Below are 288,358 nucleotides of genomic sequence, written 5' to 3'. Positions count from 1 at the left end.
CTGCTTCCTGCCCCGCAGAGATTCCCTGAAACCACTTCTTCCCCATCAGGAGTTCCCTGCTGCTTCCCTTTGCCTGGGACTCCAGCAGTTTACCTCTGGGGATCTCTCCCTGTTGGCACTAACTCAGGGCTCCCCAAGGGTGCATACGCTGCTCCCTGTGGGTCTAGTCTCCTGCTGCAGGCCCTTACTTAAGGGTCCTACTATGTTCCCTGTGTGTGCCTCAAATTGGCTTCCTCAGGCTCCTCCCAGCGGGAAACACCCCTTTTTCTTTTCCCCAGGCTCCTCCCTCCTCTCCCGAGTTTCCAGCTCTACTGACACTCTCCAATTTCACCACAACTGGGACCAGTCTTTCTAATTAAGCCCCATTACTAATCAGCTAATTGGGGTCACTAATTAGCTCCTCTACTGCCAGCTCACTAGTGAGACTGACGGATAGCTACTCCAACATGGGCAAGGCAGGGCCCAGCTTGCCTCAAGGGTTGGCCAGTCATGAGGCTCCTGTAGCACCTCTGGCCCAAGGTAGCATATATTCAGAGACCAGAGAGAGCCACATCCACAGACTAGTAGATTATACCATCTGCGTGTGCCAGGGTGTCTATATGACATATAGAGTGACACATTCGGCACTCAGATAGGAAATAGCCTAAGCCAACTTGACTTTAGAAACTCAGCTTGGTCACATAATGCAAATGAATAGCTGAGAAAGCACTTGCCATCTGGAAAAGGAGCAGTCCTGTATTGTCCATTACTACGGAGTACAGACAATGAAATCTTGTTCATTTCCTCTCTTCTCCACCTGATTCCCCTCTAAGCTGCCTCTACTGTTCTCAGTCCTGTATTCAGTTTACTCATTCTGGCTCTGTCCCATCAGAATTAGATACACATCAATGTTAGAAGAAAAGGAGTACTTGTGGCACCTTAGAGACTAACAAATTTATTAGAGCACAAGCTTTCATGAGCTACAGCTCACTTCATCGGATGCATTGTTAGATCGGATCAATGTTAGAGTTGGTCATATGGCAGGACTCCTCTCTGGGCCAAAAGTAGCATTCGCCCACTGTAGGTCTTGTCCACACAAAAATTACATCAGTTTAGCTACACTGATTTAGAAACTGGACTTGATTAAATTGATGCAGCCCTTTCATGTAAACACTCACTAACTTAAGATCCTTATATCAGTTCCTTACCAGCTGAAGCCAAAATCTATTTAAAGCACTCTTAAACCAGTTTAAGCATGTCCACATAAGGGGATTTCACAGATTTAATCATATTGCTCTCTAAATCAATTCAGTTAAATCAGTGAAAAGTGTGCATCGACAAGACATGAAATAAGATGGTATTTCCTGTCCTAAGAACAGCGCCTAAATCAGGGCAGCGTACGCCAAATACTTTGCCACTTAAGTCATTGGGATGGGGTCTTGTTTGAGGCATGTGGAAGGTAGGGATTGATTAATGCTTTGGGATACCTTGAATATGAAAGACTATTTATCTGAATGATGTTTTATGCCCTACTTTGTGCAGGAAGTCAGAGTAGTTGACTATAGTGGTCCCTTCTGGCTTTAAACGTCTATGAATATAAAATTAATGTTGACTCTATCCAATGGGCCAGACCTTTAGATGGTTTAAATCAGCAGAACTTCTTTCACATCAGTGGGGGTGTGCCAATGCACACTAGCTGAAGATCTGGCTATATATGTAATTATACAATGGACTCATCTATACATGTTGCAAATTTTCTCTGAAATGTGAACAAAAAAATTCAGAATGTACTATTTTTGATTACACCTGGTTGCTGATGTTTTCATGGCCTCCCACAGTGAAACCCTGGATGCAGTCCTTTCCTGATCATTCTGTTGCAGAGCTGAGATTTGCCCACAGACAGAATATACCACAGGCCCTGCCTCCAAGCCTGGTAGATCCCCAGGGAGGTGCAGGAAACTAGAACCAACTACGCAGAGGCACTGTGCCTCTGCTCCTTGCTAGCAAGTCATATTACCAGTGAGTGTGGGAGAGAGCTCCATCCACTACAGAGATAGAGTCATAGGGTTTAAAGCCAGAAGGGACCAGCAGATAACCCAGTCTAGCCTCCTGTACGGCGAAGGCCACCTGTATGAGTGCACTAAACCCAACAACTGAAATGAGCCCATAGTATTCCAGCCCACAGGAGATTAGGCTGCAGGCTGGGAATAGGAGGGACCAAGTGCACCAGAGCCCCAGGCCCCTACTAGGGAAGGAAATGATTGAGAAATAAATAGCCAGATAATCCTGGCAAGTGACCCACAGCCACATGCTGAAGAGGAAGGTGAAAAAACCTCCAAGGTCACTGACCTGGGGGAAAATTCCTTCCCAGCCTGACACATGGTGATCAGTTTGACCCTGAGCAAGGACCAGCCAGCCATGCATCTGAGTGAGAGAGAGAGAGAGAGAATGGTCAGTGCCACCTCTGAGCCCTGGCACACCCTGCCCAGTGTCCCATCTCCAGCCATGGCCATCCCTGCTGCTTCAGATAAAGGAGATAAACCAAAACAAAATGGAATACACTGGGGGAATGAGGGGGGGGGGAAGGAATCTTTCTGACCCTTGCAGGTGGCTGTCTGAAGCTCAAACATTAGCTTTTAGGAACATAAGACATAAACCAGAAGGAAGCCCCAGGGCTGCTGAGCCCTGCCCCTAACCATCACAGGCAACCCCATCATACAATGACGTGCTAAATGTGTCCAGATCTCTCTTCAAACTAAGTAAGTTGTTTGCCCCCACAACTCCTACTGGGAGGTTGTGCCAGAACCTCATCCCTCTGATGGTTAGAAACCATCTTCTAATTTCTAGCCTGAATTTGTTCCTAATAAGTTTACACTTGTGCCATCTGTTTTTGTATCAACCTTGTCTTTTAGCTTAAAAAGCTTTTCACCCTGTCTGGTATTCACCCCCCTAATGTAGTTATAGAGAGCAATCATCCCTCACTTAGCCTTTTTTTGCTAGGCTAAACAAGCCAAGCTGTTCCCGTTTCCTCTCATAAAACAGACTCTCCATTCCCCTGATCATCCCTGTAGCTCTTTGCTGCATCCCTTCCAGTTTAATTTCTTCTTTCCTGAACATGGATTACCATAACTGTACACAGTTTTCCAGATGAGCCCTTACCAGTGCTTTGTACAATGGCATTAATGCTTCTCTCTCTCTACTGGAAGTGCCTCACCTGACACACCCTAGGATCGCATTTACCTTTTTCATAGCACACATTGTCGGTCATAGCCATTCTGTGATCAACCCCCACAGGCAGGCTTCTCTCCACCTCTGTCTCTTCTAACTGATGAGCTCCCAGCTTATAGCAGAATTCATTATTATTAGACCCTATGTGCATGACCTTGCATTCTGTCCTGTTGAATTTCATCTAAGTTTGATACAGTACAGCCCCAGGCTAGATGATCTGTTTCACCTAACTTCTGCAAGGCCAGAAGGGGAACAACATGAATCTCTTCCTGCTCTCCTGACCTCTGTCTCCTATCCTCACACTGATCCAGTCCCACCATGTTCCCTCCACAAGGTTTGAGGAGGGGAAGATCCATGAGCAGACGGTCCACTCTACATGCCAGTCTGGGGAAGATGTTCCCACCCATAGATTTGAGTTGCCCAGCACACCCTTGTACATAGTGCCTGGAAATATTTCCTCAGGGTCTCATATTAAGAGCTGTTTGTTTTTCTTTAAACAGACATGCTATTTCTGCACAGCAGCCTTTAGTAGGAAGGAAAGCTACTCTGCTCAGATGGGACTTGGGTCAGTCATACCAGTTGCTGAGAAATAGGGCATAATTTAATAGGATATTAAATATTAAAGCCATTACTTTTAAGTTTTTGGACTTTAAACATCTCTCCTCACTTCTCAGAGAGCTGGAAGTGGCGGTGGAGGAGGGAGAAGGCAGAGGGAAAATCACTCTCTGTGGAGCTCAAGCCTTTTGTAAGAGATGTTAGAAACATAACTACTATGTAAAAATGACAGAACAAAACCCAGCTTGTGTTTTCTGCTTCAGTTACACACGATAGAACCTTAGAAGGCCATGTTCCTCTGAATCATAACTATACAAATGCCTGATTCAGGGACCTGTGATTTCCTTCCCTTGCCAAGGGGAGGGGAACCCCTCATTACTTGTTAACTCTGAAACTATTTCTAGGATTAGTGATGCTGCTCATGTCACATGGAGGGGGAAGAGATTCACAGCAGTAAAGTCATTTTTATTAGTAGGTGAATGGAAAGAATCTTCCACTTGAAATAAGCACAGCTGAGTGGGCACAGAGGAAGCAGAGGGCTTTTGACCCTGAAATGATCACACACAGACTGGGGGTGAGGGATTGCCCCACAAAGGCAGTTGAAAAACCATGATGATTTTTTTAAAATGGTAATATTTTGAGCCACTCTTATTAATGTTGGGGAATCTGTGTCATGATTTTTGACCATCTTGGCAGTACTGCTGCAAACCCAATATGAGCTTTATAAGGATGGTCAGCTACCACTCTTCAGCTGTGAAGCATATTCAGCTAATCCTACAACATAGTTCCACTATCCTTCAGGTGGTCTTCCCTGGCTGAAGAAATGTCAGGCCAACAGGAAGGAATTTTCAAGGGATCACAGACCTGAAATTGAAGTTTCCTGGTCAAAATCCCCCATGTGCGTGTGTTACTGACAGGTTGAGAAAGGACACTTTCGTGTTCAGATTGTCATGCTGTCCTCATGAAACACGTGACATGCTTTAACAAAGCCTTGCCTTTACTTAGGAAGAGGAAGGTTTTGCCATCCTTACTACTGTAGTGAGTAGCATCTTACTCCTCAGATCGTAACAAATGGAAGAAGTCGAGGAGTGAAGGACTACTTACGGTAAGGGTGGCACCTTTAGCGCTATTTGGCTGCAGAGAAGAAAAGGGTCATTCAACCAAAGATTTCATGGCACTGCTTTACCTCAGGATAATTGTGATGGGGACATGGGAACCATTCCTTATGGTTGTCAGAGGTTGCCTGACTAAAACAGCAATGGGAACCCTTCCATCCATTGTACTAGTGTCTTGAGGTAGCCTGGGAAAAGTTTCCTACTCCCAGAACCAGGAAACAATGCAATTGTTTTTAAATAGATTGTCCAGGACATACGTCTCACCTTGGACTGGGCAATCTCTGGGAGGTGCTACTTTTACAGCCCTCAGCTGTACCAGCTCCTGCAGGTTGTGCATCCTTGGTGAGGGGTCAATGGGAAAGGTTCAGAGTCCTGGGAAATGAACAACTCACCTCAACAAGTTCCTCAACCCCCACACAGCTCATTTACATCTCACACATAGATGTGCTGTCATTTTAGGGGCCTTAGGCAGCCATCCTGCTTTGCATCCATCATCACAGGGCTCAAGCAATTTGGAAGGTCTATATATCGGCTGGAGAGAACTCAATCAGCAAGCATTTGCATTCATTTTAGGTCAGTTTTATCTCTGGCAGTTAAAAGTTTGATGGACTAAAGGGAATGAGGTAGACACAACGGACTGAACTTCAGTGAAGTCCTTTTAAGAAATAAGGAACCTCTACATAAAAATATCTAGTGCAACTTATTTGTCAGATTTGGGACTAGTGGATTTTTGCATTTGCACCTGAACAGCAATTATACACTAGGCCTTTAACTCTTGTTCATTTAACAGGCAAAATACCAGATTTTTAGAAGCTGGTTTTAAATTGCCATCCCAGTTAGATGCAGGGGCCTGACTTCAACACCACAATGTATTTTTTGTTTTCAGACACTGCTAGTGGGCAGGCCAAAAACCTTCCCTGCAAATAGGAAAAGAAAATGTTCAATGTTTTTGTAACAAAAATTATATGAAAACTATATACTGGTCTAAACAAAAGAATGTTTAAACTGCCAATTTTTAAATTGAGTTCAATAGTTTTTTTTAATATGACCCAGATAAATTCTTTGCAGTTGCAAGGTAGGATATCCTAAGGGGAATATATCACTATTTATATTAATGCTGTACAAGAAGGAGACTATTTCTTTAAATCTTGTGAATAGCTATTAGCTAAAGAGAAGAGAATTTCATTATAATATAACCTATACATGAGAAATATGAAATTACACCATAAAAGCAAAACTGCAACCTCAAAAAAAAAAAAAACAGATTTGAGTCCATATACAACTATGGGTTAATTCTGTAAAATAGTTGAATGGGCAGCTAATAGTTTTGCACAAATAAATACAGAAAGGAATTTAAAAGAGGCAAGACTTGAGGGTCAAGAAAAGATTACTTGGCAGCAACTAAATCTCCATCAATGGATGTACAAAATCTTGGTGCATGAGTTCACATGCCAAGTATAATGGCCTAGAAAATTAATGAATTGTTGGAAAAATTGAGATAGCTGCCTCAGTGGTCTACTTCACAGCTGACCTCCATGGGCTTTGACTCAGAACCTATTTTCTAGGACCCAATACAGCCCTGTTAGAAATCAGTTAGAAGTGGGAACAGTATCCAGGTGTTAAAGACGGTAAAAATACCTGGATTCTCAGTTGACAGATGTATCAAATATTGTGAGAGAAATTACATGGATACCAGAGCTATGAGCTTTAAACTGATGCAGTTTAATGTTATGTATTGAATCAATTATACCCTAGTACATCTGCACAGATTAGGTTAAACAGATATTTTATGTTGGAATTACTCAAAGAAAATAGCAGATAACAGACACATGATTGAAGGAATTGTGGGATAATAAAATTAGCAAAATAACTAAAGATAATATTCCTAAACGTTCAACTCTATGTCCTGGTACAATATGCAATATTATTAAATATCAAATGTGCACAGGCAAATGGGTTCAAATATTGGCAAGTGTGTGTGTGTGCGCGTGCATGCATATAGGTGTGTACACACACACAGTCCAATATGCTCAAAGAATATATGTGTGTGTGTTAGAACAGAAAGATAACAGGACCAATAGAAATGGTCCAGCATTTTAGATCTCCAGGAGATTGCTTTTTTTTAAAATCTCATTCATAGGAATAAAGTGGAAGATCTCATTAAAAAAAGTGATTCTTATGTGAAAAGCATCAAACAAAGGATAAATAGAGCAATCAAATATCCTTCAAACTACTTGAGACTGTATGCAAGAGCTGGATATTATCTGCAGCAAGTGATTTATTTAACAAGTTAGCCATTTTTCTTATTCACAGCTTTTCAATTCATAATCCCAGACCTAAGCAGAGAGCCACATCCAGATTCAAATTCACTGCTCAGGTCTCTCTACCCACAACACAGCAAATGTATCTGAATGTTACTGTAAGAAGACACACGAACTTGATCAGTTATTGCTCCAAGCATTAGTCGTTTCACTGAGGTCTCACAGTGGGAATCGCTTGCTCTCTCTCATCACAAAACTACCATGTACTTTTCAGTGGCCTTTGGTGTGATCCTACTATTAGCCCAGGCAGGTTGTACCTTCATTCCTACACATGTTCAGTATTGCTAATCCTCATAAATGTCATGGGCCCTACCCAACTCCCACTGAAGTAAATAGGAATATTTCCACAGGGAGTGGGCTCATAACCTGACCAAGCAAGTGCAGACATTGAATAACTTATACTGTATTCAGCAAGTGAAATATGAGTTACTATACATCCACTAAAGAAGTCTGTACTGAACTGTATTTTGTGTTAGCTCGAACTTTGGTAGACAAAGAGCCAAACCTATGAGACAGTAATTGATTACTTGGTAATGCCAATGTTACATTTGCAGGTTGAGCCCATAGCCGTGACATCTGTAGATATGCTGTGAGGAGCGGTTATGTTGTTTTCTGATCATTTCAAAAAGTCTACATAAGACACTGGCTGAGGTTAGGACATAGCAAAAGGGGTAATACTCCATTGCAAACACACCCTCTAACTATAGCAGGAGTGTTTTGTATCCCTCTTAGCAGAAATGTGTTAAAACAAAAGGCTGTGTAGGAAAAAAAAATTTAAAAAAAAACAGACGTCTCAGTTTCTGGGCCAGTTAGACTGAGTGTCCATCAAGCACATGGTTGATGATGGAGCTGCATACAGAGGTTTGCAAACATAGAATAGAAATCACTTATATTTTGCTTACACAGATTCCCTGCACTAAGGGAATGAGTGGAGAACTCAGCTTAGTACAAAGAGAGCAATCTTTTCTTTACATACCATAACCACATTTTAAATCAAGTCTCCAGTTCTCAGCATTACCAACTTTCTTATAGAATCATATGAAAGTAAAATGAAGTAAAAAAAAATCCATTTATTCATCCAGGAGCATGCAAAAAAGTAGAAAATCCCATAAGATAAATTATTAATGCCTCAAGTGCTGTCCCAGTTTTATTATGCTTCCTGAATAAGTAATTCTAGTTATTTATGTTAGTCTATTGATGAAAACAATGGGTTGAATGTTTTGTTTTTGTCATAAGGAAAACAAAGGTAATCCTCCAGAAAAAGAAATGACAGGTGAACAATATCTAAATCATTCACACATTTAAAATAAAATGTAGAAATATTCACTGCTACCAATGTGACATTTAACTAATGGGCTAGTGTCAGTCTAAATGATATGACACGCAACACCACTAAATAGTCACATGGTGACTGAGTGGAGCTCTATATTTATAGAAGTTTGGTTCTCCACTTCCTTGTACATGGTGTAGTTTGCTTACACTAGTGCATAGCCAGAGGTGAAAATAAGCTGGTATGGTCCAGTATGGCGCACCAGCAAGAGCCGGTGCACTGTACTGGACCAGCTTCCCCAGGCAGCTATTTAAAGGGCCTGGGGCTCCTGGCAGTGGCTGGAGCCCCAGGCCCTTTAAATTGCCACCAGAGCCCTGCTGCTGGAACCCCTGGGGCTCCTTTGGGGATTTAAAGGGCCCAGGGCTCTGCAGCAGCAGACAGGAGCCCCTGGCCCTTTAAATCACTGTGAGAGCCCTCAGCTGCCACTGCTACCCCAGGGCTTTGGCAGTGGGGCTCAGGCAGTGGGGTAGCGGCAGCCAGAGCCCCGGGCCTTTTAAACTGCCATGCAAACCCTGCTGCCGGAGCCCCAGGGTAGCAGCAGCAGCAGCCAGGAGCCCCCAGGGCTCGGGCAACTATTTAAAGGGCCCAGGGCAGTAGTGGCAGCCAGAGCCCTGGGCCCTTTAAATCGCCGATGGAGCCCTGGGGTTCCCAGCCACCTCTACAGATGGTAGCTCCGGTGGTGATTTAAAGGGCCAGGGCTCCCAGGAGCCTCTACCACAGCCAGAGCCCCTGGCCCTTTAAATCAAGATTTAGAGGGCCCAGGGCTCTAAAGGCCCAGCCCCTTCGGGTCAAGGCCCTGCCCCTGCTCAGAACTCCGGTGTACCAGTAAGTCCTTTAAGTTACTTTCACCCCTGTGCATAGTGGATATAAAATGCAACCATTATGAGTTGGAAATTACATCAAAGGGGCAAGGCAAAGCCTAATTAGGCCCTGTTTTAATTCATTTTTTTTTCATCCCAAATTCCAAAAATGCCCATCCAGAGTGTGGGAATATTTTTTAATGAACTGAGACATCAGGAACTGATGTCAGGACCATTATTTAGCAAACCAAATGTACGCAGTGCTCCAGAGCCATCACTGTGGGTTTGTCATGCTACAAGACACCAACAGTCTTGCAGCTCAGGTTTCTTAACTATTGGATCATTTCCTATAGATTTTGCACCCTTCACCAGTTCAAAAATTTTTTTTTTCCTCTTCAAAAAAAAAAAAAGCACGCCACTTCAAAGTCTGTTACAACTAAAATAAAATAATGCATAATAATGTAATGCATCCGATGAAGTGAGCTGTAGCTCACGAAAGCTTATGCTCTAATAAATTTGTTAGTCTCTAAGGTGCCACAAGTACTCCTTTTCTTTTTGCGAATACAGACTAACACGGCTGCTACTCTGAAACCTAAAATAAAATTGATGCCTTTAACTTTTCATCCTAAATAAACTGAATGTGATTTCTGTCTGTTGTTGCTCCTGTTCCGCACACAATCTCTGTAAAAATGTTCTATTCCTTGTGGTACAGTGGCCAGTAAACAGGCCACAATTTTCAACCAGAGCTTTCTAAATGTTTGGAAAATTTTGGCCACAGCATTCTAGATGAGGCATAAGCTTTTCCAAAGTTCCTGAATGACTTGGGAGCCTAAGTCACTTTTTAAAATGGGACTGAGGTGCTTTAGAAATGTTACCCAAGGTCTAAAGAGTGCCTTATACAGGAGCAGTATTTCCTCATGTGCTCGACCCACCTCAAATTTGTATTTGTGGTTGTTGCTAATTAGCGTAAGCCATAGTCTCTTCCATGACTGCTGGGTCCAAGCCAGGATTTTATGTAGTCCCAGTGTTGTGACACTAGCACAGGCCATGTGGTTAGTCTTGGAACTGGTCAGCACTACAAGGTCTGTGGGTGTCCAATAGTTTCCCTGAAGAGTCCGCAGATGAAAGACCTGCTCTGTAAAAAAAAGTGAGGTGGGTGTCTCAGCTTTGATATCAATTAGGGCTGTCAATTAATCGCAATTAACTCACAAAAATTAATCACGGTTAAACAAATTAATTGTGATTAATCACACCGTTAAGCAATAGAATACCAATGGAAATTTATTCAGTATTTTTGGATGTTTTTTGACATTTTCAGATATATTGTATTCTGTGTTGTAATTGAAATCAAAGTGTACGGTGCTCACTTTATATTATTTTTTATTACAAATGATAAACAAAAAATTGTATTTTTCAATTCACCTCATACAAGTACTGTAGTGCAATCTCTTTATCGTGAAAGTTACACATGTAGGGTTTTTTGTTAAATAACTACACTCAAAAACAAACCATTGTAAAACTTCAGAGCCTACAAGTCCACTCAGTCTTAGTTCTTGTTCAGCCAATCGCTAAGAGAAACAAGTTTGTTTACATTTACGGGAGATAATGCTGCCCACTTCTTAATTACAATGTCACCTGAAAGTGAGAACAGGCATTCACATGGCAGTAGCTGGCGTCGCAAGATATTTATGTGCCAGGTGCACTAAAGATTCATATGCCTCTTCATGCTTCGGCCATTGTTCCAGAGGACATAGTTCCATGCTGATGACGCTAGTTAAAAAAAATTGTGTTTATTTAAATTTGTGACTGAACTCCTTGGGGGGAGAACTTTATGTCTCCTGCTGTTTTACTGCATTCTGCATATATTTCATGTGATAGCAGTCTTGGATGATGACCCAGCACATGTTCATTTTAAGAACACTTTCACTGCAAATTTGACAAAAATGCACCCTCTGGAAAAACTTGGAGGAGTTGAGGAAAGAGGGATAGCTGGAAGAAAGGTAGGGAGTTGTTCTGGGGTGTTTGAATTGTCAAGTGCATCTGCAGATTTTGGCCCATTGCCAATCCCTGAAAGGTCTGGCTTGTGCAGCCAACATGAATCATACACCTTCAATTCAGGATTCATTCACTTCTACCCAGATTCCTAGTCCTCTGGTCTCTTAGGCAAGACTCCCTTTCTTTACAGATTTGCCTTTTCTGGTCAATTTTTTTTTTTTTGCGCATTCTTCATTGAAAGCTGGAGGTCAACAGTCAAAAAACAGAGGGTATGAAACACAAAGTGCATCTGTATTTAGCCACAGAGCTTGAGGTTTAGCTGCAATGTTTTCAGAGTAGTCTGCCATTCACATTAATCACCACAGTCCACCTTATGGCATATGCATTAGTCTATTTCAGAACCTCTTTTCTAAAATACCTGGCTGCATATTAGAATTCTAAATGGTCTCACAGCAGTGAATCAGCCTGTTGGGGCAACATACATTAGTCTGAACTGGACAAAATATATTTTTGCATACAAAAATATAAGAATGTATCATTACCCAAATGGAGCTTCTAATGCAGTCAAAATGGGAATCAGAAGCAGGTGCTACAGAATAAGACTTCTGAATGAAGACAAAGGCCCCCAAATGCAGAACACAAGTAGACTGCACTGCAGGGCTATATTAGAAAATATTAAAGCTTACTAAAGAAGAAAAACTTATACATTTAGGGCTAGGTCATATTTTTAGCACAGAGCCCATAGAAGTGCACTGACTCAGTGGAGCATGAGGAAGCCTAGTTCACTACACCCCTTCAAAGGATTTACCATAGTCATCTATCCTATGACCCAAGACTCTCTTAATGCCAATTGGCAAGAAGGTGCAGAGTAGTTACAGAGATCTCTTGGGACTGGCATGAGCATAAGAATGACCATACTAGGTTAGCCCAATGGTCCATCTAGCCCAGTATCCTGTCTGCTGACAATGGCTGGTGCCATGTGCTTCAGAGGGAATGAACAGAACAGGGCAATTATTGAGCGATCTGTCCCCTGTTGGCCTGACCCAGCTTCTAGCAGTCAGAGGCTAGGGATTCCCAGTTGCATCCCTGAGCATCTTGGCTAATAGCCATTGATGGACTGATCCTCCATGAACTCATCTAATTCTTTTCTGAACCCACTTTAGCTTTGGCCTTCATATACAGTCTAGTTCACGTTGTACATTCTAGTTTCACCAAAGAGTGTCATGTGAGTTCTCAAATGAAAGCCCACGTCATACTGGTCATCAAGTATTGTACAGATACTGTGTAAGGAGTTGGGTATATACACTGAAAATATATTCTTAAAGTCTTTGTCTGGGAGATTGCTCACCAGCAAAGGTGAAACACAGGTTTCCTGTCAGACAAGAGAGGTCTATCCATCGATCTGTTTATATGTAAACAGAGTATTGTCTCAAGCTGAATATCAATGAAGGGTTATGGGGACTTCAGAAAGAAACTAGCCGGAAGAGAAAAACAGCAGGAGAAAAAGAACCTTATCTTGAGGTACATTTCAAAGGTTTCTTTGACTATATTTGGGGGCAGAGAAGACACCCGGGCACCCTTAAACTGAGGAAGTAAAAGGTCAGTGGTTTTGCTTCATGAAAAAAGGGGTCTTAACCAGGCTTGGTTGAAAATGCTGAAGAGAACTTTAGGTGAGAAAATTCTTTAGATAGAAGGTTAACCTGTTAGTTAAGTTTATTCTCTAGAGAGAATGTTATGATTTTATTTTATGTAAGCCATCTGATTCCAATATTCTTACTCACTATTACTTGAATCTGTTTTTTCATAATAAATGTACTCTTGTTTTCACTATAAATATATCTCAGTGCAGTGGCACTAAGCCAAGTGTTGGGCCTGAGTTGAATCCAACAAGCTGGTGTGTTCTGTTCCTTTGGGAACAGCAGACCTGGTAATTCTGTGAGTGCTCAGTGGATAAGGGGCTGGACACTGTAGTGAATGCTCCAAGGACTATGGGGTTGGTGAGTACCTGTCACTACCAATATAGAGACGGCAAGGCCTGGAAAACAGCACTTGTGCTGCCAGAGGCTGGTGGTTTCAGGGAGTTGATCCAGGGCAGGCACAGATAAGACTTCCTCATACTGAGGGCAAGTGGTGGTGAGGTGCCACAAAACCATCCTTACCCTGAGGAACATCACCCCCCCCCCCCACAAAACACAGGGTGGGCCAGCTCTGGTAATCATTAGATGGTGTGATGACTGCATCTACACCCACCTCAGAGCCATAACAAGGCATTTTAGCACATGGGGTGAGCAAGCATATGTGCACCCCCTAGAGGCTATGCATGCCCGCTGCAAGTTTCTCCCTTCCATTTAGCACAGAAGTTTTCAAAGCGTAGGGAGCCGGCAGATTAGAAGCTGGTGGGAACTGCCCAACTTGCTCGAGCCCCTGGCTCTCTGGGCTGTGGGACCCAGGGCTCATGCTGGCTGACTGCCTGACAGCCATGCCTGCCCTGATCCCAGAGCTGGGCAAGGCAGGCAGAATGGCTCTGAACTGTGCCCCTGACGCACTCTTGCCTCTCCCCTGAAGGAGCCTGGTGCCAGCCGGTGATGGCCCCTGGAGCTGATCCCTGTCTAGCTGCTATTTTTCTGTTCTCAGAGTTTTGCACCCTGGGTGGCTGCCCTGCTCACCCCACGCTGATTACGGCCCTACCCCACCTTCTTTCAACCCAGTTGTTCTGGTGGAAGAATTATCTAAGGCACAGTCCCTGCACTCCCCCAAGTGTCCAGGCTGAAATTGTGTCTGGCCCTAAAGTGGGCTACATAGGGGGAGGCTTAGTCCCTCCCAAATCCCTGTATGGTGACAAATATATAGAAGAATGAGGGGGGATTTGATAGCTACTTTCAACTACCTGAAAGGGGTTCCAAAGAGGATGGATCTAGACTGTTCTCAGTGGTACCAGATGACAGAACAAGGAGTAATGGTCTCAAGTTGCAGTGCGGGAGGTGTAGTTTGGATATTAGGAAAAAAAATTTCACTAGGAGTGTGGTGAAGAACTGGAATGGGTTACCTAGGGATATAGTGGAATCTCCTTCCTTAGAGGTTTATAAGGTCAGGCTTGACAAAGCCCTGGCTGGGATGATTTAGTTGGGGATTGGTCCTGCTTTGAGCAGAGGGTTGGACTAGATGACATCCTGAGGTCCCTTCCATCCCTGATTTTCTTGCCATTATCATAGACTCTCTAGTGTTGGGCTGTACAATGTACCTCTTTTTAATAAGAATTTCAAATCATACTCCAATATATTCTAATGAAGCCAACTTTGAGACTCCACAGTTAAAAGTCAAGGGTGAGGTTTTTCAAATGCACTCAGTATTAGCTTAACTCTGCTCCCACTGAAGTTAGCTCTCTCATTAACATCAATGGGAACAGAGTTAGGTCAACAGCCCTACTAAAAATTCCATCCCAGATGTTTAACCAGTCCTACAGACAGACCTGGTTGTGTTGTTTATTCTACAGAACTGAGCCTCCCCCTTTCCTGCTCATGAATGAGCTGCAGTTTTTGCACATGTGTTTTTCATGCAAACTTGTTCAACAGATAATTTCTGCAAACAAATCTTTACCCAGGAATTGTTAATAAAATGATCACAATGAATATTAATTTTGTTTGGCATGACTGGCCAGGTAAGATTCATGGGAGTAGTTCTGTCCCTCTGGTTGGGCCAATGACCGACTCTTCATAAATGAGAAGAGTCCCTTTTTCTATCTCCAAATTATCCATGATAATTTGTAACTGTTCAGAAACCTACTGCATGACTAACAAAAAGATTTTCAAAGTGATTTGGAGCAAACTTCCTGTGATTTATTGCTCAGGACATCCAGAACAGTGAGCCACTGTGTCATCCCTTTGTCTCAGCAACAGTGAGCATTGCTGGAGATTGGGCCACGTGTCAGCTCCCTAGCACACCAGTCTACCCTCCTCAATGGCAATCTCCTCGAGACTCTGCCAGTCTTAACCTTGCTTTGCAAATAACAATCAGTGAATTCCAAGTTCCCCAGAGATGTCTCTCTGTAGCGTCCAGTCCCTCTCACTGGACTCTCACAGAAATTAAATTTGCTTCCTCCAAAAGAGACAGTACACATCAACTTGTCAGCTAAAAATCGCACACTTTACTTCAGTATAACAGCATCAGGATGGTTATTAGTAAAACCAAGAATAAGTTTATTAAACAAAGATGATATATCAAGTGATATATATGGATATAGATATATAGTGATACTAAGAAAAAGGAGAGGCAGGTACAAACAAAAACAAACTAAGTTTTCAAGTGTCTAAAGCTTAACAGATTACCATCTTGCTTTCAGGCAAATTCTCACCTATAGTCAGTTTCCACCCACATAGAATCATAGAATCATAGAATATCAGGGTTGGAAGGGACCCCAGAAGGTCATCTAGTCCAACCCCCTGCTCAAAGCAGGACCAAGTCCCAGTTAAATCATCCTAGCCAGGGCTTTGTCAAGCCTGACCTTAAAAACCTCTAAGGAAGGAGATTCTACCACCTCCCTAGGTAACGCATTCCAGTGTTTCACCACCCTCTTAGTGAAAAAGTTTTTCCTAATATCCAATCTAAACCTCCCCCATTGCAACTTGAGACCATTACTCCTCGTTCTGTCATCTGCTACCATTGAGAACAGTCTAGAGCCATCCTCTTTGAAACCCCCTTTCAGGTAGTTGAAAGCAGCTATCAAATCCCCACTCATTCTTCTCTTCTGCAGACTAAACAATCCCAGCTCCCTCAGCCTCTCCTCATAAGTCATGTGCTCTAGACCCCTAATCATTTTTGTTGCCCTTCGCTGTACTCTTTCCAATTTATCCACATCCTTCTTGTAGTGTGGGGCCCAAAACTGGACACAGTACTCCAGATGAGGCCTCACCAGTGTCGAATAGAGGGGAACGATCACGTCCCTCGATCTGCTCGCTATGCCCCTACTTATACATCCCAAAATGCCATTGGCCTTCTTGGCAACAAGGGCACACTGCTGACTCATATCCAGCTTCTCGTCCACTGTCACCCCTAGGTCCTTTTCCGCAGAACTGCTGCCGAGCCATTCGGTCCCTAGTCTGTAGCGGTGCATTGGATTCTTCCATCCTAAGTGCAGGACCCTGCACTTATCCTTATTGAACCTCATTAGATTTCTTTTGGCCCAATCTTCCAATTTGTCTAGGTCCTTCTGTATCCTATCCCTCCCCTCCAGCGTATCTACCACTCCTCCCAGTTTAGTATCATCCGCAAATTTGCTGAGAGTGCAATCCACACCATCCTCCAGATCATTTATGAAGATATTGAACAAAACGGGCCCCAGGACCGACCCCTGGGGCACTCCACTTGACACCGGCTGCCAACTAGACATGGAGCCATTGATCCCTACCTGTTGAGCCCGACAATCTAGCCAGCTTTCTACCCACCTTATAGTGCATTCATCCAGCCCATACTTCCTTAACTTGCTGACAAGAATGCTGTGGGAGACCGTGTCAAAAGCTTTGCTAAAGTCAAGAAACAATACATCCACTGCTTTCCCTTCATCCACAGAACCAGTAATCTCATCATAAAAGGCGATTAGATTAGTCAGGCATGACCTTCCCTTGGTGAATCCATGCTGACTGTTCCTGATCACTTTCCTCTCCTCTAAGTGCTTCAGGATTGATTCTTTAAGGACCTGCTCCATGATTTTTCCAGGGACTGAGGTGAGGCTGACCGGCCTGTAGTTCCCAGGATCCTCCTTCTTCCCTTTTTTAAAGATGGGCACTACATTAGCCTTTTTCCAGTCATCCGGGACTTCCCCCGTTCGCCACGAGTTTTCAAAGATAATGGCCAAGAGCTCTGCAATCACAGCCGCCAATTCCCTCAGCACTCTCGGATGCAATTCGTCCGGCCCCATGGACTTGTGCACGTCCAGCTTTTCTAAATAGTCCCTAACCACCTCTATCTCTACAGAGGGCTGGCCATCTCTTCCCCATTTTGTGATGCCCAGCACAGCAGTCTGGGAGCTGACCTTGTTAGTGAAAACAGAGGCAAAAAAAGCATTGAGTACATTAGCTTTTTCCACATCCTCTGTCACTAGCTTGCCTCCCTCATTCAGTAAGGGGCCCACACTTTCCTTGGCTTTCTTCTTGTTGCCAACATACCTGAAGAAACCCTTCTTGTTACTCTTGACATCTCTTGCTAGCTGCAGCTCCAGGTGCGATTTGGCCCTCCTGATATCTTTCCTACATGCCCGAGCAATATTTTTATACTCTTCCCTGGTCATATGTCCAACCTTCCACTTCTTGTAAGCTTCTTTTTTATGTTTAAGATCCGCTAAGATTTCACCATTAAGCCAAGCTGGTCGCCTGCCATATTTACTATTCTTTCGACTCATCGGGATGGTTTGTCCCTGTAACCTCAACAGGGATTCCTTGAAATACAGCCAGCTCTCCTGGACTCCCTTCCCTTTCATGTTAGTCCCCCAGGGGATCCTGGCCATCTGTTCCCTGAGGGAGTCAAAGTCTGCTTTCCTGAAGTCCAGGGTCCGTATCCTGCTGCTTACCTTTCTTCCCTGCGTCAGGATCCTGAACTCAACCAACTCATGGTCACTGCCTCCCAGATTCCCATCCACTTTTGCTTCCCCCACTAATTCTACCCGGTTTGTGAGCAGCAGGTCAAGAAAAGCGCTCCCCCTAGTTGGCTCCCCTAGCACTTGCACCAGGAAATTGTCCCCTACGCTTTCCAAAAACTTCCTGGATTGTCTATGCACCGCTGTATTGCTCTCCCAGCAGATATCAGGAAAATTAAAGTCACCCATGAGAATCAGGGCATGCGATCTAGTAGCTTCCGTGAGTTGCCGGAAGAAAGCCTCATCCACCTCATCCCCCTGGTCCGGTGGTCTATAGCAGACTCCCACCATGACATCACTCTTGTTGCACACACTTCTAAACTTAATCCAGAGACACTCAGGTTTTTCCACAGTTTCGTACCGGAGCTCTGAGCAGTCATACTGCTCCCTTACATACAGTGCTACTCCCCCACCTTTTCTGCCCTGCCTGTCCTTCCTGAACAGTTTATAACCATCCATGACTGTACTCCAGTCATGTGAGTTATCCCACCAAGTCTCTGTTATTCCAATCACGTCATAATTCCTTGACATCACCAGGACCTCCAGTTCTCCCTGCTTGTTTCCAACATGGTTGCAGGATCCACCTTTCACAGATCCCAAGAGCTCTGGTCTCTTTGTCCCTAAAGTGATGGATCACTAAAATGTCTTTGTCCCCTGTAACAATGTGCACTCACCTCTCATGAGCGCCTCCTGTCGGCTGGGTGCAAATCTGCACTCTCTCTCATTCTGCTCCCAGTGCCCCCTGTCAGCTGTTAACTTCATCAGGTGGGACTTCAGTGGCCCAGCCCTCTGGCCAAGTCACACACACTCAATATGCACAAACAAAGAAACAAACCCCTTCCAGGGTAACAAAAGTCCAACAGGGGCTGTCACTATGCCATGGTTGGTATCTGCAGCCCTGTTTCTGGACTCAATTCTCAGCCTCTTCTGGGATAACTTTAAGTCCATGTCTGCCCTGGTATAGAACAGTGTCCCCAGGGCTTTCCCCCTGGAGATGCTTCAAGTCCTGCCCTTCACCTGGGCCTTTAAACAAGTCTTATCTCCTCCTCAGGGCTTAGGCCACCCTGTCAGTGGCAGGATAGAGTCTCTCCCAGGCCTCCTCACCTGGAGAGTCTCACAGCCTTCCAGTTCTTCCTCACCCTTCTGGTCCCAGCCTGCAACTGAACTGTTAAAGCCCTGCAGTTCCTTTTAACTGATCCTGCTGAGCTCTGATTGGTTCCTTCCCTGAAGACTTTCTAGGCAGGCCAGGAGGACCCACCTTTACTGATCCTTTTGTGGGATGGGGTGTGGTTGGACTGCAAGGCCTCCAGCAGGGGGCCTCAAAGGGCCTGGTACAACCTGTCACACTCCCCTTATATTACCCAAAGTTCATTGTCTCTGCCACAAGAGCCAGGAAGGCATTCTGGCATACAAATTCTGTCCCCCAGAGCGCTTACTAAGTTGTCTCCTCTGCCACTTGTTAGTTTGATGGCTTTGTTTACCTTCGATATAAATGTACTTTCATTGTCCTCTACCTGTAATCAAGACAGATAAATCCACATTCCTTTGTCTAAGCTTTGTCATGGTGTACACATGCCTCCCAAACACATTTTAAGAGAACATATTTCCAGTACACACACATAACTCTTTGTACATAACCCATACATACATCACACAATGATTTTCGAGACCAGCGTGTCACCACTTTACATATGATACCTTACATGACATCTTTTAGATACTTATGACAAAAGTGTGTTGGGGACACTGAGTGTAGTAGGCCTGGTATGAGTTACAGTATGGTGGGCCGTCTGGCAGCTGGCATTGAGGGGCTCTTAAGGTCACATTTACGTCCACAGCAAATATTCACACTATTTATTCATGACATTTTTGTCTTCCCACAATCATCATTGTGCATAAAAACTCACTCACCCAAATGTTTCCATTTGGAAGGTTTGATTCACAAGCATATTGATTATTTTTTTTGCTATATTTGCTCTACTCTAATCTGGAATCCAGGTGAAAGCAATCATTTGCATGCAGTAGGTTAGAATTAAATAGAATATTAATGATTATCATCAATAGGAGATTACATTCTATATAAACCTAAGAAAATGATTATTTTTAATTCTTGAAATTTTGACAAATTACTATTGTGCAATACCCCTGCCTTCAATGGGGTTCTACAAATGTAACCTGCGACAGAAACTAGCTCAGATATTTCTATAGTCTTTAATTTCCATATCAAGAATCTTTTTTCTGGGTGTCATTCTTCTTAGATTTGGTTTAAAGATTCTTGATACTTGGTTTTCTGGACAGACAGAAATAAAATTACATTTCATCTTTGTCTTCATAAGATAAGGTTTTTGCTGATTTAATTCTGACAGCTTAACTGTTTTTGATGCACCTATTTCAATATATATGAAAACACTTTGTTTTCTCACTCTAGGTTCTCTACATCACTTGAAAAATTTTTTCCTTTGCGGATTCAAATTTTCCCACATGCAATTCTTAACATATTTTTAAGTTTCAAGGGACTGCATCAGAAGTGGTAAAAAAAAATCTGCAACATTTGATATGGAATAGCATGATCTATACTTTAGTGGAATATTTAATATTACAATTTTTAAAAATAGTGCACATTATTAAATGCCACGCATGCTCTATACCCATTATTCATTACTGTTTATTTTTCATATTATAAATGTTCAAAATACTGTCCTCTCCCAATCTCTGTAGAAGCTATGTGCCAGATTATCAACTGATGTAAATAAGCACGTCTCTAACGATGCCAGTGAGTCTACATGGATTCATACCTGCTGAGGAGCTGGCTATTTAAAATGCAAATAGTTGGTGGTTCCAATTCAGTTAATTCATAAATCCTCAAATGTTATTTAACTAAATTTGGTAGGCTTGCCATGACAGGCTTAAGAGGTGTAAGCAGGTAAGAGTTCCCACCGTTTAGACTATGGACTCTTCAAGGCAGGATGTATATCATACTATGAGTCTGTACAGCACCTAGCTTACTGGGGCCCCAATCTCAGACACCATAATGCAAATTGTGATGTTGCACTCCATATGTTTTATAAAAATATGTTTATATGTGTGGATATGATATAACTGGAATATGCTTTATGCAAAAGGTCTCTTGTAAGGTATCATAACAAAGTTTATAATCTACTGAGTGTGGTCATCCTATTTGGATGAATGTATCATTCTTGTATCTGAAATTAGGAATATGAAATATAACTCAGGTCCAATTGTAACTATGCAAAGCGTGGGCCATTAATGGTGGTTTGGAATCTTGATGGCTCCCATTAACTAGAATAATTGGTTGTAAATTGCTCTGTTTACTTGTAAGCCTTCTTGTATACCTGTGTGCCAGTGAGTGGGTAATGAAATCTCACAGGACATGTGAACATGTCACATGATACTGGAATCCATCTTTAACCTGGTGCTTTTCCATTTAGAAGGAGGGGTGGGAACCCAGAGAGAGACAAAGGATTCCTGCCTTGTGCCAAAGACACATAAGGGGAAAGAACAGAATAAAGAGGGCTGCTAGTCATGAGAAATCCCCTAATTACCACCTGAGCTGTAACTAACAAGAACTGTACCAGGGGAAAGGATAGGGCCCAAACTAGGAAGAAGTCTAGTATGTGAAAGAAGCTTATTGGAACATCTCTGAGAGTGAGATTTACCTGTATTCAGTTCTTAATGTATTAGGCTTAGACTTGCGTGTTTTGTTTTATTTTGCTTGGTAACTTACTTTGTTCTGTCTGTTTTACTTGAAACCACTTAAATCCTACTTTTTATACTTAATAAACTCACTTTTGTTTATTAATTAACCCAGAGTAAGTGATTAATACCTGGGGGAGCAAACAGCTGTGCATATCTCTCTATCAGTGTTATAGAGGGTGGACAATTTATGAGCTTACCCTGTATAAGCTTTGTGACAAAGTTTCTACTCTACCTTGGTGGGTTTTGTGCTTATTGGCAGATTTGCTTGCCTTGGAGCTTCACGGCAGCCCTCAGCTTGGCTGTTTTTCTGAATTCAAAGTCCAGGTCAACTCCTCCTGTATCTGACCAGGAATTGGGAGGATTTGGGGCAAACCTGGGCCTGCCCTCTACTCCAGGTTCCAGCCCAGGGCCCTGTAGAATGCAGCTGTCTAGAGTGCATCCTGGAACAGCTGTGCGACAGCTACAACTCCCTGGGCTACTTCCCCATGGCCTCCTCCCAACACCTTCCTTATCCTCAACATAGGACCTTCCTCCCGGTGTCTGATAATGCTTGTACACTTCAGTCCACGTTCTCACTCTCAGCTCCTAGTACCTCTTGCACCCAGCTCCTCACATGCACCCCCACAAACTGAAGTAAGCTCCTTTTTAAAACCCAGGTGCCCTGATTAGCCTGCCTTAATTGATTCTAGCAGCTTCTTGATTGGCTGCAGGTGTTCTAATCAGCCTGTCTTAATTGTCTTCAGAAAGTTCCTGATTGTTCTGGAACCTTTCCTGTTCCCTTATGCCGGAAAAGGGATCTGCTTAACGTGGGACCAACATCTCTCTTTGATTATACTCCTGCGTCCCTCTGGGCTGGAGGAAGAAGGAGGGAGAGGGCTGCTGCTGCTGCTAGGCCCTGGACTCTCCCTGCGGTGACTGCTGCTCCTCTGGCTGGGCCAGGCACCACCCCTCCCCCCATTCTCTGCTACCTGGTTGCTAGACCCCACCCCCATCCCCGGGTGCTGCTACTGCTCCACATGCAGCCCCTTGGGGGGGGGGTTTGGCCCACTCCCCAGAAGAGTTCCTGGAGCTGCTGCTGCTGCTGTGGAGTCTGCTGCCTGGAGCTGCTGAAGCCCCGAGGAGGAGAAGACGGGGACCATCTGCCAGTGTGGGAGCACCTAGAGACTTTGCAGACCACCGTGGAGGGGGCCTTAAGACTGAGTAATTTTCAAACTGTGCTCTTGTGGTGGGGGTCTTGAGTGTGTTTCTAGGGACACAGGGGGTGTGGTGTGGAGCTGCCCACCTGATCCATCTGTATGTCCCCCCAACCCCCACCAGTATCACCACCGCTGCCCCCTCCACCCCACCTCCCCCACTGGCTGTATACCATCTGCCTCAGCTCCTGCCTCTGGGACTCTGCTGCTTGCTTGGCTGGCCGCGCCCTTTCACCACCTTTCGGGCCTGAAGCAGCAGCCAGCCCAAACTGACTCTTTGACAGCGCACGTGGGTGCCCGTGCCCGCCCCATCCCCCTGGACTGGACCCCTTTAGTGAGCCCCAGCTTTGTCCCCCGTTACCTGCCCCATTTTGCCCCTTGCAGCCTTTTTGCCCTCCCCTTTACCCCAGCACCTTGCTGGCTTCAGTTTTGTTTTGCCTCCCCCGCCCTTTTCCCTCTGCAGCTTTTGTTTGTTTGCCCTGCCCTGGCCTCTGAAGCTAGCTCCTCAGTTCCCTGTCCTGCCTCCAGCCTGGTTCTCCCCACTCCCCATGTGGTACCCCTTCCCTGATTGGCCCCTTACCTAGTGCACCCATGCCACCATCCTTGTGCTTGTGCTCTTCCCCTGTTTGAGTTTGCCCCCATTTTACTGCACCCCCCTAACTTTCTTAGATTCATAGATACTAAGATCAGAAGGGACCATTCTGATCATCTAGTCCGACCTCCTGCACAACGCAGACCACAGAATCTCACCTACCCACTCCTACGAAAAACCTCACCTACGTCTGAGCTATTGAAGTCCTCAAATCGTGGTTTAAAGACTTCAAGGAGCAGAGAAGCCTCCCTCAAGTGACTCGTGCCCCATGCTACAGAGGAAGGTGAAAAATCTCCAGGGCCTCTCCAATCTGCCCTGGAGGAAAATTCCTTCCTGACCCCAAATATGGCGATCAGCTAAACCCTGAGCATATGGGCAAGATTCACCAGCCAGATACTACAGAAAATTCTTTCCTGGGTAATTCAGATCCCATCCATCTAATATCCCATCTCAGGGGATTAGGCCTATTTACCCTGAATAGTTAAAGATCAATTAATTACCAAAATCACATTATCCCACCATACCATCTCCTCCATAAACTTATCGAGTAGAATCTTAAAACCAGATAGATCTTTTGCCCCCACTGCTTCCGTTGGAAGGCTATTCCAAAACTTCACTCCTCTGATGGTTAGAAACCTTTGTCTTATTTCAAGTCTAAACTTCCTGGTGGCCAGTTTATACCCATTTGTTCTTGTGTCCACATTGGTGCTGAGCTGAAATAATTCCTTTCCCTCTCCTGCATTTATCCCTCTGATATATTTATAGAGAGCAATCATATCTCCCCTCAACCTTCTTTTAGTTAGGCTAAACAAGCCAAGCTCCTTAAGTCTCCTTTCATAAGACAAGTTTTCCATTCCTCGGATCATCCTAGTAGCCCTTCTCTGTACCTGCTCCAGTTTGAATTCATCCCTTTTTAAACATGAGGGACCAGAATTGCACACAGTATTCTAGGTGAGGTCTCACCAGTGCCTTGTATAACGATACTAAAACCTCCTTATCCCTACTGGAAATGCCTCTCCTGATGCATCCCAAAACCGCATTAGCTTTTTTCACAGCCATATCACATTGGCAGCTCATAGTCATCCTATGATCAACCAATACTCCAAGGTCCTTCTCCTCTTCCGTTACTTCTAATTGATGCGTCCCCAACTTATAACTAAAATTCTTGTTATTAATCCCTAAATGCATAACCTTACACTTCTCACTATTCAATTGCATCCTATTACTATTAGTCCAGTTTACAAGGTCATCCAAATCCTCCTGTATAATATCCCAATCCTTCTCTGAATTGGCAATACCTCCCAGCTTTGTATCATCTGCAAACTTTATTAGCATACTCCCACTTTTTGTGCCAAGGTCAGTAATAAAAAGATTAAATAAGATTGGTCCCAAAACTGATCCCTGAGGAACTCCACTGGTAACCTCCCTCCAGCCTGATAGTTCAACTTTCAGTAGGACCCGTTGCAGTCTCCCCTTTAACCAATTCCTTATCCACCTTTTGATGTTCATGTTGATCCCCATCTTCTCCAATATAACTAATAATTCCCCATGTGGCACGGTATCAAATGCCTTACTGAAATCTAGGTAAATTAGATCCGCTGCATTTCCTTTATCTAAAAAATCTGTTACCTTTTCAAAAAAGGAGATTAGGTTGGTTTGGCACGATCTATCTTTTGTAAAACCATGTTGTATTTTGTCCCATTTACCATTGACTTCAATGTCCTTGACTAATTTCTCCTTCAAAATTTTTTCCAGGACTTTCCATACTACAGATGTCAAACTAACTGGCCTGTAGTTACCTGGATCACTTTTTTTTCCTTTCTTAAAAATATGAACTATATTAGCAATTCTCCAATCATTCGGTACTACTACGGAGTTTACAGATTCATTAAAAATTCTTGCTAATGGGCTTGCAATTTCATGTGCCAATTCCTTTAATATTCTTGGATGAAGATGATCTGGGCCCCCCTGATTTAGTCCCATTAAGCTGTTTGAGTTTCGCTTCTACCTCAGATATGGTAATATCTACCTCCATATCCTCATTCCCATTTGTCATGCTACCATTATCCCTAAGATCCTCTTTAGCATTATTAAAGACGGAGGCAAAGTATTTGTTTAGATATTGGGCCATGCCTAGATTGTCTTTAACCTCCACCCAATCTTCAGTGTTTAGCGGCCCCACTTCTTCTTTCTTAGTTTTCTTCTTATTTATATGGCTATAGAACCTTTTACTATTGGTTTTAATTCCCTTTGCAAGGTCCACCTCTACTTGACTTTTAGCCTGTCTCACTTTATCCCTACATGTTCTGACCTCAATAAGGTAGCTTTCCTTGCTGATCCCTCCCATCTTCCACTCCCTGTATGCTTTCTGCTTCTTCTTAATCACCTCTCTGAGATGCTTGCTCATCCAGCTTGGTCTACAACTCCTGCCTATGAATTTTTTCCCCCTTTCTTGGGATACAGGCTTCCGATAGCTTCTGCAGCTTTACTTTTTTAAAGTAATCCCAGGCCGCCTCTAATTTTAGATCCATAAGTTCTTCAGTCCAATCCACTTCCCTAACTAATTTATTTAATTTTTGAAAGTCAGCCCTTTTGAAATCAAAAACCCTAGTTGCTGATTTATTTTTGTTAATCCTTCTGTTCAGTTTGAACTAAATTAGCTCGTGATCACTTGAGCCAGTATTATCCCCTACAACCATTTCTTCTATGAGGTCCTTGCTACTCACCAAAATTCAATCTAAAATGGCATCCCCTCTAGTCAATTCAGCAGCTACTTGATGAAGGAATCCATCAGCTATCGCATCTAGGAAAATCTGAGCCCTATTATTATTACTAGCACTGGTCCTCCAGTCTATATCTGGGAAGTTAAAGTCTCCCATGATCACGCAGTTTCCATTAGTATTTACTTGATTAAAAACATTAAAAAGGGCTCTATCCATATCCAGATTAGATCCCGGAGATCTATAGCACACTCCAAGCACTATCGTAGGAGAAGCTTTACTAGTTATCTTCCCCAATGTAATTTTTGCCCAGACGGACTCTGTCTTATCCATTGCATCGCTTCTTATTTCTTTACATTCTACCTCATCATTGATATACAATGCTACTCCACTACCTTTACCTTTATTTCTGTCTTTCCTAAACAGCACATACCCTTCAATACTTGTAGTCCAATCATGACTACTATTCCACCATGTTTCTGTTATCCCTATAATATCTGGTTTCACTTCCTGCACCAGTAGCTCTAGTTCCTCCATTTTGTTACCTAGGCTCCTCGCATTGGTGTACAAACATCTTAATTTTTGCTGTTTGGCCTCGCTTACATTTTGTACCCTATTAGGCACAGTCATTCTACAGCCAGTATAACCTATTAGACTAGTATCCACACTGCCCTCGCTCCTTATATAGATTCTCCTACCCACGGCTGTATTCTTTCTTTCTTCATTTTCTTCCCTCTCAATGCTAAAATCTGGCGTGGAGGTTACCTGGACATCTCCCAACCATCTCCCCCAAATTCCTAGTTTAAAGCTCTCTTTATCAGTTGTGCCAACCTTGATCCTAGAAGTCTTTCCTTCCCTACTCAGATGAAGTCCATCCCGAGAGAACTGTCCTCTGTCCGTGAATGCCTCCCAGTGGCCATACATCCCAAAGCCCTCCTTATAGCACCACTGCCTAAGCCATCTGTTGACAGTCATAATCTTGTCACACCTTTGTTGCCCTTCTCTATGAACAGGCAGGATCCCACTAAAGATCACCTGAGCCTCAATTTCCTTAAGCGTCTTCCCCAGCCTAGCATAGTCTCCCTTAATACTTTCTAGCGAGAATCTAGCCATATCATTTGTTCCCACATGAAGGATAACTAGGGGATTCTTTCCCGCTCCCTTTAGGATCCTTTTCAACCTCAGGTCTACATCCCGTATCTTAGAACCTGGAAGACAGCACACCCTTCTATTCTCTGGATCAGCTCTAGTTACATGCCTGTCTAGTCTTCTCAATAAAGAGTCCCCTGTCACATAGACCTGCCTTTTCCTGGTGACAGTGCTATTCTCCAGTCTCTCCCCGTTCCCTCTAGCTGCAAGTTCTTTCCATTCCTATTTTCCCTTATAATCCTCTTCAACCCATCCTGTATCCTCCTGGGGCTCATATTTGGTGTAGTCTCCCTTGACTCTTCCGCTTTTCCCATAGGACTAGCCTCTCTTCTCTTTTTCCTTGCCCTTCCACCTTCAGCGACTACCTGCTGAGCCCCTTCTTCATTTTCACCTTTGTCCAGGTGGAGATCCATCGGTCACGCCATTCCTGGTTGGACCGCATCTACTTATCACGTTTCCACCTTTTACGAGCCCACTCCTCCAGCATTCGGCTGGCCCCATTCTCTGATCACCACCTAGCCACTGTGACGGTCTCTCTCTGCACAGAGAGGCCGGGGCTGGCCTATTGGCACTTTAACAACAGCTTGTTGGAGGATGTGGGCTTCGTGGCATCCTTCCGGGAGTTCTGGCTGGCACGCCGCTGCCCTCGCCAGGCCTTTCCTTCGGCGCGGCGGTGGTGGGACCTGGGGAAGGTGCACGCCCAGCTCTTCTGCTGCGACTACACCCGGGGCGCCAGCCAACGGAGGGATGCGGCGATAGGGCAGTTGGAACGGCAGGTCTTAGAGCTGGAGAGGTGTCTGGCTGCCAGCCCCGAGGATCCATCCCTCTGCGGAGCATGCTGGGAGAAGCAGGAGGAGCTCTGGGCCCTCGAGGACCGTTGGGCCCAGGGTGCCTTTGTTCGATCCCTCATCCGTCTCCTTCGGGAGATGGATCACGGCTCCTGCTTCTTCTACGCCCTGGAGAAAAGGAGGGGGGCCAAGAAACATGTCACCTGCCTACTGGCAGAAGATGGCACCCCCCTCACGGATCCGGTGGAGATGTGCGGGAGGGCAAGAGCCTTCTATGCAAATCTTTTCTCCCCGGATCTGACCGATCCTAACGCTTGCAGAGTGCTCTGGGAGGAGCTCCCTACGGTCAGCGCGAGCGACCGAGACTGGCTACAGCTGCCTCTCACTCTGGCCGAGTTCTCGGAAGCCCTGTGCCGCATGCCCACCAATAAATCTCCGGGCATGGACGGGCTGACCATGGAGTTCTACCACGTGTTCTCTGACATCCTCAGCCCAGACCTAGTCACTGTCTGGGCTGAGTCTTTGCAGAGCGGGATCCTCTCTCTTTCTTTCAGGCGAGTCGTGGTCACCTTATTGCCGAAAAGGGGAACCTCCGCGATTTACAAAATTTGCGTCCCGTCTCGCTCCTCAGCACGGACTACAAAGTCGTGTCAAAAGCAATCTCGCTGCGGCTAGGGTCCGTGCTGGCGGACGTGGTCCGACCAGACCAGACCTACACCGTCCCAGGCCGCAGCATCTTCAACAACCTATATCTGGTCCGGGACGTTTTGGAACTCGGGTGTAGGGATGGTCTGTCCTTCGCCCTCCTGTCCTTGGATCAGGAGAAGGCATTCAACAGGGTGGATCACGGGTATCTCCTGAGCACTCTGCAAGTGTTGGGCTTCGGACCCCAGTTTTTGGGTTTTCTCCGAGCACTGTACGCCTCCACAGAGTGTCTGGTCAGGCTCAACTGGACCCTGACTGAACCGATCAGCTTCGGGCGAGGAGTACGGCAGGGGGGCCCCCTCTCGGGCCAACTGTACGCTCTGGCGATCAAGCCCTTCCTCTGTCTCCTCCGAAGACGGTTGACAGGGTTGGTGCTGCGGGAGCCGGAGCTGCGGCTGGTCCTGTCGGCGTACGCTGATGACGTGCTCCTCGTGGTCCAGGACCCGGGCGACTTGGTGCGGGTGGAGGCTTGCCAGGCCATCTATTTGGCAGCCTCCTCTGCATGGGTCAACTGGGTCAAGAGCTCTGGTTTAGTGGTAGGGGACTGGTGGCAGGCGAGCTCCCTCCCACCTGCGCTTCAAGCCATCGGTGGAGCACGAGTCCGCTGCTCTATCTCAGCATTTACCTTTCTGCCACGCATCCCTCTCCGCCAGAGAATTGGCAGAATTTAGAGAGCGGGGTGATAGAGCGGCTCCGGAAATGGACAGAACTACTCCGGTGCCTCTCCCTTCGAGGCAGAGCACTGGTGCTTCATCAACTAGTCCTGTCCATGCTCTGGTACCTGCTCAACACCCTGGTCCCGGCCCTGGGTTTCCTGGCCAACCTCTGGACATCGATTCTGGAGTTCTTTTGTCAAGACTGCACTGGGTCCCTGTAGGGGTTCTCCATCTACCCCTGGAGGAGGGAGGGCAGGGCCTGAAATGTCCGCTCACTCAGGTCCATGTCTTCTACCTCCAGGCCCTACAGAGGCTCCTTTATGGTGCAGGTAGTCCGGCATGGAGCATACTGGCGCACGCCTTCCTGCGCCGCTTCCGAGGGCTCCAATACGACCGACAGCTCCTTTATCTCCATCCGAGAGGTCTTCCGCGAGACCTCTCCGGGCTGCTGGTCTTCTACCAGGACCTCCTCCGGACCTAGAAACTGTTTTCAACAACCAGGTCCGTGGCGGCCACTGAGGGGGCAGATCTCCTCGCGGAGCCCCTGCTACACAACCCACAGCTCCGTGTGCAGGTGGCGGAGTCCCGCTCGGTGCACCAGAGGTTGGTCCTGGCAGAAGTGACAAGCATCGGAGACCTCCTGGACTACGACCGGGGAGACTGGCTGGATCCCCTGACGCTCGCTCAGCGCATGGGGCTCTCCAGACCTCGTACTCCCCGGTGCATACTTCAGGAGGTGAAGGCCACTTTGCCGCCCGCTGCTCGGGTTTATCTCGACTGGGTCCTGCACGAGGGCATGCCCCGCCCACCCTCTACCCCAGGCCCACCGGACCTTTTAATTGGACCCCTGCCCCGTGGACCCAACCGACCCCCTCAGCCCTTCACCGTGAGCCGGCTGCACGAGATGCAGCTGGTCAGCTTCCAAACTGCACCAAGGAAACATCTATACACGCTTGTGCTCCACACCCTTCATGCCCTCACCCTCATGTCCCGCCCCGATTCAAAATGGAGGGACCTCCTGCCATCTTTGGAGGGTGAGGAGCCCCGGTGGGCCAGCCTATATTCCATATATTCTATATTCCTTAATCCTGAGGCCCGCTGGGGATATCGGTTGGCAGCTCCTTCACGGAGCTGTGAGCACGGGCATGTTCTTGGCGTGGTTCACCTCTATCCCAGACATCTGCCCCTTTTTGTGGCCTGAGGGAAACCCTGGCACACACATACCTGGAGTGTGCCAGGCTGCAGCCCCTATTCTGGCTCCTCACCAATATTTTATTACGTTTTTGGTTGCACTTTTCCCCTCACCTTCTCATTTATGCACTCCCTATCCGTGGCCCCATAAAGTCATGGAATCTCCTGGTCAGCCTCCTCCTGGCACTAGCTAAAATGGCCATCTATAAAACCAGAGTGAGGAGGTTGGCCTGTGACTGTGGGGAGACTCCTGTGACTGTGGGGCCTATTTCCGATCCTCGGTCCGTTCACGTATCCGGGCAGAGTTCCTCTGGGCGGCGTCCCCTGATTCCCTTGATGCCTTTGAGGAGCAGTGGGTGCTGTCCGGGGTTCTCTGCTCGGTGTCCCCGTCTGGTTCCCTTCATTTGACCTTTTTGACCACATTCCTGTCCCTGTTATTTCATTAGTTGTCCCCCAGATTTATTTGGTATCTAGGTCCTGTGGATCCCCCTTTTAGGCTGGGGGGATCTTTTAGCAGTGGACAGGCTTCGCCCGCCCACTGCCCGGATCCCAATAGGATTACTCGCCTATAGCCATCTGGCCTGACCCTGTCGCAGCTTTATACAGAATAAAACTGATTTATGTGGGGTTTGGATCCCATTGGAAACTGGGTGTCTGGGTGCTAGAGATAGGTGACCCACTGAGCAGTTTTTGGTTAGTCTGCAGCTTTGTGGGAGTGGACCAGATCTGGGTCTGTGTTGCAGCAGGCTGGCGTGTCTGGCTGAACAAGGGAGGGTTCTGGAGTCCCAAGCTGGCAGAGAAAACTGGCTCAGAGGTAGTCTCAGCACATCAGGTGACAGTCCCAAGGGGGTCTCTGTGACCGAACCCGTCACACAAATAATTAGTAATACTACTACTCTGGAAAAAAGGATACATGCACTAGATATAGTCCAAACTGAGCTGGCTGAAATGGATGTGATTTTGTAATTTTAAATAACCAATTGGACACTCAGAGTGTGTGTAGGTGCTTAGTATCCTAATGGACACATTCCTAGATAATCAGAACTAGGCTGGTAGGTAGGAATCAGAAATCTGACAGTAAATGTTATTGAGCAAACAGTCGGATGGAGAAATCCAGTCAGCTCAGCCTTGCATGACAAAGACCTGAAGAGCGCCTGAACTGAACACATTTTATAGGATCTGCTGATGAGACTGAATTGAAGGGTAACTTCACTCTCTCATTATACTCTTCAGAAGATTCTGGCAAGTTAAACAGCAGTTAAGCAACACTTTTTAATAATTCTTGTAAATAGTTTGTGCGAGTTTCTCAGCTAAGGCCTAAGTGTACACAGTGTAGGTCAGGGCTGCAGGTCATGCAAAGATGGCATTAAGGTCACTGCTGTGTGCAAGGCCGGTCCCCAGGGATAAGTTAGAGCAGCCTTCTAGCTGTTCTAATTTCTACCAGTTTCTTATTACCAAAGGGATCAAAACGGAGGCCAGAAGTCTGTGCATCAGAAAGCCTCCTTTCCTTCAGCCCTGGGCCCCGAGCTGTCACCAGGGATGATGGCACACAGAAGCCTCTGTGTCAGCACTGCATGTCTGGAGGGTCGCCTTTACACTGGGGCTGGATGTGCTGGATCTAAGGCCCGATCCTGCCAGCCATGCAGTGCAAAGCGGTTGCAACACCCCAGTGGAGCTGGCTCTTTATATTTTAATCCATTTCCCCACTTGAGCCCCCTTATATAGTGACTCATCACTGATGATTTGCCTATTCACAGATGCCCAACTCACCCTTGAACAGCTAGATAGAAAGCTGTTCCTGGGAGATGTATTACAGAGCTGAAAATTGTAGCTGTCAATTAACTCTCCCTATGCACTATTTGTAGGTTTTAAAAAAAAAAATCCACTGAAAGTAATTGACTGCTAAATTTCTGCTGGCCAGCTCTGCCTTGCCATTTGCCAGTTGCTACTATGCTGTGCTCCCATAAACACTCTCACATCAATTGGCAAGCCTGCAGGGGCTCACTTCCTAACACCAGACTACAGGAGCACAAGAATTCCCCTTCCAGCTCTGCTCTGATTTTGTGAAAGCCATCACAGTAGTGCTGCCAAGCAACAGACAGGAGCCAGTACTCACCGCAGGGGCTGGCCAGGCACAAAAACAAACACATGCAAATACGGACATGCATGAAATAAACACAGGCAAAATGCCAGTAAACTGCTATGGCTGATCTGTAACCTGGCCTCTCTGCTAAAATTCCCTGAGTGATCTCCTCATCCCAAGATGATGGGGGAATGATAGCAAAGCTAGAGCAACCAACTCAGGCTATTGAGAATATGAGTCCACCATAGCAAGATCTCCCATCCAAGTATCAAGAATAGAGCTGCATGGAGAATGGAAATGCCATTTCACAGAGGATTTTGAGATTTGAAATTTTGTTTTCATTCTGATTTGGAGCAAAGCACAAAAACTTTTAAGTTTTCTATGAAAGAAAAACAATTAAAAATTGCTTTGGCTTGATCAAAATGTTTTGTTTCAATTTCAACTTTTTAAAAATTGCATATTGTAACATGTTCATTTTAAATTTTAAAACAAAAAGCCATGTCAAAAGGAAAAGTCAAAACATTCATTCCACAAAATGTCAAAATAGTACTTTTCAACATTGTCAGAACTTCCCCCACACCAAATGTTGGTGAAATTGACACAATTTCATAAAGTGTTTTGATTACAACTGGACTGCTTTTTTTTTATAGAAAACTATCCTATTTAAGTTTTTCCAGACAGCTCTAAAGAGGAGCAACATTTTGTCTAGACCATTGGATCTGGCAAATAGGGTGATGCCCTGAAACGAGGGATCAAGTAGAACATTACCACAGACTATGCAGTGTAATTGTTTCTCCAGATCTACGAAAAAACTCCTAGCCTTGGTCTACACTAGGCGTTGAGGTCAAATTTAGCAGCGTTAAATCGATGTAACCCTGCACCCGTCCACATGACGAAGCCCTTTTTTTCGACTTAAAGGGCTCTTAAAATCGATTTCCTTACTCCACCTCCGACAAGGGGATTAGAACTGAAATCTGTTTTGCTGGGTCAAGTTTGGGGTACTGTGGACGCAATTAGATGGTATTGGCCTCTGGGAGCTATCCCAGAGTGCTCCATTGTGACCACTCTGGACAGCACTCTCAACTCAGATGCACTGACCAGGTAGACAAGAAAAGGCCCGCGAACTTTTGAATTTCAATTTCCTGTTTGGCCAGTGTGGCAAGCTGCAGGTGACCATGCAGAGCTCATCAGCAGAGGTGACCATGATGGAGTCCCAGAATCGCAAAAGAGCTCCAGCATGGACCGAACGGGAGGTACGGGATCTGATTGCTGTACGGGGAAAGGAAACCGTGCTATCAGAACTACGTTCCAGTTTTCGAAATGCCAAAACATTTGTGAAAATCTCTCAGGGCATGAAGGACAGAGGCCATAACAGGGACCCGAAGCAGTGCCGCGTGAAACTTAAGGAGCTGAGGCAAGCCTACCAGAAAACCAGAGAGGCGAACGGCCATTCCAGGTCAGAGCCCCAAACATGCTACTTCTATGATGAACTGCATGCCATTTTACGGGGTTCAGCCACCACTACCCCAGCCGTGTTGTTTGACTCCTTCAACGGAGATGGAGGCAACACAGAAGCAGGTTTTGGGGACGAGGAAGACAATGACGAGGAGGCTGTAGATAGCTCACAGCAAACAAGCGGAGAAACTGGTTTTCCCGACAGCCAGGAACTGTTTCTCACCCTGGACCTGGAGTCAGTACTCCCCGAACCCACCCAAGGCTGCCTCCTGGACCCACCAGGCGGAGGTGTGTGTACACCTGGTGAGTGTACCTTTTAAAATACTATAAAAGGTTTAAAAGCCAGCATGTTTAATGATTAATTTGCCCTGGCATTCGTGGCTCTCCTGGATATACTCCCAAAGCCTTTGCAAAAGGTTTCTGGGGAGGGCAGCCTTATTCCATCCATCATGGTAGGACACTACCACTCCAGGCCAGTAGCACGTACTCAGGAATCATTGTAGAACAAAGCATTGCAGTGTATGTTTGTTGGCGTTCAAACAACATCTGTTCTTTATCTCTCTGTGTTATCCTCAGGAGAGTGATATCATTCATGGTCACTTGGTTGAAATAGGGTGCTTTTCTTAAGGGGACATTCAGAGGTGCCAATTTCTGCTGGGCTGTTTGCCTATGGCTGAACAGAAATGTTCCCCTTTCTGGGGAGGGGGGAGGCAAAATGCGACCTTGTAACAAAAGCACATGTGCTAGGTATGTAATGTTAACAGCAAGATTTACTGTGAAAGAGAGTGAACCCATTGTTCTATTAAAAATGTGTCTTTTTAAATACCACTGTCCCTTTCTTTTTTCTCCACCAGCTGCATGTGTTTCAAGGATCACAGGATCTTCTCCTTCCCAGAGACTAGCGAAGATTAGAAGGCGAAAAAAACGCACTCATGCTGAAATGCTCTCTGAGCTCATGCTGTCCTCACACACTGACAGAGCACAGACGAATGCATGGAGGCAGACAATGTCAGAGTGCAGGAAAGCACAAAATGACTGGGAGGAGAGGTGGTGGGCTGAAGAGAGGGCTGAAGCTGAAAGGTGGCAGCGGCATGATGAGAGGAGGCAGGATGCAATGCTGAGGCTGCTGGAGGATCAAACTAATATGCTCCAGCGTATGTTTGAGCTGCAGGAAAGGCAGCAGGAGCACAGACCGCCGCTACAGCCCCTGTGTAACCAACCGCCCACCTCCCCAAGTTCCATAGCCTCCTCACCCAGACGCCCAAGAACGCGGTGGGGGGGCCTCCGGCCACCTAGCCACTCCATCCCAGAGGATTGCCCAAGTAACAGAAGGCTGGCATTCAATAAGTTTTAAACTTTTAAAGTGTTGTGTGGCCTTGTCCTTCCCTCTCCCACCACCCCTCCTGGGCTACCTTGATAATTTATCCCCCTATTTGTGTGATGAATTAATAAAGAATGCATGAATGTGAAGCAACAATGACTTTAATGCCTCTGCAAGCGGTGATCGAAGGGAGGTGGGGAGGGTGGTTAGCTTACAGGGAAGTAGAGTGAACCAAGGGACGGGGGATTTCATCAAGGAGAAACAAACAGAACTTTCACACTGTAGCTGGGCCAGTCATGAAACTGGTTTTCAAAGCTTTTCTGATGCGCACCACGCCCTCCTGTGCTCTTCTAACCGCCCTGGTGTCTGGCTGTGTGTAACCTGCAGCAAGGCGATTTGCCTCAACCTCCCACCCCGCCATAAACATCTCCCCCTTACTCTCACAGATATTGTGGAGTGCACAGCAAGCAGTAATAACAGTGGGAATATTGGTTTCACTGAGGTCTAACCGAGTCAGTAAACTGCGCCAGTGCACTTTTAAACGTCCAAATGCACATTCTACCACCATTCTGCACTTGCTCAGCCTGCAGTTGAACAGCTCCTGACTACTCTCCAGGCTGCCTATGTATGGCTTCATGAGCCATGGCATTAAGAGGTAGGCTGGGTCCCCAAGGATAACTATAGGCATTTCAACATCCCCAACAGTTATTTTCTGGTCTGGGAAGAAAGTCCCTTCCTGCAGCTTTTGAAACAGACCAGAGTTCCTGAAGATGCGAGCAGCATGTACTTTTCCCAGCCATCCCACGTTGATGTTGGTGAAATGTCCCTTGTGATCCACCAGTGCTTGCAACACTATTGAAAAGTACCCCTTGCGGTTTATGTACGCGCTGGCTTGGTGCTCTGGTGCCAAGATAGGGATATGGGTTCCGTCTATGGCCCCACCACAGTTAGGGAATCCCATTGCAGCAAAGCCATCCACTATGACCTGCACATTTCCCTTGATATCAGCAGATCTTTGATTGCGTTGGCTACTTGCATCACAGCAGCCTCCACAGTAGATTTGCCCACTCCAAATTGATTCCCGACTGACGGGTAGCTGTCTGGCATTGCAAGCTTCCACAGGGCTATTGCCACTCGATTCTCAACTGTGAGGGCTGCTCTCATCTTGGTATTCTTGCGCCTCAGGGTAGGGGAAAGCAAGTCACAAAGTTCCATGAAAGTGCCCTTACGCATGTGAAAGTTTTGCAGCCACTGGGAATCGTCCCAGACCTGCAACACTATGCGGTCCCACCAGTCTGTGCTTGTTTCCCGAGCCCAGAATCGGCATTCCACTGCATGAACCTGCCCCGTTAGCACCATGATGCCCACATTGGCAGGGCCCGTGCTTTGAGAGAAGTCTGTGTCCATGTACTCATCACTCTCGTCACCGCGCTGATGTCGCCTACTCGCCCGGTTTCACTTTGCCAGGTTCTGGTGCTGCATATACTGCTGGATAATGCGTATGGTATTTAATGTGCTCCTAATTGACAAAGTAATCTGAGCGGGCTCCATGCTTGCCGTGGTATGGCGTCTGCACAAAAAAAAGGTGCGGAACGATTGTCTGCTGTTGCCCTGACGGAGGGAGGGGCGACTGACGACATGGCTTACAGGGAATTAAAATCAACAAAGGGGGTGGCTTTACAAGAAACTGAATGGCCGCTTCAAGGATAGAACTCAAAACCTCAAGGATAGAACTCAAAACTGGGTTTAGCAGGCCGTCGATTTCACAGAGTGAGGGAGGAGAAAATGAATACAAAACAAATCTGGTCTATTTCTTGTTTTGAGCCACTTCATCTATCTTTATACATCATGCTGGCAGCAGACTGTGCAGTATGACCGCTAGCCATCGTCACCTCCTGGGTGCTCGGCAGAAGACGGTGCAGTATGACTACTGGCCATCGTCTTCTGCTGGCTGCAAATTAAGAGACAGTGCACTGCCGGTAGGACTCAATCGCCATGAGACGAAACAAGGGAAATGACCTGGCTGAGTCACTCCCATGTTTGCCCAGGCACCCGGTTAAAAGAGCACCCAGGACTATGTCAATGATGGCTACCAGTCATACTGCACTGTCTGCTGCCAAAAGGCAATAAACTGCTGCTGTGTAGCAATGCAGTACCATGTCCTCCAGTACCCAGGAGACATACGGTGACGGTTAGCTGAGCGGGCTCCATGCTTGCCGTGGTATGGCATCTGCACAGGTAACTCAAGAAAAAAGGTGCAAAACGATTGTCTGCCCTTGCTTTTATGGAGGGAGGGAGGGAACGGGGGCCTGACGATATGTACCCAGAACCACCCGCGACATGTTTTAGCCCCATCAGGCACTGGGATTTCTACCCAGAATTCAAATAGGCAGTGGAGACTGTAGGAACTGTGGGATAGCTACCCACAGTGCAAAGCTCTGGAAGTCGACTGTTGCCTCGGTACTGTGAACACAGTCCGCCGACTACATGCACTTAGAGCATTTGTGTGGAGATACACACACTCGACTGTATAAAAACGCTTTCTACAAAACCGACTTCTATAAATTCAACCTAATTTCGTAGTGTAGACATACCCTTAGGAACACATGTTAGAGGCTATGACCACCACTGTAAAATTTGAGACTTTCTGCTGACTGATCGGTCAATTTCTCCCTCCTGAGCAGAAGCTCTATGGAGACAACTAGAGAGCAAGATGTCAGGTGGATGAGACAGGGATCTGCTCAGCCAGGGTTCCAAACATGGGTAAGTTGGAAACTAATGATGAAAGTCAACAGCGTCTCCAGAAGGCACTGGGTACATTCTCACAGTGCTGTGCAAGGTTCCCCAGGATTGGGAGGTGTAGGAGGCGCAGCAGCTCCTGGTAACACTTGTGTGGTGTTGCAGCACCATTTGGGTGTAGACACAAGATCTGGTCCAAGTATGGCCGGGACTCGCACTGGTGCTGGCAATGCCTAAATCTTCTAGGGCAGACAAAATGCTCATGTGCAGAGATGCTGCACTCATTCTAAATGAACTATAGATATTAGCATTTTTCAGTGTATAAAATAGCCTGTATTTTGTAAATTAAATGCCATGAAAGTTGCATACAAATATTTAAACAAAAGAAAGACTTAAGACTTTGTGCACGGCACCTTGTAAAACAGAAACCTTTGCCTGCATAAGATCAAAGGCCCCTGTAGCTCAAAAAAACAAAGTAATCAGAATTTAGGCACATTTGAAAATGTTATACCTATTCTCAAAAGCAAGTCCGGCACTTAGGACATAGTGACTTTCAGTGAGACTGTAACTCCTAGGTCACTTTGAGGATCGAACTTAGAAGCTTTGGAAAGTTTTACCCCAGGAGCATAAGAGGCTTTTTCCATAAAGCAGTCAGTGAAGAGGTTACAGGACATGGTACTGGAATGGCCAGCTGCAATGGCATATCCATTGCAACAGCATGTAGGTTTCAGAGTAGCAGCCGTGTTAGTCTGTATTCACAAAAAGAACAGGAGTACTTGTGGCGCCTTAGAGAGTAACCAATTTATTTGAACATAAGCTTTCGTGAGCTACAGCTCTAAAAAAGTCAAATATACTGGCCACCGGATGAATAGTTTTCTGTTCCCTGAGTGACCAGAGCAGGGGCTGCCCTAGAGCAATCAGGAACCTGCTAGAACCAATTAAGACAGTCAAGCTAATTAAGACACCTGGAGCCAATTAAGAACTTACTAGAATCAATTATGGCAGGCAGGCTAATCAGGACACTGGTTTAGAAAGGACCTCCCATCAGTTAGTGAGGGGCATGCAAGGAGTGAGAAGGCATGCTGCTGGAGGACTAAGGAGTACAAATGTTATCACGTTTCAAAAGGAAGGTCCTGTGGTGAGGATAAAGAAGAAGGTGCTGGGGGGAGATCATGGGGAAGTAGCCTAGGGAGTTGGAGTTGTAGCTGTAGCTACGCAGCTGTTACAGGCTGAACTCGGTGTAGAGGGTGGGCCCGGGTTCTCCCCAACCCACCAACTCCTGATTGGACACAGGAGGAGTTGACCAGGTCTGTGAGACACACCAGAGGGGAAGGTCTAATTTGGAAAGGGATCTGGCCTGTCCCTGACCCACTAGGTGGGACACAGAGACTGCAGAGATTGTTCTCCCTTTCCCCCATGCTGGCCAGTGATGAGGTTAGCTGAGTGAACAGCAGGTTTGTGCCATTAACAAAAGGGGCCACACTGAGGGCTGCCGTGAACCTCTGAGGCGAGAAAATCTTCCAGAAAGTGCAGGACCCACCAAGGCAGAGGAGGAACTTTGTCACACACACAATGGTACAGAGGGATCCCAAGGGAGGATAAAAGATTAGCAACATCTTGCTCCATCAAGCTCAACTGCAATGATGCTGGTAACACTCATGCAGCATTGTAGCGCCTTTTGGGTGTGGACACGAGACCCGGACCAAGTATGGCAGGGACCTACTCTGGTGCTGGTCATGCCTAAATCTTCTAGGGCAGACAAAACCCTCATGAGAAATACTCTAAGGAGGAACAAGCAAAGATGCATAGAGTCTCCTACAGGTGCCAAGCAAAGTCAGCATCTATTCCCCAACGTGTCTGCAATGGCACAGTCACTCCATCCGCTAGGCTTTAATCTAGAGGAAACGGAAAAGGGGAACATGCTCCTGCTCTCCAGGCAAACCTTGGAGGCAAGAATGGCACATCTGAAAATTAAATCCGTAACTGACCAATTTTAAACTCTTTGCAAAACCAGTAAAGATCAGCCAGATTATCACATAGACAAATGCAGTCTCTTGTGCACAAGGGGTATTTTTGTAGCTTCCTCTAGCGAATTCCTAATCAAACCAAATGTTTAACTCGAGTTAGATTTGCTTTAGCTAATTGTCTTCATGTGCACATCAGCTCTGCATTTTAATCAAACTGGCCATTCATCAATCATCCAGCTGTCACTAAGGCTCCATTTTAATTCACAGTTTCTTTAATGTACTTTATAGAAGAAGGTGGTGAGTCAGAGTAAAGTTTCAGCTATTTTAAATTCTCCCTAATATATAACAGAAGTTGGTCCAAAAAAAGATATTACCTCACTCACCTTCCCACCCTAAAAGACGAGACTTTTAAGAGGATCGATTAACTGTCCCATTGGGAAGTTATTGTACCTCATCCCCTATGTAATGGCAACAACAGCCTAGTACATTGAGAGAGAGGCAAATCCTGTGCCTGCTCCAAGTCTCAGTACAGAGGAATGGCAGGGCAGGCAGAGGGTGAAAGTTTCCTCCCGTATTGTAGTGCCAGAGCTGAGGCTGTAGCAACCTCCACACTGGTCCTCTCTTGCTACTTCCCCCCCCCCCCGGCCTGGCCGCAACTACATGATCTTTAGGCTAGGTGACAAACAGGATGTCATGAAGCATGGGGGAGACAAGGCCCTGCACCCCCCACTTCCTGCAATTCATCATGACTCTCAGTCATCCAGTAAAACAGAATGTTTATTAGACGACAGGAACACAGTCCAAAACAGAGCTTGCAGGTACAGACAACAGGACCCCCTCAGTCAGGTCCATATTGGTGGGCAGGGAGCTTGGACCCCAGCCCCAGGTCTCCCTCCATTTCCCCAGCCAGCTCCAAACTGAAACCCCCTCCTGCACTCTCCTCCAGCCACACCCCCTGGCTCTTCCTCCAGCCCTTGTCCAGTTTCCAAGGAGAAGGTTTCCTCTGGCCCCAACCCTCTCCTGGGCTCAGGTTCCATGCTCAGGTATCATCCCTCAAGTGAAGTCACACCTTGATATTCCATCACCAATGCAGACAGTACCAGTAAAACTCCCATGCAACATCCCCAGGTCAATCCTCCCCAATCCCTACTCCGTCACATCTCTCCCCCATTCAAGACTGAACTGAGCGAGGTCACTCTAACCAGTGACCTGGGGAAGTTCAGGCCCTCCTTTCCGGGACAACATATTAGCTATCATGTTGGCACTCCCCTTCACATGGACTACGTCCATATCATAATCCTGCAGGAGCAGGCTCCACCTCAGGAGCTTGGCATTGGCTCCTTTCATCTGGTGTAGCCAGGTCAGTGTACACAGTGAAGTGTCGCCCAAAGAGATATGTCTGGAGTTTCTTAAGGGCCCAAACCATAGCCAAGCATTCCTTCTCTATGGCCGCGTAATTCTGCTCCCGGGGTAACAACTTCTTGCTCAAGTACACGATGGGGTGTCTCTCCCTCTTTTCATCAACCTGCATTAATATCGCATCCTGCCCCATGTCTGAGGCATCAGTGAACACCATACAGGGCTTGTCAAAGTCTGGGTTTACCAGAACTGGGCAACTGACCAGAGCCTCCTTCAGCACACAGAGAGCCCTCTGGCACTGCTCGGTCCAGACCACCTTATCTGGCTTCCCCTTCTTGCACAGCTCAGTGATGGGGGCAACTATGGAGCTAAAGTGTGGCACAAATCTTCAATAGTACCCCACCATCCCAATAAAGGCCTGCTTTTGGACTTGCTTTTTGGTCTGGGGAGTGGGCTAGTCTCTGATCACCTCAACTTTGGCTGGTTCTGGCTTTCGGCAGCAGCTCCCCACCTGGTGGCCTAGGTAAGATACTTTAGCCATCCCCACCTTGCACTTCTCAGCTTTTATGGTCAGCCCAGCCTCCTGGAGTTGGTCCAGCACTTATCTAACCTGGGACACATGATCCTCCCAGGTCTGGCTAAAGACACAGATGTCATCAATGTACATCACGGCAAAATTCTCCATCCCCCTCAGTAGCTGATCCACCAGGCACTGGAAGGTGGCCGTGCCCCCTTGAGACTGAAAGGCAGGGTCAGGACTCATAGAACCCCATAGGGGTGATAAAGGCAGATTTCAGCCTGGCATCTGCATCCAGTGGCACTTGCTAGTAGCCCTTTGTAAGATCCATGGTGGTAAGGCAGCGAGCTCCTCCCAGATTGTCTAGGAGCTTGTCATGCTTGGGCATGGGGTAGGCATCAGATACAGTGATGGCACTGAGCTTCCAACAAAACCGGATCAACCCGTCCTTTTTGGGGACCAGCACCACAGGTGAGGCCCAAGGGCTGGAAGATGGCCAGCATGTCACTGACCTCTCTTTCTAAGTCTTGAGCCATTTTCCCTGTGACTCGGAATGGGGAGCATCTTATTGCCGGGTGCGACCCTGTCTCCACCCGGTGGACAGTCAGATTAGTGCGTCCAGGCTGGTTGGAAAACAGCTGTCGGTACACATGCAGCACCCTTCTGATCTCAGCTTCCTGGGCAGGGGTTAGGCAATCAGAGAGGGGAATTGTTTCCAGGGAGAAGCCACCTCCTGTCTCAGGAAATAGATCTACTAATGGGTCATCTCCCTGCTCCTCCCAATGTCCACACACAGCTAATACCACATTCCCTCTATCATGATATGGCTTCATCATATTAATATGGTACACCCGGTGATGGTGCGCCCGGTTAGACAGTTCCACCACATAATTTACCTCATTTAGTTGTTTGACAACCTTGAAAGGGCCTTCCCAGGTGGTCTGTAGTTTGTTTTTTCTCACAGGGTTGAGAACCATAACCTGGTCTCCGGCAGCGTAGGCATGGGCCCGCACCATGCGGTCATAGCAGACCTTCTGTTTCCTCTGGGCTCTGGCCAGAGTCTCCTTGTCCAGGCCCATGAGCTCAGCAAGTCTTTCTTGGAAGGTCAGGACATACTCCACCACTGATTCTCCATCAGGAGTGGTCTTTCCCTCCCATTCGTCTCTCATCAGGTCCAGAGGACCTCTTACTCTTTTTCCATACAACAGTTCAAAAGGCAAAAACCCGGTAGACTCCTGGGGCATCTCTCTGTACGCGAACAGCAGGTGAGGTAAGTACTTGTCCCAATCCTGCGGATGCTGGTTCATAAAGATTTTCAGCATCATCTTTAGTGTCCCATTGAACCTCCCCACCAGCCCATTGGACTGGGAGTGATATGCTGAAGCCCAGTTTTGCCAGACCCCACATTTCTCCCACAAGCACCAGAGCAGGGCTGACATGAAATTGGATCCTTGGTCTGTCAAGACTTCCTTGGGGAACCCCACTCGGCTGAAAATGATCAGCAGCACATCTGCCACAGTGTCTGCTTCAATGGAAGACAAGGCCACTTCCTCGGGGTAGCGAAATCTACCACCACCAGAATATATTTCTTCCCCGATCGGGTCATCTTGCTAAGAGGCCCCACTATGTCTACAGCCACCTTCTGGAAAGGCTCCTCTATGATGGGCAAAGGTCTCAAAGCCGCTTTCCCCTTGTCCTGGGCCTTCCCCACCCTCTGACAGGGGTCACAGGATCGGCAATACTGCTGGACCTTGGTAAAGACCCCAGGCAAGTAAAAGTTCTGTAGCAGCCTCTGCCTGGTACGCCGGATTCCCTGGTATCCTGAGAGAGAGATGTCATGGGCCAGTCACAGGAGCTTGCGGCGATACTTCTGGGGGACCACCAGCTGCCTCCAGATCCCCCACGACTCCACTTCCTCTGGGGGAGCCATTCTCAGTACAGGAACCCCATCTCCCACAGGAACCTCTCCTGGCAGCAGGTCCCTTAGCTTCTGCAAGGAGGGATCTTTCTGCAACTCCGCCTGGAACTCAGCAGCTGGGGAAGGGATGGGGACCTGCTCCCTCTCACCAGCTGGGTCTGAAGCCACTGCCCCTCTGAGCCTTATCCCTGGGCACTCCCTCCTCACTGGGGAGGGTCTGGCACCTCTGGTGAGGTACCCTACCCAATATCAGAGCACAGTGCCCCTCGCCAGCTCTGGCTACAGATCATGACTAGGGTGTTCTGCGGGTTGCTTGGCCAGTCCTCTAGGTCACCCCCCATCAACACCTCAGTGGTCAAATGATGGTGCACCAGCACATCTTTGGGGCCCTCCTTGGCCCCCATTTCAGATGTACCCTTGCCATGGGCATTTTAAATGGGGTCCTGCCCACACCCATCAGTGTCAGATAGGTGTTGGATACTACCCGATCTGGGGCCACCACCTCTGCCAGCATCACCTCAGCACCCGTGTCCCAGTATCCATTGACCTTCCTCCCATCCACCTCTAGGGGAACAAGGCACTTGCTCCGTGGAGACAGTCCCGCGCCCACCCTGTAAACTGAGAACCTTGAGTCTGGAGCATCCAGCCCCCCTGAGGAGCTAGTCTGGGAAACTCCTCCCTCTTGAGCAGTGGGTAAGCTGCTAGCCCCCCCTGCCTGGGACGCCTGCCCCTCCTCCAGCTGAGTCCCTACCAGTTAGCCCTGTGCAGGTTCAGTCTGCTTAGTCTGTCCTTGAGGTTGGGGCACTGGGTCCATATGTGGCCTCTCTGGCCACAGTAATAGCAGTTCATGTTCCGTTGGTCCCCTCAATCCGGGCAGTTGGTCATGAGGCTGGTTGTTCCCCTTGGGAGGGTATGCTCCACATTCCTCCTTTGGGGAATCCCAGGGTGACTCTTTCTCTGCATCAAGGTGGGTCTATTCCTTTGAGCCTCCTCCTGTCCACCTCCTGACTAGCGGTCCACGAACTCATCGGCTAGCTGCCCTGCGCACCGCAGGTCCTCTGGCTTTTTGTCCCCCCAACCACATCCTCAGGTCGGATGGGCAATGTTCATACAGTTGCTCCAGTACAATCAGTTTAACCATGTCCTCCTTAGTCTGGGCCCCATCTGCCCACTTGTAGACATATCCCTGCATTCGGAGGATCAGTTCCAGATATGTGACCTCAGGGGTTTTACGCAGACTCTAGAACTTTTTCCAGGACACCTTGGGCATCATCCCAAACTCATTTAGCAGGGCATTTTTGAACAGTTCATAGTCCCCTGTCTCTGCCCCTTCCATTCGGCTGTACATCCTCATGGCTTTCGGGTCCAGTAAGGGGGTGAGATACCGGAGCCTGTTAGCAGGGTCAACCCTATGCAGCTCACAGGCCTTTTCAAAGGCAATCAGGAATTCATCTATGTCCTCCCCTTCCTTACACTGGGACAGGATGCACTTACCAAAGCTCCATGCAGTCCTGGTTCCCCCATCACTCACCGCAGAAGGGGGCTCTCTGCTCCTCAACCTTGCCATCTCCAGGCTCATGCTGACACTGCTTTTCATAGAATCATAGAATATCAGGGTTGGAAGGGACCCCAGAAGGTCATCTAGTCCAACCCCCTGCTCAAAGCAGGACTAAGTCCCAGTTAAATCATCCCAGCCAGGGCTTTGTCAAGCCTGACCTTAAAAACCTCTAAGGAAGGAGATTCTACCACCTCCCTAGGTAACGCATTCCAGTGTTTCACCACCCTCTTAGTGAAAAAGTTTTTCCTAATATCCAATCTAAACCTCCCCCATTGCAACTTGAGACCATTACTCCTCGTTCTGTCATCTGCTACCATTGAGAACAGTCTAGAGCCATCCTCTTTGAAACCCCCTTTCAGGTAGTTGAAAGCAGCTATCAAATCCCCCCTCATTCTTCTCTTCTGCAGACTAAACAATCCCAGCTCCCTCAGCCTCTCCTCATAAGTCATGTGCTCTAGACCCCTAATCATTTTTGTTGCCCTTCGTTGTACTCTTTCCAATTTATCCACATCCTTCCTGTAGTGTGGGGCCCAAAACTGGACACAGTACTCCAGATGAGGCCTCACCAGTGTCGAATAGAGGGGAACGATCACGTCCCTCGATCTGCTCGCTATGCCCCTACTTATACAACCCAAAATGCCATTGGCCTTCTTGGCAACAAGGGCACACTGCTGACTCATATCCAGCTTCTCGTCCACTGTCACCCCTAGGTCCTTTTCCGCAGAACTGCTGCCGAGCCATTCGGTCCCTAGTCTGTAGCGGTGCATTGGATTCTTCCATCCTAAGTGCAGGACCCTGCATTTATCCTTATTGAACCTCATTAGATTTCTTTTGGCCCAATCCTCCAATTTGTCTAGGTCCTTCTGTATCCTATCCCTCCCCTCCAGCGTATCTACCACTCCTCCCAGTTTAGTATCATCCGCAAATTTGCTGAGAGTGCAATCCACACCATCCTCCAGATCATTTATGAAGATATTGAACAAAACGGGCCCCAGGACCGACCCCTGGGGCACTCCACTTGACACCGGCTGCCAACTAGACATGGAGCCATTGATCACTACCCGTTGAGCCCGACAATCTAGCCAGCTTTCTACCCACCTTATAGTGCATTCATCCAGCCCATACTTCCTTAACTTGCTGACAAGAATGCTGTGGGAGACCGTGTCAAAAGCTTTGCTAAAGTCAAGAAACAATACATCCACTGCTTTCCCTTCATCCACAGAACCAGTAATCTCATCATAAAAGGCGATTAGATTAGTCAGGCATGACCTTCCCTTGGTGAATCCATGCTGACTGTTCCTGATCACTTTCCTCTCCTCTAAGTGCTTCAGGATTGATTCTTTGAGGACCTGCTCCATGATTTTTCCAGGGACTGAGGTGAGGCTGACCGGCCTGTAGTTCCCAGGATCCTCCTTCTTCCCTTTTTTAAAGATGGGCACTACATTAGCCTTTTTCCAGTCATCCAGGACTTCCCCCGTTCGCCACGAGTTTTCAAAGATAATGGCCAAGGGCTCTGCAATCACAGCCGCCAATTCCTTCAGCACTCTCGGATGCAATTCGTCCGGCCCCATGGACTTGTGCACGTCCAGCTTTTCTAAATAGTCCCTAACCACCTCTATCTCTACAGAGGGCTGGCCATCTCTTCCCCATTTTGTGTTGCCCAGCACAGCAGTCTGGGAGCTGACCTTGTTAGTGAAAACAGAGGCAAAAAAAGCATTGAGTACATTAGCTTTTTCCACATCCTCTGTCACTAGCTTGCCTCCCTCATTCAGTAAGGGGCCCACACTTTCCTTGGCTTTCTTCTTGTTGCCAACATACCTGTAGAAACCCTTCTTGTTACTCTTGACATCTCTTGCTAGCTGCAGCTCCAGGTGCGATTTGGCCCTCCTGATATCTTTCCTACATGCCCGAGCAATATTTTTATACTCTTCCCTGGTCATATGTCCAACCTTCCACTTCTTGTAAGCTTCTTTTTATGTTTAAGATCCGCTAGGATTTCACCATTAAGCCAAGCTGGTCGCCTGCCATATTTACTATTCTTTCGACTCATCGGGATGGTTTGTCCCTGTAACCTCAACAGGGATTCCTTGAAATACAGCCAGCTCTCCTGGACTCCCTTCCCTTTCATGTTAGTCCCCCAGGGGATCCTGGCCATCTGTTCCCTGAGGGAGTCAAAGTCTGCTTTCCTGAAGTCCAGGGTCCGTATCCTGCTGCTTACCTTTCTTCCCTGCGTCAGGATCCTGAACTCAACCAACTCATGGTCACTGCCTCCCAGATTCCCATCCACTTTTGCTTCCCCCACTAATTCTACCCGGTTTGTGAGCAGCAGGTCAAGAAAAGCGCTCCCCCTAGTTGGCTCCCCTAGCACTTGCACCAGGAAATTGTCCCCTACGCTTTCCAAAAACTTCCTGGATTGTCTATGCACCGCTGTATTGCTCTCCCAGCAGATATCAGGAAAATTAAAGTCACCCATGAGAATCAGGGCATGCGATCTAGTAGCTTCCGTGAGTTGCCGGAAGAAAGCCTCATCCACCTCATCCCCCTGGTCCGGTGGTCTATAGCAGACTCCCACCATGACATCACTCTTGTTGCACACACTTCTAAACTTAATCCAGAGACACTCAGGTTTTTCCACAGTTTCGTACCGGAGCTCTGAGCAGTCATACTGCTCCCTTACATACAGTGCTACTCCCCCACCTTTTCTGCCCTGCCTGTCCTTCCTGAACAGTTTATAACCATCCATGACTGTACTCCAGTCATGTGAGTTATCCCACCAAGTCTCTGTTATTCCAATCACGTCATAATTCCTTGACATCACCAGGACCTCCAGTTCTCCCTGCTTGTTTCCAAGGCTTTGTGCATTTGTATATAAGCACTTGAGATAACCTGTTGATCGCCCCTCATTCCCAGTATGAGGCAGGAGCCCTCCCCTCACAGACCTTCCTGCCTGTGCTTCCTCCCGGTATCCCGCTTTCCCACTTACCTCAGGGCTTTGGTCTCCTTCCCCCGGTGAACCTAGTTTAAAGCCCTCCTCACTAGGTTAGCCAGCCTGCTGGCAAAGATGTTCTTCCCTCTCTTCGTAAGATGGAGCCCGTCTCTGCCCAGCACTCCTCCTTCATGGAACACCATCCCATGGTCAAAGAATCCAAAGCCTTCTCTCCGACACCACCTGCGTAGCCATTCGTTGACCTCCACGATTCGACGGTCCCTACCCAGGCCTTTTCCTTCCACGGGGAGGATGGACGAGAACACCACTTGCGCCTCCAACTCCTTTATCCTTCTTCCCAGAGCCACGTAGTCCGCAGTGATCCGCTCAAGGTCATTCTTGGCAGTATCATTGGTGCCCACGTGGAGAAGCAGGAAGGGGTAGCGATCCGAGGGCTTGATGAGTCTCGGCAGTCTCTCCGTCACATCACGAATCTTAGCCCCTGGCAAGCAGCAGACTTCTCGGTTTTCCCGGTCAGGGCGGCAGATAGATGACTCAGTCCCCCGGAGGAGAGAGTCCCCGACCACCACCACCCGCCTTCTCCTCTTGGGAGTGGTGGTCGTGGAACCCCCAACCTCAGGACATCGCATCTCATGCCTCCCAACCAGCGGGGTCTCCTTCTGCTTTCTCCCCCCAGACCTATCATCTGGTCCACTCTCCGCATTGGTACCTGTGGAGAGAACATGAAAGCGGTTAGTTACCTGTGTCTGTGTTACTGGAACCCGGACATTCCGCTTACCTCTTCTGGAGGTCACATGTTGCCAAGCTTCTTCACCGGCCTCTTGGCTCCTCTGTGCAACCTGCTCTACATCTTTAGAGCTTTGTGCCCCTAGAAGGCTATCCTGAGTTTGGTCCAGAAAATCCTCAGTCTCTCGTATACAACGCAGGGTCGTTACCTGTTGCTCCAGACCTTCAATCTTCTCTTCCAATATGGAGACCAGCTTGCACTTTGTACAGACAAAGTCGCTTCTGTCCTGTGGAAGAAAGACAAACATGGCACATCCAGTGCAGGTCACAACAGCTGAATCCCCGCCTTCCATATCACCTACCTACTACGGAGCTTCCTCAGAGACGTTGGCAAGATGTAAGCCTCACTGGGCTCACTCCAGGCGAACTCCCAGGCAAACTCCTGCTGTGAGCTGCTCTGCTGTCCCCGCTGCTCAGCTGGTTCGCGAGGCTCTGGCTATTTTTAAACAGCCAGGCTTCCCTGACGCAAACACACAGACACCCTAATGCCCGCCCCCTGCAGGCTAGCAGCCAATCAGACACTCACTCAGGCTCCCTCCCAGCAAACACACGCTCGGATACTTCCTCAGCAAGCAAACACACACACTCGGATACTTACTTTTCCCATTCTTCCTGCTCCTCCTTCAGTTCCTGCTGCCTCAGCTCCAGCTCTTTCAGTTTTATCTCCCTCTCCCATTCCAGCCGCCTCAGCTCCAGGGATGGGGAGCTCTGCCGGGAGGATCCTCTGCTGGCCACAGGGGTTAGGGTGCCCTCAGTGTTTGCTGGGCTCCTCCCAGCCCCTCACTAGGCATAAGTAGGAGGGGCCTCAGGATGCCCTTGGCAGCAATCTGACCCCTCCCAGCTGGGACAGGCCCCGGTGCTCACCCTGCATCCACTGGGCTGCTTCCCTCAGAGACAGGGATCGGTTCATCTGAGCGATCTTCCTCCTCCAGCTGAGCAATCATCTGTTCTTTGGTGAGCTTCTCAATGCGCAGCCCCCTCTGCTTGCACAGCTCGACCAGGTCCCTCTTAAGGCGATGGCTATACATGTTCCCGCTGGCCCCAAGTTACTGTAGCTACTGTGGACTCGCAGGCCTGTGTGCTCTCAGCTCCCCATGGTTTCTAGGAGGATCCCCTAGTATGCCAGCCCTTCTCCAAGTCACCACCTCTTTCCCAGGGTCAAGCCACAGACGACTCCGCCCCTGGAGTCACTCACCAGGGGACCCCATTCCTGCAACAGTCCTTCTCTCTCCCAGGTCAAGCCACAGATTCCTCTGCCCCTGGAACTGCTCGCCGCAGTTCCCAGAGGGACCCCATTCCTGCTGGTCACCCACTCCCAGGAGTTAAGTGTAGCTCCCCTGCCCCCGCAAAACCGCTCCTCTCTGAGCCTTCAGCACGCCTGGTCCTCATCAATCCCCCTTCATTTTACTGCTCCCCAGTCACTTACTGCAAGAAGCACCATCCATGGGGTGCAGTAGATCCCACCTCTACCACCAGTTGTCACGAAGCATGGGGGAGACAAGGCCCTGCACCCCCCACTTCCTGCGATTCATCATGACTCTCAGCCATCCAGTAAAACAGAAGGTTTATTAGACAACAGGAACACAGTCCAAAACAGAGCTTGCAGGTACAGACAACAGGATCCCCTCAGTCAGGTCCATATTGGGGAACAGGGAGCTTGGACCCCGGCCCTGGGTCTCCCTCCATTTCCCCAGCCAGCTCTAAACTGAAACCCCCTCCAGCAGTCTCCTCCAGCCACACACCCTGGCTCCTCCTCCAGCCTTTGTCCAGTTTCCTGGTGTCAAGGTTCCTTCCCCACTCTGAACTCTAGGGTACAGATGTGGGGACCTGCATGAAAGACCCCCTAAGCTTATTCTTACCAGTTTAGGTAAACACTGCCACCACCAAAGTGTTACACAAAGAATACGGAAAGTGCCCATTTGGAAACGTCTCCCCTCCAGAATATCCCCCCAAGCACTACACCTGCTTTCCTGGGGAAGGCTTGATAAAAACTCTCACCAATTTGCATAGGTGAACACAGACCCAAACCCTTAGATCTTAAGAACAATGAAAAAGCAATCAGATTCTTAAAAGAGAATTTGAATTAAAGAAAAAGTAAAAGAATCATCTCTGTAAAATCAGGATGGTAAATACCTTACAGGGTAATCAGATTCAAAACATAGAGAATCCCTCGAGGCAAAACCTTAAGTTACAAAAGGACACAAAAACAGGAATATACATTCCATTCAGCACAACTTATTTTATCAGCCATTTAAACAAAACAAGAAAAGGAGTATTTGTGGCACCTTAGAGACTAACAAATTTATTAGAGCATAAGCTTTCGTGAGCTACAGCTCACTTCATCGGATGCACGAAAGCTTATGCTCTAATAAATTTGTTAGTCTCTAAGGTGCCACAAATACTCCTTTTCTTTTTGCAAATACAGACTAACACGGCTGCTACTCTGAAACCTTAAACAAAACAGAATCTAACACATATCTAACTAGATTGCTTATTAACCCATTACAGGAGTTCTGACCTGCATTTCTGCTCTGGTCCCAGCAAAAGCATCACACAGACAGAGAGAACCCTTTGTCCCCCCGCCCCCCAGCGTTGAAAGTATCTTGTCTTCTCATTGGTCATTTTGGTCAGGTGCCAGCGAGGTTATCTTAGCTTCTTAACCCTTTACAGGTGAAAGGGTTTTTCCTCTGGCCAGGAGGGATTTAAAGGTGTTTACCCTTCCCTTTATATTTATGACACCTGGGCAGAAGGTGTCATCTGGCCCCAACCCCCTCCTGGGCTCAGGTTCCATGCTCAGGTATCATCCCTCAAGTGAAGTCACACTCTGATATTCCATCACCAATGCAGACAGTACCAGTAAAACTCCCACGCAATATCCCCAGGTCAATCCTCCCACTCCCTACTCCGTCACACAGGATATGTGCATTCCCTTCATAAGGTCTTGCCATCTATCCTCTGTGCTGCAGAACTACAACTATAAGATTACATTTCTATGGGATTCTCAGGAATCCAAAGTTTCTTCTCGGTCCTGTGGACAATCTGAAAAATCCTGGCAGTTTTAGTGTTCCACAGTAATCCCCTTCTTCCCTCTTTAAGCATCCTCTTCCCCAGCCCCCTTCCCCACACATATATATACCAGTACAGAAACGGTGGTGCTTCCCAGCCTAATTGCCTTAATTGGCAAGGGAGCACACCAAGACAATGAGATACCAGAGGGATTCTGTTGAGAATTGTGATTTCTTTCGCATAATCTGTGCTCCAGAGTGCTCATTAGGCTGTGAATTACTATCATGCAATGCGTTCCATTTATAGTGCACAACATCTCAGCACGTAAACTGACACTGATTTTCTATGTCATTTCGGACAAGGCAAGGTTACGTGCCTTATCTGGGAGGTGCCATCATCAGTTAGGGAGTGAATTAGCAATTAGGAAACCAGTGTATTTATTCTCCTACTGACATTTACTTGATGTATGACTTTGGGTAAATAACCTTTCTACAGGTCAGATACCCCATGGATGAAACGAGCAATATAATAATTATTTACTAACCTGGGTGCTCAGGAGCTTCACTCAAGGGCGGTGAGGTCTAGTGGCCCTTGTTAAGGATAGCAACATTCAGGAAGCATCAAACCAAACAGTTCAGGATTATGGAATTTACAAGACCCCTTAGCAATGTTACATCAGACAGAGGAACTTGCAAACACTGACAAGAGCCTGAAATATTCTGTTGCACCCTTTAAAAAAACTGGGAAATTAAATGCAAAAATCTATATAAATGCAATGTTAAAGTTGCACACCAGCACTCAAAAATCAGAAAATACAAAAATTATAGTTGGAGAGGCAACTTTAACTGTGACCCCTTTGTGCATATACATTATGAAACTATACTGTTTCTCAAATAATGCAGTCTATTTTCCTGCAACCTTGAATACATATACAAAGCATCTTGAATTAGTGCTTTTGAGGGAGGGTGGGTATTTAAATTTAAAATAATAAAGATTCCAATCAAAGGCTTTAGATGCCCTAAGAGCCTTAATTATACAATAAATACCATCACATTAACTCTGATTAACATTAAAATCATCGTGCCACAAACTCAGCCAGCCAGCCACTCACCCCCTTCATCAATGAGGAAACATACCCTCAGCCCTCTCAAATAGATGCCTTTTTGCATGCCTGAAAAGTCAACAAATTCAGGCTATTTTGGACCACAAAGAGATGAAATTCCAGAGCTCATACACACAATGCCCAGCCAGTCACCTCCTCTTTCATTCACCAACAAAAAACTTCATTTGGTGTTAGTTAAGGTTGCTCTCATCAATAAACTAAACCATAAAAAAATGAGGAAATACAAAGTTAAGGATTAAAAGGCAGCAGTGACAAATGCTCTCAGGTTAGGAAATGCCATAATGAACGTTGCCTCGGCAGCCTGAATTCAGCCCCCTTGTGTGTGTGCATTATGACACAGCCTTTAATCACCTGAAGAAGCGATTGTGCAAAGTTTGGTGGGAGTGTCATGCCCATCATCCCATAGGAATTTGGTGGCAGAGGCAAGGATAGAATCCATGTTTTCAAAGTGGCATGCAACTTCCCTAACCACAAGGCCATCCTTTTTCTTCCTGCAGTCCCCTGCCTCATTCACTACAAATCTTCCAATTTCTGCGCACATGAGGCAGGGATCCTACAGACAACAGCCTTCTTTACTGTACTTCCCTGATTCATCCCCAGTGCACTGAATGAACCTGGGGTCCTGTGTTACACATACTATGGGTTCATGTAATTAAAGACTGTATCATAATGCACATGTGAAAAGGGGACAAATTAAGGTGCTATAGACAACTTTCAGTATGGAATTTCTGAACTTGAGAGTGCTTGATTTTGCAACCTTAAATCTTCATTAATCCTTAACTTTGTATTTCCTAATTCTTTATGGTTTAGTTTATTGTGAAGCAACCTTAACTAACATTAAATGAAGTTTCTGATTCTGTTAGTTTTTTAAAAGGAAGAAAATGGTTTACATATGTTCTATTTAAATAACAAAGCACTTACACATTTGTTATCTTCAATGTATACATTTCATTGCCATAAGCTATCTTTGCGAAGCTCCATATTTCATCACTCAATGATTCGTTGACCAATATATTGAAAGTCATGAAATTAAATTGTATTCAAAACAAACCAAGTTTTAATGCAACTTCAATTTTACTGCAACACCTAAATGACAGTTTTTAAAATTCTGTAACAGGAAACTGGGCTGGGACTCAAAGCTAGAATCTTCCACTTTTTAAAGGAATCTACATGAAAAGGAGCTGGAGTTTTGCATCTTCTTTTCATATCCCCCTTTTGAGAAACAAACAATTACCAAAGAAACCATGGAACAGTACAAGCCCAAAGGAGCACAGCTGGAGTTGATCCAAACCCAGCCTGCTCTGTCCCAGGTCTTCCTGGGGCCCTGCTTTGTACTAAAGTGATGGTCGTCTGAGGAAGACCAATTATCCAAGGCAGCCATTGCTATGACAACCAGGGCCTTAGTGACTCTCCCCAAGTATGCAGATGAGAGTGCTGAGAGGCTGATTATCTCTGGTGTCACAATGTTACTGTGCAGATAGCTGCAAGGGACACTGTGTGAACAAGATAAAAATCAGGTTTTTCCAGTGTTCTGGTTTTCCCAAATTTTCCAAAACAGACCTTAACATACAAACCCAAAGTACACATTGGAGATCATGCCACACATTAATCAATGGTATTAATCAATGGCTGAAATTTGGTTCAAATTCCCTATGACGTGGTTACTTAAAAGGGTTCCAAAAAAGGTGAGACATTGACGTACAGACCCGATAACACAGAACATGTTGATGCAACCTTAACTATGGTCTTGCTGCTGAGAGACCATAATAATGAGGGAGTTCCAGCTTAATCACCCCTTCTAGCCCCAGCTGTGTTAGCATGGCCTGGAGAGAGAAAGGAGATCTCTTAGGTAGGCTGGTGCCAGGCCATTTAGGAAGACACCACACGAAGGCCATCTTACTAACCCTATCGGCCCCATATATCTCTTGCAAAAGAGGTGTGACAGGATGGTGCCCTACAGCATCCTATACTCAAGAACTCTGCAGGAGGAAGAGCAGTTGCCCACAACTGCCTGCTGAGATCCAAACAAAGCCACCAAAGAGTAGCCCTGCCAGACTGTGAATAATTCTGTGCATCTAGCAAAGAATGGGTGAAAACAACTGACTGGACAGTAGACAGTAAACCGTGAAGTGACATATCTCAAATGCTGTGTAGTAAAACAGGGTAACAGTGAACAACATATGCACAGGCTAACCATTAAATAGCATGAAGTCTTTCAAGGACTACATCACTAACAGTTGTGCTTCATCAAACCATATGAGTTCTAATCCTTATTTAGGCCTTCATAGATTCACAGAGTTTAAAGCCAAAAGAGGGCCCACTAGATCACCTACTCTGACCTCCTGTGTATTGCAGCCTCTTAAATTTTGTCCAGTTAGTCCTGTATTGAGTCCAATAGCTTGTGTTTGGCTAAAGTATATTTTCCAGAAAGGCACTCAGTCTTAATGTGAAGAGATGGAAAATCCACCACTTCCCCTGGTAGTTCATTTCCAGTGGTTAATCACCCCCCTGTTACAAAAAAGTGCCTTATTTTTTATTTTAATTTGTCAGTCTTGAACTTCCAGACAAGTTATGTCTTTCTCCACTACATCAAAGAGCCCTTTAGTACCCAGTCACGCTTAGTTTCTATTAGGATTTCCATTCTCCTTATTTCACAGAAGGTAGGCACATCCTCACCCCTCAGGCCAGTTTAATCCAGTTTTCATGTAAATGAGGCATGTCAGAAACTTCTCTTTAATTGCCCACTTTCCTATGTAGCCTAAGCTATTCAACATCCCTAGTTTCATACAAAAATCCTATTAATTTCAAAGGGAATGTTGCCTTATAAAGGACAAGTGGATGAGTCACACTGTAGACATATCACCATTTATTTCTTACAATGTCACTGTACAACTGGGAAATCCCCATGGGGACCTGATCCACCTCTCACTGGCCCCAGTGTAAATTAAGAGTAACTCCATTGGAGTAAATCCAGTTACACAGTAAATGAGTGGAGAATCAGGCCCAGGCACTTTTAGGTTAGATTATCGGGAAAAAAATCACTTTTGACTTTCATGCACTGGATGAAGGTGGAAATATATTTAACTTTCAAATTATTACTGTGCAGGTTTCTATTCTAGATTCAACAAGTTCTCCTGGGATATTAAAGAAACAGGTTCAAAGAAAGTATCACCAGTACTCAGTGAATTAATTGCTGATTTTTATTAAAAATTTTGAAGAGGTCACAAGGGTAAGAAATTTGGGGGCAGAACAAAGATAGAGTCAAAAAAAGAATATTAGAAAAATTCATACTCAATGGATCTTGGAAAGATGAGAAACATTTTATGAACCAGTATAATAATGAATAATATGTTTATTGTTCAGAGATATGTATCCAAAGTGGGGGAGCGGGTCGGTTTTAGATGTACAGTTAACAATTTTTTTTTAAAACTAAGTCTAATTTGCTGAAGTCCCAAAGCTGTCATCCCTACTCCTAATGAATGATACCTTACCCTGTTAGCGGGCTCGCTGATTTCAGTAGGACTACTCCCAAAGTAAAACTACTATTTGACATGAATAATGGGGGCAGAATCAGATCCTAAAGATATACTGTACCATTACGACAATAGGCTTAGTGGAAGCATACAACAATGACACAAATATATGAAAAGATGCGGCATATGAGTAGCTAAGGTTGGAGAAAACCCTGTTGCATTGCATTATTTATGAAGTAATGTGTGATTGCACAATTAGAAGCCAATCCTACCTCTCCATACACTGCAGTTTTGCTGCGTAGGAAGAGGACAGGGTGGGAGAGTTCTGTCCAGGAAATGTGCATCCTCTGCATGCAGCAGAGTTCAACTTCAGCTCTTCCCTTCATGCTCTGTAATCTCAGCTAAAACCCAGCTGACCATTCCATAACCCACCTTGGCTGCTGATTACAGTGTTAATTAAGAACCTGATCCAATGCCTATTGTGGTTGAGAAGAGTCTTTTCCATCAGGTTTAATAAGTGCTAAAATCAGGCCCGGAATGCTCCGAATGTTGCAAGTTTTGTCATATTATTTTCCTTTTTTCTTGTTACACTATAAATCCTTTATTTTTTGTGCTGCCCTCACTGACTCCTGAAAATAATTGGTGCCTTTCTTTCATTTTTATAACAGCCATTTATATATCTGTAAACAGGGCCATCTCCCCTTCTTTTCCTTTTCAGCAGACTGAACACATCCAGCTCCTCTAACCTTTCCCCTTCTCCTCTAACCTTATGTCATTTTACAGCTCCCTTCTGAACTGTCTCCAATTCTCTCTCTTTCCTAACAAGTGGTGCCCAAAACAGAACTCCAGCTGAGGTTTGACCTGTGTGTTCATTTCATCCTCCTGTTGATACCTCCTAAAGCCCCATCTGTCTGTTTTGCAGCATTGTCAGTTCATGTTCCATTTATTTCCCACTCTGACCCCCACATCCTGCATTGTCATATGACGCTCAAGACAGCTTTCTCCTATGCTGTGGGCCTGAACCCGAGGGTACGCTGACTTGTGGTTCCTCGCTGTGCTCAGGATCAGGCTGTGTATCAGTGCACGTAACTACTTCCTATGGAGCCTGTTTACAGAACAAAGAATAATCAAATGTAGTGAGATGGGTAGGAAAGGAAATTTCCTGCCTCCTAATTCCTTTTCTAGAGGGCTCCAGCCTCAAAGCAGCCACCGCCAGCTGTAGCTGCTTGCCAGGAGGTAAGTCAAGGCCTTCTACTCACAACCACTGACCCAGAGAGACCTGGCACCAGGCCCACCAATGCCCCTTCCTCTTCTCCACATGGAGAACCACAACAGGAACAAGAGGGAGCTTGCAGGGACAAATGACATAAATCCTCCAACCCTCACTACTCCTTGTCCAAAGCTATCAGCACCAAATACAGCCCAGGGCTCAGGGGACAGAGTACCCCCACCACTGGATCCAGAGGGACCCACCCGCAGGTTACAGGGCCCTGTAGCCTTCCCCGCTACTCTCTACATGGGAAAAAGCAGCAGCTGCAAGGAGCAGCTTTCCCAGCCTCCTGACACCATTCGCTCATCACCGAAACCAGGACTCTGGGAACGAAATCCTGGCTCCATTGAAGGCAGTGGCAAAACTTCCATTCACTTCACCCTGAATATTTTCTAAATGGCTGTGTTACCACTGATTTCTGGCCCCTTTCCTTCTATCCCAGCAACCCCTCAGCTGCCAGTCCCACTTTCCCTGCATGGTGGCTTCACACTCCCCTTTCCGCCTCCCTCCTTTGTAAGTTCTCTCTTTTTAGCCACTGCTCTTCCTCAGCCCCCATTTCAACCCCAATCCTTGGAGAAATGAAAGCTGCATTTGCATCCTTTAACTCTGACGAAAACACAAACACGTTTATTTGAATGGATCTAACCAACCACGTATTCAGCACCTTGAGCACTTTGCTTGGATCTCATATTTCTTTCCTCTGATCCATCGCTGTTTTTTTGCCTTTTTAGATTGCAAGCTTCTCAGGGCAGAATTCTGCATGTTTATATGGTGAGTAGCATCCTGTGGCACTACTGAAATAAAATAATAAATAATTATAAAACAAGTGGGCTATTTAGTGCGTTGTGATAAAGACTCAGGGTCTGATCCAAAGCCCATTGGACTGAATGAAAACATGCCTTTTGAATCAGGTCACTGTTTGATCCGCCTCTCAAAGAGGCAGTGTTTCACATGTCAGCTCAGCCCCCTCTTATTTATCTTAAGGTTTTATAATACTGCCACCCATTACCATAGTATCTAGGTGCCTGCCAGGTAAAATCAATAGAAACAGCCCAGTCCCTAGTAGACTTCAAGGAGTCTCTAGTTCAGGGGTGGGCAAACTTTTTGGCCTGCGGACCAAAGCTGGGAATAGAAATTGTATGGCAGGCCATGAATGCTCACAAAATTGGGGTTGGGGTGCAGGAGGGGGTGAGGGCTCTGGTTGGGGATGGGGGATCCAGGGTGGGGCAAGAAATGAGGAGTTCAGGGTGCAGGAGGGGGCTCTGGGGTGAGGTGGGGGAGTAGGGTGCGGGGATGTGTGCAGGCTCTGGGTGGGGCTGGGGATGAGGAGTTTGGAGTGTAGGAGGGTGCTCTGGGCTGGGACTGAGGAGTTTGGAGAGAAGGAGGGGGATCAGGGCTAGGGCAGGGGGTTGGGGCATGGGGAGAGGCTTAGGGGTGCAGGATGTGGGCAGCACTTACCCCTCAAGGGGCTCCCAGAAGCAGCAGCCGTGTCCCCACTCTGGCTCCTACGTGGAGGGATGGCCAGACAGCTCTGCACACTGCCCCATCTGCAGGTGCCGTCCCTGCAGCTCCCATTGGTCAAAGTTCTCGGCCAATGGGAGCTGCGGGGGCAGCATGCAGAGCGGAGCCCCATGGCTGCCCCTACACATAGGAGCCGGAATGGGGCCATGCCTGTGCTTCCGGAAGCAGCATGGAGCAATCCCCGACCCTGCTCCCTGGCTGGAGTGGGGCAAGCCCCAGACCCTGTTCCCCAGCAGGAGCTCGAGGGCCAACTTAAAAGGGCTGGCGGGCCGCATTCGGCCCATGGGCCATAGTTTGTCCACCCCTGCTCTAGTTTCTCTCCCCCTTTTCAGAGTAACAACTGCTTGAGGTAAGATAGTTTTGTTTGTTTCCAATTTTTTAGGGCAGGGCAGTTGAGTAGGTGGGGTGTGCCATTCTTGCTAGGGAAGAAAACTCTTCCATTGTATAGAGAGAAAATGTGCGGATTTGACCTTTATGCAACTAGTTGATGCCGTCTCAGAGAAAACAAGGACATGGCTGTAGTGCCTGACTGCTTACAGATGGGTACACTATATGACAAACCAGGGGGAGAAAACACTATCTTCTGAAAAAAAACCTACACTTCCATTGTTAGGAGTCATTGGAGAGGAAACAATAGCACATATAACATCCGCTATTTAATAAGCCCTCATGTAGATTGCACAGCTGTGAGAGGAATGGGGAAAGTAACCACATGTGACAGATACTACTTCTACGTGGGTGATTCACTGCTGCAACGTGATCTGGTGCTACAGTGATGGATGTATTAAAAGAACCAGTGCAGGCGAGAAACAAACCCATCTGGGGAGGGTGGAAAGTCTCCAGAGCAGTGCTTATATCAAGGCTAAAGTAATGATCATCCGTTATCTTCAACAGGCAGTTTTAGAAAGAGAACAGAGGGCATATGTACACGTCTGTATTTTTGCTCAAGAGCTGGTAAGTCTGCCTCTAGGAACACCAACTGCTGCACAGATGATCTGAAGGGTGTGTGGATGCCACACCACCAGCAGTGCTAAAATGTATGAGCACATTAGCTGCATGAGAAGATGATCTACAGCAGTAGGTGAAATGTGCCAAAGCTGACCACGGTTATCTCTTTTGGCTGAATATGCACTCAGGCCTGAGACAGTGATTTGGAGGATTGCTACCAAGTACTTCTCACGTGAGTGTTCAGAGGAGATGTCTGACTCTCAGAATGTTTTCTCCTCTTTCTCTGCTCAGGTCACAGAGGTAGGCTCAGTTCTGCCAGCTGTCACAAGCAACAGTTATTTCAAGTTGGGCCTCTCCGCACGATCATAGGTTTGCCAGGTGTCCGGTTTTCGACCAGAATGCTGGGTCAAAAAGGGACCCTGGCGTTTCCGGTCAGCATGACTGACTGGCCCATTTAAAAGCCCAGTCAGCAGTGCAGCAGGGCTAAGGCAGGCATCCCTGCCTGCCCTGGCTCTGCACACCATCCCAGAAGAGGCCAACATGTCCCTGTGGCCCCTAGGGAAGCTCTGCGCACTGCCCCCGCCCCCAGCGCCAGCTCCACAGCTCCCATTAGCCAGGAACTGCACCCCAACCCATACCCCCACCCCCACTCCCAGGTCAGAACACCCTCTCACACCCTAACTCCCTCCCAGACCTCACACCTGCTCTCATACCCAAACTCCCTCCCGGAGCCCACATCCTGCACCCGCTCCTGCACTCCAATCCCTGCCCCAGCCCTGAGCCTGCTCCCACACTCCAAACCCCTTGGCTCCATCCCAGAGCCCCCTCCTTAACTCCAAACCCCTTGGCTCCATCCCAGAGCCCCCTCCTTAACTCCAAGCTCCTTAGCCCCAACCCCTCCCCAGAGCCTGCACCCCCAGCCAGAACCCTCACACCCTCCTGCACCCCACCCCCCTGCACCAGCCCAGTGAAAGTGAGTGAGGGTGGGGGAGAGTGAGCAACAGAGGGAGGGGGGCTGGAGTGAGTGGGGTTGGGGCATCAGAGAAGGGGCAAGGCCTTGGGGAAGGGGCAGGGCAGAGAGTGGGGCAAGCATGTTCAGTTTTGTGCAATTAGAAGTTGCAACCCTACACAATCACCATCATAAATAATACCTATATTACCTGTTCCAGGTAACCCCTGGGGGGGCACTTCTGCTTCTACTCCATCCATGGATGGTGTTACATAGACCCCTCCCCCCAAAAAAATGGTTCCAATAATCCAGTTACCTCATGTCTGCACAGATCTAAGTAAACGGGTGAGCCATCCTGCCAGGTACAGGGGTGATCACACCAGTGATGTCATAGGGCCCAGGGTCACTGAGCCATCCTGCCGGGTACAGGGGTGATCACACCAGTGACCTTACAGGGCCCAGGGTCACTGAATCATCCTGCTGGGTACAGGGGTGATCACACCAGTGACCTCACAGGGCCCAGGGTCACTGAATCATCCCACTGGATACAGGGGTGATCACACCAGTGACCTCACAGGGCCCAGGGTCACTGAATCATCCTGCCGGGTACAGGTGTGATCACACCAGTGATCTTACAGGGCCCAGGGTCACTGAATCATCCCGCTGGATACAGGGGTGATCACACCAGTGACCTCACAGGGCCCAAGGTCACTGAATCATCCCGCTGGATACAGGGGTGATCACACCAGTGACCTCACAGGGCCCAAGGTCACTGAATCATCCCGCTGGATACAGGGGTGATCACACCAGTGACCTCACAGGGCCCAGGGTCACTGAATCATCCTGCTGGGTACAGGGGTGATCACACCAGCAAACCCACAAAGGCCACCATTCCTTGGGAACATGTTTCTGTGGCTGGGCAGTTTCCCATACCAGGCTGGATGCTCAGCTCTTGCCATAGCATGCACATAAGGATTATGACTGAAGTTTAGCAGATCTTTGGACCCAAACAAAACCTATTTTTGTCTGTACTCTCTGGTTCCCCACAACCTGGTCAGTGCAGCGACCACAGAGATTTTCATTCTAGAAGCTCTTTTTCTTTTTGCCCACATAAACTTGACTATCTGTTAAAAAATCAGATCCTCCCGTGCACCAGAGCTCGCCTTGACACAGCGGGGGGTCCATCTGCATTGCAAGTGAAAGTGCAACGGTAGCACAGGTAGGCATAGGTAGTGTACACCTGGTGGCACAGGCTTTACCCCAAACTATAGACCCAGGCTCCCCAGCAGGCTTGTACTTCACATCTTCACTTGCAGCACAGACTTACTCTGAAAGGGAGGCAAAGGTGGCTTTAAGCCACATTCCCTGTCCTCAACCCCCCAGAACTGACTGGGACTGACTCTGCCCCCAGCAAAACTTGGACCCACAGATGTAATGGCCCCTAAGGAGCCATTACATGGGCAAAGATGGCTAGAGTGAAGTTATATTCCCTTCCCCCAGCCCATCCCACGACACACCACTTATGTGGACATTTCCTCCCCCCTATTATGGCTTTAAGGCTGCTGTGGGCCACTAACACAGAGCAGCCTGATTTGGGCCCACGACCTGGCCCAATTACTCCGGCCATAGTTAGTATATAACGTTCTTCTCACTCTGAACTGCATACCGCACATGAGTGCATTCATACATCACACTTGGATGCTCTACGACATACAAAGTAAATTAAAACAATAAATAAGAGATGATAAAGGGCTAATTTCACCACTTTTATTAAAGTGCCTAACGTTACTCTTGAGTCCCCTTTATGAAGCCTTTCTTACCCTTCAGCTGTACAGTCTTCCCAGCAAAGTCACAAGAGAGGTGACTTTTGCAGATTGCACTACTAATGAGAAAATTGTTTGTTTTTATTGTAAGATGATTTATATAAATATTCCCCGCATGATAAGACTCTTGAAAAAACAAGTCTCGTTTTCAAAAGTGTCCTGGGACACGGCAGGAAACAACAAACAAATTCATTCATAAAAACTTGACATTTAGAAAACATTTGAAGAACAGGGCTTCACGCTTAACAATCCCAGTTCAAAAAACCCTAGCACTGGTTGGCATTAATTTTATTTCAGAGGGAATTTATTACTGATACTATTCTATTGCTGAGCCTGTGATGGGCTAGGCATTTTCCATGCATTCAAGGCTATGAGCCACTCACAATTTAAAGACAGCTAAAAAGAGGGCAACCACAAATAGAAAATTTTCATACTGCTCAGCTAGCTTCATTACAGGCAACACAACTGAGAAACAAGGCCCTGCAGGGGGATGGGGGGCAAGATTGGACCATGTTTTGGATACTCTACAGAAGAAGGTACAGAGGGGACTTTCCAAAAGCTGACAAACAGACAGACAAGACCCAGGAATGTTAGCAGAGCGGAGGGGACAGAATAATGTGAATCTTGGCACAGAGGATAACCAGGAAGGGGCAGAGATATGTAAAGCTTTAATTTGATGTGGTGGCAGATAGGGAGTGAGGGTTTCAAAGACAGGAGTGATGTGATCAAATCAAGAGGTATGGAAGATGACTTTATGGGCTGAATAGAACCCATTACAGCATATACTGAAGGCAGACAATATTATCTGATTTAAAAGTTACCAGCTATATAGACAAAATGGGAACAATACTAGACACAAGTTTTTTCCTGGATTTGGATGAGTATGTACACAGCAGGTTGGCTAAATCTGCTGATGACACAAGGTGCTTTACTTTCTGGCAGCTGTTGAGGATTTTGAGACACTCCCAATAGATCTAAGCACACTGGGGTATTTAGCGAAGTGAGTGCAGATTAAATTTAATTAGCAAAAATGCAAGGCAATGGCCAAAAATAGTCCAAACTTTTATATAAGCAGATGGGCTGTGAATGAACTTTGAGGATTCACGGAGGGAAAGACATTTGGGTCAATGTGGATAACTCAATGGAGCCGTCTGCCCAGTAGCAGATAAAACAGATATTTGTGTGTTAGAAGAACATGGAAATGAAACAAAACAAAACAAAACAAAACAAAACCAATTGTTGTTCCGGGTAAAGCTTGTAACATAAAATAACAGCATTGTCACCTCCTGTTCCTAACTGTGAGACAGTGATTTGAGAGACGAGGTGGCCAGGTTCAACAGGACCAAGAAGAACCATCAAGCTCTAGGCTAAGCTGAGAAGAGAAACTGGATTCTTTCAAGGAGATCTGTGATGCCTAGCCCTAAAGATTTCCATGTGACCAGTTAATATTCTATTGGTCACCCATTCCAGCCAAGCTACATTAGAATCTTTTCCTTGCTGCTAAATCCAGTTTGTCTTTCAATCAATCACCTTGCTGTACATAAATCTGTAACGTGTGGCCCTCAGAGTACTTTTCAATAACAAAAAAATTAAAACAAATACTAAAAGAAAAAGAGGGAAATTTAAAAAAAAAATTTAGCTGGGATTTTAAATAACCTGAGTGTAGTGGCACTTACTGTGCTCTGTGTTTAGAGACCTGCCAAAGCAGCAGCCTGTAGGTTGGCCCTGCATGTTGTGTAATTAGCAAACCAGGTTATTTGGACCCCACGGTGCTCATATGACTCCTTCACATCAAGTTTGTTGTGCTGAAGACAGAGCACATGAATTCTACATTCTCAGTAGGAGGAAACCCTACAGAAGGTGAGTTAATTAGGCAAATAACTGAGCACCACGTGATTTCATTCAAATGTATAGCATTATTTAAATACACTGGGGGACACCTGGAAATGGAAAGAGTCCGTATATCACTACCCTTCAAACATCAGCTTGTTAATCACAAAGCCTATTTAATTCAGCTTCAAAATATGGCAATGGAAGTGTTGCAAAATTTAATATGGTTAATTTGAGTTAATTATGCCTAATTATACATGTGCTATATTGCAGAGTTATCTAGAAACAAGTGTGTTTAATAGCTACAAACAGTAAGTATAATATTGAGCTCTATGATGAAACTTTAGATGCAAAATATATTCAAATACACACAAAAGCAAAAACCAGATAGTGCCAACTGCTGAAAAGCAGCACTGTCTTGTGAGACCTCTATGTCAGCTCTTGCTATGGGCCACAGGAGACCCTGGGTTTCTTCTTCGTGTGTGTGTGTGTAGTTGGTGAGCATATCAGATACACTTCTCTTTCCACTTCCATTTCAACCATCTGTCACAGAGGTGGCTGCCCCTTTAAGGTCAGACCCTGGTCCAATACATCCCTGATACAAGTTCTGGTCTTTCAAGAATAGGCATTCTGGGAATTGTAGTCTCCTCCAAAAGGATCATGTGACTGCAGGCTACAGCAAGTCCATCTGGGCAAGGTGGGGCAGACTGTGACCAAGAGTCAGACCAGAAAAGAAGAGGGCCCTGATAAAGGGCACTCCACTGAGGGAGAGCTGAAGAAGCAACAGCAACTTGCTATTGAAAGCTCTTGAGTGCCCTGTGTCTGTGGAGAGTGTCAGGGAAGGAGCCATGGAGAGGCTTGGTAGGGGAGTGCTGGGAAGAGGCCAAAAGCTGGGAATGGGCAACGGGATGGATCACTTGATGCTTTCCTGTTCTGTTCATTTCCTCTGAAGCACCTGGCATTGGCCACTGTCGGAAGACAGGATACTGGGCTAAATGGACCATTGGTCTGACCCAGTATGGCCGTTCTTATGCCAAGGAGAAGGCATAAACACAGGCCAGCACCATAAGCGGTGGCCCTGGGAAGCACCTTCACTGACAGTGAAGGACTGTGCAGTTAGTTATTGTTTGTGGCTTGTTTTCCCTGGAAGAAGAGGAGTCTGGTTTAGCCAGAGAGTCCAGTGGCTTAATTCACAGAAGCACCAAGAGTGAGGGGAAATTGATGTACTGACGCTGAGGGATGGCTACATCTGATGCTGAATGGGCGAGCTGACTCTATCATGGTCCTAAGGAATCCATGGAAAGGAGGGCATAAGATAGAAGAGACACATACAACAGTTTATAATCCCAATAAAGGGAAAAAGGTATCCTCTACTACATTGGAATACCTACACATTATCTCATAAAAGGTTGTACATGACTGCTTAGGAGAAGTGAACATGTCTGTATCAAGGAGACATTATCTGTAAAATAGGAAGGTCAGGACAATATCTTTCCAAGACCACGTATGCTGGTCATAAACTCTTCTTCCAGGCAAGTGGAGAACAGGAGAGCATACAGTTCTTTGGGCCCCATTCCCATGTGTGAAGACCACTTCTCAACGCAGGAGAAAGTGAGAAGTTCCCCCATATTGGTTCAGTTAGTACATGGCTGCCATGTTGAATCAGAGTAGGAAAGGAACTGAAGAACAGATATAAAGGCCTCAAGTTCCAGGACACTGAGATGCAGCTTGGACACGTTTGGTTCCACAGCCTGTAAGCTCTGAAGTGAATCAGATGAGCCTCTCTTCCAATTCAGAGTTTAATGTATCTGTCCCTATATATGAGACCGGGTAGTTGAGTAAAGAGTGGCCCTCTTAGCACCTTATGTTGTAGGGATCAACAAATCAGCAAGACATTCTTTCTAAAAGGTTACAGGGGATATCCACAGATGATGCCATCATTTTGGTCTCTTGGACACTGCTCAAAGCAGCATAAATTGTACCCCTGAACAAGTCAGATATTTCAAAAGGGAATTTCTGGCTCTTTTTTATGGATTTCCTTGAATGACACAAAAGTTCTGAGCCTAGAATGCCTCTTGAAGGTAATGACTGAATAAACAGAATTAGCTAGAGTATGGAAAGGATCTGAGAATATTATTATTGCATGCCTGGGTAAGTCTTGTCCCTCTTAAATGGCAGTCTTCGTAGCCTAAAAGAGAAAATCAGGGAGAATAGCTATAATTTGGAGGATCTTAGTGTACAAATGGAAGTTGCACCACATCATCAATGCCTCCTAGTTGGCAATTTTCACAGACAAGGTAGTCAAGGAGTAAGCTCTCTTTCTCATGTAATATACCATAACTTCTATGGCTCTTTAAGTTGGAGAATCATCTTGGAAGACCCTCCCACCATACACCTTTCAGAGGCAGCAGAAAATAGCAAGGAAGGATCCTGGACAATAGATATGGATGTGATACACAAGGATGGTTTTCTAAGCTGCAGATGAACCAAGGGCAGTGTGTTACCAGATCTCTTCAGCTGGATCCATTCTCCCCTCCTTTATTGGTAGGGCCATCTCTCCTTAATCCTTTGTCTCCACAACATCAAATATCTTGTGTATCTTTTCATGAACTACAGCAACTGGAATGTGAAAGGCCAGAGCTTAGTGCCCATCAGTCTCTTGAATGACCTGACTGTCCTCAAGAGCAGAATGCAACTACGGAGTAATTCTGTACAGTGGCTGCAAAAGAAGACTCCTCATTCACCTTGTTCTTCTCTTTTTCTGGTGTCAATTTGCAGATGAATAGATTCTAAGGAACCTCCAGAAGATGAGGGCCTCTCAAATATCTGTTTATGATGCATGGAGACAGAAGAAGGTGGAGACTAAGCTCTCCTAACTCCCTTCCTTTTGGAGGGATGTCCTTGAGAGGCTTCCTAAGAAGGTGTCATATAGGAGCATTTTAGTCTTGTGATTAGACCACTAGGATCCTGGCCTAGGATATCTATTTCCCATGCGGCAGAGGAAGTCAAAGGATGAAGAACGCAACTGTCATGGTAACACTGTCTCTGCTGGACACTCGCCAGGCTGCTGTGTGTGTGTTCCATCCGCTGGGACTGTGTGGTCTAAGCTTTCTTGTGGCTAAGTAGAATACAACATTGTCTGTTCCCTTGGCCACTCTGGCACCTTTCCTAGGCACAGGCACTCTGTTATCTCTTCATAGAAATGGGACGTGCATCCCAGCTGCCTTAGTGCTGGCTCCCCTAGATTCCCCAATAGCTTAGAGAAAAGGAATACTTGTGGCACCTTAAAGACTAACAAATTTATTTGAGCATAAGCTTTCGTGAGCTACAGCTCACTTCATCGGATGCAGCTGTAGCTCACGAAAGCTTATGCTCAAATAAATTTGTTAGTCTCTAAGGTGCCACAAGTCCTCCTTTTCTTTTTGCGAATACAGACTAACACAGCTGCTACTCTGAAACCAATAGCTTAGGACACCCTTTCCCAGAGCTCCAGCCTCTAGGTACTTTTTACAGTTCACCACTTCAGGAATGTGGCAGTGAAATGCAAGCAGACACATATTCTTTACAAGGATTTCTGAACACAGTTCCTCTTTCCTTAGATAGCATGAGGTCTAGGCAAAATAAGAAACACCTGCACACATTCCCCTGACTCATTTTCCTCGCCACTCTTGTGCATTCTTTGGGTTTAGGGCAGACTCCTCTAAGGAGTCCTGGATTCCCCTCCTGCACATGGGTTCTCCTCTGAATCAAGGCATCTCTCCCCTCCTGTAGATGAGTCAGATTCCTTCTCGCTCAGCTGGTCCCTCAGTTAAACAAGACCCACTGCTATGGAAGCATGCTCCTCTCTTCCTTTCTCCTGCCCAAAGCTTTCTATGTCTCTCTGAGAGTCCTTCCCAAACCACCTGTCTCTGTGGTTTTGGAAGGCTAGCATCAACACTTTGGTTTCTTGGTTCTGCTGCTGGGGATTATCCACTCTCCAAACCACAACCTCCTGCAGGGAAGTTGGAGAGAACTGATTTCCCCTAGGATGAAATTACCCTTTTGTTCTCCCCAGGTAAGATCTGTGCAAGCTATTGATAGTCCTTAACAATCAGCCTGTTCATGGGCAGAAATGTCAGTACTATCCCATCTCCTTAATACAAAAAGCATGGGGCAACACATATTAAAAGAGCTTCATAAGGTATAATACAGACAGTTCATAAAATCAAACTGTAATTCATAAGTTGTATATAGACAGATTCCCCAAACTGTCACAGCAGCTCTGGCTAAGGAAGCAGAGATCTGTCCGGGTACCTTAATAATGAAACCAAAAGGGCTGCCTCTGATCTGAATGCCCCCTACCCCAAACAGACAGTCGGGGACTCCATGTACCAGTCCCTCAGAACCAAAGAGGCTGTATGCACTGGGCCCACCCTAGCCCAAAGGCTTTTATGGATGGGCACATAAAGAACCGATTTCCCTCCTACAGAATGAGAAATGGGCCACATGCATTTCAAATAGGATTGATGTTTGTTGCCCTCCCTCAAAGCGTTGCAGCAACTTGGAATCATCGCACAGGACTCCTACTAATTCACCATGTGCAGAGCACAGGCACAAAGCCCATATATTACTTAAGTGCCACTCAAGGCCTCCTTTGAAGGCCTAAGTGGAATTTAAGTGGTACGTAAGCCTTGAGCCTCTGCACAGGGGTGATGTTCAAGGTTAATGTGTTAAATCAAATATTGGAGCAAACAGACACATTGTGAAAAACTGAAGCCCTGAAAGAAAGGATTTTGAGAGTTTTATAGGCTTGGTAAGAGGATTCATTAGACATTTACTCATTAACTTAATACTTGGCCAGAACGTGTAGAATCAACCATTGTCCAGTTCCACCATTAGGATAGCATCAGGCACATTTATGAAATCTGATCATTATTGAATGGCTTTCTGGGTGACAAGTACAAGAAAGATGTCATGTCTTTTAAATAATTTATCAAATAATGTCAAGTAACTAATGTTAAACACAAAAGCAAATATCTGATCTACTCTCCATAAGAATCTGTATCATATTTTATAGTCTTGTAATGTAAGATAAATTCTTAAATAATTATTGATACAGCTATAAGCTGAACTGAACAGAGAAACCATCCTTTTTTATTCTAATCCTAAATCATTCTTTAAAATTCTGTTCACAGGTCTCTCCACAACTCCTCATTCCTTGCAGAAATCATGTTAGCAATGGAAAGAGCGAGGGAACAGGGAATTTCTCAGAAGCTGGTGAAAATGCCACTACTATCAACAAAAGAGTGAAGTCTGCTGCTGCTACAAACTGCATTAAACTCTTGCTGCATGCTGTACCCTCACCATGGAAGGAGAGTAGCTGAAGAGTGCCTGAGACAGCCAATGGCAGCATAGCTTTGAGGCTGATAAGTATAGATAAATAATAACCATAGGTGTAAATTCAACACAAGCTATGTTTGGCAGAAATGCAGGGCTAGAAACTCAGCCTCAGGCAGCTATGCACAAAGGACCCCAATTCAGCAAAACTTTTAAGTGGGTGCTTCAGTCTGTCCCTATTCTTCAAAGAGACAAGGTAGGGGAGGCAATATCTTTTATAGGACCAACTTCTGTTGATGAGAGACACAAGCTTTCACAGAGCTCTTCTTTAGGTCGAGGAAAGGTACTCACCAATTTTTCCCTGTGGGTGCTCCAGCCACGGAGCACCCAGAGAGTCGATCCAGAATGTCAAGATGGAACAGATAAAGAGTTAACACATGTTGCAAGAGACCATTCAAGGTGAAGTGGGCAGTTAACACTTCTGCAGTCATAGGACAAAGGAGGGGTAGCGGATTACAGATTATTTTAATTTATTACAAGTGTCTTTATTAAATCCATGATTTTTGATGTCTAGCAGAGTTATGAATTTAAGTTCCCAGGCCTTCAAAATGCTTAAACATGTGCTTATCTTCAAGCATGTAATTAAGTCCCACTGCCAATAGGATTTAGCCATGTGCTTAAGAGTTTTCATGAATACATCTGAACCTGGACCAAAATAACCACAAAAGGTAGAAGGTAGAATACAGGATAAAATCTGTTGCCCTAATAATGTATAGAATCCCCAAAGAATGTGTGGTATTAAGTCATTCTCCAAAGGACAGGAATTTGTCCCTGTGAGTATTACCTGATGGACAGCACTTAAACAACCATCAGGGCATAGTCCCTAGATTAATGAAGATCAGCTAAGGCTCATAATGACATCACACCCATAAATAAGACTGGTTCATTCTCATAACTCAGGGCTGCGATAGCACACCTATGATTAGGAATCATTTTTGCCTGGGGTTCCTTGCAGGTAATCATTTTTTTAAAGGGTGGAAGAGCAGGCAGGCTTCTTTCTACCTATGAGGCTGTTATACATGGAGAGAGGACCAGAATGAGAAGTAGTGGGTTCCATTTTCACAGTTTAAAGAACAAAATGAGCTGTATCACTGGGGAATACAAATGGGACCTCACAAAATGTTTAAAAGTTTGTGTTTCTAAGGTGTGCTCAGTCATAGGACATATAAATTGTTTTTAAATAGAAAGTTTTACAGTTAACAATGTCCCTTTTGGAACCAGAAAATAAGAACCAGGAGACAGAGAAAGCTAAGGCAGGTTATATATCCATCATGACTGGAGGTATTCAAAGCTAACACCCATTTATCAGAGATGGCTTAGAAATAATGATACACATCTTGCTATAATGCAATGTGCCTGGAGAGGCAGACGATAAAATAATGTAATGTAGATGGCATAGTCTGGGGATCTCAAGATGTGTTACAAACATCAATGAGTTTAGCCTCACCACATTGATGTGAAAGAACATTGTCACTTCCTTTCTGTAGCTGAGTCACAGAGAAACTTAGGGTTTGCCTAGATCAGGGGTTCTCAAACTGGGGTCGGGACCCTTCAGGGGGTCATGAGGTTATTACATTGGGGATCGCAGGCTGTCAGTCTCCATCCCAAACCCCACTTTGCATCCAGCATTTACAATGGTGTTAAATATATAAAAAGTGTTTTTAATTTATAAGGGGAGGATCACACTCAGAGGCTTGCGATGTGAAAGGGGCCACCAGTTCAAAAGTTTGAGAACCACTGGCCTAGATGGAGAGTTAGTGTACAGCAAGCCAGGGTGTACACTAGTGTGTTGTGCACTAACTGGCTGTATGGACCCTACTGCTGTGCACTAAACGTTTCCTAATGCTCTTTGATCTACACCGGGGATGAGCAAACTATGGCCCATGGGCCGGATCCAGCCCACCAGCCATTTTAAGCTGGCCTTCAAGCTCCCGCTGCGGAGCGAAGTCTGAGGCTTGCCTCACTCCAGCGCTCCAGCTGGGGAGCAGGGTCAGGGGCCACTCCATGTGGCTCCAGGAAGCCACAGCATGGCCCCCCTTCAGTGCTCCAGCCGGGGAGCAGGGTCGGGAGGCGCTCCATGCTACTCCAGGAAGCAGCGGCATGGCCCCCATCTGGCTCCTTCATGCTCCAATGGCCCCACTCCAATGGGAGCTGCAGGGGCAACGCCTGCGGATGAGGCAGCATGCAGAGGCACCTGGCTGCGTCTCCGCATAGGAGCCGGAGAAGGGACATGCCGCTGCTTCCGGCAGCAGCTTGAGGTAAGCACTGCCTGAAGCCTGCACCCCGAGCCTCTTCCCAACCCCCCCCCGCTTCAGCCCTGATCCCCCTCCCACCCACCAAATCCCTCGATCCCAGCCCACAGCACCCTCCTGCACCCCAAACCCGTCATCCCCAGCCCCACCCCAGAGCCCGCACCCCCAGCCAGAGCCCGCACCCCCAGCCAGAGCCCTCACCGCCCCCCCCACACACTCTTCCACACCCTGAACTCCTCAGTTCTGGCTCCACCCTGGAGTCCTCACCCCCAACCACAGCCCCACCTCCTCCCACACCCCAACCCCAATTTTGTGAGCATTCATGGCCCACCATACAATTTCTGTTCCCAGATATGGCCCTTGGGACAAAACGTTTGCCCACCCGTGATCTACACCCTAGCACCCAGTACAAACACCCAGCTGAGCACACTAGGGAAAAGGTTCCACCACCAAGTCACTCTAGCCTGAGCAACCTCCATAGGCCTACCAGCCTCTCTTTGCAGGAGGGCGAGACCCATCCCAGATCCTTTCCAGGCCTGCCTCTCTCTTCCCTGCTGTGAACTGACACACATGGAGCTGCCACTCAACTGGGCTAGTTTCTGCAAGAGTGGCTGCACAAGGCATCCTTCCTTCACAAAACTGAACTCTGATTCTGCTGCCAGGGGCTGGCCATGAAGGGAAAGGTAGAGGCAGGATTTGACCCTAAATAACATGCCCTATGGGTACATAGAAAACCTGTTGCATAGCTGGGAACAGCACCCATATTTCCTATCTCCAGGTCCTATGTTCTAACCACAGGACCATCCTTTCAACCAATGAACCTGATCTAAGCCCAATAAAGTCAATGAGAGTTTTTCCATTTACTTTCATGTACCTTCTAGGTACCAGGCCTAGATGATTCAACTGTAGTCCTTCAGACTAAAGCAGTTTGTAACTATTTCACCTTTTCCTAGGTTAGTAGCATCCTACGGTTTGTTTGCTTTCCTAGTGATGCCCGTGAGTAAGAGAGGGCAGTTGGTCAATGTAAGGTACCAATTTGGGGGATATTTGTGCAGAGCTTTGAAAAAGTAAAGTACTTAGGTCTTATTACTATTATTATTATTATTATTATTATTAATTGAATAGTATTATTACTGCATTCCCAGAGATTTAACCCAAAAAGAGTTGAACAGGAAATGGGGGTATATATTAATGACCTCCCTGAAAAGTTTACAGTCTAAACCAACAAGACAGAAAGGGTGACCACAGAAACATGGCATTGCCAGATCAGTGGATCCTTATCTTGTCTCTGATAGTAGCTAGAACCAGATGCTTCAGAAGGTACAAGAAACTCCATTGTGTCTCCAGTGGAAGTTTCTTCCCTAAGCATAATTTTTTAAAATTTATCTAATGTAACTGTGAATGTTCTAACTATTAATATGAACAGCTGACCCTTTACTGAATCTTGTTAAGCTCTTAACAATAAGATACAAATTCTATATTTCTGTCCTATTTAAATAGGAATATTTGTGTCATGTGTCACTGAGTAAAGGCTTGTCCATTCTAAGTGTAATTAGTTCGTTAGGTGATAAATTCCTACTAGATGCAGTTCCTTTCCCACACATGGAGAGACCATTTCCCATTTCCCTGCATCTGCTGGATGGATGGGGAGTTCAGACTGTGTGTTACAAGATGGTGCTCAGGCTTCACCAGACACAAGGGTCCAGCTCTTCAAAAGTATTTAGGTCCCTCACTCCTGTTGATTTCAATGGGTGCTAGGCACTCAAATCCCTTTGACATTCTGGGTAGGGACCTCAGCAGTTGAATGCTACAGTTATGTAATATTGTGCAGGTAGAGTGCATTGCCATTTTAGGAGATGTGAAGATATAGGGTGCACTTTTCCAAGGTATTTACATGCCTAAGGATGCAGCAAGCACCTAGAGGGATTTCATTGGGCTTTAGACACACATGTCGCTTTTGCAAACTGCAGTAGGTACCTTGCTGCTTTTAAGTGCCTAAACCCCTTTGGAAATCTGGCCCTAAGTAATTTAGGAGTACAAGTCCCACTTAAAATTAATTAGGCGCTTAAAGGCTTTTGGACCACCCCCTACACCCCAAGTATTGTTAAAATATTCTACAGGCAGGGGGGCAATCTCAAAATGCCATGAGAACAAACCCAAACCCAAAGGAGGATCTTGCACAATCGCTATTCCTGGAAAGCCCCCAAAATGAAACACAAAAATCAAGACAGCAGACCAGTCTAGTTGAGGGCACCCATCAGGCAGGCAAAGCAGTGTGTTTTAGCAGCTTGCACTGTGCTGGGGAACACACACGCATTCCGAGGCTCTTTTAAAAAAAATCCCACCAATCTTTTGGGGCTCACATAACGGGCCTGACGCTGCCTGCAGAACGGTTTGACTTTTGCCTGTGTCGGGACTGCAAAATGTTGCTGTAGCGCCTCACCTCCATCCCTTCCTCCCCCTCGCTGGTGTGTGTCGCTGGAAAGGAGAGGAGTGTTGCCACCCGCTGCCTCTGATCACACCGGGCTGGCCAGGCTGTCTACGCCTGGGAAATCTGCAGGGAGCGAGGTGGTTCACAACAACGGGTCTGGCAAAATGCAGCCTCCAGATCAGCTGGGGGGTAGCTGACATCGCTCCTCCCCTAACACCCCCAGGGCTGCTGGGAAGCCAGAGGGCGAGACCGTGCATGTTTCCGGCTGAAAATGGGCACGCAGATGGTTTGCACATAGCCCCTCTTCCAATGGCCGCAGCAGGTGCATCATCCTCTGCCCACTTCGCCGCCGGGAGTACGGAGGGGACAGCGCGCTGCAGGGCGAACGGCTGGGGCTGGAGCTGCCCGGGACGTTAATCCGCAGCGCGATGCGGAGCGCAGGGGGCCGGGGGCTGTCGGCGGACAGAACTTTGCCTTCCCAGGCGTGCGGGTGTGAACCCCAGAGCCGCCTCCCACACACGGCGGAAACACCCTTCCAATGCAATCGTTACAAGCACCGATCCGGTCCCGGTCCCTTCCCACACCCACTCAGCCCCTCTCCCACGCCTCCTCCCTAGTCCTAAAGACGCAGCCCGGTGCGTGTAGCAAGCAGGCAGCTCGGGAGCAGCTGGAGCAACAGGCATGCAAGCAGCACACATTGCTATTCTCCGCATCTCCTCATCCCTCCACCCATCGCAGCTCGGCGCGTCTCCAAGCCAGCGCTCCGGGGCTGTGCCGCGAGCCGTAGGACCGGCGGGGTCCAGCTCCTGGGAGCCGATCGTGTGATTATTTCGGGGGAGGGACTAGGAGTGTAGCCGGCCCCCTACAATGGCTGTGCCTTTTGAAAAGCCCCGCCTAACGTAATCGACGCGGGTGCTAAAACAGGTCTGCACGTAGCTCGTTGGCAGCAAAGCAAAGGCGCGAACAGCCAAAGGCCCCAGCAATGTAGCCGAGGCACCACCTCACTCGCAGCGGACGCTGAGCGCAGGCAATCGCCTGCCTCTAACTTCCAGCGGGGTCCCACACGCTGCTCGCCCTCGCTTTAGCTGAGTTCCCCTGATGAGGGCGGGGGCGGGTCTGCAGCAATTACCGGCGGGAGCTGGGTGCAGAGGGAAAGCGTCTCTCTCACCAGCAGAAGTTGGTCCAGTAAAAGGTGGGTCCAAGCAAAACCTCGCCCACCTTGACTCTCTGAGACGCTGGGACCCACAGAGCTACACCGCACCGCTCCATGTCACTTGCAGGCGGATGAATGTGGCTCCCCGTTCTCCTGTGAGATCCCTTTCCCAGGGGGATGTATTTGATTTCCTGCCTTCAGCCCTGAACGCTGTCCGAGTCGGGAGATAAATGTCTCTGTGCGGGCGCATCCTAAGTCACGCTACCACTGTGCTAAACTTTTCAATCACACAAACCCACCCGAAGTCTCTCTCCTCCCCACTCCGTCCCTTTCACTATTATTCGAAGATGCTTCAATGATCCAACCTCCCTTGTGAACCCCCTTCCACTCCCTTGTGAATTCCCTACTAAAAATGCCAGCAGCGGGTATGAAAATAACTTGCACAGTGCAGTGAGATCACCCGAAACCGTACCGGGGGACTCATCCCTCCTTCCCCGCCACGAGCCGGTAAAAGAGGAAGGAATTTAAGGACCCTGCCAACATTAGCGGCGGGGGGGGGGGAATGATAAATCACGCTTGCCAGCTCCTGGTTTGTCCCTCGTCTCTCCGCTTTGCTGCAAGGAACCGTAGTGCCGCCCTCTGGAGCAGGGCAGCCTTGGCACGACCATGGGGGAGCAGCGGGGGCCGCCAGGGCAGAGCAGTGCCACTGCGGGGGTGATGCCCTGTTCCCGCCTCTCTGCAGGTGACCTCAGCGGGGCAGAGGGCGGAGGGGGGCTGAAGACTAACGCCCCCCGCCCCAATCTCATCCCTCCTGCCAAGGCCCCTGGCCAGTCTTTGCCGTGTGCCCGCCGGGGGCCGGGGCTCGGCTCGGCAGGCTGAGGTCACCCTCCCGCCCGCTCCGGGCGGCGCTCCTCGCCCCTGCTCCGGCAGCCGGGCGGTTGCCATCAATTATTAATCGCCTCCCAGCAGCCGCGGCGGGGAGCGGGAGCGGGAGCGGGAGCGGGAGCAGCCGCGATAAGGGCGGGCGGCGGGGCGGGGAGTGTGCGCGCGAGCTGCGCCTGGCTCACTGAGGCCGGCGGCTGCCTGCGGAGCGGCGGCGGCGGCGCCTTTGGAGAGCTGCGGGTCCCCCTCGCCACCATGTCCCCGCGCTGCGCGGCGGCCGCCTCGCCGGAGGACACGGGAGGATGAGGCGGAGGCGGAGGCGGCGGAGGAAGGAGGAGGCGGCGGCGAGGCAGGCGGCGGGAGGCCGGCGGAGGCGGAGGGGCAGCGGAGGATGAAGTGGGGTGTCCGGGGAGCCTGCGCCGCGCTCTCCAGCTGCCTCCTGCTCGCCTGCGCGCTCAGCGCCGCCGCCGTGGGCCTCAAGTGCTTCTCGCTGGGCTCGGAGCTCAAGGGGGAGCCCTTCCGCCTGGGCACCGCCGCCGGCGCCTTCTACTCGGGGCTGCTGCTGGCCGCCGGCCTCTCGCTGCTGGGCTCGGCGCTGCTCTGCTGCCGCCCGCCGGAGGGGGAGGCGGCCGGGGGCCAGCAGCAGCCCGCGGCGGCGGCGGGCGGGGGCGGCGGGGCGGCGCCGCCGGGGGGCCGGCAGAACTTCCTGCTGCTGGGCGCGCTGGTCTTCATGCTGGGCGTGCTGAGCGCCTTCGCCGGGGCCGTCATCGACGGCGACACGGTGTCGCTGGTGGAGAGGAAATACTCGCACTACTGCGGCCCGGGCCCGGGCGGCGGCGGCGGCCCGCGGGCGGCGGGCGCGGCGCTGCGCTGCCAGAAGCTGCGGGACTACCAGCGCGGCTTGGTGCTCTCCACCGTCTTCAACGCGCTCGAGTGCCTGCTGGGCCTGCTCAGCCTGCTGCTCGTCCGCAACTACAAGGCGGCCCAGCAGCGCGGGCTCCGCCGGCAGCGCCGCCGCCAGCAGCAGCGGCCGGCGCCGAGCGGGCGGAGACGGAGGCGGCGGCGGGGCGGAGGCGGGGGAGCGGGCGGGCGGCGGGCGCCGCGGCCGAGCCAGGGCTCCATCTTCTCCAGCGAGGAGCCCGAGCTGTCCCCGGCCGACTGCCCCTTCCAGGCCGTCTCCTACATCAACGTGGGCGTCTTCCACGTGTTCGACGAGGCCGGCGTGGAGGTGCACTGCGGCGGGCACCCCTCCCTGGAGCTGCCCGGCTACTCGCCCATGGACCCCGAGCTCAACCCCTCCTATCCCTACTGCTACCCGCTGCCCCACGAGCAGCCCCCGGCCTACGAGGAGATCTACCCCGGGGAGGCCTGCGCCAACAGCAGCTAGCGAGGGGCTGGCCCCGGGGAACCGCACCTGCGCTGACAATCAGCCGCTGGCACCCGGCGGCCCCTGCCCCAGCTTTTGGGGAACATACGCCGGGCAGCATCAGCCCCCTCTCCTCACCGGCCCGCGCAAGAAGCGCGCGTCCCTCGTCTCTCTGCGCTAACGCCTGCTGCGGCTAAGCGCCTTGCAAAAGCTCAGCCTCAGTCTCCCGCAGCCTCGAGCGCCATCGCTGCATTTAGTGATACCCTGGCCGGAGCCCCACCGTTCGCTGCTCCTGCTGGTGAAGAAGGCTGGGGCGTGACTGAGCAGTCCCACTAGCACATTTTTCACTATCATGGTTCTGCCTGCTGGAGTTTTTCCATCTGTCTTGTCTGCTAAATATCAAGATCAAGTTTTAAAAGGCTGGACAAGAATCATTTAAGAGTTGGTTCTTCCCGTCCTGATGTCTCTTTGGCCAATTTTTTTTAAAAGTGAATCATCATCATCATAGTCTTTTCTTCAGCTTTAAAACGGTACAAAAGTATACCATTTATAATAACCAGCCAGTGTAAGGGGAAAAGTGTAAGGAAGCTTCTTTACCTCTCAAACAGAGAAATTTTTAACAACGAAAAGACGTTCCTGTAATGTTTACCACAGCTGTTAGGGGAAATTCTTATGTTTACACTTTCTTGAAGATTTAAATTCTATTTAAAATGTAGTGAGAATTAAAACCTGTGTTGGGTCTGGTAGGATGCACATTAAAAAAAACCTGCACTTTCAAAAGGAAAAAGATACAGCAACATTTTTGTACACTAATGTGCCTGCTTTTGTTTAACTTCTTACTGTAAAAGCTTTCGAAAGTCTACAGCGAAAAGGTTTGGTAGATTCATTGCAATCTAAAATTAATCACTTTACTAAAATAATTGAGATGTTAGTGGGATATAGGAATTAAAAGGAAGTCCAAATGTAACGTACATTCCTTTTTGTAAACAAGTTCTGTGTTTTTAATGCCAGGCAGGACTTAGTTTTGTTTTACACAAGTTTAGTTTTGTACAACTACATAGTTTCTCTTGTAAAGAATTTCATCTTATTGTTATAAATTCATCAATCTGGTAAGCTTGAATATTAAAGTTTATTTTAAAATATATACTTTAAACAGCCTTAATTGATGTAATTGTCACAGTTCTAAAGGAGAAGTTGTACAAACACACCTTCCAAACACATTTTCAGAATCATACTTAAAATTGCCACTAAACCTGGAGAATAAAAGTTGAAAGCATAATTTAATGCACAGAGAGCAAAGAAAAAAAAGTAGATTAATTTACAACAGTTGGCAAATACAGACATATTTTAAAAGGATTCCAGCCAAAAAATAAGAAATTATTAATCCTCATTTAGCAGCCTGCTGTGAGATGTCAGTTTATCAGATAGCAGGAGAAAGTAATAATTAAGGGAAACAAGTATGGTGTATTTTTGTGCTGCACAGAAAAGGTGAAGGCTTAAGTAATGTTGCCCAAAGAACAAAAAAGGCACACTTCAGATGGTGGCGTTCCACCTCTTTTTTTCAATTAGCATGTATTAAAATGGAATCCTATACAAATAAGAACCCTTCTGTTAATCCTCATTTTGGAACCTACTGTGTAATGTCAGTGTATTAGATAGTAGGAGGAAGAGGTAGTTACGGGAAAACAGAATTATGGCATATTTTTGTGGGGGACAGAGTTATTTTTAAACGTTAAGAAGCCAAGAGAAAAGTAATTTACAGCCTTAGAATCAGTAAATTCACATTTTAGCCTAAAAAATGTTGCTGCCTCTCTGCACTATTTTGTTTTCTAAAGCGTTTTGATTTGCACACTTTGTATAGCCTAAAATGCAGAATGCCTTAGAAGTCTTTTGAAAATAAACTATATCTATGAAACACATAACAAATCTTTACTCTAGATATGGGATCAAATGCAACTATTCCAAGTTTGCCAAGTAATTCTAAATTGTGGAAGTCTAGTGATACAGTGCTTTTCATTTGGCTGAAATTTTATCCTGTGGAGAAGGCCAGCCCAAAGCCCTGTTTAAGTCCTACTTAAGTCTTCAAAATAGACTTTATGCTGGCCCTCTGCACAAGGGGAAAATTTCACCCCCTTTAAACCCAATCCTGTAGTCCTTACATACAGTGCTGATTTAGCCAGAAATTTCATATTTTATATAATAGAGAGAGCCAAGGTTGTGGGGTTTGGGTTTTTGGTTTTGATGGTTTATTTTTTATTTTATTTTTTTTTTTTACAAAATGGGTAACTGAAGGAAGGATGCTAAATCCTTATTTAGGCTCCTGAATAAGTGGCTTGATTAGCAAAAAAGCTGGGCACCCAGCCACTCACTGAATTTAAAGGGGAATTGCTGGGTGCTGAGTCCTTTTAAAAGTTAGGCCATTACTTGAAATGGCTAAATAAAGATTTAGAAGGCTAACAGCAGGTGTCTATTTTTAAAATCTTGGCTATACAATGGAATTTTTTAAAAACTTTAATTGATTTTTAACAGGAAATACCAATATTTTAGGGTTCATAAAATTAGATAAGTCTGAAACTCCAGTTGTTCCAAAGACCAGTGCTCAGGGAAATAAATGGAAAGTCAAGAAAGCTACCTATTACATTCAAGTTTAAATATGTAATAACTTTAAACTCAAAATCTTAAATTGTTAAATTCACTTTTGTTGTGTTATTTAAATATTATCTTTTCAGAATGCCATTATGTTTAAACATTGTTTGTGGATCAGCTAATTCCTAAATTCATATCTTTCTTCACTTGGGCTTTTTTCCCCTATTAATAGTTTAATTTAGTGATGGAAAACATGCCAGAAAATCAATCTAAATCCAACTACTGCTGAAGTTAATGGGACTTTTGCCATTGACTTCAATGGGAGTAGGAGTCAACACAAATGATTCTAGCTACTCCACATAATACATGTGTAAAACAATATATTAGTCTTCTGGCACAACAGGTAAGATGCAGCATGAAATACTAGCGCTCAGATATGTATTATTTGTATCAACAGAAATGTAAAGAAGGTAACATGGTGTCACACCCTTTTTATACATATAAAATTAGACAGGCAAGTTGACCAAACAAGCCCTGTTTTCTTAAAGATGGTATCCAAATGTTTCAGGTATCAGGTGACTAACTTTTATGGTAAAACGCAAATGTATTTATTTCTCAGTGAGAAGAAACTTATAAATACAAAGTACAAGAAGAAGCTTCACAAGCGTGATCCAAGTGTCATGGAGCCATTTTTAGTAATTTTGAAAATCATTACTATATAGATTGAGCAATAATGTTTGAGTGTATATATAGTATTATGCCCAAATTGAAAATAGGCTGGTGTAGTATTAGAATTTTAGGTTAATTACATTAGAGGGCTCATGCTACTCAATCTTTTTAAAATTATATCCCATATGTCATGTGATTGACAGAGTAAATGCAAAAGCAAATTTGATATAGGTCACTGGGGGGTGGGGTGGGGGGTTAACTACCTTACAGGATTTTATTCCATAAACATAATAAAACAAGGGGAAAAACACATATATTGTTAACACGTGTATCCATACATACACACTCATTTAGGTCCCAGTCTTGCTGTAATTGAAGACCATGTCAACACTCCCATTGTGCCTGATCAGCCACTGCTTTACACTTTGTTTAGTCACATTTGTGCAAAGGTAATATAAAGTGGGTGTGAATGGTACTGAACTTCACCTCCATTTTCCAATGCCTTTTCACAGGTGTAAGTGACCAAAAAAGGAACAAGACAGTGGAGAATCAGGCCCATTGTCTTCGGCCGGCGCAGAATTGGGCCTCTGTATGAAAAGAAAATGCCACCAGCCTATTAGTAATTCAGATGAATGATTTTCACACACTCCAACATCTTGCTTAACTAAGTTACTATATTTTGCATTGTAATTGACAGACAGAATAAATGTAAATTAAAAAAGAGCATTTGATGCTAAAAGAAATTTTTATTAAACTAGTACAGTTCATACTCTAAGTTTGATTTCACTATAGGACTTCTTTGGTTCACCAAAAGGCACTATGGTGACTGGTATAACTTAGATATATTTCAAATGTAATGTTTAATCATCAGAAAAGGTTTCTAAAAAAAAAGTTAATGTGATGAGGGCAATCTGTTTCTGGGTTTGGACTTAGTACATATGAAAACCTTTTCTCCATTTTGCCATTTAATCTGAGATTGATCCTCAACAAAAATGTCAATAATTGATATTGTAATTTTAGGATCAATAAAATATGTTTTAAAGCACAGCATATCCTATAAGAAAAGCCTAATGCTCTTCATTTCATCTTTCCTTCTTGTCTTATAGTTATACCTAACATTGCTACTCAAAATAACATTTAGTTGCAATTTCCAGGACAAAGTATGCATCAGGTGGAAAACTGGCATTACATTTATTAGAATCATAGAATATCAGTGTTGGAAGGGACCTCAGGAGGTCATCTAGTCCAACCCCTTGCTCAAAGCAGAACCAATCCACAATTTTTTGCTCCAGATCCCTAAATGGCCCCCTCAAGGGCTGAACTCACAACCCTGGGTTTAGCAGGCCAGTGCTCAAGCCACTGAGCTATCCTTCCCCCACCCCCCATTAGTCCTGCTTTGAATTAAAATCTACTTAAGTAAGTTAAGCAATATTTTTAGTTATAGAGCATTCAGAGGTTTTTTGATGCCTTTTTAGTTATTTAAATACTCAAACGAGTTCTATTTTTTAAAAATTTTATATAATGAAATTCTTCAAGCACAACTGAGGTCTCTCTCCTTAATACAGGCTATTAACTCCTTTTAAATTTAGTATGGAAGAATAAGATTAAATTCTTACTGTAGACTCACCATTTTAAAACTTTATTTTTTTCTAAATGGCCATTTAACCTCAAAAAGCTGCTATTGTACATGACTACACACATACTCTACAAAATCACTGTGGTACTGTGAAACTCAGCAGATATAAAATGGGGTCCAGAAAGACCAGTGCAATGTTATATGAAATTCCCCATCTAATCAATATGTTGCAACAATTCAGTTTAAATTGCACTGAGTTCAGAAAGCGCCCCCGAACCAACACACTGTCACTGAGAGGAATTAGAGCACATCATTCATTTGCATTGCTTTGGTATGTTCTTGCTGTTACAGTATCAAGGTGTCAGAGTAACAGCCGTGTTAGTCTGTATTCGCAAAAAGAAAAGGAGTCCTTGTGGCTACATGAGCTGTAGCTCATGAAAGCTTATGCTCAAATAAATTTGTTAGTCTCTAAGGTGCCACAAGTACTCCTTTTCTTAGTATCAAGGTGGAGACCATTGTGCTGCATATGCCATCTATGGGTGAAATTCACCGCAGTGCAGAGGGATAAACACAAAACCTATGCACAACTTATGCTCTCAATATAGGTTTTAAGTGGTGCCTGTGCTGGTCCTCTGCACAGGGATACATTTCACTCTATATTCAGACAGAGCAAATCATGTAATAGTGAACTATAAGGCTATATACAGAGTTCTAATGGCATGATAACCCTGAGACTGAAGCATGAAGGTTTTGGATGCGGTAATTGCCCTGTCATGGGTGTATATCTCATTTACAACAGATCAAATCCTGAAGTCCCCTTTTCATTCCCTTCAGGACAAATCCTTATGGACTTCAATGGGTTTATACTGGAGTAATGATTAAAGACAAAGATTTGGCCCAATAGTCCTATGCTGAGTTTCAGATATTTGAAAGATTTCATTAGATTTATAGAAGAAAAATATGTTTCTATTAAAATATCATATAAAGTATCACTGGCGGCATGCTGCCTATTTGTAAAGTTATATGTATTATGGGAAATGGAGAGAACTGAAGAATCAAAATTGTGTAGATGGCCCAGAAGACTGGATTGCCTCAAGGGAGGATTGATCATAGAAGTAGCTGGTGTGTCGCTTCCAGATTTGATTCTATGGTGATCCAGTTTGGTAACGTCTAGTAGTTGTTGCTTTTTATGTCTGGCAGTCTTTGTGAATAAGTCAGTAGTCTCAGTCCTGTTCCTAGGGGACAGATGTCTACTGAACACCATAAAAGTCACTACCACAGTTGTCAATTTTGCTATTCTTATCAGCGGTCAAGGTTTGAAAGGCATGAAGGCTGAAATAGTCTTATACGTGGTCCCTCTAGAACAGAGTTAAGGCATATAGGTGGGGTGAAGAGGGGAACTTGTACGGATGTTTTTGGATAAAGAGGACTTCATGTTCTAGATCCATCATTGTTTTTAAGTGAGAATCTGCATTAGATACAGGGAAATATATCCAAGAGAGTATTTTCAGCACACGCTTTTGAAATCTTTTCAAAAACCATAAGACTTTATTTTAGAGAAGGTGCTAGAAATCTTTGCATTTTCCCCTTAGCCACCTTTAAATCCTAATTCAGTTCACTAAACCTAATTAAATCCTCAGGAGTTTAAATTATTAAATTTAGGGGAAAGTATTTAAATTTAGGGAAAATATTAGCTTAATCCTGCAAGATACCGAGTGCACTTAATTCTACTGTGGTCAGAGGGAGGAACTCAGCACCTTGCAGGATCAGGCTTGATGTGGCCCAAATTGTGGCAGTCAGTCACTGCCTGGGAAGGGAGTGGTGCAGAGCTGCACCAAGTGGTGCAAGAGACAGTCCTTTCCAAAGCAGCACAGGGGCTCCCTGCAGGCTGCAGACATGTCTGAGGTGCATTTAATCATCATATATGCATGATTAAAATTTATAACCTTACAAATATGTCCATAGGGGAATGTAAGATTTGAGTAGATGCATGTAATTTCAGCTAATTTATACATATATTTTGAACCAAACTACTCCTAAGAGAAAATACTGCAAAAAAGGGGATTGTGCTCCAACACATACAAAAAAAATCCATATGGAATTTCATGCTGCTGCTCCTCCAAATATCTGACCGTTCCTGGATTACCATGAAATTGCTGGAACAGACAGAAGATGGTCTAGCTAGAGTCCTGGAGAAGGGATGAAACTGAAGTGCAAATAGGTTGAAAGCTGTTAAATGTTTCCAGGATGTTTTGATTACCCATGAGTGCTCTCAAGAGCTGCACATGTGCTATGAACAGCTAATTCCGTAATTTTCAGAAACAGATCAAGCAGTTGGAAGATCTACTTTTATGATGCTGAGGAGGGGAAATATTAGCAAATGAAGATATACAGGTGCTAAATGGGACAACTTTTTTAAAAAACAAAACTAGAAGATAGAGAGAACCAGAGGTGATTCTCCAATCTGTGTTTTGTGGGCATCCGAAATTAAGAGGAGGATGTTGAGTTGATGGTTTTTCTATGATGGCTCTTGCAACCAACACTCAGTAGAAAAGATCCAGGCCAAGAAATAGAAAGCATACTTGTTGTTCTTAGGCCCAAGCCGAAGACCAGATAAAAGTTCTTGAACTTCACCAGCAGAAGTGATTTTGCAAGAAATCCCAGTTGCAACTTTGGTGGATATTGATCAACAGATTTGCACCCATCCTGATACTAACATTGAAACTAACTCCGAGACATGACTTCTGATCGTTGCCGAGAAATCACGTTCTGCTTCTGACATGGTATGTTGCCATCTGAAGGGAACAGAAAGGGGTTTCTGCCAACACTGTGAAACTGGATTATTTGATTTAAAAGAGTTTGACTGGAATGGCATCTTCCCCTTCTACATCACCAAGAAATCCTGGATCATTACCCTGAGCTGCCAAGAGATACAATTTGTACTAAGTTTTATCCTGAACATTGTTTTAATGTACAATGATTTCATGTTCCTATACATACTGTATAACATATTGCTGTGGCTTGCCCATGAGTGGCATGCACACTCATGACATTTATATGCTAGCATCTGGTATATAAGTACATTGAGCAGGCCAAGCTTATGGACCACCTGCTACTATGCCCAGGATGGTTTGGTTTTGCGTATCTGTTAAGTGGTGATGAAGCCAGGAGATAGCACTGCAATTTGGGTCAAATCCTGGCCCTGCTTTATGTAACACTAAGAAGAGTGTTATCCCCTTATTGCCAAGGTTCTACACTTGAACCATCAATATTGAGGACAGGTAGAAGAAGGGAAACTGGTCCTTGTACGAGGACCATGGAGATTTCTACAAAACTACCATATGGGAGTGAGGAAAGGACCTCCCTAAGCCCAATTAACAATGGATAGGATGAGTGGGTAGAATACTGTCCTCATCTCCCTGTGAACACTATGGAAGTGATTTCATCACCTCTATATGGGAGCTAGGTATTCTAGCCACTGTGTTCGTCTCTAAACTGACTGCTCTCTGAGAGCTATTAGTCAGGAGACCAGTCTTGATTCACAATGTCTATTCAATCTCTCTCAGCCAAGCGACTGCCAGAGGAATTCCCTACACACATGGAGTCAAGTCGACCCTGTGCTTGTGCATTGCCTCTCCTGTGCTCAGGTGAGAGAATGCTATGGTATATTAAATTATTGGATCAGTCAGGGGTACAATAAATAGAAAAGAGGAAGAATACATGAGAAAGCCTTGCTAGTATCCTGCAGTTATACAGGTTTTTTGTTTCTTTAAAAAAAAAATCTATCTACAAACATCTATTGTCTCATGTATCCCTCTGAAGTCTGTGGGAGTTTTACCTGTGTTAGGTCTGCAAGATCAGATGTTCTAAGTCTGAGTAATGCTGTTGAAAAGTCCCACACACTGGTTTACCTCAAAAGCAGTCCTGACCTTGTTCCAGCAAATGCATCTATGCACAAACAGGGCTGAGACTACAGGAGTCCATTACTCTTTTGACAAAAGCAACAAAATAGATAAAAATGCTATTTAAAGTATCAACTGCTACTTCATTACAGGGAATATGGACCTGGCCAGGGTTAGAATGGCTTTGGCAAGGCATCTATGCACCAAAGGAAAATGGATATTTTCTTCCACAACATTTTCCTGACAACTATTGGAAACATATGAGGAAAGCAGGGGATTTCAACGCACCATTGCATGTACTACTAGAACTGGTTTTCTGTTGTACAATGTATTCAGAACTTCACCTTATGTCTGATTGACTTTAACTTGCAATTTTTTCCTGGCAGATATCATATTCATGCACACACATTTTTTTAAACATATTTAGGGCTAACCTATAGAACTCTCACTCCTATGGAGTAGTACATTGTTCCAGGTGATGTCCCTATGAAATCAACCCAACTGTTCACGGAGTAAGGGCTTACCAAACATGAGCAAGAGTATCCCAATCTAGCACATAGTAAAAGAGAGGATGTAAACTCTCTTGTTGTCTCTGACCATACTGTTCCCTAAACCAGGCTATTTGTTAGAAGTGTCCATGGAATGTTGCCTCAAGATCTCTTTAGGCTTTATTGTGGGCACAACTGTGCGCCCAGTGCAGGGGAATAAGGGGGTACAAGGAATCCTCTTCTGCAATGAATGGGCTACCCACATTGTCGCCACCTGTGCAATCTGGAGCAAGGACTGGGCAGAGGTTTGGCTCCACTCACAGCAATGCATTTGTATCAGTGTGGGAAAGGGGGAATAAATTATACAAGGCAAAGGGCTCATGCAGCTTACTTCTTCACAGGACAATCAGGGACTGAATCATGACTCACAAGTCAATCCCTATTCCCCTCTGGGGGCAGCATAGCTCTGTGCCATCCCTTAACATGGCCTGGATTGCAAGGTGCCTATGTAGCCCTCAATAATGTCATAAAGTCCAAGGCCAGAATTAACTGCAGTCTTCAAAATGACACTCCGCAGATAAGGCCTGGGTAAATGATGCTTCTCTGGTGGAAATTTCTCAGCTGACTCTTGGTAGATAAAAGAAACCTCTGACACCACAACGAATGGTGTGCCACTTCTTCCAAAGAAGCTCATCTTAAAAGAAAAATAGGCATACCAAGCCAACTAGCAGAGATAGTTAAAATCAGAAGGGAAGTAAATCCAACCAAGAGCCACAAAACAGAGATCTTTGACCATTTCCTCTTTTTTCATCCTTGACAATCATTTCAACTTGTTCGTGGTTTCAGTGCTAGCTCTCAAAGAGTATAAAAGCTGGTAGAAGTAACATGGGCAAAGCATCAGGTAAAGGAGAACCAGTTTTTACATTTCTGCTCTGAACAAGAATGGACCATATTCTAGTCTGCAAGCTTAGAAAGCAAAAGCAGAAATGATTAATTACTCTAATTAGGGCTCTAAATAGGGAAAAGCCAGCTCCCTTGAGCAAAGGCACAATTAATTTCCTCATTTATGCGCAATTGTGTTGCTCAGAGGAAGAAGCCATCAAAGTGCATCTCCAAAACAAACATTTTCCGACTTTAATTTAAAAACCCATTCAGGCCCTCAAAACTGAAATAACTAATGCTGAGATGCAAGAGGCTACTAGCTCCTGGTCAACAGGAAAACAGCTGAACAGAAGCAAGCTTTTTCCCTAAGGAACTCTTATAAAAACCAATGCAGGAACAACAATAATCTTTATGTCAAAAGTGTACAACTGAGTCCTGAGAGATGATGAGCTGGCTGACACCAGCTGCAGAGCTGGGGGACTGATTCTGACCTCTGTGATGGGATTCAGAAATAACTCCATTGAAATCAATGGAGCTCCACCAGAAACAGTCTCATTGTACCAAAAAGAGAGCAGGCCATGCAAGGAATGCGTACGTTATTGACCACTAGCACTGCCCAATGCTAAACAGAAAATCCCAGCACAGTTTCTTGGTGACAGGATGGAAGATGTTATGCAAAAAAATCTTTTAGATGGATTCTCAGTTTGCTCCACTCAATCTAGTCACAGACCAATGTAGCAATATTCTTTCCTTGTACAGAATTCATTCCTATTCCAGTAGCCTAATAATGAGTCACTATGCTAAAATTTTGCTCACATTTTATAATGGATGCAAACTACACAATAGTCATAAACTGGGGAAATACTGACTCATCTCTAAATGACGGAGCACAAGAAACAGGGATGCTTTGATCAGGACAAAATTAACTTGCTCCTTAAACAGTTAATATTAAAATTAATGAGCTACATGCTTCCCATTTCTTAATGAAAAAGAAAAAATGAAGCTTACTTACCAGGGACTGCAGCTGTTCAAGATGAGCGTCTGTACATTCACCCCACTGGGAGATGTGTCTGTGACAAGAATTTTCTTCTCACTTGGCTAGAACGCACTAAGGAACTGTAAAATCCCTGAGTATGGAAGATCATTCCCTTCCTTTATTATTCCCAGGAGAATCACTAATCTCAGCTGAAGGAAAGGGCAACCATGCATATTCCAACATTTTACAATCTTATGGTGCACTCTGGAGTTTAAGATCAAAGCGATTTACACATTCGAAAGAGGCAAGTCACTTGGGATCCACCAAAGGTGTTACTTGGTCTTACCAGAACAAGTGAGCAGGATGCCTGGACATTCCCAGAAGATGATGCCTTGAATGGGCTGAAGACATCAAGAACCAGATGAGGGAAGGAAGCTTCCCAGCTTTCCCTGGAGATGGTATCCCACTTCTGGAGAGTTACCAGACTGCCAGGCCATCACCTGTCAGGATGGCATAGGAAGTAAGGGAGAGCCAGGACCTGTGGGGAGATAGTGGTTCTAAGGCAAGGGTTTCAGGGTTTGGTGGGGCCAGGTCTTAAATTTTGGGAAAATTCTAATCAATTTCTGACTTGCCAAGGTTTATTCAGCTGAATCCAAGGGCCTAAACCTTTTTTCAAGCATCACTGATCTCACATAAAAATAATATTGTAAATTACAATAACCCCTAGGAATTTAGGCCTCACATTCCCTTCTCTGCTTTTCCCTTGCTCCTCCGGGAGACCGGGGGTCGTAATTTGCTGTTAGTTTATGCTAATATGTTTGGGACGGATTTTAGGCTGTGCTCACTCCCCACCTATATACTCTACTGGGGAGTAGTAGATGCACTGCACTCAATTACTGCTACACAGGGATACAGCCAAAGTCTCAATCCAGACCAATGAGACTTCTCGTGTAGTAAGAATGGCAGAACCCAGCTCTCAGATATTAGGTACCACTATTGTTCTTTAAATGGAACATGAAATATAAAGTCCATTCTGTTCTCATGCATTTTCAGAGAAAGAGTATTAGGTGAACAGCTGAATTAATTTCAGATCAAGAGGAAATCAGTGATTTGCGAATGTCACATTAAAATCAAGTGATGGGGAGATGTACATACATAAAAATATAAACATTATAAACCTCACATCAAAATCGCAAGGCAGCATTACACATGGAGCCAGTTGTCACAGAGGTTAGTGGTGTGCCAATCCCTGAGGACCCTTAAATATAAAAAGACAAATGCATTTAGTACCTGCAATTAGCTTGTCACAGAAGGGCCACATTTTGTCATTATTGCTGTCTGCAAATGAAAGCTTTTCCATCAAGAAAGTGTTGGCCATTTAAGAAAGCCAATCCTCATGGGGCAGACAGGTCATCCTTTTCCATTTTCTCAGAATGACCCTCTTACCAGAGAGCAGTAAGAGATCCATTTAGAAGCAAATGGAGTGAGATTTAGCCTGTGATCTTCAAAACAGAATACAACATTCAACTGGTGGAATAATTAAAGGAACATCAAAGAGGGGGAAAGAGCCCTGCAGGGTTTGATTCTTGGGAGTTGCATGAATTCACTCATAAGCTCCCTTTGCAGTTGTCTTCAGTAGACGAACTCCTGTAAATTCACCTAGAGACCGAGATGAACATCCAGATGGAACATTCACACCCCTCAGTCTACTGCTACTCCCCATTTCTTTTTGGGAACCAGGGACCTTAGAACTCCCACCCCATTACTGCAGATGGAGAAAATACCTTCTGTCTGATGACAGTCACTGCTAGACCGAGACACAGGCAGATAGCATCAACATAGGCCATCGCAACTACACTCTCGGAATTAAGGGGCTTCATTTCGCTGGTGCAGGGTTGCTAGAGAGCTGCTGAGGTTTCTCTGGATACCATGAAAGGGATAATGAGGCCCTACCTACCTCTCCCTGTGTGGAACAGTGGCTGCAGCCAGAGAGGGAATATGTCCTCTCTTATGCTCTTCTATGGAGAGCATGCTCACGCTGCTCTTGCCTCATGGAGGCCCTGATGGATTAGAAGGTGATGGCCCTCACTTAAAGCCCACCCCAAAGCAACAGAATGAGGGAGCCTCTGGACTTCCTTTAACACAGGTTAGTTAGGGGATCTCTAGGAGTTACAGGGGCTTCTGGGGGGAAGGGGGACTTGAGAGGTACACTGCAGTAATAGGGTTGCCAATTTTCTAATTGCTGAAAACTGGACACCCCTGGTCCCACCCACACCTCTTCTCCAGGCCCTGCCCCTCATTCACTCCCCTCCCCATCTCCCTCCATCATTTGCTCCCCCTCCCCAATGTCACTCACTCCCCCGTCCCAGGACTCACCTGCCGCCTGCAGAGCCAGGTGGGGAGGAGCTGATGTGGAGCCTGCCTGCCTGCCCGCCCAATCGGGGCATAGCAGGGTGGAGGAAGGAGTTGGATCCTGGAGCGAGGAGCTGAGGCAGGGGCACAGTAGGGGGGGTCAGTCCCCGGAGCAAGGGGCAGGGACAGGAATACAGTGGGGCAGAGGTGAGGTGGACAGGATCCCCCCCTCCCAGGCAGAGGTAGCACTGGCACCTACCTCTCTGACGGAGATGCTGGAGCTGGGTCTGGTAGCCAGACAGTCACTTCTCTCCCTCAGCAGCTGAGCAGAAAGCAGATCCTCCAGGCTCCTGCTCCTTCAGGCTCTTCGTGCCCTCTTGGCAGGGAATCTGATTGTGGTTATTCTGTTAACCAGACTTTTAGTGTCCAGTCAGCACTACTGACCGGACACTGCCAGGTCCCCTTTATGACCGAACTTTCCAGTCAAAAACTGAACACCTGACAACCCTATCAGTGGTAACTGCATTATACCAGGCACAACCAACCTTGTGTATCAGAGCTGATATATGTGCAATCACATTAGAACCTCAACTTCATCCTGTTACAGATGAGTTGCAAGGCTCTAATCAAACCTTATATATTGTCCTCATGCTAAAGATTGAGTCAATACTTCAGCAAGCTTTCTCAATCTTATGCGAGACAGGCTTACAACATTTCCCTGAATCAGATATCAGAAGCATATCCTGTGCTCTTAGGTCTTGTCCACACCTGACTGAGAAATCTTCCACCAATATACCAGCATCAGTTGCAGCTTCTCTGATGGTAGCCATGGTATGGGTGTTAGCAACCAAGGCTTTTCACCATGATTTCTAGATCTATTTTGAGTAGGATTAGCTAAAAACAGTGCCAAACCCCTACAAAAGCACTTCCACCATGTCTACCACGAGCAGAGCTACAGTAAGGGAAGTGCAATGTTGAGAGATTTCCCAGAGCAGTTGTGCACAGCTTTGAAGTCCTGTCCATTACAGATTTTCAGGTACCCAACAAAACCGGGAGGATGTTATTCTGGAAGAATCTCTAAGGGTACAGAGCAGGTCCATCACCAGCCAAAATAGAAGAGAATTGAGAAAACTGTGCGGAAACGCTGAAAGAAACTGGGTCTGAGTCTCCTCCCGCCGAACAATTTGGAAAAGATGGTGCATTCCCTGGATTGTTTTTTTTTTCCAAGGAGCCCAGGGGAGTTAGGCACCCAAATCCCATTTAAATTCAGTTCTCAGTTCCCTTAGGCTCCTTGGAAATCCCAGCCTAAGACTTTTTTTTAAAATTGCAAGCCAAAAGTTAACTTCCTGGTGTTTATCTGTCTAACTGAATAACTTGCCTCTTAGCAAAAATTTTCTCCTGTAAAATGCCACAAAACAAAGCCACGACCTTCGAGACACACAAAGCTTCCCGTCAGTTCCACACAGGAACAGCCCCAGAAGATATTCAGAAAGCCAGCATCACTGTAATTAGCTCCACAAAACAGCTCAGAAACAGCTAGTATGCACCCATATGTGATACCAGCGCTTCTCCGAAGCTACTATCCTGTTCTCCAGAATCTCAAGTTTTCATTTAAAAAAAAAAAAATGAAAACCACAAAAATGTGACTCGAGTAACCAAAGCAGAGAGAAGTCTGCAGCAAGCCTGGAACAATCGCTCAGAGAGGTCTACACTTCCCCCATGCATCTCACTGAGGGATTAACTCAGATGCTCAGTGAGGATATTTAAAGTATCCCTGTTAACTATTTCAACCCTCCTGTAAGAAAGCAAGGGAGAGGCATAGGGCTGCACAATTTCCTGAGTGATGTCTCATTTCTGTGCTCCAGAGGAGCTGTTTGGGAGTTATCATCACTTTTCTCCTCCCCCACCACAGATCAAGAACCAAGGTGCCCTAGAGACTATGCGCATATTCAAGCCCCAACAAGAGAGAGCCCCACTCAAGGAGCCCAGGAAAGGCAAGAGGCAACATCATGAACATATTTACAATCTTCTGTGACAAGAGGAGTTTATTTGGTGGGCCGAGCTGGGAGGAATACTACCATCTTTCTACCTCCCCTCCTGCAACCTGACCCCTGCATAGAGCCCAAGCACATTTTCACTTCCTGCACCAGGATTATGGAGTCCCCATTCCCACATCCTAGCCACACCCAGGTCACTCAGATCCTCCTAGGGTGATCAAATAGCAGGTGTGAAAAATTAGGACAGGGAGTGAGGGGTAATAGGCTCCTATATAAGAAAAAGCCCCAAATATTGGGACTGTCTCTATAAAATTGGGACATCTGGTCACCCTAGATCCTCCTCCTTACACAATCCTGGCACCAGAGGTTCCCTGCTAGCTATAATCTAAGGCTGGGTATGCTTTTAGGTAGCATTTTCATTTCCACCTTTAGAAAAAAAATCTCTTGGGAAAAAAACGCAGCCAAGCAACCCTGGGCTCAGCTTCCCCTTGCAAAGGCACTGGTTTCCATGGCTGCCCACCCCCTTCATTCCTACACTGATTTGTTTGTTCGCTCTTCAGGGCAGGACTTTGCACTGATACCAGTTTGATACCAGCACCTATGCACCCTGCTGGTATTATACTTATAAGAAGCACAAGGGATCTTTATAGGGGAGAAGGGAGCACGCCGCATTTATTGAGAATACAACAGTTAGCATATGCTTTTCAATCACACACACACACCAGGCACACAGTCCTGCCAGTCGATATTTATAGTACCAGTCCAGAGTCTGGATCAATCTAGTGGCCAGCCAGATTGGTCGCAGAGGGGAGCACGGCTCTGTCAGTCGTGATCCAATGCTCCTGGAGAGTGGCAAGACAAACCCAAAGTCCCATGGCCAAGCACCTGTTCTTATAGTCTTTTTTTCTCTGTTGAAGTCTATGGATTTTGCTGTGTCAGTTTGTGACCAGTTACTTCTTAATTGGGTATCTTTTGATGTAAACATTCCAATACACCTCCAAGAGGGTCATCCTGTCCTGGTTCTGATTTAATCATTGTCCTGTCTTTAGGGGTGCCAGCCTTCACCTCAGGGTTGTCAATCTGCCCTTCCTTCATTATGGATGCCCGTTGATGGTTCTTTGGTGTTGTTAAGTCTCTTCACTCCTTCTTCCTTGACCATCTGGCAATAACAATGGCCTTCACACTTTATCTTTTCCTGATGCATGCATTCCTCATTCACACAAACAGTCTTTTACAGAGACCTTTGAGACTACAAATAATGTCAGTTTATATTGAGCAAAAGACATTGTAAATTAAGCCTTCCTCTAATCTCCTTAACATAGACACAATACAAGATCCTGTCTCTTAGGCCTGGTCTACATTACGAGTTTATGTCGGATTTAGCAGTGTTAAATCAAATTAACCCTGCATCGATCCACACAAGGAAGCCATTTTTTTCAACATGAAGGGCTCTTAAAACCAATTTCTGTACTTCTCCAAATGAGGGGATTAGCGCTGAAATCGACATCGCCGTTTTGAATTAGGGTTAGTGTGGATGTTTGCCTGTGGCTGAAAAGAAATCCTCTCCTCAGTTAGCCACAGGGTGGGTGGCGGGGGCCATTGGCGCTCAGCTGTTCGCGTTTGGCTAGCAGGGATCTTCTCTGATACCAGCCACATGGTGGGGGGAGGGGTAAAGCGATCATCCCAGAGAATTGGATGGGGGAAGGGGGGTTAGTTTGGTCTCTGCTGCTGCATGTTAACAGGAAAACCGCAGCACTAAATGGCCAACTCAACGGGCTTTGCTTGGTACGGGAGAGGAAAGCGCTGCTGTTATAAAGGTTGCAGAAGCTGAAAGACTATGGCTTACCATGGCAGCCTGCAAGCCAAATTCTGTTGCCCGGCACTGCGTGTGTGATCTCTAACACCAAATCCGCAGGCACTCAATATAAGATGCAAAATGAGACCTTGTACCAAAATCACATGTGCTATGTAATGTGAATAATGTTGTTCACCGTGAAAGAGTATAGCCATTGTTCTGTAAAATGTGTCTTTCTAAATACTTCACTCCCTTTTTTTCCTCCAGCAGCTGCAAATGTTTCAAGCCTCCCTCTTCCATCCCAAAGGCTATCTCAGATAAGGCAGTGAAAAACCACCACTCTGTGCTTGTTTCTCAGGCCCAGAATCGGTGTTCCATGGCGTGAGCCTGCCCCAGTAACTTCATGATCTCCAAATTGCTGGGGCCCTCGTTTTTAGAGAAATCTGTGTTCATGTCCTCATCACCGCACTGCCGTCACGGGCTCACCTGGTTTTTCAGATGCTGGTTCTGCATAAACTGCACGATAATGCATGAGGGTTGTTCACAATGGTCATAACTGCTGCGGTGACCTGAACGGGCTCCATGCTTGCTGTGCTATGGCGTCTGCTCAGGCAATCCAGGGAAAAGGGCGTGAAATGATTGTCTGCTGTTGCTTTCACAGAGGGAGGGTTGACTGATGACATTTACCCATAACCACCCGGGACAAATTTTTGGCTCCATCAGGCATTGGGAGCTCAGCCCAGAATTCCGGTGGGCAGCGGGGACTGCGGAAAAGCTACCCACAGTGCACTGCTCGGAATGTCGATGCTTGCCACGGTACTGTGGACGCACACCACCGAATTACTGTGCTTAGTGTGGACGCAGGCACTCGACTTTACACAATCTGTTCCCAAAAATCGACTTCTGTAAAATCAGAGTACTTTCATAGTGTAGACATGGCCTTACTTACTAAACCTTAAAACAAAGAAATGTATATTTAACTAGAGTGCCTAATTTGTAATACATATAGGAAACCATAATAGACATTATAACTTATCCTAAAACAAAAAGGTGACCATAATCAGTCATAAGGATTGTTCTGGTCTGTCCCTGCCTTAACATCAGTACAGACACTGGCAGTCTGTCAGATGCATTTCTACCCATGTCCCAGAGGGCCATTCCTTTCTGCTATTCAAAAAGGGTGGCTGGCAGGACAAAATCAAATCATACATTAATTCTCATAGTACAATTATAAAATCCTGCTCTTACACTGGGGCCATACAGACCTATAGCCATCACAACTTACTGTGTGTCCACTGATTTTCTTCCTCTGTTCCTTGCCATCTTCCCCTCCACACTTCTCATTCCTTCTGAACCTCAGGCTACAGCAGGGTTTGTTTTCCCTCTGACAATTTCCTGCCCTTCTGTGTCTCTTCTCTCTGTCCCATCTAAACCCCTTCCCTCAGTTTCACTTGAGTTTTCTCCTCTTCCCTCCTGGCATCTCTCTGACTGGGCTCATCCAAGTGTCTGTTCCCCATTACAGTCTAATTTCCTCTCCTTCCTTGGGTCTCTTTCTCCTTACATCACCCACTTCTCTGCTCTACCTTCAGGCAGGGGGGTTCCACCTCACCCTCTCTTAGAATAGGCCTCTAGTACGGTTCTCCCCCTTGCAGGGTGTCTCCACCACTTATCCCATCACTCTGCTTCAGGCAGCACTCTCCCTCTCCTTCCCACACCTTCTCCCTGGGGAAAATCCTTGCAGTTGCTCTCTCCTTCCCTCTTCCTAGACCCCTTCCTGTGTGACCTTGGGCATGTCCCATGTCTCTGTGTGCCTCAGTGCCCCATCTGTACAATGGGGATAACCACCCTGCCTTACCTCACAGAGGTGTTGGGAGGATAAATACATTAAAGACTGTGAAGCGCTTTGAGATCTGCTGAAGAAGAGCACTGTATAAAAGCCTAGGCATTCATGTCAGGAGACTCCTCCCATAGCCACAGCCTCTAGTTCTCTCTCAAGGGGTCTTTTATCTGGCTGCCCTTCTGCCTCTGTTGTTGTTGGGGAGTTGTGTTATTATTCCCTTTTCTTCCTTGTTTTTGGGTTGGAGGTTCCCTCTTCATCAGTAGGGGTCGCAGTGCCACCAATTCTCACAGTTTTACTGCCAGTCACAATATCTGGTGTCCAGTCTATACATGATCTCATGATTCCCAGCTTCCCGCTCACGAATTTTCCCTTATTCAGAATGGCCACCAACTCCCATTGCTTTGAATGGTGCTAAAGTCAAGCTGCCCAACATTCCCTACAGTCATTACCTCCTGCTGTTTCCAGTCAGACTAAAGCCAGGCCCTCCCTAAGGAAGTTGGCTGCCACTCTGTGGCGAAGGGAGTGAAGAGGAAACTCTGAGGAGACAGAAGTAATGTGGGGAGCAGGGGAGAGGCTGGGGGTGCCAGGGACCATGAAGGCAGGAAAGAGGCTGAAGTGGTTACACGGGAATAGGGGGCAAGAGGGAAAACATGAGAGAAGAATGGAAAGGGGAAAATGAGGGAAAAGGCGTGGGGCCGTAAATGCAGGGAGAGGTGATAGTTTACAGCTCCCTTCCTGGGGATTCAATTGTTGGCCCATGGCTCTGACAGTAACAGGAGATGGGAGGAAGGGGTCAGCCTTAGGGCTGGGAGATAGTGTACTTTATAGTGGATTTAGGACAGAGAGCGGAGAATAAGAAAGCAAGAAAAGAGGCATCTCCTGCCAAGGTCCTGTGCCCCTGAAAGGTGAGGGCAGTTTGTATGAGCCCATTCACACACATATGCTGCCAGTCCCTCAAGGGCAGGTTTTAGCCGCTGGAGGCAGTGCCAGCAACATCCTCACAGCTTCCAGCTGAGCCAACCCGGGCAAATCAGGGAACAGTGGTGGGAGGAGATGATTCACAGGGGTCCATGGATGGAGCAGAGTCCAGCCTATCACCCCAAGTAGGTGAGCTGACCAACTCCAACCCCAGCCCATTTGGAGCTCCCTGGCAAACGGGGAAGGCTCGCCTGCATACAGGACCAATAGCCAGCAGTGAGTGGGGGACAGCTGCCCGTATATAGGCCGTGACAAGGCCCAGCCCTTGGAGGGGATTAGCACGGGTACTGCTGGGGTCTCCATGCTCATCTGCTGCTGCTCGGTGCACAGGGCAGTTCCGTAGATGCCAGGGCAGGGACATGCTGCTGTTGCCCCTGGTCCTGTGGACACTCACTCCTCTAAGTTCTCAAAAGGTAAGTTGCCCATGCACAGAGAAGCCAGTCCTGGCTGCCTCATAGAGCATCCAGGTTCCCCTCAAGCCTCCCCCCCTGAGAGATAGAGGCTCCCATGGGAATGGGAAGCAGCTGTCATCTATTGGCATGCAGCACTCCTGGGATACCACACAGGCACCAGGGATGTATAAGCCCACTAGGGTGACCAGATGTCCCAATAAAATTGGCACTGTCCCGATATTTAGTTGTTTGTTCCACATCCCGACCAATGTACGGGATGCCATTTGTCCTGATATTTTGCTTCCGTGGCACTCCAGCTTTTTTTTTTTATGCTGGGGGCAGCAAAAAACCTAGAGCCGGTCTTGGTATGTGGGGGCAGGGGAGTGAGCCTGTAGCTGCCCCCGCATGTGTCCCAATATTTTGTTCTTGTCATCTGGTCACCCTAAAACCCACAGATCTTACAGGGGGCTCAGTTGGACACCAGGGAGGTCAGAACACAGAGTATGCCCAAGGTCCCACTCACTGTATCAGATCCAGTTGGGAAGAAGACACCATAACAGCAATTCATTATTTAATTAGATTTCAATAATAACACAAAGACTCCTACCCAAGGTTCTAGAGGCCCTAGCTAGCATATCATTAACACCACACAATCCCAGCAACATTAAAATAATCATTTCAAACAGGAACTCAGACAGCTACCCACCTTTGTGCCCTGTCCTTGTTTCTGGAGCACACCCACCACCCTCTCCAAACACCAGTCAAGTAGATAAGATGATGGGAGACACATTTCAAGGAATCCCTGTTGAGGTTACAGGGACAAACCATCCCGATGAGTCGAAAGAATAGTAAATATGGCAGGCGACCAGCTTGGCTTAATGGTGAAATCCTAGCGGATCTTAAACATAAAAAAGAAGCTTACAAGAAGTGGAAGCTTGGACATATGACCAGGGAAGAGTATAAAAATATTGCTCGGGCATGTAGGAAAGATATCAGGAGGGCCAAATCGCACCTGGAGCTGCAGCTAGCAAGAGATGTCAAGAGTAACAAGAAGGGTTTCTTCAGGTATGTTGGCAACAAGAAGAAAGCCAAGGAAAGTGTGGGCCCCTTACTGAATGAGGGAGGCAAGCTAGTGACAGAGGATGTGGAAAAAGCTAATGTACTCAATGCTTTTTTTGCCTCTGTTTTCACTAACAAGGTCAGCTCCCAGACTGCTGTGCTGGGCAACACAAAATGGGGAAGAGATGGCCAGCCCTCTGTAGAGATAGAGGTGGTTAGGGACTATTTAGAAAAGCTGGACGTGCACAAGTCCATGGGGCCGGACGAATTGCATCCGAGAGTGCTGAAGGAATTGGCGGCTGTGATTGCAGAGCCCTTGGCCATTATCTTTGAAAACTCGTGGCGAATGGGGGAAGTCCCGGATGACTGGAAAAAGGCTAATGTAGTGCCCATCTTTAAAAAAGGGAAGAAGGAGGATCCTGGGAACTACAGGCCGGTCAGCCTCACCTCAGTCCCTGGAAAAATCATGGAGCAGGTCCTCAAAGAATCAATCCTGAAGCACTTAGAGGAGAGGAAAGTGATCAGGAACAGTCAGCATGGATTCACCAAGGGAAGGTCATGCCTGACTAATCTAATCGCCTTTTATGATGAGATTACTGGTTCTGTGGATGAAGGGAAAGCAGTGGATGTATTATTTCTTGACTTTAGCAAAGCTTTTGACACGGTCTCCCACAGCATTCTTGTCAGCAAGTTAAGGAAGTATGGGCTGGATGAATGCACTATAAGGTGGGTAGAAAGCTGGCTAGATTGTCGGGCTCAACGGGTAGTGATCAATGGCTCCATGTCTAGTTGGCAGCCGGTGTCAAGTGGAGTGCCCCAGGGGTCGGTCCTGGGGCCCGTTTTGTTCAATATCTTCATAAATGATCTGGAGGATGGTGTGGATTGCACTCTCAGCAAATTTGCGGATGATACTAAACTGGGAGGAGTGGTAGATACGCTGGAGGGGAGGGATAGGATACAGAAGGACCTAGACAAATTGGAGGATTGGGCCAAAAGAAATCTAATGAGGTTCAATAAGGATAAATGCAGGGTCCTGCACTTAGGATGGAAGAATCCAATGCACCGCTACAGACTAGGGACCGAATGGCTCGGCAGCAGTTCTGCGGAAAAGGACCTAGGGGTGACAGTGGACGAGAAGCTGGATATGAGTCAGCAGTGTGCCCTTGTTGCCAAGAAGGCCAATGGCATTTTGGGTTGTATAAGTAGGGGCATAGCGAGCAGATCGAGGGACGTGATCGTTCCCCTCTATTCGACACTGGTGAGGCCTCATCTGGAGTACTGTGTCCAGTTTTGGGCCCCACACTACAGGAAGGATGTGGATAAATTGGAAAGAGTACAACGAAGGGCAACGAAAATGATTAGGGGTCTAGAGCACATGACTTATGAGGAGAGGCTGAGGGAGCTGGGATTGTTTAGTCTGCAGAAGAGAAGAATGAGGGGGGATTTGATAGCTGCTTTCAACTACCTGAAAGGGGGTTTCAAAGAGGATGGCTCTAGACTGTTCTCAATGGTAGCAGATGACAGAACGAGGAGTAATGGTCTCAAGTTGCAATGGGGGAGGTTTAGATTGGATATTAGGAAAAACTTTTTCACTAAGAGGGTGGTGAAACACTGGAATGCGTTACCTAGGGAGGTGGTAGAATCTCCTTCCTTAGAGGTTTTTAAGGTCAGGCTTGACAAAGCCCTAGCTGGGATGATTTAACTGGGACTTGGTCCTGCTTTGAGCAGGGGGTTGGACTAGAGGACCTTCTGGGGTCCCTTCCAACCCTGATATTCTATGATTCTATGATTCTATGATTGTTTATCCCTGGGTCAGATCCCCACTGTGGAACTGAGTCCCCAGACTCCCAACCGGAGCTGAGATGCTGTTGGAACTCCTCCTCCTTCTGGAGTGGGATAGCATGACACCTCCTGTACTGGCCGCCCCAGCCTCTCTTGCACAATCAGAGTTGGAGAACATGCAGGCCCAAACTGTGCATCCAAATAACGAAGGAGTGCCAGATAGGAAGGACTCAGCCTGCAAATGAAAATGTTAGAACCTCCTCATCTGCATGCACTTGCAAAAATCTGTGACCTTCACAGGAAAGTCCCCGGGATTCTCTACTCCCAGCACATGCAGCTGAGGAACTAACCCAGTATTTTGGCTGGGGTTGACACTTGAGCCCAGCCACCGCCTCACTGAAAGACTTTGACACACAACAGCAGCTAAGCCAAAGCACTTGAATCCAACCTTTTAAGAGTTATTTAAAAAACAGTTCCTCTTGGGCCTGCTCTGGGACAAGTCTGAAATAAGACAGTTTCCAAACATTCATACTGACACCATCCCTTTAATAAAAACAACATTAAATAGCTCAGGCTCATAGCAGTAATAAACAGTTAATGGTTATCGCTTAACAATGCTAACAGCAACAATTCTCAACAGCTAATCATAATGACAACATTAACAAAAATGGTGTCCTTACAAATAAATAATAGTAATCATTAGTTAATAGTAATAATGAGACGAGTGAAAAAACATTCCAAAATTGAATGGTCCTTCAGGGACTCCTCTACGAAGAGTTACAAGGGATCTCACAAAACTGGGTGACTGAGCAACAAAATGGCAGATGAAATTCAATGTTGGTAAATGCAAAGTAATACATATTGGAAAACATAATTCCAACTATATAGACAAAATGATGGGGTCTATGCTAACTGTTACCACTCAAGAAATATATTTGAGTCATTATGGATAGTTCTCTGAGAACATCCGCTCAATGTGCAGTGGCAGTCAAAAAAGCTAACAATGTTAGGGACCATTAGGAAAGGGATAGATAAGACAGAATATATCATAACAGCACTATATAAAGTCATAGTACACCCTTGAATATTGCGTGCACAGTATTCAAGGTGTGACACTCTTTACCTCAAAGACACTCTTTACCTGGAACCCCTATATTCACCACTGTGATATTGGGATACATTTTAAACAAAGCATGCCTTATGAGATATCATTGTGTAAGGCTTGATCCATTGAATAATAATAACCTGTTGGATTGTATGTACTATCATTGTATATGACATTATGAAGTATTATTGTATGTGTTACTGAAATACGTTGTGAGGTTGGGATCACCCACAACCAGCCTTTCAGTTACAACAAAGGAGTAGCCATCAGTAGGCAGACGGTGTTAATGGCTCATCAACACACCATCCATTATCCCAGAGACTTCTTGGAGAAGGCAAGTACACCAGGGGGTAGACTAACTCACATCACAGCAAACATCTTTCCAGCAAGCTGGAAGAAAGTATAAAAGAGAAACAGTGACATCACCACTTGGCTTCTCTTCCCTCAAACTCAACACCTGGAGGAACATCTGGAGGACAAAGATTTTGAACTGGGGAAGTTTGGTCCCAGGCTGGAAGGTAGTGCCAGCCTGTGTATTGAGGAACTGTAACCTGCTTGTACCCTCAATAAGGGTGAGAAAAGCTGTTTGATTCAACATTTGCTTAGACTAAAAGTTTAGGCTTTAGAATGCGTGTTTCTATTTTTATTTCTTAAGGTAAGTATCTCTAATTTTTACGTCTACCACTTATAATCACTTAAAATCTATCTTTCTATAGTTAATAAAGTTATTTTAATGTTTTATCCTTCCCAGCAAGTTTGTCTAAAGAGTTTGGGAAATCTCAGGTCAGGTTACAAAGGCTGGTGCATGTCCATATGGAGAAGTGGTGAACTAAGTAATGAACTTACCCTGGTCAGGCTTCTGACCAGTGCAAGACGCTACAGTTCTGGGTATCAAGACTGGGGAGCTGGGAGGAACTGGCTAGAGCCTCTCTGTTTATGGTTCATGAGTGGCTGAGAGATCATTCATGTAACACAGTTGGGTGTGTCCCTGCCTGTGGATGGCTGTGTAAGTGCAGTGCCTATCAGAGGTTTGTAGCTTGACAGCAGCATAACAGTATGAGAGGCAATCCAGGTTGGTGGGTTTGGAGAGCTCAGCTGTTCCACAGTCCAGGTTGCACCACGGGGACCCTGTCAGAGGATGTCATAGGATCTCTCTGCTTCTAGATCAGTGGCTCTCAACCTTTCCAGACTACTGTTCCACTTTCAGGAGTCTGATTTGTCTTGTGTACCCCAAATTTCACCTCACTTAAAAACTTACAAAATCATACATAAAAATACAGAAGTGACTCTCATTTTTACCATGTAATTATAAAATGAATCAACTGGCATATAAATTTTGTGCTTACATTTCAGTGTATAGTATATAGAGCAGTATAAACAAGTTATTGTCTGTATGCAATTTTAGTTTATACTGACTTCGCTAGTGCATTTTATGTAGCCTGTTGTAAAACTAGGCAAATATCTAGATGCGTTGATTTACCCCCTGGAAGATCTTTGTGTACACAAACCCCTGTGTGAGAATCACTGTTCTAGAAGTGTAGATGTTCCCCCTTGTGGGGTCCTGGAGCGCTGTGGTACCACTATGTATTGGCACAGCCTGTGGCAGCATGTCAAATGCACAATAACTGAGGCAAGCACTGTAGGTGCTTCACCTGCTAAGGTGCTTGACACCACCTTGGGTTTCCCACGGCCAAGGCTTGAGTAAGTCCTGCCACCACCAAATTTTGCATTTAGAAATGTTATACTGTCCGCTCTCTGCTCCCTTATTCCAAAGGCGGGGGTCCCAGGAGCAGGTGCTCATTGATAAATACGGTAGGTGCTATGCCAGGGACACTGCAAGAAAACCCAGGCACCACAGCTCCACTCCAGACTGGATTAACAAACTCGTACCTTATTAATTACAAGTAAACTCATGAATAAACTAATTTAGAGTCTCTTCTGGGCACTTCCAGCCCTGCCCCAGAAAAACTCACCTCCAGCTGGCCAGTCTCAAATCCCTTTCCCCGGGTCCTTGCCTGCTGCCAGAATTTGAACCAACACTCCATGGTGGCTCTTAGCAACCAGAAGGGACTTTGCAGAGTCATCAATTGTAACATCACTGTTCCCTGTCCAACCATAGCTTTTGTTTCCCAACAAGCCCACATGTAAAATAACATTAATGCAACACATTACCTCATGTTCTCCGCAACTGTGAAAAACCGCATGCCTGGTAGTCCCAGATTCCCAACACGCTTCCCAACTGCCACCACACCACGCTCCTCCATGGCCTCCTGTGTTCATGTAGATGGAATAAACGGGCCCAAGAGTCAATGGTGTCCCAGCTCCCAATGCATTCTGTCCTCCCTGACCACCCCCTAAAACCCATCTACCCACCCCAGCACCATGCTCCTCCCATAGACCCAGCTCCCTTGACATCTCCATCACCCAGTTGTTCCCCCCAGCGGTCCCCCAGCACTACACTCCTTCCACAGACCCAGCCCCACAGCCTCTCTGACACTTCTCCTGCCCAATTGCCCCCTAGCATCACACACTTCCCAGGACCCCAGGCATCAGCCTCTCTGGTGCACAGACCCTGCATTAAAATACCACCTTTAGTTACACCATCATATGCCCTACATTATCTGGTGCAAAGAAGGGTAAGTAGTAGAATTCCATGGGTAGCATAAAAATTTTACCTATAAAGGCCTTTGCAACAAGTTTAATCTTATTATACTTGCTCTCTTTCCCCAGTGGGGACATAGCAGCAGAAGAAACCTGTGCCAGCTGGTCTCCCCACATACACATGCCTCCGCCAGAAGCAGCCAGGGAGGAATATCAAGTCACTTTTGGAGATTTGGGAATGAGAAAACGAGAGAGAGAGAGAGAGAGAGAGAGAGTTTTTCTAAAGTTTGGATGGCAGGCTGCACCTCCTCTCCCAGGAACACCCCACTGGGGCAAGGCGTCCACAGGCTCTGCTTCTCATGAGGAAGCAGCCCTGCTTCTCCAGTCTTCCCAACCATCTTGTGGTCTGGAGGACATTTTACAGCCATAACACACACCACTGAATACTAAGTCCTCCTCTCCCCCAAAGCAAGGGAGGGCAGCAGGGGTGCCATGACAAAGTATCTCCATGAAATAAACTGCCTGGTGTCATGAAAAGCCTCTTTTTTTGCTGTGCTCAATCCTCACCTATTGTTATTGTCACTGTTATTTCTACTGTTAGGCCACCATACTTACAGTACACCCACAATTACACTCCTCCCATTCCTGGGATTTGACCTGGTATAGTGCTAAAAAGGGGCCCAACAGACCTGTCTTCCCCATTGCATTTGGCAAACCAGACAACTACTTAGATGATCCCATGGCACAAACCCCTACATTACCCAACACAGTCCAAATGGGGAGGGAGTGTCCAAGGAAACAGCAGACATAGGAAACCAGATACCAGACACCTATTCTGTATCCACTGCATTGGATTATTACCTGAGAACAAGCCTGAAGCAGGCAGTTCTAAAGCTACACAAACTAAAATTGATGCTGATCAATGCAAGATTAATTGCCAACACACTATACATTCCCTTATCAATTATGAAGCACCCAGTGCAACTTGCATCACAGAGACCTGGCTGGATGCTACCAAAATCCCTGTGCTAGCCCACTTGTCTCCTCAGGCTACTCTGTCCATCACAGACCCAGACAAGACAGGGCAGCAGGCAGCACGGCATTCACCTGCTCATCAATTATCATGTCCTAGAGAGGTGCCTCGTGTAAGAAAAGATCATTTGAATTCATTCATCCAATAGAAACCAGAGCCAACACTGACAGACTTTATTCTTATCTTCAGACTACCACAGACTAAAGGGTACATAAAGGAACTGACACATGCCTGTCGGCTATGGTGGCAAAATATGCCAGAGATTTGTCATCCTGGAAGAAGTACGCGACACAGTCTCAGAGTCTCAGTTCAAGACCTGTGAATCTGACCCATTCCTTTCCTGGCTGGTGAAAGAGTCATGAGTAACTGGGGCCACTAATGACCAGACTAGTCAATGCCTCATTCAGAGAAGGAATCTTTCTTTCTTTCTTCAAACACACAATTGTCTGATCAACACTGAAAAATCTACTCTGGATGCATTGGTTCTAGCCCACTATTGCCCAGTATCAAGCCTCCTGTTCCTGAGGAAGCTCATAGAGAAGCTAGCCAAAAACTGACAACAAGCTCATCTAGTTGAAATAATACCCTAGGCAGCACTGTCCGGATTCAGATCAGGACATAGGACAGAAACGGATCGCCTAAAGCTCCAGGATGAGGACCGCAGAACAAACTCCTACAGGACCTAAAAGCCATCACAGACTTCCCCACCTTCTGCTCCAAGTGCAAGGTGCACGTCTTTGACCTGTTTTTTCCAGTAAAAACTTTCCTCCCCTACCCCCCCAAAAAGCCCTACTCAAACAAAAAAGTACATTGCACACACAGTTCTGCCCCTGGAGAGAGGATAACAAACCAGGCATGACAGATGTTGGCCATATTGCTTAATGCACAGCTGGAAAGTGCTGCAATACTTTAGGTGAGGCGGGCGCAGCATAAGAACCTATGGAAAAATGGAAGAATTTATTTCCTGCCAATGCTCTACTTTTTATAACTAGCCACACATCTGGGAGGTGGAGACCAAAAGACTTCTGACCTCTCTTCTAGTGAATTTAATGAATAAATTACAACAGAAAAAAATCTCAGTATATCCTTTCGCGTCTGAAATCCAAGCTCAATGGAAGAATGAACTCCAAGGTTTTCCATAGCCTTGCACCATACACAAAATGGGTGTGCAATGGCAGTAGCATTTTATGCCCAGTTGGTGAGGGAGGGGAGAATCAGGCCCAAGTATCCCTTCTGTAAAGAACAGGACAAGATCTGGTTCTGTCAAGGGAATGCCTAACTTTCTACCAGACCCATCGCCATTGGGAAGCTACTGAGGGGCACCACCAGCTCTCCTCACAGACTCTCCATTCCTACCTCCAGCTTCCCACTCCCTCACCCCGCATATCTCCTCAGTCATTCTTTGCCTACTGACCACACAGTTCTGGCCCTGATCTCCAGGCTGATCAGGAAAGCTATGTTGCTATCCCTCCTTGACTCTGCTGGCCGCTCCCCACCTGCTCCGAGCAAATCAGGGCAGAGCAGAGGGGCAGGTGCCCAGCAGGCGGAGAGGGGGTGGCCCCATGATCCCAGTATTGCTAGCCCCAGGAATCAGCCTCCTGCAAACATTAGAAAAACGGTGGTGTTAACTTAACGGAGAGGAATCTGGCTTTCGTTCCCTTAAGAGTAAGGAGGTAAGGAGGATTACCCATTCTGAAAAAGAGCAACTCTTCACAAGCTTATCCTGGCTGGTTGCCAACTCTTGTGATATTTGGAGTGCTTTTTTAAAGGCATCTCGTAGCTTTTATATTTGGGGAGCTTAAAACATAGCCTTTTTGGATAAAGGCAATACTAACTCCTGTTACTGCTATCAATGGGACTCAAGCCACAGGCTGCCAAGATAGTCACTATTTCCCTACAGCCTTTGCAGGTGAAAATGAGGAGGTTGACAGTAAAGACGGACGCCAGCTCCCATTGTTTCTAAGAAAACTGAAGCCAGTCTGCCTTCAGAAAAGATGATGGCCCCATAGTCACCAGGCACAGGCAGGGGCACTGGAACAGGGGGAAGAGACACACGAGTGGGGGTCGGGGCCACCATTCAGGTGCGGATGGCACACCCACTTTTAGGAAGCTTCAGCCACCCCTGGGCACAGGCAACTTAATTCTGGTATTTTTTGACTTCTGAGTGATTGACTTTGCCACTTTATCTATTTTAAACATAATGCATATGAAAACAATTACCACCGTTTTTAGCATATATTCACGGACACTGAAAGTAGTAAGGTTACAGCCTGGTCCTCCCCTGCCAGTTGGGTGAGTCTCTGAAAAAGAGCACCTCCCCACAAGCAAAGACAGATTTGCAGAGGCACTGTGATGTCTTGGGACAGATTCTTATCTCATTTATATTGGTGTACATCTGGAGTTACTTCACTCAAATCCATGGAAGTACTCAGGAGATTAAGACCAACGTAAATGAGATCAGACAACTTCATTTTTCACCATGTCTGTATTTAAATGGTTCCTTTTTATTTGCCACAATAATGCATATAAATATAGGAATTGTTACAGTGGATTAGCCCAGTGGTGATCCAGGCCAGTATGCTGTCCTCAACAGTGGCCAGTGTCAGCTATTGCAGAGCAAGAAACAAGAAACCCCATGCATTAGACAGTTATGAAATAACCTGCCCTCAGAGGAAATTTCTTCTGAACTCCCATTAATTGGGGGTTGGCTTATGCCTCAAGGCATGCACAACACTGAAAAAAAGTCAATACTATTTCAGTACAATTAAGCATTTTATGTAACTAAACTGAAATGCACTTTTTTGGCCCTAATTAAAAGAGTGATTATTTCATGGGCTAACTTTGAATGATTATCTATGTACTTACACGGTCCCCGTCACTACAGTATCTCACACTTGTACTATCTATCAGTCCTAACTAGAAAATGCCAGGGAAAGCCATATGGAGGTTTCACTGCCTTTAGCATTCCCTAGGTGGAGATCTGTAGGTTAACTCATACCTTCAGGAGCCATTTTTAGCGATGCAAATAGTCAGGTTCCAAAGGTGGCTGGCAGTTTACAGAAGCAGAAATGGAGAATCTAACCTATCAATTACTTTCAGGGAGATGAATGAATTCTTTAAAAGTTTATGAAAAGGCAAATGTTTGTCAAAGCAATGCTATGTGAAGATAAATGGCAGGTTCTTATGTTCATTACACTGGCATTTACCCCAGGTAATTCTTCCAAAATCAGTTGAGTTCCTCTATATTTACAGTGGTGCAACAAAGATCAGAATCTAGCCAATAGCCATAGTCAGAAATAAGTGGAAATCCAAGGAGAACCAGGAGCTATATTGGTCTAAGTGAGAGGTAAATCAGGCCCATTATCAGAGAATAGTCATTCTGAAAGGTGCAAAGCTATGAATCTCCCCAGATTCAGATACCAAAAGCCCCATGGACCACTCATTACATAGCCACAGAGCCTCCTGAGATGAAAGTGTTATCTTACTGGTGGCAGAGTAATGCTCATCCCTTTCCAGGATCTCCATGCAGTCTGATGGCCACATACAGCATGTGACAAATAATATGTAGTAGTTTCTTCCCTACTCAATGAGGAAGGATTTTTCTGTGTTAGTTTAGTGATGGTGAAAAGAGCCAGCAACCAAAATCATGGAGTCCAATGCCCCCCTTGGCTGCAGAACAGGTGGAGCATGGAGAGTGGCCAATGCCAGTGTCCCAACATTGCCTCATCCCTGACAGGAGGAAATGCCCTTAGTCTCCAGGTCTATTCGAATTTTGTGTGTCTCTACTGAGACTGCCAATTAGTGCCAGTTGTGGTGGTGTTTTTTGTGATCTGGGTAACTATCCATTGGCAACTGGACTGAGATTAAACAGATAACAGGTGGAACCAGCTTTTGGCCAGTGCTGAACTGAATTCACACTGGTAACCCAGAGGGGATTCATAAAGGAGATAAACTGGGTTCGCAGAATTTCCAGCAGAGAAATCCTGTTAAAGGAACTGAAGGCCAAAATAATGGGTTTTCTCCTGGATGATAGGTACAGTTCGGTGGGCCGCCATGCACAAGGAGAAGATGACATGGAAGAGAAGAATATCACATCCATCACCCCAAGCTCACTGGAAAGCAAACCAATGGGGAGGGAAAGAAAGACAACCCCCTCCCAGACAAAGGAAATTGGCAGTCTCTTTTTTTTTTTTGGTCAAGCTATTGTATTTCTAAGAGACTTATCCTGTGATCTGGAAGAGAGCTCATGATTGCTCCATTGTTTGAATACAGCAAATCTAAGAATATTTGTGGTGTTCACTAAAGGGCTCAGCTTTGTGATGAGATGTGTGACACATTTATGATTTCACATGAGCGAAGAGCTGACAGCAGCCTCCTCCGTTTCAGATGTGACTCAACCACCCTCCCGCATGCCCCAAGGACTGTGGATCTAAAATCCTGAAGATCCCTTGTGTCTGTGACGTGAGTGCCCTGGAAACAGTTTAAATAAAGAGATGTTATATACAAATTCTAGTCACTTACAAACATAGGTCTGGGAAATGTTAGTTCAGTGGTGGCTGCTGCATTGCTGTGTAGATTTTTAATATAATAGTTTAAGTAGGAAAAGCATTTTGGGATCCCTCAGTATAAAAGGTTTCAGAGTAGCAGCCGTGTTAGTCTGTATTCGCAAAAAGAAATGGAGTACCTGTGACATTTTAGAGACTAACAAATTTATTTGAGCATAAGCTTTCGTGAGCTACAGCTCACTTCATCGGATGTAGCTCACGAAAGCTTATGCTCAAATAAATTTGTTAGTCTCTAAGGTGCCACAAGTACTCCTTTCCTCAGTATAAAAGGCACTGTAGAGAAGCCATACTTTTATTGGCAACACTGTAACAATGTCTGTGATTTTATCACAAGGTTCTCACTAGTGCTTCTCTCAAAGTCCCAGCTTCCGGAATCAGGTGATAACAAAATTTCAGCTTTTGTTTTAAAAAAGTTTCTCCACTAACATGAAGGCTAGAAAAGTTTGAAAGAGTGAAAACTAAAAGCTAAAAAAAAAAAAAAACCCTCCAGCCAACCAAACAAAACAAAGTTATCTTACTTGAAAACTGGAGTTTGAAATGGGGGCTCTCCACATTCATGGGATACACCACCCATGTGCAGCTCAGACAGTGGGACCTTAAATAGCAGTGCTCATTGAAACACTTTCAAGCCCTCTCTTGTCCTTCACCCTTACTGTTCCTGAATGTTCTGAGGGCAAAGCAATCAAAGAGGACTTAACACAAAGAACACCTCAGCTCCTCTGCCTCCTCAGATCCATTCTAATTACGCCTCTGAGGAAGAGGAGGTGGTGGGCAGGGAGAGTCAACATACAGAGTCCTTCCCTGAAAACTCCAGTTACAAGGAAGAAACCTCCATTTCTCCTTCGAGTGGTCTCTGCATATTCCCACTCGTGAGCTAGATTGGCAAGCACTAGTCCCATTAAGGGAGATGGGACAAGGAGTCCTAATTAAAAAGTGATTGAAGGCCTACTCTGCCAAATTGAGCATCAGATCTGGATACTAGATCCACAGAGTAATGTCTTGTAAAAGCGTGTTTGGAGCTTTACAGATTTCTATAATTAGTGTGTGTCTAAGGCAGCGATCCCCAAATTGTTTACCTCATGCCCCCCCTTGCCACTGTCTGCACAAACACTCCCAAGAGGCACAGGTGGGAGTCTGGGCCAGAAACAGGGCTATGGCCAGAGCTGTGGCTGGGTTCAGGGGCTGTGGCTGGGGCCGGAGCTATGGCCAGGATGGGCCAGGGCCCAGGACCAAGGCCAGGGCCATGGTTAGGGCCGGAGCAGAGCTGGCGGCAGAGCAGGGCTAAGTGTCGCTCCCTTCCCACTCCCCATGGGGGCTGACCCGTGCCCCGCTGTGCCCCCAGACATTCCTCTATGCCCTCCTGGGGAGCATGCCCCACAGTTTGGGGACCACAGGTTTAAGGCATGCCATCGAGACCACTTTAGCTCTCGTAGAGTGGGAGATTATCCTGAGGAACCGGGATGCCAGCCAAAGTGTAGGCCTCTTGTATACAGAGCTTAAACCATCTGGATAATGTTTATGAAGATATAGCCTGTCTCTTTTTTTATTATTAGCATAGGGGCTGTACAGAGTTGGAGAATGCCAGAACTCTTTAGCCCTGTCTAAATAATAAACTAAAGTTCTCCTTACATCTAACATATGCAGTTTGGCTTCACCCTTATATGCCTAAATGGGTAGGTTTTTCTGACTGCTTAATGTGAAAATCTGCTACCACTTCGGGGAGAAATTTGGGATGACAGAATATTACTTTGTCCTTATAAAAAGTCATAAATGGTGGCTCTGCCATAAGTCCCTGTAATTCGCTCACTCTTCTTGCAGATCTGATTACAACCTACAATGCTGCGTTAGCCAATAAGTGAAAGAGAGAACATTCTTCAATTGATTCAAATGGACATTTCATTAGCTGTATGAGAACTAAATTAAGATTCCATGAAGGTATAGGGCAGGGGTCTCAAACTCAATTTACCTTAGGCCAGTGCCAGTCCTCAGATCCTCCCAGTGGGCCAATAATGTCACTGAAGATGGTGTTCAGAAAAGAAAACGTTTATATTGTATTTTTTATTTTGGATTTCTCAGAAATAATAAAACTGTCATACAACTTTATACAATTCTTCACCTGCCAGAGAATTTTTAGTGTTTGCCAGACACCTGGCAATGCTTCAATTCTGTCAGTTTTTTGATGTTTAGCCTCAGTGACTGAGCAGTTGAAACCTTCAGGATTGCAGCAAGGTGGGCATCAGAGAGTTGTGTTTGGGATTTTGACTTTTTTATATTCATTGTGGAAAAAAATGGTGTTGCCTCCATGGCTGACTCTGCCTGGCAACTAATGATGTTGCCTCCATGACTGACTCTGCCCGGTGACTAGTGATGGTATCTCTGTCCCTTTCCCCCAGCCAATAGGATCTGCGGGGGTGGGGGGGCGGCACCTGCAGCAGACAGAGCCGGCAGCGTGGCTGCATGGGTCTCTCCTCCGTGGGCCACAGTGGGGAGGTTCTCAGGCCGCAGATGGCCCACGGGCAGGGACTTTGAGACTCCTGGTATAGGGCTTCTGATAGGAGAGTAGACATTGAAACAGTCTTGAAATGTTTTAACCATTTCATGGGCACACATTGATTTATTGTTAATGAATCAACGGACAGCAGATATTGCGGATAGATGAACCTTAATCAATGATGGCGACAGGCCCAACAGTTTATGCTGCAACAAATCCTCAAGTATGGAATGGATTGGAGCTGTGGTCAGGTGTATGGGATCAGTTGCTGGGATCTGCCCACTTGTGAATCTTTTCCATTTTAAATTATAATACTTCTAAGACATTTTGAACAAGGTAGCTCATTAATGGACTTGGAACTATCACCCCACACTGGGGTGAAAGGAGTTCAGGTGTGAATAATAAACTTGATCATTTTGTTGGGTCAGTAGGTCTGGGCTGACAGGGAGTGGCTGGTGGATCCCTGCCGAGAGGTGAAGCAAGTTTGGGAACCATTACTGTGTGCTTAAAATCTTGTCCTGTTTTTTTTTTCTTTCTTATGACCCTCCTATATGAAGAAAAGGGAGGAAAAGCATCAAGAAGCCCTTGGCTCCAGGTTAGGAGGAATGCATCAAATAGAATGATTGTCCCTTCCTGCTCTTGAACAAATTTTTTTGGCATTTCACATTGTGTTTGGTTGTGAAGAGGCCCTTGTCTGGGTGGCTCCAGCAGCCGAAGATCTCCTTTAGTACTGATGTTTTCAGTGACCACTCATGAACGTCCATCATATTTCTCCTTAATTGGTCTGCCAGGTTGCTCTCTTTCCCTGCTGGGTGCAAGGCTACTGGATTGTGGAGAATGCACCATTCCCACAGATTTACTGCCTGCCTCCAAAGCTGTGGGGAGTGGGCACCTCCCTGTTTGATTATACAAAACATCATTGTGGTGTTGTCCTGTACTGGACTGCTGGAGAGGAGGCAGAAAAGCTTTTAATGGCCAACACATTGCACTAACTTCACAATGGCTGATATGTAACTACCATATTAGGGGGTTCCAAAGTCCCTGCACTGTCAAATTGTTGCAGCGAGCTCCCCAGCCTCTGCTGGATGCATCTGTGGTCACAGTTATAAACCAAGCTGGATGGTTGAAAGCTATCCTTTGAGGATGTTGTAAGGCTGAGTCCAATACTTCAGAGACAGAAGTACCTTTTCAGACTGATCAGTTTTTGACACATGCTGTCTGTACCGGGTCTGTAGTTGCCTGCCAGTCAGTGTTGCAGGGCTCTCATTTTGAGATGTGCATAAGGAATGATGTAAGTTGCTGAAGCTATAAATCCCATCAATCTGAAGTAGAGTATGACTAAGGCACTACCAAATTCATGGCAATGAAAAAACACATCATGGTCCATGAAATCTGGTCTTCCCTGTGAAATCTGGTCTTTTGTGTGCTTTTAGCTTATACTATATGGATTTCACAGGGAAGACCAACCTTTCTCAAATTCAGGGTCTTGACCGAAAAGGGAGTTGCGGTTATTTGGGGGGAGGGGGCAGCCAGAGAGTGGCGGCTGTTGGCCAGGTGCCCAGCTCTGAAGGCAGTGCCCCACCAGCAGCATCACAGAAGGAAGGGTGGCAACACCATACCATACCCTCCTTACTTCTGTGCTCACTTCAGAGCTGGGCAGCTGAAGAGTGGCAGCTGCTGAGGGCCTAGCTCTGCAGGCAGCAGCACAGAAGTAAAGGTCATGCCAGGCCATCCTTACTTCTGTGTTGCTGCTGGCAGCAGCTCTGCCTTCAGAGCTGGGCTCCTGGCCAGCAGCCACCACTCTCCGGCTGCCCAGCTCTGAGGGCAGCGCCGCCACCAGCAGCAGCGCAGAAGTAAGGGGTAGCAGTACTGCAACTACCCCCTAAAATAACCTTGTGACCTCCCCATGACTCCTTTTTGGGTCAGGCCCCCCTACAGTTACACCACCATGGAATTTCAGATTTAAATAGCTGAAATCATGAAATTTACTATTTTAAAAATCTTATGACCATGAAATTGACCAAAATGCACCATGAATTTGGTAGAGCGCTAAGTATGACCCCTGGGCAAGGTGATAAGGTGCAGAGTGTCTATTGGTGCCTGGCTCTTCCGAAATCTCTTGAGGACAAAGCACTCTGCCTATGTGAGAGTCTAGGTAGCTCATATGAAGAGAACACTCTGAAAGGGTTGCAAAAGAGTTCATTTTTTCAATTTATCACAAAACCTAGCCTCTCAAAGAGAGTGCATGTGCAGGAGATGGTGTGGTAAAGGTCTTCCTCTGATGGCACCTTCATTAACAAATTGTCCAAATAAAAGAAAATGTAACCCTGAAATGAGCGCCTACTGCAGATGTACATTTTGTAAACACTCTTGGGGGCAGTAGAAAGGCCAAAAGGGAGGACCTTGTACTGAAAATGATCCTTCTTCCTAGTGAAATGGAGGTATTTGTGATGAGAGCATCTTATGGAAATAAAAAGAAAAGGAGTACTTGTGGCACCTTAGAGACTAACATTCAGAGTAGCAGCCGTGTTAGTCTGTATTCGCAAAAAGAAAAGGATACAGACTAACACGGCTGCTACTCTGAATTATGTTAGTCTCTAAGGTGCCACAAGTACTCCTTTTCTTTTTGCGAATACAGACTAACACGGCTGCTACTCTGAAACTTATGGAAATAAGTGTCTTAACTCTACAGTTGCAAACAAACCTTTTGGAGAAAGGATGAGTATAATAGAGGCTAGAATTAGCATTCCAAAACAGAGTCTTCTGATGAAAGTACAGAGCTTTTTGAGGTCCAGTATACAACACAGATCTCCATCCTTCTTCAGAACTGGGAAGTATTTGGAATAAGATTCTCTGCCTCTGTACCTCGACTATAGCCTCTACCTTCAGAGGATCAAGAACCTCTGATCTCAACAGGCAGTTGTGAGAGGGGACCCCGAATAGGGATGGGGGAGGAAACTGGAAGGAGGAATGGTTCAAATTGTATCAGAGACCCATGTGAATGCTTTCTAAAATCCACTTGTCTCTGGTTATAGCTACCCAGTACTGGAAGAAGTGACACGCATAGTCTTTGAAAGGTAAGGAGGGCAAATGGATTAAAATTGGACTGCAGTTCTCACGCATTATGTCAAACTTGGGATGTAAGGCCCAACACAGATGTTGAAGATGATTTACCTCTTTTTCACAATTTGAAACACCTTCTCCTTTGATGAGAAAGCTATTAAAGGAGGATATTGCAGAAGTTATCATTATCTTCCTTATCAAATGTGAAATGGAGGAAGATGATGGATTTTGCCATCTCTAGGACTTGAAAACCAGGTTCCCAGGTCTTCTCCTGGACTGCTGAGGAACACCCAGTGCATCTCATCTCCTCTTTTCAAGGACATCTTCCATTATAGTGCTACACCCTCCTTCTCCCACAAAGGAGAGATCCTCAAACTTGGATTTACATCTTCAGAGCTCCCTCCAGAAACCTCAGCCTAGCATATCTTCTTCTGATGGAGATCGCAGAAACAATGGCTCGAACAGAAGCACCTGAAGAATCAAATGTTGCTCTTACAGCATGTGTTGTTATCTGTTGACTCTACAGTGAGGGTGTTTGAAAGTTTTATCTGGTCATCTGGCAAAGACTTGGCAAAACTCCAACATTTTCTCCCAGAGCTGGTGTTGGTAGTGTGCCACTATGACTTGATAATTTGCGACACTCTAGCCTAGAGTTAAGAGTTTCCTCTTCCAGAAACATCCATTTCCTTTCTATCCCTATCTGAATGAGTAGAATACACCTATCCTCCTTTAGACCTTTGCACACCCACCAGGGAGTTTGGGGCCGGGTGTGTCTGGAAATGTGAGAAACCCTCTTGGGGAAGCTGATGTAATTTGTCTCCTTTTTTTAGACATCACCTGAACAGAAACTAAAAAAAAGAAAAGGAGTACTTGTGGCACCTTAGAGACTAACAAATTTATTGAGCATAAGCTTTCGTGAGCTACAGCTCACTTCAATGCATCCGATGAAGTGAGCTGTAGCTCACGAAAGCTTATGCTCTAATAAATTTGTTAGTCTCTAAGGTGTCACAAGTACTCCTTTTCTTTTTTGCAAATACAGACTAACACGGCTCCTACTCTGAAACCTGAACAGAAACTGGACTTGACCAGATGAATTTAACACATTTCAAAAGTGTATCTAAGACAGAAAGTGAAACTCTACTAAAACAATGGAGAAAAACTTATTACATGTATGTCATGATTTAGGGTGGGGGGCTGGCTCATATTTGAACACTTACAGTTGGCAATTTCCTAAAAATTGTTTTCCTAAAAATATCCTCAGCTATATTTGTTGGTAACACTAAAACTTACATCAGATGGTGATAGTCTGGCCTATTAAAGATTCTCTACAGTGAAAGATACCAGAACATTTAAATTAGCCTGAAAATGTCAAATTGAGATCATTTTCTCCAATTTACTATTCCATTCTATTCCTAAATTAATCCCGCTCCTCCCCCCCATAACAGTGAGAGAGAGTTTCCTTTTTAATTCTGCAAACATTTTATAAAACACGATTCTGTGTGCATTTTTATACCGTATTTTGCCACTACAGTGAAGCTAATAAATCATTTGACTTCCAGGAAAGGAAAGTTACTTTAAAGTTCATAGAAATTCTGGGAATTTTCAGAAAACTAAGTGCTGGCCCGACTCTCCTCCCACTGAAATCAGTGGCATTGGTGTCAATGGGCATGCCGAGCATTTCTGAAAATCCCACCTTTTAAAGCATAATTTTTTTTTCCTGAGAAGCAGAATTTTTTTTGAAAGGTCAGCTCATCTCCTGAGGATGGAGCTGGGACCCAGGAATGCCTGAATTCTACCCTGACTCCTATTCATGGCCATAATAATGAGTAGGCACATGAAACGTAGGCCTACGATGCAATGATTTGGGGGGCAATGCTTTGGAGAGCCAGATAAGGGAGAAATAGTAGCAGCAAATCTGGCTAGGCAAAGGGACCTAACAAGCAGATGACCAGCCAGTGTGCATTCAACACTTACTGGATGCTGCTTGACAAAATACCAACTCATTTACCTTATTCTAGAATGGGGTGGGCAAACTTTTTGGCCCGAGGGCCACATCTGAAATTAGTAATTGTATGGCAGGCCATAAATGCTCATAAAATTGGGATTGGGGTACAGGAGGATATGAGGGCTCTGGTTGGGGGTGTGGGCTCCAGGGTGGGGTCAGAAATGAGGAGCTCAGAGTGCAGGAGGGGGCTCCAGACTGGGGTGGGGCTGGGGATGCGAAGTTTGGGGTGTAGGAGGGTGATCCGGGCTGGGATCCAGGGGTTAGAATCATAGAATCATAGAATATCAGGGTTGGAAGGGACCCCAGAAGGTCATCTAGTCCAACCCCCTGCTCAAAGCAGGACCAAGTCCCAGTTAAATCATCCCAGCCAGGGCTTTGTCAAGCCTGACCTTAAAAACCTCTAAGGAAGGAGATTCTACCACCTCCCTAGGTAACGCATTCCAGTGTTTCACCACCCTCTTAGTGAAAAAGTTTTTCCTAATATCCAATCTAAACCTCCCCCATTGCAACTTGAGACCATTACTCCTCGTTCTGTCATCTGCTACCATTGAGAACAGTCTAGAGCCATCCTCTTTGAAACCCCCTTTCAGGTAGTTGAAAGCAGCTATCAAATCCCCCCTCATTCTTCTCTTCTGCAGACTAAACAATCCCAGCTCCCTCAGCCTCTCCTCATAAGTCATGTGCTCTAGACCCCTAATCATTTTTGTTGCCCTTCGTTGTACTCTTTCCAATTTATCCACATCCTTCCTGTAGTGTGGGGCCCAAAACTGGACACAGTACTCCAGATGAGGCCTCACCAGTGTCGAATAGAGGGGAACGATCACGTCCCTCGATCTGCTCGCTATGCCCCTACTTATACAACCCAAAATGCCATTGGCCTTCTTGGCAACAAGGGCACACTGCTGACTCATATCCAGCTTCTCGTCCACTGTCACCCCTAGGTCCTTTTCCGCAGAACTGCTGCCGAGCCATTCGGTCCCTAGTCTGTAGCGGTGCATTGGATTCTTCCATCCTAAGTGCAGGACCCTGCATTTATCCTTATTGAACCTCATTAGATTTCTTTTGGCCCAATCCTCCAATTTGTCTAGGTCCTTCTGTATCCTATCCCTCCCCTCCAGCGTATCTACCACTCCTCCCAGTTTAGTATCATCCGCAAATTTGCTGAGAGTGCAATCCACACCATCCTCCAGATCATTTATGAAGATATTGAACAAAACGGGCCCCAGGACCGACCCCTGGGGCACTCCACTTGACACCGGCTGCCAACTAGACATGGAGCCATTGATCACTACCCGTTGAGCCCGTTTGGAGAGTGCGAGGGGGATCAGAGCTAGGGCAGGGGGTTGGGGCATGGGGAGAGGCTCAGGGGTGCAGGGTCTGGGCAACACTTACCTCAAGCAGCTCTCGGAAGCTGCAGCCATGTCGCCTCTCTGGCTCCTATGCAGAGGCACAGCCAGGTGGCTCTGCTCGCTGCCCCATCCGCAGGCTCTATCCCTGCAGCTTCCATTGGCCACAGTTCCCAGCCAATGGGAGCTGCGGAGGCAGCATGCAAAGCGGAGCCCCCTGACTGCCCCTACATGTAGGAACCGGAACAGGGCCATGCCACTGCTTCCAGGAGCCGCATGGAGCGACCCCCAGCCCTGCTTCCCAGCTGGAGTGGGACAAGCACCAGACCCCTCTCCCCAGCAGGAGCTTGAGGACCGGCTTAAAAGGGCTGGCAGGCCAGATTCGGCCCGCAGGCCCTAGTTTGCCCACCCGTGCTCTAGAAGTTCCTCCTACTCACATTCTGCTCAACATTGATCAGTTAAGGGCTAATACTCACATAAATCTGGTTGTTCCAAATAATTCACTGACTTGAAATTTTAAGCATCATAAGAGAGCTGGAAAACATTAGGCATACAGCATTAGAGCTCACAACCTTTATACCAGTACACTCAGTTGCTTTGTAGTTTGGATCAATTAATTTTCTATACATGCGTGTATCTGTTACTATAGACCTGTCCAATGCCATTATGATTGGGGGGGAGGGAAGAGGGAAGTACTGATTTTGTCTGACTTCATAAAGTTGAGCGTTTACAAAAACCTGTTGGTGTAGCTTGCGAGGGATCTTAACTGGATCAACATTGTGAAGACGAACTGGCTCCCAATAGGGTTTACTGATGGAAACACATTTTAATTATTATTCTGCCTGCTGCACATGCCTTGACCTGGCCCAATCCAATCCCACTCTGCCCATCCATTACACCAGAAATCAAGTCTCCTTGCCCATTGATAGAGGGTGCTGTGTGGAGAAGAAAGGAAGAGAGATGAAATCTCTCCTATTTCTTTCCTACTAAGAGAACAGCTATGTGCTCCCCCCCGCCATCCACCCCCTGGTCCCTCTTCTCAGGGCACGATCCAAAGCCCTTGGAAATCAGCCAGAATCGTCTCCATTGGCTCAAATCCTCAATGCACCTGCTGCCTCATATTCCTAGGAGATGGATTTGCCATTATTGCTAGTCTGAACTAGCATGGGCTCTGCATTGCCTAGAGGTGCTTGTGAAATCAATAGAGGAAAGCTCTACACTTTCCTGGGGGCTCACTTTATTAAATCACTCCTTGACTGCTCATTACACATTGCAGGAGGGGCGGGGGCAGGGGCGAACCCACAGAGAAAGGAAACTGTTCCACAGAGAATGCCCAAGGCCACAAGATAAAAGGAAAAAGGAAAACACAATATGATATGATTAAGCTCCCCAGAGCCCGGGACTTTAGGAACGTGGAAAATATGCAAATCAACATTTTCACTGTTCTTAAAAGCCATCAGAAGACAGAAGTCTGTCACTGTTGTTGCCTGATTTAGGAGGTTAATAATATTAATTTGGATAGTATGGTTTATAGGCTCACCAATCAATTTGATCAGAAGATAATAAGGTTCTTGTCCCAGAATATGCAAAAGGTCCCTCGGGGGTATGACAGAATGCTTATACCGATACCAATATATAAAGACTTTTATTGAGATAAATGGAATTATAATCAAATAGTAATCAAATGGTAAAATAATCAGTTACAAATCCAATATTATTTGTATTACTATTATTATTATTTGTTTCCAATATATATTACTAAAGCTACATATGATATTATATACTATAAAACTTTTGATTAATATACTCGCACCCTTCCTTGATGACCTGGTAATAAGAGACAAAGGACCAGCCTTGCCTTGGGTTCCTCAATTCATGAGTGAGGTGCAGAGCTTCGAAGAAGCTAGAGAGCTAAGAGCTATTGAAGCTAATTTTGAAATTCACTTGAATTTTAAGTTTTAAGTCAGTTAGTTAACTAACAGACTAATAAACTAAGAAAGATGCTTGGAGCTTAGAAACTTAGATGCCTAGCTTTTTAGGTGCTTAGATTCATAGATGCTTAGATGTTTCCTTGGCATGGTGTGCCACCCCTCTTGTAGGGCATTGGTGCTTGAGCCCTCCTTCTATGTCCAAACTTAGTTTCCTCACCCACCAAAATGCTGGGGTACACTTACTCCTTAGGCTGGTAGGTTTGTACGTATTGATGACATATACACACATATTCATGACATTAGATCAGGGGTTCTCAAACTTCATTGCACCGTGACCCCCTTCTGACAACAAAAATTACTACGCAACCCCAAAAGGTGGGGGACTGATGCCTGATCCTGCCCAAATCCCACTGCCCCGGCTGGGGTGAGAGGAAAAAGCCAAAGCCCAAGCCCCACTGCTCGGGGTGGGGACAATCAAAGCTGAAGCCCAACGGTTTCAGCCCCATGCAGGGGGCCTGTAACCTGAGCCCTGCTGCTCTTGGTTCTTTCCTTGTGGTGTACCTGTTTACAGAGAGCATGAGCTTCAGAAAGCTCCCTAAGTCAACCTGCCTCAACTCATCCTTTATCTATCTAAGTTAAAGGTCGCTGCCATATATGGACCATATGCTTTAACTTATCACTATCTAGCTGGGTGAAAGGTCCCAGATATATGTATGCTAACCTTGTCTTAGGTTAACACACAGGCTATGGCCTGTAGGTCCCTTGCATTATAGCCAAACTATTTTAATATAAACCTATAAACCTATTATAATAAAACAAACAATCAAAACCATAACAAAATCAGAAACCTATAAGAAAAGATATATAGGCAAGCAAGCAGGCTAGTCCTAGAGGCCACACTGTATGACTCGGGGACAACTGGACATACACACACAGAGGGTGTTGTTTTCAGGCTCTGCTGTCTTGGGTGCAGCTTCTAGCCCGGGCTAGGTGTGGGCAGGAGGAGACCAGAGTTAAATATCACAAGAGTAGCACATCATCATCAAATCTTTAAACAGGCAAAGGTTCCTTTACTGCAAACTGTAACAGGTATGTTAGCAAAGATGAGGGAGAGAAATTGGCTGTGACAGAGGGCAAGTCTGATGCATGCTGTTCTCCTCCCCACATAGGGGCGGAAAGGTGGAATGGTCCAGTTGACTGTCTCTCCCATATGGGAATTCAATGTTTCTCCCGGGAGCACGCACTGCAGAGCAGGATATCCACCATTGTCTGCAGGGAAGAGGAGCTCTAAGTGGACAGGATGATCCATGTGCCACATGCTTCCCTGCAAAATACAGCAGCCTACAGAAAACTTTGATGCTTATTGTCGCAAACTAAGGTTAAAAGCTGGGTCCTTCGATTAGGGAGTCACAAGAGCCCCCGGGAAAAGAGATTGGCTGCTGGGCTAGGGTGTGAGCAGCAAGACAGACTGACAGAGGTTAGAGGGCCTGAGTTACCCCTCAAGGATACAATTAAAATTTGTCAAGCTAGCAAACGAACAGAAAAGCGCTGCTGAATCCTTCAGCCAGGTCCTGTACAGCTGTGGCAAGAGAATAAAGCAGCAACAGTGGGCTCACTGTGCCAGGAATAGACAGGCAGATTGGAGGAGCAGCATCTAGGTAGCAGAAAGGGGAAGCATTGAGCTAGAAGCAGAGACTGATTGGAACAGCTCTGAAATGGATGGGAACAAAGATCACAGCGAGGCAGTGGCTTCCCCTCTGTATTAATAATACATCTAAAACCACGATATTCATAGAAAGTTAAGGTTGAAAAATTGAGCACTCAGCTGTTAGGAAATGACAGAATTAAGGCAGCCTAGGCAGGCCTAATTCAGCCCATTTGTGCCTGTGCATTATGATACAGTCTCTAATTATATGATCACATACTGTCTGTTCCAGAGGGCCCTGCTTCATATATATTTTGGTGGGGCGGGGAATGGCAAGAGAACAGCAATAGGACACAGGGATTAGGCAACATGCCCAGTCTATATGATGAATCAGTAGCAGGACCCACCCTGCTAATCTACCTCTTTTATATCTTGGATTATGCAAGTTCAGTGGCACAAAGGGATGGTAAAGGCCAAATTAACCAACTCTCCATAAATGCCTCCAATTTAGGGGGAAGAGTCACCAAAGCAGCTGTATGCCACTCCATGTGCAGTCCCTGATGTCAGGGACATGGTGTGGGGGAAAGGGGTATTATGCTCTGTCTAATCTTCGCTGTTGGAATTGTCCCTTGGAGCTATTTTCAGCCATACATAGGTCAGAACAACCCTAAGGCTGATGCAACTGACACTGGGAGGGCTGACCTGACCTGACCTTTGCCCACTCAGAACTGGGAGGAAGCCAAATTGGCTTCCATTCAGGTTCTGTGTTTAATACAGCATGGCTGGATGCAAGAAGCAGGACCCACACGTGACAGTGTTACATATGGGCATTGGAACAATTTGTATAGTGGAGGTGCTGAGAGCCATTGAACCAAACCGTAAACCACTTCAAGCCAGGGGGTGCTGCCACACTCCTCGCTCCAGCCCCCTGAAAAACTGAACTGAACACTTGAAACTGCTAAAGGATTGTAATAACTTTAATATTTATATTGCTGTTAGCACCCAGAGGCCCCAGGGAGGATCAAGGCTTCAATACGCTAGGCACTGCACAAACACACAGGAAGGTAAGGTAACTGCCTCAAAGATCTTACACTAGATTCTTGCACTAAGTTTCTCTTGCTCATCTAGTATTTTAACTATAGCTCTTATTTCTAGTGTTTTTTCTTGACTTCCTCACCTGAGCAGTTATAAAGATTACATTCTGCTTGGCTCATTAGTGAATAGAAAGCGCTCTCAAACACATTTGAAGATCTGGGCCAAAAAGCCAATTATTTTTGAGGGAAATTTTAAGTTTTTCTAAAATGTTCTGCAAAATATATTGTTTTATTTTTGAAGGCCATTTTTGATAAAAAATATTTGGTTTTCAGTAACAATTATTCATTTGCAAAAACCAAAGAGATTTTTCTTTTTTAAACAAATTTTTGCTTTCTATTTTTTCGTCAAAAAAGTGTTTTGATGAAAAAATTCCAATCAGCGATTCCACCTCTTCTCCTTGGAGAAAGGCCCCCAATACATTCCAGGTGACAGTCTGGAGCAGAAATGTTTCGAGTTTTCTTTTTCTTTTTCTTTTTTTTTATGTGCCACTCAAATAGGTGTCAATGATAAGATTTTTTTCTTTATTAATATGGCTGCCAACTTGACCATTAACACAATATAAAATATATTCTAACATATCTCAAAAGCTGCAGAGTCCTACAATAAGTTAATTGCAGAGACATTAAAAAAATTTAATACCTCCACCCAGATGTACTACTATAAACATGTGAAGAGTGTTTACATTTGATAATTTAATTCTTTAAGAAGCATTGTTGAGAAGCTTTGTTGCAGCACACAGGGAAGATTAGAACATGAAGCAACTGATAACACTTAGTAATCTTGTGTAAACATAAAACCCCAAACCAAGATGTTGCTGCAGCTTCTAAATCAATTGAACTACGGTATTAGCATACTGCATAATGTTGTATGCAGTGTTAGTGAAGCCATGTTGGACCTTAGAGAGAAAGTGAGTGATGGACCATCATATTTTGTGGAGAATGACAAGATTTGAAGCTTACACAGAGTATAACATTCTGAGCACATTTCTTAGAGGAGAAAAGCTCCACGTCAACTCAAAAGTTTGTCTCTCTTACCAACAGAAGTTGGTCCAATAAAAAGGTATTACCACGTCCACTTTCTCTCTCTAGTATACTGCATGAAGTAGGAGGAGGGAAATCACTAAACTCTATGGTCTTGGGGTCAGTTCTTAAAGTATGACCAAAATTGTGGAGTGAGATCCATATTGGTTTGAATAGCCAGCCAGAGCTACTAGATAGCATAATTCATGTAGCTATTTACTCAAGTTGCTACAATATAAAGCTAATTTTGTGCAAGCAGCAGTCACAGAACTGCAGCGTGAGGACAATTTGGCTTTCCATTGATTCTTGTCTTTTGGAATAATTTATTTAGAGTTTTGCCAACCTCGCAAGTTCAAAAATGAGGCAGACAAAAAGAAATGAGAATTTTAAATAAATCATAAGCCAAAGTTTTTTTCTCTCAATTTTATGATGTTTGAGCTGCTGCGGGACTAAACTGTTCTTTTGGTGCATACGTGTTTCAGGAAACTCAGCCAGGACTGGGACCACACTAAAAGCAACAACAGAAAAGAGAAAGTCCACAGACAGTGATGGGAAAATTGGAATGGTCTCTATTGTAGCCTATGGGCCTTCCCCCTTCCATCATAGTCAATTTAATATGTCCCCCAGCCACACACAAAAATACAGTCACTAATCTGAGGAAGCTGACACATCCCTTTTAGGTTGGACTGACCCCCTGTCCACCAACTCTCTCCCTGCTGCACTCTAAACACTGCCCAGCTCCCTCCCGGGGACTCGGGCCCCATCCCTCAGATCATGTCCCTGTCCAGCTGCCCTGCCCTCTCTCAGCACCTGTCTCTTTCCCCCATGCCCTCTCCTGCTCCCATATAGCAGCCCTGCAATAGTGGAAGAGGCCTGGAGTCCTAGGTTCCTTCATCCTCCCCCAGCTCAGCATTACACAGGGTGAAACGGATGGGTGGAGCTGCCTCTAGCAGCTCGGCTGGCTCCCATTAGCTGCTGCTTCTTGGCTCTACGCAGACATCACACACCAGGGATGCAGAGTCAGGCAGCAGGCTCAAGTGCTGCAGCAGCCTCTAAGGGGGCAGCCTGAAGGGGCAGGCCACAGCCTAGGCTGCCATGAGGGGTATCTAATGGCTGAAGTGAGAAGAGAAACACCAGCTCCAACTGAGTTGCAAATCCCTGAGTTGCCAGGAATTGCTTGCGAGAAGCAAGTAAAAAGTGCTCCCAAAAAATCACAAGACTCCTGCGCAGAGCTGGCAATGCTGCCTTCGGTAGAATGGTGTTTGTGCTCAGCTTTCTTCTAGCACTGTACTGCTCTGTGTCCCGTGCCCTCCCATTCTCAAAGCAAGACCTGTGATACAAGATTCCTTTCCCAGCTCTGTGTGGCAGCGCTCGCTATTTTTCCTGGTGAGGCGAACTCTCCGGCTACTAACAATAGAGAGAGACAATAAAAACAAACAGATATATAGTACCAAACATTATTTTCTTTGAAATTGGTTTCATCCAGACAAGTTCTCAGATGACAGAAGCAGGTTCCCAGAATCAATAGCTTTAAGACTAATTATATATGGATGGATATTAACACTTCAGCAATCTGCTGTGAGAATGCACATAGAAACACTGGTGATAATCATTCTTTGCACATACACGGCCAATCCTATCCTTTCATACTTGATATCTTTCAACCACAGAAATCACATTATGATCACTTCAAAACCTAGGTTTCAGAGTAGCAGCCGTGTTAGTCTGTATTCGCAAAAAGAAAAGGAGTACTTGTGGCACCTTAGAGACTAACACATTTATTAGAGCATAAGCTTTCGTGAGCTAGAGCTCACTTCATCCGATGAAGTGAGCTGTAGCTCACGAAAGCTTATGCTCTAATAAATGTGTTAGTCTCTAAGGTGCCACAAGTACTCCTTTTCTTTTTTCAAAACCTAGGTATCTTAATGTGGAAATAATCACTTCAAAAGACAATAAAGCTCTAAGCATCCCACACAGACCTGATTGCTCTGAGATTTCTATTCTTTTTAGCACTGTGAATGCATACTTAATATTTTCCAGTAGCTACTGAAAAACTGAAGACAGAAAAGGCTTCTGAAAGAACACGTACTATTTTAAGAGGATCCAATTTAAATAAGTACCAACCAAAATGTTCCTAGGTTGAAAAGTTTTCTATAGCAACTTGTGAATGCAAAAACTAAACCTCCAGCACACTCCTAGGTGGTATATCTTTCCATCACAAGCTAACACTACAATATAGAAAAATGGGCAAGTGGAGCTGGGTTTCATCACAAATATTTTAATCAAGTTACAGTAAGTCAAAGTTTATTGGGAAGGTTGTAAAGAAAAGTAAATTACCCACCAAAACCAAACAAATACTTCCCTAGGGTAAGGCACCAATAACTAGAGGAAATTAATAAGCAATAGAACTGCAGTGCCTGGGCCTGCATTCGCTGTCCAGGATCCTGAAGGGATTCAGATTGCAGGAGCAGGGCCCAAAGGTGTCAATGCAAAATTTCCCTTGGATTTCAGTGGCTCAGACTGTAAATCCCAGACATGCCTGCTGCAGGGTTGGGATCTTAGAATCACGTCTCGACGTTTGAGCCCTTCTATTGTTTTTTTTGCCCAGCCTAGGTGAGATTCCATTTCAGTAAGAGAAGATAAAGAATTTGGCCAAGATTTTAAAAACACAAGAGCCTAAAGTTAGGTGTCCAAAGCAGAGGGCTGGTTTTCAAGAGTGCTGAACACCCAACAGCTCCTGTTGATGCCTTTGGGGATGCAAGATTCTGAGTATGTTGGAAAGTCAGGTTGCATATTATGCACCTAGCACTAGGCAGCTATGTCTGAAAATATCGGCAGCAGCTCTTGAAACAAGGTCGCCACCTTTGTAGTTCACTGAAAGCTGTCAGGAGCATGGCCAACCCCATCCTTTCAAAACTCATGAATCAGACCTCCAAAAATAATGAATTCAGGGGTTATTTAAAAAAAATACAATGTGGAGGTTTTTCATTTGCCTTCTGGTTTCTGAGCCTTCAGGACAAAGGCAGATCACATTTTAAAGCTTTCCTCCACAGCCATGAGACTAGAAATGGTCAGTTTTTCAACAAAGCTGAGATTCTCATGTAATCACTTGACTCCAGGAGCTAAGGCCATAAGAGAACCAGCAAATATCTCGAGTCTCAATAAAGGCACATGACCTGGCCACACTCTCAGCAACACACCCTGAGTTTTACCCACAGTCTAAGTCACCTATTAGGCTGCGGAAGCCCTCACAGCCTCCTGCACAGTGGTGGAGCTAATGAGGGACCAGAGAGGCAACTGCCCCATGGCAATCTTTAGATGTATATATGGTGCCTTTTGGAGCCAATAGGTATAACTGAATGTGACCCCGCCAATGACACATCGGCCCCCAGTGCCACCACTGCTCCTGCACACTTCCTTGTCAGTGGTGAAAGTGTGCCCATTGGTCGGCATTCCACCTGCCATTAAATGAGTTTGTCAGCTTGCGGGATTGCTGCCCTTTCATGAATTGCTTGCAATTACTCTGGGAGATGCTGCTTAACTAACCTTGACTTTCTTAATGCATTCGCTCCTGGTCTTGTTTGACTGCTTGGCTGCAATTAACCTGATCCTTAATTTAGCTCTTCCAAGTGGCCGAATGTTTGCTGCTTCCTGTAAATTCATTGCTAGCTTTCTTCTTATTGCTGCTACTTAATATAAACTCAGCAACTGCTCTAACATTGTCTTTCCTACTCACCGACTTTTGCCAAGCTCAGCATCCTTGCTCTCACGGAGTGGTCCCCTCCCCCACACCTTTCTACTGTCTGCTTTATTTCATTTGGCTCTTGCTCCTTTTCATGCCCACTTTGTCCTCCAGTGCCCTGTAGTGTATTAAAAAGAAAGTGTAAATTCAGCCTTGCCCTGTAGTGTATTAAAAAGAAAGTGTAAATGCAACCTTGCTGCCAAAGCCACCATGTAATTAAGGACTAAAATAGAAGGGAAACATGATGCCTATGTCGACGAACAAGAAATCACATGATCATATTTGTTCCCTTTCCTCCCCACCTTTTCACTTATTTGTATTGCCAGGTGCCTAGAAGCCTCTATCAAAGATCAGGGCTCCCTTACATCCTTTGTGGTAAATAAGAATAAAAGACCTTGTCTGCCCAGCAAAGCTTAGGAGGTGCCGTTTCTCCCCTCTAGCAGGGGATGTCCACTGCTCCCCTCTCTACATGATGCCCAACCACTGCCTCTATCTTCTTGCTTTTTAAAAAAAGACTATTTCCACCAATCCCAGCCCCAAAGCTTTGGTCGGCCGAGTGCGCCGCACATGGCTACAATACTTGCCCATCTTTAAGACTGGCTCTGTATCTCCAGGGAAGCAGAGGGCTGATACCAGTTCCAGCTCTGAGATGCCCATCCTACTCCCTCCCTGGGGGAATACAGACTCCCAAGTTCTCTACAGAGTAAGAGCACAGAATCCAGCACACATGGAGACCTTAAAACCATCAAATCAGCAAGGAACATCCATCAGGGTTTATTGAATCACAGCAGGGCAGCTTGACAATGAAAGACCATGGATCCACATGTATATACCAGAATAGATTGCTACTGCCTCTTCATTACCACGGTGCCTGTTCAAACATTGCTGTTTTAAATAGCAATTAATCCCACAAGTCCATGAACTCAACAGTGAAACACAAGGAAGAAAGCTTATGATAACCTAAAAATCCCAAATTAATTCATACTGATCACTGCTGTCAAATTATTTTAAGTGGATTAATAGTGACAGATACAGTCAATGGAGTATAAAAACTGTTTGGGGAGGTTTCGCGTTTGACAACACATCTCAAGACAGGTACCACACAGGAAATTTGAATCTCTATAACCATAATCATCTTTTACTACATGCTACAAAGATCATTGATCAAGAAAGCTGAGGCCCCAATTCAGCAAGGAATTTAAATTCGTGCCTAGCTTTAAGACCACGAGTAGTTCGACTGAGATCAACCTGATTACTCATGTGGTTAAGCACCTTTCTGAATCAGGGCCTGAGTGAAGAGATTCAGCTCTAAGCCCACATGTCCATGAGACTGTGGGTAGGTCAGCACCTTTGAAAGTCCCATCATTGTTATTTGGGTATGGAAATATAGACTCAGAAAATGAACTTCAGGTTCCCAGTTGTGAAGAAGTTGGATTTTCTTTTCCATACACGTATAAACAGGCAGCTCTGTTGATGTATGTTCTGGTTCCAGGCGATTATTCAAAATCTATGAAATAAGGTTGAAAATGGACGTTTGTGAGAAAAAGCCATCGTGACCATAAGAGGATCCTGTCTCCTGGCTTTTACAGTTAGATTTCAGAATCAGTTAACGTACTGATGTCTTCAAATATTGACAATAAAATGCCTGTGATCAAATTGGAGCTTTTACAGTTTGAAAATCATTGGCAGTTTCCCCCATATTCCCTCTGCAGCAAAAATCAACCAAAGAACTTCTGAGCTCTCTGACTCAACAGGGCAAGGCTGGTTTCTTTTAATTTTGTGTTCCTGCCTCTTCATTTGCTAGTCCTTCAATTCCTTGAATTTATAGTCAGCTCCAATTGCCTTCACAAGTAACTTATTCATATCCTTATAACCCTCTGGGTAAAACCCTTCCCCCAGAGCTCCTAATTTAGGCTGTTTCTTCACTGTTAGATCATGTGCCTGAGTTTTTGATCATCTTGCAGCTTGTATCTTCAAATACGAGTGCATCCAATTACAGTTCCACCCTACTCCTCCTTTAGGCCTTCACTGCTGGAGCAGACATCTCCCAGCTGACTCAAAAGTCACAGCTAAGGAAAGATTTTTGTGTTCCCTTTAACGTCTCATAAAAGACTCTTGTCTGAATTCAGCAAAATGCTCCATATCAACTTGTGCCAACAAATGGAATTTCACTCACTATACAGTGCAGTGTTGACATAGCATAGATCAGTGGTTCTCAACCAGGGATCCAGGGGCCCCTTGGGGGCTGCAAGCAGGTTTCAGTGGGGCTGCCAAGCAGGGCCAGCATCCGACTCTCTGGGGCAGAAAGCTGCAGCCCTACCTGAGCCCTGCCACTTGGGGCTGAAGCCAAAGCCAGAGCAATGTAGCTTTGAGGGGTCCCCTGTGGCATGGGGCCCCAGGCAAGTGCCCTGCTTGCTATCCCCTAATGCTGGCCCTGGCTTTTATATACAGAAAACCAGTTGTTGTGGCACAGGTGGGCTGTGAAGTTTTTAGAGCATGTTGGGGGGAGGGTGGGCTCAGAAAGAAAAAGGTTGAGAACTGCTGGCATATATGACAAGGGGCAACATGTTCCCTAAGAGCTCAGCTCCCCTTTCGGCACTTACATGACATTGCCAACTCACTAGGAATTCTGGCTTGAGCTATTCCCTGAACTAGTCCTCATTCAATACATCCGGCCAGGTAGTCCTGGGTAGTGCACCTCCATGTGTTCTGCTCAAACTCCCCTGTGGGACTGCTGCTTTCATAACTTGATGCCATTCATTACAGAAGGACAGCCCCTGCAGATGGAATAACCTGATAGGTTTAACAATTCAAGCTCCAGTCAATGCAGTCAATTCCCTAACATGGTATTTTGAGTTTTGTCCAGTCTGCTTTTAAATAATTTAAGCAACTGGGCTTCCACCACTTTCCTGTGGAGACAATATTCCCCACTTACAAGACAGCACACATCACTAGTAAAATTTCTCCTTAACGTGATGTTCATTTTTCCTTAGCACAATTATATTCCAGTACTCTTAGTTATACACTCACCAAACACCCTGAACAATCCCTCTCCTGTGGCAGAAATACCTTTAAAATGCTTCTTACTGCTTATCCCATTTAATCACCATTTAGCTGAGTTACACATCCTGCAAAGACACACCCATGAGACCCCCTCCACCCCACATAAAGCACTGCAGAAGTCAATGGGGCTCCATGCTGGCATTGGGATCCATCTGTATGCATCTCTTTGCAGGACAGGGACCTTACAAATTAGCATCTTCAGCCCTTTAAACATTTCTGTCTGGTCGGAAGATTCTCTCCAGCTTGTCAACATGATGCTGTTGCTGTGGGCAGACCTCAACAGAGTAACCCATCACAAGACAAACAAACTACATTAAAATGGAGTTATGGTTAAGAGTACATATTGCTGATGTAAGAGTAAAAATGTTACAGGGGTGTGTAACTATCCCTAAAACAAGCATTACAGCCTCAAGAAATTCAGGGTTACGGTTACACTTAAAATGAATCAACCATGATAAGGTATGGAAATGCACAGTTAAGATACCTACATCAGTGACACCATGCAATTAGGATTAAGATGTTTTAGTGATTATGTTCCAGGTTAAAGTAATTTTTTAAGACAAGTCCCCACCCCGGATGGAAAGCCTGCCCCATACTAGGCTCTAAGGGTTAATAGAGCCCTAGGGTGGTTGTGCAGGATGCAGCCAATCAGAGATGGGCTGAGAGGAGCAGCCATTCAGGGCCAAGTGGGCCCATATTAGAAGAGCTGCAGGGCAGAGCAAGTTCAGTAGGTGACTGGAGCTCTAGGGGAGAAGATCAGGCTCCTAGCAGAAGGAAGGAGTGTCAGCACCTTGGACAGAACAGTGCAGCAAGCAGGGACTGGGGAAGCTACAGAGAGCTCCTGGCTGGCTGCTTGGGCCTGCAGGCTGAGGCCCTGAGGTAAGGGCAGAAGAGGGTGCTGGAGCTGCTTGGGAAGTGGCCCTGGGACAATGGACTGCAGTTGCCACCGAGGGAGTGGCTAGACAGAGATTGCAGGTTCCCCAGAAGGGGAGAGCACAGAGTGTGGCACAGCTGGAAGTCTGTGTCACTGAAGAGGACGCTGCAGTCCTGGGAGTGGTGCAGGTCCTAGAACAAAACTGACGGAGGCAAGGTGCCACCAGAGGCAGGCGCTCTGGCGAGCAGAGCTAATTCTCTTCCTACAGTCCAGCCTTTGTTCCTCAGGTGATTTCAAGTGTGTTGTAGGGAATGAGGTCTATTCATGTTGTCATTGTCCCTCTTTTATAATCTTCCCTCCACTTGCTGGAAAGATTTTTTGCTGGGACCTGGGTCAAATAGTTCCCCTTGTATAGAACTATCTGACCTAGGTCAAACAGTTCCCTTTGTGTGGAGCTCTCTCTGAGAGGTTTCTGTTGCACACAGTTCCTGGAGTCATCCTTATGCTTGTGTGCATTTCTTCAATAAGCCACTAACATTGTTTGGCCTCATCCAACGTAGCACAATTGGAATACAGAGACATGGTCAATATTCCCAGCTTCAGATACAGAAATGATACATGCACACAAATTGGATATTTACATTCAGTAAATCATAACCTTTCCAATGATACCATAAAAGACCCATCTTCCATAAAGTATATCTGTTATATCATATTCATATCAGAACCATATTTCTATGAAGAATATGGGGTGCAACGTCACAGCCACATTAAAAGAACACTAAGGCTGCAAGGTTAAGAACTCAAAAGTTCAGTGCCAGAATTAAGCTTGCCCATACAAGTCTGTGCAACCCTAAGCATATATATCAAGCTGTCCCCTTTTCCCCATCTCCTCTGGATTGGAGTCAGGTATCTTCCTCCCTCCTGCTGCCTGGGCACTAGTGAGGGAGTATTGATAGCACAGGACAGCCTGTTTCCCTGCTCTCAGTTCTGGTGCCTTGGGTCAGTGTAACCCATAGCAGCCAGGAGAAGTAATTGCAGAAAGTGTCCGGTTCAGCCCCTGCAATCCTGGGATACTCAGTTATTCTGTTGGAAAGGCACATGCTCAAGCTGGTCACACGTAGGAGCTGGGAGCCACTGGAGCATGCCCAGTGTGGGTGAAATATTCAGAGAAAAATGCTGCCAACTTCTAACCAACCTCTATTGAGCACATACAAATCCCAATTTTTCTAAGGCTTAGAACTTGTCTGAATTTGGGCCAATTTTCACGGGGTCAGCAAAAGGCACATGCCTGACACCAGGGCAACCTCTTGTCAAAATTTAAGTTCCTGCTCCTAAGCATGGGGGCACTAGAACTGCTCAACAAAACAGTTATAATTTTAAATATTTTATTATGAAACATGGGCTGCTTCTGAGTCATTTTCACTTAGTCCCTTTTATAGCTAGTTTGGGCCTAATCTATCTTTCATTAATTCAATGGGAGCTGGATTGGATCCTAAATTGTTTTTTTCTGCTTATGTGGGTGTTTTACATAGCAACAGGATTGCAAAAATGTGTTAAAGGAACATATGAATAAACACGTGCCACAGAAATTGGCAAGGGGCTTCAAGGCCCCAAGTATTACCTGAAACCTCTTAGAACTGGCTAGGTTTCAGTTTGACATTAGTGGTATGAAATAAAGCCAATGTACGAAAATAGAGGATTGAGTGTATGCTTTATAAAAAGCTGCATGAACCCTTGAAAATATATGCAGCATTTATCTACATACAGCTGACTTATATGCAGCTAGGTGATGGAAAGAATTTATAACCTGTGAGAGGAAAGGCAAGAGAGCTTGGAAGGTGTGTAGGTGAAATTACTTTGCAGTAAGAAGTGCTGTCAAATGCATATAGTAAATTGGAAAGATTGAAAAAAATCTTCCAGTTACAGTAATGATGTAAGTTCTAACAATAGTAGCTACATTTTCAGTGATTTTTTTCATTACCATTTCCTTAAGACAATTTCCCCCCTCCCCCAAATTTAGCCAAATAGTCTCTTCAAAAAGGATTATTTCCCTGTCATATTCAGGCCTTTTGAATTATCCACTGAAAAAACATGTAAAGAAAAGTTATTTTCTCTTCATTCACAAACATCTGAAAGAATTTCACTCAAAATTTACAGAGAGCAAGCATGGAAAATTACAGCCCAAAAGATGAAAGTTTCATAATCTGGTGTGTGTGAAAACAGGGGATTATGGAAACTGTTCTGTAACATTTACTAAAGTGGGGTGACTTCTATGCATATGCACACTGGATTCACAGTTCTTTACATTATTTTAGCTCTTCAATTGCTCTCTGCTGTGGCACTGATCAGTGTGAAGTATTAACTCTTTTCAGGTCTTGCCATACTAACAGGGTTGGTCTTCAGGGTCACTGTTCATGAGAAAGCACATAAGACGACAGTGAAGGATCCCTAAAGAGCAGAAAGTAAACAGTCACAAGAGCAGCCATTGGCAGTTTGCTCAGAAGCATGAAAATCTGAATTGGCAACACAGTAAAAAATCCACTTTGATCAGTATTTCTCTTACATTGATCTCCTTTCCTGAATCACTACCATCCTGCTGCTTTTTCTCTACCCAAGCCATCCTCCCAATCACACCCTTTGTATCTTTCTCCCTTGTCATCTTCACGCTCTTACTCATACTAGAACTGGGCAAATCAAGCACAGGAAACCTATTTGCAAGTTATTTATGAACAGACTTCAACCTTCCACTCATTTGGTCATTAGTCAATGACTGCTTTCTGCAAGCAAGCAGCAGGCTGAAGTATCTATGGGCTTTGATCATTGCTTCAGGCATTAACTTATCCTCGATTTGCTATTTGCTCTCCTTGGTCACATGTTTATGTCCCTGGACTGGATGACTCAAACCCAAACTGCGTCGAACCATCCCATGCAGATTCCTGCTGCTCTTCCCCATACTGCCCCTTATGTTCACAATACTGTTCTTATTCCTCTTGAGAACTCACTTGCCTTTGCAAAGGTGCTCTCTCTCTCTCTCGTGTGCCTGACACCCATCAAGGATTAGACCTTCCAATATGCTGCAGCTGGATTCAGTCTGCCTAACTGGCCCCAACCCTGTGAATGCATGCACGTAGATCCTTCACTGGGGTTTCTCCATGTGCCTAAGGGTTTGCAGGACTGGTGTCTTTTGATTTTGGGACAGGAAACCTGTTTTCCACTTTGTATGTTCAACACTACTTAGAACAATTGTGCTCTAATTCTATTATTCAACATTTATAAGCTTACATAAATGAGCCTGGCATTCACATGATCAGATACATCCGTAAATTTCTGCAGCCTTTATTGCAAGGGCTTAAAGAAGTTTTAAGAACACAGTATCAGACAAGAAAGGACTTTAAGGATAGGGTTAAGAAGACTGCTTAGTGTCTCTCTGGTCCCACTGACCTCACTGAGAGTGGAATTAGGCCAACATGCAGTGCTTTAAAACATTCTATTCCAACAATACACAAATGTTTGGTATTTGTATTTTATTTGAATGGTGTGTGTAAGAATAAATTAACATGTTTCAAGAAAACTAACTGAACCAATGAGGAGTATTTTAATTTAAACACTCAACATGTAAAACATTAACAGAAAAGCCAAGCTTCCTTTATACTTAAGAGCATTTTTCAGTCGTGTACAGAAATGAATTATATAATGCTTTGCATCAAACAAATAGGAACACTATGTAATCTCAGGGCCTTTGTTTCAGATAATCTACATTTGCTGCACTCCATACAAATGAGCACATTTACTGGAAATTGAGTGATTTCACATTGCTAATCTAAAATTGTATTATCAAAACTGTAGTCTTTAAATAACTCTTTACACCACTCATGTTCTCTAGCTATACCATTTTGTGCTGTGACCACATCAGTTCTTCCAAACACTCCAGCATTAAGGTGGGTTAGCACTTACATTGAAGGCTTCCAAGTACTTTAGGAAGAAATGCTGGCAGTTCAGCAGTCGGTATTGCTCTTCCTGTATCTGTCCTGATCCCATATCTCTGAAAGGTATTGGCAGGGCACTCTGCTGCTGAAGGTGAATGATAAGTCTGGACTCTCTCTAGATGGTGTCTATGGGCTTTGGCTTCCTTGACCATGTAATGCTGTTCTAGGGAAGAGATGGGGTCCATGTGACCAAGAACAGAGACTATCTTTGGACACAAACTCTTCACTAGTTTGGTGAGGGCTTTAAACTAGGTTCCAAAGGGGCAGGTGACAAAAGCCAATAGATAGGTATTAAAAAAAAAAGGTGACATTAATAGAGGCCTTTCTGTTGTGAGGGAATGGAAAACTACAGTAGTGTCACAGGAACAAGTAGTAAATCATTGGGGGAATCCGCTCACCATAGATGTCTATATGCAAGGAGTATGGGGGAAAAAATGGGGAAAAAAAAACAGGAAAAGCTGGAAGTGTTAATACATAAATTATGACTCAGTAGGGATTACAGACACCCAGAGTATGCAGTGGCATCCCTGACTATCTTGGCTAATAGGTCCATTGATGGCTATCTTCCATGAACTTATCCAATTTTTTTCTAAAGCCAGTTACAGAAAAGGAGTGAGCTACAGAATAAGGACAATGGACTTCAAAAAAGCAGTGTCTAACAAAATCAGAACTGGTAGATATAGTCCCAAGGGAAGAAAATCTAAGAGAAAAAGAGTTTGAGAGCTGGCAGTTTCTCAGAGACCATATTAAAGGCACAACAACAAAAGTATCCCGATGCAAAGGAAAGATGGGAAGAGACCAATATGGCTCCACCAGGAGCTCTTTAGTAACCTGAAAATCAAAGAAGAATTCTACAAAAAGTAGAAACATGGACAAATTGGCAAGGATAAGTATAAAAGAACACCACAAGCACATAGAGACAAAATCAGAGAGGCTAAGGCACAAAATGAGTTACACCTAGCAAGGGACGTGAAAGGCAATAAGAAGAGGAGCAAGAGAAAGGCAAAGAAAAGTGTAAGTCCTCTACTGAGTGGGGAAGGAGAGCTAATAGCTGATGACATCAAGAAGACTGAAGTGTTTAATGCCTATTTTGCTTCAGTCTTCACTAAAAAGGTTAATTTCCTCCTTTGACAGGGTTACTGGCCTAGTGGATGGGGGAAGCTGTAGATGTGGATGCATCTTGATTTTAGTAAGGTTTTTGACACAGTCCCACATGACATTCTCACAAGCAAACTAATTGAATGAGTCAACAACTTGATGCAGTTGCAAAAAAGACTAATATTCTGGGGTGTATTAAAAGGATTAACTCCTCCTGGATTAACAGGAGTGTTGTATGTAAAAGGGAAGGTAATTATCCCACTCTATTCAGCATTGGTGATGCTTCAGCTGGAGTCGTATGTTCAGTTTTGGGCACTACACTTTAGGAAAGATGTGGACAATTGGAGAGAGTACAGAGAGCAACAAAAATGATAAAAGGCTTGAAAAAACAGACCTTTCAGGGAAAGCGTAAGAAAACTGTTTAGTCTTCAAAAGGAAGACGGAGGGAGGACCTGATAACAGTCTTCAAATATGTTAAGGGCTGTTATAAAAGAAGTTGGTTGATTGTTCTTCATGACCACTGAAGGTAGGTCAAGAAGTAATCAGCTTAATCTTCAGAAAAGGAGATTAATGTTAAACATTAGGAAAAAAAAAACCTCTAAGTGTAGTTAAATTCTGGAATAGGTTTCCAATCAAGATTGTGGAATCCCCATCATTAGAGGTTTGTAAGAACAGGTTAGACAAACTTCTGTCAGATATAATCTAGGTTTACCTGGATCTGCCTCAGGGGATGGAATAGACAACCTATTGAAGTCCCTTCCAGCCCCACATTTCTATGATTAACCTTGGCTCCCTATCTGAATTCCAATTCTGGTACTGTAATTATTCTGCTGCCTTCCCCTTGTGGTTTCAGCCTGACGCAGTATATTTCACTGGTGCCTGTCCTAAACAATCACGTAGTACTGTTGTATGCTGTTAAGCAGAGAAAGTTAAAGTGCCTCTTGGCTACCTCACAATGGAGACCACACCAATACAACTACACAACAAAAGACATTAAGGCAAAGTTAAGGTTGCAGACACTGCCAGTGGTTTGAGTGTGAGAGCTAGAAAATGAAAAATCCAGGAAAAATAGGTTATTTCCTCTCTCAAACATGGCAATTTAATAGCTTCTCTCCATCCTGTGTCAGCCAACAATGATCCCTTCCTTACGTGCAGAACATTGAAAATGTGCACCACGCAATATTGGTTTTGTAGTTTGCTTCACACGTACACATCTCCGATTCAATCGATTGCTGGGCCCTCTGTTAGGAAAGTAGATGGTCTGCTGGAAGTAGCACTAACATGTAGGATACTTCTTGAATAGGTACTTCTAAAAAAGTATATAAAAATCAATCAGATGAAAACACCAGTCCACACGAATAAGCCTGCCAGATCTCCGCGTTCATTTTAAAGCTAATGCTTGTTGTCTGTCTTGTTGAGCCTATCTTGAAGAAAATCAACCTGGTAGTCACTGTTTTTGGCTTACCTGTATCTGATGAGGGCATCCAGTCTAGGCAACTTATTTCTCAGACTAGAGCATCACAAAATGCTGCCATTTTTGTCCAATCTACTGTTCCAGGTTCTCTGCAGATTTGGTTACACTTCACTGTGTTGGTTACACTTAGTCATGTTTTCAAGCTTTACTTCAAAAGCATACCAGGTAGGAAGTTTGTTTTTAAAGCAGCTGGAGATTCTGAGGTCATCTCATGTTTCCAGAAGCCAGAGCCCTAGGCACGAGCCTACTGTGTCCATGCCTTAATCCAGCCTTGCCCAGCAACGTTTACAAGTTGTGAGTAAACTGAGCTCACTAGCAGCATTGAACTAAGGGTAACAAATCAGATTTGCCAAACCAGTAATTCTAATGCCTTCCCATCCCATTACCACATCTGGGAACAGACCCTCAACCTTCCCAAAACACCCTACCAAATAAATGGCTTTTGCAGCATGCCTAGAAAGTTACGAAGTTTGGCCTACTTCAGATCAAAGAGGGGACCCAAGGCCCTCATAGTGAATGTCCTGCCAGCAGCCCCCTCCCTTTTTTTAATTAAGGGGGTCCAGTTTGAGCACTCACTTCAGCTGTTGCAGTATGGCAGAGAAAGTGGTCTCAGGTTGGGGGTCCTGTGCTGTTTAGAGCTTTTTAGGGAAAACATCCCCTTTAAATTCCACCTGGAGACCAATAAGGAGCCAGCACAGACCTTGGCACCCAGGCGTCATTTGTTCTCAGGGAGATGCTCTCCTCACTAAGAGATGCACCACTTTCTGCACCAGCTTTTGTCTCCAAAAATGGCAGTCAGGTTCACCCCAGGTAGACCACATTGCGATAGTTTAACCTTGAGGCGCTAAAGGGGTGAACAACAGTGGCAAGATCACATCTAAACAGAAAGATCACAAGCTCGTGCCAAGTGCAGATGATAAAAAAGATGACAGGCTTACAGCTGTAATATGATCATCCAGTAGCAGAGCTGGGGTGCAAAAAGCACTACAAAGGCTATGTCTACACTACCTCTGTAAGTCAACCTACACTACGCAACTCCAGCTACATGAATAACATAGCTGAAGTCAACATACCTTAAGTCGAGTTATCACAGGGTGTACACCGCAGGGGGGTGGATGGGAGCCTTACTCTTCTCTGGGGTAGAGTACAGGGGTCAACTGGAGAGTGATCTGCAGTCTTTACTAGACCTGCTAAATCAACCGCCAGTAGACCGATCTCAGAGTGTCAATCCCGGCTGTAGTGTAGACCTGCTTTAAGTTGCAAACTCTGGTGACCAATGGCAGACACTCCTTCAGAACAAGTGATATTATCTTGGCTATCTTCTGAGGCTGTTTTCCCCAACATCCCTCCACCTTGTCTGGGTTGAGCTATAGCCAGCACACTCGCATCCATGCCCCAATCTCAATTTGAGATTGTCTGAGATGCTGAGCTACATCCTTCTTCAAACTAGATGAGTGGATGAGAAGTGCACATTTGGTGTGTTTCAGTATGCTGATGACACCCGCAACCAATACCTCCTTACGAACCCTCCTCTGGGCCCCATGTGCATGCTGAACAGGAGAGTAACAAAATAACACCCTGTTATGTCCCACACCAGAGAGCTTTTCAGGAAGAGATGCTATTGCACACAGCTACCCAGTGTTCTCTCAAATCAAAGAACAAAGCCACCCAAAAGCAGTCAAGGTCAGCAGGTGAGTCAACAAAACTTTGTGATCAACGATATTAAAGAGATCCAACAGATCTTATACCAATATAAATACTGGATCTGCTGGGAGGACATGGGCCAACTGAGACTCTCTACTGACGCTAGGACTTTTATTCACATTGACAAGGGTCAAGGACATCTAGAAACAGGGAGTTGTCTTGTTACAACTTTCTCTACAATCACACCCATTCCCTCTAACGAAGGGCACGCTACATACAGATAACGAAGATTTAGTGAAGTCTGTGCTAAAGAACGCACTGCTTGATGTTGACACTCTCCACCAGCTAAGGACCCATCACTTCCCCACTTGCTTTCAACAGCTAGGAGAGGATGTAGATCCAAAGCATTGGTTGTGGGATGAAGTTCTCACACCTGCAGTACCTCAGGAAGCATTGCTGGCTGAAACTGTAGCAGACTAGTTAAGGCCCTTTTCCCCTCAAGACCTTGTTCTGCCACAACAGAAGCAGACAACTCACCCTTAATCAGCTTGACCTTGTCTGTAAAATATGACATTTCCTTGGGATGGTGAGGACTCTGTCCAGCTACTGAGGGGAGAAAATCCAGATTGACCAGACTCACTATAACCTAAAACATCTTCTGTCCAAGATTTAGTGCATATTATGAGAGGAAAAGACTTTTTTTTGCGCTTCCTGCATAAACACAATACCAATTGCAATAACTTTCTATGCCTCAACCAATCAGCCTCAGCATGAGATTTCCAGCCCCCATCCCTCTAGCCATCTTCCTCTTGCTCCAGAGGTCATGCATCATCTGTAAGCCGGGGGACCTGTGACAGCAAAGTCTCTGAAGAAGGCACCTGGTGGCCAGCTCCTCAATGGGGGAGGGCAAAAGTCTCTCTCAAGTCCTCCCAAACCACTGAGGAAACATCCTGTTATGGAACCTTTTCTTTGAGGGTGTACCATCAACACAGGTCCTTCACCCTGACAGGAGAAACAGGCCCCAACCCCAAAGTACAGGGGGCAGTGGTCACAGATTTTAGACCCAATTGCCTAATCTCCAGTTGCGATCTAAAACCTAGTTCCAGAGGAAGGTCACATTCCCCAGTTGGCTCTCTATATATGGCTTTCATTGTGTCAACTCCACCCGATACAGACTTTAGGTACACGTTTTCTGTGTACATATATAACTCCTTACAAAGTAGCTGAATATACATTTCACAAGAATATTAATGACCAGTGTGACCGTGGCTTTCATTTAAGACCTCACATGACATTCTTTGGTAATCAGAATGTACATATCAGGATCAAGATATTCTTGTAACCACCTTACCAGGTGGCACTGAGGGGTTCTTAGGGTCACATCCCATTTTACAAAACCGTCACTTAGTAATTACCCATCTTCAGTGATAGCATGCAGAGATTAGGACTTCTGTTTCAATGTCTCATGCAGTTTCAATGTTAATCAATGAGCCAGATGCCATATGTTATTAAGTAGAACTCCCCACTGAAATAAAGGGGGAATTTGGTTTTCAACACTGACAGCCTGATTTGCCTTAGAGTAAACAAGCAAGTTAAATGAAGGAGAGGACATTGCACAACATTGTTTTTAAAATTGATCTAGCAAGTATCAAGAACTGTTGAACTAAAAAGGAGTATTGACCTAATGTGCCACATCTCCAATAGGAACCAAGAAAAGACAGACAAAAAATGGCTCTTTGCTTATAATACTGGCAAGAAAAAGAGTCTTGTGGTCAGAACACTAATAGATTTCCTGAAGTTGGTACAACTAAGTCGGCATAATAATCATTCCAATACATTTGCCTCAGTATATCTGAAAAAGCAGCTATGATATTTTCCACTCTGCAAAGGCAAATCCCTGTAAAATGATGAGAAAAGGATTCCAGGCTGCTCCACTGATATCCTGACTGTTGCTCTCCAAACCTCTGTGAATACTGTGCGTTTGAACAGCAACAAATCTCATGAACTTCAAGGTACCAATTCAAAAGTATCAAATGTCATTTTTCAAGCTGCTTTTCCTTAAAAAAGAACCTCACAGTCTCTCGTTGAAGTGCTTCTATTATTCTTGTTCAGACCCTTCCAAGGTCAAGTGCAGCAAAAAGTGGTGAAGCTGGAAAAGGTTCATTATGAAGTAGTTTTGAGATAGTTATAGTATACATTTTATACATAAAGTAGTCTGCACTCTGAGTCTGCTCATTCAGCTCTCCTATAGAATGAACCTACTTCTGGAGACCAATTTTTTCCTTACCAGCTAGAAGCCATAATACCAGAACTCAGGAAAAAGAAGGAGACCACCATTTATCTATGTTTGATATTTTCTGAATTCATTTGCAGCACCTCTTCCACTTGTTTAAACTTCAGCATGCTCAAGTTTTGTGCCTATCTCCCCATTTCACCACACCAGTTCCATGCTGATGGAACTCAATTCCAAGCGCAGCAGCAATATTTCACTTTAAAAACCTTAGTGAGACCCACAGCTCAAAAACTGAAGCCACCACGTTTTCTTGCCATACAGCCAAAAATGAAGAGTTAGTGCCTGTGGATGGTGATCAAAATGCCTCCTCTCACAGCTTAGGCCTGACAAGCCCAAACACCCTACTGCAACATGTAGAGTAATTGTCCATCTGTTTCCCCCCAGTTTGATCTGCACACACTCCCATTTTGTGCAGAAGTAATGCAACTGTGGGAGTTGGTGCTGGTCCAATCAAATTTTGTATTTGCAAACTGCTGACGACCATCAGATCCTTCCAAGCTGAACATGCCATATTACAGCTGTGTCCTCTTTCATCTCGCTTCCCAGGAGGCCAAAGGAAGAGTTCCCAACATATGACAAATTGCTTAGATTAATATCTTCAGGCCAGAAGGGACTACTGTGTTTATTCAGTCTGACCTCCTGCAGAACAATCCATACAATTTCAACCAAAAATTCCTTTAGTGGAGGATTTTAAATTGATTTGCTAGACCCCAGAGACGGCTTCCCCGCTAGTTCTCTTTCCATATCTTTATGTGTTAGCATCTCTCCCTTCACCCATCAGGCTCTAGGCCCTTGTAATTACATTCTATACTAAAATTAGGAAGTGTTGCTCAGGAATTTACCAAGTATAGAAGTTGGCAATAATCCCTATGCTGTTGCCAAGCAACAAATAACCAGAAAAATATTTGACCTGAGTATAAAGAGAATTCTCATTGTGTTGCGTGAGAGACACATTTTAACAAATACAAAATATTTCCAATATTCAACACTTCATACTTAAAGCGTTTTTATTTAAGAAAAAGGGCAAAATTTCATTTTCTAAATATTCTAACACAGGTCACAATTAATGACGTTCAAGAGCCATCCGTCTCTTATGCAGTTTGCTCCAGCTGAACACCAGTTACTGAAAGCCAACATTTTGAGATTGCCCATTCACAGAATTCGCATGATAGTGATTAAAATGGGTTGTTGGCTCCTTCTGGTAACAGAGATGCCATGTACCAAAATAGATGTGGCCTCTTTCTGAAACTTACTGTGTCTGAAAGTTGAGATAAAGGTTATAAGCAACCCTAACAAATTGGCCATCAGCCTCAGGAGTGAATTAGAGGTCTCAAAAGCATTTATTTTCATACTGATGCAGTCCAAGAGGGTACATCATCAATATCAGTCTAAAACGGCAATACTGATTGTACCTACGTTACTACACAGAGTGAGTTAAAAAAATATGGAAAGAATATTTAAATCTAGTATAGTTAACATTGATTTGTTTTCTTGATAGTAGCTTGAAAAATGGCAAGATGTGCATTTACTGTGCCACATTCCCTGGGGGCACTTTGTGAGGTTTCAGGCTATCAGACAAGTGCATCCAGAGCATAAATAGGGAATCTGACATCGTAACACACTTTAGTGCTTGAAACTGAATCTATTAGCCCAGAGGTGGGTAAACTACGGCCTGTGGGCCACATCCGGCCATCAGAGCCCTCCTGCCTGGTCCCTGAGCTCCTGGCCTGGGAGAGTCACCCCCAGCCCCTCCCCCACTGTCCCCCCTTCCCTGCACCTCAGCTCACTGCGCCACCGGCACAATGCTCTGGGCGGCGAGCTTCTGGGGCAGCACAGCTGCAGAGCCCTGCCTGACCCGGTGCTCTGTGCTGCACGGTGGGTGGCTGGCTCCAGTGCCGCCAGCCACCGGTGCTCCAGGCAGCACAGTAAGGGGGCAGGGAGCAGTAGGGGGTTGGATAGAGTGGAGGGGATGGTCAGGGGTGTTGTCAGGGCAGTCAGAGGATGGGGAACAGGGGGGTTGAATGGGGGCTGGAGTTCCAGGGTGGGAGCAGTTAGGAAGGAGGGGGGGGTTGGATAGGGCAGCAGGGGGCAGTCAGGGGCAGGGAGTCCAGGGGTGGTCAGGGAGCAGGGGATGGTGGATGAGGCAGGAGTCCTGGGGGGGGCCCATCAGGGACCAAGAAGCATGGGAGGTTGGATAGGGGTCAGGGTCGGGGGCTGGGCCACGCCTGGCTGTTTTGGGAGGCACAGCCTCCCCTAACAGGCCCTCCATACAATTTTGGATACCTGATGTGGTCCTCAGACCAAAAAGTTTGCCCGCCCCTGTATTAGCCCTTACAATGCTCAAAGCTCTAATGCTTTCATAATGTGTGAAAATCAAACAGGTTAAAATCTTATTATACATGCTTAGTAATAAGCAACAACACGTTCTAGAACTGAGCATTCAGACTCTGTAAAAGATTCATTACTTTGTCAGCCCTTAATGCTTCTTATTCATTGCATGAAGCTCAGGAGAAAGGAATACAGAAGTCTCACACACTTAATCATGGCATTCCTCTATGGGAGAGAATACTGCATTTATAGGAAAAATGCAAACATTAAGAAAACTGCTAGAAAAACTGACACTGAATTACTATATATAACCCATCCACTATTTTGATGAAAAGGTGAAATATGTGTAGGGGAAACACAAATATCAGTTAAAGAATATAAGATCTTGTAAGTTTCACCAAGAAATCTTGTATTATCTTGCAATGACAATCCGAAAGGAAGGAAACTGTCATTACACATTATGGTCACTGCAAAGTTAATACCATATATTTACAGAATGTAAGATAAATATTTCTCATTTTATAAAAGTCTGTTAGGCACTGGCATACACATTTACACAAACCTGCAATTTTAATGAATTCATGTTTATAGAATTATACGTTTTAATAGAATTGAAAATATTTAATATCACAGTGATTTGTCAGGTTTCAGCTCTCAAAATAATCTATCTATCTATGTAGGCTTGGCATTACATATTACCTTTACCTAGTAACCTTCTGTCATAAATATAAAGGGAAGGGTAACCACCTTTCTGTATACAGTGCTATAAAATCCCTCCTGGCCAGAGGCAACATCCTGTTACCTGTAAAGGGTTAAGAAGCTCAGCTAACCTGGCTGGCACCTGACCCAAAGAACCAATAAGGGGACAAGATACTTTCAAATCTTATGGGGGGAGGAGGGGAGGGTCATGTTTGTGCTCTTTGTTTACGTGGTTGATCTCTCTTGGGACAGAGAGGCCAGACAGAAATCATCCACACCGAGTCAACAATGTGCCGTTGTTGCCAAGAAGGCCAATGGCATTTTGGGATGTATAAGTAGGGACATTGCCAGCAGATCGAGGGATGTGATTGTTCCCTCTATTCGACATTGCTGAGGCATCTGGAGTATTACTCAGTAATAGTCATCTGGAGTATTATGTCCAGTTTTGGGCCCCACACTACAAGAAGGATGTGGAAAAATTGGAAAACGTCCAGCGGAGGTCAACAAAAGTGATTAGGGGACTGGAACACATGACTTATGAGGAGAGGCTGAGGGAACTGGGATTGTTTAGTCTGCGGAAGAGAAGAATGAGGGGGGATTTGATAGCTGCTTTCAACTACCTGAAAGGGGGTTCCAAAGAGGATGGATCTAGACTGTTCTCAGTGGTAGCAGATGACAGAACAAGGAGTAATGGTCTCAAGTTGCAGTGGGGGAGGTTTAGGTTGGATATTAGGAAAAACTTTTTCACTAGGAGGGTGGTGAAGCACTGGAATGTGTTACCTAGGGAGGTGGTGGAACCTCCTTCCTTAGAAGTTTTTAAGGTCAGGCTTGACAAAGCCCTGGCTGGGATGATTTAGTTGGGGATTGGTTTGAGCAGGGGGTTGGACTAGATGACCTTCTGAGGTCCCTTCCAACCCTGATATTCTATGATCTTCTCCAAACCATCCTAATCCAAGTCTCCAATATTGCAACCAGTATAGGTAAGCCAGGCAAGGCAGATTCACATAAAAGATTAGTTTATCTTCCTTGTGTTAAGAGGGAGGTTTATTCCTGTTTTCTGTAACTTTAAGGTTTTGTCCAGAGGGGGATCCTCTGTGTTTGAATCTGAATACCCTGTAAAGTGTTTTCCATCCTGATTTTACAGAGATGATTTTTACTTTTTTTTTTTTTTCAATAAAATTCTTCTCTTAAGAACCTGACTGATTTTTCCATTGTTCCAAGATCCAGGGGTTTGGATCTTTGATGATTTTGTAACCAATTGGTTAGGATATTATTCTCAAGCCTCCCCAGGAAAGGGGGTATATGTAGGGCTTGGGTGGGGGGATATTTTGGGGAAAGATGTCTCCAAGTGGTCTCTTTCCCTATTCTTTGTTTAAAACGCTTGGTGGTGGCAGTATACTGTTCAAGGACAAGAAAAGTTTGTACCTTGGGGAAGTTTTTAACCTAAGCTGGTAAGAATAAGCTTAGGGGGTCTTTCATGCGGGTCCCCACATCTGTACCCTAGAGTTCAGAGTGGGAAAGGAATCCTGACACCTTCTCATTAACAACCTCAAATATACATAAACAAGTAAGATTTGACCATTATTTGCTCCACACAATAGAAAAATAATATTTTTCAATTTAGAGACCCACCTTAATCTTATGACTAAAATCCACAAGGTTATTTCAAAAGAATGTTATTCCAGTTTATAATGGCTTTTGGGACTGTGGTTTTAATGAATTACCTTTAATATTTTATCTAGCTAAAAGTAGCTATATAAAGACTATGCCCAAAACCAGCAATTTTAGAATAACTGAAGAAATCTAAACTTAATGAGCACAGTTTTCACCTAGTTGAATGAGGACAGTCAAGCGCGTCCTCATTTAAGGCCTGATACATTTCCCATTGACCAGAATGGGGGCTGGATCAGGCCTTTAACATTGAAAGCAATGAGTTGCAAGTCCATGAGTAACAATGACAAAACACCAATAAGATTTCATTACTAAGGAAGTTCTTAATATTGGAAGCCTCATTACATCAGATGGCAATGGCTGCACTGGTGAAGATGGGAAAGATCTGAGTTCTGAAATAACTGATACAGAATAAGGGAGCTGTAACTAATGATGAAAAGGCGGGTTTACCCAGATTAAACATTTTGAAACATAAACCCATTTAAATAAAACAAGCCTTGTATAACATGTTTTCCAACAAACAAAAATAATTACATTTCACAGGATAATTTAAAACCATTATTTTCATTATATGACGCCAGTCTAACCAGCTAGTACTGTAATGACAGACTTTGGAACGATACATTCACTTTCAGTCATGGATTTTCTGAGACCGGTTCTGATCCATGGTTGTAAAGAACATGCAAACAGCAGCTGTGATGAACACACGCATTCCTTCATAAAGAAGTTTAGGTGAGAACACACTCCATATGAACAAGTGGTACCGTAGACCTGTTACCAAAATTATGTAGACTGTGACTGGAATAGAACATATCAGTGCATAGCAGAAACAGCCATGACCCATTGCTGCTGAATTCCTGTTAAAAAAAAAAAAAAAGTTAATGTTCATGTATTATAGATTCCAAGGTCGAACAGATGATTGTAGCCATCTGGTACGACCTCCTTGTATAACACAAGTTATACAACATCCCCCCTCCAACTGTAAACTCAGAGCATAACCTTTAGAAAAACATCCAGTGGTGATTTAAAAATGGTCAGTGATGGAGAGTCCACCATGACCTTTGGTAAACTGTTCCAATGGTTAATTACCATCACTGTCAAAAATTTACACTTTACTTACTGTCTGAATTGGTCTAGCTTCAGCTTCCAGCCACTGGATCATGTTATACCTGTCTCTGTTGTACTGAAGAGACCATTATTACATATCTGTTCCCCCTGTAGCTACTTAGACTGTACTCAAGTCACCACATAACCTTCTCTTTGTTAATCTGAATAGATGGAGCTCCTTGAGTCTATCCCTATAAGGCATGTTTTCCAATTCTTTAATCATTCTTGTGGCTCTTCTCTGAACCCTCTCCAATTTATTAACATCCTTCTTGAATTGCGGGCACCAGAACTAGAAATAGTATTCCAGCAGCAGTTGTACCAGTGCCAAATACAGTACAGACCCATTTACGCACGGATGTTAGGAGTCAAGCCATCATGACTGCGTGTTAACGGACCATGGGTTAAGAGGTCCATGCTGAAATATCTTAAGATACCTATATATACACACACGTACCAGTTTAAGCTAAAAATGTGTAAGACATGTCATGAAAGAAAGACTTCCCGTTAGAATCAAATCAACAAGAATCAATTTCAAAAATTATTAGCACAGACTATATATAGTACATGTACCAAGAGTCCACAATGATATATACAGTAGTTCTTGGCTCTAAAAAGTGTCTATGATTCACTTAGGAAAAAAAGCCGTTATTTTCTGCTCTTTCTGGCTCGCATTTTTTTTTCTTACTTATGAAGTCTGTCATTCGCCACAGATCAATGATTTTGATATTTTCTGCATTTTGCTCCTCTATAAATCTTAAAACAGTTTCTACAACACTAAGGGCTTCTGTGAGCGAAATTTTGACCTTTTCAACAACATCCTTGTCGTTGTCATTGCCATCACTTTTGTGGTCCAACAGCCTCGCAGCTCGTTAATATATTTCTTCCTAGGACAGAAATTCTGAAGTCTGGCAATCTTCATCCATCTCCAGCCACTCGGTAAGGATTTCCGGTGATGTATCAAAACTAAAATCTTATCATTTGAAAGAGGAGTTTACCTTTATCCTCTTTTGTCTGCGTGCGTGTTTGTAGGATGTCTTCTTCCGAAAATCCCTCAAAGTCTGGCTCTGAATCAGTGCCACTGCTGGAGTTTTCCAAGTCTGAGCCGTCTTTAACAGAAAAGGCATCACCGAGAGCCTTCATCCAGCAGTTTTCAATGGACTTTTGTTTTACTCTGTCCCAGACTTTTTTAACTAAATAAATAATTTCCTTCATGTTTAACTGTTTCGGGAATTTGGAAATGCCTGAAGACATGCATGACGCTATCACCAAAATCAACTCCCGTTGATAACTGTTTTTAATATTCTGAATAATACCCTGATCTAAAGGTTGAATTTTTGATGTTGTGTTGAATGGTAGGTATAGCACTCGAATTTTTCCATCCCTTGATACCAGTGATTCAGCTGGAGGATGGGCTGGACTATTGTCAAGTAGCAAAAGTGCTTTGGCTTCGAGTTTCTTCGACCGCAGATGCTTACGAACAGCTGGAACAAAGCTGTTGTGGAACCAGTTGTCGAAAATGTGTCGTCATCCAAGCATTTTTGCTGTTAGCATATATTACTGGCAGTTTGGTTCTATTGAGGTGATTAAAGCAGCGAGGGTTATGAAAGTGGCCAATGAAAAGAGGGGCAAGCTTATGGCTGTCCGTCTTATTACTACAAAAAAAGAAGAGTCACACGATCTTTTATCTTTTTAAATCCAGCTGTTTTCTGTGTATCGTAATTAAAGGCTAAAGTCTTAACAGGTAGCAGTTTTGCAAATAAAGCTGTTTCATCACAATTATAAAGTTGTTCTTCGTGGTAGTCTTCATTTTGTAAAATAGATTTTAAACTCGGCAGGAAACGCGTTTGCAGCCAATTCATCGGCTGATCGGCTTTCTCCAGAAATCAATACCTGCACTATGCCGTGACGCTTTTTAAAACTACTTATAAACCTCTTGCTGGCGTGGAATGATTCACACCCCCGCCGTTAAATTTCCAAATTCTGTCGCTTGGGCTTGAAGAATTGGCCCACTTAGCGGCATTCCTTTCAGCCTTTCCTGAGCAAACCACATATGCATGGCTTTGTCTATTGTGGCTTTTGCTGAATAGCGCACATGTTCTCGCTTAAGTACCGTGGCAGAATCGATATTTTGTATAAAGCTATTCAGTTTAGATTCGTTTTTTAGCCATCCTTGGAGAGTAGATTTGGCAATCCCAATATCTTTTGAAACTTTGGCCTGGGTTTCTCTCCTATTTACTCGATCTATTGCAGCTAGCTTTTCTTCTACAGTGTAGGAACACTGATGCTTGCCCTCTGCCATTATATTAGGCCTACCATTAAAATTTTCTAAACTACTATATATTATATATCTCTCTAGAGTGACCATGATTAAGCGTTTGTGATACGTCTTTACCAATATTGGTAAAGATGTACACAACATGTTTCCGCTCTGCACTTCCTGTCGATTTCTATGTCACTGAGTTAGTGAGCAAATCTGTAGCTCTGCATAGCAAGTTCCTGTACTAATGAGTCTCGCATGTGGGTAGGTAGCACTGGGAGACATGGCATTACCGCACGTTAAGCGGATTCGCACATAAACCTGTCTGTACTGTACAGAAGTAAAATAACCTCTTTACTGCTATTTGAGATCCTGTTTATACATCCAAGTATCACATTAGCTCTTTTGGCCACAGCATCACATTGGGAGCTCATGTTCTCTGATTATCCACCATGACCCCCAAATCTTTTTCAGTGTCCTCCATTCCATAAGTGTGGTCCAGATTCTTTATTCCTTGATGTATACATTTACAGTTAGTTGTATTAAAACACATATTGTTTGCTTGCATCCAGCTTACCAAGTTGTGTGTCAGCTGCAAACTTTATCAGTGATGATTTTATGTTTATTTTCCAGGTCACTGCTAAAAATGTTAAATAGCATAGAGTCAAGAACTTATCCCTGCAGGACCCCCCTGAAAACACACCTGCTCAATGAGGATTCCCTATTTACAGTTGCATTTGAGACCTATCAGTTAGCCAGTTTTTAATCCATTTAGTATCACTCTACTCTTTTTTAATCAAACTATCATGCGGTCCAAGTCAAATGCCTTACAAAAGTCTTAGTAACAGAAGTCAACATTAACCAACCAACCAACCCTGTAATCTCATCAAACAAAGAAATATCAAAGTTAGTTTGACGGGGTCTTTTTTCCATAAATCCCATGTTGATTTGCATTAATTACATTATCCTCCTTCAATTCTTGATTAATCAAGTCTCTTGTATCAGCCATCCCATTATCTTGCTCGGGATCAATGCTAGGCTGACAGGCCTATAATTATTCAGGTCATCCCATTTACCTTTTTTAAAAACTGGCAGAACACTTCTTCTGGAACTTCCCCATTGCTTCAAAACTTATTGAAAACAAACATTAACGGTCCAGCGAGCATCTCAGCCAGCTCTTTTAAAACTCTGGGATGCAAGTTATCTGAACCTGCTGATTTTAAAAATGTTGAACCTTAGCAGCTTCTGTTTAACATCCTTCAGAGATACTAGTGGAATAGAAAAGTGTTATCACCATGCAATGAGATTGTCATCGGTTTTTTTCCCAAATACAGAACTGAAATATGTATTGAACACTTCTGTCTCTTCTGCATTATTATTGATAATTCCATCTAGTAACAGACCAGTACATTTTCAGGACTCTTCCCCCTCCACCTCCACCCCAAAATGAAAAAATACCTGTTATATAGAACTTTTCATATCTTCATCTAACATTGTTTTATTATAAAGGCTCCTCTTATATGATCTTTATTTAGAAGACTGTCATATATATTATTCAATGGCAATAATGTAACTAAAAAAGGTTTCCCTATTGCCTTATATATCCTTGTCCTCGTCTGTACAGCCTCTTAAGCATCCGTCACCGCAGCAGCTGAACACCACAATAAAGGTGCCTGACACTATGGTGATGGGAGTCATCTGTGTATGTAGATAGATATCCAGATGTTTACTTTCAATATTTTTTCTATGTAGAGACTTCATAAAACAGTTATGTTGACAACTTTACAAAAAAGTATGCATCTTTTGCACTGTGCACTTTCTGATGCACAGGCCCCATCTTTCTGCAGAACCGTTCTATAGGAAGAGCTGACTACAATTTTCTCAGCACTAGTTTTCCTCTCTTTGCTGGATGGTACAGAACAGAAAAGGATTATTTATGTCTTAGTGAGAGCTCTCTAACATTAGTAAAGGGTAACTGGACAGTGCACAAAATTGCACACTCTCAAAATGAACTGCTGCCAAGAAGTGATGATACTGTATTAAAGCAATGTAAAAATCAGAGTATTAGAAAAGTTATAAAACCATGCTTGTTATATGCCCTCCAGAAAAATATTGTATTTCAAAGTGTGAGAGAGCAGTCAATTAAATCCATGTCATAAAGGCTGACAGTTCAGCATGATCCTAACCATAAATTAGTCTTCTCATAAAGTAGAAATCTGCCAATCCGGTGAAATATTAGAAGTCTGATGGAAGTAGTATATGCTCATTTTTCTAAATAGTTTTTAACAGCTCTCCCTCATGACCAAAACCCCAGGATATACTGCCTCCATTGGTATAGCTGTGTCAAGGTTCCTTCCCCACTCTGAACTCTAGGGTACAGATGTGGGGACCTGCATGAAAAACCCCCTAAGCTTATTTTTACCAGCTTAGGTTAAAACTTCTCCAAGGTGCAAACTATTTTACCTTTTGCCCCTGGACTTTATTGCTGCCACTACCAAGCGTCTAACAAATATATAACTGGGAAAGAGCCCGCTTGGAAACGTCTTTCCCCCAAAAATCCCCTCAAGCCCCTTTCCGGGGAAGGCTTGATAAAAATCCTCACCAATTTGCATAGGTGAACACAGACCCAAACCCTTGAATCTTAAGAACAATGAAAAAGCAATCAGGTTCTTAAAAGAAGAATTTTAATTGAAGAAAAAGTAAAAGAATCACCTCTGTAAAATCAGGATGGTAAATACCTTACAGGGTAATCAGATTCAAAACAGAGAATCCCTCTAGGCAAAACCTTAAGTTACAAAAAGACACAAAAACAGGAATATACATTCCATTCAGCACAACTTATTTTATCAGCCATTTAAACAAAACAGAATCTAACGCATATCTAACTAAATTGTTTGTTTATTAACCCTTTACAGGAGTTCTGACCTGCATTCCTGCTCTGGTCCCGGCAAAGGCTTTGAAAGTATCTTGTCTCCTCATTGGTCATTTTGGTCAGGTGCCAGCGAGGTTATCTTTAGCTTCTTAACCCTTTACAGGTGAAAGGGTTTTTTCCTCTGGCCAGGAGGGATTTAAAGGTGGTTAGCTTTCCCTTTATATTTATGACAAGCTGCAACTCTATCCCTTTTCCTTTTCTTCTGCAACTCTGAACTACTGCAACTTTTATCCCCAACCTGAATTCTCGTTTGCCCCCTTTTCTCCCCTCCCCTTAGCTAGCAGGATCCTGCATCACTCGAGAGCTCAGCTGGATGTTCCTCTGACTGAGTGGTCTAGCCCAGTTGTTTTGCCCAATGTGTCATAATAAGCTTCTTCCCAACTCAGTCTGGGTGGTCCGAATCCTGGTACCCACATGACAGGAGCCAGAAGACACCCAAATGAGGCAGTGTGGAGCTGGAAGGCTCTGTAGAAAGTACCCAGGACTGCAAGATATGCAGAGTACTGCTTCTACTACTCAGAGGCACTTCTTCTACAGTAGTGACGCCATGGTGGTGCATATCCTCCTTGCATCCCACATGGGTCTGTCTTGACTTAGCTCAGCAGAGACTGCTCAACCACTCCAAATTATGGGTGCCTGGTCAGGTTGGTAGATGGAAAAAATGTGGATAATAACATGCATAAGAAAGTTTACTCCTGCCTATCAACAGAATCCATAGATTATAGTTTGTATTGACTCAGATTCTGAGTGGACAGTGAATGACATTCCCCTCAGTTTTTAACTACATGGATCCTGATATTCTTCTGAACAGAAAATCATTTAAGATGGCCAGGTAGCTCTAAGATACACTGTCTTTTTATATTGGTGACAAAATATCAAGCCAAATCCTTACCCCGCCACCCCCCTCAAATCTTGATGGTTTATATGGGCCACAACATACATGAATGTACTATTCTTTAAGACAAAGTCCAGTTAATAACTTCAGACAAGTCCCGCTCTCATCAAAATCAACAGCAAAACTCCTACTGATTTCAGGGGGAAAAGAATGGGCCACAGCAGCATATTTCCACTTTGGCAATTGATTAAAAATGGCAGGTGCCATATTCATTGTTACTCAGCAACTCCAGAACAAATATACTCAGTTTATAAATAAATGTTATTCCCTAACTGCCCAGCCAAGGAAACGCAGCTAAAATAGAAGAATAAGCTAGGTTTCTCCCTTCTTACACGTAACCAATAAAATATTCTGTAGGCAAAATTAGACCTCAATTACATCTGTTCATTTCTATTGTCTTCATTGGCTTGTGCAAATGTAACTGATTCGAAATTTAATACGGGATTTTGTTAATATATAGACTGAACAGAATCTGCAGCTCACTCAATCCTACCTGTTTGTGCTAACTGAAATAAAAAGTAGCAGAAATTTGACACTAAACTTAGGGCATGTCTGCACTTACCGGGGATCGACGCTGTGGCAATCGATGCACTGGGGATCGATTTAGCGGGTGTAGTGAAGACCTGCTAAAATCGACCGCAGATCGCTTTCCCGTCGACTCTGGTACTCCACCAGAATGAGAAGCGTAAGGTAAGTCAACAGAAAAGTGTCTCCCATAGATCCAGTGCGGTATAGATGCCGCAATAAGTTGACCTAAGCTATGTCGACTCCAGCTATGTTATTCATGTAGCTGGAGTTGTGTAAATTAGGTAGATTTACCCCCGTAGTGTAGACAAGGCTTTAGCTAGTCCAACTGAATAAACAAAAAGACAAGACCTGTTCAGTAAGAAGATAATTGTTGTTTCTTGTTTGTTAGTTTTGTTTTACAGTCAATTCTCAGAGTCACACACTCTGAGAACGGATGTGACCAGATGAAGATTATTTATGACTGAATGCTTCCGATGTCTATTAAACACTAAAAGGTTTAAATGAGATTGTCAAAGGAATCTATATGAGTTAGGTGACCAACTCAATGGTAATTATGCATTTAACTGCTTTAGGCCCCTTTGAAAAAGCCCAGCCTTTATTTTTAAAACAGAGGCATTTTCCATTCCCAATGTTCTCCTGCCATTACATTTGACATAGCATTATGTTAAGTGAAAGTTTTCACAATCTCAAAAATTAATCACTTGGAAGGGCTAAAAATGGCAATGCCCTTGATTAGAAATAAATTGATTAAGAGCTACTTTTAATGGATGGGGTGGAATTTATATATGTACTGACTGACAAAAACAGACAAATGCTGATTTTGATATCCCATACTATAAACTGAAAAACACAAATACAGTTTTCTATCAAATAAAGATAAACCTTTCCAATACTTCTCCCATCAAGACTAGAAAAACAGTATCTAAGCTAAATAGTAAATATAGAAAGCACAGAACTACTCAGACACACAGCAATATCTGATTGCCTTCTATTTGTATAATACTTAAAATTCAAAAAGACCAAAACAATTTCAAAGTAGGATTCACCTTGCCTCTAAATGAAATACAGCCAACGTGGGGGAGAAACAAGAACCGTTTCATCGCTTATAGCAACACTGCACTACACTTTATGGAAGTATGACATAATGCGAGTAGCCTAAACCTGACTCACCACTCTGTGCAACTTGCAAGCACCCCACATGGCCAAACAGAAGAGAGAATTGGTTAAGGATTGGATGATTAAAGTACTAAGAAGGTGATTCAGCTCATCAGCTGGGGATACTTAAAAGACGGACAGGAGAGGGGGAGGGAGGGGAAAGCTGGGCCAGAGAAGCCCAAGGTCTAAGAGATGAGATTCCCTGCCCCCATCCTGTTGTGAGGGACAAGTGTAACCCACATGCCTAATAGGGAGATATCTTTAAGAATATAAAGGGAAGAAAGGGGGAGGAATGAGTGTGTCTGGGTCATTGCTCTGCAGATGCACAATTAACATTTAACCCCCAGACATTTCTGGAATTGGCTGCAGTAGTTTTGGGCATGCTGCATAACAGGAGTTCTCAACCTTTTTCTTTCTGAGGCTCCCCCAATGTGCCATAAAAACTCCAGGGCCCAACGGGGCACTCAGGGCTATGGGCCAGAGGGTCCCTCAGGCATAGGCGTAGTCTGACTTCTATTTTGGGGGATCAGGGGCCAGCGGGACTTGGGCCAAAACTGCCCGGTGGGGTCCAGGGAGGGACCACCACCTCTGCCCCCGACTCACCTCAGCAGACACCTAGCCTGTCTGGGTTGTGGGGTAGGGGGCACAACCAAAAATTATCACTCAAAGGGGCAGGGTGCTCAGCTCAAAAAGTTTGAAAACCGCTCAGGGTGCAGACATAGGGTAGCTAAGGGCTGTGTGCAGGCGGGGGTTAGCTCAGTCTACAAGGAGAGGGTAGCTAGGGCTGTGTGCCGGGAGGGCCCCCACGTGCAGTCCCTGCTCCCAGACGGCTCTGCCGGGAAATAGGCTGCTTTCCTCTAACTCTGAAGCATTGGGCAGCAAGTTAGTGATATTGTTAGCTTTCTGACGGGGGAGCAGGGGGAAGTGTTAGTTACATAAAGGGGAAATTGACTCTCAGACTGTACAGAGTTGATGAACAAAAGACAGACTTAGGTGAACTAAACCTAAAGCTTTTGGAACTCTGAGTTACTCCTGTTTTTGTGGGGACTATCTTATTTAGATTTAATGTGGGTTTTTATACTTATGTACAATTGTGAAGATAATGTACATAGATTATGAAGTAGCCTTGTTATTTAGTAGAAATTAAGTTATTTTGTTTCTTTATCATTCTAAAATTTTATGAAATTGGCACATAAATATTAAGTTAATTGTTCTTTTTGGACTTGATTGTGAGGAGACTGACCCTCTGCAATCCTTGCTGACAATCCTCAGTGATTAAATTCTGAACTCCATGTGCTTTTCTAGGAGTTGGGTAGAAGCAATAGGAGAGGTGTGGTAAAGTAAACTCTAGCCTACCCAAAGGTTTCAAAACTCTTTTATAGCACATTGTAAATAAAGCACACAGCTCTGAACCTATGCAGGAGTGTAAGAAGACTGTTTGCAGCAAGGAATCCAGGATGAGGTAGTTTAGCGCTGACAGGAAGGGATTTCAGTAAGCAGAACGTAATCGAATAGATTTTAGATAGGGTATAAGAGCTAATCCCCTAACTCGTGAAGAAAGGATCATGAAATGTTTAGTGAGCATAAGTAGTTACAATGATTTTAATGTCATATTCCTAAAAAGCTCCTTCAGCAGCACAGCATTCCATAAAAATGCTGGCTTTCTGGTCGGCTAATGGCTTCAAGAACAACTACTGTACTTATTAAAGTATGAAGACTGTTCCATAGTAGATTGATTTTCCTTGAATGTCTCCAAACCCAATATAAATCAGACCCAGTTGGCTTAACTGATGAAATCACAATCTTTAGGTAGCTGGGTTAAAATTTTTGAGGTAATAAAAAAAATACATCTTCCATTTCAGCGTTGAATACTAATACCAGCAATAACAGCCACAGAGTGCCCTTAAAAATGAGCATATGCAAGACTAAGACAAGTTATAGACCCCATCTAAAGTTCTGATCTATGGCTGCTTTCCTAGCATATGAACTCTGCAACAATTACTTCCTTTGTTGGTGAGTTAAGGGATAAGGTACAGAAAGAGGGAGAAGTAGTCAACATACTGTGGATAAATCAGAATTTGCTCACTTAAATGTATGCTGAAGATAACTAGAACCAGAAAAATCAAAGGCTTATCAGACTCTTGTGCAGCAATTGCTGCACTGAATGATGCAATTACTGCAAATTCCCTGTTCTGACTCCAAACACTAAATATAGTCCAGCTCAGGCAGGGGCTTTAAAAGGAAATCTTCCTTCTAAATTAATATTTAAGGACATACACAGAGGCAAAGCCGGGAACTCCCACACTATTTATGGATTTTCTGCTCGCCTTGCTCTCACACATCCCAACAGTTAATGTTCTTCACCAACTCTTTCACCCTACAATGCCTCGCTTGCCTATTTCCACTGAAAATAGGGTATATAGTATGGAGGTGAACTTAAAAAATAAAAACATTATGCTGGCAAAAAATGTGAAAAGAAAACCACTCTTTTCTTGTAAAAGTATATCACCCATTTACACTGAATACTTGTGTGACCGGGTGCCTGGATGCACCACAATTTAAATGCTATATTCAGGGCAGACTGCAAAGAATAGGGCAGACAAATGCCAAAACTGGTGGTTTATTCTATAATTAGATTCACCAGGCCAATAACAAAACAGCTTCTGTAATATCACATTGCTTACCAAGAAGTCAAATACAGTCTCCTTTAAGCGTTCCAGCCCACGACTCCCATCTAGACAGCCAATTCTAATATAGTAAGAGGTTATTGAAAATCTGATTCACCATATACGAGTCTAATTCACCAGTCCCAAAGGACCGGATGCTGATCACCAGGTCAATACGAGTCTCAGATCTTACCCAATAATCATGCAGATGCCAATCCTTTAGTAACTAAAAAACTCGAGGTTTAACAATAAAAAAGAAAAAGAAAGAAGAAAGTTGCTGTAGTTAAAAGATCAATATATATACAGAGGTGTGTAAAAGCCTTAAGTCAGTTTCACAGCAGAGATGGTGAGGCTGCTGATTTGTAAAAGTCTTTTTGGAATCAATTTTAAAGGTTATAGTCCAATAAACAGTTCAGGTATTGAGAGTCTCTTCAAGTTCTTCCATGAGAATTTCAGGGTAAACCACGTTAAACCAGAAACCTCAGTTTTTAAGGTTTAGACCTTCCCTGTTAAAGTTTAAGCAGATGGGAGATAAAAAGGACCAGTCCTGAAGCTTTCTTTATAGTTTCCTAGCCAGCTGATAAGTCTCTTGACAACAATTGTCAAGCAGGACCTCCCCGCACCCACAACGAAGAATGGGCAGTGCAGATTGTTGTTCTGAAACTAATCTGTTTCCTAGCATACACAGGTAGACTACCTGCATCCAAAAACAACGAGAAGTCCTTGTGGCACCTTAAAAGACTAACAAATTTATTTGGGCATAAGCTTTCGTGGGCTACAACCCACTTCATCGGATGCATGGAGTGAAAATACAGGAGCAGGTATAAATACATGGAAGGATGGGGGGTTACTTTACCAAGTGTGAGGTCAGTCTAACGAGATAAATTAATTTAACAGCAGGATATCAAGGGAGGAAAAATAACTTTTGAAGTGGTAAAAGAGTGGCCCATTACAGACAGTTCACAAGAAGGTGTGAGTAACAGTAGGGAAAAATTAGTATTGGGGAAATTAAGTTTAGGTTTTGAAATGACCCAACCACTCCCAGTCTCTATTTAGGCTAATCTGATGGTATCCAGTTTGCAAATTAATTCCAGTTCTGCAGCTTCATGTTGGAGACTGTTTTTGAAGGTTTGTTGTTGAAGAATTGCCACTTTTAGGTCTTTTATTGAGTGACCAGGGAGACTGAAGTGTTCTCCTACTGGTTTTTGAATGTTATGATTCCTGATGTCAGAAAATAATGAACGCCCCTAGCTGTCACCTACAACCGCCAACTAAAACCTCTCCAGCGCATCATCAAGGATCTACAACCTTTCCTGAAGGACAAACCCTCACTCTCACAGACCTTGGGAGACAGGCCAGTCCTCGCTTACAGACAGCCCCGCAACCTGAAACAAATACTCATCAGCAACTACACACCACACAACAAAAACACCAACCCAGGAACCAAATCCTGCTACAAACCCCGGTGCCAACTCTGTCCATGTATCTATTCAAGGGACACCATCATAGGACCTAACCACATCAGCCACACCATCAAGGGCTCGTTCACCTGCAACATCTACCAATGTGATATATGCCATCATGTGTCAGCAATGCCCCTCTGCCATGTACATTGGCTAAACTGGACAGTCTCTACGCAAAAGAATAAATGGACACAAATCATACATCAGGAATCATAACAATAAACAATAAATAAATTTGTTAGTCTCTAAGGTGCCACAAGGACTTCTTGTTGTTTTTGCTGATACAGACTAACACTGCTACCACTCTGATACCTGTATCCAGTCACATAAGGCAATTAGCCTTGCAAACTATCAAGACAGTTTACAGGTGGTTTACTATGTGGAATTACAACTTTCAAAGAGAGATTAGGACAATAATATATTACACCATAAGTCCCATCTAAATGATAATATCCCCTTTTGATCTCTAATAGAATAATGAAGCATTATGAGACAGGAGCAGGATTAGCATCTACAAGTTAATTAGATCACACGGTTAAACTTCTAACAAGATACAGGTAAACAGACAAATACACTTAGGGCCTACCCTTGATTCTATTCCTACAAATAAATGGAGTTAATGATTGCTGGTCTAGGACATCTCTCTGAAATTCACATACAAGTAGATTGTCTTGATAACTCAACAAGAGGCATTGAAATGCAATTGGTCAATTTGGGAATGACTCGTCTGTCAGTATCACAACTTGGCAGACCGCAGGTCACATTTCATTTTTTAAAATAAAAGACAGCTGGCACTAGACATGTTTCCATAGGAATTGAAAAAATTCACAGTTTGCATTAATATAGGTTTTGATCACAAGATAAAAAGATGCTGTAGAACAATGTAAACTTACTGAAGCAAGAACAGGCTGTTTTCTTCTGAACGATTTTACTGTGAAATAGAGGATGGAAGGCAAACAGCTAACAACAACTGCTAGTTTGTGTCTATTTTGTTGTCTTCCTTTCATCACTGGTTTTCTTTTGACATTTCTGTTCTCCTGGTTTCTCTCCCGCACTGAATATTAGTGTTTACAAGATTACTTTTTCCTTGGTGTACTGAATTGCATTTTTCAAAACTGATTCTTATTTTATTTCCTGCTCTTCTCTGTATAGGTCCTGTTGCATTTGTCTGCAATGCCTTCCAGTCACTACTATCTGAAAACAGTCAGTGTACTGTTAACCTGTGCCTCCCAGATTAGTGAAAGACTGGACCAATCCCTGTGGCATCCCTCCTGTAACACATATGACATTCCTGCAATCCATATGACATTGTTCAGATTCGACTAATTTCAGTTAATTTTACAATGAGAAATTCTGAGAAACACTATCTGGTATCTAAATCTCAGCTGTATTACCTCTACTGCATGGCTTACATCCACTATTTGTATAGTTCTATTAAACAAGAATTGTAAGGAATAATCCTTCATTGACAGGCAGATGGACTGGATGGCTTCATTAGGTCTTTTCCATCTCCAGACTGCTGTTGTGGATACTTTGGTACCAGTGATGAATCAGCCCAGATTTTGTATAAATTGTTTTCATTCATGTCATTGGATCCTGGAAGCAGGGGTTTCAAGCCCTCTCTCCAAACCACAGAGGTCAGAAGGTTTTGGGGAAGCCTTTCCCCAGTGCATTAGGCTTCACGTTTCTCAGGAAAATGGGTTGGCTATTAGAGGAGCTTAAGCCATTTTACAAGTTCAGGGGCTGTCGCACAGGATATGACATGGCTTGGAGTAATGCAGCCTCTGATATGGCCTTGGTTTTAAGTGGCTGTTAATCCTTGGGACTTCATTGCTTTGGATTTCAGCATCAAAAGACGGAAGGCAAGTGAGAGCAGAGCAGAGAGGCCCGATCCATTTTCACCACGAACAGGACAGGTGGTCCTGAGAAGCTACCTTACTGTGGATTTAATAAAGTTTCACACACTGGCCAAAAAATCCAGATGTCCCTGCCATTAACAAAGCTGCCTCAGAACAACCCAATTTTGAAACCAAGGTCCATCTAGTGCAAGTAATTGCTCCCAGAAGGCATTTTAATGCTCTGTGAATCTCAGACCCTCCTCTCTATACCATTTGCGCATGTAACGATTGGCTTCCTGACTTCTTTCATTCAAATTTGGCACTGGAAGGCAAAAAGCTGTTCCACAAGGCTTCCCAAAGGAATATCATAAGGGGTTCCCCATGGCGATTTTCAGTTTGCTGTTAGATACTGACTAGCTGTTCAAGTAGATAGGCATGTTTAAGTATAAAGTGTAAATAGCTAACATCTCTACTTTATGTAGAAAGGATAAGTTTAGCCGCCATGTCAATAGGCCACTTGTATTAATTAATAAAAGACTAAGATTTTGCCAAAATCTTAGCAACCTATCTGGAAAAATGCCCATCATTGCTTAGGTTTCAGAGTAGCAGCCGTGTTAGTCTGTATTCGCAAAAAGAAAAGGAGTACTTGTGGCACCTTAAAGACTAACAAATTTATTAGAGCATAAGCTTTCGTGAGCTACAGCTCACTTCATCGGATGCATTTGGTGATGAAGTGAGCTGTAGCTCACGAAAGCTTATGCTCTAATAAATTTGTTAGTCTCTAAGGTGCCACAAGTACTCCTTTTCATCATTGCTTAAACACTGATGCTCTGCCAATTCTCTCTCAAAGGCTTGGGACCAGTGTATATTCTGTCAGTCTGCTGAGCCAGTCACTGCCTTCTCCTTCCCTGTGCAGAAGGTACTTGACAGGATTGAATAGCAGCATCTATTTTGTGTTTATGGTTAAAGGGATAACCATTACATACCCTAGACAAAACTAAACAAACCCCAGGCTCCTTCGTAGACTCATTGACTTTAAGACCAGAAGGCACCATTATGATCATTTCTAGTCTGCGCTGCACATTGCAGGTCACAGAACCGCACCCACACACTCCTGTAATAGACCCCCAACCTCCGGCTTACTGAAGTCCTCAAATCATGATTTAAAGACTTTAAGTTACAGGGAACCCACCAGTTACACTAGTTTAAACCTGCAAGTGACCCCATGTCCCATGCTGCAGAGGAAGGTGAAAACCTCCCAGGGTCTTTACCAATCTAGCTTGGGGGGAAATTCCTTCCCAACCCCAAATATGGTGATCAGTTAGACCCTAAGCACGTGGGTAAGACCCACCAGCCAGACACTCGGGAAAGTATTCTCTGTAGTATCTCAGAGCCCTCCCCATCTAGTGTAGGCAAACTCAGTATACCACCCCTTCCTACCAAGCTCAGCCTTGAAGCCAGTCATTTTTTTGCCTCCACTGCTTCCCTGGGAAGGCTGTTCCAGGACTTCGCTCCTCTGATGGTTAGAAACCTTTGTCTAATTTCAAGCCTAAACTTGTTCACTACCAATGAGGTGAAACAGGTCAAGGATACGGAGGCTACTTACTTGTAAATGGAGGTTTTTTTGAGATGCACCCTGCAGATTCACGCACTCTGGATGCACTGACTCGGTGCAGCTAAGATGGTGGAGCCTTCTTCTAGTGGCTGTTAGAAGATCCTTGCCCCTCCCCTCCCATCCCCAGAGCCCATGCCAGTCAGGGGACATGGCTATAGGAGGGGCATTGGCATAGTTGGCACCTTAGTTTCTGCCAAACTCTAACACAGAATACCAAGTAATGATACAATCAGAACCCACAGAAGCAGGGAAGTGGGAACATGCAGTGCATCTCAAAGAACTCCGTTACATGTAACCAACCTCCATTTCCTCTGAGTGCCATTTGGCATGCAATAACTCAATAGGGAAGGATAGGCAGAGTCCTAACTGAACAATGATTGAAGTACTGCCCTGCCAAAATGAGCATCAGACCTGGATTCTAAATCTAGTGCATAGTGACTTGTAAAAGTATGGATTGTTCTCAGCGTAGCACCCTTGCAAATTTCAACAATTGGAACATGCCTGAAAAATGCTGTAGACAGCCATTCCCCTAGTACCAGGCGCTCGAAGAGGACCTGGAAAGGAAAGGAGAGGAGAGAAAATTTGCCCTACACCACTCCTCAATTCAAAGTCTGACCCATCTAGATAATGACTGAGCTGACATGGCCCTACACTTCAAAGAACCCGTACAAGAGATAAGCAACTTAGGAGAAGATCTGAAGTTCTTAGTACTATCCAGGTCATATGAAAGTATTCTTTTTGCATCTAAAGAATGCAATTTAGCATCTCCCATACCTCTACTTTTCCCCAAAACCACATGTAACTAAGTTTATATTGACACACACAGAAATCAAACCATTTTTGGAATGGACTTTATGATGTGGTCTAAGGACCACCCTGCCCCCATAAAAACAGTACTGGGGTGTAGGAGGAATCTGCCAGTAGTGCATGCAGCAAAGTCATTGCTACAATAAAGGCTGTTTTCATCAAAAGCAGGGAGCAATCTTGTAATGGCTCAAAAGGGAACGACACCAGTTGAATCAATACTAAATTCAAATTCCACAAGGTGACGGGGTCTCTGGTGAGCAGATAAAAGCTCAGTAGACCCTTCAAAAAAATCTCTTCATCATATGTGAGAAAATGAGTGTGTCCTCAATACACATGTACTGATGAAATAACTGCAAATGGCTGGTCTACACTAGAAAGTTAGGTTGACCCAGTTATGCTGGTTAGGGGTGTGAAAAATCCATACCCCCTGAGCAACGTAGTTAAGCAGACCTAAGTCCCTGCGTACACAGTGCTAGGTCGACAAAAGAATTCATCTGTTGCCCTAGTTACCACCACTAGGGAAGGTGAATTGCCTATGCTGACAGGAGAACCCCTCCCCTTGGCATAAGTAACATCTACACCGAAGCTCTACAATCATCAGGGATTACATACGTCATGGATGCCATGAGCCCAGTAGCTTCAGAAAAAACCTTATCATTTGAACCAGTTGCATCATCAGTCATTGCATCAAGTCTGTTATTTTCAAAAACTTCTCTTCTGGAAGACAGACCCTTCCTTTGACAGAACTGAAGATTGTTCCTCTCAAGGGAACTTTTTGAGATGGAGGGAGAAGTGACTTTTGCTTGTTTATAACACCCGAATAAAGAACAAACTGCCTGAATAACTCTCTCTAATTCTCCTTTGGATTGGCCCTTCAGCAACCAAGTATCTAAATACGGGAATACAAAAATCCCCCGTTTTCTTAGCTGTGCTCCTACCAGAGTCAGATGAGCTGCTCTGCAACTCTCCTGAGATTAAGAACTCATCCTGTGAAGGTCCCTCTTGATAGTCTTCTTCTGAGGGAGTGGGGGGAAGGGCAAGGGAGATCTGATGATCTCGGATCCATGGCTGAAAGACCCGAACCTCTGAGCTCCATAGACTGCAGTAGAATCTGTTCTGGCCCTGGAAGTCCAGTTTTCTACTGAGAAAAGAAAAAGGAGGAGTCAGACAATATGTCCACAGCATCCAGGAAGGCATAGGGTTTGCTGCCAACTTGCCAAGTCAGGTGTCAATCACCAAAGGATATCCAGGGAATTCAGGACCACTCCTTGCCTGAACACTTCTTCCATGAAAAGAAATGTCCACTCAACATCCGTACTGGATCCAGCTCTACCTCCAACCTCAGATCCAATTCTGGATCTGACACTGAAGTGATTGGTGAAGCCCATGATGTAGGAATTCTAAAAAGAGAAGACGGGGAAAAGATCTCCCCTGGTGACCCTGTCAGGGCCTGGGGTGGAAGTGGAAATAAAGCCAAGGAACTTGGCAGATTGGAGGAACTGCTGGAGGCAAGCTTAATCACACTCTTCCTCAGAACCAAGGAAGATGTTCCAGGTGTGTCGTGTGGATCCCTATGATGCTTGTCCGGATCCAGGACTGATGCAGACTGCACTATGGCCAAGGTTGGTTCAGAGGACCTAACCACTGGGGTCTCAGCTGACTTGGAACAGGAACCTGGCACCGAAGCTGAAGCACTTGTCATGGATATTGATGAATTCTTGGATACAGAAGTAGATGGAGCTGACTCTGGTCTCCCATTTTTACAGTCAGATCCTTTTGAGCTTTCAGATCCTGCAGGCTTAGCAGACAGCACCTCCTTTAACAAAAGAATGTGAAGTCTATTTTGTCTGTCCTTCCTGGCTCAGGGGGTAAATGTGCTGTATATCTGACAGCGTTCTGGCAAGTGATTTTTGCCTGAACATTTTAAGCACCAGAGCACATGTCAGAGGAAGGAAAGACCACCAGACACAATGCACATTTTTTGAAGTTGAGCTTCTTCATGTCACCATTATGAGCATCAAGTTAATTATGTTATTATAATTTAATTTTTAATCTGATTTAAATCTTTTTACCAATAAGTATAAAATATACTATCTGTCTAACTACTAAAATATAAAAACTGTTGCTATTTACTTTATAGTCATGCAGGTAGGCAATGGCACTAAACTACGGACAGAAACAGATCTAAGATGGTTCACATCTTAACTCAGTGATGGTCATGTGACCCCTCTAACAACTCCTCCCACTGCCCTCTACCAATCAGGAGGGGTTTCACCCCTGTAGGACCGCCCTGAGAGGAGATTTGACCAAATGGGGTGAGTTCCGGGGCGGGGGACCCCATCCAGAAGTGATTTGGGTGATCCCTCTAACAACTCCTCCCACCACTCTCTACCAATCAGGAGGGGTTTTGGCTGCATAGGACTGCCCTGAGAGCAGATTTGACCAAAATAGGGCAGGTTCTGGGACGGGGTGAACCGCCGAGAAGAGGGGCGTGTGACTCCTCTGCCAATCAGAGTGCAGCACTATCACCCCATAAGTCCCAGCACCGGGCAGAAGAGTGCATGTTTTAGAAATCATGGAAACATGGACTCCTTCACCACCCCCACAAGAACTTCAGACTTTGTTTTAGCTCAAGGTCTTCGACAAACCGTGGAGAAAGCGCTACATCAGCGAGAGTTCCGAAGAGGAGGAGGGAGCGGCTCAAGGGAGCCCTTTGGCCCAGCCATTGATGGATACGCCGGAACCTGAACCCGAACCCGAAATCCAGCTGCTTGTGAGGCACCCCGATGAGCGTGATGGCCTCTTGTTGTCCATCCCCCTGGAGGAGGAAGGCGAACGCAGCTCGGGGGAGTCACTAGCAGACAAGGTGAATGGAAAAGACAACGCTCGGGTAAATGAATGTTTAAGAAGTGACGGTCGAAGGTTGGGGTGTAATGGGGCTAGAAACCAGGGATTGTGTAAATCAAAAACCAAGCAGTGGGCTGCTTACACTTTTTTTCTGAAAAAAAAATCTCTCGACAGCTCGACAATGCCTTTCTAGAGGACCCGGAGACCCTGGACAACGTTGCATCAAGCAGCGAAGGTGAACTGGGCCCACCGTGTTTTTGCTCAACGCAGATACAAAATGTTGAAGAGGACTCCGAGTTTCAATGGCTATGAGGAGTTTAGGAGGAGGCTTAGCATGGAACTGACTGAGGCAGTGCCACGTCGTGAGCATAAAAAAGTTATGTGGATTATTGTATGCATTGATGTTTATGTGGTTCTTAATCACTGTCTTAGGGAAAAGCTTTTTGAAGATTGTGAGGGCTGTGTCATAGATGCACCAGGCCAGTGGCACCATGACTGTGTGACTTGGACTGCAGTGGATATAAACTGCAAGCTCCGGGGCCTGTGTGCTGAGCTGTGTTTGGAAAACTTATTAAACACTGTTATTGCCATAGGTTTGCTATGCAATGTCTGTGCGTAACCCAAGAACATTTAGCGCAAGGGGTGACCTTGATAAATGCTGTGCAATTCAGTGGAGACCCTGACCGCGTTTTAAAGAAAAAGACCAAACCGGAAGATCCCCGCTTAGAGGTCTTATATCGACTGTCTGGTCCGCACAAAAAGTTACTGAACCTTGCTTCAGAAAAAGGGTTTTTGTAAGAAATCTAAAAGGATTAAGTTAGAAAATGGTGAGGGGCCAAAAATTTGATATAAAACTTTGGTAGCTGTAAATTTAAAAAAAAAAAAATCTATTGAAAAGGGCTTTGTGACTCTCTGTATTTCTGTTTAAAGGTCTCTGGCCCTTAAGGGAGCTTAAAGTTTTTTTTCTTTTTTAATGGAGCATCTTGGTTTGTTTTCAAGGAGCTGTATGTCTTTTAAATACAAAAAATAAATTGTTTGAAAACCTAGGTCTTGTGTCTTTTGTGTAAGAGAGACCCATTTACAGCAAAAAGATGAAATGTATGTTGTGGGAGGGGAAAAATATCCTAAAAATGTGTTTACAATAAAACAAACAGGGATGGTTCAGACATGTAAGGCATGCATTTTTAGCAATGAGGGTGATCGACCTGTGGAACAAACTGCCAAGGGAAGTGGTGGATGCACCAACCCTCGAGGTCTTCCGGTCCAGCCTAGATGCCATCTGGGCAGGTATGCTTTAGCCAAGCACAAGGCATTGGACTCAGTACAGGGCTATCTGGATGACATTAAATGGCCTGTGATGGACAAGAGGTCAGTGATCTGATGGTCCCTTCTGGCCTTGCACTGTGCGTCTATGAAGGTGGAGATGGAGCATTTCCCCTGGGACATGTCATCTCCCAGGATCTCGCCTCTCTAGAAGGTGACTGTGGCTCTGTATTGCAGAACGACATAGGCTCTCAGTAACCAGCAGGAAAAGCTGCAAGTCAGTTTTGTTTTATCCTGTGAGATCCCATGTCAGCTCTTCCCTGGGCCCAGTAGTTCAAATGTAGCACACAGTCACAGACCCTCTTCCCTAAACCCAAGCCCCAACCCCTCGATTCAGTCTTTATGCATCACGAAGTGCAAAAGGGCTAGGCTAACTATTTCCTTTTTAAAAAGAAAAGGAGTACTTGTGGCACCTTAGAGACTAACAAATTTATTTGAGCATAAGCTTTCATGAGCTACAGCTCACTTCATCGGATGCATTTGGTGGAAAATACAGAGGGGAGATTTATATGCATACACAGAGAACATGAAACAATGGATTTTATCATACACACTGTAAGGAGATTTCAGAGTAGCAGCCGTGTTAGTCTGTATTCGCAAAAAGAAAAGGAGTACTTGTGGCACCTTAGAGACTAACAAATTTATTAGAGCATAAGCTTTCGTGAGCTACAGCTCACTTCATCGGATGCATTTGGTGGAAAAAACAGAGGAGAGATTTATATACACACACACAGAGAACATGAAACAATGGGTTTATCATACACACTGTAAGGAGAGTGATCACTTAGGATAAGCCATCACCAGCAGCAGGGGGGGAAAAGGAGGAAAACCTTTCATGGTGACAAGCAAGGTAGGCTAATTCCAGCAGTTAACAAGAATATCAGAGGAACAGTGAGGGGTGGGGTGGGAGGGAGAAATACCATGGGGAAATAGTTTTACTTTGTGTAATGACTCATCCATTCCCAGTCTCTATTCAAGCCTAAGTTAATTGTATCCAGTTTGCAAATTAATTCCAATTCAGCAGTCTCTCGTTGGAGTCTGTTTTTGAAGCTTTTTTGTTGAAGTATAGCCACTCTTAGGTCTGTGATCGAGAGACCAGAGAGATTGAAGCGTTCAACTGGTTTTTGAATGTTATAATTCTTGACGTCTGATTTGTGTCCATTCATTCTTTTACGTAGAGACTGTCCAGTTTGGCCAATGTACATGGCAGAGGGGCATTGCTGGCACATGATGGCATATATCACATTGGTAGATGCGCAGGTGAACGAGCCTCTGATAGTGTGGCTGATGTGATTAGGCCCTATGATGGTATCCCCTGAATAGATATGTGGACAGAGTTGGCAACGGGCTTTGTTGCAAGGATAGGTTCCTGGGTTAGTGGTTCTGTTGTGTGGTGTGTGGTTGCTGGTGAGTATTTGCTTCAGATTGGGGGGCTGTCTGTAAGCAAGGACTGGTCTGTCTCCCAAAATCTGTGAGAGTGATGGGTCGTCCTTCAGGATAGGTTGTAGATCCTTGATGATGCGTTGGAGAGGTTTTAGTTGGGGGCTGAATGTGATGGCTAGTGGCGTTCTGTTATTTTCTTTGTTGGGCCTGTCCTGTAGTAGGTGACTTCTGGGTACTCTTCTGGCTCTGTCAATCTGTTTCTTCACTTCAGCAGGTGGGTATTGTAGTTGTAAGAATGCATGATAGAGATCTTGTAGGTGTTTGTCTCTGTCTGAGGGGTTGGAGCAAATGCAGTTGTATCGTAGAGCTTGGCTGTAGACATTGGATCATGTGGTATGATCTGGATGAAAGCTAGAGGCATGTAGGTAGGAATAGCGGTCAGTAGGTTTCCGATATAAGGTGTTTATGTGACCATCCTCTTAATGTTTGCCTCAGTTCTCCAGGGACAGCTGAGAAATGAGATTCTGCTCCTGTTATAGGACTCTCTAAAGCTTAAACACATTTTGTCTTTTTATTTTAAAGAGCCAAATTACTATATTTCTCTGTTAAACTAATTTAAACTTGCACAACAGCACAGGTTTAAGGGCTGAATGTTGTTTTTCCTATTTAAGCGCTGTGGGCACTACATGTTCTCTGGTGACAATATATTCTGCAGACTGCACTTGGATGAAATGAACCTCCTAAAAGGAGATCTTGCTTCCTCATTTTTTTTAAAAGAAAGCCCCAGATAGAGTGGAAGTAAGCCCCAAAACTAGTGCCAACAGTCAAAGTATTGTCTCTGAAGTAAAAAGAGGCAGAAGAATGAGAAATAGTCTGATTTATAGCACTGGGAATCTCTTTGGTTTGGGTGTATGTGGTCATGAATTTTATTTGATTCTAAGATAAACAGAATCCATTTACCAGCAGGGGGTTAACGTTGATTAAATGGTCAAGTTCATTTGAAATTTGGAAGGTCCTATCTGAGAAAATCCTCTGTCTTTTCATTTTCTAGCTAATTTTGGAAAAATATTGTTTCCCATACACTGATAAATTGTCACTCAATACTGAGCAATCTGAGAGCAACCTGACATACTCTACTTGGACTCTTTTCTGTAAACAAGTTATATTTGTTCATCTCTTGTGGTTGCTGATGAATATGACTAAATGTGGGAACAAAAGAGGAATGCTGAGAATGCGTTGCTTGCAGTTAGAACTAAAAGGGTCACTGAAAAGCTACCATGATTTAATTTTGTTAACTGCAGAGCGAGTTTTCCATTTCTTAACGTGATGCATGCACTGCATGTTCCTCAAACACGAGGAGCCAACATGGCTACCTTATGTCTAGTCAGGATTATATAAGCTACAGTAGCACATCGTACGTTCTTACTTTCTAAATAAAACTACACCATAACAGCTTTTCCTTATTTCCCTTTTTGAAATGTTTTAAAATCTTTACTACTTTATTGTTCCAGCCACAATATTTGATCCCCAATCTGCACAGTCCAACTGCTATCTGGAGCCACTAGTGGTAGTATCGGCAACTTCAAACATTCAAAAGCAGGAGCCAGGCCTCCAAAAGCCATGAGATATTATCAGAACAATGTGCCAAGTTCCCTTTCTTTGCCTTCTGCCTTGTCTAAGCTGTTAGCCTGCCCTTCAGTCCTAGAGTTTCCTGGCTTTTCTACACAACCAGGAGGGCTAGAAACTCTCTCTCTTTAAGACAAGTTGAGGTTCTTATTTAGGCACGTGACTCCAGGAGCTGTGGAGGAAGAAAAGCACCAACTCTTCTTCGGGTGTTGGGCCCTGTGTGTATTCCACACATGGGCTCTGTGGGCCTGAGACTGGAGATTTGTGACAAGGAGTAGCTGTTGATCCGTGCCTGCACAGTTGTCGTCCTTGTGCTCTGTATCAAGGGCAGAAAGGGCAGCATAGACTGATGCCTCTTTAGGTCGTCCTTACCACTGCATAGCCTGAGTCAGAATCCTTGGTGTCCAGAAGAATGTTCCTCTACTTTCAGAATTTGTAAATCATTTTTAGTAATCTTAGCCTTAGTGCTTTAGTGTTTTGTGTAACTAGTATGGGTTGGTTAGTTTCTCCCAATCCTGGGGAACTTCTCTGCATGGAGAAGGACTATGCCCAGAGTCCTGGGGTTTAAGAACTGTATCTCCTGACCCTGTTCCTTCTCTGGCAATGATGAACACCAGCGGTGCCTTTACTGCCTTGGGGAGACTCGCATCACAGCCAAGTGCAGCACCTGCCGCTCCTTCCCTCCCCAAACCTGGGAGGGACAAGAGGGCCATCTGTGGAAATATTTCAGGGAGAAAGCCATGAGACCCCAATCAGGTCCAGGCCAGAGAGACCCCCTGTTTCAGCAGCCTCAGACTGCAGGCAGCATCCCTCCGAGCAAGGGCTATGGAGTAGAGGCCAAAACCGCTAAGCCTAAGAAACTCTCACAGAACTGGGGATGTGATCCATAGGCATAAAGACAGATCTCCCATCTAGATTTACCTCTAAGAAAAGATCCTTCCCTGTGTTGGTCCAAGTTGGGTGGATTGTAAGGAAGTAGGTCTGCATACATCTTCTGCCCAAGAAAGGAAGGCACAAAGGAAGAAGGCTCTGACAGTACTGGCTTCGTCTTCGTCTCACTGGCTGAAAGATCAGCCCCTGCAAACTAACTGAGAGTTCCACATTGGACCCCATTCAACATTTCTGGCACATTCCAGGTAGGGTCCTCTCAGTATGAGCTCATTGGACACGCCAGATCCATTGCTCCTGAATTCCAGAAAGTACTGAAACTTTACCACGCTGGAGGATATCTTTACCTTACTCTATCTGCAGTCTCCTCCTCAGAGATGCTACAACACCAGAAGAAACCACCTAGAGGAGGAGAAAGTCCTCCCCTACCATGTCCACAAGATGGAGCATTCGTGTGCTGGTACAGCATCCTGGAACAGGATCCTACCTTCTCATTGGATTCATTCCATGTTCCAGATGAGCCTTTACACATTGAGAGGGGTCAGTCCTGACAGAATCCCTAGGAGGTCATGGAGCCAGCTTCCTCTCAGATACAACTACTCATGGGACCATTGGTACGCAATGCTTCAGGGCTCCCTCACTCCCAGCTGGTCAATCCTTCATACTGGCTCACTGGGATCCATATATTAGGTGTCCTAGATCTGTGCAAGAATCGCACCGGCCCTCTTCTCCCAGTTGATACCAACTGGCTCTGTCACAGTTTGTGGAGGGGGAGGTCGAGCAGGGTCCATGGGTTCTGATGGGTGTCATACTACTCACCTGATGAGCAATTGCTCCATCATCCCCATACTCACCTGATGATCACAGGCAATACCAGGAGCTTTTGCAGAGGGAGGCGATCAAGCTCCAGATCTCTCTTGAGGTCAATGAGACAAAACATAGTCTCTTAGAAACCTGCAACCCTCTGGCCTTAACAGGGTAGCCCACCAGTGAACAAGACCATTTTGTAACCCACCATTCTCCTGCCTCCTGTGCCCTTACCCCAAAAAGGGCTGAAAACCACTATTTTGTGCCAGCTAAAGGGGCAGAATTCCTATTTACTCATCCAGTGCCCGGCTCCTTAGTGATGCAGGATACAGCATCCCAAGACTGCTCCCACTGACATGGGAATTAGATGCTTTGGCCTTCTGGGAAGGGAAGGTATTTTCATTAGTCAGCCTCCAATTCAGAATTGCTGACTACCAGCCTTGTTAGCAAATTACAATGTCACAAATTATTTCAAACTTCCCCAGGAGGACAGGGCTCGATTTCAAGTCCTCACGGATAAAGGGAAGCTGGCGGCTAACTCCAGGTCGCAGTGGACGTAGCTGATACTGTGTCTAGATCAGTGATAGTCAGATTGTGGCTTGTGAGCTATAAGTGGCTCTTTAACATGTCTCCTGTGGCTCTTTATAGTGTGTGATATTAAAACACTGTGTAGTTTAATTATTAACCAATCAGGATGCTTTTACTGTGTTATTAACCAATTAAGGTATTTATATATATTATTCTCACAGCAAATAAATTAACGAAATAGTTCACCGTCATACTGTTTAAATATGAATGGTACTATAGCAGGTGAAACAACAATGAATTCACACTATGCCAACTAAATGTCTTTATTTCCAAATCAAAATTTCACCTGCTGACACTGGAAACAATAATTCCCTCCCTGGAGGAGAGCACGTGGTTCACGGCTCCTGACAGGAGAGATGCCTACTTTCATGTGGATATTTCCCAGTCCCACAGAAGGTTTCTCAGGTTTGTGGTACAACAAGAGTGCTGCCAGTTCACCGTGCTCCCATTGAGGCTGGTGAGAGCACCCAGGAGCCTTCACAAAGAAGGTGGTGGCCCAGAGGAGACGCAATGGCTACGCTATCTTCCCATATCATAGAATCATAGACTATCAGGGTTCATAGATACTAAGGTCAGAAGGGACCATTCTGATCATCTAGTCTGACCTCCTGCACAGCGCAGGCCACAGAATCTCACCCACCCACTCCTACGAAAAACCTGTCCAACCTGTCACAGAATGAATCTCTATCACCACCAACTCTAACATCAAACTGACAGTTCTGGAGAATGTAGTCTTCTACATATCTAATGAACAGGTTCATGAGAAGCTGCACTGAAAACTACACCACTCTGCTCCTCCAACATATTTTGAATTGCAGGGACCACTACCAGTGTTTGTTCAATGTTAAGTTACCTTGAGAATTTTTTTTTTAATCCAAGTATTTCTTGGACAGCCTTATCAAGCCTTAGAGACACAACAGTTTATCACCACCACGGTATCTCAGGGTCATAGTACATGAGATGGTACTGGAACTCATGATCTCCTGATTCCCAGTCCACTGCAGCTTCTCCTAGGCCACAAGCTCTTACTTAAAAAATGTATCCTCAGCACCAGAGAGTTAAAGAATTGATATTTTCCCCACTGTATAGATGGGGAGCTGAGGCAGAGGGATAAAGTAACTTGCCTAAGGTCAGACCAGGAGTCTGTGGCAGAGCTAGAAAATGACACAAGATCACTTCAGTCCCAGAGACTGGATTTAGCAGCCATTAAGGCATCCCAAAGATAGCCTTTGAATGGAGATAAGGAAAACTGAAGTACTAGAGAAAAGAATTTCAGCTTATCAATACGGATAGTTCAATCTAGCGAAGAGACCTCAGGAGGTCATCTAGTCCAACCCCCTGTTCAAAGCAGGACCAACACCAATATCTAGATGACTGGCTACTAAAGCCAGGAGGCTCAGTCGGTTACCATATCTTACTCCTCCTCCTGATATCATTGGAGATCTCTGTAAACAGAAAAAAGTCCACTTTGACTCTTGTCCTCAGTGAAGGCCTATCTTCAGAACGTCTGTAGACCAATTTCAGACGTTGATAACTCAAGTCTCCCTCAGACTTCATATCACAATCAGGATTTGTCTTTCCCTACTAAGCCACATGGCAGCATGTACATATATAACGCTGTTTCTTAGGCTTCTCCTCCATTGCCTGCAGGCCTTGCTTCAGTCTGTTTATTCTCACCATACAGGGACAATGTGAATACCAAGGTAACAGTCCCTCAAAAAGTCACAGCTTCTTTCTTTCAGACAACAATGGAACAGGTGCAAGCGCTCGTCCCTTTCCTTCCACCCACATTCAACATGACTAATTATGGATGCATACTTCATAGCATAGGGAGTCCAAGTGGACAGTCATACTGGGCAAGATTCCCTTGGCAGGCTAGAATTCATATAATTCTCCTGGAACTGAGGGCAGTTCACCCAGCATGCAAGACATTCCCTCCCCCTTGTACGGTTCTGTCACATCCAGATAATGTGAGGCAACATAGATTCATAGAATCTAAACCCAGAAGTGATCATCTAGTCCAGGGTTTCTTCAACTTCATTGCATCACACCCCACTTCTGACAACAAAAAATACTACACAATGGCAGGAGGGGGAACTGAAGCCTGAGCCCGCCCGAGCCCCGCCACTCCAGACGGAAGGGCCAAAGTCCAAGGGCTTCAGCCCCAGGTAACCTGTAAGCTGAACCCCACTGCACAGGGCTGAAGCCGAATCCTGAGCCCCGCTGCCGAGCTTTGGCTTCGACCCTAGGCGGGTGGGGCTCGGGCTTCAGCTTTGGCCCCGGGTGGTGAGCCTCAGGTTTCGGCTTCTGCCCCAAGCCCCAGCAAGTCTTAACGCCAGCCCTGGCGATCCCATTAAAATGGGATCAAAACCCATAGTTTGAGAACTGCTGATTCTAGTCTGGCTTCCTGCATAGCAAAGGACAGAGAACTTCCCAAAGTAATTCCTAGGGGAGACCTTTTTTAGAAAAATATCCAGTCTTGATTTAAAAATGATCAGTGATGGAAAATCCATCATCATCCTTGGTAAACTGTTCCAGTAGTTCATTAGACTCACTGTTAAAAATGTATGTCTTAATTCCCTTCTGAATTTTTCTGTCTTCAACTTCCATCCATTGGATCGTGTTAGCCCTTTCTCTGCCAGATTGAAGATCCGATTATTAAATATTTGTTCTCCATATATGTACTTATAGACTGTAATTGTCACCCCTTAATTTTCTCTTTCTTAAGCTAAATAGATTGATCTCCTTGAGTATTACTGTGAATGTGTTTTCTAATCCTTTGACTCATCCTTTGAGGTTTTTAAGGCCCGGCTTGACAAAGCCGTGGCTGGGATGATTTAGTTGGGGATTGGTCCCACTTTGCGCAGGGGGTTGGACTAGATGACCTCCTGAGGTCCCTTCCAACCCTGATATTCTATGATTCTATGTAGTTGAGTACAATAGAGCTGACTTATTCTGTTAAACTGAATGGGTTTAACCACCCCCTCACTGAATAGCCAGGGTGACTGTGATTACTCACCCTTGTTGCCATAGGGTTAAATTTGATGGGGGTGCACCCATAGTAAGGGAGGTGGGTGGGTGAGGATGATGAGTTCTGATTAACATGAAATGAAATAAAACCTCAGGAGTTTGCAGATGCTATTGGACAGTTTAAATATAACCCCTGGAGTTAGCAGAACCCTATAGGCCAGTTTAAATATGATGCCAGGAGTTGGTGGAAGGTTATGTGGCACTTTTTCTAAAAAGCACCCCCACCCCACCAAACTTTAAGCATGAAAGCAACTTTTTTTTTTTTTAAACAAAAACAAGCCCCAAGCATTCATTGATATCTGCAAAGCGTCCCTCACTTGACATGGTTACTGTAAGAAGGCCCTACAGGGGGGAAAATGTATTTGAACCTTAAAAAAAAGAAAGCAGACCAATTGTGCTATTAACCTATTCCCTCCCCCCCCCCCCCGCAACCTCCACCCCAGATTTCAGGCTGTACAAAAAACACAGGTTTTGAGTTTATTTCTACCACTTTAAAAACAAACCCCAAAAATATTTTTTAAAAAATACATCTCATTTTGCACAGTAAAAACCCTGTTAGTTGGAAACACATCATTACCATCAGTTTGCAGACATATACTTTCTAAAAACCACCTATGTTTTACACAAACACACACAACAGCAGTTTAAAACACTGTTTGCAACAAATACTTTTCAAGAAGCCCACATGCTTTTAAAAGGCAAATGGTTGTTCTGCGTCTCCTCCCCCCCACCCCGACATGTGTGCTTGGGGTCTTTGGGTTAAAAAAAATAAGCCAAAATGTTAGTTAGTATTAGCCCCAAATGCCCCAACACCCCCATTTTTTAAAAAAAAACACATTATGCACAGTAAAAACCCTATTAATTGGAAACAAACCAACAGTTTGCAACCAAGTACTTTTTAAAACCCTACACCTATGTCTTGCGAAAGATCCTCACACAAAAACCCAGCAGCTTTATAAACACACCATTACCACCAGTTTGCAGACATATACTTTTTTAAAAAAACACCTATGTTTTTACACAAACCCACATGTCATAAATATGTGGGTAAACATAAAGGGTAAACACCTTTAAAATCCCTCCTGGTCAGAGGAAAAACCCTTTCACCTGTAAAGGGTTAAGAAGCTAGGATAACCTCGCTGGCACCTGACCGCAATGACCAATGAGGAGACAAGATACTTTCAAAGCTGGATCGGGGGAGAAAAAAAGGGTCGGAGTCTGTCGGTGTGATGCTTTTGCAGGGGACAGAACAGGAATGGAGTCTTAGAATTAATAAGTAATCTAGCTAGATATGTGTTAGATTCTGTTTGTTTAAATGGCTGAGAAAATAAGCTGTGCTGAATGGAATGTAGATTCCTGTTTTTATCTTTTTATAACTTCAGGTTTTGCCTAGAGGGATTCTCTATGTTTTGCATCTAATTACCCTGTAAGGTATTTACCATCCTAATTTTACAGAGGCGATTCTTTTTACTTTTTCTTCTATTAAAATTCTTCTTTTAAGAATCTGATTGCTTTTTCATTGTTCTTAAGATCCAAGGGTTTGGGTCTGTGGTCACCTATGCAAAGTGGTGAGGATTTTTTATCAAACCTTCCCCAGGAAAGGGGGTGTAAGGTTTGGGAGGATTATGGGGGGAAAGACATTTCCAAACTGCAACTTAAAGTTACTGGTTCCATGCTATACAGATCACACTGCAATAAAGATAGGCACCATTATTTACTAAGATAGCATGCCCAAAGAATAGCATTATATAATATACATTTTCAGAGTTAAAAACAGGAGCATACCTCCTCTTGCAGTCCAGCAGCAATTCAAGAGAGTTTCTGTTGAAAGAGACAGTCTCCAAGCTACCTGATAGGTTTCAGAGTAGCAGCCGTGTTAGTCTGTATTCGCAAAAAGAAAAGGAGTACTTGTGGCACCTTAGAGACTAACAAATTTATTAGAGCATAAGCTTTCGTGAGCTACAGCTCACTTCATCGGATGCATTTGGTGGAAAAAACAGAGGGGAGATTGATATATACACACAGAGAGAACATGAAACAATGGGTTTATCATACACACTGTAAGGAGAGAGATCACTTAAGGTAAGCCATCACCAGCAGCGGGGGAGGGGGGGAAGGTTTTCCCCTTGAATGAATGTTTTTTTTTTTTAAAGTTTCTTTCATGCTTAAAGTTTGGTGAGGTGGGGGTGCTTTCTAGAAAACGTGCCCCATAACCTTCAACCAATTCCTGGGTCATATTTAAACTGGCCTATAGCGTTCCACCAACTCCTGGCATAGTATTTAAAAACTGTCCAATAGAGTTCTGCCAACTCCAGGGGTTATATTTAAACTGTCCAATAGCATCTGCAAACTCCTGAGGTTTTATTTCATTTCATATTAATCAGAACTCACCATCCTCACCCACCCACCTCCCTTACTATGGGTGCACCTCCATCAAATTTAACCCTATGGCAACAAGGGTGAGTAATCACAGTCACCCTGGCTATTCAGTGAGGGGGTGGTTAAACCCATTCAGTTCAACAGAATAAGTCAGCTCTATTGTACTCAACCACATGTCTGAACCATCCCTGTTTGTTTTATTGTAAACGCATTTTTAGGATATTTTTTCCCCTCCCACAACATACATTTCATCTTTTTGCTGTAAATGGGTCTCTCTTACACAAAAGACACAAGACCTAGGTTCTCAAACAATTTATTTTTATTTTTTATTTAAAAGTCATACAGCTCCTTGAAAACAAACCAAGATGCTCTATTAAAAAAGAAAAAAAACTGTAAGCTCCCTTAAGGGCCAGAGACCTTTTAACAGAAATACAGAGAGTCACAAAGCCCTTTTCAATAGATTTTTTTTTTAAATTTACAGCTACCAAAGATTTATATCAAATTTTTGGCCCCTCACCATTTTCTAACTTAATCCTTTTAGATTTCTTACAAAAACCCTTTTTCTGAAGCAAGGTTCAGTAACTTTTTGTGCGGACCAGACAGTCGATATAAGACCTCTAAGCGGGGATCTTCCGGTTTGGTCTTTTTCTTTAAAACGCGGTCAGGGTCTCCACTGAATTGCACAGCATTTATTAAGGTCACCCCTTGCGCTAAATGTTCTTGGGTTACGCACAGACATTGCATAGCAAACCTATGGCAATAACAGTGTTTAATAAGTTTTCCAAACACAGCTCAGCACACAGGCCCCGGAGCTTGCAGTTTATATCCACTGCAGTCCAAGTCACACAGTCATGGTGCCACTGGCCTGGTGCATCTATGACACAGCCCTCACAATCTTCAAAAAGCTTTTCCCTAAGACAGTGATTAAGAACCACATAAACATCAATGCATACAATAATCCACATAACTTTTTTATGCTCACGACGTGGCACTGCCTCAGTCAGTCCCATGCTAAGCCTCCTCCTAAACTCCTCATAGCCATCATCCTCAGAGTCCTCTTCAACATTTTGTATCTGCGTTGAGCAAAAACACGGTGGGCCCGGTTCATCTTCGCTGCTTGATGCAACGCTGTCCAGGGTCTCCGGGTCCTCTAGAAAGACATTGTCGAGCTGTTGAGAGATTTTTTCAGAAAAGAAAAACAGTGCAAGTACCCCATTGCTTGGTTTTTGATTTACACAATCCCCGATTCCTAGCCCCATTACACCAGCAACCCTCGACCGTCACTTCTTAAACATTCATTTACCTGAGTGTTGTCTTCCTCCTCCTTGCGTTCGCCTTCCTCCTCCAAGGGGATGGACAACAAGAGGCCATCACGCTCATCGGGGTGCCTCACAAGCAGCTGGATTTCGGGTTCAGGTTCCGGCATATCCATCAATGGCTGGGCCAAAGGGCTCCCCTCAGTCGCTCCCTCCTCCTCTTCGGAGCTCTCGCTGATGTAGCGCTTTCTCCGCGGTTTGTCGAAGACCTTGAGCTAAAACAAAGTCTGAAGTTCTCGTGGGGGTGGTGAAGGAGTCCATGTTTCCATGATTTCTAAAACATGCGCTCTTGGGAAAAGATGGCCTCTTCTGCCCGGTGCTGGGACTTATGGGGTGATAGTGCTGCGCTATGATTGGCAGAGGGGTCACACGCTCCTCTTCTCGGCGGTTCACCCCGTCCCAGAACCTGCCCTATTTTGGTCAAATCTGCTCTCGGGGCGGTCCTATACGGCCAAAACCCCTCCTGATTGGTAGAGGGTGGTGGGAGGAGTTGTTAGAGGGGTCACCCAAATCATTTCTGGATGGGGTCCCCCGCCCCGGAACTCACCCCATTTGTTCAAATCTCCTCTCGGGGCAGTCCTATAGGGACGAAACCCCTCCTGGTTGGTAGAGGGCAGTGGGAGGAGTTGTTAGAGGGGTCACGTGACACACCTTGCTTCCGGTCATGTGGCAGCCTTGACCCCAGAAGTAATACCCCCATGGGGCAGGACTTCCAGTGAGAGATGGGCAGGGATTAAGGGGTCAAGGGGTGGGGTTAGGCTTTCATTGACAGTAGGACCCTTCTACTACTGAGGTGCTTTTAACAGACACTGCTGTTCTCTATGTATATAAATCTCCCCACTGTATTTTCCACTGAATGCATCTGATTAAGTGAGCTGTAGCTCATGAAAGCTTATGCTCAAATAAATTTGTTAGTCTCTAAGGTGCCGCAAGTACTCCTTTTCTTTTTGCGAATACAGACTAACACAGCTGCTACTCTGAAAACTGCTACTAGAAAATTCCACCAGGTTGGCACATCCAAGAGTGGGAATATGCAGAGGGCAGTCGAAGAAGCAGACTGCTTATCCCAGTTCTTTTTATTATGTCTCTAAGATATTTGCCAAATAAACAAAGTGTGAAAGCCTCTGAACATGCAGGTGCATCAAACAAATAATTTACTAAAGCAGCCAAGAGTAGTGAACTGTTGTAAAAATGCAGGTCTAGCAGGCCCACCACAATTGCGAGCTCAAATGTTGGAAAGCAGATGAAAGGTCATACTGTTACAATACCAATAACAATGAATGTTGACAAAAAGGAGACAGACTTGATTGGTATAAGCAAAAGGGCAAAAGATATGACCCAGAGACTAAGTTGCAGTTGTAACTTTAAAAAAAATGAGTGTGGAACCTGAAAATAACTGACTAAAATTGGTGTCAGAAGTTAGATAATGCCCAGGATAACAAGAGAACGGTCAATACCACCCATCACACTCTTTCAGGACCCCTTACAGAAAGACTTTGGGGAGAAAAAACACGGAATTCTGCAGGATTCCCTCCAATTGTTGTCATTGTCTTACTGTTAAAGGAAGTTACATGCCAAAACACCCTAGCTTAATTGTAACATTAACATGTCATGCTCTCAAAAATTTCCACATATTTATGCGCCTTAGAATACTGTCTCTATTCAATTTACATAGTATTACTGCCTTGCAAAACTGTCACAAAAACGTAGCAGTGTTGGCACAGAATCTACCTGCCTAGCCTTTACCATGAGGATTGACAGGTAGCATAAAAACTAATCATAAAACAAGATGACTTACTTAAACTGGGTAGTATTTAGCAAGGGTGTATTTTTCAAATAGAATAGTGCAAACTGAAATTTCATATACAGCTTTATATACAGTATACATGCTATATCATGCATTAATACAAGACTTTACCCAGCACCTACAAGGTGAAAAATAGCTTTGCTACTATACCTCCTCCCACACACTAGTGTATATAGCTGTCACAGCCCTATGAAACCACCTGTTATGGGAATAACCTATATAAACTCTGTTCTGGAACTAGGTCCTAATGATAGTGAATTTTGTTTATAATTGATTTATCTTGTGGCAGACAAGGTCAGTGAAATAATATCTTTTATTGAACCAATTTCTCTTGGCAAGAGACACAAATTTTCAAGCTTACACAGAGCTCTGTGCATCTTGTGTTGCAACAGATTCCTGTTTATACAATCCTCTCTTCTGGGACAAAGTGTTTTTTTAGGGGCCATGATAGCAGCAAAATAGTTAATTTTAACAAGATGGAAAGCAAAAGTGACACCAAATTTCAACCAATGCATTAATTCTCTCCTTTTGAAGGGTTAAGAAAAAAAACTTTGTATAAATAAACTAAATACATACAATATAATAGAGGTCTCATTCCCAGACTTGTATGTCCATGTTTTATGGCTAGGTGATACAGACAGATCAGGAATAAAAAATGATCCCAATGCCTATCTGAACTCACTTGGCCTTCATCTCTTTCGCTTAACCAGTGGCAGTAGTTTCAGTACACATATTAACAGATATGTATATGTGTTTCAAACCAAGCAGTACTTGAAGAGAGGCACTATTCTTGTTATAATTTTGTTATGTACCTATCCTTTACTTCTGTGGAGGTCAATGTGTATTTGCGCACTGTTTGCCATTCTTTTGTTTTAATATAATTTATACAAATTAAGATGTTACCATTGCTTCAAACATTTACTATAGAATACTTTTCACATTAATTTTGTGACTGCAACACAACAGCTCAGATCCTCAGCTGGTGTAAATCGTCTTATTTCCAATTAAATCAATATAATTATGCCAGTTTATACCAACTGACGAACTGGTCCAGAGTTTAAATCTCTAAGATATAACCACCAAATCATTAAAATTCCCAATTAGCGAAACATAAAATATTTCACACTACAGCATTAGTAAAATGTCTAACTCCTCTTCCAAAAACTAGTTAGAAATTCTAAAGAACTCCACTAGAATAAAAGCCCGAGGAACTTTTCATATCAGCAGCACAGGTAGGAATTAGTCTAGTTTTACTTTGTTTAATATATGTACATAAGGCTTCCTCCTCTCCCCTTTTCTGAATGAATGACTATTTTACATCCCCTTAACCAGAGATTCACAGATTCCAAGATCAGAAAGAACCATTGTGATCATCTAGTCTGACCTCCTGTATAGCACAGGCCCTAGAACTTTCTGCAAATAATTCCTAGAGCACACTTTTTAGACAAATATCCAACATTAATTTGAAAAGTATCGGTGATGGAGAATCCTCCACAACCCTTGGTAAATTGTTCCACTGGTTAACTATTCTTGCCATTGAAAATGTACACCTTATTTCCAGTCTGAATTTGTCTAGCTTCAACTTCCAGCCATTATATTGTGTTATACCTTTCTTTGCTAGACTGAAGAGCCCATTATTAAATATTTGTTCCTAATGGTAGGTACTTATAGACTGTAATCAAGTCACCCTTTAATCTTCTCTTTAAGCTAAATAGCTCCTTGAGTGTACCACTGAGGCATGTTTGCTAATCCTTTAAGCATTCTTGTAGCTCTTCTATGAACCCTTTCCAATTCATTAACATCTTTCTTGAATTGTGGACACCAGAACTGGACACAGTATTACAGCACCAGTCGCACCTGTGCCAAATACAGAGGTAAAATAACCTCTCTACTTCCCCTGTTTATGCAACCCAGGACTGATTTAGCTCTTTTGGCAACAGAGTCACTCTGGGAGCCCATCTTCAGTTAATTATTCACTATGACCCCCCAAATCTTTTTCAGAGTCATTGCTTCCCAGAACTGTAATGATAGCCTACATTTTAAAACTCTTGGAGACAAGTTATCTGGACCTGCTGATTTAAAAATGGCCAACTTCAGTAGCTTCTGTTTAACTGCTACAGAGATATTAGTGGAATGGAAAAAGTGGTATTTCCACAATGAGACAATATCATTTGTTTTTTCCCCCAAATACAGAACAGAAATATTTATTGAACACTTCTTCCTTTTCTGCATCATTATTGATAATTCTACTATTTCCATCTAGTAATGGACCAATACCATTGTAAGGATTCCTCTTGTTCCTAATATATTTTTAAAAACTCCTCCTTATTGTCCCTAACTCTGCTGGCAATGGATTTTTCCTGGTTTCCCTTTGCTTCTCTTACCCATTTTCTACAATTCCCATCTTCTGATTTACATTCATGAGTATTAAATTCTCCTGTCTTCCACTTGTTAAATATTTTGTTAATCCCTGCTTTCACTTCCCCTCTAAACCAGGTCAGTTTTTTAACCAACAGAGCCTTTTTCCTCAATTGTGGTTTTTTGCACATCTAGTAAAGTGTTCTTAAATGATTTCTAATTATCATTCACATTTTTCTGATTAAATTCCTCCTCCCAGCTGAAGCTCATAATTGTTTTCAGCTTTGTGAAATTGGCCCTAATAAAGCACCATATACACACACACACACTTGTATATGTACTATATATAAACAAACTGGTTTTGGCTTTATTCTTCCTGCACAATGAATGGCTATGCAGGTGGTGTCTGAGAGAAGGCTTTGGATTCTTTGACCATGGGATGGTGTTCCAAGAAGGAGGAGTGCTAGGCAGAGACGGGCTCCACCTAACGAAGAGAGGGAAGAGCATCTTCGCAAGCAGGCTGGCTAACCTAGTGAGGAGAGCTTTAAACTAAGTTCACCGGGGGAAGGAGACCAAAGCCCTGAGGTAAGTGGGGAAGTGGGATACTGGGAGGAAGCACGAGCAGAAGCGCGCAAGAGGGGAGGGCTCCTGCCTCATGCTGAGAAAGAGGAACGATCAGCGAGTTATCTCAAGTACCTATACACAAATGCAAGAAGCTTGGGAAACAAGCAGGGAGAAGTTTCAGAGTAGCAGCCGTGTTAGTCTGTATTCGCAAAAAGAAAAGGAGTACTTGTGGCACCTTAGAGACTAACAAATTTATTAGAGCATAAGCTTTCGTGAGCTACATCCAATGCATCCGATGAAGTGAGCTGTAGCTCACGAAAGCTTATGCTCAAATAAAGCAGGGAGAACTGGGAGTCCTGGAACAGTCAAGGAATTATGATGTGATTGGAATAACAGAGACTTGGTGGGATAGCTCACATGACTGGAGTACTGTCATGGATGGATATAAACTGTTCAGGAAGGACAGGCAGGGCAGAAAAGGTGGGGGAGTTTCATTGTATGTAAGGGAGCAGTATGACTGCTCAGCGCTCAAGTATAAACTGCAGAGAAACCTGAGAGTCTCTGGATTAAGTTTAGACGTGTGAGCAACAAGGGTGATGTTGTGGTGGGAGTCTGCTATAGACCACCAGACCGGGGAGATGAGGTGGACGAGGCTTTCTTCCAGCAACTAACGGAAGTTACTAGATCACAGGCCCTGGTTCTCATGGGAGACCTCAATCACCCTGATATCTGTTGGGAGAGCAATACAGCGATGCACAGACATTCCAGGAAGTTTTTGGAAAGTGTAGGGGACAATTTCCTGGTGCAAGTGCTGGAGGAACCAACTAGGGGCAGAGCTCTTCTTGACCTGCTGCTCACAAACCAGGAAGAATTAGTAGGGGAAGCAAAAGTGGATGGGAACTTGGGAGGCAATGACCATGAGATGGTCGAGTTCAGGATCCTGACACAGGGAAGAAAGGAGAGCAGCAGAATACGGACCCTGGACTTCAGAAAAGCAGACTTTGACAACCTCAGGGAACTGATGGGCAGGATCCCCTGGGAGAACAACATGAGGGGGAAAGGAGTCCAGGAGAGCTGGCTGTATTTTAAAGAATCCTTATTGAGGTTACAGGGACAAACCATCTCGATATGTAGAAAGAATAGTAAATATGGCAGGCGACCAGCTTGGCTTAACAGTGAAATCTTTGCTGATCTTAAATACAAAAAAGAAGCTTACAAGAAGTGGAAGATTGGACAAATGAGCAGGAAAGAGTATAAAAATATTGCTTGGGCATGCAGGAGTGAAATCAGGAAGGCCAAATCACACCTGGAGTTGCAGCTAGCAAGAGATGTTAAGAGTAACAAGAAGGGTTTCTTCAGGTATGTTAGCAACAAGAAGAAAGTCAAGGAAAGTGTGGGCCCCTTACTGAATGAGGAAGGCAACCTAGTGACAGAGGATGTGGAAAAAGCTAATGTACTCAATGCTTTTTTTGCCTCTGTCTTCACAAACAAGGTCAGCTCCCAGACCACTGCACTGGGCAGCACAGCATGGGGAGGAGGTGACCAGCCCTCTGTGAAGAAAGAAGTGGTTCAGGACTATTTAGAAAAGCTGGATGAGCACAAGTCCATGGGGCCGGATGTGCTGCATCCGAGAGTGCTAAAGGAGTTGGCAGATGTGACTGCAGAGCCATTGGCCATTATCTTTGAAAACTCATGGCCATCGGGGGAGGTCCCAGACAACTGGAAAAAGGCTAATGTAGTGCCCATCTTTAAAAAAGGGAAGGAGGAGGATCCTGGGAACTACAGGCCAGTCAGCCTCACGTCAGTCCCTGGAAAAATCATGGAGCAGGTCCTCAAGGAATCAATTCTGAAGCACTTAGAGGAGAGGAAAGTGATCAGGAACAGTCAGCATGGATTCACCAAGGGCAAGTCATGCCTGACTAATCTAATTGCCTTCTATGACAAGATAACTGGCTCTGTGAATGAGGGGAAGCAGTGGACGTGTTATTCCTTGACTTTAGCAAAGCTTTTGACATGGTCTCCCACAGTATTCTTGCCAGCAAGTTAAAGTATGGGCTGGATGAATGGACTATAAGGTGGATAGAAAGCTGGCTAGATTGTCAGGCTCAACGGGTAGTGATCAATGGCTCCATGTCTAGTTGGCAGCCAGTATCTAGTGGAGTGCCCCAAGGGTCGGTCCTCAGGCCGGTTTTGTTCAGTATCTTCATAAATGATCTGGAGGATGGTGTGGGTTGCACCCTCAGCAAGTTTGCAGATGACACTAAACTGGGAGGAGAGGTAGATATGCTGGAGAGTAGGGATAGGATACAGAGGGCCCTAGACAAATTAGAGGATTGGGCCAAAAGAAATCTGATGAGGTTCAACAAGGACAAGTGCAGAGTCCTGCACTGAGGACGGAAGTATCCCATGCACCGCTACAGACTAGGAACCGAATGGCTAGGCAGCTGTTCTTCAGAAAAGGACCTAGGGGTTACAGTGGACGAGAAGCTGGATATGAGTCAACAGTGTGCCGTTGTTGCCAAGACGGCCAATGGCATTTTGGGATGTATAAGTAAGGGCATTGCCAGCAGATGGAGGGACGTGATCGTTCCCCTCTATTTGACATTGGTGAGGCCTCATCTGGAGTAGTGTCCAGTTTTGGGCCCCACACTAAAAGAAGGATGTGGAAAAATTGGAAAACGTCCAGCGGAGGGCAACAAAAATGATTAGGGGACTGGAACACATGACTTATGAGGAGAGGCTGAGGGAACTGGGATTGTTTAGTCTGCGGAAGAGAAGAATGAGGGGGGATTTGATAGCTGCTTTCAATACCTGAAAGGGGGTTTCAAAGAGGATGGATCTAGACTGTTCTCAGTGGTAGCAGATGACAGAACGAGGAGTACTGGTCTCAAGTTGCAGTGGGGGAGATTTAGGTTGGATATTAGGAAAAACGTTTTCACTAGGAGGGTGGTGAAACACTGGAATGCGTTACCTAGGAAGGTGGTGGAATCTCCTTCCTTAGAAGTTTTTTAAGGTCAGGCTTGACAAAGCCCTGGCTGGGATGATTTAGTTGGGGATTGGTCCTGCTTTGAGCAGGGGGTTGGACTAGATGACCTCCTGAGGACCCTTCCAATCCTGATATTTTATGATTCTATGATTATAAATGTGATCAAGTCATGATCAGTTTTACCTAAGCTATCATTTTTAGTTCTGTGATCAGCTCCTCTTTATCTTTCAGGACAAGGTCTAATAAAGAATTCCACCTTGCTGGCTGAAACAGTTTTTGAGTTAGGAAACTGTCATTTACACTAACAAGCAGTGTTGTGTTGGACTGGTACTCCACTCCTCTCCCAAAGCTGCTATGTGGCATTCCAGAATTTGAGCTTTCATTAAAAAAAACCAAAACTTAAAATTTCTAGTCATTAGGGCTATAAAAAACACCCCTCAAAATGTGAACAGAGTGCAAACTAATGCAGGGACACTGCCTGTTTGCAGACAAAGTAAAGGTATGAATTGCCCCCACTCATCTTGATGAGGTGTTAACTCAATGCCAGTAACTTAAATTTCACCTATTTTATTGCTGATCAGAGAATGTAAAAGAAAGGAACAAAAACAAACAAACCATCTCCTGTAACATTTGTGCATGATACTACTGCTGCAGAGACGACTAGCCACTTATTTTCTCATATATAAAAGAGGGGTAGCTGTGTTAGTCTGTATCCACAAAAACAATGAGGAGTCCGATGGCACCTTAAAGACTAACCGATTTATTTGGGCTTAAGCTTTCGTGGGTAAAAAACCCACTTCTTCAGATGCATGGAGTGAAAATTAGAGATACAGGCATAAATATATATTGGCACATGAAGAGAAGGGAGTTACAGGTGGAGAATCTATGTTGAAGGCCAATTCAGTCAGGGTGGATGTGGTCCACTCCCAATAACTAATGAAGAAGCGTCAATACCAAGAGAGGGAAAATTACTTTTGTAGTGAGCCAGCCACTCCCAGTCCCTATTCAAGCCCAAATTGATGGTATTAAGTTTGTAAATTAATTGCATCTCCGCAGTTGCTGTTTGAAGTTGGTTTCTGAATTTTTGTTGAAGAATAGATACTTCTAAATCTCAAAGGGGTAGCTATGTAAGTCTGTATCCACAAAAACAATGAGGAGTCCAGTGGCACCTTAAAGACTAACCAATTTATTTGGGCATAAGCTTTCATGGGTATAAAACCCACTTCTTCAGATGCACATCAGTAGTGGGTTTTTTACCCATGAAAGCTTATGCCCAAATAAATCGGTTAGTCTTTAAGGTGCCACCGGACTCCTCATTACTTTTAAATCTGTTATTGAATGTCCAGGGAGACTGAAGTGTTCTCCTACTGGCTTTTGTATGTTACCATTGCTGATGTATGATTTGTGTCCATTTATCCTTTTACGTAGAGACTATCCGGTTTAGCCAGTGTACGTGGTGGCAGAGGGGCATTGCTGGCACATGATGGCATATATCACATTAGTAGATGTGCAGGTGAATGAGCCTCTGATTGTGTGGTTGGGTCCTATGATGCTGTTGCTAGAGTAGATATGGGGACAGAGAAGGCAATGTGGTTTGTTACAGGGATTGGTTCCTGGGTTAGTGTTTCTGTGGTGTGATGTGTAGTTGCTGGTGAGTATTTGCTTCAGGTTGGGGGGCTGTCCAGAAGTGAGGATTGGCCTGCCTCCCAAGGCCTGTGAGAGTGGGGGATTCTTTTCCAGGATAGGTTGTAGATGGTTGATGATGCGCTGGAGAGGTTTTAGCTGGGGGCTGTATGTGATGGCCAGTGGTGTTCTGTTATTTTCCTTGTTAGTCCTGTCCTGTAGTAGGTGACTTCTGGGTACCTGTCTCGCTCTGTCAATCTGTTTCCTCGCTTCCCCAAGTGGGTACTGTAGTTTTAAGAATGCTTGATAAAGATCTTGTAGGTGTTTGTCTCTGTCTGAGGGATTGGAGCAAATGCAGTTGTATCTTAGGGCTTGGCTGTAGACAGTGGATCTTGGTATGTCATGTGTCCTGGATGGAAGCTGAATGCATGTAGGTAAGTATACTAGTCAGTAGGTTTTCGGTATAGGATGGTGTTTATGTGAGCATCACTCATTTGCACGGTAGTGTCCAGGAAATGGATCTCTTGTGTGGACTGGTCCAGGCTGAGATTGATGGTGGGGTAGAAACTTGAAATCCAGGTGGAATTCTTCAAGGGCCTCCTTCCTGTGAGTCCATATGATGAAGATTTCATCAGTGTAGCATAAGTAGAGGAGGGGCGCTAAGGGACGAGAGTGGAGGAAGCATTGTTCTAAGTCAGCAATTTTCCCTCTTGATATTGACACCTCCTCAATTATTGGGAGTGGACCACATCCACCCTGACTGAATTGGCCTTCAACATTGGTTCTCCACTTGTAAGGCAACTCCCTTCTCTTCATGTGCCAATGTATATTTATGCCTGTATCTGTAATTTTTACTCTGTGCATCTGAAGAAGTTGGGTTTTTACCCATGAAAGCTTATGCCCAAATAAATCTGTTGGTCTTTAAAGAGCCACTGGACTCCTCGTTGTTTTTATTTTCTCTTATCTCTTCCACCCACTTCTCAATGACTGATGGTGCCAACAAGCCAAAGAAGAGGAGTGGACCCAAATGGGACTTCCAAACTCCACCAAAGAGAAACCGAGCTGAGTCTATCCACGCAATTCCCGCAGTTCCCAAAACCATGTACTGCTGTATCCAGACTTACTGGCTCTTACATGCCACTTCCTATACCGCTTATAGCACATGTAACTGCACTATCAGGCCAGGCACATGGGAATGTGCTTGGTTCCCAACACATTTCACTTTCATCTAAACTTTGATGAACTCTAGCCATAACTAGTAATACACACCAATGATTATAGTTTTAAGCTATGTTTTCTGTATTTGATTTCATCTTGGGTTTGTCAAGGAAAGTTTTAAATCTCACCTCTGTATATTGAAATTTGTTTCACAGGATTAGGTTTGAAAGTTCTTTCTGAACAAGGTGCTGGCCAAAATACTTGCTTAAAAGATGAACCCATCTTTTTCCATATTTTATCTTTTGACTCTTTTTATTAATATGTAGCATTTTATTCTGTATACTTGAAAAATCAATAAAAACAGATTTGAGAACAAGCTGGTTCAGTTATCACAGAAGATTAGGGTTGGAAGAGACCTCAGGAGGTCACCTAGTCCAACCCCCTGCTCAAAGCAGGACTAACCCCAACTAAATCATCCCAGACAGAACTTTGTCAAGCTAGGCCTTAAAAACCTCTAATGCTGGAGATTCCAGCACCTCCCTAGATAACCCATTCCAGTGCTTCACCACCCTTCTAGTGAAAAAGTATTTCCTAATATCCAACCTAGACCACCCCCACTGCAACCTGAGACCATTGCTCCTTGTTAAGAAGATACGCAACTTCTCAGCATATTCTGCAGATACACTAAATACAAAAGAAGCCCATAACATTAAGGAGAAGACCTAATAGGAGGCAAAAGTGAAGGGAAGATAATGAAGTACCATCTATACTACACTTTATAGTAGAATCAGGGGAATCTTGTTACAGTCAAAATTAGTAATGTAGACAGGACCATATAGTATACTTTTAATTGAGATGAAGCCTTGAGTTCCCACTAGCTAATCTCCCCGGTGGCTCCAACCTCTGAAACTAGTATGTATCAATGCAATGTTCCATTCACCTTTATGACCAATTTCCACAACTGTAATTTTTATTAACCGTTCTAAAATACCATTATTATATTCAGACATGCCAAATAGCCTCTAAATCTACTCCTAAATCATGCTTTAATCCCCTGTAAACCCTTGCAAGTGCTGGAGTTTTAATAATTGCTCTTTCATTGCAAGTCATTGCTTTGTGCCTACTTATTTTGGTACCCATGCACTGGGCAGCAGGTAGGCAAACAAAAAACATATTAATGGTCAGGAAACTGAACCAAGGGGGAAAAGACTGCACCAATCATACAGGTGGCAGTAGCCCATCCATACCATTATGTGAAAGAGGCAATGCACAAATGATGTTTGGCCAGAAGTGAGTTTCTATGGAAAGGGAAGCAATGCATCAGCCTTTTTACAGCATGTCGTCATTCAATACCAGAAGTGAATCGTGTATGCCAGTGGTTTTCATCCTATATTCATTTGTGGATTCCTAAAAAGTTTTGAATGGAGGTGCAGACCCCTTTGGAGATCTTAGATATAATCTGCGGACCCCTGGGGTCCGCGGACCACAGGTTGAAAACCACTGGTATATGCCATGAGCCGCTAGCCTGAGGGCATTTTCAAAAGACTCGCTCATTTGATAATGCACACAAAACTTCACAATCTTTCCATGATAATTAGCTAGGCTGTGGCTTGCATTCTTCATTCAGCATTTCCCAAAAGGGTACTTAAGGGAACTGGAATATTACCATGACCTACAGAAAGAGGCACAAAAGCCATCTAGAAATTGTAATAACAGAAGATTCTGATTAAACAACATTTCGAAAGTCAGAGGATGTCTGATCCAAAGCCCTGCAGAGATGCATACAGTACAGTATATCCGGAATGCTCCTTTTAAGTGGCATGCTGTAGATCTCTGCAGTGGGACTGGGATCCTGTGGGTCCCACAGGACCCACTGCCATAATACCTGGAGCAGGATTAAAGAATAGTTCCACGCAGGGCTCTAGCTTCTCTAACTGCGCAGGAACCCATACTGGTAAGAGCTCAGTATCAGCATGCAACTTTTACTGTTCAGAAAGGAGAGAGAGAGAGAGAGAAAGGAAGGGCCAAATTGCTGCTCAGTTTCAGTTTGCCAAAGGTTTTTCTGCTTTCTAGGGGGAAAAGATACAGAACAATTACAAGGAATGAAGAATGGCAAGAAGGAACGTGCAAAGTGATAAAGAGGCCGGGGGAACTAATTACAGGAATATACCTGTTTTTCAGTGCTCTCCATTATGGTGAATTGTTTTCCGCTTTTCTGACAGCTTAAATCTGTGTTGCAGTATGCGATGAATTGCTTACATAAGAACGGCCATACTGGGTCAGACCAATGGTCCATCGAGCCCAGAATCCTGTCTTGTGACAGTGGCCAATGCCAGGTGCTTCAGGGGGAATGAACAGAACAGGCAATCATCTGTGATCCATCCCCTATCTTCTGGCAATCAGAGTTAGGGACACCGAGAACATGGGGTTGCATCCCTGACCATCTTGGCTAATAGCCATTGATGGACCTATCTTCCATGAATTTATCTAGTTCTTTTTTTGAGCCCAGTTATAGTTTTGGCTTTCACATCCCCTGGCAAGAAGTTCCACAGGTTAAGTTCCTTCCTGACAGGATTTCCAGAGATGAGTGAATGAAAGAAGGTGGAGCCCTGAGTTCGAGTAACCAACACTTCTCTCTCTCTCGTACCTACCTGTCTGTGGTTGAGAAACCATTCCTCTGAGAAATGCGACATTTTGTCCACTAGTCTTAAACTTTTCTAAAATGAACCAATATTTTATTGTCCAGCTTTTGATACATTGCTGGTACCCCTGGCCTAGCTATCCACATATCAGTTCCAAGGTTTCCTTCTGGCATAGTTTTTATCCCTTCTTTTGCAGTTCTAGCCAGAGAATGAGTGAAGATAATATTTCTGCCTGTTGGCCTTCTAGTCAGAGTTCTGTTTGATGAACTACGGGCCAGCTTTAGTTTAGATGCATTATCTCCAACTGTCTCATCCAATTTTCCTCCCAAAAGGAGAGTGCATGGGAACTTTGAGGTCCCCGGGATTTACTGAAGTGGTCTCTGCTACCCAGGGACATAAATAGATTTGGCATCTGGCTACTAAGTTAGACGTCATGGTTTGGGCTGCAAGTCACATGATCTGCCACAGAAGTGAATGCTAGGGATATTCTCTTAAAGATGGACAGGTAGTTAGGATGGTCCTTCCTGTCTAGAGACTTTAGGTATTCTAGCCAAACCACAATAGCTCTTGGGAAGCAGGTAGTGGCCAAAGAGGATCTTACAGCTGCCAAAGAAGCCTCAAAGTCTCTCCATAGGGTGGCTTCCACCTTTCTGTCCTGTGCATCCTGGGTGGGAAGGTCACCTTCTGATGGTATAACTATCACAGTTTCAGGGTTAACTGTAACTTTGACAACCCCCCCACCTACCTCGAGGGCACGCACTTAAAGTTTCAGGCTCCCAGCTGTCACCACTGTCCCTTAATACTATGCAACTTTTAAAAAACATTCTACATAATTCATTAATTTTTGTTAATCTGTTCTACAATCCTGGGTTTGTTTTTTCATTATGTAGTTTAAACAGCCTGTTCCACTAATGATAGAAGTAACTTAGAACTATTATAAGTAATCTTTTCTAGGGCTTTTCAGGGACGCCTTTCAAGTCTCCCTAGAATTCTGCTAACCGTTCCTGTCCAGACTCTTAATTTTCCTTAGAAAAATACTGGTTTGCTGAACATTAGAACCAAAGTCAGTGAAGGAAGCAGTTCCTTCCTAGCCATGCCTAATATCAGTTAACCAGTTTATGACTATAAACTGGTGCCAAGTGTCAGAGGAGTACCCATGTTAGTCGGTATCCACAAAAACAGCAAGGAGTCCGGTGGCACCTTAAAGACTAAGGGATTTATTTGGGCATAAGGATTTGTGGCTAAAAAAACCCCACTTCTTCAGATGCATGGAGTGAAAAGTACAGATACAGGCATAAATATACTGGCACATGAAGAGAAGGGCGTTACCTTACAAGGGAGAACCAGTGTTGACAAGGCCAATTGAATCAGGGTGGATGTGGTCCACTCCCAATAATTAATAACTGCATGGACTCTTCCTGATAGTTGAAACGACAGACTGGACTTCCAACTTCCTGAGGAAACTACAATGCATTGGTGATCTTCCTGAAAACACCATCCTGGCCACCATGGATGTAGAAGCTCTTTACACCAATATTGCACATGAGGATGGACTATAAGCTGTCAGGAACAGTATCCCTAATGAGGCCACGGCACACCTTGTGGCTGAGCTTTGTGACTTTGTCCTCATCCACAACCATTTCAGATTTGGGGACAACTTACACCTTCAAGTCAGCGGCACTGCTATGGGTACCCGCATGGCCCCCACAGTATGCCAAAACTTTTATGGCTGATTTACAACAACGCTTCCTCAGCTCTCGTCCCCTAGCACTCCTCCTCTACTTTTGCTACATTGATGACATCATCATATGGACCCACAGGAGGGAGGCCCTTGAAGAATTCCACCTGGATTTCAACAATTTCCACTCCACCATCATCCTCAGCCTGCAACCAGTCCACACAAGAGATCTACTTCCTGGACACTACAGTGCAAATAAGTGATGCTCACATAAACACCACCCTATAGCGGAAACCTACTGACCACTATACTTACCTACATGCCCTCAGCTTCCATCCAGGACACATCACATGATCCACTGTCTACAGCCAAGCCCCAAGATACAACCGCATTTGCTCCAATCCCTCAGACAGAGACGAACACCTACAAGATCTTTATCAAGCATTCTTAAAACTCCAGTACCCACCTGTGGAAGCGAGGAAACAGATTGACAGAGTGAGACGGGTACCCAGAAGTCACTGACTACAGGGCAGGACCAACAAGAAAAATAACAGAACACCACTGGCCATCACGTACAGCCCCCAGCTAAAACCTCTCCAGCGCATCATCAACCATCTACAACCTATCCTGGAAAAGAATCCCCCACTCTCACAGGCCTTGGGAGGCAGGCCAATCCTCACTTATGGACAGCCCCCCAACCTGAAGCAAATACTCACCAGCAACTACACATCATACCACAGAAACACTAACCCAGGAACCAATCCCTGTAACAAATATGTAATGTGATATATGCCATCATGTGCCAGCAATGCCCCTCCGCCACGACATACATTGGCTAAACCAGACAGTCTCTATGTAAAAAGATAAATGGACACATATCAGACATCAGGAATAGTAACATACAAAAGCCAGTAGGAGAACACTTCAGTCTCCCTGGACACTCAATAATAGATTTAAAAGTAACCATTCTTCAACAAAAAAAACTTTAAAAACAGACTTCAAAGAGAAACTGCAGAACTACAATTCTTTTGCAAACTTAACACCATCAATTTGAGCTTGAATAGGGACTGGGAGTGGCTAGCTCACTACAAAAGCAATTTTCCCTCTCTTGGTATTGACTCCGCCTCATCAATTATTGGGAGTGGATCACATCCACCCTGACTGAATTGGCCTTCTACATTGGTTCTCCACTTGTAAGGTAAATGCCTTCTCTTCATTTGCCAATATATATTTATACCTGTACCTGTAATTTTCACTCCATGCATCTGAAGAAATGTTTTTTACCCACAAAAGCTTATGCCCAAATAAGTCTGTTAGTCTTTAAAGTGCCATCGGACTCCTTGTTTTTATGATTATAAACTGTATTGCAGTTGGCTCTGCTATGGGAGCTAGTCGTACCTGTATTTATTCTTGAACAGAACCACTTCATCCTATGAGAATTAATTTCTGCAGCCTTTGCAACTGGAGTTGGAAATGCTGGTCACATAAAATAGCTTATGAAATTTAATAAAGGATCAGATACTTATGTTTTTATAATAGAACCACACTACACAGGCAATCTCTCGGAAGCACAGTAGATAACAGGTAGTAGGTCTGCAAAGAGAGTGGAAACTGCTTGGCAAAATAAACCACACACTACCAAAGATACTTCCAATAAGATGCAATATGTAAGAGGGGAAAAAACCCAGGAGATGAGATACTGTAAAGTCTAAGATCAGAATTTTTGGTGGAAGCCAGTAATCCATTGGCACTCTGCTTTTGACTGAAGATTACATGCAAGGAAAGAGAACAGCTAAAACATCCAAGTATTGAACACCAGATTCTGCCTCCCTTATTCCTGTCAAGTAGTACCTTTGTCAACAAACAGTTCTCTTGGTTCCAGTGGAAATATTCACATAGTAAGATGCTATTCAGCATGACTAAGAGTGGCAATCTGGACCCAAGTATTTAAGGCAGTGACCATCTGTATGTGTTAGTATAGGATCTAGCACCAGGAGGACCTAGCTTACAATTGAGTCCTTAGACACTACACAGTACAAAACTTATTTCTGACACAGGATTACGTTTCTTGAATATTTTAAATTCCAATCCCCTTAGAATATGCACATCCTGTATCTGTTAGTAAAACTTTTACAATAGATATTTATACATTCAGGGCTCACTTCTACCCCCTGCCAATTGCACAGTGTTTCATCTCCTGAACTACGGCTGCATATAGTTGGCCCACAGGGGAAGGAGATGACATTTATGTTTCAGTCAGCTTTGAAGCAACTTGTCATGTATTTGTGACACAAATGATTGTAAGCAACCCTGGTTGGCTGCACAGTTCTCACTTAAAAACAGATGACCAAATCCTGCCTTAACGTACAGACTGTGTAATAATATTGGTAGTAATGGGTCACATGGGCCAAGAGTGAGGGCAGAACAAGGCTCATAGGGGTATGTCTACGCAGTGTTTTGGAGCCCACAGTAGTGAGCCTTCCAGTCTTGGTCAACAGACTCAGGGTAGTGCTCTAAAACAGCTGTACAGCTAGCACTTTTAAAGTGCAGCCCAGGCTAGAGTTCAGGCTCTGAAGCCCAAACCTGTCCCTAGGCTTCAGAGCCCGAGCTCTTGTCCAAGTCACAACTTCAAACAGGGTACTAGCAGGAGCCTTGCTAGTCCAAGTCTGTCGACTCTGGCTGGAAGGCTTGCTCCCATGAGTTCCAAAACACAGTGTAGACATACCCTAGGAGGCTTATTTGGAAATGTCAAAATCTCTGCTCACTGGAATGACAGAGGAATGACCAAAAAGGTGTCAGTTGTCCAATGTTAGTTTCAAAGGAAATTCATCTGCCTCTCCTGGAGTCATAATATGTTGTGAGAGATCAAAGAAAACAAGATATTTTGTAGTTCTTCTCCATATTGTTAACACTTATTCCTAGTCTCAAACTCTTTCCAGGCATGCATATGCACTATACAAGAGACATGTAGATGTTTCCGGTGTAGGTTTTGAAACCGGCCAGGCTTACTGCAGGAGGCAGGACCTGGATGAGCAGCATAGATTCCTTCTTCTCTATCATGTTATTATATTAACATAGTGGAAACAATTATTTAGATTCTTCCTCCCGAGGCTGAGAGACATGAGCAGCAGTAGCAGCATTTAAAAAAGCAGTATCATTACTGTAATTCAGAAAAAAATCTTGCTTTGCCTCTTTATAGCTAAGAAAAATTGACTTTGAAATGGGTAGTATGAGCATTGCATGTCATTGAATTTATACAGGGGTAAAAGGATTGCTTTAGATAAGGTGCAAGCCAGGGATAAAACTGTCAGAAGGTTAAATGGGGAAGGAGCTGTCTTGAGCTACAGTATTTCCTCTAATAAATTTGTTAGTCTCTAAGGTGCCACAAGTACTCCTTTTCTTTTTGCGAATACAGACTAACACAGCTGCTACTCTGAAACCTGTCAGTATTTCCTCTAGCCAACATATCCTCATTTTAGTTTGTCGGCACTGTACTAATTTTACAGTAACTTAAGTAATAAGCCCCTTAAGTTATTTCTGAATGCTTATTAGACTAGCAACAAATTTGGCTTATTGAATGACACTACTGTTAAAAACAAACATTTTATAGCTATTAGCATGCTATTGTTCTGTGCAATTTCCATCTACAATATCTGAAAAGGCACTCACTCCTATTCAACTGAATGTCTACTGGTTTCAGAGTAGCAGCCACACCACTTTCTACAAGCCATTACCCTCTGATCCCACTGAGAGTTACCAAAAGAAACTACAGCATTTGCTCAAGAAACTCCCTGAAAAAGCACAAGAACAAATCCGCACAGACACACCCCTGGAGCCAGGACCTGGGGTATTCTATCTGCTACCCAAGATCCATAAACCTGGAAATCCTGGACGCCCCATCATCTCAGGCATTGGCACCCTGACAGCAGGATTGTCTGGCTATGTAGACTCCCTCCTCAGGCCCTTCGTTACCAGCACTCCCAGCTATCTTCGAGACACCACCGATTTCCTGAGGAAACTACAGTCCATTGGTGATCTTCCTAAAAACACCATCCTAGCCACTATGGATGTAGAAGCCCTCTACACCAACATTCCACACAAAGATGGACTACAAGCCGTCAGGAACAGTATCCCCGATACTGTCACGGCTAACCTGGTGGCAGAACTTTGTGACTTTGTCCTGACCCATAACTATTTCACATTTGGTGACAATGTATACCTTCAAATCAGCGGCACTGCGATGGGTACCCGCATGGCCCCACAGTATGCCAACATTTTTATGGCTGACTTAGAACAACGCTTCCTCAGCTCTCGTTCCCTAATGCCCCTACTCTACTTGCGCTACATTGATGACATCTTCATCATCTGGACCCATGGAAAAGAAGCTCTTGAGGAATTCCACCATGATTTCAACAATTTCCATCCCACCATCAACCTCAGCCTGGACCAGTCCACACAAGAGATCCACTTCCTGGACACTACGGTGCTAATAAGCGATGGTCACATAAACACCACCCTATATCGGAAACCTACTGACCGCTATTCCTACCTACATGCCTCTAGCTTTCATCCAGATCATACCACTCGATCCATTGTCTACAGCCAAGCGCTACGATATAACCGCATTTGCTCCAACCCCTCAGACAGAGACAAACACCTACAAGATCTCTATCATGCATTCCTACAACTACAGTACCCACCTGCTGAAGTGAAGAAACAGATTGACAGAGCCAGAAGAGTACCCAGAAGTCACCTACTACAGGACAGGCCCAACAAAGAAAACAACAGAACGCCACTAGCCATCACCTTCAGCCCCCAACTAAAACCCCTCCAACGCATCATCAAGGATCTACAACCTATCCTGAAGGACGAGCCATCGCTCTCTCAGATCTTGGGAGACAGACCAGTCCTTGCTTACAGACAGCCCCCCAATCTGAAGCAAATACTCACCAGCAACCACACACCACACAACAGAACCACTAACCCAGGAACCTATCCTTGCAACAAAGCCCGTTGCCAACTCTGTCCACATATCTATTCAGGGGATACCATCATAGGGCCTAATCACATCAGCCACACTATCAGAGGCTCCTTCACCTGCGCATCTACCAATGTGATATATGCCATCATGTGCCAGCAATGCCCCTCTGCCATGTACATTGGCCAAACTGGACAGTCTCTACGTAAAAGAATGAATGGACACAAATCAGACGTCAAGAATTATAACATTCAAAAACCAGTTGGAGAACACTTCAATCTCTCTGGTCACTCGATCACAGACCTAAGAGTGGCTATACTTCAACAAAAAAGCTTCAAAAACAGACTCCAACGAGAGACTGCTGAATTGGAATTAATTTGCAAACTGGATACAATTAACTTAGGCTTGAATAGAGACTGGGAATGGATGAGTCATTACACAAAGTAAAACTATTTCCCCATGGTATTTCTCCCACCCCCCCCACCCCCCACTGTTCCTCTGATATTCTTGTTAACTGCTGGAATTAGCCTACCTGCTTGTCACCATGAAAGGTTTTCCTCCTTCCCCCCCCTGCTGTTGGTGATGGCTTATCTTAAGTGATCACTCTCCTTACAGTGTGTATGATAAACCCATTGTTTCATGTTCTCTGTGTGTGTGTATATAAATCTCTACTCTGTTTTTTCCACCAAATGCATCCGATGAAGTGAGCTGTAGCTCACGAAAGCTTATGCTCTAATAAATTTGTTAGTCTCTAAGGTGCCACAAGTACTCCTTTTCTTTTTGAATGTCTACTGCGTCAATATGAATACAGATTTATTAAAATCTAAGATGATGAAGGTTGTAAAACCATTTTTCATTTCCGGGTTCCAGGAGATATCCAGCAGTACACACTGAAACCAAACTCATCAGGCCAATTAAAATATTGATTCAAACTCTTTAAAGAATTTGAAAATCTGTAAGTGGCATAACAGGAAATTGAAAGTCAGTAGCAACTTTACTGCTCCTCTAGGCAGATTTAACAATGCCTCACAAAATATTTAACGAGAGGTCTAAAAAGAATGTTTAGAGCATAAAAGGTTTTTTAAAACCTAGAGCTGCAATATGTTTAAGTAATGACAGGTTTCAGAGTAGCAGCCGCGTTAGTCTGTATCTGCAAAAAGAAAAGGACTACTCGTGGCACCTTAGAGACTAACAAATTTATTTGAGCATAAGCTTTCGTGAGCTACAGCTCACTTCATCGGATGCATTCAGTGGAAAATACAGTGGGGAGATTTATATACACAGAGAACATGAAACAATGGGTGTTACCATACACACTGTAACAAGAGTGATCCGGTAAGGTGAGCTATTACCAGCAAGAGAGTTGGGGGGGAGGGAGGGGGCCACCTTTTGTAGTGATAATCAAAGTGGCCCATTTCCAGCAGTTGACAAGAACGTCTGAGAAATAGCGGGGGTGGGTGGGGGAATAAACATGGGGAAATAGTTTTACTTTGTGTAATGACCCACCCACTCCCAGTCTTTATTCAAGCTTAAGTTAATTGTATCCAGTTTGCAAATTAATTCCAATTCAGCAGTCTCTCATTGGAGTCTGTTTTTGAAGTTTTTTTTGTTGAAGAATAGCCACTTTTAGGTCTGTAATCGAGTGGCCAAAGAGATTGAAGTGTTCTCCGACTGGTTTTTGAATGTTATAATTCTTGACATCTGATTTGTGTCCATTTATTCTTTTACATAGAGACTGTCCAGTTTGGCCAATGTACATGGCAGAGGGGCATTGCTGGCACATGATAGCATATATTACATTGGTAGATGTGCAGGTGAACGAGCCTCTAATAGTGTGGCTGATGTGATTAGGCCCTATGATGGTGTCCCCTGAACAGATATCTGGAAACAGCTGGCAACGGGCTTTGTTGCAAGGAGAGGTTCCTGGGTTAGTGGTTCTGTTGTGTGCGTTGTGTGGTTGTGTGGTGTGTGGTTGCTGGTGAGTATTTGCTTCAGGTTGGGGGGCTGCCTGTTAGCAAGGACTGGCCTGTCTCCCAAGATCTGTGAGAGTGATGGGTCATCCTTCAGGATAGGTTGTAGATCCTTGATTAGTTGGAGAGGTTTTAGTTGGGGGCTGAAGGTGATGGCTAATGGCGTTCTGTTATTTTCTTTGTTGGGCCTGTCCTGTGGTAGGTAACTTCTGGGTACTCTTCTGGCTCTGTCCATCTGTTTCTTCACTTCAGCAGGTGGGTATTGTAGTTGTAAGAATGCTTGACAGAGATCTTGTAGGTGTTTGTCTCTGACTGAGGGGTTGGAGCAAATGCGGTTGTATCATAGAGCTTGGCTGTAGACAATGGATCGTGTGGTATGATCTGGATGAAAGCTGGAGATAGGCATAGCGGTCAGTAGGTTTCCAGTATAGGGTAGTGTTTATGTAACTATCACTTATTAGCACCGCAGTATCCAGGAAGTGGATCTCTTATGAGGTTGAGGTTGATGGTGGGATGGAAATTGTTGAAATCATGGTGGAATTCCTCAAGGGCTTCTTTTCCATGGGTCCAGATGATGAAGATGTCATCAATGTAGCGCAAGTAGAGTTGGGGCATTAGGGGATGAGAGCTGAGGAAGCATTGTTCTAAGTCAGCCATAAAAACGTTGGCATACTGTGGGGCCATGCGGGTACCCATAGCAGAATAACAACATTCAAAACTAGTCGGAGAACACTTCAACCTCTTTGGTCACTCGATTACAGACCTAGAAGTGGCAATTCTTCAACAAAAAAAACTTCAAAAACAGACTCCAACGAGAGACTGCTGAATTGGAATTAATTTGTAAACTGGATACAATTAACTTAGGCTTGAATAAAGACTGGGAGTGGATGGGTCATTACACAAAGTAAAACTATTTCTCCATGTTTATTCCCCCCCAACTGTTCCACAGACGTTATTCTCAACTGTTGAAAATGGCCCACCTTCATTATCACTACAAAAGGTTTTCCCTCCCCCCCCCGCTCTCCTGTTGGTAATAGCTCACCTTACCTGATCACTCTCGTTACAGTGTGTATGGTAACACCCATTGATTCATGTTCTCTGTGTATATAAAAACTCCCCACTGTATTTTTCACTGAATGCCTCCGATAAAGTGAGCTGTAGCTCACGAAAGCTTATGCTCAAATAAATTTGTTAGTCTCTAAGGTGCCACGAGTACTCCTTTAGTTTTTATGTTTAAGTAATGATTCAGACCTGTTGACCCCTTTCCCCCTCCAGTGTTCCAGCCTTAATTCCAAGGAAAGCGGAATCTGAGCAAAGGACATAACCATTGAATTTCTAATTACAAAACCCTAGGTTAAAAGGAAAAGATACAAGGTATGTCTATACTGTAATTAAAAACCTGCAGCAGGCCCATGCCAGCTGACTTGGGCTAAGTGGCTGTTTAATTGCAGTGCAGACATTCGGGCTCGGGTTGCAGCTAAGACTCTAGGACCCTGCAAGGTGGGACCGTCCCAGAGTTCGGGCTGCAGCCCAAGTCTGATTGTCTACATCGCAATTAAACAGCCCCGCAGCCTGAGCCCCGTGAGCCCAAGTCTGCTGGCATAGGTCAGCTGCAGGTGTCTAATTGTAGTGCAGACATACTGTCAGGTTGGGTCTGTCTGGGTATCTGCAGCACCCAAATTCAAACAAACCCTGAAAGGCTAAAGATGCTGCAAGTTCTACCTAATATATTCAGATGAAACATTGGTCTGCTGCATTTGACCTTAACCAATCAATGACAACAAAAAATGGCCATATATCTAAGTGAGCTATAGAGATGTCCAGGTTAGGATTCTGGTTTCTGTGACAACAGTAAAGGAGATCTCAGTTTCCTATAGCAGACACTTTAAGTGCGTTTCCCATGCTGTTTGTACATGTGTCATATCAGCTGTTACAGGAGCAAACTGAATTTTGCATCTGGGTCTTGGCAAGTAAATGAAGTTCAATTTCAAATATTTATTTTTTAAATGTATTTGCATTTTAAATTTATAAAATATATTCCAAAATTGGAGATTTAGCCTTTCCAATTTTCAACAGCACAAAAATGATTTTCTTAAATACTTTCCTAACTTCCAAGTGTAAAGTGTTCCCAATTTACACAAAATTATGTAGTAGGCCTAGAACATCAATCCCTTTGACAGAATTTAAAATTTCTAAAAATAAATAGTTACAAAAAACATGCAACTTTTTTTTAATGATTTCTTTAAACTCTGAATGGATTACTCAGTGGGCCATTGCTATGGTTACACTGATAAAGGAAGGAAAGATTTGTTCAGTCTCCAAAAATCCAGCTTAAAACTGAGAAATATTTATGCTGCTGCAGGGACATATTATTCCACCAAATCAATACGAGCTTCTGTTTAAGATGCTACCTCAAAAACATTGCTACAAAATTTTAGCTTTCATCTTTTCTATAAAAGCATTCTAAAAACATGCTGTACAAGCCATTCTCCCTTTGGAAAATCATTAGAAGACTGATACCCATCTGCATGAATACTGTACATTGCCAAGTGTAAAGTTTTCAAAATATTCCTAAAACCTCAAATTTTAAATCTGAAACCAAAGTAAAAAAAATTTACAGGAGCTTTGTCTCGTCTTACTCCTCTCCCTCACAGGACTACAATGACACAAAAGCGGTTTTACCCCACTGTGCTGGGCACTGTATGTACTGACACAGATGGAGAGGGAGTCTCTGCTCCAGACAGCTCACAATCTAAGTGACAGGTGAAAGAATGGGGATGGGGATAGAACATCATACATATGAACATGGAGATGATTAACAAACCTGTGCCAGATGCAGGATTTTTTTTAAACGTGGGAATAAAAATAGGGTGAGGAATAAGGGAGTTAGTAAGAGTACTGAACTATAAAAAGGGCAGAAAAAGCAACTAAGGGCTAAAGTTAAGGGGGGAAAGGCATATGAGCTCCAGTTTACATTATGTGGATGCTTTTCTGTATCTGTGAGAACCATTTATTACTTTTAATTTTATCAGCTTTTAGTACAGACAATTACCTGCTAACTTCGGAACTCAAGTAGCACAGCAAGTGAATGGCCCAAAGCAAAGGTCCTGCGTATGTTGCAAACCCTGTAAGAAAAATTGCTGGTATTTCCACATAGTTGTCTAATCCCACAAAACCAGCTGAAATATCCACTGTAGCGATACTATTTGAGTTTCCCTGAAAATAAAACAAAGATATCACTTAGATGTCTGAAAGGCAGAATGAAACAGTACATATCAAAGAGTTTAATTAACATGTAGGTTTAAAGGCTTAGTAAGTCTTTGAGCCCTAAATCAGTATTCTGAATTTAACTAAAGAAACTTATGAGAAAGAGGTTCTATGTTAGCACATAAATGAGGAACACAAACCACCCTTGAAGCACGAAGCTTTTCTCACAAGCAAGAATAAAAACAAATCTTTGGAAAGGCAAAACTACCTTAATATAGCATATATGCTGTGGAGAATAACTCCTTTATGTTCAAAAGTCTGAAGGAAGGAAGGCAACCATATGCCTCTGAAAACAGCACTCATTTTGCTCAAAACATGAAATTTCATATGGTCAGAAACACATCTCACTATCTGGAAGCTATTAGTTGCATTGCCTTGGTGACATTTTGTGACACTGACAATAATGAAGTGCTATGTCAGACTAACGAGTTTCCAATCCACTTTAACACTAGTTTAACGACACAGAATGTTAGTGTTCTTCTGATTGCTTTTCCTCATGACCTGGCCTTAAATACATGCCTCTCTTTAGTAACTAGAGCATCATGCAGAATAAATAGCTGTACAAGCAGGTTGTGCAAGAAAAATCTCAAAAGTTACTTTAAATAATTATTTGAATCCAATCATTAAATTTAATATGAAATAAAAGAAGAAAGGCAAGAACAATATTCAAGGTTTTAGCCTACAACTTCCTTCCTCCCTCTTACAGGCACATTGTTTCAAGACAGTTAAAGAAGACAAGTCTGACCAATGCAATCAAATGGAAGCCTCATCTGCCAATGGTCATCCATTCCTGACAATTTTACATTGTAAGTTCTTTTGAATGAAGTTTTACTAATATGAACCTCTCCACATATTTTCAATTGCTATTTTCTTAATTATGAAGCCGACCACAGAATACTAACTGAAACCTCAACTTATGAACTGGATTTGGAGACTTTTTAAAAGACATTATTTACTTTAAGCAGTCACTGCTTGTAAACATCAGGTTTCAGCAAGAAGGCAGGTTTCAGCCAGACCATACCGCACAATCCATTCTCTACAGCCAAGCTCTACGATACAACCACATTTGCTCCAACCCCTCAGACAGAGACAAACACCTACAAGATCTCTATCAAGCATTCTTACAACTACAATACCCACCTGCTGAAGTGAAGAAACAGATTGACAGAGCCAGAAGAGTACCCAGAAATTACCTACTACAGGACAGGCCCAACAAAGAAAATAACAGAACGCCACTAGCAATCACTTTCAGCCCCCAATTAAAATCTCTCCAACTAATCATCAACGATCTACAACCTATCCTGAAGGATGACCCATCATTCTCACAGATCTTGGGAGACAGGCCAGTCCTTGCTTACAGACAGCCCTCCAATCTGAAGCAAATACACACACACACACACACACACACACACACACACACCACAGAACCACTAACCCAGGAACCTCTCCTTGCAACAAAGCCCGCTGCCAACTGTCTCCAGATATCTGTTCAGGGGATACCAGGTCATAGGGCCTAATCACATCAGCCACACTATTAGAGGCTCGTTCACCTGCACATCTACCAATGTAATATATGCCATCATGGGTCAGCAATGGCCCTCTACCATGTACATTGGCCAAACTGGACAGTCTCTACGTAAAAGAATAAATGGACACAAATCAGACATCAAGAATTATAACATTCAAAAACCAGTCGGAGAACACTTCAATCTCTCCAGTCACTCGATTACAGACCTAGAAGTGGCAATTCTTCAACAAAAAAAACTTCAAAAACAGACTCCAACGAGAGACTGCTGAATTGGAATTAATTTGTAAACTGGATACAATTAACTTAGGCTTGAATAAAGACTGGGAGTGGATGGGTCATTATACAAAGTAAAACTATTTCCCCATGTTATTCCCCCTTCCTCCCCCCCCCCCCCGTGCTGTTCCTCAGATGTTCTTGTCAAGTGCTGGAAATGGCCCACCTTGATTATCACTACAAAAGGTGGTCCCCTCCCCATCCCATCTCTCCTGCTGGTAATAGCTCACCTTACCTGATCACTCTCGTTACAGTGTGTATGGTAACACCCATTGTTTCATGTTCTCTGTGTATATAAATCTCCCCACTGTATTTTCCACTGAATGCACCCATGAGCTGTAGCTCACGAAAGCCTATGCTCAAATAAATGTTAGTCTCTAATGTGCCACAAGTCCTCCTTTTCTTTAAGTATGAAGACAATGGTCTACACTTTTTAGGACTCTATAATTAATAAAGACTAAAGTAATCTTTACTTCTATTGTCACTACATGCTCTGAATTAAACAGCAATGAAAAAAACCACAGGGCACTTCAAGGGAATTAATGATCCATTGGAAGGAGCGGATGGCTTGAGGCTCAGGAAAATAATGATCATCAGGCAAGGTTGTTGAAAAATTAATTGAGGTTCATAAGCTAGTGACTTACAGTAACAACGTGACACACAAAAAAGATGCTGATTTAACCGTATTAAATTTGTTACAGTTGGTTAATAAGCTTGATATTTTTTCTTCATCTTGTAACACAATGTAGGAATTCAAGCAAAAAAGCAACATGAGTCAAAGTAAGCTGGCTTTCGCATCTTCATCTCAATAAAAGCCCTCAATTATACTGATCCAGCCACTGGCAAATTAACATCTTTCCTCTAAATATAACTATTTCCCCAATTTTTCAATAAAAATACCATATAAAAGTTAAGAAAGCGTCCTGATAATTTCCCTGATGAAAAGCCTGGCCAGCAACCCTCACACCTCATATAGAATATATTCCCATATAGCAGGAGAAAAAGCCACAGAAATTCCTTACGACTAACCACCCCCCAATGTCTCTCTCATTCAGAAGGAAGTCAATCCAATCCACATCTCTCTTCCACAGGGATGGAAATGCTGGTTGAGGTAGCCTGGGACTAGCACAAAAAGGAAAAAGAGAGGGAAAAATGTCACCCTCCCAAATCCATGTCCATAAATAATGTATCCTTATATTCTATATCACCAATATTACCCTGAGAGTTAGATTTGCCACCCTTACTCACAACAGAGCAGCTCTACTCATTGATGTCAATGAGGCCCCGCAGGAAGTAAGGTAGCAGAATTTGGCCCTTCTTCAGATTCTCGACAAATTACATTTACAATAGTTTTCATCTCACCTCAGCTACATCGAAGTTTCATACAGTTCCAGTTCAGAGGCTTCGTATGCCTCAAGTCAGGGACAGAACTAGATTTGTCCGTTGCTATTTTAAATATTAATCCAATCTGTTAACATTCTTATATTAATTATTTGTATTGTAGTAGCACCTAGGAATCCTGGGACTCCATATTAAAGTGGAATATTTTTATACAAACCAGCATGATCCAAGCAGCCTGAATGAACATGATTTTACATGCTAGTGTTTTTGCCAATATTACAGTCCACAATGAAGATATTTACTGGAGTTACCAGATCTTTTCCTCATTTGAAAAAAAACAATGGCAGTAAATATTTATAGTGTGGCAGGAAATCAAAGCACTTCTGAGAATTTGGCAAAACACCATCTCAAATTATTTATTAAATAACTTAATTAACACGGACCACAGAAAATTTTCAAAAGCTTTTAAAATTTTTATTTTAGTCCACTTAGCCCTTGAGTCTTCCCATTGCCCATTGAAACTACCACTATTAATACCTCCTGCTCCACAAAATGAACTTTACATATTTCCTTTTGTATATACTTTATTTTTGAAGCTCTATTCCTTCAAGAAATTAGTTGATGTTATAATATTAAGAATAAAACATTCTGAAAGTTTTCAGAGTAGCAGCCGTGTTAGTCTGTATTCGCAAAAAGAAAAGGAGTACTTGTGGCACCTTAGAGACTAACAAATTTATTAGAGCATAAGCTTTCGTGAGCTACAGCTCACTTCAAAACCTTTGGTTTTTTCGACCAAATGCATCCGATGAAGTGAGCTGTAGCTCACAAAAGCTTATGCTCTAATAAATTTGTCATTCTGAAAGTTGTATCACTATTTTCAGAAGCTATCCTTCCCCATATGTGCCAGGATAGACTTTACCATATTATATTTTATTAGTAGTAGCCTTTAGAGAGAAACTAAGATAGACCAGAAGTTATAAATTGACTGCAATTTTATATTAGCTTAGTTCATGTTCTTGCCAATAACACTGTACATTTTATATTATTATATATATATATATATATGCATGCATGCATGCTAGCACTATTTGTTTGTTTTCTGTATGTACGTGCAAACATTATTCCACACTAAATAGCACAGGTTGGTGGAGAATAAAGTTAACTGAAACCTAGGGGCCTCATTCTGCATGAGTAGTTCCACTAACTTGAGTCTTTGCAGGATCAGGCCCTATGGTGCAATTTAACACAACACATGGTAGAATACCTACACACATTATTTTCATTGACGCCATATCAGCTTACCTGAAAATAGAAGAAAGCTTGGCCAAACCAATAATGCATCATAGTAATTTGAGCTGCATCAAATTTTAGCGGCTTCCAGATACATCTTGTCATTATCATTTGAATCAGTAGGCAAAACACCAAAACTGGCAGGTTATGGGGTCTAAATAGCAGGGCTGCTAGCAGAACCAATCCACAATATACTTCCCATAAACCGATACTCTTGGTCTTGCAGTCTGCAGATATAACCTGTGATTTGAGTAAATCTTTGGTTCCAGTGAAGATTATGCCAAGAACAAAGACATAAACAAAACGAGCTTCAATAATTCCCCTAAAAAGGAAAACCAGAAAGATAACTTATTAGTATTTATTTTCATAAGTCAAAAAACTAGAGGGATATGAGACAAAGATGATTCTGAGAAATGCATCAAAATTCAAGTGTGATCACTGGCCAAGTGTGTCAAAGTGTATTTCAAATAGAATAGCGTTAAAATATTTCAAATTTAAACTGTGCTACCCCAATGAAACAGCTTTGGCAACGAACACATTAGTTTTTTTAATTGCTAAGTCAGCTAAAGTCACTGCAATGATTTGTTACTCCTATTAAGTATCAATCCTGGCACATATGGGGAAGGATAGCTCCTAAACTTACTAACATCCAGATGGCTTGTCAGTTTAACACATGAATTTTATTTTTCAATTTAAAATCCTAAATCTAAAAAGTTGTTGAAAGTTTCTTTCAACAACTAATTTATTTGGGTTGTGTCAGTTCTTTCAAATCACAGACATTTAAGGGTATATAAAAATATTACTCAAACATGTTTTTATTTCAGCCAATCAGAGAACCAGGATCTCCAGTTCTCTTAGAAAATCCAACACAGTGGGCATGAATGGAATTTTCACCATAATCTCCCAATTTTAAACAGTATACAACTGACTAGAATCACTGGATGCATAGTACTACATCACCTTAAACTCTGGTAACGTGCAAACTGTAAATTAATAGCAGGTGAAGAAAGGTTAACATTAAGCTTGAGATTTTAAGCACACCAGATTTAGGAAACTGAAAAGTTAAAAGTTCATACAATGGGAACTTGACTAGATTATACTTTTGACAAAGTAATTAGATCACTTTATTCAGTTAAATGTATAATCAACCTTGAATATATACAAAAGCAGCAATATGGCTTACTGTTTTATGAATATTAACTTGTGTATTTAATTTCTCAACCTTCACATTCCATTAACAGAATTTGGGTGTTTTGGGGGTTTTTTTACATGTAATGTCTTTATATTTTTCTTCCCCCCACCCCCAAGTACTATTGTTCCAATTCACCTCTGCTTGCATATAAATTTCTGCATATGATACCTTACTGAAAATAAAGTACATGTGCAAACAGTGGTTAAGATTTTCAAAAATGGTGGTTTAAAATCAGGTTCTGAAATTCTTAGTCACGAAGTGGCACAATTTATCAATTTTCATGTTTCAAGGCACAAGAAAACCACTAAAATGAGGCTAGGAAGCATCTCTGGTCAGGTTTTTATGTAACTTTCTGACATAGGGTTTCTTGTACTATCCTCTGAAGCATACAATAATATCTGCTGTCGAGAACGGGATACTGGTGGTTACAAATGGAGAGGATAAATTGTAGAAAAGGAAAAGAATTAAGAAACCAGGAAAAAATAATCTTTTCAAAATCATCAAAAAGTTTATGAATAAATGTTGCTGACCTGTAACCCCTGACCTGATTTTAGGGAGCAATATTAAAAATTGTATATCATATGCTAAGGCATATTAACATGCTTTAAGATAGTAATATAGAAGTTAGAGCTGTAATAGTAGCAGGAAAACAAAACATTAATATTTGAGATAGGCTTTGCAATAAGTTGAGGCCTAGTAAAGTCTGTTAGTTTAAATATCATTATCTTAAGCAGCAGACAGTTAGCAGAAGGCCTAACATTTAGGCCAAGAATAAGTGCTTAACCTAGAGTTATATAATTTAGCAATTTATAATAAGTTAACCACAAAAGAACAAACCAAATTTAATTTTGGGGAGTTTTTTTTTAGTAAGTGTAACCATGTGATTAACCTCATTCCCATATTGGAAACAATGAAAAAAGTATTAATGCGGTATTGATGCAAACAGCTATGTTAGCAACTGGAACTCCAGTTATGGTTTTCCAGATAGCCAGACATGGATGGGGGTCAGGATTCAGTCAAATATGGTCACCAGACATGTGACTGTGTCCAGGGGAAGGAGGCATGAGGTATTTAAAAAAAAAAATGATGTCCAACAGGACATCGGAATCAACAAAGTAGATGGAAGCCCAAATGTTATTCCTGCTCATGATGAACTTCCCCAAAATGATTCCTAGAGTATATCTTTTGGAAAAACATCCAGTCTTGATTTAAAGATGGTCAATGATGGAGAATCCACCATGAGCCTTGGTAAGTTGTTCCAATGGTTAATTACTGTCACCGTTAAAAATGTATGCTTTCAATTTGTCTAGCTTCAACTTCCAGACATTGGATCATGTTATACTTTTCTCCAATAGATTGAAGAGCCCATTATTAAATATTTGCTCCCCGTATTGGTACTTATAGATTGTAATCAAGTCACCCATTAACCTTTTCTTCATTAAGCTAAATTAAGCTCCTTAAGTCTACCACTATAAGGCATGTTTTCTAATCCGTTAATTATTCTTGGGGTTCTTCTCTGAACCCTCTCCAATTTATCAACGTTCTCCTTTAGGATTGCAGCCATTCTCTTAGCTTTACTGTTGGTAGTACTAAAAACATTTAACCAATTTTCTGTTTTAGAATATCAGAACACACCACATTTCACAGCTTCTCCAGCAAAACCAATATTTTAGGGAATGTATGCTAACCACTTCCTACAATTGATATTTTAGTACGCCCATAAATTGATCTTTATTCTCCATTTCCAGGTACCATCACAGCCACAATATCATGCTTGAAAGCATTTGAGAGGGGAGCAAAAGTTTTTGGAAAAACCTGAAGTAATCACTGGGTTCCAGAATTTTGAGAGTGGCTGTTCAAGAAGAAGAGAGCATGAGACAAGGCAAAGCAGAACTGGGAGGAAGAGAAGGTGTCTAGATGCACACTAAAAATTAATTGGTGCATCTCTGTTCATTGGGCAAACTGGACCAAAGTCAGCATTCACTGTGGACTACTGAGCCACTCAATAGTACAATGGGGTCCTAGTCCATAACCAGGACTCCTAGGTGCTATGTAATATAAATAAATGAAAAATGCTAAATAATAATATTTTTAGAAAACCAAATACATAGAATGTCTCCATTGCCACAATTAATTACTTTATATGTTCCGAGTGCAGGAAGAACATGCCCTGCTCTATAGATACCAGAATCAATTCAGATCTTAAAGTAAACTGATTCAGAAGCTCTCAGGAGCTCAAGATGTGGTAGTCTAGATCACATAACCTAACTTTGGACAAATCTGATTTCAACCAGGAAAGTATTCACAAGAAACAAGCTTAGCCAGAATCTCCTGGAAAAAGTCAAAGCAAAACTTTTCCCTTTCAAATGCGTATGTTTCAACTCTTTGTGAAACCAATTTGTATTAGCATCCCAAATAGAATCATAGAATATCAGGGTTGGAAGAGACCACAGGAGGTCATCTAGTCCAACCCCCTGCTACCAATCCCCAATTTTTGCCCCAATAGGCAACCTTAACCAAAAAATTACATTTTCATATCAGAGAAAGAGACTAGAAATGTAAAGGGGAGGGGGGGAAATTGGGGACATTATCTGGGGCTCCAGTTCTTTTCAGTAGCACCAACATTAATAATTTGTGGTCCTATGTTGTTCTATCAAGCCAATAAAGGCTGAAGAAACCTGATACTGATAATGAGGACTTCCGCAATATAAAGACAGAAAAACCCCACACCCACCATTAAGCCTTCAAAGCAATTTTTTTTAAAGGCGGAGACACAAATGAAACCTAACACTACAAGCTAGTGTTTGCTTGCACATTGGTGTACAGTATTTAAGTGTTTTCCGCTTAACGTCCAGTTCATATGAAAGTCAGAACTTCCTTGAATTGATTTTTTCTGGTCTGCAAAGCAATTAGCCAGTAGCTATTAAACAACGTTGCCCACAGAGATTTTCCACGTGATCATGATATATACCCTACTGACAATTTCTATTTTTGGAAATGAGTTCTCCCCACGTCACTCCCCCACCCCCAAAAAATTCAGCTGAAAATATCTTTCGCCCTTTAAGGGCTTTTTCTCTCCCTTGCTTCTGTAGTAAATATTCAGTCCTTGCCTCAGAATTTACAATTTAGTTTAATGACAAGATGCAACAGTCAGGGAAAGGTAAATTAACAATATGTGCATGTACTTGTAGAAGAAAGCTGTCTTTCACAACATAGCTCACCACCTGGCAGGGATCTGCAGGCATCATGGCAGGGTGTCTTAAAGGATTTGAAGGAGAGTGTTTTGGACTGACCTGAGTTCAAACAGGGCACAAAGTTGGAGAAGAAAACAGAGTGGATTTGATTTAAATCACTTATCAGGAAGACTCTATTTAATCATGGATTTCTACATAAAAGTGCATTCTTGTTGGTTGTTATAACCTTAATGCATATTCTTCACAACTCAGAGACAGATGTACGTTTCATTTTTAGAAGGTACACACTCTACATTTTTAAAGTGATGTTCCTTTCGTCAGTGCAGCTTCCTCCTAAGAAGGAGCACTTCTCATGATGGTTTATTCGCACAACCAGGCCTTGCATTTCTTTGTTGCACTGATTGCATTTTGCACGCATGCCTATCTTACCCACAGGTAGAGGAACGTCTAAAATATTCCCAAACTGGGACCCTTATGGCCTGCTGCCATTATAGGTTTTCCCTTCTAGTGAGAGAATGGTATGGTAGATCTCAAATCAATGAAGACTACACTCAGAAAGACCTCAAGACTTCTGGAATATGCTGCTTAAGCAGTTTCACTTTTGTTTCTACTGCCTGTTCCTCCCTTCTCACATTTATCTCCAGCCTTCTTCTCCTAGTCCAGATCTATTCTGCCCCCAACAATCTTCTATTCATTGAACTTTTTGGAACTTTGCACTTTTAGAGAGAGGTAAGGGATTGACTTTGTGTACACAAATTTGCAGAGGGAGAATAGGGTTGAGGTCTGTTATTTCTCACCTCTATATATTAATTTATTTATTTAAAAACGTTTTTGCTGTTAACAAGCATGGTATCTCTGAAGAGACAAATCCACAGTTCGATAACTGAAACACTAAGCATCTCTGATGGTATCTTCTAGACTGAGCACTGAGTGCCATTGGGTAGATAGAAAGATTAACCTAAATAATCTATACAGAAGCCTCTGGTACTGCATAAAATTGGGTCCCTAATCCATGAACTATTGGAACTCATTGATAAAATTTTTCTTAAACATTACATGAATATATGGTCTTATACTATAGAATTAGAATTTATAATCCCTATTAGTGATGAGATCTCTTTGAGCTATAATTTATTAAAACTATCTTTAGATAAAATGCTTTTTGAGGGGAAAAAAAATAAAAAAAAATCCGATTTTTTTATTTTTATTTTTTTAAAACATTGATTTTTATCTACCCTGGAAGCAAATGGTCTTTTCAAATTGACAGCACCCTTTTTAAGGCAAGGAATTGCATCTTTTGGACACAATTTTCAAATATTTTTTCAGGTTGGAAGCACTTATACAAACATTAGCTGGATTGAATAGTCTCAGTAAGAAAACCAATCATTACTGTGCAATACATGTTTCACACAAACGTCCAATTAAAAAGGTCTTTTAAAAAGTGACCAACTGAAAATTTACTGGAACATATGTCTGAAGTAAAAGAATTTCTCCTGCCCTTGGACTCTCTGCGGGAAAGAATTTCACTCTTAATTAGAAGCGAAAATCTAATACAAAGTACTGTGTACAACTATATCAAGGAGCATATGTAATTCAACATCACAGAAGCACCTCCTTAAGAGCAAACATTCAAGATGGCAATATTACATTAACCAAGTCAAATCAAGCAATAGGCAGGGCAATGAGACAATTTTAGCACAAATCATGAATTTAACCAGGTACTTACAAACATCTGAAAACACCATGTCCAGTATTATAAAAACCTGCCCTTGGACTCTCTCCAGTTCTCTGGTCTGAAATTTCCCTCTCTCCCAGTCCACTGAAGATAAAACTAGGGTTTCCAATTGTGGCTGCTCCTCAAGGTGGATGAGGAAAAAGGTAATTAAAATATGCACACTCTTCCATGGCTTGTGCTAAGATAGTCTCTAAATTAAAAACCACTGAAGAATTATTTGACCCTTCTCTTTCCCTCAGATTGCCTATTTAAAAAGATAAAATGTGGACAGTGGAAAAAATAATTTAAAAAATGGTAGTGTGAAGAAAGTAAGACAATGTTGCATCGTCTTAATGTATGTGCTTGTTTGGGAGAATTTCGCATTTGAAACTTCACTGGCCAAATAGGTCATAGCTTTTATCTAAGATGTTAATTAAGGGCAACACCTGATGCTGTTCTCTAAAGATATTTTTTTCTTGTAACTTGTCTCAATATATTTAAATGACTCCTGTGAGGATAATTAGTGAAATAACTTGATACAGTAAAAGTTGTTTTATCCAGCATGTTGCGGGTATGGGGGTTGCCGGTAAGTGAAAAGTGCTGGTTAACTAAGAGGGAGGGAGTTTGGGTGACGGAGAGGGCTTGGGGCAGGTGGTCAGGGTGCAGGAGGGGCTCGGCATGCTGGATCTGTGGGGCACTCACCTCGAGCAGCTCCCCGCAAGCGGCAACCTGTGGCAGCATAGCTAAGTAGCTATGTGCCCTGCCTCCACCCATAGATGCCACCCCTGCAGCTCCCATTGGCCGCGGTTCTTGGCCAATGGGAGCGGAAGAGCCACACTTGGGGCGGGGACAGGGTGCAGAGCTGTCTGCTGAGCCTCTGCCTAGAAGCAGCCGGGACTGGTTGCTGCTTGCAGGGAACCACCCAAGGTGAGTGCCCCCCAGATCCAGCACCTCGAGTCCCCTCCTGTGCCCTAACCCCCTGCCCCGAGCCCCCTCCTGCACCCCAAGCTCCCACCCATAGCCCGCTCTCTGCACCCCGTGCCGCACCCCAACCCCCAGCCCCACCCCTCACCCAAACTCCCTCCCTCTTAGTTAATCGGCATTTTTCACTTACCGGCAACCCCCATTTCCCTGACATGCTGGATTAAAAAGCTTTTACTATACCATCAAGCCATGGGAGAACTAGTCAATGTCAGCACGATGTGAGACTAGAGAGCTTGGAAAGAGGATTAAGTTTTCTGGAAAGTAATGTGGGATAGGTTCAGCTGGATTCTGTTTTTGCTGTAGATGTTCACACTTTACAGGGTTGCCTGTTTTTTCATTCATGATGCCTCATGAAAGGAAAGAATCAGGTTCTCTGTCTTGAAACAATACCGAGTTTGCAGGATGCCTTTTTCCCCATCCTGTACATTTTACCGTGGAAAGGAAGCCAGTTGACTTTAGTAATCTGTGACAAACTTGACGTGTTACCTGCCTTTTGGGCCATATTTTTTAATTTGAAGATTTTAAATACAATTTTCAGAGACCTCCTAGCCTTATTTTTAATGTATAATTGTCATAACCATAGGGGTAGCCTAAATTCCTCCTTACCTGTAAGGGGTTAAGAAGCTCAAGTAACCTGGTTGGCACCTGACCAAAGGAACCAATGCGGACAAAAGATACCTTCAAATCTGGGGGGATTTTGTTTTGGGTTCTTTGTTTCTGTGTCCGTTAGCTCTCGGGACTAAGAGGGACCGGACATCAATCCATGTTCTCCAAATCTTTCTAAACAAGTCTGTCATATTTCAAACTTGGCACAAAACAAGTGTATTAGTTTATCTTTGTTTTCTCAATTTGTGAATTTTCCTTTTGCTAGAGGGAGGTTTATCCCTGTTTTGTTGTAACTTTGAAACTAAGGCTAGAGGGGGTTCCTCTGTGCTCTTTGAATTTTCTGCTACTCTGTAAGGTTAACTACCAGCCTAAGTTCACAAAGGTGATCCTTTTACCTTTTTCTCTTTAAATAAAATCCTTCTTTTTAAGAACCTAACTGATTTTTCCATTGTTCCAAGACCCAAGGGTTTGCGTCTTTGATCATTTTGTAACCAATTGGTTAGGATCTTATTCTCAAGCCTCCCCAGGAAAGGGAGTGTATAGGCTTGGGGGAATATTTTGGGGGAATAGGACTCCAAGTGGTCCTTTCCTGATTGTTTGTTAAAATCACTTGGTGGTGGCAGCGATCCCAAGGAAAGAAGAGAATCTGTGCCTTGGGGAAATTTTAACGTAAGCTGGTAAGAATAAGCTTAGTGGATCTTTCATGCGGGTCCCCGTATCTTTACCCTAGAGTTCAGAGTGGGGAAGGAACCCTGACAATAATTATGAAAGATTTTTATAATACTGGACACGGTGTTTTCAGATGTTTGGAAGTACCTGGTTAAATTCATGATTTGTACTAAAATTGCCTCATTGCCCTGCCTATTGCTTGATTTGACTTGATTAATGTAATATTGCCATCTTGAATGTTTGCTCTTAAGGAGGTGCTTCTGCGATGTTGAATTACATATGCTCCTTGATCTAGTTGTACACAGTACTTTGTATTAGATTTTCGCTTCTAATTAAGAGTGAAATTCTTTCCCACAGAGTGTCCAAGAGCAGGAGGAAGCTACTGGGCTTTTTATTCTTCCCTCTCTTGTAATAATTGTCATCAAATGAGGCACCTGCCACTTTGCAGTCAGTCAAGCATAGAGGAGACTGGCTCTGATCCATGCCTGGACATATTGGGGCCACCTCTGCTATCCAGTGGGATATTTGAGATGTACAGAGGAAGAAAGTGCAAGCTTTTGTTGCTGCTGTTTTTAATAGAGCTATTTGTTTTCCACTGATCACATAAAAAGTGAGATAAGACCATTACTGCCTCCAGAGTCAAATATGTTGTAAGTAGTGCATGTCAGAAGCTATATACGAATTCTACTTTTCTTCATGTAAGCAAGGATTAACTGTGGGATTTCTTAAATAGCTTCCAAAAATATTTCTATTATAGGCAAAACTGACAACAATGGCTTTAACTAAGTAAGGTTGCATAACACTTAATTTTTAAGACTCTTTTCAGTGGTTTACAACTCTGCCAAATTTCCATGCTAGTTTCTGCCTTTGGCTAATTTTTCTTCTCTGAGAAAGAGAGAGAGATGCAGCAAACAGCTCAGCTAAGGATTTTCAAGGATTAGGTTAGGGAAATATTTTTTGCCAATGTGAAAACATTCTCCTAACATTCCATCAAGAAGCTCTAGCATTTCCATACTGTGAAGCTGGGTTGAAATTCAGCAAGGTGGTGGTACTTCGATCAGAGGGATGCCTTTTGTCGTCCCTGTGAAAATCTATTCAAACTTGTCTGAATGTTAAATTTCTGACAACTGTCATTTATCCATGTTCAACAGAGAAAGTTTGGCAGCAAATTTCTCTAAAGATTCCATTTGTACGGAGAATGCTCAGTTCCCATATAGCTCCATGCCAACCACACTGAGCATGCTCAATCCCCACATAGCTCATGTTCAAGGGGCTGAAAAAGATAAACAGCATCCAGGAGGAGCAGTTGCTGGGGGATGTTTTAGTGTTAGGTACTAGAACAGGGCAGGGACAGTCTCTCCTATACCTTCAATGCTCTCCCTTGGTGGTGCCCAGGCTACACTGGAGAAGAAAGAATCAGCCTGACTGAAATGCAGATGAATGACAAGCAGCAAGGACACAGTGACATGCTAGGGGACAAGAGGCGGAAGGGTCTGAAATCACTTGAGGACATTCCTTTCCATACCATGGAATTAAAGCCTAGAGTCCTGAGTCAAGATTCTTCTGCTATCAACCAGTGTCTGAAACTCACTGGCAAAATGTGTCTCTCTTTAGTGACTGGCCTATAGAGAGGTTAAGAGCCTATTCTTGCTACCAATTATCCCATTACCTCAAATAGCAGAGGTCTGGGCTGCAGATCTAAAGGTTCCTACCCTGTTGACAAACCACGTGTGGACTTAATATGGTTCCAAATAGTGGATATTTTTTTTTAAAGTTTGCTTTTTAAAATTGAAGGACTTACACACAAAAAGCTATGTTCAAATAATATTAGAATTGCAAAATCAATCACTTAAAAGTTAGGAAATGCCAGAATTAAGGTTTCCTGTGCAATCCTAATTCAGCCCCCTTGTGCATGTACATGATTGTAGTGGGGCGCCTGCCCCACTCCAGTAGGCAGGGGGTTAAAAGCAGCTTTGGAGAGAGCTGCAGCTGGGAAAAGGAGTGAAAGCACTTGAGTGGTGAAAAGCACAGGTTTGGCCAGCTCATTCAGGGCCCAGCTGGCCCTTATAAGAGGGCTGTGGGCCAGAAGTTGGAGGAGTCTCTCTCCAGCCCTGGAGGGAGAAGGGCTAGCTGCCTCAGAGGAAGGAACCTGAACTAGAGCAGTGCTGGGGAATAGGGTAAGGGAGCTGGGGAGCTCCAGGCTGCAGGCCTTGTTGAGGCCTACAAAGGTACTGGGGCTGCAGAGATCCAGCCTGGGAATAGGCAAAGGCAGCAGGTGATGATGAGTGGCCATTACAGACTGCAGTCTGCTCCAGAGAAAGGAAGGGAGCTAGATGATGACTGGCAGTAGCCACTGAGGCAAGGTGGGGATAGAGGGTTGGGGGTTCCCCTGGGAGGGAAGACCCAGAGAGTGGGCATACTGTAGGGGACAGAACCCCGAGGTAAAGGGGCACCGGAGTCTGGGAGGGACACGGGGGCCTGAGGAAGGTGAGCCACCAGCAGAAGGAGGTGCTCCATACACTGGAGAGCCAATTCCCAGACAACCAGCAGGAGGCGCTGCTATCATGGGTCATTGCTTCGCTACAATGATACAGTCCATAACTGCATGATCAGACCCTTCTCACAGGACCTCTGCTTCATTTAGCATAAATTCAAAGGTTGTATAGTGGATGAAGCTTTTGTGTGGAGGGTCCTGTGTCATTTGTTGCAGAAACTGGGAGGTATGAGGTAAATACAGGCAGTCCTCGGACTTACGACACAATTGGTTCCTTACGATTGCATTTGTAAGTTGGAACTCAGAACTGCAATCTACTCCACTGCAGGACCGAGCATTGTAAACTTGAAACCTATAGTCATAAGTCAATCAGGGTATCAATGTAGAAGCGTCTTAAGTGCCGTTCATTGCAACTCGAACATCGTAAAGTCGAGGACTGCCTGTCATGTAGGGGACTGCAGGAACTGAAAGGATGACCTCCTGGTTACGGAAATACATTGACACCCTGAAGATCTGAGTTCTATTCATGTCTCTGCCACCAAGCTTCTAACTGATGCTGGGCAAGTCACACATCAAACTTTTCACAAATGGACACACTGTTTCTCACTTTCTTAGTGCTCAGCTTGAGAAACTTGGGATACTTGGGGCTTCATTTGCAGACACACTGGGTACTCAAGTGCAACTGAAGTCAATGGAAGCTGTGTTATTATTGTATGTGCTATAAAAGAAGTAACGTATCTGTCAAGAGCATCCACTAGGGCCCAATTTTCAATATTGGCTTTAACTTCTGTGCATCTTAGTTCCTCATCTGTAAAATGGGAACATCATCTAACAAGGGATCCTCTGAATCAATTCATTAATGTTTGTGTAGCACTCAGCAGCTATGGTGAGGAGTTCCTGAGAAAATCCCATGAGGAAATAATTCTGTATGGAATTCAGGGTTTGGTTGGTTGCAGTAAATAAGGCACAAGTAAAGAGAAATATTCAACAACTATCCATTCAGTGAACAACCTTCATTTTGTGCACTGAATGAGGCAGGGAGTCCTGATGTAAAAATAATAAGTGATCATAAAGTTACAGGTTGTTGGCAATGTATATATATATATATATATATATATATATATATATATATAATGGGGCTGAATGAAGGTTACACAGACTTTTTTTATATATATATATATATAAACACTTTCCCACTTTTTAGGTACTTAACATTCTTTTAATGTAGTTTTTATATGTAACCTAATACACAACATTTCTCACATTATGGTCAAATTACAAAATTAGGAAAAGCATAACTTGCTAAGATCATTTAGCAAATAATGAGTTACAAATAAAAAACATAGGTTTCCTGATTTGCAGTCCAGTATTGGACCATGTTGCCTTTCCAGATATTTCTGCCAGACTGTGTCAGAGTTCAGGCACATTTGCAAGGCAAGGTAGAAAGACCTGTATTACTGCAACCCATAGAATCATAGAATATCAGGGTTGGAAGAGACCTCAGGAGGTCATCTAGTCCAACCCCTAGCTCAAAGTAGGACCAATCCCCAATTTTTGCCCCAGATCCCTAAATGGCCCCCTCAAGGACTGAACTCTCAACCCTGGGTTTAGCAGGCCAATGCTCAAACCACTGAGCTATCCCTCCCCCATAATGTATGTATTCTATACTTCAGTCTCTATGGCAGTATTTTTATCTTAAAAGGTAGTAGGCAATTTTAAAGTGGATGTCCTGTCAAAGCAAGTAACAGGGAAGCCCTGATACGTAATGCTAAGGATGGTGTAAAGACAAGGTTAAGGTGTATTGGCAGAGGTGTGCACCAAAGCTTGTAGCGTACCTGCTCCCATTTTCAAAAAGCACTAAAATTCTCCAATTTAAAAAGCCTTGTGCCATTTCTATATCTAAACAGTCATTTAATGTTAACATGCGAATCTTACTCTTAAATGCAAGACTCAGTCAGCCACAACTGTAACTGATTGTGAAGTTTGATTTTATTAATCTAAAGAACTTTTAAGCCACTGCATAATCAAAGCTATAAATGAAAGGTCTGACATAGCTGTTTAAGCAAATCACCATCACATTTAAAATTAAGCTGAGTATAAAAGCCCTATATTTTCTTAGTCAATTCTAATTGCAATTAAGACGCTGACTATAGTGTAAATCAGCTGTCAGTGAAACCTTTGCTCACTTTGTAAATTTAAGAACTCCACTTATTACTGTAACTATTCTTTTAATTTGCAGTTCAGCTGATGCAGTTAACATTCTGTTCCACATTGCAGTATTTTTCCTCTCATTGAAGGAATTGCATTCTACCCAAAGGAATTGTAGTTAAACATAAAACTAAAAATTATATTTAGCAATCAGATGTATTTCCAGACAAACACATTCAAGCACGTAGTCAGATTCTGTAGTCCAAGTAAAGGCCAATGGAAATTTTTGTATGCAGAAGATCAAATAACTTCACTTCCTTAATTAGTATTAAGGTATCTTCAAATATCTCTACTGCATATAAAAAAAATATATGCACCACTGGTACAGTTGGCCTTAGTCTAAAAATCTTTTCCTAGGCTGCTTTCCAAGGTAACTCCCAATCTCCACTTCTTACGGAGGGTGTGGCCTCTGATCCCCAATCCTGAACCCAAGCTAACCAGACTCAGGTCAAATTCTAAGTGATCTCTGAACAATTTATTCTAGCCACAAGCCAAACATCTTTCTAGAATTTCCCCCAAAAGACTACAGGAATGCATCCTGAGGATTTCCCACAATTCTGATGCTCCCTTTAGAACATGTTGGAGCTGTAGATCCAGCTATATCACAACAAAAACTGAAAAATATCAGATAGGTTATAAAAGAATCAAAGCTGCTTTCCTGCACTCCGAAAGCAGCTAATGCTCAGTATGAGAAAAAAAAAGCCCTCATGAATTAGAAGCATCACTGGGTTATTTCATCTCACATGGTAAACATAATCACCTGCTGACAGGTATGTTGGGAAAGGAGACTCAAAACTCTTAGCTTTGAAAGTTCTCAGTCTGTATAATGCTCCAAGCTTTAGACCCCAAAAGCAGAAATCTATTACATCTTGAAAGGCTATGGTACACAACTCTCAGCTGTAAGAAACAAAAAGGCACAGGGAAACTGTTTCCTAAATGTATTTTTAGCCTTGTAGTCAAATAGAAAACTATTTCATTGTTATAAATAAGTCAGGTTGGCATTGTTCTATACTAAATGTAGCAAATCAATATAATAGTAAATAAAACAGCAAAAGGTAGTAATCTTTATAAGCCAGATTCATAATGGAAATGGAAAAAAATGGTAACTGGCTAGATCAATAAGCTATGCCTCAAGGTAGTCAGTGTGTGTGTCAGCCTTTGACAGGTTTCCAATTTGAGATATGGTACAGGAACATACCACTTTATTGTACCCAAATATTATTTAAAGCCATAACATGAAACTTGTTAGTGCACATCCTAAGAGAACCATCCCTTTGCTCATAACAGCCTGATTCTAACAGAGATAACTGTGCTATTTTTCAGTATCCAAAGTGTTAAAACTGTTCTAGAAGTTGATTTTCATATCTGCTGATGAACTTACTTTGAGATAACTTTGCTGTCTTGTTGCCATGGAAATACAACATTTCCAATGGCTGCCCGGTAACTGTAGACTCCCAAGAGCCCAAGTGCCATCGCTATTTTCGAAACCAGGGAGCATCTCCTCTGAACCAGAATGAAGAGCATAACTAAGGAGACAGCTGCCAGAAGGGACAGTACAGCTTTGTGTTCAGAACTGTAAAAGAAAGAAAAAAATAAATTACTGCTAAAATACATTTAACATAGCTCCAGCAACTGTAGTGAATTTCCAAATTAATCACTGCACTGACATCTGTTACTAGCTTTCTAAGAGATGTGGTCAAATATTTTAGTATTTTTAGAAAAACGATTTTGTTAATGAGGTTTTCTATTCAAGCATGCATGTTTAAAAGTAATCATGTCTCATCATATGTTAGTTGGTCTGTTTTAATTGGATAAAACAGTTTCATATGATATACAAAAATTCTAATGATTTAAAACCAAAATGTTATATTTATATACACGTGCAAAATTCACTATCACTTCTACTACAGCATTCTAGTGTCTCTAATATAAGGCAACAAGAATTGTTACAGTACTTCACAAGCATCTTTTTAAATTATAACTCTGAGTATATATATCCATTTTATTTAATTTTAGATGTATAAGGTGTATAAAATGTTCCCTAAAGCCATCACAGCTAAGGACATAATGTAGCACACAAGTTTTCCTCCAATAGCAAAAGAACAATCACTGAAAAAAACCAAACCTATTAGCACAATGGGGGTCCTGATCTATGACTATGAATCCTAGTGTTATGTAAAACAATACAATAAATAGAAAACAAGACAGAAATGGGCCTTGCATCATGCCCTAAAGATGCACAGAAGTTCTCTCTTTTAGACCAGCAGGTGGAGTGCATTCCATAGTCAAGTGCTATACACTGAATACCCTGCCCATTGCCAAATATTGAAACATACGGAGTGCTGGCACTCAGACACTACAGAAAAACCTAAATCACATTAGATAGAGTACTTCATCTGACCTCAACTACCCTGATAGTAAATGGGGAGATATGAAGTTTCCAGTACTGGGATCTAAGTTTTGTTTAAAGAAAAGGAGTACTTGTGGCACCTTAGAGACTAACAAATTTATTAGAGCATAAGCTTTCGTGAGCTACAGCTCACTTTTGCAAATACAGACTAACACGGCTGCTACTCTGAAACCTAAGTTTTGTTTGTTTGCTTTTTTTTAAATAGGAAAGTCGACATCTGGAACCGAACCCAAAAGCCAAGCAGGAAACCAGCAGTTGATGTCTATCGCCATATGTTAATATTTTTTATTTGTTCCAAATGCCATGACTTTGACTGCACAGGCCAGAATCACACCTACACTGTGAGAACCAGGGGCTACACCCTGCCACACTTCAGCATTTCAAAGTCCTCACACTTTGAAATGCTATGGGGAAGGTCTGCTGGCCTCTGGCACACTGACATCAGACCTAGGCTATATTAGCATGAGCTCCGCATCATATCACGGGAGTTGGAGTTCTTTCATTTATTCAATATGTAGTTCTTAAATTTTGTCATGCTTTCTTTCCTTATTACCTGCTTTTCTTTGAATTCTACAAGGAAACACAAGACAGCTATTTCAGCTACACAGATGGGAGTCAGCCAGGCTAGGGCTGAAAGAAAAAACATTCCCTCTTGGTCCTTCCACGTGACCAAGTCAGCTCCCCATCCAGCTTGGTGAGGATCCCAGGGGAGGTACTGCTCTTTGCAGGAAAGGGAGGCGAAGAAAGGTGATGCTGGAGCACCAGGAGAAGCAAGTACATTTACTTGATGTAATCTTACCGTGTCTCTTCCCCAGTATCCTTTTTTCAGATCTCCAGAGCCTGGGAAATGTTGCTGAGATCGTACGGACTGCTGTGGCAACCCCCAAAATAGTATGTACACTGGCAGCTCTATATGTGCACGTGCATGCAATAAGACAGTTACCTACCTGTACAGTAACTGTTCTTCAAGATGTGGGTGCAGACATGTATTCCATAACCCAACCTCTGTCCCCTCTGCAACAGAGTCTTAACTCTTGATGTTCAGTGCAAAGGAACTCAGGTGGGCCTGGCTGGTGCAGCCCTTAAATAACCTAAGGAGAGGCTAAAAGTCAGAGACCATGAGCGCCGCCCCACAGGTACTGCTAGGCAAAGTTTTTCAGCTTCAGTGCAGCAGGTGTACGCATACTTGAGTGGAATACACATCTGCACTCACATCTCAAAGAACAACCGTTACCATACAGGTGGGTAAGTCTTTTCTTCTTCAGGTGGTTGCAGACATGTATTCCACTCAGGTGATTCACAAGCCGCATCAGTAGGAGGTGAGGCTCAGAGTCTACTTAAAGAATGACCACACTCTGTCTCTGAAAAACTGAGTATGCAGGGTCTCTGTCATTAAGGCATGTAGCTGACTTACTCATAGACTTTAAGGCCAGAAGGGACCATCGTGATTTACCTAGTCTGACCTCCTGCCCATCAGAGGCCACAGAACCACACCCACCCACTCCTGTAATAGACCCCTAACCTCTGGCTGAGTTACTGAAGTCCTCAGATCATGATTTAAGGACTTCAAGTTACAGAAAATTCTCTGTTTACTCTAGTTCAAACCAGTAAATGATCCAGGACCCAACCTGCAGAGAAAGGCAAAATAACCCCAGAGTCTCTGCCAATCTGACCTGGAGGAAAATTCCTTCCTGATTCCAAATATGTTAGACCCCAAGCATGTTGGTGAGACCCACCAGTAAGATATCTGGGAAAGAATTCACTGTAGTAACTAGTTTCAGAGTAGCAGCCGTGTTAGTCTGTATTTGCAAAAAGAAAAGGAGTACTTGTGGCACCTTAGAGACTAAGGAGACTAAAAGAAAAAACTCATACAGATACAGAAAAAAAGCTTATGCTCAAATAAATTTGTTAGTCTCTAAGGTGCCACAAGTACTCCTTTTTTTTTTACTGTCGTAACTCAGAGCCTTCGGCCTCTAGTGTCCCATCTCTGGCTGTGGCAGATATTTGCTCATAACAGTCGCAGATGGCCACATGCAATTATAGGCAACCTCATCATATCATTCCTTTTGTAAATTTATCAAGCTCAGTCTCAAAACTAGTTAGGTTTTTTACCCCCACAGCTACCCTCGGAAGACTGTTCCAGAACTTCACTCCTCTGATGCTTAGAAACCTTCATCTAATTTCAAGACTTCACTTGTTGATGGCCAGTTTATACTCATTTGTTCTTGTGCCAGCACTGGCCCTTAACTTAAATAACTCCACTTCCTCCCTAGTGTTTATCTTTCTGATGTATTTATACAGAGCACTCGTATCTCCCCGCAGTCTTTGTTCTGTTAGGCTAAACAAGCCAAGCTCCTTAAGTGTTCTTTCATAAGGTAGGCTCTTCATTCCTCTGATCATCCTAGTAGAAGGCCAGAACTGTGCACACTATTCATTCCAGATAAGGTCTCATCAGTAACTTGTATAATGGTAGCAACACTTCCCTATCTCTACTGGAAATACCTCACCTGATGCATCCCAGGATTGCATTAGCCTTTTTCACAGCTACATCACACTGGCAACTCAGTCATCAATATACTCAGGTCTTTCTCCTCCTCCTCCTATTTCTAACTGATACGTACCCAGCCTATAGCAAAAGTTCCTGTTTAGTCAGTGCCTAAGAGCGTGATCTTATATTTTGCAAATTTTATACTCTTCTTGCAGATATGATAGTAACAAGAAAGGCTATCTTTTGGCACAGATGAGACAGAACAGGTTGTCAGGGGCTCAGAGGCCCCCTAAGTGCAGTTAATACAGTATTAAGGTCTCACAAGAGAAATGGCTCTTTCACAGGTAGGTAGAGACAAATGACTCCTCTCAGAAATCTCACTATAATGGAGTTGGAGAAAGTTGACTTCCCTTGCACTGGAGGATGAAATATTGAAATGACTGCTGTGGCAACCCCCAAAATAGTATGTAACTGGCAGCTCTATATGTGCACGTGCATGCAATAAGACAGTTACCTACCTGTACAGTAAGTACTAGTACAGTACTAGTCACGGCTAAGTAGACCCTCAATAAGCTGTGACACAGTCCAGAGGACTATAGGTATAACAGATACTCTAAAGTGTCTTAAATGCCAGCTAGCATAGGTTGAACCTAAATGATTGCTGAAGGAGATGGTGCTGCTATCATCATTGCCCTGCTAAGTAACACCTCTATCACCAGGGTAAAACCCCTAGTGAACACAATGCCCATTTACTGAGGTGCTTAATGATTTAGATATCTAACTTCAGACATGCTTGAAAATTCTAGTTTTAATCTCAGTTGAAATGTAGTGCATTTTGCCTAAACTACATAATGCAATTAGATGCAACGTGTTTCTGGGGAAAGAACCTGAAAAATGCCTTTTTCTATGTGTTTCTTACTACACCAGCCACTTTTCATTACGTTTCTACACTCTCACTGTTCCACTGAATACAGAATGCATTTGTTTACTAGCTTTGACCTCTTCTTACCAGTATGAATACAGGTAGAGTGAAAAGAATGATAAATGAGTTCATGATTTTTATTTCAGGCGAGCAAAGCCTTTTCCACTTGTTTACTTTCATTTTGCTAACGTGCTGTACGTAATGGTACAATGTACCCAACACTCCCACAGTAAATGGATTTTTTTTTGTTAAAGATTAATACATTTTTGAAAGACACTCTCTAGGATATATATAGTAAGCTTTGCAGCTTTTAATTATGGGTAATCTGTTTTGCTAAGGGCTAGTCCAGTAATATATTGTGACAAAGTTCCTACTCTACCTTGGTGGGTCTGCTCGCCTTGGAGCTTCACGGCAGTCCTCAGCTTGGCCGTTTTTCTGAATTCACACTCCTGGTCGACTCCTCCTGTGTCTGACCAGGAGTTGGGAGGATTTGGGGGGAACACGGGCCCACCCTCTACTCTGGGTTCCAGCCAAGGGCCCTGTGGAATGCAGCTGTCTAGAGTGCCTCCTGGAACAGCTGTGCGACAGCTAACTCCCTGGGCTACTTCCCCATGGCCTCCTCCCAACACCTTCTTTATCCTCACCATAGGACCTTCCTCTTGGTATCTGATAATGCTTGTACATCTAAATCCTCCAACAGTCCGCATTCTCACTCTCAGCTTCTAGTACCTCTTGCTCCCAGCTCCTCACACGCACACCACAAACTGAAGTGAGCTCCTTTTTAAAACCCAGGTGCCCTGATTAGCCTGCCTTAATTGATTCTAGCAGCTTCTTGATTGGCTGCAGGTGTTCTAATCAGCCTGTCTTAATTGTCTCCAGAAAGTTTGATTATTCTGGAACGTTCCCTGTTACCTTACCCAGGGAAAAGGGACCTACTTAGCCTCGGACTAATATAACTGCCTTCTATTACTCTCCTATAGCCATCTGGCCCGACCCTGTCACATATCCCCCCCCTGCTCAACACTACGGGGTTGGGCAACTTGGGATATCAGGCAGTGTACTTGTGACAAGCCATCTGCATTGCCATGGTGGCTTCCAGCCCAGTGTTGTATGGTGAATTGGAAAGGTTGTAGAGATAGGAACCATCTGGTCACCCATGTGGTGTTCTCTTTATTTTGCTACATCCACTGGAGAGGTGCATGGTTGGTCACAAGGATAAACCATCGTCCCAGAAGGTAACAACAGTGTTTCCATGGCCCATTTCGCAGCTAGGCACTCTCTTTCAACCACGGCATACTCCTGCTCTCTCGAGAGGAGTTCCCTGCTGAGGTAGAGGATTGGGTGTTCTTCATCTCCGACCATCTGCGATAGGACCGCTCCCAATCCTACTTCAGATGCATCTGTTTGTAAAATGAATTCTTTGTTGAAGGCTGGGGCTATAAGCACGGGGTTACTGCAGAGGGCTGTCTGTAGATCCATGAATGCTTTCTCTGCGGCATCTGTCCACTTCACCATGTCTAGACCCCAGGCTTTTATCAGGTCTGTCAGGGGACTCGCTCTGGTAGCAAAATGGGGAATAAATCGTCGGTAGTACCCCACCACATCCAGGAATGCCTGGACTTGCTTTTTCCAATTCGGCCGGTGCCAATTTTGGATAGCCTCTAGTTTTAGTTGGGGCTTGACCATGCCCCTTCCTACAATGTAGCCAAGGTATTTAGCCTCAGCTAGCCCTACAGCATATTTGGCTGAGTTGGCTGTGAGCGTGTCTTAGCGTGTCCAGAATTGCTTCCACCTTTCCTAAGTGGGTTTCCTAGTCAGGGGTGTGAATAATTACATCATCCAGATATGCCGCTGCATAACTGGTATGGGGCGGTAGGAACTTGTCCATAAGACGCTGGAAGGTGGCAGGTGCCCCATGCAATCCAAAAGGAAGAACAGTATATTGAAATAGACCCTCTGGTGTAGAGAATGCTGTCTTTTCTTTGGCAAGGGGAATCTGCCAGTATCCCTTTGTTAAATCAAGGATGGTCAAAAATCGGGCATTGCCCAGGCGGTCAACTAACTCATCGATACGGGGTATGGGGTATGCATCGAATTTGGATCTCTCATTCAGCTGGTGAAAGTCATTACAAAATCTAGTGGTGCCATCGGGTTTGGGCACCAACACAATCGGGCTTGACCGCTGACTGTGGGACTCTTCGATGACTCCCAGCTCCAACATCCTTTTTATCTCTGCCTTGATCTCCTCCCTTTTTGCTGCTGGGACCCGATAGGGCCTTAAAGTTACCTTTGCCTCAGGGTCTGTGATAATGTGGTGATCTGCTTCGGTGGTCCGGCCTGGTTTGGTTGAAAACACTTCCTGGTATCGGTTGATCATCTCAGTTACCTCCTCCTTCTGATTTGGTGTCAGATCAGTGGATATCCTGATCTGCTCCTGCATATTATTTCCCTGGATCGGGGTCTCTTGGGCCACTACATACACCTCTTGTTGGTGCCAAGGCTTTACGAGGCTAATGTGATAAATTTGTTCTTGTTTCTGGCATCCTGGCTGCTGCACCTTGTAGGTTACTTCCCCCACGGGTTCAAACACCTCACAGGGCCCCTGCCATTGGGCCAAAAGCTTGCTTTCTGCCATGGGTACCAACACCATCACCCAATCCCCTGGCTGGGGCTGTTGGATTTTTGCCTGGCGATTGTAATGGGTTCGCTGGGCCTCCTGTGCCTTTTCCAAATGTTCCCGTACAATAGGGGTGACCCGGGGTCTCCATTCTCGCATCTGCAACACATGGTCAATTATATTTCTCCCCTCATTGGGTTCCTCTTCCCAGATTTCTTTTGCAAAATCTAGTATGCCACGGGGGTGGCGTCCATATAATAATTCAAAGGGGGAAAACCCAGTTGAGCCCTGAGGTACCTCCCGGATTGCAAACATAAGGTAGGGTAGTAGGGTGTCCCAATCCTTCCCGTTTCGACTTACCACTTTCCTTATCATTGCCTTGAGGGTTCAGTTAAATCTTTCTACCAGCCCACTCGTCTGCGGATGATACCCTGAGAACTTCAGTCTATGTATATGGAGCAGCGTACAGAGATCCTTCATTAGCGTCGACATAAATGGGGTACCTTGGTCTGTTAATATCTCCTTTAGTAGTCCCACTCGGGCAAAGATCCCCACCAACTCTTTAGCTATCGTTTTAGAGGCCGTGTTCTGCAAGGGGACGGCTTCTGGGTAGCGAGTAGCATAATCCAGAATGACAAGTATATATTGGTGGCCCTGGGATGTCTTCTCCAGGGGTCCCACTAGATCCATGGCTATTCACTCGAAGGGGACCTCTATGATGGGAAGGGGTACTAATGGTGCCCTCAAGTGGGGACGGGGACTGTGCAGCTGACACTCTGGGCAGGACACACAGTACCTTTGCACTTCTTCATATACTCCGGGCCAGAAGAATCGTTGCAGGATCCATGCCCGGGTCTTCTCTACCCCCAGATGCCCCCCCAAAAAGATGACTATGGGTCAGACTTAATACAGCATTCTGGTGTTTTTGAGGTACTAGGATCTGCTGTACCTTCTGCCCTTGTACTGGTGCAACCCGTATAAAAGATTCTTCTTCATTATGAAGTAGGGTCCTGGTCCCTGGGTTTTCCCTTCCATGGGGACACCATCTATTTCAGTCACCTTCTTCCTAACTTTGTCATACCTTGGGTCTTCAGCCTGGTCCCGTCCAAAATTTCCTCTCCCAGGGCTAATCTGCCTGAGATCTAGGGGGCCAGTCTCTGTTGCCTCTACTGGTTCAGAGGTGTTAGGGTGTGGGTCAGACTCGGGTGCTTCTCCCTTGTGAGTGGTCTCCTTTTCAGCTGCTCGGGTCCGCCTACCTAGGAGAGCGACCCTCTGGCTTTGGGCCAGTATTTGGGTTCCCAAGGCCTTAGCTGCCCTCCTTTCCCTTTTCGTCTTTCTACGCTGTCTGGGAGTGGAGAATAAATCTGGGAATATTTCAGAGAAGGTTGGGACAGAGACAGTCTACTGTGGATGCCTCACTACTTTCAGGGCTTCCCCCTTTCTCCAATTCCCCTACAGGGAGTAAGTCTCCAAACTCTGGGAAGTCCCTCCCTATGAGCACTGGGTATGGGAGTTTAGGGACTACACCTGCTGCTACCTCAGTAGTGTTCCCCTGAATCTCAATTTTTACTAGGATGGTGGGGTAATAACCAACTGTCCCACGGACGCATGTTATCCCTGTACGCTTAGCCCACAGCAGCTGACTACGCTTCACTCTTCCCTGAGACAAGCGTGATAGCACTCTCCGAATCAACCAATGCTGTGGTCTCTATCCCATTTAGCTTCACTGGTCTAGTTTACATATGTGGGGTTAGTGAGACCCCCCACAAGGTGGATTAGGGAGCATGGGTCTGCCCAGTTCCCCAGGTTACACTGCATAGGCTCCTCGGCATTGGGACACTGTGCAGCTATGTGTCCCCACTCCCCGCAGGCATAACATCTGTATAGAGCCCTAGGCATTCCCTGGTCTCTTGGTTTGGGTAGTCTAACATCACGATCCTCTTCCCCCTCAGTGCTCCGACTCTTTGTGGCTTCTGGTAGGCCTTCAACCCCTCTCTTTTTCCACCTGGGTTCTCCTGGTGGCCCAATCACCCGAGCTCTAGGGCTTGGTTCTGCTAGTTTAACCCGGGGTGCTTCTTTCTTAACTGGTCAGGTCAGCTCCCTTGCCGTCCTTCGCCTTTCTACCAGCGCAACAACCTCGTCATAGGTGGAGAGTTTGTTCTGGCTTACCCAGGCACAAAGGTCTGGAGGTAGTCTTCTCATGTACCGGTCGATGACCAGAACCTCTAGTATCGCCTCTGGACTCCGGGACTCAGTTCATAACCACTTTTGTGCGAGATGGATGAGGTCATATAATTGGGACCGCGAGGTTTTGTTTTCCTGGTACCTCCACTCATGATATCGCTGGGCCTGCACTGCAGTCGTTACCCCAGATCTGGCCAGGATCTCTGCTTTCAGCTGGGGGTAGTCTGCCGCAGCCTCTTCAGGCAAATCATAGTAGGCCTTCTGGACCTCCCCACACAGGAATGGAGTGAGGATGCCAGACCACTGTTCTTGGGGCCAAACCTCCCGCAGGGCTGTCCTCTCAAAGGCCAGGAGGTATGCCTCTACATCATCCTCCCGCGTCATTTTCTGCGGCCAACTGCTGGCCTGCACGATCTGCATCCCATCATGGCCACGGTTCAGCTCTGTAAGGGCCTTCCTGCAACATAGCTCGGTCTTGAGAAGCCTGGTCCATCAGCAGGCCATTAGTCTCTTGCTGCAGCTGCACTACCTCCTGTTGGGCAGCTGCCTGGATGTGGGTAGCCTTCTGCTGGGCAGCCGTGGCTTGTATCAGTGCCCACACTACCTCCTCCATTGTGGTGAAAAAATTAAAAATAGACACTCTTCCTGTTTTGTTTTTTTTCTTCCAAACATCCTCCTTCTTCCACCACACTGTGGACACCAGATCCCACTTCCGACACCAGTTGTGACAAAAGTTCCTGCGCTACCTTGGTGGGTCTTGCGCTTATTGGCAGATTTGCTTGCCTTGGAGCTTCACGGCAGCCCTCAGTTTGGCCGTTTTTCTGAATTCACACTCCTGGTCGACTCCTCCTGTGTCTGACCAGGAGTTGGGAGGATTTGGGGGGAACACGGGCCCACCCTCTACTCCGGGTTCCAGCCAAGGGCCCTGTGGAATGCAGCTGTCTAGAGAGCCTCCTGGAACAGCTGTGCAACAGCTACAACTCCCTGGGCTACTTCCCCATGGCCTCCTCCCAACACCTTCTTTATCCTCACCATAAGACCTTCCTCCTGGTGTCTGATAATGCTTGTACACCTCAGTCCTCCAACAGTCTGCATTCTCACTCCCAGCTCCTCACACGCACACCACAAACTGAAGTGAGCTCCTTTTTAAAACCCAGGTGCCCTGATTAGCCTGCCTTAATTGATTCTAGCAGCTTCTTGATTGGCTGCAGATGTTCTAATCAGCTTCTCTTAATAGTCTCCAGAAGGTTCCTGATTATTCTGGAACATTCCCTGTTACCTTACCCAGGGAAAAGGGACCTACTTAGCCTGGGGCTAATATATCTGCCTTCTATTACTCTCTTATAACCATCTGGTCCGACCCTGTCACAATATTTACAGAGAAATGCTCTCCTTGCTCCTTGGGGCCATCGTGATAGTGCTCTATAGGCCATGCACTTCCCTGATAGAGACGGCAAAGCCTTGCATGGGTCTCTCAAGGCCTCTTTGGCTGACAAACAAGAAAGGTGAAAGATATACTGGAGAGAAGCTTGTGACAAAAATCAAGAAAATCAGAAAAAGAGAGAGGGCAGATGGTAAACTACAACTATTCAGCACACAAAACTATTTTAATGCGTTAAGACTGAGAATTTGTAACTGTGTTATCATCACCTTTTATATGACATTGCATATGCCTTATGTTTTTGTAATGCTGTCAACATAGTTTTGGAGTTCCAAGAGGTTTACATTGAATTCTCGCAAGACAGGGAAAAAGGTCAAAGTACTATCTCTGTTACATTAAGATATAATCCATTCATCCTTTGTATGGAACCAAAGGTAGTACATGCAGTAATTTCTCACTTAACGTTGTAGTTATGTTCCTGAAAAATGCGACTAAGTGAAACGATGTTAAGCGAATCCAATTTCCCCATAAGAATTAATGTAAATGGGGGTGGGTTAGGTTCCAGGGAAATTTTTTTTTGCCAGACAAAAGGACTCAGCACACCTCTTACCCCTCCCCCTCCCACCTCCTGCCTGCAGCAATCAGCTGGCTTGCCGCGTTTTGGAGGCAGGAGGGAGTGGGGAGGAGCGCCGAGTCCTTGCTCCTCCCTCCTCCCCAGGGCAATCAGCTGGCTTGCCATATTCGGGAGGCAGGAGAAGCCTGTGCGCCAAGTCCTCGCTCCTCCCCATTCCCTCCTGCCTCCAAAACGCTGCAAGCCAGCTGAAACCCTGCTCCACAATATTCCTAAAGGCATTACCAATAAGTGACCTTAAATTTCGAATGTAATGCCCTATTGTGTTAAATTTAAGAAAAATTCTCTCCCCTTCTCCCCACACCCATAACCCATGTGACCAATCAGGAAGAACTCCAAGCACTGTTATTCTCCATTAGAAGAACATAAGAAAAGCCCTACTGGGTCAGATCAAAGGTTCATCTAGCCCAGTATCCTGTCTTCCAACTGTGGCCAAGGCCAGGTGCACCAGAGGGAATGAACAGAACAGTACTGTACATACTGCTGGATAATGCATGAGGTATTTACAATGGTCAAAACTGCAGCGGAGATCTGAGCAGGCTCCATGCTTGCCATGGTATGGCGCCTGCACGGGTAATCCTGGAAAAAGGGCGCGAAATGTAGGAGAGCAGAGTGGCAGTGGAAGAGGTGCTGTTCGATTCACAATAGCTGAAAAAAGGTGGGAAATGGTTGTCTTCTGTAGCTTTCACGGAGGCAGCAGCCCAGGACAGACAACATGGAGAAGCTCGGTAGTGCGGCAAGAGCGGGAGAGCAGAGTTGACGGCGGAAGCTGTGCTGCTCGGTTCACGATGCCCGAGCAGAATTGGCAGCGGAAGCAGTCGATGATGAAGAGAAAGAGTAGATATTTATAGAGATTACATAGAAAAATGAGAGGAAATGAGAGGAGGATTCATAGTACCAGGATAGAAGCTGTGCACCGTACTGCCCCGTCTGCTGAAAGCAGTATGGCGTCTGCACGGCAAAAAGGCATGAAACGATTGTCTGCCGTAGCTTTCACGGAGGGAGGAGCAACTGATGACACACACCAAGAAACACCTGCGAGAAATGTTTTTGCTCCATCATGCACTAGGAGCTGAACCCAGAATTCCAATGGGCGGTGGGGGCTGCAGGAACTGGGGGTAGCTACCCACAGTGCACCGCTCTGACATTTGATGCTACCCTCAGTACTGTGTATGCACTCCATCGAATTCGCTTGCTTTAGTGGGGACACACAAGACCGAATGTATAAAATCGCTTTCAAAAATTTGAATAGAATAATTTTGAAATAATTTTGTTCTGTAGACATACCCTTAGTTATTGAAAAACATTAAACCACTGATAAAAAAACATGCTTTCAAGTTTGCAAGAATTAGATTATAAATCTTGATTAGTGCTAAAGATAATAGCCTAGTGGTGGTAGATACATTACACAGGACAATTACTCCAACAAGAATAGTGAAAAAACCTCGCAGCACTTAATACTCACTTCCTTCAACTATTTACAGTATTTTCTACAGAATATTAAATCATTATCCCCTTAGCTAAACACAAAGTAAGACATGAAATTTGAAGTAAGTGGTAACTATTATCCAACTCAGATACCCACCTTGTCAACCAATGTCCAAAGTCGGGTCGATGAGCCCACTGAACTCCCGTCTGATTTAATGAACGAAGTAACCGACAGCAAATAAGGATGATTAATGGACTTGCTAAACCCATCCACTTTTCTGAGCCTTTTAGAAATTCACCTGAAGAGATGACTTTGCCCCATTTTGAGTCACATGATGGTATATCAACCTTCCTGCACTGGGTCGTTTCCTCAATATCTTCAAAATTTTGTTTCACAGCAGTACTAAGCTGAAGATCACATTCTTTCACAAGAAAGTAGTGTCTACACATTTCCTGGCATAGTGCCAGGCAAAGAGTATTGATAAGAAAATACCAGGTTTGGTGCTCCTCTTCTATAAAGCTGCTTGCTCCCAGGCTCACAGCATAGCCAACAGTTCCTGCCAAAATGAGTATATCTAGTTCTGACCAGCGGGAACTGGAGACAGCTGGGTTCTGTGAACAGAAAATGTCATGGTGAAATAATCTGAAACGTATTACTTCAGTGTGTTTTTAAAATGTGCTTACAGTTACTTGTTCAGTGACAACAAATCCTAAGCAAAAATACAAATTATGTACTTTTTCTCAATGGCATTTCCTACACTTTTACTCTTAAATAAGGGTAATGTTAGTGTAATCCACTGATTTAGCACCATAACACATTTAATCATTTTATATCTCCCCAAGGTAACGAATGTTTCTCTGAATAATCACCAATACACACTTCAGCTTCAGGTTCTCTACAATCGTGTGACAGAAGGCGTGGAGCAGCTCGCTCTTGTTGCACATCAATAGATCTAAAAATAGAACTCTTGCAGTAATCAAAAAAATGAGCAGAGATACCACTAACAAGCACTGCTCTAGATCTCTAGTCATTCTTGGCTTGATAAAGTGAAAAAATAATCTCAAATTACCAGCAGCTATTGCAGACATCTTGCTGCCTATTGTTACCTTGCAAACTGAACGGTGTATTTATTTCATGATAAAAAGTCTGTTAAATAGTGGGTGTTTAAATATGTATTTCACATGTTATATATGGCTACAACAATACTCTTGGCCTGATTTTTTTATTATTTTAATTTTCTGCTCACTGCAGCTACATAGAACCATCCTCAATGTCCACGGCTGGGAAGAGAGGTCTATATACTCATGAAGCATGCCAATGAGCACTTTGGGAGAAGTGCTGCCTGAACAATCCTCTCTTTTAATTTTAAGTAATTTTCTCTGTTGGGAAATACACTAAAGAAACAGCATATCATGAATAAGAACTATTGATACTTTAAAGAACAGTAAAGAGATCATTTTAAAGCCAAATCCCAAACATGGTAAATGATTTATATTTAAAAACAAATTTCTCTGAATGCGTATTCTGTAGATTCATTTTCTTAGCTATGTGCTCCTCCACTTGACCTTGTGAGCAGACTTTAAAAAAGCACTTAATATCCAGGAACCTTATACAGACTAGTCAAATTTACTTTCCTCAAAACTGTGTATAGTGCACCATGATTTCTAAGCTTTAGTTCTTTTTTTAGACCTCTCTCCCTTACAGACAACTAAGGAAAGTAAAGTGATATTATATTAAACATAAAATCATGAAGTCTGAAGACCACTGACATAGTTCACTTTAGAACGGATTTAATTTCCTAAGCAACAGGTCATAGCTGTGAGGGTAGGAGAAAGGAGGTATGTATGGAAAGCACATACTACAGCTTACTGTGCTATTTGACATGGTTTAAAATTAACGTAACGGTCAAGTCACTGTATCTAAAGATGGTGACTAGCTGCAGTGGCCCAGGACATAACATTTTGTTGCATAGAGTACCTTGCTAAAAGCACTGGCCAAGGTGTGTGGAAAACTGTCCTGTGAAGACAGTTATATGTCAGCCTAGCTAAGCAATCAAGTTTTTCTACACTAAACAGCTGTTATTACATTTTAAAAAAGTGTTCTCCCAGAAACAAGCACCTCCAACAGTTAATTTGACAGTTCTGATTACACGGAGGACACAGTTCAACCCTGAGATGCTTACAGGAAAACTAGTTTGTGCTCAGCACGTTTGCATGGTCAGTGATTTCACCTTAAATAGCTTGACCTAGTAACCACTGCAGGGTTTAATCTCTGTCAGAAAAACATTTGCCAACAATTAAACATTAGTACTGTATGTGAGAGATCACAATTTTTCCTGTACTTACAAAGTATCTTCATTATCTCAGACACTGCTGTGTGGAAACTGTTGGACAGAGTTATTGTTTATGTGCCATTAAGTACTGACTTCAGATGTAGACCATGTATATCAGATTTTTAATTCTCATGATGTTGACTATCTGCACGTTTTCCAATGCAAACTCCGAAATGTTGGCTTACCTTGTAAGATTTGCTAACAAGTTATACATTTTCATCCAAAAACTAAACCTATATATAATCAGGTAATAAACAAGTTTAGCCTCAGCATCTAATTAAGACTAAATCTGGAGTTCTGATTTGTGGGAACCAAGCTGTGCAAAGTCTAAATGTAGTCTGTGTTATTCACCGCCTGGAGTTCATGAGCTGAGTAAGGGCAGGTGGTGTACCTGAAGTACGTATTAGACATTATTAATTCATACTAACAGCATGGACCATGTGTGTGTATGGTTGGAGGTAAAGGAGCAATTACACCAAAACCTCTGCATTTACAAATTAAAATTACAGAATGTGGTGATACAGAATTGAAATTTCAGCTAAATGAGAGTTTCCAGATGAAATACATCCCAAGTCAGTGATCTAAACTTCTTATCACCTGAAGCCTGGTTGGTGGATTATGTACTAATACTTACTCATTCCAGTTAACAGACTAGATTACATCAAAGGAACCACCAGCATTAGCACTAACCTCTTGTTTAACAGTCTCAGCAGAGAGACCCAAAGAGTGAAAATGTATTGAGACCGAAATATGCATAAGCATGCCATTAGACCATAGGAGATTTAAGTCACAGCAACTCCAATGCATTCACCTCTGTACTCTAAGTTCTGTATTTAAGGGACTAGTGTAGCCAACCCGTGCCTCCAGAAGCTACAGGAATCTCAGATCCTTTCACCCTCCTATCAGACAATTTGTGTGTCTTTTTAAAGGTTTAACACTTCCTTTTACAGAAATATATATATGTATTTCTGTCTCGTACCTTATGGTTATCAGCACCAACCCTGGTGCCCTTGACACAGCAGTAAGCTTCATAAATTGGAAACAATTGAAATGTAAGTCACTGGGGAAATCATGAAACAACTTTACGGGAGCAATCAAACTAATGGGAAAGTTTCTGGTGTTTCTCCAAACTTCCTCCATTTCTATGCCCATGTCAATACAGTTTCAGTGCAGCAGCTTAGTGTGATAGCTTAATACTCCTGTTGCAGAGCCAATTACTTCAGCAGAATTACACTAGTAACCAAACAATCCCTCTGCACATCAGCAAGTCTCATGCACTCTCAAGGTCTAGGAAACAGTAAGAAAAATAGATTTATCAGGACTGATATTAATTCTGGTTGCATTGTTGTGGCTTTTCTGACTATTAATAAACATTATGGTAGTGCTTCAAGACGCCAGTCAGGATTGGAGCCCCATTGTGCCGGGCACTGTACAGATTTAGGTAAGACAATCCCTGTTCTCGAAGGCTTACAACCTAGAAGTCAAAATGGGGTAGAGGATAGGGACATAATATATAAATAAATATGGTGAATTGATAAAGCTTTGGTATATGTTTTGTTGTTTAAATGGCAGGAATGGTTAAACGGGAAGCTAATGGAACTAACTGAATACAACGGAAGTTCATCTATCTCACCAGGATCAGCAAACCCTGAAATGGATTTTGTAAAAGCATTGTGGGGTACCACGATTAGGGCTCAATCCTTCAAGCTCTTGAGCCTCTTCAACCCCCATTAATTTTCTAGTCATTGCTGGTACTCAACACCTTAAAGGAGTGACACCCTCATTGTATCAAGCAAACTGTATATGGAATCCTTAATTTATAAATATGGATTTTCTAAGCAGCAGGCTTGCAAAGCCAACCTAGTATCTGCAAGTCAAGTTGGGTTCTTTCTAGTTTGTGCGTCAACACGAGTAGTAAAAATTTTGCAGCCCAAATAAGTTCTTGATGCAATTCTCTTGCCACCATTGGGTTAATCAGTGTAACTAGGACATAATTAAACAATGGGAATGCACAGGCCCTTGCAATTGAAATTAACATTTCTGTTAACATGCAGAGCAGAAAAATACAGTTCACTCACAAAGCTGTGCAGCTTCTGGAGGGCTGATCATACAATAGAGAGTTATTTTTACACTAAAGTAAATATCAGTGACTAATTTACACACTGACTTTTCAGACTAGAAATTATAGTATTTGGGGGATGCTGGTAAAGAGTCTAACATTCCTGAACTCATTTTCTTGGCTTCTGCTCATTTGGACACAAAGTGAGCTAATCTTGATTTCCAACTGTGCTACCTTCCATGTGACAGAACAGCATTGATTACAAAGTTCCCAATAAGGTTTTTCCAGAATGCTGGGATCACATTTCAAAGCTACCAAATCATTGCACCATCTCATTCATACTACCTTAAAAAAAAAAAAGTATGAATGAAAGAAAAGGTCTTAATGTGAACTGCAGTTTGGGGCTTTGGTAGTTAAACAGGAGATAAAAAAATACCATATGGGGGAAACTAATAAAAATTAAGCAGAAGGAAAAAATTCAATGAAATACAATTTATTTCAATTGCATTTTATTAATGGGAGTAATACTCCAGAGCTGTTGCATTCCGAGCACTTTCAAAATGTCCCTTACTTAGGCTGGCCCCAATTTTTAAGAGAAATAGCAAAACATGACTACGAACAGTAACATTACATATTACACTTCAGGACAATCCAGTAACTTTGAATTGAGGCACTACACAAATAAGTTAACATTTTGAAGGTTTGCTAGGATTTATAAAGGACTGCAGCATTATTTAAAGCCTTACATGTCACTGAGGGAGGGAGTGATTGTGAAAAGATGTAGTAATCAAAAGTTATTTATAGCATCCAGGAAGCAGATGTTAACACTGCCTGGAGCATTATGGTCTCCAGAAAATTCATGAACTTGATAATCAGCTCCTACATTCAAACGTAGGAAAAAAGCCACATTGAAGGACATGTACTTCAGAGACTTTCTTCAGAGATATGAACTAAAATGCTTTATTTAAAATTATATAGATATATATAAATAAAAGATCTGACGCCATTAACAGATGATCTTGAATACATTTTTGAAGTATATATTTGTATTGTAAAACAAATTTGGAAGAGGGATTTATTCAACTTAACAAGATGCATGTTCCAGGTTCTACACTGGCAACATCAAACTCTTAAACTGGAAAAGAACAGCCTTCCTTGCCCTCTAAGTATTTGAGATGTCATCTGAGTTCCTGCGGAATCCTGAGATCTGATATTGCAGTAGTTCTCAAACTTACTTGATCGCGCCCCCCACTTGTGTATCTGTAGTATTTATGCCCCGACTCCTGCCACACAAGTACATATACCAATTTTAAAAAACCATGCAAGTTTCACTAAATATTAAAAACAGTAAGGTACTGCCACCCCTTTACTTCTGCTGGCGGCGGCACTTCCCTCAGATACAGGCACCCAGCCAGCAGCCGCCGCTCTCTAACCACCCAGCTCTGAAGGCAGAGTAGAGAAAGGCGGCTGCTGGCCAGGTGCCCAGCTCTGAAGGCAGCACAGCTGCCAGCAGCGGCAGCACAGAAGTAAGAGTGGCATGGAATATCTAACTATGAACACATCCAAGAAATTTGCTCTTTATGCCCTAACCAACCTACAAAAAAAATATGTGATTTCACTGTGATTTAACTAGACCCCTACTGATGTGTGGAGGAATCAACTTTGCTAGTTATTCATTGGTGTGGATAAAATGGGGGCAGTAAGCTTTCCCCCCCAAAAAAAGCTTCTCATACCCTTCCAGAATATACTCTGCACCCTGCTCCCGGTTTGAGAACCTCTGTGATACTGTAATACAAGGAAGAAAGGGAATGATTTTATAGCACTATTTGTAATTCATGTCTACTCATGTATACCTTTAGCAATCCATCTTTATATATTTCAATTAAAAGCATCTGGCTAAGCATCTGCAACTGGAGATGGGAATGAAGCATGTGTAGACATACGGAGCTAGCTTTAATCCAGTGTGAATATCAATAGCGTCCATGCTGCTGCAAGCCCACTCTGTCCCCTGGGTCCTTATTACATGGGCAGCCAACCTGTGCTGAAGTTTGTGCTGCCACAGCTTCACTGCTATTATCATAGAATATCAGGGTTGGAAGGGACCTCAGGAGGTCATCTAGTCCAACCCCCTGCTACCAATCCCCAATTTTTGCCCCAGATCCCTAATGGCTCCCTCAAGGATTGAACTCTCAACCCTGGGTTTAGCAGGCCAATGCTCAAACCCCCAATTATCCCTCCCCCCAATTAGCACGCTAGCTAAATTAAAGCCAGCTCAAGTATGTGTACATATGCGTCAATCACACTTCCAACTGCAGTGTAGACACACCCTCTGCACCTCTACATTTCTTTACAAAACATGACATACAAAAATTTCCCTTGGATTGACAGTCTCAAAAGCCTTCCTATCCAACAGACACTGCTGCACCTCAACCTGCAAAATCCACTCCCCCATTTAACCCAGGCCATTAGGCAAAGCATGGGAAAACATGAAAGTCTTCCAGCATGACTTGAAAGTCAAACATCTGGAAACTGTTGAACTTCAATTTTAACGTTTATTTTCCAGTTTTTCATGGTATGACTACACTGCAGCAGGGAGCAAGCCTCCCAAAAGATGCAGACTCATGCAAGCTGGGATCCAGCTAGCACTCTAAAAATAGTGTGAATGTTGTGGCTCCAGCAGAGACTTTGTCTAGCCACCCAAGCTCAGACACAGTTGGAGGGGAGAAGTGGGGGAGGTTTGAGAGCCCAAACTGCTGCCCAAGCCACATTACTTGCACGGCTAGCGTGAAAGCCTGTCTACCCAGGCTGGAAGGCTCACTTCCAGCTCAAGTGTTGACAAGTGGCAGCTGGTCAACCTTGACACAAGTGGGGAATAATAGAAATGCTTGGGGCTCCCCATACCAGAACTCTCCCCTTAGCCCCAGTTCTCTGGGAGCTCTGCCCCCTAATTCTCACCCCACTTGGCCCTGGCCCCTGAAGTCTCCCTCCTCTCTTTACCCTAATTCCTCCCTTCACCCCAGCCCCTGGTGCTTACTCACTGCCCTGCCTGCCCCCCGAAAGTTCACCATTAGCCACAAGTCCTTACGGCTCCCTCTGCCCTAGGCCTGGAGCAACAGATTTACCAGCTCAGAAGGGTGGCTCTTCTGCCCATTTGGCTGTTTCTTCCCGCTTCCTTAGCTCGTGGTCAACGTCTCCTCCAGCTTCTTCTCCCCCACAGACTGTGCAGTGAAGGACTGATAGGAGACAAGCCACAAGGATTTTGAGTGGGGTCTGAGGCGTTGGATTCACTGCCCAAACCACAGGTTGCAGTGACTATACAGCACAGCAAAGCGTTACACTCTAATTGCCCCCATTCAAAACCCCAGCAGCTTGCCTCCTATCAGACTTTCACCGCACAGTCTGCGCACTTGCCACGGAGTGATGGGGAAAGACTTCTGGAGGCTGCTATTAAATACAAATTGCTAAGAGAATATAGTTAACATATGCTGTGTTTTCAATTCATATTTAGTGACACACATATTTGTGTGGACTTTTACAGGAGGGGCAGTGCCCCAATGCCCTCTATACATAAGCCACCACTGATGTAGACATACACCTTCAAAGTTATTCACATCCTCTAAAAACCACCAAGAGAGGCTGGCATCATGGACTATACAGAGATGGGAGTTAACATCTCAATAGTGAATGAGAAATGATAGGTAGAGTGTGGACTGACTGATGGACCCTGAAAGTGAAGACAAACAGCTTATGTTCGATGCTATAGAAAAGAGCAAGCAAGTGGAGGGATGCCATGGACAAAGCAACAGGCTAGTAAAATGTTATTTGAAGCAGCATTCTGAATGGATGTGAGCAATGCAAGATTTGTCAAGGCCAGAGAAAGGGATGTTGCAGCAATCAAGACACACGATGACAGAGCTTGGACAAGAATGTTAGCTGTATCTTATATTACGCTGAAAGAATCTGCAAGACAGAGATGTGCCCTGGGTATGAGGACCTACACAGATGCCACAGTTGAACATGTCACCCAGGTTATGGCCTGAGTGAGAGGTCAGCTGTTGGTGTTGTCCATAGCAATCAAGCAAAGAGAGGAGGGGAGATTAAGAGCAGACTAGCATGACCAGTGTTTCCTGATGAAGTGTTGACAGATTTGTCACAATACTTTTGTGCAAGGAGTAAGAACTCTCACATAAACCCATGAAGACCAAAAAATTGAGTTAAGGTTCAACATCTTAACCTTATTGCCTAATTTCTTTGCAATGAATTTTAGGATATTTTAAAGAAAACATCTTCAGTCACACATAAAACTTGAAACAGCAAAAGAAGAACTTCTGCAGCCCTCAAGCTAGATGAATTTGTTTTATACTTGTAAGTGAAGTGACTCATTGGCTCAAGGAAAGAAAGTTCCCTTTAACCTGACTTTGAGTAGATCGGTACCAATGCACACTTTTGAGTATATGCTTAGGCTTGGCAGAACTTGATTTCTTTAATAAATTCAATGGATAATATAGATGTTTATTTTTAAGCTTTTTTTTTCTAAATTATCTGTTTAAATTTTCACAATTGTGGAAAATGGGGGGGGGGCAATGATTTAATGACAGTAGATGTTGAGATTCGAAAAGTTAAACCTACCTAAATGTGCCACTGCTCCAGCTCCACTAATGCCAGCATTACAACACATTTTATATACATTAAGGTGGGACTCTAATTTAAAGTTCTCAAGCAGCATTTTTCTTACTTTGCCTATTGTAAATTTTGATCATCATCAGTGGAAATTGTGTGTCTGTGTGCGTACACACAACATTTACCAATACAAATCTAATCCTTTAAAGAACCTTCCGGCAAACCGACCACAGGGACGGGAGAGGCATTCTTGCCTTGAGTAATGGAATGCTTAATTCAATGTTATGTAAAGAAACATGGCTCTGCATAGCCTCAGCCCCTTCCACCTGTTAAAGTTCTATTGAGGATGGAGTGTAGGGATCTTCACTGATAATCTATATGAATTCAAGTTACAGGTAAGCAATTTTCTCCAAGTCCTAACCATTATTTTTTCACTTGTTACTATTTATAAAATTGGGGGGAAAATTGGCACTATGAAAAAAATGTGGAAAACTGTAGAAAGGAAAAAAAGAGTACCCAGCACTGCTCACCATGAGTAAATATTTCCGTTTCGCAGAGACTATTAAGGCACTATGAAATGTTAACAGCATCAAGGTCAGACTACTTTTAGTTAAAGCAACATTAATCTAAGAAATACATCTCCTTATTTCATAGTAAATAAAATAAAAGCTAAAAGTCAAAGCCTAAGTAAGAAAATTCAGAGATGACTGAAATGTGTATAGGCCATTTTGAGATCAACATTCCTTTTCCAGAGTAGACTGTGCAATTGGGTCTCTTGCTCAGCAGATCTGGCCTTTCGTTGATTAGTTCATTATTTTAACAAGTATTTGCTGTTTGGCACCAGAAAGTTAAGCTAACCAGCTATCAGACCACAAAACAAATTATTCTTTTTACAATCAAGACAGTAAAGGAAACGATACAGCTTCTGTATTAAATAATTGATTTTTCCATTATTACCACCTGCTGAGGAGGGGCGGCCCATTTTATATAGCTGCTGTGGTTTTAAAACTTCTGAATTTGTTTTATGAAACTAAAAAGCTAACAATGACTGTTTTGTTACTCAAAGTGTTGTCATGTTCCAAGTATCTGGAAAATACAACCAGTTATCTTCAGTGTGTGGTATTTTGGCATCACCCAAACTGCTTTAGTTGTATACGCAAGTGTCATAGCTTAAGAGGCATGTAACTAGTGTTCTGCATAATTGTTTCTGATCTACTAAATTAAATGCAAAATTACACTCATTAGAACGTTTCTTAAAGCAATGTGAAAATGAACACTTTTTATGATTATAGTAATCAGTATGATGCCATAGTGACTATATCACATTTCAATTTCACTATCTTCAGATTATACTATACCTTTAGCATACAACAGGAACTTCAGATAAGACTTTGCTCGAGAATACATCATAAACAGCAAAAGGCTTCAACTATATTTCTTAAGAAGTAGTCTCACCTTAGCTGGAAGTTTGGGATTCTCGATCATCTTTCCAATGGTGGATAAAATTACACACATAAGTGCAGAAATCAGCATCATCACTCCAACTGCCGTTAACCATGATATACTGCAGAAATAGCACAGGCTTTCTGCTGATGTGCATACAATTACATGAACTGCACAGAGCATCAGGCACATCAAGTAAAACAGCAGAGAAAACAGCAGAGGTGAGAGTGGCACTTCAAATTCAGCCCTGCTGCTCAGTGCTTTCGACATGCTGAGCAAAAGCAGAAGTAGAACCTAGAAAAGAAAGCAAAAATATTGGGAGGGTCACTAGATATATTCAAAACTACAGTTAGAGTATTCAGCAAACATTCAAAGGAAAACAGTGTTGTTTTCCATACTAAATTGCTAGTAAATATATTTTGCAACAAGGTTGTGTGTGATGGAAGGTACATGCCAGACTGGACAGTTTTATGCCAACTGTAACTGAAGAATACACTTACACATTTTAGTGTTTTTAAACCAATATACAAACTGTTGCACAAAATCCTGCAAGCCCTCCATATACAAAACTCCCACTGATTTCAATAGCATCCCTGCACAGGGAGGGCTTGCAGAATATGGTTTGAAGAATGAAGAAATGATTACTCACCCTATGCAGTAACTGCAGTTTTTTGAGATGTGTCCCCCTATGGGAGCACCACTCCAGGTGTGCTTGTGCCCCCTCTGTAGGGTTGTCAACTTTCTAATTCCAGAAAACCAAACACCCTTGCCCCGCCCACTGCCCCACCCCTTCCGAGGCCTTGCCCTTCCCCCACTTTCCTGAGGCCTCACTTCCCCGCCCACTTTATCCCCTCTCCCTCTGTCGCTTGCTCTTCCCCGCCCTCTCTCATGCCCATATTCACTGCAAGGCCCCCACAGACATATTATTGTTTTGACAACTGTATTATGCTAAGTTCATGTTTTATTTGTTACAGGACATTAGAGCTGGCAGCAAAATAGTCAAAAAGAGTAATTTTAAAAAAAATGAAATTTCACAAATGTTTTCATTATTATCTCTCTGCCCTCTTCCCATTTTTCGTAACCAGCTCCACATTTTTTCTTCACTAAAGTTATTGTGTGTGTGGAATTAGGACCACACATTAACACAGCTGCAATGAGTCTATTAAAGACCCACTCCTGAAGCCCAAATACAAAGCCATGAAGCACCACCACAGAAATGCACACCTGTCCAGAGAACTATATAAATAAATCTGTAGAAACGGACTCCCACCCCTACATGCAGATACACATGTGTATTCATGTGTACACATCTAGCATGCACTAACACATATATTTCCACATTATTTAATATTACAATTGTTGTTTAGTGCCTAGAGACCCCAACTAAGATCAGGGCTCCAGGGTGGTAGGTGCTGGACATACACAAAAAGAGAGAGTCTGCAACAGACTTTATAATGTAGCTCAACAAAGGTGGGGAGAGCTGTAGGATACATTGGCTCTTCCGTAATTATTAGTCGACAACATTCACTTTTTAAGAAATAATACATTTCTTGTAGAGTTCCCTTCTCTTTTAAAAACTTGTTATGAAATGAATATACACATTTTATGTCATCCATTTTTTTGGGCTCAAGCCAGCAAAAGGAATAAAAGTCAAAGAGTTAGGCTGCAAATTGTATTCACACACGTATACAAACATGCAGTAATACACACTCCTCCCTACATAAAGACCCACAGTCTCTTACACATATACAACACATGCATGCACACACTTTTCCAGGGGCTGCCTAAATCACCCAGCCGGAAAGGGAGGAGGGTGGGCTGGAGGGGAAACGATGGGGCGGGGTGGGAGAGAGAAGATGGGGATGTGTGTGGAGGAGAGACACTGGAGAGGGAAAGAGGCCAAGGATGAGAGCAGGGTCGGGGTTAGAGGGGGCAGTGAAGGAGAGAGGAGGGGATGTAGGGTGGATGGGAATGCAGAACACTACAGGTGCATGAGGATGGTGGGGGCACAAGGGTGTAGAGGTAAATGGAGTGCAAGGCTGTGGGGGCGGTAGCTCTGGGAGGTGGAGAAGATGGGTGGGAGAGTGCTGTAAGGGATACAGAGCTGGGATGGGTAGGTGTGGCAGGCAGGACAGGATGGGATGGGGAAGGGATGCAGTGAGGGGGATGTCGGTGCACAGGGTTGGGACAGGGAGAGATGCAGTGACTGGGGGATGGGGATGCGGAGGGGTTGGCGCAGGGAAGAATGCAGTGGTGAGGCTGCAGGTGGGTTGGGACGGGGAGGGATGCAATGATGGGCGGATGGGGGTGCAGCCCCATTCCCAGCACTCGGAGATGGGGATACACATAAGTCAAACTCCTCCTGGGTGCTGGCGATGGGGCAACAGACAAACCGCGATTAGAGGCAGGGCACGCACTGCAGCTCTAACCAGCCACACAAGGAGCGTGAGGAGAAGAGGGCCGGGCAGCAGCAGGAGAGGCGCCCGCCAAACGACCCCTCAGCCACCGCCGGCAGAGCGCTCTCGAGTTGTGCTCGCGCTAGTTCCTCCCCTGCCCTGACTCAGCCAATGAGAGATGTGCCTGAGGGGAGGGAGCACACGGACCCCCCCCAGCTGCCCCTAAGGCTAGAGCCAGACATGCCAGCTGCTTCTCAACCCAGGAGCCACACAGCGCCGCAGCTAGCAGGGAGCCTGCCAGCCCCGTAGGGTAGTGGCTCCGCCTAACAGTCAATGGCCCTGTCAGCAGTGCTGACCAGAGCTGCCTGGATCCCTTTTCGACCAAGTGTTCCAGTCCAAAACCAGACACCTGATCACCCCACCACTGTGCCTTTGAATGGAGATTTCTCATAGCAGTGTTTATTCAGCCCACGCGCATGTACTAGTCAGCCTCGTGCCCCAAATCATTATTATATAGTGCTGCGCAGGTGAACCCACCATCAGTTCCTTCTCTACTGTGGAGCTGTAGAACAGAGAACTCCCAAGCAGAGGGGTAGATGGGCTGGCAGTGGAGCATCCATAGGACACGGTTCTCGAAGAACTACAGTTACTGCACAAGGTGAGTAACCATTTCTTCTTTTTTGAAGAGAGTTTTTATCAGTGCCCTATTCTAGGTGACTACTGAGTAGTTTCCCTTTAAGGAGGAGTGGGCTTTAGAGTCAAGTCCAGTATAGAAGAAAGTACACCTGAGCTGATCATAGTATCAGCAGCAGAATCATGAGTTATTGCATAGTGGTTAGCGAACGTATGTACAAAAGACCAAGTTGCAGCTTTACATATTTAAATAATGGGCTTGTTTTTGAAAAATGCCAGAGAGGTGAAAAGGGATCTTGTAGCATGAGTTCATATGTCTGCAGACGTTTGAATACTATGAGGTTTGCAGCAAGAATTAATGCAGACGGATATCCACTTGGAAAGTCTGATTAGAGATTACAGACCTTTTTGATCTATCTGTGAGCAAGACCAACAATGTTGGGGGCGGGGGGGGGTCTTTCTGAAGGGTTCAGCCCTAACCAGATAGAAGGACATGGCTCTCCTGACATCAAGGGTATGCACCAGTGCCTCTTGTTTATCTAGGTGAGGTTTAGGGTGGAAGACTGGCAAGTGAACGGGTTGGTTAATATGGAACTCGGAGAAGACTATGTAAAAAATTTGGAGTGTAGTCACAAAGTGACCTTGTCCATAAAAAGTACTGTGAAAGGGGGGCATGCCATGAGCACTCTTATTTCCCCAACCTGTAGCACTGATATTACGGCTAAGAGGATAAATGGATGAGTAAACAGGTAGTGATCGGTTAACGGTGGTCTTGTAAGACATTTAAGAATCAGACTGAGGTCCCAAACCAGAGTCAGACACTTGACTGGCGGAAAAAGATTTCTGAGCCCCCCTGAGGGACCTCACTGCTGTTGGGTGGGCAAAAATGGAATAACCCGCTATTGGAGATTAGAAAGCCATCTTGGCTGCCAGGTGGACTATAATGGAGCTCAGCAATAGCCCCGACCTTTTTAATGTTAGGATACAGTCCTGTACATCTGGCAGCAATGAGGTAGTCAGTGCAATATGTTTGAGAACACACCAACAGACAAAGCTTGCCCATTTTTGCGAGTATGTGTAGTGTGTAGACTGTTTCCTGCTTTGTAATAGTACTCTATCTTCTCTGAGCAGATTGATAGTCTCTAATCCTGTGAACAACCAACCATGCTTTGAGACAAAGCGCTACTAGGTTAGGGTGAAGGATCTTCCTGCCTTCCTGGGAGAGGACATGAGAAGTAGCCTGGAGAGTGATCGGTAAGCAAACAGCCAGCTGTATCAGGTAAGGAAACCAAGTTTGTCTTGTCCAGTTCTGAACTATTAGGATGACTCTGGCTTTGTCCTTTTTTATTTCGAGTAGAACTTTGGACGAAAGGGAGCACCTCGTACTGAAAGTGGTTCAAGCCAACAGTAACACATAGGAATCATTTGTAAAATGGGTGGGTTGAAATGTGGAAATATGCATTCTGAAGGTCACAAGCCAAGAATAAATCCCCTTGATCTAGTGATGGAATTACTGCTGCAATGTCAACATTTTGAATTTTTGTGCCTTTATACAAAAAAGTGTTGAATCCTCAAATCTAGGATAGGTCTCCAACCACTATTAATTTTTGGAACCAGGAAGAACCTTGAATAAAATCCCTTTCCCCTGTGCTGCATGGGAACTATAGCACCCAAGCATAGGAGACAGTTATTTCTTGATGAAGCACACTCTCATGAGAGGGGTCCCTGAAGAGCAACAGGGAAAGTGTCTATGGAAGAGTAGTTAATTAGATGGTATACCCTATGGAGATGATCTCCAAAACCCATTTGTCTATGGTGATCAACTCACAAGCCCACCTGAAGGGGTAAAGGCGGATGCCAATGGGAGGAAGGCAGGTGAACAAGTGCAGCTCCTAAGGATGAGGAGGGTAATTCAGACTCTCAATTAGCCCATCAAAATTGCTGATTGGAGGTGGTAGGGTGAGAGGCCAAAGGCTGAAAGGTGGATAGTTTCCATCTCTGGAATTTCTGCCTCTTCTGATGGGGTTCATACAATCTCTGGGAGGTCGGGAATTGGGCAGGACAGAATCTCTGAGTTGTCTGGGACTTGCTAAACCTTCTCTTGTAGGCATGTGTAGAGATCCCAAGAAAATGCAAAGTAACCCTGGAGTCCGTGCCAACCTCCTCAAGAGGGATCTGCAAGGAGTCAGCAATTACCTTAACCAGAGCATAAAACTGTTGAAAATCATCCACCAAGGACGGAAGGAGATGTAAGTGCTTCATCCAGAGATGACGGGGAGATGTTGACCAGAAGAAAGACCTCTTCATTGGCTCTAGCTTCCTGCTTCTCAAAGTTTCTTCTTGAGGATCAAGTCTTCGGGGGGGGGGGAGGGGGCGGTGATTAAGGCTGCCTATCTCTGACAGATGGTGCTTGAAGTTGGAAAATAACTGGCATGGGCTGTTCAAGGGTCCTACTAAAACCAAGAAGACGGTGCAAAAGGCATAAAAGAGATGGTTGCAGCTATCTTGTGCATGAGTGGTGATAGGCTCAGAGACTTCTGGAAAGGGGCCTCTATAGTGGTGAGGAAGGAGCCCTGGACCAATATTTGGGAAACCAAGGCAAGATCTTCATCAGAATCCTCTTCCTCAAACTCTCAATTCAATGGTGAAACCCCAGGAAAGATTTGAGATGAAACTGCTGGTACAAGGCAAATTTACAGCAATCTCAATGCCCAGGATAATGAAAATATGTCAGAGCCAAGAGCAGAGAATCAGGCATCTCAGACACAGCCAGGTCTTGCAGAAAATGAAACTCCTGCAGTACAGCATGTACTGTCAGTACAGAGCCAGTGGTCTGCACCAAAGTAGCAATGGCCGAGGGAGATGACAGCACCATGAGTCTCAGCCACTCAGAGAAGTGTGGCTGTAGCCCAAGTGAGCTTCTTTGATACCGAGGAAGTAGAGGAAGAGCTCTTCTTGTCACCTCAGTCTGCTGACAGTACCGATGATCTCTCCAGGTGCAAGGCTTTCCCATCTTTCTGCCTAATGGTGCCTCTGGTACCTAAGGAACCAGCAGCCTCGTGAGTACCGGACTGGAGAGCAGATGGTGCTGATGTAGCTGAAGACACTGACAACATCGGCTTTTTTGACGTAGATTCTTTACCTGGTCAACTTGGGTTATAGTCTTTGGAAGACTTATGAGAGGAGTCTTCTCTTAGATGCCCTTGAGGAATGTGGCTCAAAGAGTTGAGACAGCAGAGTTGCTCAGAGACTGGCGTATGGAATGTGTGGTAGGAGGTGGGTTCCTTGGCCTGGTCAGAAGCTGTATGGAGCAAGCTCTCCATCATGAGGAGACAAAGTTTGATCTCTCTGTTTTTTCAAGCTCTAGATATCAAACACCAGACAGTGCACTTCTGGGCAACATGTGATTCCCTGAGGCAATGGATGCACTAGGAGTGCCTCCTGGCACGACAGACAATGTATGAAACCGGGAGAACCGGGCATAACCTCCCAGTGAACAAGAACTACTTTATCTACTAACTAATATCTATAAATTTAAAAAAAACAACTAGGAAGTTAAAGCTACTACTACTTACTAATTACACAAATATTAAGACCTACTATAAATTAAGTTCTAGAATAAAAATTGGGACACAGTTGAGGTAATCTTAACAGGGACAACTGCCTCAGGCCAAAGCAGTTGAGAAGGAAATGAGGGTGGTTTGCCTATGCAGTACTATATAACTACTGCATGGGGCACAAGGCTGACTAGCACATATACGCGGCCTGAATGGATACTGCTATGAGAAATCTCTGATCAAAGGCACAGGGGCACAAGCGCACCTAGTGTGGAGCACCCATAGGGACACTACTCAAAGAAGAACTGTTTTTCAAGAATATGAATCTTCAGAGTATATAGATTTCTGTGCCCCACCTCACTCCCTTGTTTGTTACTTGGATTTGATTTGATTTTTAAGTGCTTAAATCAAGAAATCCAAAGTTACGAGCAACTAACAGCTTTGGCCCAAGCCATGTAGACAATGCAGACAAAACTCCATTTGAGGCCAATGAATCTGAATGCTAACCAGTATACCTTCCGCTATTCCAACATGCGCCTCTAAGCAGAAACAGGAAATCAGGCCAAGTTCCACAGTGGTTTGCAATGTGCACAAATGGAATTTGGACAAGGATGAGATCAAACAATTGAAATTTTAAGGCAACATTTAAAATAAGTCTCAAGGTTAAAAGTAAGTGCACACTATACCATTGTGTCACCTGCATTTTCACGAATCACTGCCAATAGTCAGCTTTTATCACATAATGTAGTAAAATGTGCAAACAGACATAAAAGCAGCACCCTCTACCCTCCAATGAGAAGCTGAAGACCCACATCTCCTTACAGCAGGCTGCCAGTCTTCTCTTTCCCCACTATACTTTGCATGAAGTCACTCTGGGTTCTGTGTCAGGTTCTCTCCGCACAGCCTCTCTTCCCCAACCACACAGCCACCTCAATGCTGAGTCCAATTGATCAGCAGGGTCCTCAGTCAGTATTTATCCTAGACAGGAATGCTACCCTTCCTCTGCTTCCAACAGAGGGAGATGCTCCTGCTGCCATAGAAAAGGAAGAGATAGCCTGTATGAACTGGTCAGTTTTTATGGTCTTTAGTGTCTCAGGGTCAGTGTTAAGGTTTCAAGAATGTTGGAAGTCAGCGCTTATGTATTCCACAATAAATAAAATGCATTAAATTTAGGTCTAAGACGCATCCTCTTAACTAACCTAGACAAACTATGATCAACTTCCCAGCCAACACATACCTATGGTACTAGAAGTAAATGCTATTATGTTATTGGTCACAATTATTTTTGCCTATCAATAGATATGGATGTTTATACTCTATAAGCCTTAATATTTGTAGACTGGAATTCGTTCTCTTTGATGCCATTCCTATTTGGGGTTTATTCTAATGCAAGAACACTTATCTGTTTGTTTTCCAAGCAAAGGTATCCTAATCTTGAAAATGCTTTGAAAAATATATATCACATCTAGTTATGACCTAAAACTGCCATTATGGACATTAAGGGCAAAAGAACTAAGATACCTGCGGAAATTGACCCAAACCCGTAAAGCCACAGTGAGCCTCCATTTTCTCCTCTATAGTTAGAAAGGAGCAGATTTACAGAGAACAGGTTATTATAAAGTGGCTCAGGTAGCAGTGTCTATGTAGTTAATCACACAATCAACTACTTACCTGGTGTTTTCCATTCTAAGACCTTGTTTTACCCAGCCCTTTCCATTCTAATGCCCTATTTTCACTTTCTTATAACCCCTCCAAACTAATGGTTTAAGGCTGAAATTTTCCATGTTTGCTGTTTGGCTCGGGATGAATTTTCTTTTTTTAAAATCTCAGCAAAATCACAGCTGTTTCTCATATTGATATTTTGCCCATGTTAAAAAATTTGTAACCATTTTGTTGAGAAGCTCTAATGCCTCTGATACTTTGGATCAGAGACCTGAAATTTGGCAAGGGTCCCTTAGTGACAGGGATGTGCTTTTTACCATCTTTGTGAAAATTCATCCATATTTGGACATGTTCTGAGCCTCAAAACCTCAGTTCACACATGCTCAGTAGAGATTTAGTAGAGTACGACAGCTATGTTAGAATCTCATAGAATATCAGGGTTGGAAGGGACCTCAGGAGGTCATCTAGTCCAACCCCCTACTCAAAGCAGAACCATTCCCCAATTTTTGCCCCAGATCCCTAAATGGCCCAGATCCCCTCAAGGATTGAACTCCTAACCCTAGGTTTAGCAAGCCAATGCTCAAACCACTGAGCTATCCCTCCCCCACAAAGATGTTCTCTGAAGATTTCATCTGTACTGAGCATGCTCCAACCCCTCAAAGATCCTACATGTTGACTACACAACGCATGCGCTACCTCACAGATCAACAGTGCAGAGACTTCATCTCAGGACTGCAGGGTCTTTGAGTCGAAAGAATAGTAAATATGGCAGGCGACCAGCTTGGCTTAATGGTGAAATCCTAGCGGATCTTAAACATAAAAAAGAAGCTTACAAGAAGTGGAAGGTTGGACATATGACCAGGGAAGAGTATAAAAATATTGCTCGGGCATGTAGGAAAGATATCAGGAGGGCCAAATCGCACCTGGAGCTGCAGCTAGCAAGAGATGTCAAGAGTAACAAGAAGGGTTTCTTCAGGTATGTTGGCAACAAGAAGAAAGCCAAGGAAAGTGTGGGCCCCTTACTGAATGAGGGAGGCAAGCTAGTGACAGAGGATGTGGAAAAAGCTAATGTACTCAATGCTTTTTTTGCTTCTGTTTTCACTAACAAGGTCAGCTCCCAGACTGCTGTGCTGGGCAACACAAAATGGGGAAGAGATGGCCAGCCCTCTGTAGAGATAGAGGTGGTTAGGGACTATTTAGAAAAGCTGGACGTGCACAAGTCCATGGGGCCGGACGAATTGCATCCGAGAGTGCTGAAGGAATTGGCGGCTGTGATTGCAGAGCCCTTGGCCATTATCTTTGAAAACTCGTGGCGAACGGGGGAAGTCCCGGATGACTGGAAAAAGGCTAATGTAGTGCCCATCTTTAAAAAAGGGAATAAGGAGGATCCTGGGAACTACAGGCCGGTCAGCCTCACCTCAGTCCCTGGAAAAATCATGGAGCAGGTCCTCAAAGAATCAATCCTGAAGCACTTAGAGGAGAGGAAAGTGATCAGGAACAGTCAGCATGGATTCACCAAGGGAAGGTCATGCCTGACTAATCTAATCGCCTTTTATGATGAGATTACTGGTTCTGTGGATGAAGGGAAAGCAGTGGATGTATTGTTTCTTGACTTTAGCAAAGCTTTTGACACGGTCTCCCACAGCATTCTTGTCAGCAAGTTAAGGAAGTATGGGCTGGATGAATGCACTATAAGGTGGGTAGAAAGCTGGCTAGATTGTCGGGCTCAACGGGTAGTGATCAATGGCTCCATGTCTAGTTGGCAGCCGGTGTCAAGTGGAGTGCCCCAGGGGTCGGTCCTGGGGCCCGTTTTGTTCAATATCTTCATAAATGATCTGGAGGATGGTGTGGATTGCACTCTCAGCAAATTTGCGGATGATACTAAACTGGGAGGAGTGGTAGATACGCTGGAGGGGAGGGATAGGATACAGAAGGACCTAGACAAATTGGAGGATTGGGCCAAAAGAAATCTAATGAGGTTCAATAAGGATAAGTGCAGGGTCCTGCACTTAGGATGGAAGAATCCAATGCACCGCTACAGACTAGGGACCGAATGGCTCGGCGGCAGTTCTGCGGAAAAGGACCTAGGGGTGACAGTGGACGAGAAGCTGGATATGAGTCAGCAGTGTGCCCTTGTTGCCAAGAAGGCCAATGGCATTTTGGGATGTATAAGTAGGGGCATAGCGAGCAGATCGAGGGACGTGATCGTTCCCCTCTATTCGACACTGGTGAGGCCTCATCTGGAGTACTGTGTCCAGTTTTGGGCCCCACACTACAGGAAGGATGTGGATAAATTGGAAAGAGTACAACGAAGGGCAACGAAAATGATTAGGGGTCTAGAGCACATGACTTATGAGGAGAGGCTGAGGGAGCTGGGATTGTTTAGTCTGCAGAAGAGAAGAATGAGGGGGGATTTGATAGCTGCTTTCAACTACCTGAAAGGGGGTTTCAAAGAGGATGGCTCTAGACTGTTCTCAATGGTAGCAGATGACAGAACGAGGAGTAATGGTCTCAAGTTGCAATGGGGGAGGTTTAGATTGGATATTAGGAAAAACTTTTTCACTAAGAGGGTGGTGAAACACTGGAATGCGTTACCTAGGGAGGTGGTAGAATCTCCTTCCTTAGAGGTTTTTAAGGTCAGGCTTGACAAAGCCCTGGCTGGGATGATTTAACTGGGACTTGGTCCTGCTTTGAGCAGGGGGTTGGACTAGATGACCTTCTGGGGTCCCTTCCAACCCTGATATTCTATGATTCTATGATTCTATGACTATCTCTGCAATTGGTCCTCTTGGCAGTCAGGGACTGTTGTAGCACCAATCACAAGAACTAAAAGCAGGGAGACTGTATCCTGTGCTCTCAATACTCCCCAGTACTGCCACACTGGCAATGGAAGAGGAAGCCATTTGACTAATACAGACGCATGAAGTGCTGAGAAGGGAGACAGACAAGGACAGGCTGGAAGGGGCAGGGGAGGCCAGGGGCACAAGGGTCTGTATAAACATTAGATTATGTGCTACTACGGAACCTGCCATAAAAAACTAGTATTTCCTGAGCCTCAACATTCCTCTGTCAGCAAATAGTAGGCTGACAGAGGAATGCTGTGAAACCCAAATGTTGCCTCATCTCCCTATAGTGGCTAACCCAATACCACTACCACCAGTTATTCCATTAGCTCAGGTAGCAGAGATCTGTTCTATGGGTCTTCAGGTTTTAACACTGTGATAACCTATGTGGAGTCAATGTGATCTGACATGATGGAATTTTTTTTAAAACATAGAAAGTAGGGCTGTCGCGCAATTAAAAAGATTAATCATGCTGTTGAGCAATAGAATACTAAAATATTTTTGGATGTTTTCTACATTTTCAAATATATTGATTTCAATTACAACACAGAATACAAAGCACACAGGGCTCACTTTATATTTATTTTTTATTACAAATATTTGCACTGTAAAAAAGAAAAATAGCATTTCTCAATTCACCTAACACAAGTACTGTACTGCAATCCCTTTATCATAAAAGTTTAACTTACAAATGCAGAATTATGTACAATAACTGTACTCAAATATAAAATGTAAAACTTTAGAGCTTACAAGCCCACTCAGTCCTACTTCCTGTTCAACCAATCACTCACACAAGTTTGTTTACATTTGCAGAAGACAATGCTGCCCACTTCTCGTTGACAATGTCACCTAAAAGTAAGAACAGGCGTTCACAAGGCACTGTTGTAGCCGGAGTCGCAAGATATTTACTTGCAAAAGGCACTGAAGATTCATATAGCCCTTCTTGCTTTGACCACCATTCCAGAGGATATGCATCCATGCTGATGTTGGGTTCTGCTCGATAACAATCTCCAGCAGTGCGGATCGACACATGCTCATTTTCATCATCTGAGTCAGAGGCCACCAGCAGAAGGTTCATTTTCTTTTTTGGTGGTTCAGGTTCTGTAGTTTCCACATTGGTGTGTTGCTCTTTTAAGATCTCTAAAAGCATGCGCCACACCTTGTCCCTCTCAGATTTTGGAAGGCACTTCAGATTCTTAAATCTTGGGTCATGTGCTGTAGCTATCTTTAGAAATCTCACATTGGTACCTTCTTTGTGTTTTGTCAAATCTGCAGTGGAAGCATTCTTAAAATGAACAATGTGCTGCTTCATCATCTGAGACTGCTATAACATGAAATATATGGCAGAAAGCAGGTAAAACAGAGCAGGAGACACACAATTCTCCCCCAAGGAGTCCAGTCACAAATTTAATTAACACTTTTTTTTAAAATGAGATCAACATGGAAGCATGTCCACTGGAATGGTGGCTGAAGCATGAAGGGGCATATGACTGTTTAGAATATCTGGCATGTAAATACCTTGCAATGCCGGCTACAAAACTGCCATGAGAATGCCTATTCTCACTTTCAGGAGACGTTGTAAATAAGAAGCGGGCAGCATTATCTCCCATAAATGTAAACAAGCTTATTTGTCTTAGCGATTGGCTGAACAAGAAGGAAGACTTGTAGGCTCTGAAGTTTTACACAGCTTTTAATGCAGTTATGTAACAAAAAAAAAATCTACATTTATCATTTTTACATTGCAAATATTTGTAATAAAAAATAGTATAAAGTGAGCACTGTACACTGTGTATTCTGTTATTGAAATCAATATATTTGAAAATGTAGAAAAATCCAAAAATATATAATAAATTTCAATTGGTAGTCTATTGTTTAACAGTGCGATTAAAACTGCAATAAATTTTTTTAAATCACAATTAATTTTTTGAGTTAATCACGTGAGTTAACTGCAATTAATCAACAGCCCTAATAATTATCCACATAAAAAAAAAATCCACAACCACCTACAAATAGCCTGTTCCAGGCTTCATACCAAAGATGGTATTTGCTATTTTTAGGGCCAGTCCTGTGAGGGGCCAAGTACTCTCAGCTCCTACAGAAGATCTTAAGCAAGAGTTAAGGGCACTGAGTTCCTTGCAGGAAGCACTCCTTTCCCAGGATTAAACCTTTAAGCATGAAGAATAAATGTTCCTACATCTGAGAATTTGACCCGGACTGCTGAAATGTGAACTTTACATCAACATTAGGCACAAACAGAACGTTGCCATAGCTGTTCTATGCTTTTTACATAGAGCCGCTCTGTTCATGAAGCAATATAGGCTAATGGATACAAGAGCAGTTAAAGTTGGAGCACATCTACATGCTTACTGTAAATATCAAAGTACAGAAAGCGTAAACCAAAGAGATTATACCAAAAGCTTCCTAACACTTATCCCAGAAAATAATTTTGGGGTGTTGAAAAGTCATACTTCATCTTTCAATGGAAAAAAGAGTTAACACTGTGAAACAGTTACCAATTTCCAGCATTAATCATTACTAAAACCATACTATGTACTCAAAAGAGCAAATTGAACGTTTCTGCTCTTAGCCACTTCATAATGAGATGTGAATTCACAAGAACATGAATTGGGACGGGACCTCCTGGGTCATCAAGTCCACTTTCCCCTAGTACAGGCAATGCCATCATATAACCTCCTTCCTGAACTTATCAATTCATACCTCCATGACTATCACAGTCCCCACTGTCATTGAATACATGTCGTATTGTGCCACTTGCTTGCTTAGTGAAGAACTCAAGATCTTCAGAGCCTCTAAATATTGCTTAAGGACCTTTTTGCCAAGGTTTAAGAGGACTTCTGAATCATTTCCCTCTAGATAGAGCTTGATCCAATTCCCATGGGATTTTTCTGCTATCTTAAAATGCTCAAATCCAGGATCTAGTAAGAAAGAAACAGATAAAAGGATCAGTAAGTAAATTAGTAATTATCAGAGTCCTGATTATATTTTGCCAGGAAAACTTTGCTTCAGGACCTAAAACAATTGTAATTTCACACCAAGAAGGACATAAATCCTAAATAGGCAATCAAGTCTATAATGAGGTAGTTACCCAGAATAAGAATAAGATTAATCCCCGAACAATGAAACAATAAAGACCTCAAAGTTGAAAATAACATACTGAAAACAAAAAACCTATAAAAAATTAGAAGAACTTTCCAAACTGACACTCACTTATATACTTATGTACTTAAACCCTGTCAGAATTCATGTGTTCTCCATTAGGATCACTAGTTATCCATAATCAGTATAAGCCAGGTTGGATACCATCTGTTGGTGGTTCTCTAGAGGGAACATCATAGATACTAAGGTCAGAAGGGACCATTCTGATCATCTATTCCGACCTCCTGCACAGCGCAGGCCACAGAATGTCACCCATCCACTCCTATGAAAAACCTCACCCATGTCTGAGCTATTGAAGTCCTTAAATCATGGTTCAAAACTTCAAGGAGCAGAGAAGCCTCCCTCCAGTCAACCATGCCCCATGCTACAGAGGAAGGCAAAAAAACCTCCAAGGCCTCTCCAATCTGCCCTGGAGGAAAATTCCTTCCTGACCCCAAATATGGCGATCAGCTAAACCCTGAGCATATGGGCAAGATTCACCAGCCACATACTACAGAAAATTCTTTCCTGGGTAACTCAGATCCCATCCATCTAATATCCCATCTCAGGGGATTAGGCCTATTTACCATGAATATTTAAAGATCAATTAATTACCAAAAACAACATTATCCCATCATTCCATATCCTCCATAAACTTATCGAGTAGAATCTTAAAACCAGATAGATCTTTGCCCCCACTGCTTCCGTTGGAAGGCTATTCCAAAACTTCACTCCTCTGATGGTTATAAACCTGTGTCTAATTTCAAGTCTAAACTTCCTGGTGGCCAGTTTATACCCATTTGTTCTTGTGTCCACATTGGTGCTGAGCTGAAATAATTCCTCTCCCTCTCCTGTATTTATCCCTCTGATATATTTATAGAGAGCAGTCATATCTCCCCTCAACCTTCTTTTAGTTAGGCTAAACAAGCCAAGCTCCTTAAGTCTCCTTTTATAAGACAAGTTTTCCATTCCTTGGATCATCCTAGTAGCCCTTCTCTGTACCTGCTCCAGTCTGAATGCATCCTTTTTAAACATGGGAGACCAGAACTGCACACAGTATTCCAGGTGAGGTCTCACCAATGCCTTGTATAATGGTATTAAAACCTCCTTATCCCTACTGGAAATGCCTCTCCTGATGCATCCCAAAACCGCATTAGCTTTTTTCACAGCCATATCACATTGGCAACTCATAGTCATCCTACGATCAACCAATACTCCAAGGTCCTTCTCCTCTTCCGTTACTTCTAATTGATGCGTACCCAGCTTATAACTAAACTTCTTGTTATTAATCCCTAAATACATAACCTTGCACTTCTCACTATTCAATTTCCTCCTATTACTATTACTCCAGTTTACAAGGTCATCCAGATCCTCCTGTACAATATCCCGATCCCTTTCTGAATTGGCAATACCTCCCAGCTTTGTATCTGCAAACTTTATTAGCACACTCCCACTTTTTGTGCCAAGGTCAATAATAAAAAGATTAAATAGGATTGGTTCCAAAACTGATCCCTGAGGAACTCCACTGGTAACCTCCCTCCAACCTGACAGTTCGCCTTTCAGTAGGACCCATTGTAGTCTCCCCTTTAACCAATTCCTTATCCACCTTTTGATGTTCATATTGATCCACATCTTTTCCAATTTAGCTAATAATTCCCCATCTGGCACGATATCAAACACCTTACTCAAATCTAGGTAAATTAGATCCACTGCGTTTCCTTTATCTAAAAAATCTGTTACTTTCTCAAAGAAGGAAATCAGGTTGGTTTGGCACGATCTACCTTTTGTAAGACCATGTTGTATTTTGTCCCATTTACCGTTGACTTCAATGTCCTTAACTAATTTCTCCTTCAAAATTTTTCCCAGGACTTTGCATAGTACAGATGTCAAACTAACTGGCCTGTAGTTACCCGGATCACATTTTTTTTCCTTTCTTAAAAATAGGAACTATATTAGCAATTCTCCAATCATTCGGTAATACTCCTGAATTTACAGATTCATTAAAAATTCTTGCTAATGGGCTTGCAATTTCACGTGCCAATTCCTTTAATATTCTTGGATGAAGATTATCTGGGCCCCCCGATTTAGTCCCATTAAGCTGTTTGAGTTTCGCTTCTACCTCTGATATGGTAATATCTACCTCTATATCCTTCTTCCCATTTGTCATGCTACCATTATCCCCAAGACCCTCTTTAGCCTTATTAAAGACTGAGGCAAAGTATTTGTTTAGATATTGGGCCATGCCTAGATTATCTTTAACCTCCACTCCATCCTCAGTGTTAAGCGGCCCCACTTCTTCCTTCTTAGTTTTCTTCTTATTTATATGGCTATAGAACCTTTTACTATTGGTTTTAATTCCCTTTGCAAGGTCCAACTCTACTCGACTTTTAGCCTGTCTCACTTTATCCCTACATGTTCTGACCTCAATAAGGTAGCTTTCCTTGCTGATCCCTCCCATCTTCCACTCCCTGTATGCTTTCTGCTTCTTCTTAATCACCTCTCTGAGATGCTTGCTCATCCAGCTTGGTCTACAACTCCTGCCTATGAATTTTTTCCCCTTTCTTGGGATACAGGCTTCCGATAGCTTCTGCAGCTTTACTTTTTTAAAGTAATCCCAGGCCTCCTCTACCTTTAGATCCATAAATTCTTCAGTCTAATCCACTTCCCTAACTAATTTCCTTAATTTTTGAAAGTCAGTCCTTTTGAAATCAAAAACCCTAGTTGCAGATTTATTTTTGTTAATCTTTCCATTCAGTTTCAACTGAATTAGCTCATGATCACTTAAACCAAGATTATCCTGTACAACCATTTCTTCTCTGAGGTCCTCACTACTCATCAAAACCAAATCTAAAATGGCATCCCCTCTAGTCAGTTCAGCAATTACTTGATGAAGGAATCCATCGGCTATCGCATCTAGGAAAATCTGAGCCCTATTATTGTTACTAGCACTGGGCCTCCAGTCTATATCTGGGAAGTTAAAGTCTCCCATGATCACAAAGTTTCCATTATTATTTACTTTATTAAAAACATTAAAAAGGGCTCTATCCATATCCAAATTAGATCCCGGAGGTCTATAGCACACCCCAAGCACTATCGTAGGAGAGGCTCTAGTAGTTTTCTTCGCCAATGTAATTTTTGCCCAGACAGACTCTGTCTTATCCATTGCATCACTTATTTCTTTACATTCTACCTCATCATGTGGTATGTACATGATCCTGGAGGGGGGAACCGGTAAGAGTTTTTTCTGCATGAAATGTCGTCTGATAGAGCTGATGGAGGAAAAGATCCGAGGTTTGGAGATGCAGGTGGAAAGTCTGGTTGAGTTTAGGAAGGGGTTTGAGCAGATGATGGAGCAAAAATATGAGGTATCTGAAGGGAAAAGCTCAGACTCACAGATGGAAGCAGGGCTGGGGAATTTTGAGGAGAGACTGGATGAGGAAAGTGGTCAGTGGAAACATGTGACTCAAAGAACCAGGCAGAAAAAAAGACGGGCTAGTGAAGGAGAAATAGAGCTTAGGAACAGGTTTGCAGAGTTGGAAAATGAAGAAGGGGCTCAGCAGGTACTTGTTGAAGGTGGAAGGGTAAGGAAGAAGAGAAGAGAGGCTAGTCCTATAGGAAAAGGGGAAGAGTCAAGGGAGACTACACCAAATATGAGCCCCAGGAGGATACAGGATGGGTTGAAGAGGATTGTAAGGGAAAATAGGAATGGAAAGAACTTGCAGCCAAAGGGAACAGGGGAGAGACTGGAGAATAGCACTGTCACCAGGAAAAGGCAGGTCTATGTGATCGGGGACTCTTTATTGAGAAGAATAGACAGGCCTGAAACTAGAGCTGATCCTGAGAATAGAAGGGTGTGCTGTCTTCCGGGTGCTAAGATACGGGATGTAGACCTGAGGTTGAAAAGGATCCTAAAGGGAGCGGGAAAGAATCCCCTAATTATCCTTCATGTGGGAACAAATGATACAGCCAGATTCTCGCTGGAAAGTATCAAGGGAGACTATGCTAGGCTGGGGAAGACACTTAAGGAAATTGAGGCTCAGGTGATCTTTAGCGGCATCCTGCCTGTTCCTAGAGAAGGGCAACAAAGGTGTGACAAGATTATGACTCTCAACAGATGGCTTAGGCAGTGGTGCTATAAGGAGGGCTTTGGGATGTATGGCCACTGGGAGGCATTCACGGACAGAGGTCAGTTCTCTCAGGATGGACTTCATCTGAGTAGGGAAGGAAATAGACTTCTAGGATCGAGGCTGGCACAACTGATAAAGAGAGCTTTAAACTAGGAATTGGGGGGAGATGGATGGGAGATGTCCAGAAAATCTCCACGCCAGATTTTAGCATTGAGAGGGAAGAAGATGAAGTAAGAAAGGATACAGCCGTGGGTAGGAGAATGTATGTAAGGAGCAAGGGCTGTGTGGATACTAGTCTAATAGGTTATACTGGCTGTAGAATGACAGTGCCTAATAGGGTACAAAATGTGAGCGAGGCCAAACAGCAAAAATTAAGATGTTTGTACACCAGTGCGAGGAGTCTAGGTAACAAAATGGAGGAACTAGAGCTACTGGTGCAGGAAGTGAAACCAGATATTATAGGGATAACAGAAACATGGTGGAATAGTAGTCATGACCGGACTACAGGAATTGAAGGGTATGTGCTGTTTAGGAAAGACAGAAACAAAGGTAAAGGGGGTGGAGTAGCATTGTATATCAATGATGAGGTATCAGAGTAGCAGCCGTGTTAGTCTGTATTCGCAAAAAGAAAAGGAGTACTTGTGGCACCTTAGAGACTAACAAATTTATTAGAGCATAAGCTTTCGTGAGCTACAGCTCACTTCATCGGATGCATTTGGTGGAAAAAACAGAGGAGAGATTTATATACACACACACAGAGAACATGAAACAATGGGTTTATCATACACACTGTAAGGAGAGTGATCACTTAAGATAAGCCATCACCAGCAGCAGGGGGGGGGAAGGAGGAAAACCTTTCATGGTGACAAGCAAGGTAGGCTAATTCCAGCAGTTAACAAGAATATCAGAGGAACGGTGGGGGGTGGGGTGGGAGGAAGAAATACCATGGGGAAATAGTTTTACTTTGTGTAATGACTCATCCATTCCCAGTCTCTATTCAAGCCTAAGTTAATTGTACCAGTTTGCAAATTAATTCCAATTCAGCAGTCTCTCGTTGGAGTCTGTTTTTGAAGCTTTTTTGTTGAAGTATAGCCACTCTAAGGTCTGTGATCGAGTGACCAGAGAGATTGAAGTGTTCTCCAACTGGTTTTTGAATGTTATAATTCTTGACGTCTGATTTGTGTCCATTCATTCTTTTGCGTAGAGACTGTCCAGTTTGGCCAATGTACATGGCAGAGGGGCATTGCTGGCACATGATGGCATATATCACATTGGTAGATGCGCAGGTGAACGAGCCTCTGATTGTGTGGCTGATGTGATTAGGCCCTATGATGGTATCCCCTGAATAGATATATGGACAGAGTTGGCAACGGGCTTTGTTGCAAGGATAGATTCCTGGGTTAGTGGTTCTGTTGTGTGGTGTGTGGTTGCTGGTGAGTATTTGCTTCAGATTGGGGGGCTGTCTGTAAGCAAGGACTGGTCTGTCTCCCAAGATCTGTGAGAGTGATGGGTCGTCCTTCAGGATAGGTTGTAGATCCTTGATGATGCGTTGGAGAGGTTTTAGTTGGGGGCTGAAGGTGATGGCTAGTGGCATTCTGTTGTTTTCTTTGTTGGGCCTGTCCTGTAGTAGGTGACTTCTGGGTACTCTGTACAGAAGAGTTTTTGTTTGTAAATTTGTTAGTCTCTAAGGTGCCACAAGTACTCCTTTTCTTTTTAATGATGAGGTAGAATGTAAAGAAATAAGAAGCGATGCAATGGATAAGACAGAGTCCGTCTGGGCAAAAATTACATTGGGGAAGAAAACTAGTAAAGCCTCTCCTACGATAGTGCTTGGGGTGTGCTATAGACCTCCGGGATCTAATTTGGATATGGATAGAGCCCTTTTTAATGTCTTTAATAAAGTAAATACTAATGGAAACTGCGTGATGATGGGAGACTTTAACTTCCCAGATATAGACTGGAGGACCAGTGCTAGTAATAATAGGGCTCAGATTTTCCTAGATGCGATAGCTGATAGATTGCTTCATCAAGTAGTTGCTGAACCGACTAGAGGGGATGCCATTTTAGATTTAATTTTGGTGAGTAGCGAGGACCTCATAGAAGAAATGGTTGTAGGGGACAATCTTGGCTCAAGTGATCATGAGCTAATTCAGTTCAAACTAAATGGAAGGATTAACAAAAATAAATCTGCAACTAGGGTTTTTGATTTCAAAAGGGTTGACTTTCAAAAATTAAGGAAATTAGTTAAGGAAGTGGATTGGACTGAAGAACTTATGGATCTAAAGGTAGAGGAGGCCTGGGATTACTTTAAATCAAAACTGCAGAAGCTATCGGAAGCCTGTATCCCAAGAAAGGGGAAAAAATTCATAGGAAGGAGTTGTAGACCAAGCTCGATGAGCAAGCATCTTAGAGAGATGATTATGAAGAAGCAGAAAGCATACAGGGAGTGGAAGATGGGAGGGATCAGCAAGGAAAGCTACCTAATTGAGGTCAGAAGATGTAGGGATAAAGTGAGAGAGGCTAAAAGTCAAGTAGAGTTGGACCTTGCAAAGGGAATTAAAACCAATAGTAAAAGGTTCTATAGCCATATAAATAAGAAGAAAACTAAGAAGGAAGAAGTGGGGCCGCTTAACACTGAGGATGGAGTGGAGGTTAAAGATAATCTAGGCATGGCCCAATATCTAAACAAATACTTTGCCTCAGTCTTTAATAAGGCTAAAGAGGATCTTGGGGATAATGGTAGCATGACAAATGGGAAGAAGGATATAGAGGTAGATATTACCATATCAGAGGTAGAAGCGAAACTGAAACAGTTTAATGGGACTAAATCGGGGGGCCCGGATAATCTTCATCCAAGAATATTAAAGGAATTGGCACCTGAAATTGCAAGCCCATTAGCAAGAATTTTTAATGAATCTGTAAATTCAGGAGTAGTACCGAATGATTGGAGAATTGCTAATATAGTTCCTATTTTTAAGAAAGGAAAAAAAAGTGATCCGGGTAACTACAGGCCAGTTAGTTTGACATCTGTAGTATGCAAGGTCCTGGAAAAAATTTTGAAGGAAAAATTAGTTAAGGACATTGAAGTCAATGGTAAATGGGACAAAATACAACATGGTTTTACAAAAGGTAGATCGTGCCAAACCAACCTAATCTCCTTTTTTGAAAAAGTAACAGATTTTTTAGATAAAGGAAATGCAGTGGATCTAATTTACCTAGATTTCAGTAAGGCATTTGATACCGTGCCACATGGGGAATTATTAGTTAAATTGGAGAAGATGGGGATCAATATGAACATCAAAAGGTGGATAAGGAATTGGTTAAAGGGGAGACTGCAACGGGTCCTACTGAAAGGCGAACTGTCAGGTTGGAGAGAGGTTAACAGTGGAGTTCCTCAGGGATCGGTTTTGGGATCAATCTTATGTAATCTTTTTATTACTGACCTTGGCACAAAAAGTGGGAGTGTGCTAATAAAGTTTGCAGATGATACAAAGCTGGGAGGTATTGCCAATTCGGAGAAGGATCGGGATATTATACAGGAGGATCTGGATGACCTTGTAAACTGGAGTAATAGTAATAAGATGAAATTTAATAGTGAGAAGTGTAAGGTTATGCATTTAGGGATTAATAACAAGAATTTTAGTTATAAGTTGGGGATGCATCAATTAGAAGTAACGGAAGAGGAGAAGGACCTTGGAGTATTGGTTGATCATAGGATGACTATGAGCTGCCAATGTGATATCGCTGTGAAAAAAGCTAATGCGGTTTTGGGATGCATCAGGAGAGGCATTTCCAGTAGGGATAAGGAGGTTTTAGTACCATTATACAAGGCACTGGTGAGACCTCACCTAGAATACTGTGTGGAGTTCTGGTCTCCCATGTTTAAAAAGGATGAATTCAAACTGGAGCAGGTACAGAGAAGGGCTACTAGGATGATCCGAGGAATGGAAAACTTGTCTTATGAAAGGAGACTTAAGGAGCTTGGCTTGTTTAGCCTAACTAAAAGAAGGTTGAGGGGAGATATGATTGCTCTCTATAAATATATCAGAGGGATAAATATAGGAGAGGGAGAGGAATTATTTAAGCTCAGCACCAATGTGGACACAAGAACAAATGGGTATAAACTGGCCACCAGGAAGTTTAGACTTGAAAACAGACGAAGGTTTTTAACCATCAGAGGAGTGAAGTTTTGGAATAACCTTCCAAGGAAAGCAGTGGGGGCAAAAGATCTATCTGGTTTTAAGATTCTACTCGATAAGTTTATGGAGGAGATGGTATGATGGGATAATGGGATATTGGTAAGTAATTGATCTTTAAATATTCAGGGTAAATAGGCCAAATCCCCTGAGATGGGATATTAGATGGATGGGATCTGATTTACTATAGAAAATTCTTTCCTGGGTATCTGGCTGGTGAATCTTGCCCATGTGCTCAGGGTTTAGCGGATTGCCATATTTGGGGTCGGGAAGGAATTTTCCTCCAGGGCAGATTGGAGAGGCCTTGGAGGTTTTTTTGCCTTCCTCTGTAGCATGGGGCATGGTTGACTGGAGGGAGGCTTCTCTGCTCCTTGAAGTTTTGAACCATGATTTAAGGACTTCAATAGCTCAGACATGGGTGAGGTTTTTCATAGGAGTGGATGGGTGACATTCTGTGACCTGCGCTGTGCAGGAGGTCGGACTAGATGATCAGAATGGTCCCTTCTGACCTTAGTATCTATGAATCATTGATATACAATGCTACTCCACCACCTTTACCTTTATTTCTGTCTTTCCTAAACAGCACATACCCTTCAATACCTGTAGTCCAATCATGACTACTATTCCACCATGTTTCTGTTATCCCTATAATATCTGGTTTCACTTCCGGCACCAGTAGCTCTAGTTCCTCCATTTTGTTACCTAGGCTCCTCGCATTGGTTTACAAACATCTTTATTTTTGCTGTTTGGCCTCGCTCACATTTTGTACCCTATTAGGCACAGTCATTCTACAGCCAGTATAACCTATTAGACTGGTATCCACACTGTCCTCGCTCCTTATATACATTCTCCTACCCACAGCTGTATCCTTTCTTACTTCATCTTCTTCCCTCTCAACGCTAAGATCTGGTGTGGAGATTACCTGGACATCTCCCAACCATCTCCCTCAAATTCCTAGTTTAAAGCTCTCTTTATCAGTTGTGCCAGCCTCCATCCTAGAAGTCTATTTCCTTCCCTACTCAGATGAAGTCCATCCCGAGAGAACTGTCCTCTGTCCGTGAATGCCTCCCAGTGGCCATACTTCCCAAAGCCCTCCTTATAGCACCACTGCCTTATAGCATAGTCTCCCTTAATACTTTCCAGCGACAATCTAGCCGTATCATTTGTTCCCACATGAAGAATAACTAGGGGATTCTTTCCCGCTCCCTTTAGGATCCTTTTCAACCTCAGGTCTACATCCCATATCTTAGAACCTGGAAGACAGCACACCCTTCTATTCTCTGGATCAGCTCTAGTTACATGCCTGTCTAGTCTTCTCAATAAAGAGTCCCCTGTCACATAGACCTGCCTTTGCCTGGTGACAGTGCTATTCTCCAGTCTCTCCCCTGTTCCCTCTGGCTGCAAGTTCTTTCCATTCCTATTTTCCCTTATAATCCTCTTCAACCCATCCTGTATCCTCCTGGGGCTCATATTTGGTGTAGTCTCCCTTGACTCTTCCCCTTTTCCTATTGGACTAGCCTCTCTTCTCTTCTTCCTTGCCCTTCCACCTTCAGCGACTACCTGCTGAGCCCCTTCTTCATTTTCCAACTCTGCAAACCTGTTCCTAAGCTCTTTTTCTCCTTCACTAACCCATCTTTTCCTCTGCCTGGTTCTTTTAGTCACCTGCTTCCACTGACCACTTTCCTCACCCAGTCTTCCCTCAAAATTACCCAGCCCTGCTTCCATCTGTAAGTCTGAGCTTTTCCCTTCAGATACCTCATGTCTTTGCTCCATCATCTGCTCAAACCCCTTCCTAAACTCAACCAGACTTTCCACCTGCATCTCCAAACCTCAGATCTTTTCCTCCATCAGCTCTGTCAGACGGCATTTCATGCAGACAAAACTCTTACCAGGTCCCCCCTCCAGGATCATGTACATACCACAGCTTCCACATCCAGTCATCCTCAATGCGTCTTCCACTACAGGAGTCACTCCCACAGCTGCCTCCGTATCTGTTATCGCCTTCCCACCTAAATCCTGTTAAACTGGGAAACACAAGCCACACCAAAAAGACCACCCCCCACAGCAAAAACAAACCGCAAACAAGCACCACAATACCAACTCCCCTTACAAACTCCCACTCAAACTCCCCTGTTTACAGCTAAGTTTGCTAGCTCCTGTGCCGCTGCCTGACTGGCTGGCTACCTTTATAGGACCCCTAGTCAGAGAAGCCCCGCCCCCTAATCAGGGCTCAGCTTCTCTCCCAGCACAAAGCCCCTACACACACACACACAAATACTACAAATACAAAACCAAGTACCGACACCTTCTCCTCCAACAGAACTCCCACTCAAACTCCCCTGTTTACAGCTCTATTTGCTAGCTCCTGTGCCGCTGCAGCTGTCTGTTCCTTCATTCAACTTATGTGGGCAAAGCAGCAGGAATTTGTATATAATGTGATATAGACTATTTTAGTTTAGTTTAAACAATCACACTGCAAACAATGCCTTTTCCGATTTAAATGCAAAGTTTTCCATATTTATCTCACTGTCCAATAAGACACGGCTTTTCTGGGTTCTATCCAGTATATTTTAAATGTCTTTTTGCAATATGGGGCATGTAATTTATACTATTGATGGTAAAGAATGAGTTTGTTAGAGCCCTAATCAGGGGATAAGCATAAAGAATACAAGTAAAGCCAGTCTTTCATTCAGAAGTGGACATAGGTACTGTGAAACTAATATTAGACTGCATCCCTGAAAAGAAATCATTTTAAAATGTTTTTCCCCAACACTTATTATCAATAAAAATGTGAAATTGTTGAATTCAATAGATTCAGATTTGCCAGTAATATAGGAACACACAGCCATTCAATCTTTTTCACAGAGTATCATTCCCTGTTCTCTGCAATCAAGTCCCCAACATACATTTTTGTAATTTCACCTGATAGAGCCAAATAAAATTAATAGAAACATGCACTTACATCTTGCGGTCAATAATTTCAAAAGTGATTTTGCATGCCTCACTTTTAGGTTGTCCAACCTGAAACACTGCAAGTGGCCTGATTTTTCAGATTACCTACCATCTGAGCATCAGGTCCCTTTCAAGACAGAGTCCCAAAATCCTAGACTTCTGAAAATCTTGGCACTGTATGTTTGCAAATTCAAGGTTCTCTATTAGAATTAATCCCTTTTAAACGTTATAGTTTCACAGAAAAGTCCTTTTTCTTAGGACCATACTAATAAGGAAGCTACAATAGTCAAGATATTTCCAAGACAAGGAGACTTCAGCCTGATCTTCAAGCCTTTAAATCTGAATCTGTGAAAAGCAAAGGGATTATGATCAGATAGTCCGACCTTGTGTGCAACACAGGCCATAGAATTTCACTAAATGGTTCCTGCATCCAATCCATCACTTCTTGTTGAGCTAGGGCACATCGTTTGGAGAGAGATTTCATCTGGATTTAAAGACTTCAAGTAACAGAAGCTATCACATCCCTAGGTAAATTGCTCCAATGATTCATTACCTTATTTTAGTCAAAGTTTGCTTTGCTTCAGCTTCCAGCAACTGAATCTTATGTTTGCCTGATAAATTAAAGAGCCCTCTATCAAGTCTTCTACTCATATAGGTACTTGCAATCTGAAGTCAAGTCATCTCCTAAATGTCTCTTGGATAAACTAAATAAGCTTCTTCTGTAGAATCTAAAGTTTTCATTTTAAAAATGAAGTTTCTAACGCTTAGAGTTCCAAAGATAAGTTTCCAAATGTGAACTGTGAATTGAGGAACTGTAACTCTCCCAAGTCTGCACACAGAGCTGGTACCCCAGCTCCTGCTGGTTTGTCAAGCTGCAGAAGCAAAAAACTGCTGCAATTCAGAAACCTGTAAGCAAAAGTAAAACAGACTGCAAATCTAGGAGCAGTAGCAAAGGCAAGAGCTGGAGTGAAAGACTCAAACTGAAGCTGCAGGAAAAATCCTATCGGAGAAACTGCCACCCTGCTTGGCAGCTAGAAATCTCAGGAACAAGGAGGGTGACAGAACTACACCTACACAGCTGCCAAGCTGTTGAAGGAAAACAATGTTCCTTCTCCCTTCAAGAAGTCAGAGGGTCTTGCTTCAAGGGTGCCACACACTTATTAGTGAAAGTCTGATATAAAAGATGGAGGCCTCAAAAATTTTGATAGGAAACTATGCACGCTCTCCCTTCGAGCAGCCTGCAGAAGATTATTTTTCAACTGGTCATCATCTCTGGACAGTGCCCATCCCATATTTTCTATCAGTGTCCATGGCCAGCAACGTGTTGGAATACCTTGGCCATGCCCTGCCCTCTAGCCCAGCCCTTTACCCCTGGGCCAGGTCGGGGAGTGACTTAAGAGCTACAGCAATCCTAGACCAGAGAATTCATCTCATGCTGGAGATACTTCACTGACCCTTTAAGTCAAGCTAAAAAGTACTTCTTTTTTGGGGGAGGTCAGTCACACAAAGCAGTCTTTTACAGGCCATAGATATGATCCAGAAAATAGAGCAGCTCTAAAGCTACGTAGGAAGAAGGACATAAAGACAGAGAAAGAAAAAACTAACACTGAAGACAAAACAGGAATGATATGCCATGTCCTTGTAGAGTAGGACACTGAACTGGAACACAAAAAACCTGGGTTTAATTCCTGAATCCATAGACTTGCTGTGTAACCTTGGGCAAGTCACTTAATCTGTGTTTCAAAACCCCAACCATAAAATGGGAGTGATCTTCCATCCCAAATAGTCCATTTGGCTTGTAAGCACTTAAGCCTGGAGCTATTTGGGACACCACTGTACCAGGCACTGTATAATCTGTTGGAACCTCCAGACACTATTGTAAAACACATTTTCTGTTACAGGAAAAGAAAGTGAAGTAAAGACAGGAAGAGTAAAAAGTTACTACTTTTCTTATTTCTGTTATGCTTTCAGCATATTTATAATATAAAGTTGACTGACAATACAAGTTCAGTACATGGTGAGCATTACACAAGAAAAATACATCTTAGCCATTCAAGGGGAGATTTGAATTGTGGGGCAAGACAACTTTTTCCACACTGGCCAGTAACACCTTAATCTTCAGGCTGACTGTCATAAGGTTTTCAAGCTCCCTGTAGTTTCTTCTCTTCAAACAAACTGTGCTTTTAAGCCTAACTCAATAGTTATCCCAAACCATAATTTAAAATGAAAGAGTTGAATTACAAACTGTGATGTTCTGTACCTCATGGGAACACCCTACACCCCCATATTCATCTTTATGATTGTGTGGTATCCAATGCAAAGTTTGTCATGTTGGGTGTCTTCGGAAGACCCATGATGCACTGAGCATTGTTGTTATAGTGATGTTATAGTAATTGTTGTTACAGTAATGTTATAGGTTATAATTTCATGTATATAGTTATTAGTCTGAAAATGGATCCTCATGGCTTAAAGCAAGCCCAGGCAAAATCTCTCCAAGAGCAGAGCGGCAGTTCACACCTCATCAGGGCACATATGGGACAAACCCAGTCCAGCCTCACAGGAACAGAGGACATTGGCCTAGGCAACAACAAAGGATCTGTTGGACTCTTGAGTGAGTCACCCCCATTCCTTTGGTCAATTTGGGACTGCGATGAGGTAATGCTCATCTGACTCTGAAGAGGTGGGGAGGGGAGGGAATGCAAAGCCAAAAGGGAAGAAAGGACATGATAAAAGGGAGACACATTTGCAATGCTCTTCTTTCTTCCAACTCCATCTACAGACATCAACACCAAGCAACTGAAGTTCTGATCAAACAGGAGAGCCTGGCTGAAGGGCAATCAGCCAGCCTGTGGGGAGAAGCATCTAAATTTGTTAGGGCATTGAAAGTGTTAAGATCAGCTCAGAATGTGTTTTGCTTTTATTTAATTTGACCAAATCCGACTTATGCTTTAATTTATAATCTCTTAAAATCTATCTTTGTAGTTAATAAATCTGTTTGTTTATTCTACCTGAAGCAGTGCATTTGTTTGAAGCACGTCAGAGAGTCCCCTTAGGGTAACAAGTCTGGTACATATCAATTTCTTTATTAAACTGATGAACTCATATATGCTTGCAGTGTCCAATGGGCATAACTGGACATACAAGGCGGAGGTTCCTAGAGTTGGGTCTGGGACTGGAGATATTGGCTAGTGTCATTCGGTTGCACAATCCAAGGAGCAATTTACATGCCAGAGGCTGTGCGTGAACAGCCCAGGAGTGGGGGTTCTCACAGCAGAGCAGGGTAAGGCTGGCTTCCAGAGTCAAGGATTGGAGTGACCTAGCAGATCACCGGTCCGGATGACACCAGGGGAACATCACACCTACCAATACTGCAAAGGCTGAGGTGACTGAAAGAAGAAATATTTAATATTTGCAAAGACAAAATGGACTTTCCCTGAGAGAATGGGAGATCTGTTATTCCAAGACTCATCTTCCTCAGTGCTCTCAGGAAGATGAGACTCGGAAGATAATTGCTAGTTTTTCCTTTGTAGAAACTCATTTACCCTGTGTAAACTTCTGAGTAAGAGTTTTAGTACTCTCCCCTCAAGACTGTAGTGCCACCATCTTTACCTCTGAATTTTAACTTTCTCCACACACTAGGATGGAGAGCATCTAGTTTATTCAGTTGCATCAAATTTTGTTTCAAGAAAGTTACAGACAATATGGTGTCAAGGAAACATCCACTGAATATTTCAGTTTAGATAAACAGTCAAAGTACTTGTTGCATTAGTAGTAAACAAATAAGGGCTCCTCTATACAAACAATTAGTGTACTGCAACCTGGAGCATAAGTCTATCCCACACTAGCCTGCCATAAACTAACTGTCCATGCGGCCCCTGCTCTCAAGCACTAAAGTTGCCTAGTACTCTAGGATATATTCCCATTTCAAAGCAGAGTTCCTGCAAAGTTTGCAATGACAACTGTTAGACTTGAAGGTATTTTCCTTACCCCCAGGACTCTCATCAAAACTACCTTCAACAGTAGCCTCCAAAAGTTGTGAAATTAAGAATTCCATCCATGAATTTTTGGTGCATAATCTTCTAAGATTACAGACGATTTCAGCTAAATTTTTTCCAGCAGTTACAATTCAAACCAATATTTCCAGCACAAAGGTTGAAGTCGCTGGAATCAAAGTGCTTTTCTATTCTGAAGAGTGACTGGGTAAAAGAGCACTCACTCACTCGAGCCCATCTATTCCTTGTATATATTCAGTTACGTCTGCTTACTTTAGGGACAGGGATTCTTTGCTTTTTTAATACAACCTTTTACTCCCATTAGCCCAGCAGAGCCACAGCTAATTTGTTAGTCTCTAAGGTGCCACAAGAACTCCTTTTCTTACAGCTGGAAAAGTGAGCTAAATTCTTTTTCTTGTGCAGCAACAAAACTGTTTAGTGAGTTTGCCAGTTAAGCTGTGCAATCCTATTGAAGACAATGTTGCACAAGTGTAACTGACTGCACTCATTTGGCCTGCAGAATCTTTTGAAGAATAATGCATGAGAACGGAAGAGCCCAGATTCAATTTACATGACTAGCTGAACTTAGAAACTTTACTTAATATTGAATCTTGAATGACAAATGGATCATAATTCCTTCTTTTACAGTCATTTTTCAGTGTAGACTACCGAGACTTTATATTCCCCATCCAAAATCCCCCTAATTGTTGTGATCACCATCAGCCATTTTATTATGTGGTGTGTACAGCCACTTCTATCCTGAAACAAATCTCCATTTATAAATATTGCCTAGTTTGAGACTTAATATTACAAACATATTAAACTTTTCCTCTAAATTTTTTCTTCTGTACCATTTTCATTTACGACAGCGTTTTGCAAATTGCGGTCTGTGGATCCCTGGGAGGGTATTCCAGAGGGTCCCCAAGCCCCGTTGATCAACTCCTCCCACTCCTTCCCAGCGCCTCCTGCACACCAGGGAACAGCTGTTCCCAGGCGTGCAGGAGACACTTGGAGGGAGGTGGAGGAGCGGGGACAGGGCGCACTCGGGGGAGGGGGCAGAATCATGTCCAGGGCAGCTGGCCCCAATGATCAAATGCTCCCCCTCCTTCCCAGCACCTCCTGCAAACTGGCATAAGGGTGCACAGGGAGGGAAGAGGCAGGGAAGAGGAGGAGCCAGGGTGGAGCAGGGAGGCGGGAAGAGGTGGGGACTTGGGGGAAGGGGTGGAGGGAGCTGGGGCTGAACGGGAGGCTTGGGGATCCACGGCAAAATTTTAAATCAAAATGGGGGTTCTCGGGTTGCTAAAGTTTGAGAACTGCTGACTTCTGGATTAGTTAAGCGTGAGGCTTGGCAAGATACCTAAATGTCATAACCACAGCTGCATCTTTCAGACAGACTCCTGTCTAGCATACAGTACATGATCAGTCTGAACCTGCACTCACTTCTGGCTGCTGGAAAGGAGAAGAAACTTTCTCTTTCCTCCTTATGAACCCAGAGGAGTGCTGGCTGCCCCAAGGACTCCTTACTTTTCCCCTCACACCAAGCCTTCTAGATGAAGAAAGAAGATAGGAGAAGGATAGAGTAAAGGTGACCAAAGGTCCAAGAACCTACATGTAATGAGGAAAAAAGACTCCATTCTATTCCTTCCCCAACCTCCTTCTTTGGAGCCTCCTCTCCCCCTCCACCGAATCTCTGCCCACACCATTCCGGAACAGCAGCAGCAGGAAATTGACGTGACTCTTCACAGTTTCATTGTGGCCCAAACGTGTCTTATCAGCAATGACATGAACCAGAGTCTAGTTATTTCACTTTCTTGTTTCCTGGCAAAGCTTTGAGCAGCAGCAGAGGTACTGGAGGGTCTGCTTCCAGATAACTCTTCAATGGTTTGCATATGAATATTCATCTCAATAAGCAGAAGGGCTAGAGCTTTTTTTTAAAAACAAAAAATCTGCAGAAATTGATGAGTCTGATCCCCTGGCTTGCCAGGGACAGCTTCCCTCTCACTACCTGCAAATTAACTTTCCAAGCCAAGTATTACACCATTTCACAGGACTAAAGATCTAACATGCTATTTTAGTCCATTTTAGGCATACTTTATATAGAAAGCATGTTTTCCTTTGTAGTCTTATTTGGACACTACTATATAGCACCTCAATATGGTAGATAGGAATTTAAATTTGTAAATAAACAGTATTTTAGCCAAGAAATAGCACATGGTCACCTAAAACTATAATCTAAAATAGAAGGATAGCATGAAGTTACCTTCACTCTAAATTTGCTTACTTATACTTGTGACATTCTATACTGCGGGGAAACACCCAGCACCCCCATGTTCATCCTTATAATATAATTGTGTGGTATCTAATGCAAAGTTTATCATGTCGAGTGTCTTCGGAAGGCTCATCATGTACTGAGCATTGTTGTTATGGTAATGTTATAATAATTGTTATAGTAATATTATAGGCTGTAATTTCATGTATATAGTTATGAGGCTGAAAATGTGTCCTCATGGCTTAAAGCAAGCCCAGGCAAAAACTCTCCAGAAGCAGAGGGGCAGTTCACACCTCATCAGGGCATGTATGGGAAAAACCCAGCCCAGCCTCACAGGAACAAAGGACATTGGCCTAGGAAACAACAAAAGATCTGTTGGACTCTCAAGTGAGTCACCCCCCTTCCTTTGGTCAGTTTGGGACAGTGATGAGGTAATGCTTAACAGGTAGTGATCAATGGCTCCATGTCTAGTTGGCAGCCGGTATCAAGCGGAATGCCCCAAGGGTCGGTCTTGGGGCCGGTTTTGTTCAATGTCTTCATTATTGATCTGAAGGATGGCATGGATTGCATCCTCAGCAAATCTGCAGATGACACTAAACTGGGAGGAGTGGTAGATACGCTGGAGGGTAGGGATAGGATACAGAGGGACCTAGACAAATTAGAGGATTGGGCCAAAAGAAATCTGATGAGGTTCAACAAGGACAAGTGCAGAGTCCTGCACTTAGGATGGAAGAATCCAATGCATTGCTACAGACTGGGACCGAGCAGCTAGGCAACAGTTCTGCAGAAAAGGACCTAGGTGTTACAGTGGATGAGACGATGGATATGAGTCAACAGTATGTCCTTTTTGCCAAGAAGGCTAATGGCACTTTGGGTAGGAGCATTGCCCACAGACTGAGAGCTATGATCATTCCCCCTCTATTCAGCATTGGTGAGGCCTCCTCTGGAATACTATGTCCAGTTCTGGGCCCCACACTACAAGGATGTGGAAAAATTTGAAAGAGTCCAGCAGAGTGCAACAAAAATTATTAGGGGGCTGGAGCACATGATTTATGAGGAGAGGCTGAGGGAACTGGGATTATTTAGTCTGCAGAAGAGAAGAATGAGGGGGGATTTGATTGCTGTTTTCAACTATCTGAAGGGAGGTTCCAAAGAGGATGGATCTAGACTGTTCTCAGTGGTATCAGATGACAGAACAAGGAGTAATGGTCTCAAGTTACAGTGGGGGAGGTTTAGGTTGGTTATTAGGAAAAAATTTCATTAGGAGGGTGGTGAAGTACTAGAATGGGTTACTAGGGAGATGGTAGAATCTCCTTCCTTAGAGGTTTTTAAGGTCAGGCCTGACAAAGCCCTGGTTGGGATGATTTAGTTGGGGACTGGCCCCGCTTTGAGCAGGGGGTTGGACTGATGACCTCCTGAGGTCCCTTCCAACCCTGATATTCTATGATTCAATGACTCTGGGGGGGGAGGTGGGGGGGAGCAGCGCAAAGCCAAGAGGGAAGAAAGGACATGATAATAGGGAGAGACGTTTGCCATGCTCTTCCGCTCTCTTCCACCTACACCATGCTCTTCCTCTCTCTTCCACCTACACCTGGAAGTTCTCACAGCAGAGCAGGGTAAGGCTGGCTTCCAGAGTCAAGGATTGGAATGACCTAGCAGATCACCGGTGCAGCCAACATCAGAGGAGAACGTCACAATGCTTAAGAGCAATACTGTTTATATTATATACTGGATTTTTTAAAATGTCAACATTAATTCTCCATCTTTGTTATTCCAAATAAATTTATTTTTAAAAACAGTTGAATCTAACCACAATTTGACAACTGCAAAAAATCCAGTTCTAAGGAAGCTATATAAGAAACTAATATATAGATTAATGTCCTTGTGGCCCTGTAACTTATACCTTCTCAAACAAACAAAGATAGAAGAAAATGCTTAAATTCAATGCATTAGTAACAGCACTATGGTGGACATATCTGGGTCATGGAGATGTTAGAATTCTGGTTGGACTTTATTCCGGACTGCTATCTAGTAGATTGGATAAAATAGATTTGCAAGAAAAAAGAATCACCTGATTATCAAACATAAAACAATTTGTTCATTTCAATTTTTTGAGGTAGTTCAAACATTTACATTTGCAATCATGGTATGGTTATAACCTTAAAAGACACCGGGCTCGCTTCTGTTCAGTTGAAGTTTTTTCCACGTCACTTAATCACTTATCTTTTAGGTCCTCCTGCTGAATTCAGTTTGTTGTAGATCAGTTTGTTGTAGATCAAGTTCTATTTTACTAGACTTTGTAACAGGTACTCCCAATGAGCAGCTCATGCTGTCTCAATGTCTTGCAGATCCCCTGGTTAAGAGCAGGATTCAAGCAATAGGTAGCTCTTATAAATGTGGCTGTAATTATGCATATTAATTCAGAATTATGTACTTCCATTCAAACACCCCATACAAGCTCCCTAGGACATTTCATTTCCTGACAGTAGGAAGGCTGCTCTCCTAGAGTAACTCAAGTAACATTACATAATGCATTTGTATTTCCACTGAAACACTGAGGATCTCAAAGAATAATATAAAACAAAATTTTGACCAAGCTCCATGAGATAATTATGTAAGACACTATTTTATGGTATAAATCACAGGAAAGAGTTTCAAAGTCTTATTTAACTTAAAAAGGGGGAGGATTCATCTTTAGCTCTCACTTCTTTCCACTCTCTCCACTCTAAGCCTCCTTTCTCATCCTGCTCTTTTCACTTTTATTCCACTCTCCTGTTCCTTTTCCATGTTATTGCTTATGTCTTTACATCCATCCTGCCCTGGAGTGAGACCTGCTCACTCTACACAAATCCACACTTAAAACTCACTTCAGTGACACACACTAATGGAAACCTATGTAAAACCTCATAGCCAAAAATGGGAGGAAGGGGTTAATGAATTTCCCTGGACAAAGCTAGAATTATCTGTCCCCCAGGGAAGTTCATAAGCTGTGAGTTGGGAGGGAGGGGCTGACAGCTGGGCCTCATTAAGGACACAAGCCTTTTAGCCTCTGAGTTAAAGAAGAAGCCTTTTGATTCAGGGAGGAACAAAGTCTTCCTGGAATCTAGGCCAAGATGATCTCTGCATACCGGGTGTATGTGGCCACATCTTCCATTACATTGGGTAGCTTTGTACTGCTCCATTGGTCAAAAGCTGCCTCAGAACCAGCTGCCCAGTGACAAGAGTCTTCATACAAAATGGGAAATGGCTGCCTAGGAAGGAGTAGTTCAGAAAGGGTTCTGGGAGTCAAAGTGGATCACAAACTAAATGAGTCAGCAGTGTAACAGTGGTGCAAAAAAAGCAAACATTCTGGGATGTATTAGCAGGAGTGTTGAAAGCAAGACACCAAAGATAATTCTTCCACTCTATTCCATGCTGATTGGGTCTCAACTGGAGTAGTGTGTCAATTCTGGAGCCACATTTCAGGAAAGATGTGAACAAATTGGAGAAAATCTAGAGAAGAGCAACAAAAAGGATTAAAGATCTAGAAAACATGACCTATGAAAGAAGACTAAAAAAAACTGGGTTTGGTTTGTCTGGAGAAGAGAGAACCAAGAGGGGACACAATAACAGTTTTCATAAAAGGTTGTTACAGGGAGGAGGGAGGTAAATTGTTCTTGTTAACTTCTAAGGATAGAACAAGAAGCAATATGCTTAAATTGAAGCAAGGGCAGTTCAGATTGGACATTAGGAAAAACTTCCTAACCATCAGGTTAAGCACTGGAATAAATTGCCTAGGGAGGTTGTGGAATCTCGGTCATTGGAGATTTTTAAGAGCAGGTTAGACAAACACTTGTCAGGGATGGTCTAGATAATACTTAGTCCTGCCATGAGTGCAGGGGACTGGACTAGATGACCTCTCAGGGTCCCTACCAGTCTTTTGATTCTATGATTCCCCAAGCATAAGGGAATATTTTGTCATCACAGAGCTATGTTAGCATCCTTTACACCAGGTTTCCTCTCGGACTACGACATAAGAATGGCTGGGCTTCCCTGATATCAAACTACCAAAACAACTCCTTGGGCCCAGTGACAACCCACATCAATTGTAAACTGGTGTGACAGGGTCGGGCCAGATGGCTACAGGAGAGTAATAGAAGGCAGATATATTAGCCCCAGGTTAAGTAGGTCCCTTTTCCCTGGGTAAGGTAACAGGGAAGGTTCCAGAACAATCAGGAACTTTCTGGAAACAATTACGGCAGACAGGCTGATTAGAACACCTGCAACCAATCAAGAAGCTGCTAGAATCAATGAAGGCGGGCTAATCAAGGCACCTGGGTTTAAAAAGGAGCTCGCTTCAGTTTGTGGTGCATGTGCGAGGAGTGAGGAGCAAGAGGTGCAAGAAGCTGAGAGTGAGAAGGCGTACTACTGGAAGACTGAGAAGTACAAGCATTATCAAGACATCAGGAGCAATGTCCTATGGTGAGAATAAAGAAGGTGTTGGGAGGAGGCCACGGGGAAGTAGCCCAAGGAGTTGTAGCTGTCACGCAGCTCTTAACCGAGCCACTGTAGACAGCTGCAATCCACAGGGTCCTGGGCTGGAACCCGGAGGAGAGGGCGGGCCCGGGTTCCCCCCATCCCTCCAACTCCCTACTTGATACCAGAGGAGTTGAACTGGACTGTGGGTTCCACCAGAGGGGAAGGTCTCTGGCCTGTTCCCCAATCCACTAGATGGATCAGCAGAGACTGCGGGGATTGTTGTTCTTCCTTTCCCCAAGCTGGCCAGTGATGAGGCTAACTGAGTGAATGGCAGATTTGAGCCATGAAAGTGTCCTAACTGAGGGCTGCTGCGAACCTCTGAGGTGAGAAAATCCACCAATAAGCTCAGGCCCCACCAAGGCAGAGGAGGAACTTTGTCACACTGGACAGATCTAAGAAGGGGATCAGAGAATAAAAAGTGGCTTCAATTTCCCAACTGTTTGACTCCATTAGGAATCAACATGTGTTTTCATTTAATCCACATACCTAAAAAACAAAGTAAATATCAGACATGAACTAAAGAGTTTCATTTTAGTTTTAGGCCTAAAATGTAACTCATCACTGCAGCAAATGCAACTGTGCTTTAAGCAAGCTAGTATTTTTGCAAAGTAGTTCACTCCCCCACAGTTATTTACATTTTACAGAAACAATCGTCAACTTGCATGTCATTCGTAACATGCACACTTTGGGAAGTGCGCATTCATGTGTACCATCAACCTACAGCTGTCATCTTTCCATTCAGGAAGTCACTCACTCCAAACCACATATTTATGTCTAGCTAAGCTCCTTCCAGGCTCTCCTCTTTTCTGTCTTCTCATCTTGACACTGCATTTTCAGAGTCCTCCATCAACTATCTGGGCTCACCTCTTCCAAAAGAAGCCACTCCACTGCTCCTATGTCAGTTTCTATTAACTCTTCCCCTCCAAGTGATGAACTCTCCAGTTCAGTTTCAGAATTTTGATTTAACATTTAACTTTAACGTACCTGAAAATTGATTTTTAGCTTGAAGATTCCTTTGTCCTTCAAGTTATTCAGATACCTATGCTCTTACGACAAAGTAGAGCTGTCAGAATGTTTTTTGTGCCACCTTTCAATATGATTTTATGAGCAATTTAAGTTCCTAATCTACCTTCCCTATATTGTTTATTAAATTTGTATGATGCAATATAGATGAAGATAGATAACACTTGTGTACTCCTCCAGTTAGTGCAAGACTGGCTATGTCTGTGTACCCCCACCGCTCATCCACCTCTCTATGGCTTCTTCCAAAGAAAATGTGAAGATGACACACTTTTCATTCTCATTTGTTTTTAAAGGTGAAATAACCAACATAGGGCACAGTACTGCAGCTGACCGCATATTATTCTACAAACAGATCATAAACATTCTGCTGCTGGCAGAACAGCAGCAACTCTGTACAAAAGAAGTCAGCTCACTAACAACCAAAGGTAGAGTTCCAAAAAAATTCATGATATGAAGAACAGATGGTGGCTGGATAAATCAAATGAGCTTCAACTTCTCGCTGAAACCCTTGATATACGTGACTTCTTTAATGCTGTTAAAACCATTTATAGCCCATGCATCTGAGGCCAACCCCCGTGAGATCTAAAGATGATGGGGAGTTAATCAAAAAAAATGGAAGCCATCAACGCACACTGGAAACACTTCAAAGATCTCCTCAATCAGGATTCTGCTGTTGATGACAGCATCTTTCACCTTAATCCCACAACACCCGATCAGAGATGAATTTGGAATACCTCCAACCCTGGAAGAAGTGTGCAGAGCTATTAAGCAGTTGAAGAACAAGGCATCTGGCGTTGATGGAATCGCTATAGAAAATTTACAAGCGGGGGAGAGGAACTCACCTCACATACACAATCTTGCTTTGAAATCTGGAACCATGATAAAATCCCATTTGAATTTAGAGATGCTATGATTGTGACGATTTTCAAGGCTGTTCCTTCAAAAGGAGATAAATCCGACTGTGGAAATTATAGATGAATTTCTCTGCTAGCAACTGCAGGAAAGACTCACAAGACTTCTCCTGATCCATCCCCTTCTCTCTTGCAGAAGACAGTGTGGGTTTAGACCATCATGAGGCACTTTTGACATAATCCTCACTGCTCGCCAGCTGCAGGAAAAATGTAGAGAACACAGACCACTATCCTGGGCGTTCATTCACGTGACAAAAGCCTTTGACTCCATTAACGGAGAAGTGTTGTGGAAAATCCTTCTGAAGTATAGATGTCCACTGAAATTCGTCACCATTCTTTTGCTCCTTCATGATGACATGCAGTCATCCTCTGTAATGAATCTACAACAGCTTCCTTTTAAGGTTAAGACAGATGTTAAATAGGGCTGTGTCACTGCCCCAATGTTCTTCTCCATCTTCCTTGCTGCAACGTTTTATTTGATCACTGATAAGATACTGGTAGGAGTGCAGCTAATCTACTGAATGGATGGCAAGCTGTTGAACTTTGGCCGCTTCTAATCCAGAAGCAAATCATCATCCACTTCAGTTATCAAGCTTCAGTATACTGATGACGCCGTAGTGCGTGCTCACTCGGAAACAGATTCATAGATACTAGGGTCAGAAGGGACCATTCTGATCATCTAGTCTGACCTCCTGCACAGTGCAGGCCACAGAATCTCACCCACCCACTCCTATGAAAAACCTCACACATGTCTGAGCTATTGAAGTCCTTAAATCATGGTTTAAAGACTTCAAGGAGCAGAGAAGCCTCCCTCAAGTCAACCATGCCCCATGCTACAGAGGAAGGCGAAAAACCTCCAGGGCCTCTCCA

General features: G+C 43.9%; 2 protein-coding genes and 4 long non-coding RNA genes across 11 annotated transcripts; 3 read left to right on the top strand and 3 right to left on the bottom strand.

The window, feature by feature from the left end:
* Positions 1-77,491: 77,491 nt before the first annotated feature.
* TMEM271 (transmembrane protein 271) lies at positions 77,492-79,859 on the top strand. The gene has a single exon (XM_038401148.2). The coding sequence runs from the start codon at positions 77,741-77,743 to the stop codon at positions 78,734-78,736; it is 996 nt and encodes a 331-aa protein (XP_038257076.1). The 5' UTR covers positions 77,492-77,740; the 3' UTR covers positions 78,737-79,859.
* Positions 79,860-83,990: 4,131 nt separating this feature from the next.
* On the bottom strand, positions 83,991-118,504 carry LOC122460126. Of its 2 annotated transcripts, none has more exons than XR_006281216.1 (3): positions 117,912-118,504; positions 116,489-117,684; positions 83,991-84,039 (listed from the first exon to the last, which is right to left on the bottom strand). It is a non-coding gene; the product is annotated as an uncharacterized LOC122460126 (long non-coding RNA). The 2 variants fall into 2 exon arrangements; XR_006281217.1 differs by lacking the exon at positions 83,991-84,039 and adding an exon at positions 116,376-116,406.
* An 8,949-nt stretch (positions 118,505-127,453) lies between these two features.
* On the bottom strand, positions 127,454-145,805 carry LOC122460123. Its single transcript, XR_006281212.1, has 3 exons — positions 141,630-145,805; positions 132,995-133,001; positions 127,454-127,464 (listed from the first exon to the last, which is right to left on the bottom strand). It is a non-coding gene; the product is annotated as an uncharacterized LOC122460123 (long non-coding RNA).
* Positions 145,806-148,264: 2,459 nt separating this feature from the next.
* PIGG (phosphatidylinositol glycan anchor biosynthesis class G) lies at positions 148,265-263,654 on the bottom strand. 5 transcript variants are annotated; one of them, XR_005293095.2, is made up of 8 exons: positions 263,063-263,654; positions 249,266-249,547; positions 238,956-239,410; positions 226,119-226,310; positions 211,689-211,998; positions 207,030-207,193; positions 182,201-182,428; positions 181,199-182,066 (listed from the first exon to the last, which is right to left on the bottom strand). XR_005293095.2 is itself a non-coding variant. In XM_038402987.2 (7 exons), exons 1-7 carry the CDS (start codon positions 263,099-263,101, stop codon positions 149,395-149,397), a joined length of 1,668 nt encoding a protein of 555 aa, XP_038258915.2. In that variant the 5' UTR covers positions 263,102-263,651; the 3' UTR covers positions 148,265-149,394. The 5 variants fall into 5 exon arrangements, 3 of the variants coding, with proteins under 3 accessions (XP_038258915.2, XP_043370093.1, XP_043370094.1); XR_005293096.2 differs by having other exon boundaries at positions 181,199-182,047; XM_038402987.2 differs by lacking the exons at positions 181,199-182,066; positions 182,201-182,428 and adding an exon at positions 148,265-149,620 and having other exon boundaries at positions 263,063-263,651.
* On the top strand, positions 150,751-150,975 carry LOC122460125. The gene is made up of 2 exons (XR_006281214.1): positions 150,751-150,806; positions 150,900-150,975. It is a non-coding gene; the product is annotated as an uncharacterized LOC122460125 (long non-coding RNA).
* Positions 169,934-178,696, top strand: LOC122460124. The gene is made up of 3 exons (XR_006281213.1): positions 169,934-170,042; positions 171,854-171,857; positions 178,419-178,696. It is a non-coding gene; the product is annotated as an uncharacterized LOC122460124 (long non-coding RNA).
* Positions 263,655-288,358: the final 24,704 nt, after the last annotated feature.

This window comes from Dermochelys coriacea, chromosome 5, assembly GCF_009764565.3.
Source record: "Dermochelys coriacea isolate rDerCor1 chromosome 5, rDerCor1.pri.v4, whole genome shotgun sequence".
Lineage (NCBI taxonomy): Eukaryota > Metazoa > Chordata > Testudines > Dermochelyidae > Dermochelys > Dermochelys coriacea.
Note: the sequence above shows the minus strand (reverse complement) of the source record. Positions and strands in the feature narration are given on the sequence as shown.

Coding starts and splice junctions, on each gene's coding strand:
- TMEM271 (XM_038401148.2), top strand. CDS start 77,741: ATGAAGTGGGGTGTCCGGGGAGCCTGCGCCGCGCTCTCCAGCTGCCTC.
- PIGG (XM_038402987.2), bottom strand. CDS start 263,101: ATGTATTCAATGACAGTGGGGACTGTGATAGTCATGGAG. Junction 249,548..263,062: donor GGACTGTGATAGTCATGGAG/GTATGAATTGAT, acceptor TTTCTTTTCTAG/GTTCTACTTCTGCTTTTGCT. Junction 207,194..211,688: donor AAGCTTTCTTCTATTTTCAG/GTAAGCTGATAT, acceptor TTTTATTTTCAG/GGAAACTCAAATAGTATCGC.